Below are 249455 nucleotides of genomic sequence, written 5' to 3'. Positions count from 1 at the left end.
GCCTGCGTCCCTCCAAATCTATAAACGAAGCCCTCTGGGGGCTCTCGGGGCTGGGGGCGCGGGGGCAGTCACTGCTAGTGGTTTCCTTCTGAGACCGTGAGGACGTTCTGGAATTAGGTAGTGGTGCTGGGTGCATAGGCTTGTAAATACTTAAAATCACCGAATTGGGGCGCCTGGGTGGCTCAGTGGGTTAAGCCTCTCCCTTCAGCTCGGATCATGATCTCAGGGTCTTGGGATCGAGCCCCGCATCGGGCTCTTTACTCAGCGGGGAGCCTGCTTCCCTTCCTTTCTCTCTGCCTGCCTCTCTGCCCACTGGTTCTCTCTCTCTCTGTCAAATAAATAAATAAATAAATAAGATATTTTTTTAAATCACCGAATTGTGCTCTTTTTAAGAGGGGATGTTATGCTCTGTGACTTTTAATGAAAAAGTCATAAAGTTGTTCCTCCGTTGGGCCGCTGGTAGATGTCTGACTTAAGTTGGCCAAATGGTCACAGGGGTAAGTCCGCTGATTCCCACAAGGACCAGGCCCCTATGCCACAGTCCTGAGCCCCGGACTGAGGCTGCATCCCAAGGCCTCAAGACACTTCCTTTATGTGTCCCGTCTCTCCATTTGAACTAACTGGTACACCTCAACTAGAAGCACAAGTGATGGGTCCATGTCCTGTTGTCTGTCATTGGGAGAGCCCAAGCAGGTCACCGTGGGACACCCTGCAGCTCTGCTCTTCACTTGGGCGTGAAGTGGCACCCACATCCCTCCCCGTCCTCATCTGTGTAATGGAGACAGCAGGCCAATGTCTAAGGGCTGGGGGAGGATCCCATCCAGCCCAGAGCCAACTCTCAGGAAAGATCCAAGGAGGAACAGGTGGAGGTCCTGTGCGGGCAAAGGCCAAGGATCAACAGGGAATCGGTCGCCTGCCATTTCCTGGCAGTCAAAGGGCCCAGGAACAAACAGAGCATCTCCCGGTGGCCCCGGGGTGGCGGGGTGTGAAGTCCAGCTCTGGCCGCTGTGGTCCTTTCTCAGGGCTCAACTCCCACAGCGCCCTTTGTCTCCAACTCTGGGCCTCTTGGACCAATTCCCTACTGAGGAGGGAGAGGGACTTAAGTTAGACACAAGGGGGAATGGGGAGGGACTGTAGAGCCCTCCTGGGCTTCAGGAAAGTTTTTGTGCAGACTCACAGAGTACTTGGGAACCCAGTTTGGAAGCACTGGTATGAGGTCTAAAGCAAGGTGGGGTTGATGGGATGAGGCCGGAAGAGACCTGGGACTGGGGAGAGAAGGAGGCTCAGATGGTGCCCTGGCTGGGGGTTGGGTGCTGGGATGGGTGCAGGGGCTATCGGCTGGGTGGAGATGCCCTCAGGGAGGAAGGACATGGAGGGAAATGGGAGGGTGTTGTTCTGGAAACGGGGCACCATAGGCCGCTTGAGAAGGCGCCCAGAGTGCACCTGGAGGCGAGGTGTGCAGCAGGGAGGGGGTGCACAGACCTGGGGCAGGTGAGAAACTCCAGAGGCAGGGAACCCCATCCTAGAAGAGGAGAAGAAAGAGGGCTTGGAGGGAGTCTGAGTGAGAGTGCCTCAGAGAAGGAGGAGGCTGAGGCACAGGGAAAGTTACAGGGGAGAACCCAGCAGGGGCTCAGGCCGCAGGAACAGAGCCAGGGGCTGGGGACGGTGCAGCCACACGTTCCCCTCCTTGGTCCTCCCTCACAGCACAGGTTCATATGTACCCCCACGTGGGGCTTCTAGAACTCTCTACAGCCTCCCACCTCCTAGCCTTTATTTATTTATTTGACAGATGGAGATCACAAGTAGGCAGAGAGGCAGGCAGAGAGAGAGGGAGGAAGCAGGCTTCCCGCTGAGCAGAGAGCCCAGTGACCAGAGCCGAAGGCAGAGGCTTTAACCCACTGAGCCATCCAGGCACTCCCCATGTTTTTCAAGTCAGTAAAGGTAAAGAGAGTTTGAACAGCACTGTGTTCTAAGTTGTATAACAATATTTTGGCAAGATTAGAGGAAATGATTAGGCAAACAAGTGGCCTTCAGCCCCACTCTTCCCCAGAGGCACTGTGGGTCCTTTTACCTGCTCATCCCACCACATCAAACAAATAAATAAAATCTTTTTAAAAATTACAAAGGAAATGACATACAATTGTTTGTAAACTTTTGATATTTAGACAGTAGAACAAGACAAACTATTAGAACTGATTCCAGCAGAAATAAAAAGCCCAAGTAGACCAATCATGAAGGAAGCAGTTGAAAACGTAGGAGCCACGCCAGGAAAAGACACTCTCTCCAGATCTGTTCTGGGGAGGAAAATTTTATCAAATTTGCAAAGATCAGATAATTGTGATTTTATATATATTCTTAGGGGACACGGTCACATCTCCATATATTTAATGCATATTCATGCATAAAGCAATGAATTTAGTATAATATAATGTGCAGGTCTAAACAAGCTGGAGACCACCAGAAGCTGAAGAGGCAAGGGTTCTCCCCCAGAAAGAAGCCTGCTTGCTTTAGCTCCAGAAGCCTCACTGCACCCTGTGGCCTCCCGAGTGTAGGATAACGTGTCCGGGCTGTTTTGGCGGGCATGGTGTTTGCCTAGATTATTTGTTTCGGCAGCTACGGGAGACCCAGACACCCACCTCCCCCACCAAACCTCCTAATGGTAACCACCGGGGCACAGGGTCTGGGGGAAACAAGAACTTTGATTCTTGCCTTTACCTTTTGTGTTGCTGACAGGCTCCCCTGCCCCAAATCACGCGGCCCTTTCCTAATCAAGAAAACAAGAACAGCGGATGCAAGCAGAGCCCTTGCCCCCAGAGGGCAGTCAGGAGCTCCTGGGCTGCTCTGCGCTCCTCCTGCCCGAGGTCTCGCACGCCCACCTCGTGCCTTGCTGCAGAGTCTGGATCTGATCAGCTCCCTGCCCGCCTCCGCCCCGCACTGGGCTCCAGGGCACGCATGTTTTGCATCCTGACACCACCCAGAGCACTCAGGTGTGAGTCCCCGAGCTGCAGTGGGAAGGAAAGCCCGAGGGCAGATCCTGCGGGCACACGCCAAGGGAACAGCCCCCTGCCCAGCCCCAACCCAACAGTTCCTGTCCCACGGAGGCGGGGCGGACGCCCACCCCTTACCACTTGCCCAGGAGGGCCTCAGGGCCACAAAGGTGAGCCCACGGCAGGTGGGGTGTGGGGTGTGTCCTGGAGGGAGCAGGACACTCAGCGTGGCCCCTAGGCACCTGGCGTGGGGGAGGGGCGAACACACCCCTGACGTCAGCTGTTTCCTGGGGTGACTCTTTCCTCTCTCTTCTGGGTGGAGGTCCAATTCCGAGCTGCTGCGGCTCCTCTATGCCGTCTCTATAGCAACGTTCACGTGGATTTCCTAGAACAGAAGGTGCTGGAGCTGGAAGGGACCTCAGAGATCAGCTCCTCCCGCCCCCTCGTTTCAGGGAGAGGGGAGGGGTCCAGAGACACCACATTCTCGGGGTCCCTCAGCACGCCAGGGATCCAGCTGCGGCTCCTGCCTGCGGGCACCCTTCCCCGCCAGGGTCCCTCCCCTGAGATCGCAGACAGCTAACTTCCCGAGGACTGACTTACTGGAGGTGCTCTGGGGTCACAGGGCTTATCTTCACCACTCTCCCCTTCAGAACAGACCTCTGGAGTCCAGCCCAGCCCCAGTCCTGCTCAGTCACAGACCTCCGCATTCGGGGCTCCATGGAGGCAGAGTAGGGAGGCTGGGCGCTGTCAGGAGGCCCAAAGGCTGGGGATGAGGCCGGGCTGCACCCTCCTCCCCAATCACGGGGAGCCAATGTCCGTGGCCAAGTGGGTGGGGGCAAGAACAGGGAGTGGGAGGAGCCAGGGAAGGCCACCTGCCTGGGGGAAGGGGCTCCAAGCAGGGCCCGACAGGTCAAGAACTCTGATCCCTGCCCCAGCCTGCCTGACTTGGCCCACTTGGAAAGGGGGCTCCAGAGACAGACTGCCTCAGGCCACAGATCCTAGAGGGCTGTTGTGTCTGGGCACTCCAGGACCAAGGGGCCAAACCCCCAGGAGGGCAAGTCAGAGGGCATGTGAGAGCTGGGGGCCCCAGTCTGTGAAGGTACCTGGCACGGGCACCACCAGAGAGTGTAAGGGTGAGGATCCCCCGTGAGGCAGGAATAGCTGCAGGGTTGCTCCAGCTCTCTGTGGAGACATGGGGACATGGAGACCTTGGTCTGTCCAACAGAGTCAGCCCTATGCCAGGAGGGTTGAGGGTGACGGGCATCCCTCCCCTACGCTGCACTCTAGTTCAGCCCGGCAATCTGGGCAGCCCAGGTCCAGCCAAGGCCATGCTCCTGAACTTTCCCACCAAACTGGCCCTTTTCCTCCCCCTTGCGGGCAGCCTGGTCTAGTTATCTCTTGCTGTGTAAAAACAAAAAAATCTCCCAATGCTCTTGAATCTGCCATCTGGGCCGGGCTCAGTGGGGACAGCTGTTTCTGGTCAGCATGGAACCCCAGGACCAGAGCACCCATCGACGGACGACTTCCTGGGTGGCAAGTGGGCTCCTTTTCCTCTGGGATTCTTCACGAGGCCACCTGGGCTGTCTCACAGTGGGGCCGCCAGGCTCCAAGAACGAGTGTTTCAGGACACAGGAAATAGGGGCTGCCCGTCTGTAGGGTCTGGGTCTGGAAACGGACATGGGGTCACTTCTGCCCTGCGTATTGGTCAGAGCAATCCCAGAGCCAGAGGCTGGGGACAGAGGCCTTCCTGCCTGACCGGAGGCCAAAGAACTTGCCGTCTGCCCCGTGCCTCAGCGCTCCACCGCCTCTGCCCCAGGGGCTCTCTTCTTGCCTCACCATCAGGCCTGCAGATTCTGTATTTCTGGGAGGTCTCCTCTGCCCCTGTTCCCTCCCCCAGGGTTTCTGCTAGCCACTCCAATGCATCTCCCTGTCTACAGGCTGCACCGCGCCCCCCTCCTCTCGCCCCCTGTATGCCTGTAGCAGTGTCCTGTGCTGCTTTGCTCAGAAACCAGGCATGGCTCCCTACTTCTCGCTGAACAGTTTCCAAGCTCCTAGGCTAAACATTCAAGTTCACTTTAGAACCTAGCCCCCTCCTGCGTTACCAGCTGGATTTCCTCCAAGCAACTGGACCACACTTTGGCCTCTGCTCCTCCGAATGCCTGCCTACTGGCGCTCTGACCCTGCATGTGTTCACTCCCCCCACCTAGCTAGACTCTCTGTCTCCTCTCCTGTTGGACTCCTGCTCAGCCTTCAAAGCCCAGATCAAATGTCCCTCCCCAACAGAGCCCTGCTTGAGCTACTTGATTATTCTAGGCTTGCCTCACTGCACACTGCGACGCAGGCTGCCTTATCCTTGTTAGCAATGATGTGTCCTGAAGTGGGGCCCGTTTCTAACTCATATTTCTTTCACCAATTTAGTAAGTTAATCAAGGCCTGCAGCCAGCTGCCAGGGATATGGCAGTGACCAAGACAAGCTGCTTCCTGTACCCAGAGAACTTCCATTCCAGAGAGTGAGACAGATGGCAAATGGAGGAACCAAGGGACATAATGATCAAAGATTAGGAGGATGGCTGGAAGGCAAGAGAAGCACAAAGAATGCATGATCCGGGGTCCTAGAACTCTCTCCCTTTAGTATATGTGCTGCCAAAGCGAGCACAACTCTCTCCCTTTGGAAGAAATCAGAGACCTGGGTTTTTACATATATTCTTCTAATTTTAAATGTTTCAAGGTCAAGTAGTTCTCTTCGGCTGCTTTCAGCCTTCCTCCCCTCCTGGCTCCCCACTCTCTCTTCCTGGTTACCCCATTAGCACTAGCCCTCACCCTCAACTCAGCTGCCTTACCTACAGCCCCCACCCCTAGGGCACCCAAACTCCCTTCTGGTTTCCCTTGGGCAACAGCTGACAGGAGGAGATAGGAAACCTCTTGCCTGGGACCCAGGGGTCAGTGGGCATGGGCTGAGAGCCTGGGCCAGCCACCCTGAAATTGGCCTCATGGAGTGTCGGACACCTGCTATCCCCAGGGCCCCAGCAGTGGGAGCTGACCCTCCACCCCAAGCCCCTTGACCCACACATATGGACATTGGCCTGGAAGAAGTGGGGGGTCCTGAGGAGTGAGACAAGAAAGGAGGCCCAGGGGCTCTCAGAGGGCTTCGCCAGGTTTGCCCCCCAGCTCTGACAAGGCCTTGAGGGATGGATTTCCCGAGTCCTGGTTGTTCTCTGGATCCGGAGTTCCCAGACACAAATCCTGGCTCTGTCACCTTCCAGTCTGGTGACCTTGGACAGCTCTCTTCCCTCCTCTGGGCCTCAGTTTTCCCACCCAGTCACTGGGGATCTGGCACCACCCACCTCACAGGATAGTTTTGAGGACGACTTGTGGCTGACACACAATAAAAGGCAGCTTCCAGCAGCCTCTCCCATGCAGGGCCCCGCCAGAACCCCCTGGGTCATCCCTGGCTGTGTTCTCCCAGACCTCAGAGCCCTAGAGGCAGCTTCTGTCCATTATCATTATTGGGCTCTGAATGGGCTAGGGGCCATGTGACAGCTGTCACATCCTGGGGGACAGCCAGGCCATCCCTCCAGCTGCCACAGGAGTATAGAGCAGAGGCTGATCCCAGAACCACTGCCCTTCTGCCTACACTCGCTGCCCACAAGCCCCATGTTGGCTCACTACTTTTGGGGTCCCAGGATCATCTCAGCCTTATTCTCAAGCCCAGAGAATCCTGGGTGGAAACAGACAGTTCAGGGGAGGTGTCAGGTTCTGGAGACTGGTCTGCCAGGGACCAGCATGGGGTGGGACAGTCAGCACTTGGCCTCCTTGGGGCCACAACCTGGCACCAGAAGGCCAAGGAGCTAGCCGCCTCCTGGGGCCTCCCACCTCCTTCTCCTCCCAGAACCCCGAGGAGCAGAGCCCCGGGGTAAGGGCCACTCAGAGCGCTTGCTGCTCCTGTAACTCGGATTTCCTCTTACCCAAGGATCCTGGGGCTTCAGCCCAGCGGGCAGAAGCTGCGGGGGAGAGCGCCCTGCTGCTCTCAAGCTCCAGCTTGTCCTGCTGCCCATAACCAGCTGTCAGCTGAGCCAGGAGTGCTCCGAGCGCCCGGGGTTTGTTTGCCTGCCCCAAGGGGAGAAGTGGGGACACAGCAGGCCAGCTGGCATCTCTGGCTGAGAAGAGACAGAAATCCAAGGTGTCGGCCCCACGCAGTCCCACTGCCTCAGCACCCCAGTTTCGGGGCACTCTCCTCCACCCACCCGGTCCCAGGCCCAGAGGCCATCTCGTGAGGGAGGAGTGGTGTACAGAGCGCGGGGAAGTGACAGACCCAGCGCCCCACGGAGGTGGCCACGGAGCGGGGTCGCGGGGCCCGAGGGCAGGGTAGGAGCTGCCCGCACCCGGCAGAGGCGCGCCCACCCGGCACACCTAGGGCAGTGCGGGGTCCTTGTGACCCCGCCCCCGGGCGGGAGGCTCATTTGCATGCCCCCGCCCCAACGCGGCCATTGGCGGCGGCGGCGGGAGGCCGGGCCTAAGTGGCTGCGGGCTGTGGGGCGCGGGGGCGGGGCGGCGGGGAGCTGGGTGCCGGGGATGCCGCGGCCACCGCTGTCGCGGGACGGGTTCGGGTCCGCGTCGCGCTCCGTGAGCGCGGGGAGCTGGGCTGCCCGGAGCGCGGCGGCTGCAGCGGGAGCTCCCTGAGTGCCCGCCCGCCATGTCCCGGAAGAAGACCCCCAAGACCAAGGGGGCCAGCGCGCCCGCTGCCTCCGCGCTGCCCGCCGCCAATGGGTCCCGGCCCACGCGCCCTGGGACTGCGCGACCTGTCCCCCAGGCGCGGCCCAACGGGCCCCCGCAGCCCGGCCGGCCCTCGCTTGGCGGGGGCGACTTCTACGACGTCGCCTTCAAGGTGAGCCGGCCCCCACCCCACGCAAGTGCAGCAGGTGGCGCTCGGACTGAGCCCAGCGGGGAGGGGTCGGAGAGGGTATGAAGGGCTCCGCGGACCCTGGGCAGGGAGCCCGCCCGAGCGGCACCCTGTAGCTGGCACGGCTGACACCGCGCACGGCATACACACACAGCTGTCAGACCCGGATTTCAGATACCGAACAGCTGGCATGGCCTGTCCCCTAACGCCCCAGCTGGCAGGGTCGGACAAGGGGTCCCGAACCTGGCAGGCACTCCCTCCCCATTCCCTAATGGCCCCCGCACCCACCCGAGCCCCAGTTTCACCATTTCCCATGTGCTGCCTTCCCTCACCCCCAGGGTCTGTGGGTCTCCTCTTTTTGGGGGGAAAGGGGAGACTAAGAAGAGGTTTGCCAATGGGGTCGGGAACACTGGGGCCTCCTTCAGACCTAGGCAGAAGCCTGCGGAGGGGTTGTCCCCACTGTCTTCAGGTTTTGGAGCCTTTGACAGCAGGCTGGGGGAAGGGTGGATGAGGGGGAGGCCTGATTGCTCCCTCTTGGTCTTGGTCCCCACACCCGACCTGGGCCTTCTCAGGCCAAGATCTGACCTCATGTGGCAAATTCCTCCAGAATCTTATGAGATTAGAAGAAGCCCCATGGTCTCTACCCCCAGAGGCCTCTCCAAAGGTCTTCAGGCACCAACCTCCAGACTCCACTCCCTACCAAGCCCCAAAAGCTCCCCTTCCAGATCAAGCTTGGGTGTCTAGGGTCTGGGGGTGGTGTTAGGTAGGGCCCTGGATGGAAGCAGCCACCCCCACTCCCCACTAATTGAGACAGACTACTGTTCAAGCGAAAGGGGACCGAACCTTCTGGAGGTGGAAGCTGGGACCATAGACGCCCTGTCTCCCCCAGGCCTCCTCCTTGCAGGCCTGGGATAGTTCGTCTACTCCTGACCAGGCCAGCTCAGGAAAGACCAGACACCTCTCTGGGTGGGCCAGCAACTCGGTCCCCTCTGGTCCTAACACCTCTAATCATCCTACTGCCCCAGGTCATGCTGGTGGGGGACTCAGGTGTGGGGAAGACCTGCCTGCTCGTGCGCTTCAAGGATGGGGCATTCCTGGCGGGGACCTTCATCTCCACTGTGGGCATCGACTTCCGGGTGAGAATGGAGGCTGATGTCCTCAGCACTGAGCCGACCCAGCCATGCCCTGCCCCACCCCCCTGCACCGTCATTAAGTTCTCACAATACACCTGGGTAGCGTTCTCCCTTAGCCCTGGGGTACATCCTGGTTGGGACGCTCAGGGTCAAGGTGGTTGAGGTGAGATGCCTTAACCACCAAAATGCTCCAACTCTGGATACCCTAAGGGTCCTGGAGACGGGTGAGGGTGGCATGTGACTGAAGCAGAGGGTTGCACTCCCTGTGCCTGGGGCTGTATTCTGTGCCTCAGGGTGGGTGGGCTGGGTGCCCCAGGGGGTGGCCATCAGAGGGAACTCAAGCCCATGTTCCCTTGGGAGGAAAACATCACTGCCCCACTGTACACAGAGGCCAGGCAGCCTGCCAAGGACCGAAGAGAGAAGTGGCTGTGGGGCACATGCCTCCTCTTGGAGCTGGGGGTTGGGGGGTCCCTACCCTTGGGCAAGGAAGCTCACAGGAAATGATCCCACCGGGCTGTTCCCCTCTGCCAGAGCCCCCTCCCACATTGCCCCCAGCAGGAGGGCTGTGTCTCTGGGGTTTTTTTGGGCAGGGGGGAGTGCCCCTGCGTTTCAGGGCTCCCCACATGCCCCTGACACCCTAACAGCCTGTGGGGCCAGCAGGGAATGACGAGAACCAGAGCAGCCGAGCCCCCTCTACCCACCAGTCTAAAGTCTGAGCGTCTTGCCAAGGTGCTGGTGTGTTCTAGACAAATCCCAAATTTGCATTTTTCTCACCCTTTAATTAGACCCAGTTGGCGGAAGACTGGGAGGGAGGCCCATTCTGGGAACGGAAAAGGGGGCTCCCTCCAGTCTGGGGAGCCATTAGTTACCCTGCTTGGGGGTGCAGTTCCCCTTAAGTCTTCTGAGATGAAACAAGGATTCAAGTGCCAGAAAGGGACAGTGTAGGCTCTGGACACGTGGTCCTTAGCCTGTTTTGGCCCCAACTTCCCCCTTCTCACCTCCCTCTTGGTTCTGGGGCAGGTGGTGAGGGAGGTGAGGCCGCTTGGTTCACACCCCAGTTCAAGGGTGCCAGTGAAGGCGGGGTGTCCTCCCCAGCCTCCTCTTTGCCTGGCAGATGGCTTTGCCACTGGTTCCTGGGAGACCCAGAAGCACCCTGACAGCAGGAGCTCAGGGAAGAGGGAGGCGGTGTGGTCCCACCTGCCAGGGCCAGAGGCCACCAGGCCCTCAGCCAGTGGTTGGCAGGCCCCAGCCCCACCCAGCAGATGGTAACCGTGGGATTGGGCCACTCCCTGCCAGTAGTTCTGAACTTCAAGGGCCTGCTGGGAGACCATTACTAGCCAGCAAACACTCAATGTGCACCCACCGTGTATCAGGACAGATTCTGGGCTCTGTGGTTACTGTACTAGGTCCTGTCCTGTGGCAGCTGTTGTCCCAGCAGGAAGGGAGTCTTTTATTTTATTTATTTATTTATTTTTTATTTGACACACAGAGAGAGAGAGATCACAGGTAGGCAGAGGCAAGCAGAGAGAGGGAGAAGCAGGCTCCCCGCTAAGCAGAGAGTCCGATGCGGGGCTTGATCCCAGGACTCTGAGATCATGACCTGAGCTGAAGGCAGAGGCCTAACCCACTGAGCCACCCAGGTGCCCCAGGAAGGGAGTCTTTTAAATTTGAGCAAATATTTAGCTCTTGCTCTGGGCCAGTCCTCAGTACTTTGCACACAGTAGCTCAGAAAACCACTGTGATGGGCACCCTGGTTATCCCCATTTGTGGATGGAGAGACTGAGGCACAGAATGTTAGTAATGGGCCTGGGGTTATACCAGGATGACTTCACCTAAGTCGTGTGGGTGGCTCTCTGAGCAGAAGCAGCATCACGTGTAGAGCTGTGAGCAGCTGATGGCCCCTCAGAGGGGTTGGGGCAGGGCTTCTGGGCCTGCGGGCAGGCATTGGCAGGCTGCCAGGGTACGGGGACAGATGCACGTGGTGAGCCTGAGCTGGCAAGGAGGTGTGGGGAAGCAGACTAGGGCTAGGCGCCAGGGGGAGGTGAGGCAGCAGGGCTGGTCCAGAGAGGTGCTGTGGCAGGGCAGGGAGGAGGGGGAGGGTCAGCCCAGTCAGTCGTGGAGTCAAACCACGACTGACTGGGCTGCGTCATTGAGGGCGGTGGAGCGGCAGGGGCCGTGTGCCAGGCCTCTGAGGTGGGCAGAGAAAGCACACACGTGGCCCGGGACGGGACAGGGCCGGCTGCGGGGGGCAGCCACCTCCAAGTCCATCAGGAGGGCCAGCTGAGTGGGAAAGGGGCCTAGAAATTACCAGGCACGGGGGCGGAGAGAGCTGGGGGGATCCCAGGATATGGGTTCAAGGCGCAAGTTTACCTGCAGGTTCAGGGAGGCGAAGTGGCCAGACGAGAACCAGGAGGTGGGCATCGGGGATAGAACCAGCCAGCTGAGGGGCAGACAGGATAATAGTGAATTTCGGGGGCATGCCAGGGGCTGCTCCATCTCAGGCTCAGTCCTGGCCTGGAACAGCGGCCACCCCCACTGCACCCTCAGGAGCCCCCCAGAAGGGGGCAGCACTGTCTCTAGCTGCGGGGCTCAGCAGAGCTGGCTGGCTGTCTTTCAGAACAAAGTTCTGGATGTGGATGGCATGAAGGTGAAGCTGCAGGTGAGAGGCGGCGGGGGGGCGGGTGGTGAGTGGAAGGGTCGGGGGTGGGTGAGGGACAGGGGCTGGCAGCCCTGACTGGTGGGCTGTGCCTGCCACTGCAGATCTGGGACACAGCAGGCCAGGAGCGGTTCCGAAGCGTCACCCACGCCTACTACCGCGACGCCCATGGTGAGCTGGTGGGCATGGGCGCCAGCCCCAGGAAACAGGAGGCTGTGCCCCCCGGGTGCCCTGCTGCCCTGGCCTCTGCTCAGAGGAAGGTGCCCTGGGAGCGTGCACGGCAGGCAGTGTGGAGGCTGCGATGCCCGAGGGTGTGGGTGACAGGAAGGTGCTGTGGGCCCTGGCGGTGTTCTCACGGGCCCTCTGCCCCCAGCACTGCTGCTGCTCTATGATGTCACCAACAAGGCCTCCTTTGACAATATCCAGGTCAGTGTTTTCCCCCCTTGTGGTGGTCGGAACAGGCCATGTCGGCATTAGGGTCCCAGAGGGCTGAGCACCCTACTGACAGGGAGAAGTGGCCCCTCTGGCGGCTCGGGGTGCCTGAGAGCCAAACGGGGTCTGGGGACCTTCTAGCTCTGTCAAAGGTACTTGTCAGCGATGCCTCAGCCTGGCACGGGGACCACTATTTCTGGGCCCCTCCCGTCGGCCAGAGCCCAACAGGCGCTTTGTGCAGTGTGGCCTGGAGGGGCAAGGGGCACGCAGGAGTGCCAGGCTCCAGCTGGCCTCAGCTTGCCCCCCAGGCCTGGCTGACCGAGACCCAGGAGTACGCCCAGCATGATGTGGTGCTTATGCTGCTGGGGAACAAGGTGAGTGCCCGGGCCCACCCTCCTCCACCCTGGCTCTTGTTGGGGGGGTGAGGGACGGGCAAGCCCAGGGCCGGTTCTCACCAAGACCCCCGTGCCAGGTGGACTCTGCCCAGGAGCGTGCGGTCAAGAGGGAGGATGGGGAGAAGCTGGCCAAGGTGAGCCAGGGCAGGGTGGGTGGCCAGCGGTGTCCCTGGGGTCCAGGACTCGGGCTGTCCCCATCAGGCTGCCACCTGGCTGGCAGCACCTGTTTGCAGGAGTATGGGCTGCCCTTCATGGAGACCAGTGCCAAGACAGGCCTCAACGTGGACTTGGCCTTCACTGCCATTGCAAAGTAAGTCCTAGTCTGCTAAGCCCTAGTCTGCTTCCTGGACCAGGAAGAACGCCCCCCACACCTGAGGTCTGTTCTTGCTGGGGTAGAAGCCACTCTGTCCCATGGTCACTCCCGCCCCACAGGGAGTTGAAGCAGCGCTCCATGAAGGCCCCCAGTGAGCCCCGCTTCCGGCTGCACGACTATGTCAAGAGGGAGGGCCGAAGCGCCTCCTGCTGCATACCCTGAACTTGGGAGGGCCCTGCAAGGCTGGATGGAGATTCCATAGCCCCCGCCCCCCAATTCAGTCATCCCGCACTCAATCCTCGGATATCCGTTCCTGGGACTCCCAGACGAAGTCTTACCTTTCCCAGAGGCTCAGGCCCAAGAGGCTGTAAGGAGCCAGTGGGTCTGCACCTCCCTTCACCTGCTGCTGCCTGAGGGCCCTGGAGGAAAAGCAAGGGTCTTGGGTACAGGAGGGAGCAGCCAGTGCAGGTCCCTCTGCTGCCCCCTCCTGGACACGCCCAGCCTTGAGGCTGGGCCCCAGTGCCTAACCCCTAGAGAAAGCCTTGTCTTTGGCTGTCCCCTTTTTCCCTGTCCAGGCAGGGAAAGCCAGGACTCCTGCCTGTGCCGAGGGCTGCACCGCAAACCATACCATGTATTTGTGCCCCAAGGACCAGAGCCACCTGCTTCCAGCTCACACACTAGGAGACTCTGGTTCCAACATCAACACAGACCTCCTTTCTTGCTACCTTGGAGAATGCCAAGGTTGGGGCTTTGTAATAGATGAACAGCATGTGGGAAATCACAGAAGGTCAGAGAAACTAGAACCGCCAGCCTCACCTGAGACCTTGCGTGGGGAAGTCAAGCCAGGGGCTGGTAGTACGCTTCATGTACTCAAATCTTCAAGTCTATCTTCAGATTAATAAGCTTTGTTTTCAGTTCTAGTGAATAAAGTTGTGTTTTCTGGCCTGCGTCTCTCTTCTGCTGAAAATCCCCCTTTAGACCCCTTGGCAAAGTACAGATCATCGGGGCACCTGGGTGGCTCAGTGGGTTAAGCCGCTGCCTTCGGCTCAGGTCATGATCTCAGGGTCCTGGGATCAAGTCCCGCATCGGGCTTTCTGCTCAGCAGGGAGCCTGCTTCCCTCTCTCTCTCTGCCTGCCTCTCTGTCTACTGTGATCTGTCAAATAAACAAATAAAATCTTTAAAAAAAAAAAAAAAAGTACTGATCATCTTTAACACTGAGAAAGTGGCACCCCGCCCGTAACTAGGTTGCTTGGAACCCCAATGGTCTCTAGGGAGCATGGGAGAGCCTAAGTGGTTCATGTCCACTCCCCTCGCCCTTCAAAGACCCAGCGGAATAGAAAACAGAGCTCCATGGCCTGTTAGTGAAGAATTAAAAAGAGTTCCTGACCTACTGAAAGCAGGGGCCGAAAAAGCCCCCAGTATTTCTGGCCTTATAGGGAAATATGGAGAAGGCAGTTCCAACAGAGGGGGAGTCATGGTATGACCATCCTTCTCCCTTGGCTCTGTCCAAAGACTGCTGGGAGACGAGCTGGTGCTCCTGTTGTGGAACTCAGACTGGATCACTCAACCGAAGAACCAAGAGGCACTCAGAGACCTTGGGGGATAGGAGGTTTACTTGAGACAGCGGCAGGCTCAGAGGAAAGTGATCTCCAAAGGTCTGAGCCCAAGCACACGCAAGGAGTAATTCGTACATGGCACTTTGGTGGGTGTGGCGAGCGGGGCAGGGACTGGGATTCCCCTGCTGGCCCAGTAGGCCATCTCACAACTTTTCCTTATGATATGCCCCCTTTGATGCTCCTTTAAACACTTAGCTTAGAGGGCATCATCTCCATCTGCTCTGGGTTGGTAGCCTTGCAAAGCTAATACGTAGGCAGTGGTCCACCTGGTATTTTCTATGAACTCTGAGGGTATTTAGGATGTGGGGACTAACAGTGATGAGGAGGATGGAGGAAGAGTGCCCTCAAGGTCTGTTTAGCCTTTGTCTTCCTCTCGAACTCCTCCATCTGACTGCCCACAGTGGGTTGGACGGATCTAGTGAACTGTGGCACCCACATCACCTCTAAACTACAAGTCCCGCCAGGTGCCGGTTACTATTCCATCCGGCATTTCCTCCCGTGATTTATGCAGACGGGGCCTTATTCTGTAGGCAGCGCGTGGCAGGCGTGTGAGCACTGAACCCAGTGCCCCATCTGTCTGACTTGACGCAAGAGCACTGAGGTTGCCCAGGGTAAGGAAGACTGTAAGCAGGAAAATGTGGCGACACATTCAAAGGCAATGCAATAAGCAACACCACTGGCAAGTCTCTGGGGGAAAAAGTCTAGTCAGAAGGGGCAACAGTGTACAGTCCGACTCCTAAGACGCCGACCAGCACTAGGGACCATGTGAGCCAATGTCCATCTCAGTGGGGACCTGTCAAAGGGGAAGCTAGAGTGGGCCCACAGGCTCTGGCTGGACTTTACACTGGTGCCACTCATCTGCATGAAATTTTTTTTCCTCCCAAGTAGTGAACTCACAGGGGACACCCGAGACCTTGAGGGCAGGAGTGGCTAGAGCCCTGTTCGCTGCGGTTGAGGGGATGTTTCCTCCAATCTTGGACTCAACCGCATCCTGTCTAAAGGGTACCGGGGACCCTAAGGAGATTGGGGTCCTCTCAATGGTGTATCTTTGTGACTCATTAATGTTGCCCCCCGGGGCCTGAAGCTGCTCCTTTGTCTCCAACGGGCTGTGTTTCCTGGGAGGCTCCCTGTAGATCTAAGAAGGGAAACCCAGTGTCCCAGGCATGCAGGGAGTACACGGGAGAGCTGGGGGTAGGAGATATGGCCACGGAAGCTTAGCTTCCTGACAGACTTTGCTGAAGTCTCCTTGAGGGTACAATTCATTTGCTCCACTTTCCCGGAACTTTGGGGCTCGTAGCCAGCGTGGTCTCCAGGTGATGCTTAGAGATGCAGGCCCATTGTCACTATGGAGTGTTAACGCAGGCCAAACCTGGGCATGGCAGTCCTTTTCCCTCAGGACGATGGCAGGGAGGCAGACTTTTTTTCTTTTTAGCTTCCCTTTCGGCTGTGACCTCCTTGTTCGTGCAGACCCTACTCGCAGCCTCTATTAGCTGGGTGATGTTCATCTGTCCCAGCGAAATCCACTAGGTTTCAAGTTTTTCCTCACGTCTGGGGCACCCTGAGCCATGAAGGAGGGGTTTACCATTTGCAGCTTTCCTGGGCCTCAGGGTCAAATGGAGTGCACATCTAACAGCTTCAGTTTTTCATGGTTGTCCCTGGGGACTCCCTGGTTCTTGGGTGACCGGGGATACCTTAGTCATGTTCATGGGTTTCTTAGCTCCTGCTTGGATTCCTCAGAGGACCTCCTGGCATCCGCAGGTGCGGGCCTGTCCTTAATCTGTGGTGAAGTCCCATGCTGGCCGCTGCTTGGGTGCAGCTGCTCTGGCCCAGGCAGCCAGGCCAAGGCCTCCCGCAGGTGCGTGCACTTCCCCTTTCCTCTGTTAAACATGGCATGGTAACTGCTAGCAGTCCTCCCAAGATGGCTCAGAATCTGGAAGAGGGACTCCATGAGATCTACCACAGCCTGCAGCTTCTCAGAGGAGGGTGGGGGGTTATCTTTCCAGTCGAGGAGATCGGTTGTAGAGGAAGGCTGGTAATACATCACAGAACGGCCGGGCTCCCTTCCATCCCATCCCATCCTCATCATGACTCTTGGGTTCCAGTGCCTCTCATACCAGCATTTGGAAGGCGTATGCACCCGGCCTGGGGCACAGTCCGGAGGCTGGTTCCGGAGGGAGCGGATCCTCCAGGCCTGGGGACAGTAGGGAGATTGATGGCAGTGGAATGTCTGGAACTGGGGGGCCAGGTGCAGACGGCCTTGGGGTTGCATACGTTGGGGGCGAGATCAGTTCACCTCCGGGATCTCCGGCCAGGATGTGCAGAGGCTGGGGCTTCTGCTGGGTCACTTGGGTGAGGCAACTCAGACCCTGGCCTGTCCCTGCTTATTTCAAGTGAATCACATCCTAGGGGGAGAGTCTAGTTGTCCTGGTTCTCCCGTCATGACTCGCCAAACCGTTGGGACATCTAGTGTCCCTTCCGAAGGCCACCAGACATTAAAGGGGTGCCACCCCAACTCCCATAGGGTTCTCAATTTGCTGCGGTCATCTTGACTGAATTCTCCTGAAAACTCCTCAAGATGTTTGATCATGGTCGCAAGGACCATACTCTGGCCTGATCCCATGGTGATGCTCCCGCGTGCGGGGACTCAGAGACCGGGTGGGTCTCTAGGGGAGGTTTGGCGGTGGTGGGGTCAGTGCTGACTAACGATAGGAATCCATTCCAGTGCGTCCACACACCGCAGCATCGCAGACGGGCCCACTTGGGATCCGCAAACTATGGGAACCACGGGTGCCCGCCCCTGGAGTCTCAGAATCAGTTCGCCTGGCGGCGGTGGGGCCGGACCACGCATCCACGCACAGGTCCACTCCACACGCTGACACGTTTCCTCCCTAGGAACTCGGACCTGTGACACCGGAAAAGTGCCCGGGGCGTCACCAGGCTCCCCCTCCCATCCCCGTGGGTGCGTCTCTCTGGGTCCAGGGCCCTGGGCCCGACCGTGATCCCACGTCAGGACCAGGTCCTCCCCTGCCGCGGCCCCTGGGCCCAGCGTTAACAGCCGAGCAGGGCGGGTTCCAGGCAGCCGGCAGGGAACTGCCCGACGTCAGGCAGGGCGCACCTCCTGCATTAGGATCCCCCTGACCGGGGGCAGCGACGGGCCCCCGCGGGTGGCCTTTCCGGCCTGGACCGAACGCCCACGAAGAACCACGCGGCACTCGCAGGTCTCGGAGAACACCACGTTTATTTGACGCCAGGGGCCTCGGACGAGGGGCGCAGCTCAGACATCTCTGCTTCCGCGCACGCGGCCTCCTCGTCCCTCCCGTGGGGACCGACCTGCTCCCCCCGACTCACCACTTGGCTCTCCTGCGCAGGCTCCAGACGCGCCGGGCTCCCGCCTCACCAGCAGGCTGGCGTCCGCGGCTCCCCCGCCGCCCTGGAAGGCACACAGCGCCGCACCGTGAGCAGAGGCCCCCTCCCCGCCCCGGACGAGGCAGCGTCGCACCCACCCCCGCCAGCACGCGCGGCGCACCCCGAAGCCTCAGTAGCGTGCGGATAATCAGACTGCGAGCGCAGTTGTCATACGAGGTGTCAGAAGTACGGCAGCTCATCACAGGCTCCACGCCGCGCAGGGGAGCGGGCCCCGCCCAGCCTTACCTGCGGGGAAGCGGAGGTCTGGAGGCTCCGACTTCCCGGGTCGGTGGGGGGTGACGAGCGGGGAGGCAGAAGACGCGAACGGCGCCAAGGCGGAAGGGCGTCAGGTCGGACTGCAAGCCTATGCGACCCCTCACACCCACGCGGCGGTCAGCGCGCCTGCCCACGGAAAAAAAGCCACCCCACCTGCAGACGATCCGAAAGAACTGCGCAGCGCGTGGCTCAGGCTTTTATAGAAAGGGCCCCACCACTGTGATTGGGCCATCCTGACGGAAGTACCGCCCCCCCCCACCGCTGATACGCTCCGGGTCTCCCCGGCCCGACGCGCGAAACTTCCCCCTTTTGCAACGGGCCATCGAACATCATCGTGAGCGACAGCCACAAACAGCCAGTCAGACTCCGACCTGCAACATAGAGTGATTCTAAAGCTGCCAATACCTCCCTGCGACGTCGGAGCCGCCGGAAGTCGTAGTTTCTGAGGAGCGGCGCGTGATGCAGCTCGCCGGGCATTGAGAACCCTAGAACTACAAGTCCCGGCGGGCGCCGCGCACGAGCGCCTTCGGCTCGCGCCTCCCGTCCCTTTCCCGGCTGGCGGCCGCGGGAGCACGATGAAGCGGGAGGGTGGCGCTGCCGCTCCCGGGCGGCCGCGGGCGGGTGAGTGTCCGCGCGGCGCGCCCGGCCTGGGGCTCGCGCCTCGGGGCCGTGCGGTGGGCGCGCCGGGGTCCGCGGAGGGATCGGGCCTGGGGGGGCGGGGCTGACGGGGCCCGGGGTCTGCGCGTCGGTCTGTCGTTCGCTCGGCCGCTCGGTCGCTCCGTTCTCCCCTTCCTCTCTCATTCCCGCTTCCTGCGTCCGGGGAGCGCCGCCGGGACCCGGTTCTCGTGGGCGCTTCCTCTGCGGCGGCTTTGCTCAGCCCGGCCGCTGTTGACACTTCGCGCCGAGCCTTCTCCGCGGAGCTCTGGTGGATGTTGAGCTGCCTTCCTGCTCTCCACCCACTAGACAGGGTCACCTCCCCCACCCCCTTCGTGACCACCCGAAACGCTTCCAGACCTTGCCCAACGTCTCCTGGGGGACAGAGTCTCCCCCCCCCCCAACCCCGCTCGAGACCCGAGGATCCGGAGCGGGGAGCGATGGACAGTACCCACAGGAGCCCGAGGGACTTGCGATGGGCGCTTTTAAAGGAGCAGGACGCCGAGGGGGAGTGCTGGGCGCTCCTGAGTGGCTTGGTGAGAGGGAGGTGCCTCCAGCAAGCAGCCTGGCTTGCGAAGTTGCTGGAAGAGCACGCCTGGCCGAAGGAGCAAGATGTGCAAGGGACCCCGGGGTTAGAAAGGGCTTGGTGCGCCAGTGAGTGCTGGCAGGGGTGAGAGGCGAGTCCCGGATTCTAGGCTGGGATGCGGGTGCAGGGGTTGTACGCAGGAGATCCAGCAGCAGGCCGAAGTCTAGTAGAGAGTCCCTGGTTGTGTGTGGAGGAAGTCCCTGTGTTGTGTTCAGTGGGGAAGCCGGAGAGTGAGGAGGCTGGAGGGCATGTAGAGGAGAGTGGGCTGGGAGAGGAGGCTCCCACCGCTCACTGGGTCTGGCTCTCGATGTCTTGATCCACTTGCACATCCAGCTGGGGCTGAGTCTGCAGTTCTGCTGGATCCCACCCTGCTTTGGAAAGAGAGGGGTGGAGAATAGGGTTGGAGATTCCCCCCCCCCCCCCCCCCCCCCCCCCCCCCCCCCCCCCACACACCCTTTACTTTGCTGCCTCCCTTGCTTAGAGCTCCAGGCTGCCCAAACCATCTGTCCGCCCTTCTCTCCATCTCACAGACCCCTCCCCACACACGCACAGGGTCCCTCTCCTTGGGGCTGCTCACCCCCTGGCCTTTGCCAAGCATGTGGCCTCTCTTCCTCATTCCTTCTGTTTGAGCCTCTCCCTTCCCACACACCCTCCTTGAAGGCCTGTGTAGCAGACACTACCTCTCTGTCGTAGATCCCTACTTGAGCTGCTCTGGGCATTCACGTTTCTCCATGGAATCCCCAGTCCCTGTGTCCTGTGGCTCCTATAGGGTATTGCTGCCCTATTCCCCGGACATCAGAAACGCCCGCTGAGGGGAATGGGGTATGGGCGGCCTGGATGAGGGAGGTAACCGGCTGAGAAGGGGGAGAGGTCCTCCTTCTGAGTAACCCCCACTGCGGCTGTGTGTGACAATATCTCTGGAAACGGGTGCAACAGGTCAGAGTCTGAAGCATTGACCTAGCTGGGACAAGAAACCCTAGAAAAGTGCCTCTGGTAGGTTGCATGGGGCTTACTGGTACTCCCGAGCCTCTGTCTGTCTCTCCTCCCAGGTCCCGTAGCTCCAGGTCAGACTCACGTTTGGCCGTCGGCACACACCCCCTCTCCAGCCTGGGGACTGGGCTGCCGTGGGTGTGAACCAGGCCGCAGGACTGGGAGCGCACAACTTGGGAAGTGGGAGAGGTGGGGTGTAAGGGCCCATACTGGCTGGGTGGCCCCCGGCAGCCTGGGTGCAGTGGTTTGGCTGCCCCCTCCCCCGCAGCTCGTCTTGGCCTGGGGCTGGCTTCAGTGCACGGTGGGCTCCTCTATTTGGGGCTGGCTTATGCAGGAGGTGCTACTGTAGAGGGGCCTGCCAAGCCCTCCACTTCCAACAGATGCCCCCGGCATCCTCTGTGCTCTGCTCTTTCCCTTCGGCAGAGGCATTTGCTTGCTCCCTGGAGGAGCATGGAATCAGGTGGACCAGACCAAGGGGAAAAAGGGGCCCTCGGGATTGATGCTAATGTCACTGGCAGACCTGACGCTTGACTATCCCTAGCGGGGGAGGCCTGCTGTCTGGGAGTCTAGTTGGGGGTTGAACCAAGCCCAGGAGCACCCACGCAGGAGTGGGGGTGCCCCACCATGAGCTGGCAGGGCACCGGGCAGACAGTGGAGTGGCTGGTGCGTGTCCAGGCCAGGCTGTGGCCTGTGACTTTGTATACATGCCACAGCTTCTACAGGGAAGCAGAAAGAGGAAGGCGGGGAGACAGAAACCACATGGGGCGTGGTGAGGAACAGTCAGGGTGGCCTGGAGCCGTAGCCTGGGCCTGAAGCACTGCTGGCCGCTTGGCTCTCCGGCAGAGGCCCAGGACTGGTCCCCATAGGTTTAGACTCGTGGCCAGGGGCGGGGGATGGTGAGAGGAATGCACCTGGTTATGGGGGCCACTTTTACCTGCCCACACCCTCCCTCCAACTCGGGGTCTGGCCCAACTTTGTCTGCAGGGGCACAGATGGGAAGCATGTCTTGGGCTCCGTGGTGTGAGGGACTAGTGGCCCCCACAGCCAGGTGCTGCGATAGGACCAAAACCACCCTTTCCGAGAATGCTCTCTCCCTGCTCTGGACCTGGCCAGCCCCTTTCTCCAGGAGTCGTACAGAGGGGACTTCCCCCATGCAGAGGCCTCTCTGTATGGGAGAGAAAGCACAGAAGATGAGTCTGGCACCAGGGAGCGGGTGGGGAGGCAAAGGGAGTCCCCTGGCTGAGTTGGGGGTTAAAGGAGGGATGCTCTCCCTCCCACAGAAGGACCTGTGGGTGCCGGAGAGGCTGGACCGGGGTAGGCAAGGTGAGAGGCGAGGTGGAGGGCTGAGGACCCAGGAGCTGTCCAGTCCGGCAACCTTGAGGCCACTGTGGATTAGGACAGTGGGTACAGAGGCTGGGATGGTGGGTGAGGGCAGAGGCCCAGGCTGCCTACTGGGAGGGAAGGGAGCCAGAGAGGCCTCAAATGGGCCTGCGGAGATGCCGAGGGGATCCCTGACATCACACCCTGCCTATTTAGGATGGAAAAGCCGTGCTAAGGGGACATCCGGGAACAGCTGGGGAAGCGTATGGGGCTTTGCTATGGCAACCCGGCCTGTTTCTATAGGATTTGGCAGCCCAGCTTGGGCTTGGGCCCAGGGGCCCAGGCAGGAGCTGACCCAGGGGCTGGGTGGTCCGTGGGTGATACAAGGGGCTGGCCCTAGAGCTCTGGCTGTAGTCCAGCTGGCCACCCACGGTGCCGTGCCAGGCAGGGCTGAGGTGTCCTGAGCCCCCAGTGTTCCCCCTGGAGGAGTCACCACCAACTGTGTGGCCTGACGGGGTTTTTGGGGTGCGCCTACCCCCTGGCTGGCTCAGCAGGGCTGTTCAGGAGAGCCCACCACACCCACTGCCTGGGGCCATGTGGGGGGGCTCGAGGTGGGGCTTGGCCCCACTGGGACCTGCTTGTGGCCACCCTCCCCCCATTCCCTCACTGACAGCATGCACTGCCCCCTCCATTGGCTGCCAGCTGCACGGACCAAACTGGGGGGCCTGGTTCCCACATTCCCAAGGGTAAGGACTCAGGCGATGCCATTGGCTTCTGTCCAGGGGATGGGCTGGAGAGGGGTTCCCCAGGGAGCTGGCCTGCCCAGAGAAGCGGGCTGGTGGAAGGGCCTTCCCAAGGAGGATCTGGGGTGGGGAAGTCCAGGGGCCAGGGCATGATAGGTGCATCTCTAGTTCCTTGTCGGGCAGGGAGCACACCCCAGGGCCCCAGAAGCCCTTTGGACGTGGACGTGGGTGGACAAAGATCCCTGGGCCTTGACAGTGGGCTCAAGCAAGAGGCTGCAGGGATGCTGATTCTGCACTGACCCTCAGTGCCCATGAGCACTGAGCCTTACCTGTCCCACCAGCCTTACCTGACGTGGGCAGACCCATCTCTAGCAGGACCTGGGGTCTTCGGATTTAAAATTTAAGAGATGGAATCCTCGGGTCCCTCCCCTGGGCTCTGCTGAGGCACCTGGAACAGGCAGAGTGGGGACTCCACTGGGGAGGGGAGGACAGCTGCAGGGAGTGGACAGCCTATCTCACCCTCCTCTGACCCCAGCTGTGCCTGGCAGGCCGAGCCCACAGCTTTTCCCAGGTTGGGCCAGTCCGGTTCTCTAGTTGACAGCACCCTGTCCGCCTGCTGGCGGGGGGGCTGATGGGGAGTGGTGAGGAGGCCTATCCCCCAGGGGGCTGGGCATACCCCGAAGCACTGCTGGGCCCGGCCAGGGGGGTGAGGAGCTGTGCTGTTGTGTCTCCGGGCTTTGGGCTTACAGAGCTGGATGATGCCAGGGGAAGGCTCTTGCAAAATGCAGACCCTGGGGAGCAGGGCTGGAAGGTCAGGCATCTTGCTCAATCCCACGGTTGTAGGATCTGATCCTTGTGGTCAGAGGCACACATTTGCTGAGGGCCGTGGCCTGCAGCCGGGGTCCCGCCCACCTGGGGTCCCCGGCTGGGGCCGTATGCCAACCCATGTAAACGGGAAAGCGGCTCCCTCCCTCTTTCCTCGCTCAGCTTTGCGCCTGAGCCAGGCCTGTATGTCCTGCCGTGTGTCTGCGGCCAGGGCCGCTGCTGGCTGTCAGGGGACTTTCCAGCCGATTTGCATGTGGCCCTGCGTGCCTTTCTGTTTACTTCACTTCGGAGCAAGGGAGCGCCAGACGCCCGCTCTCTCAGACCACAGCGACGGGCATGCAGGCCCCACAGGGGCTGGTGGCCTAGCCGCAGTCCCATGGGGGAGTCCCTTCTGGGGTCCCCAGCTGCCTGGACCTTGGGTGCTCCCAGCTGCTGCCTCTAGGCCTCGGGAGCGTGCAGCAGAGGGGGCAGATGGGCTGTGAAATCCAGGTCAGTGTGGGCCGGCCGCCTCCCTGTGAGCACCCCCCTCCTCTCAGGACGCCCCGTGGTGCTGAGGCTGGAGCAGACCTCGGGCTTCCCGAGAGATGACTCCCAGCGCTCCTCCGAGCTGTCTGGACCTTACCCCAGCCACGGTGGCCCCCGTGATTTCCTGCTTAGCTTGGAGACAGCAGGGCCACTGGAGGTGGGGCATATGGACAGGCCATATTCCCACGTCCATCCAAGAGCCTGATACCGCCCACTCCCAGGAACCTTGCTTCTCCCCCCTGCCCCCAAGTGGACAAGCCACTGGACAGCCTGGTCTGGGACACACAGCCAAGTCCCCTGAATCCCTCCTAGCAGGGGGCGTGGTGGGTAGGAGGGCGAGGCTTCGGCCAACCTCTTGGGTCCCTCTATCTAGCCAGACCCCCGTTGGGCACTGTGATGACCCGGGGCGGTGGGGGGGGGTGTTCGTGCTTTCTGGCTGGGCCAGCTCTGGCTGACCACTATCTCATGGAGGCCTGAGTCCAGATGACCAGGAGGCTGGCATCGCAGGTGACACCTGAAGGGGCAGGCGGGAGAAAGAGGAGGCAGTGGGGGCAGGGCAGGCAGCGTGGGGACGCAAGGCTAGAGGGCCAGCCCCTCCCCGTGGACTTGGAGGGCCACTGAGTGGCTCTGGCGTGTGTATGTCAGGGAGCTGGGCCGGGCCCTGCGGCCCAGCAGAAAAGGTGCTGGAGCCAGCCACGGGCTTTACATACATATACTGGGTAGGCACAGAGTGTGTCTCTTGCCTGCTCCCACAGGGCGGGAGGCTCAGCATCGAACCGCAGCGTGGGCCCAGCCTGCCACACCCCTCCCACCCCACAGGAGCAAGACCAGCAAACCTCCTCGGGACCTGCTGAATCCAGTTCCGACTGCCGAGCTGGGTGGTGGGTGATGAACCTCTGGTGTGGCAAGGGGGTGTGCTGCTCGCTGGTCTCCCAGGGTAGAGAGCACTTGGGTGTCTGGTGTGTGGCACTCCTCCTCTGGGGGGTGCCTGCCTCGAAGCTGGGGTGGCTACAGCTGACTGGGGCCAAAGCAGGAGACCCTGACACTGGGAGGGGCCCTGAGGAGGAGGGCACTGCCCCTGCGAAGGAGCAGCTTTCCCTAGCCGACCCGCATTCTAGGTGGCTCTAGCAGCTAGTGCTCCAGGGGCCCAGGCAGGCCCCTCTGCGGGTGTATGTGTGTGTTGTTGGGGGAGCAGTTCTCAGAGGCCAGGAGGAGTCCCCTGGTGCCTTCTCCCTGCCATCTCAGCCCAAGTCCTGAGCTGGGGCATCAGAGGGTAGCCCCTGTTTCCAGAGTAGGGGGCCTACCCAAGCTCAGGAGTCAGGGCTCTCACCTCCTGCTCCTGCTTGACCTGTGTGGTGAGGCGGAGTGCCGGGCCCCAGGTGCGTCGCTGACAGGCTCTTGGGGCATGGCCGCTGTCCTTCCCCGCAGCAGACTGCTCGCACCTACTCTGACAAGAAAGGGTCATGGGGCTTGATCCCACCCTGTGTGCCACACCACCAACCGGCCGTGGCCGCCGGACACTCGCTGTCTGGCCCTCTGCACCTTGAGGGCTCTCCACCTCTGGGGCAGAGCTGGTGGCTTTTCTACAGAGTTAGGCCTTGAAGGAAGGTGAAGTACCTGCCCCCGCCTGCCTCCACCCAGGAAGGAGGAGGGCCTCCTTCCTCCCTCAGGGCTGTGCACACCTGGGGCAGGCGGGAGGGAGGGGAAGGGACTTTGCCCACTCGGCCGGCGCCTGTCCTCCTGTCAAGCCTAGTGGCGGAGAGGCCAGTGTGCACATCGTGGACCAGCCAGAGCAGGGCGTCTGACAGGGCCCGAGGCCACCATCTCTGAAGCCCCTCCCTCGTGCCCACCCCCACCCCCGCAGGAGACGCGGCCAGAGGACCCTAGATCCCTCTAGAGCATGAGCTCCGGCAAGAAGGCCCGCTACAACCGCTTCTCGGGGGGACCTGCCGACCTTCCCGCCGCAGACGCCACAGCCACGGTAAGAGCAGACCTCATGGCTCTGGACCCCCCAGCTTCCAGAGCTGTCCCCTCCCCACCCGGGGGGCCTGTGGGAGGGCCGGGTGGGCGTATTGGTGATGTGTCCCTGTGTCCCTGTGTACACGCCCATGCACACGGGAACATCGGCAGGAGAGTATGTCCGTGCGCACTCCTGTGTGCGTCCCCGTTCTCTCTGGGGCTCGGTGCCAAGTCTCCTGCATTCTCCCTCCAGACCAGAATGGAAACGACCTTTGGGCCTGCCTTTTCGGCCGTCACCACCATCACGAAAGGTGAGCCTGCGAACCCAGGCCTGCCTGGGCTATGCAGAACCTGGGCGCCCCAGACTCCTGCCAGCCAGGGTCCTGCAGGGGCGGAAGTGGGGAGCCTGATGCTGGGGAGTGGGCTGGAGTCCGCAGGCCAGTTCCTGGCTTCTCCTCCACACTGCCATCCCCGCCCCTTCCCCAGGGCCTTCTCTGTTTCCTATTTGGGGAGGGGCTGCCCAGACTTCCCTAGCACCCCCACCCATCCTTCCCTTGTTCTAGTGAGCCCCAGGTCATCCCCGCCCCAGGCTTCTAGCAGCCCCCCAAAAGGCCAGGGCTGGGGAGCACAGGGGGCACGGGTGGGTGACAAGTACTCACGGGGGTCCTTTCTGCAGCCAGGTCCCACTGCCAGGCTGTGTTCAAGGTCCTCAGGAGCTAACGTTCCCGAGTCCTCGGGGGGGGGGGTGTGGGTTGGGGGTGTGTGGCCCCTTCTGGTGGGGCCTGGCAGACTTCAGACAGTGTGTGTCCTTCTGCCGGTTCCGTGTGCTACTCCTTGCTCTGTCGCTGGAGTCTCAGCTTTCCGGGGCTTCACTCCGGCACGGGGGTGCCTGTGCTCACACCAGCTCCTTTGCCACGGGTGACCCAGCCAGATGCTCTAAAAGTGCCTTTTCTGCTTCAGTGTTCTCTTCTGGAAAAAAGAAGTGAATGTCCTCTCTCATGCCACCACCCAAGGGGCTCTCCTGAACGCCTCAGCCCTTTTCAGAAGCAGCCCAGTTCCCTGGCCTGGCATCCCCAGCTCCCAGGCTCTTGCCCCACCATCTAGTCCCCCTGTGGAGGAGATGGGTCAGAGCTGGGCGTGAATAGTGGCTTCACCTGGCCCCCTCACGTTACAGATAGGGAAACTGAGGCCTAGTCACACAGCTGCTACTCAAAGCCTGAACCATGACCCCAAGTCTTTGGGGCTGCCTATGATGTCTGGGTCTGGCTGGGACCTGAGGCTGGTGCCTGCAGGGCCTGTGAGGAAGGTTTTCGGGCTCCCACGTGGACCCCTCACCAATACCTTCGACGGAGTGCTCTGAGAAGGCCCGAGGCTGGTTCCAGGTTCTGGCCAGGGGAACAGATGGAAGCTCCGTGGACCCCAACAGTGGGCTGTCTCCCTGTCCCCACCACACACCAGCCAAGGGGCCTCAGACCTCTCTGTCCCTCCGTTTTCCCCTTCGTGAGGCTCTCAGAGCCCTCCACCCCCAGCAGGGTTTCCTCGAGCGCCAAAGCAGACCATATCCAAGCTCCCAGCAAGTGGCCATGGGTATGATCACTCAGGTGCTGGCCTCGTGCCTCCACCGGGTGCAGGGTGACCCCAGGATTGGGCTGGGTGCGGGAGCTGGCACAGGCAGAGAGAAGAGCCCCCCACCCTCTGTTCAGCCTGCCCAGGGATCTGAGTCTTGGGGGCTGCTCCCTTCTTGGGCTCCTAGAGCTCTTAGCTAGGGACTCGGGCCAGCTCACACTCTTGACCTTGCCCTACATAGCCCCCTGCTGGGGACAGTGCTGCCCACCAGCCCAGCCCCAGCCCAGTAGCCCTCAGGTCGAGGAGGAGACGGTGGGAGTGCGTGGAGGCAAGGAGACCTCCTGGAGAGGACTAGCTCCATGTTGGGTTCAGCACCCCTAACCCCTGCTGGGCCCATCTGTCCAGGGGGCCCACCTCCCACCACAACGGGCTGTGCGTGCTCCCGCGGCCACTCGTTGCATCCCCACCCTCTTTTCTTGACAGCTGATGGGACCAGCACGTACAAACAGCACCGCCGGACGCCGTCCTCCTCCAGCAGCCTCGCCTACTCCCCGCGGGATGAGGAGGACAGCATGGTAGGTCTGTGACCACCTCTCCCCACAGCCTCCTGCTTTGTCGTCCTTCTCAACGGCCAAGTCCCAGCTGAAGGGGAAGGCTCAGCTAGGAGGCAGTCCCTGAGCTAAGGTCTGTCAGGTACAGTAGGCTGGGGAGGCTGAGGGCTGGTGTGTCTGGACACCCTAAGGCCTCAGCACCCACGGCTGGCCTGCATGGGACAAGCGGCCAGAGAGGGCAACTAGGCCAGATTGTGCAGGGCCCACAGGTTGGAGCCCTGGAAGCCACGGAAAGTTGTCACGAGATCAGGTTTTCGTGTTTATTTTATTTATTTATTTTAAAGATTTTATTTATTTATTTGACAGAGAGAGACCACAAGCAGGCAGAGAGGCAGGCAGAGAGAGAGAGAGAGAGGAGGAAGCAGGCTCCCTGCTGAGCAGAGAGTCCGATGTGGGACTCGATCCCAGAACCCTGAGATCATAACCTGAGCCGAAGGCAGCGGCTTAACTCACTGAGCCACCCAGGCGCCCCAGGTTTTCGTGTTTAAAGCTGCCTCTACTGTTGAGTAGAGAATGAGTGGGTGGGCTGCCTAGTGGAGGTAGGAGGCCCAAGCAGGTGACTGGAGGGTGGGCAGCCCGAGTGGGGCATGGGAAGCCTATGGGAGAGCCAGGGTGAGGAAGGGAGTCGGGGGCAGCATTGGGCTTGCGGTTAGTGCCCAGACCATGTGGCAAGGGTCACCACGGCTGTTCTCTGCCTGTCGGAGCCCTGGGCCCACTGAGGGAGGGGAGGACCTGCCCTGGGCCCAGGGCTGGTTCAGGCCCTTCCGCCACTCACCTGTCCCTGGTCTTGCTTTCTCCTTTCCCTCGGTGGGACCTCACCAGTGTCTGCCTGACCGACTCCAGCTGGTTCTCCTTCCCTCCCAGCCCCTTGGACCCCAAGTCTTCACCTGCTGGGCTGCCAGGCCTTATTTCCAATTTAACATGAGCAAAACCAGAGCTTTTAGTTATTTGAACGTGCTGTGTGCTAGGCAGCACACGAGGCCTTCTCGAAGCACGAAGCAGATACATCTCCCTCTGGTTCTGCCTGCCTCCGTGTGCATGACGTCCGACTCACCTGTGGCTGGCAGGGAGGGGGTTTTCCCTGCCTCCCAGAGAGGTCTGGACAGGCGCCACCAGGCCGTGGCTGGGTGTGGAGGCAGGAGGTCTGTGGTTTGTGAAGGAGGCTTCTGAGTGGGAGAAGAGGACAGAGGGGAGCAGCTACTCTTACGGGGGGGGCTCTAGGCCAAGAAGGGAGAGGGAAAGCCACCCCTACCCGGTGCTCCCCCAGATCCTCCCCCTCAGTGGCTCAGGCGGAGACAGCCCCCGTGGCCCCGCTTCCTGCTTCCAGCATCTCAGCCAGGGTTCGGGGGGCAGGGGGGCATCTCTGCCTTCCCTGGGAGCCTCATCAGCCTGGCCTAGTGCACCTGGCTAGGGAAGCCAGATGGGCAGCCAAGCCCCAGGGGACCCAGAGCCCTGAAGCCTCCACCAGCCATCCCTTTCTGTAGCCATCCGGGAGGTGAGGCCAGCCCCGGCCTGGCTGGTGGAGGCGCCCCGTGTGCAGCCCACACTCCCTCACGGGAAGCAGGAAGCAGGCCAGGCGAGCGTGTCCTCCTGGAATTGAATAGCAGGAAGTCTCTCCATTTACACAAAGAAAGTTGGCAGACGTGCACGGGTGGCCCAGCAACAGGGCCAGGACCGCCGGGCAGGCCGGGGGCCTGGGCACCACACGGGCTTCCCGGGCACACGCAGTGGCCCTGCGGGGACAAGGGAGCGCCCGCCAGGACCGGGGGGCTCTGCCCTGCCCGCTGGCTGATGGGCCACCCGCTCCCGTGTCCCGCAGCCCCCCATCAGCACGCCTCGCCGCTCCGACTCGGCCATCTCCGTCCGCTCTCTGCACTCTGAGTCCAGCATGTCCCTGCGCTCCACGTTCTCACTGCCCGAGGAGGAGGAGGAACCGGTAGGTGTGTCCGCCACAGCGGGGTGGCCCCTCGTGACATGGTGGGTGGCAGTGGCAGTGGCACCGTCCCCCCCCCAACCCCGGGGCCTGGTGGGAGGGGGTGATCTGGCCTAGCCCCCAGGCCCATTCTTCCCACTTCCCAGCCCCGGGGCTACCTGAGACCGGCTCTGGGGAGTGAGGGTGGAGCCCGCGTGGGGTCCCTTCTTGGTTCCCATCGTAGGTGGATAAGACGTGCTGATAACCCGCGCCGGGGCCCTCGAGCTCAGGCCCAGCCCCAGGCCTCAGCAGGCCCTTGTTGGGCACCCCCTGTTCCCTCCCACGCCAGCATTTGCTCACCCTGCCCGGCCCGGTTCTAGGAGCCGCTGGTATTTGCTGAGCAGCCCTCAGTGAAGCTCTGCTGTCAGCTTTGCTGTGGTGTGTTCAAGGACCCTGTGATTACCACGTGCGGGGTAAGGTTGCCCTGGCCTGCCCAGCCTGGTCCTTCCTGACCTGTCACCATCATGAGGCTCAGGCAGGACGCTGGCCCCTCTGCTGTGCAGCCTTGGCCTCCGTTCCACGCCTAGTGTGGCCGCCCAGCAGGTGCCCCTGCAGGCGACACAGACTGGGGGGTGGGGGCGAATCTGTGGTTATGGCCCAAGCCCACCCGTTGTCTCCACAGCACACGTTCTGTCGACGATGCGCTCTGAAGTCAGGTAAGGCCCTTCTAGACCTGGGCCCCACTACCTCACTACCCAGCTTGGCAGTGAGGGGGGTGTCCCTCCAGGGAGGTCCCGGCCCACGCCCAGCACCAGTGGGGCCCCTGGTACATGCTGGCTTCTCCCAAGTCCAGCCCCCAGCAGCAGTCCTGGGTGCACGTGGGCCGGGATCCACACATGGGCAGACAGAACAGTGAGACCCACAGCTCAGGGGCCCCGGGCGCAGGGGCTGCTGTCTCTGGCAAGAGCTGCCCACTTCACCGTCCCAAGCCTTGGGGCTCACTCCCTCTGCCCTGTCCCAGATTGAGTCAGCCGAGAGGCAGTGTCCCCTCCTGCTCGCCCAGTGGTCACACTTAGTGACTGGCCCAGCTGTGCACTCCTGTTCCAGGCACCTCAGTGGGGCAGGTAGACCGGGAGTTGGGGGAGGGGGCTCTCCCCAGACAGAAGTCAGTCCACCTAGCATTGTTCCAGGCCTGCCACATCAGGACTAAGTTTCCCACCAGCTGTTCACCGGGGGAGACATCTCCCCGGAACAGACTGGCCCCTGTGTTCCCAGCAGAGCTGCCAGGGGCAGGGGAGGGAGGGGCCGGGAGCGGAGGGTGGGGTCAGCATGTCTTCCTCTGCAGAGAAGTGCCCCGTGGACCACGCCAAGCTCACGGTGGTGGTGAACAACATCGCGGTCGCTGAACAGATTGGGGAGCTCTTCATCCACTGTAGGCACGGCTGCCGGGCGGCAGGGAGTGGGAAGCCCCCCGTCTTTGAGGTGGATCCCCGAGGGTGCCCCTTCACCATCAAGCTCAGTGCTCGCAAGTAAGTGATCCCCTCGGCCCTCGGCCCTCCCACCCAGGGGCGCAGAGCATGGGCCACTGGGCATCAACCCCCTCAACCCCACCCCCGTACCCTGCCCCCGCAGGGACCACGAGGGCAGCTGCGACTACCGGCCTGTGCGATGCCCCAACAACCCCAGCTGCCCACCCCTCCTCAAGATGAACCTGGAGGCCCACCTGAAGGAGTGTGAGCACATCAAGTGTCCCCACTCCAAGTACGGGTGAGTGGGTGGGGCGGGCTGCGGTGGGGGGGGCGCCCCGGGCTGGGGACCGGGAGGCAGGACGGTGGGAGGTGGGGCGGGCTGGCATTCACAGTCCCTCCTTCAGCAAACCTTTGTTGAGATCCACTTGTGTGCTGAGCGCTGGGGAGACAGCCAGGGTCCCAGGGAGACGGACCCTAGCGGGAGCCACACCACCATCCCTGTAATTACAAACTGAGGTACAGGTGCGGTGGAGAGCCCTGAGCCCCCCCCCCCGGAGCACAGAGGGGCTTGCAGCGGTCGGGGAGCCTGGGGTAGGGGCAGGGATGGCCCTGAGGACTCATACATGTGTGCATGGGAGCCCAGGAGCTGTGTGGGGGCCAACATGGGTGGAGAGGAGAGACGAGTGTGGCGGGCCGGAGAAGAGGCAGGTCTGGGAGGCTGGCAGAGGCTGTGGGCGAGCCCTTGAAGAGCTCTGATTAGTAGCAAAGTGACAATTCCTTGTAAAGCGGCCTGCGAGGTGCTGAGCGGTTGCAGGACGCATGGGCAGGCAGGCATGGGCAGGCAGCCAGCGTGGGGAGGACTGTGGCAGAGAAGTGGGACTCAACAGACATCCTGGGGTATGGGGAGTGGGGGAGGGCCCAACCAGACAGGCCAGTGCGTGGGTGGGCAGGGCAGCCATCCTGTCCCTCCAGGTGCACCTTCATCGGGAACCAGGACACCTATGAGACGCACCTGGAGACTTGCCGCTTTGAGGGCCTGAAGGAGTTCCTGCAGCAGACAGACGACCGCTTCCACGAGATGCACGTGGCGCTGGCCCAGAAAGACCAGGAGATTGCCTTCCTGCGCTCCATGCTGGGCAAGCTCTCCGAGAAGATTGACCAGCTGGAGAAGAGCCTGGAGCTCAAGTTCGGTGAGGCCAGGTCCCAGAGAGGCGGGGTTGCGGCCTCTCCTCCTGCTCCCTGACACCGTCTTTCTGGCCACTCAGATGTCCTAGATGAAAACCAGAGCAAGCTCAGTGAAGACCTCATGGAATTCCGGAGGGACGCCTCCATGTTGAACGTGAGCGCCTACAAGGGCCACTTGTGGGGCGGGGGCCACGTGTGGGGGCGGGGTTTCCCGCAGGGGCGGGGCCAAGTGCATGGGGCGGGTCCGCAGGACCACAGGACCGCCCCTCAGCTTGGGCCCTGGCAGGAGTTAGGTGTCTTTGCTGGGGAAGACTGCTGCTGCACAGCTTGTGCCCCGGCCCTGGGCCCGGCCTGGGGGCAGGCGGCCCACAGAGCCACAGCCAGCATGCCCTTCACTCTTGGCCTTGGCAGGATGAGCTGTCCCACATCAACGCGCGGCTGAACATGGGCATCCTAGGATGTGAGTACAGGCCCGGGGCTGCTCCCTCCACTGTCCCTGAGCGCCGCCAGGCCCTCACTGGCTCCTCGCATCTCCGCAGCCTATGACCCGCAGCAGATCTTCAAGTGCAAAGGAACCTTCGTGGGCCACCAGGGCCCAGTCTGGTGTCTCTGTGTCTACTCCATGGGGGACCTGCTGTTCAGCGGCTCCTCTGACAAGACCATCAAGGTGAGTGGGGTCTTGCCTTAAGGGTAGGCATGCGTGCAACCCCAGCCAGCTCTGGCCTGCCTGTGGGCAGGGCTTTCCCTAAGTACACCTACCATCCCCGTGCCCACCGTGCTGCCCCCTGGCATGGGGCTGACCCCGCTGGGACCCACCCGCATGCTGGTCTCTGCAGGTGTGGGACACATGTACCACCTACAAGTGTCAGAAGACCCTTGAGGGCCATGACGGCATCGTGTTGGCCCTGTGCATCCAAGGGTGAGTGTGGCCATGGTGCTCAGGCAGAGCCAGGGACGGAAGACTCCGTGCTGCCACCGTCTGGGCCAGGAGCCGAGCCTGTGTGGTCACGTGTGTCCTCATGGGGCTGTGTCTACTTCTCCTGTGGGGCACCCTCACCTTCAAGCAGGGCTGGTGGCACATGGGTCCTCTCGCTCTCTAGAAGTACGTTTAGGAGGTGTAGCCCCGGCCCTGGGGTGCCTCGGGCAGCAGAGAACAGAGCAGAGGCAGGAGCTCAGCAACCACTCACTGGCATGTAGCCAGAGCCTTGGGCGCAGCTCAGGAACAGGACCACTGCTACCCCCTCACCCCCAGGATAGCCCCTTCTAGACCTTCCCTCCTGTCTCCTGTCATGAGGCTCTATGTTATGGACACGAGTGTGAGAGATGAAGAGACAGAACCGCGCTCCCAGAACGCAGCGGCTTGCCGGCCAGCAGCGCTCACAGGGGCCATTACCTCCCAACTTGCTGTCAGACAACTGCCAGGCAGGCGGTAGGGGGCCGGGCTTCTACTCCCAAGTTTCCCTCGCTGAGACAGGAAATCCGAGGGAGCGGGGGCAGCCCTGGTGCTGCCCTGAGCTGCCAGGTCCTCGCAGCGGCTGCTCCTTTGGCCAGGCAGGGCAGCGTCGCGAGGACGGCGGCTTCTGCCACCCTGACCCCGCGGCTCCGCTCCCACAGGTGCAAGCTGTACAGCGGCTCCGCGGACTGTACCATCATCGTGAGTGGGGCTGCGGCGGGCGGGTGCGCTCTGGGGAGCCAGACCTGCCACCTCGCTGGGGCCTGAGGCTTTCTGTCCTCCTTGCCAGGTGTGGGACATCCAGAACCTGCAGAAGGTAAACACCATCCGGGCCCACGACAACCCGGTGTGCACGCTGGTCTCCTCACACAACATGCTCTTCAGCGGCTCCCTGAAGGCCATCAAGGTTGGGCAGGGTACCATGTGTCTGCGCGCGGGGCATTGTGGGGCTGGCTGCCTGCCCCCGTGCCCACACTCACGGCTGCCCCTGCAGGTCTGGGACATCGTGGGCACTGAACTGAAGCTAAAGAAGGAGCTCACAGGGCTCAACCACTGGGTCCGGGCCCTGGTGGCCGCCCAGAGCTACCTGTACAGTGGCTCCTACCAGACAATCAAGGTGGGCCTGTGTGCTCTTTCCGGTGCCGGGACCACCCAGACCTGACCCCGGGGGGCTCCTCCTCCACTGTCTTCTCACTGCTGGGGCAGGGAGACCCTCACATCCTTCCCAAGGGATGGGTGGGCTGCTCCCAGGGGATGGGTGGGCTGTGTCCAAAGCCTTGGAGGCCCTGGGGCTGAGGTGCCTGGCCTAGGACCAAGTGGCCTGAGCTTGTCCACAGATCTGGGACATCCGGACCCTCGACTGCATCCATGTCCTGCAGACCTCTGGCGGCAGCGTCTACTCTATTGCAGTGACGAATCACCACATCGTCTGTGGCACCTACGAGAACCTCATCCATGTAAGGCAAACGCCCAGGGCTGGGCCTCCACCTGGGTCCCTGTCCCCCCCGCCCCCCCAGCCTGTCGCCCTGACCTGCCTGCACCACTCCCGCAGGTATGGGACATCGAGTCCAAGGAGCAGGTGCGGACCCTGACAGGCCACGTGGGCACAGTGTACGCTCTGGCAGTCATCTCCACACCAGACCAAACCAAAGTCTTCAGCGCATCCTATGACCGCTCGCTCAGGGTGCGTACTGGCCTAGCGCTGGGGTGTTGGGGGGCTGTGGGCGGGCGGCTGGGCCCGGCTGGGCGCTCACACTCCACATGCCCCCAGGTCTGGAGTATGGACAACATGATCTGCACGCAGACCCTGCTGCGCCACCAAGGCAGCGTGACCGCACTGGCCGTGTCACGGGGCCGGCTCTTCTCGGGCGCTGTGGATAGCACTGTGAAGGTCAGGGCCTGGGCTCAGGCCTTCCCGGGGCACTGTGCGCCGGGGGCAGGGGGTGGGGGCAGGGGAGCTAGAAGCCCCAGGCAGCTGGCACTGGAAGGGCAGGTGCATGTGGCGGGTGGTGGGGACACAGCAGCATGGCCAAAGGATCACCTGAACCAGAGCCCTTCCTCTGCAGGTTTGGACGTGCTGACCGAATGCAGAGCCATCTTGGCTTCCTCTGCAACCTCCCAGGCCAGTCCCTGCCAGGCTGACCACAGGAGGGGTCTTGGGGAGGGGGGTGTGTCTGCCTGCCCTGCGGGGACAGGTGGGCAGGTTCACCCTGCTAGACAGTGCCCTTCCTGCCCTGTGCACGGTGAGCCTCCCTCTGCTTGGCCTTGTGATCGTCGCAGCCAAGACAGTGCCCAGCCCTTCTCTCTGGGTGCCAGGTGTGATGCTCACCCGGCCCACACCCCATCCCCACCCCAGGTGGACTGTGGGCCTTTTTACTCACCTTTTCTATTGTTTTTAGACTGTATATAGATTTGATTACTTCCTGATTGAAATAAAAGCTGCACAGACTGTGGCTGTGACTGGGGACAGTCTGTGGGGTGACGGAGAGGCCACCCAAGAAGGCTGGTGGGCCCAGGCACCAGCAGCTGGTGGAAGGTTGGGGAGGGGTCCCAAAAGGGCTCCTCTCATCAGCCCTGCGGTGTGGCCCTCTTGGTGACTCCTCACTGCCAGGAACAAGCTAGACCCCCATTCTCCCCAACACACGTCCCCAAGAAGTGAGCCAGGCAGCTCTGTTTTCTGCTGTTTATTGACAGCTGACAGCAGCTCCCTGCTAGGAACCCCCCCTCCCCGCTTGCTAGAGCCCCAGCCTGGGCCGCCCACTGAAGAGAGGCCGGGCGCACCCACCTGGGGAAATACCAGGGCATGACAGTTGGAAGGGGCCCCACACACCCAGATGCCACCTTGGTTGATCCCCTCTGCCCACCCACGTCACAACCGCTGGTTTTCGGCATTTTTTGTTTTGTTTTGTTTTTTAAGAAATGTCAAAGTGGTGCCCAACACACGTGGATCAGCAAACACAATAGATGAGGCCAGTCAGTACTTTTTTGGAAAGAGGGGAGAGAGAGAAGAGAGGGCAAGAACGACCACACGACATAGCCTGGGACCATGAGCAGAAGCATCGGAGGGACTTTGGATGGGGGGGCCCTGGGGAGGGAGGGTCAGGCACACCGTCACACGCGCCACACGCACTCTGGCATGCACGCCCTGTGCCCACCGCTCTCACCTGCCTGGCGTGCCCACGTTGCACGCACAGCTCCCCCAAAGCCCAGGCACACCTCCCACCAGCACCCCTGGAGGGCAGGGAGCCCTTCCCACCAGCTCCTCGGTGTGGAGGACACAGCCCAGCAGCGAGCAAGGCACATCCTTCAAGTTCTTCAGATGCAGAGAAGTTAGGAGAGACAGGGAGGGTGGGGAGGCCCTAGCAGAGCATGGACCCTGCCAGACCCCAGCCTCCTGTTTTGTGCTACTGGGCCAGGGGTCCTGGACAGAGGGAGGGAAGGATAGACAGACAGATGACCAGGGCCTCTAACAGCTTTTGTCTTGAGCTTAGACTTCAGTGGCCTTACAGTTGGTAAATGGTTTTCTATAGAATCAATAATATTTTTCTTTCTTTAAATATATATTTGTTAAAGTTATACCTTTTAGTTTCTCTGGGGGAATCTGCCTCAGCTCATTCCCAATAAATTAATACTCTCAATAGCTTATATTCTGGGGGGTACAGTGGTGCAGGGGCGCAACCCCAGCCCCAGCCCCTTGTGCTGCGCTGGAGCGGCTGGCAGAAGTCCCCACTGGGCAGTTCTGTGCTGGGCATAGGCCTGTGCTCTGCCACAGATCGGGGAGGGGCCAGAGCGGCTGCCTGCCGGGGGCAGGCCCAGCCTGGGCTCAGGAAAGGGGGCCGGGCCGCCCCTCCTCTACCCCCAGCAGGAGGAGCCCGGCCTGGGCGGGCGGGTGACCCAGCAGTTATTGCACGCGGAGCAGCAGACAGGAACGGGCACCCGCCGGGCAGCAGCGTTCACCCAGAGCCCTTGGGTCCCCTGGCCAGGCCCGGCCGGGCCCAGGCGCAGGCGTTGTGCTTGTGCCAGGGACGGGCAGCATGGGCCCGACCCAGCCCGCCTGGTCCCCGTCAGCTGGCCGCCCTGACCGCTCGCGCTGCGCCCAGAGGTGCCCACCCTGAGGTAAAGGTCAGTGTGCGGGCCGGGACCCGGGCGGCGCGGGCGGTCCCGACGTGAGCGGCCGCGTCACTCCAGCATGGCGTCCAGCTGGTCGGCCAGGTCGTCGAACATGCTGCCGATGTCGTCCAGTATGCTGCCGGTGCTCTTCTCCTCCGCCGACGAGGGGCTGGGGGCAGGCGCGGCGTCAGCGGGCGGCGCGGGCGCGGAACACCCCGCCGGGGCCCCGCCCTCGGCCCCTCTGTCCGGCCCCCGCTACCCTCTGGTCCCCCGACACGGCTCCACCCTGCCCCGCACGGCTCGATCCCCGCCCTCTCCCCGCCGCCGCCGCCCGGGGTCGCTCCCCAGACAACTCGACGCTGTCCCCACCTCACACAGGGAGAGCCCCACCCGGCCATCCAGGGCCCCGCCCCTCGCACGACGCGACCCCGCCCCGCCCATCAAGGCTCGTCCCCGCCCCCGCTGCCCCGGGCCCCGCCCCTCACGGCTCGACTCCCGGGAGCCCCACACGGCTTGACCGCGTCCCGCTGCCCCGCTCTACAGGCCGCGACTCCGCCCCTCACGACTCGTCCCCGCCCACGCCGCCCCCGTCGCCCCGCCCTCGACTCCTGCCGGTGCGCCGCAGCCTCGGACCCCCCTGCCGGACAGCCCCCCCCCCCCGGCCCCGCACCTACCGTGCGCCCTGCGCGTCCTCCTGCCGGATCTTCTCTTCCACGGCTTGCAGCGCCGCCGCCAGGCACGCGCTCGTCTCCTCCAGCTTCTGGCGGGCGCTGTCTCCAGGCGAGGCGCCGTCGGGCGCGGCGGGGGGCCCGGCGGCGGCGGCGGCGGCGGCGGCGGCAGCGGCGCGCGGAGGCTTGGCGGGCACGTGCAGCGCGGGCGCGCCGGGGGACGGGGGCTTGGCGGGGCTGGCGCTCAGCGAGGGCGGCGTGCTGGCCGGCTTGGCGAGGGCGGTGGGCGGCTGGCGAGCCGGCGAGGGCGCGGGGGACGGGCTGGCACTGCCCGACTGCAGCCCCGCGGTGGCCTTGGCCGGCTTGGGCGCCGTGGGCGGCGGCGGCGGCTTGGGAGACACAGGCGGCGGCGTGCCGTGGGCGCGCTTCACCTCTGCGGGGAGGAGGAGACTCGCACCGGAGTGGGACGGAGGGAGGCGGCGCTACGCGCGCGCGGCGCTTCCCGCCAGGACCCCTGCGGCAGCGCCGCTCCTGGTCCCCCGCCCCGGAGAAGCCGGCCGCTGCCCCTCTGACCCTTGGTTCCCGGCAGCCGCCAGGCGGCGCGCTTCGCTATGCATACCTGCCAGCGCCACCGTTTCCAGACCCCTCCCCGTCCGCCCCCTACGCCGGACCCGCATCAGGTGTGGCCTGCCTCAATCACTGGCCCTTGGGTTGCTTGAATACCACAGGGCCTCTGCACCTCTGATCCTTCTGCTTGGAAGCCCGCTCCCTCCCTCTACTGCTGGGGTCGGTCTCCAGCCTGGTCAGAGATCTCGGTGATCCAGCCTGGTGCACCTGACCTCCCTCCACAGGTGCGGTTATCCACGGGTTTCTGTGCCTCCTTCACTGAGCAAAGGAATGAACATCCACCCTCCTCCCAGTTCTGGGCCAGCAGAGTTGTCCAGTGGGTGAGTGGATGAGAGGGTCTGAGGACACTTTCCCACCCCATTCCACCTGGCTTGCTCAAATCCAAGAAGAGGAAAACCCCTCAGACCATGCAGTGGGGAGGTGGGGAGGGGCCCTTCTCCAGCTGGCTCCTTCACCTACCTGGGCTACCAGGACCTGGCAGCGGCACCTTCTTGGAGGCAGGCGTCGGTGAGCCCTGGATCTTGGGCACCGGCTGAGCCAGCACGGGTTTGGGAGAGACTGGCGGCTTCACTGGCTTCCGGGTATCAGTGTCAGGCAGGGGCAGGGGGGGAAGGTGCAACAGGTCGGAGGGTGGTGGTTCTGCAGGTGGGGGTGGTGGGGGCAGTTCAGGGGGCCCAGCCTGCTCCGAGGTGGGTCTGCGGCGCACGGTGCCTGTGCCATTCTGGTACACGGACAGTGGCGGGGGTGGCTCGGGACCTGCCTCCCGCTCCTTGGCCTTGGGCCGGCGCTTGACTGTGTCAGACTCAGTCAGGATGAACTTGACGTTCTCCTGCTGGCTCTTCTTGGCTCGGATGCGCCTTTTGAGCGTGGCACTGGCCTCCACCCGGGCCAGGGGCGGACCCTCCGCACTTGCCTCACCCTTGGCTGGGCCTCGAGACCGCTGCCGGGTGGCACCGTCCTCCACGAAGTGGCCGTGATCTGCGGGCCCCCCTGACTCCCCAGGCCCCCGGCGGGCAGTGGCCAGAAGTCCCGTCACAGGCCCGCTGAGCGTGCGACGCCGGTTCACTACCTCACCGTCAGGCCCGATGGCTTCCTTGTGCTTCACGGAGGCCAGCACTGTGGCAACCCGGCCTGGCTCCGGGCTGGCAGGGCGAGGTGTGGGGTGGCCCTCCGGGGGCCTGCGGGCCGCACGGCCCCCACCCCCAATGGAGGACAGCTCTAGCATGGCTGCGATGCTCTTCACGCTGCCGGCGCTGCCTGTGTCCACGCTGCCAGCCAGATCACTAGCCCGCCGGCGCTGTGCCCGCACCCCCAGCCGGCCCTCCTCGGTCCCAGCCCCCTCTGTCTCAGCATCCGGGGCCGACTCATCGGCCAGGTTGGCGCTGGCCATGGCTGAGCTGGAACGCTTGGGGGGGGGCGGGGGGGGCCCCTTCTTCCGGGGCCGCACAGCGAAGGACTGGCTGCGGTTGACGTTCTTGTCAGTGCCGGCGGGCGCTCGCACCGAGTGGCTCCGGCCCACACGCCGCTGGACTGTGGCATAGGGCCCCGCGGCCGCTGGCACCAACAGCTCGTCCCGCTCTGGCTCGCTATCGGATGCTGCATAGCGGTTCAGGCTGTGGGCGCGCTTCTTGGGCCGCCCTGGCTCCGCATCGGCCTCCGGAGGCAGGCACAGCATGGGCACGGGCGGGGGCACAGCCGCAGGGGCAGGCCCGGGAGCCGTGGGCCCAGCATCGCTCTCCACCGGCTGGGGGAGCACGTAGGCAAAGCCACGGTGTGTGGGCGACTGGGGCAGTGAGCGGGGTGACATAGGCCGCTCTGTTGGTGGCAGCAGCTGTGGAGTGGGCTTCACCTTGGCTGTGGCTGGGGTGGGACCGTGAGGCCCCCCCAGGGCCTGAGGAGACCCTGGCTGGGCTTTAGTGGGCGTCTGGGGGGGCGTGAAGTGGCTGGCCCCCGGCGGAAGGACCTGCCGTGGCTTGCCTGGCACCGGGGGTACGCTGGCCCGCTTGACGCTGTGGCCGTGGCGGCTGGGCCGGCTCTCCTTGGGAGGGGTGCCGGGAGCCGGCCCCTCATCCAGCAGGTACTCCTGGCTCCGTGACATGGGGCTGCCAGGCCCGGGAGGCCCATCACCCAGGAGCTCCTGAGAGCTGCTTATGTGCCGTGCCTGTCCACCCAGGCTGGGCTCTGGCCGCATGGAGGCCCTCGGCGTGGGGGGCAGGTGATTGGAGGGCTTCTCGGCAGTGGTGGTGGTAGCGCCCTCTGCCGGGCCGGTCATGGCAGCCTGCAGCTCGCCACTGAGCTCGCTGTCCTGGAAGGTGGTCATCTTAGGAGACTGGCACTCAGCAGGGGCTGGCTCCGCTGGGGTTGGCGACTCAATGGCCATGACTTCAAGCGACTGCGGGGCCTTCCGGTGCAGGGGTCCCCCCTCGTACTTGGCGTACTCTGCCTTCTGTAGTTCTGCCAGTTTCCTCACCGCCAGCATCAGCTTCTTCTGGTGTCCTGAGTGGGGCACGGGGCCAGTCAGGCCCAGGACGGGGGCAGGGACTGGGAGATGGAGGGAGGGGCCCGCGCCTCACCCAGCTTGGTGATGCCAATCTCCTGCAAGTCCTCCCAGGTGATGTCAGTGATGAAGTCAATGTTCTCGTAGCCGTTGTCCACCAGCACCTTGTAGTACTGGGCCAGGCCGATCATGGACAACCACACCGCCAGGTTCGCCTGTGGAGCAGGAGGACACCAAGGGCAGCCCAAGCTGGTGGGCCACACCCTGCTCGCTGCTCCGAGCTTTCAGGGGTAGGGGCACCGGGCCAGCCTGGCACAGACAGACAGAAGGACAAAATGGACAGGCCAGATGTGTCAGCTTTGGAGATAGCGCGACCTCAGTAGGAGCCCAAGGCCAGCTCACGTGCCTGTGCGGACACACGCGAACACACATACACACAGGGACGACCCTATCCTCAGGACACCATTGGGGGGAGGGGAAACACATGCTCTCTCACCTGCCAAGGCAGCCACGGGGATAGCACCCAGGGGACACGACTTGCAACATCACGGACACAGACATACGGCACCATCGGCCAGAAACACACACACACACACACACACTTGCAGCCCGCATCCCAGCCATACACGGGCACCGACACCCTCCATGTAACGCTCACGCCCATTTCCACACCCATGCTGGGCACTGGTCACATAGCCACAGCACACACGCACGGAAACACCCACAATGCTCTTCACCCAGAGCCACCTGTCCACTCTTGTGGCTGGACACCTCTCACCCACCAGCACACAGCACACTTGGTTCCCCCCAGGTGCACAGAGCAGTATGAGGCCCGTGGGACAGGGACGTGCTCATTGGGAGCACCCCCGAGCCGCCGACTGAGTGGGCTGAGGCAGGCCAGGAGAGCAGGAACACACTTGTCATCAGCCCACAGCCCCAGGCCCTTCGGGGGGCAGGGGGCTCTCTCCTAGAACTCGGCGCGGGGCTCCCAGGCAGCATAGATGCAACCGGCCTCAGGCCTGGCTTCCCCAGCCCCAGACCCTGTCACAGCACACAGGTGAGTGCTGGGGCTGGCACAGCCCGCAGTCTGTGTGGGTGTCCGCTGTCCACACAGCTGGCACATGCCGCTCTAAGTGTGGGGGTGGGTGTGCACGCGTCAACAGGCGCCTCAACTACGTTTGGTGCACGTGTGCTGTCTGTGTACATGAAGCAGACACACATGCCCCCATGCACAGCCTGGATGCATCCAGCCCTTCCTGTCCACATGGGGTCCTCTATGGGGTCTGGGTGCACACACAGTGGGCAGCGCTGCCAACTGCCACATGGTGTGGCTGTGTGGCTGCCTAAGGTGGAAGGGGCCCAGGCACTGCCGAGGGACACCTGCCTGGCTTCAGGCTCCCCTTGCCCTGACAAGGTTTCCTGGCCTGGAGGCTGCCATCCCTGCTCCTGCCCCGGGAAGGCTGGCTCCAGTGCCCGTGACGGACAGAGGGTGGATGAGAGCTGTAGCCAGGGAAGCAGTCAGTCTGTCTGTCTGTCTGAGCGCCCCGGGCACAGCCACTGGGGTGCAGGAAGCCTTACGGGTTTGTGCTCAGGCAGCCAGTCAGGGATGCTCAGGCCGCTGATCTCCGCGGTGATCTTCTTCCGATGACCTGGCTTGGTGACCCCAATGGCCGTGAGGTCCTAGGTAGAGGAGAGGCCCATGAGCGGGAGGCCAGGGCCTGAGCTCAGTCACAGCCCTGTTGCCAGCCTCTGGGCGCCTCACCTCCGGAGTCATGCGGCTGATGGTGGGCAGGTCATAGCCAGCGCCGACGAAGTTGGGGGCGTAGAGCTGCAGCTGGAACGTGGAGAGCCACTGGCTCACGGCCTCGGCGCTCTGGAAGACACAAGGCAGCCGCTGCAGGCTCGCCCGCCAGCCGTGCACCCCGGCCACCGGGCCAGGTCCTCCTCCGCTCGGCCACTGGCTGTTCAGTCTGCTGTCCGCTGCTCCCCTTTGTAGCCGGGCCCTGGGGACAGCTTGACCCCGGAGTTCCTCCTCTCGCTGTGCTCCCGGATGCCGCCGCTGCCAGCTCTGTCGGCTATCCCGCCTCCTCCCATGATCTCCAGCAGAAGGGTCCGGCTGCCGTCCGAGCCGCAGGCTTGCCCGTCCCCTCCCCGCCTCCCTGTCCCTGCACCAGGGACACCCTGCGGTGCCCCCACTAGAGGGTCTGGGGGCGGGAGGTGGGGCTCGGGAATGCAGCTGCAGACGGTGCGGCTCGGAGGAACCCCTCCACTCCTGAGCAGGCGGGCTCTGTCCAGAGGTGCGGGAGGACACAGCCAGCCGCTCGCACCTTCCCAGCACAGGGGCCCTTCTCAGCCCTACACACACCTGGTCTTGCCTCACACCCATGCCTCAGGCACACGCACCCACACGCGCGTGCACACACACACACACACACACAGGCGCACGTGCCCGGCTCGCTGTCACCACCCACACGCAGGCACAGCCCTTGCTCACCTCACACCCACGTCACACTTCCCGGACACACCAGCTCACACACACGACCCACGCAAGAGACAACACCTACACACACAGACTGACAGACGGACAGAAGTACGGGCCTGGCCTGTCAAGGGCCCCCAGCCACACAGTGGCCTGACCAAGCAGGCTGCCCGGGAGCCCCTCCCCGCGGCCAGCCCGGGCCCTGTACCTTGCCCTCCGATGCCGGCTCCAGCTTCCTGGGGGGCTGCTCGCCGAACACCTGCCCGGCGTGGGCCGCTGGAGGCGGGGCCCGGGTGGCACCTGGAGAGGAGAAGGTGTGGTGGGGCAGGGGCTGCTCAGGGGGGCCGCCTCCTGGCCAGGTGGGTGGTGTTGTCTCCTTGCTCTTACCTGCGGAGCCTTCTGGAGGCTTGACGGGGCTGTCCCCGGGGCTGGACTCGGAGACAGACTTCTGGGAGAGCACTGTTGCCAGGAGCTACAACCCAGATAGGCAGGCTGGCCGGCGCTGCTCGGTGCCCCGGCCGCCCCAACCCTCCCCCCAGACCACCTACCTTGACCCCTTCAGAGCCTGCATGCAGGGTGTGGCCCCCACCGCCTCTGGCTCCGGCCACGCTGCTCAAGCTGCCACTACGGTCCCCGCCTGTGGACATGAGGGACCCTGTCAGCATGTACTGGCCCGGCCCTACCCCAGGAGACGCCTCCCGCCCTGACCTCCAGAGCTCCCCCACTTACCTGCAAAAGGCTTCCGCAGCACCCAGATCTCTTCAGGGGGTGCCGAGGGCCCTGACGAACTGCCCGCCTGCGATGGGCTTGGTTCAGCGCCGGCTCGAGGACCTGTAGGCCAAGCATAGCCTCCCTGTATCTTGAACCAGCCATGCCTGTGGACCGGACATGGCAAGGGGTGCCCCCGGCCTGGCCCCAGAGCCTGGGCAGAGCAGAAGCCCCTCAGGTCAGTACTGCAGCCTCCTCTGGCCCCCGCTGTCTCCAAGGCACTGAGAGAGCCTCAGAAGTCCCCTCCCCACCCTAGATGTTTGAGAGCAGGACACCCTGGCAAGAGGGCCTAGGCCAGGCTGTCACGCCGGTGGCCCTGTGGCCCTGGGTGGGGGGTGGGGAGCAGAGAGGGTGTACCCCCTCTTCACCAGGAGAGCAGGGAGAGGCAAGAAGTCCCCAAAAGCCTAGATGACCCTGGGTGGGCTGGCCATGACTCCTCACCGGCCCCCCTCTGTCCCCTCAACTCACCTGTCGTTGTCCACACACATCCCCTCTAGGAGGTAAACCATCTCGCAGACCCCCTGCCTGAAAGCAATCCATGCCCTGTGGCCTTGCCCTGAATCCCCCTTCCTCACTCCAGCTGGCCATGCTATACTGGCCTCCTTTGGGGCCCTGACACCATGTTTTCTTCTGCCCCAGTGCCTTTGCATATGTCATTCCTGCCGTCTGGGTGCTCTGCCTGGGGCTAGCCCCTCCCACTTTGTAGTGTCTTCTCTGAGCACCCTGTCTTAAAAGCAGGTCTCCATGCGATAGGTGAATCACCGAATGTTACCCGAAACTAATAAAAATAAATAAAAAGCAGGCCTCCACCCACACCGCTTATGCCATTAGTGGGCACGTTTGCTGGCGCATTTACTACACTGCCCCCTGCTCCCCTCCCTCCTTCAGTGTGAGCTTGAGAGCAAGAGTGCCACCCACCTGGATCCCTGTCTACTCCTAGCGGCTGGTGGGCACCGCCTAGTAAAGAAACGAGGGCCTTGGTGTGGGGACGCCAACAAGACAGCTGGCAGGATCCCACTCGGGGCCCCCCAACCAGCAGTGACCTTGCTTTCTTCTGGTCCCCAAGCCCAGGCCTGGGTGGGACTTGCCTGCTCGTTTCACAATGGCCTCGCCCAGGGACGATGGAAAGTAGCCCACCCGGTCATTGCCTGTCCGGTTGTCATGGATACAGCCCTTCCACCGGCCATCCGGATGCTGCTCGAGGACCTGGCCAGAGGAGGTGAGAGAGCATGCTCAGGGAGATACTCCTCCAGGTCCAGCTCCAGTGGGTGGGTAACCTGGGCCTCCCTTCCAGGACCCCAGACCACGGGTGTGGGGTGAGCACACGGGGTCCTGCCTGTCCTCCCTCCTGCAGCCCCAGGCTGGCCTTACCGTGATGATGTCCCCAGCTTTCACATTGAGACTGGTCAGGTCGTAATTATTGCAATAATCCTTGGTTGCCCGGACCTGCAGGGCTGCCGAGGCCTCTGGGGACACAGGAAGCAGAGCCCCAAGTCCTGGGAGCTGGCCTGGCCAGGGCCCCCACTTCAGCGCCCAGCCCTGGCCCCAGGCCCACCTCGTAGCAGCTGCTTGATCTCCTTGCTGGCCTGGGACGTGGTGAACTGGTGCACAATGTCCAGGGCCGTCTGGCTGTAGGTGTTCCTCACATGGGCATTAATCCCATTCTGTATGTGCCAGAGGGGGTGGCCCGTCAGGAGACCCCATGCTCCCACCAGCCCCCGCCCCCTCGGCCCCCTGACTCACATCCAGCAGAAGCCGAACCACTTCTGTCTTCCCACAGAGTGCGGCTTCGTGCAGGGCCGTGCCAGCCTTGGTCTGGCGGTTAATGTCGATGCCAGCTTGGAGGAGGAGTCTGGAAGGAAGGAGGGCAGGCGGGCGGAAGCAGGCAGCCCCTTCCATCCCACCGTGCCTGCCGGGCCCCCATGCCCAGGACCGCCCTGCCCAATGACACGGTGTGTGACAGTGACTGAGCATTTGTGGAAGTGCTGGCCCCTCCTCCTGGGGGGCCCCCACACTGACAGGAACTGCTGTCGGGTCATCCTAGCACAGCCACAGCTGGGATGCCCACTTTACAGAGGGGAAAACTGAGTCTCAGAAATGGTAAGTGTCTCCACAAGATTGCCCAGCATGTGGCGGGACCCCAACAGAGCCCGGGCCTGGGGCTGTAGCCATGGTCCATTCCCCAGCCCCCTCCAAGGCACCCTTTTCTGGGTGGGGCCAGGCAGCCTGACCACATCCCATGGCTTAGGACATCACTGCGGGAGCATGAAGTCTGCAGCCGGGTCCACCCGCCACCCACCGGCCCCGCACACGGCCATACCTGATGATGTCAATGTGGCCGTTTTTGGCCGCCAGGTGCAGGGGGCTGGTGCCGTTGGGGTCCGTGGTGTCCCCCGGCCGGGGCTCCAGCAAGGCCGCACACATGTTGCTACTCAGGAGCAACTGGACCACCTTGAGAGAGGGGGGCCCAGGGGCGGGGCAGGGGGTCACGGGGGCGTCTCCCCATTGCCACCGCTCCTGGGGGGCAGCCGGGGCCAACAGAGCCCCACGTGGCACTCTGGAGAGACTTACCCCAACGCGGCCGAACTCACAGGCCAGGTCCAGAGGCGTCTTCCCCGAGTTGTCCACCATGCACGGGTTGGACTGGTGCTGCAGCAGCATCTCTGACTATGGGGCCACGGCACGTAGTCAGCACCCCCCGATGGCTGTGGGGCTCATGCCGCCCCAGCACCCCACCCCCCGGGGGTGTCCCTTACCACGTCGTAGTGGCCGTGCTGGGCCGCCAGGTGCAGAGGGATATGGCCCTCGTCCGATGGGATGTTCACCGCTGAGCCCGCCTTCAGCACCAGCTTCATGGGCTCCTTCCGCCCCTGCCAGGCTGCGTAGTGCAGTGGCCGCATGCCTGGGCACAGGCAGGGGTGGGGTGGGGGCTGTTGGGAGCTGGCCCTTGACCCTGCACCCATGCCCGGCCTGCAGGGCGCTGAGCCCAGGACAAGCCCCCTCGACCCACAGGGAGACTCTGGTCTGGAGCTTCTGCCTCGGGAGCCTCTCCATCTCTAGGGACTCTGCCCCGGCCCTCGACCCCCTGACCCTGCTCTGAGGTCCCTGGCCGGCCTTGCCTTTGTTGTCCTTGATGTCCACAGCAGCCTGGGCCTCCAGCAGCAGGGTGATCAGCTCTGTGTTGCCATTCAGGGCTGCATGGTGCAGGGCAGAGAACCTGGGGCAGGGATGGGCACGCATGGGTAAGGAGCCCGGCAACCCAGCCTTCCACAGCACCCCCGCCCGCACCCCATGCTAGCTTGGTATTCCCTGTCTGAAAACTCACCCGTCAGGGTCCTGAAAGTTGACATTGATCTTCTTGGTGGAGCCCAGGAGCTCTAGTGGGGGTGGGAGAGAGACAGTGAGGGGGGCTCCGGCCAGCCCCTGTGGGCACCGGACCCCAGAGCCAAAGCTGTCTTCAGTCTTTAATCAAGAAACACTTGGTTCGTTCAGCTCCATCCCCTGAGCTCAGCTTTTGGACCCCGGCTTTCCACCGAACGAAGGGGTTGGCAAGTTCAGAGAGCCAAGGGCTCTGGGCCTGTCCCCACATGAGGACGGAAGCCAGAGCCGTGCACCCACACAGACACACACACTCATGTGCACACGCACCCCCTCCTCGGGGACGCTGGCGAAGCACCTGCTGGTGGCGGGAGAGAGCCGGCACAATCTGTTTCTCAGAAGGACCCAGATGGGGCCGGGGGTGGCCTGGGAAGGCTGGAACACCCGGAAATTGGGGTATCTCTGGGGGAAGATCTGCATATTCAGGGTGCAGCCTCCCCCCAGTCTGAGCCCTGGGCTTGCCCATGTGGCTGAGTCCCGCCTGGTGGGGCAGGAAGGGGAGGCAGGCGGGTGGGCTGGTGGCCCTGCGTGACCACACTGGAACGGCCACCACATCTCTGGGGGCCCATCTGGGTCCTGGGATCAGTCTGCCCGAAGCCCGAAGGGCCCAAGCCCTCCCTTTGCGGCCCTTTTCCTCCTGGGCCTCCCCGGTCTTGGCCTCCCCAAGCTGACTGCTGGAAGAGGAGAGCCCCCCGACGCCCTCCCTGTGGGCTCGGGGCCAGCCGGACTCAGGCCAAGCCCCTGCCTGTCTGGGCCATGGTTACATAACCCATTTGTGGGTCAGTCACACTGTGAGGGAGGGGCCGGCAGGACAGAAGCCCCTTTGTCCAGGCCTAGGACGGGGTGGGGGTGGGGGGTCCCTGAGAGCAGGAACCCAAGGGAGTCACAGAGGGGCTAATCCAGGACCTGCTGGGTGACCCACAGCATCCTGAGCAGCTCCACCCTCAGCCCCGATGGCCCACAAAGCCCACGAAGGCAGATGGACCTGAGTTCAAACTCGCACTGGGCCCTTACTAGCCCTATGGCCTTGGTCTTGAGCTCAAAGGGGGCTAAAGGGGCCAGCCTCATAGGCCTAAGGGCGTGTCCACCGTTAGAGCATGAAGGGTCTGGCACGGAGTCCATCAGTAAGCCGCGGCTACCAATATTAGCTCTGTGGGACTCCCACCCCACCCCTCTGTGAGGGGCTCCTCACGCACAGGGCAGGGCAGACGCTTCTCCACATCCCACCCCTTCCCTCTCCTCACTTTGCTGGCCCTGACGTCCATCTGAGGGGGCAGCAATGCCACCCTTCCCTCAGTGATCCAGGCCAAAGCCTCGGAGTCAGCCCTGAAAGTAGCTTAAAGCGTCTCCATCGGCAAATTCTATTGGTTCTTCGTTCAAGACCATCTCAAGGCATACTCGGAATCCTACCACTTCCCACCTTTCCAGGGTGTCCCCACCCTGACCAGGCCAGCCTCTCCTGAAGGATCACTGCCATCACTTCCCTACCAGCATCCTTGCTTCTGCCCTGCCCCTTGGTCTGTCCTCCATACCTCTGAGGTCAGGGGGACCCTGTGAGAATATGAGTCAGATCCCAGAGCCACCCCTCCCTCTTCTGAAAACCCCCCAACAGCTCCCATATCGTGGGGGCTGAGGGCCAGCCCTGGACAATGGCCCTATAAGACAGAGCCCTCCTGCATCACTTTGACTCTCTCATCACCCGTCTTCCAGCCACATAAGCCTCCTTGATGATGCTCCCACACACCAGCCGCCCCTGCCACAGGGCCTTTGCACATGCTGTGTATATGTGTGGGATGCTGTTCTTCCCCCAGTTATCCCCATGGCTCCCTCCCTCATGTCCTTCAGGACTTCATCCACGTCACCTGCTCCGAGGAGTCCCGCTGGGCTCCCCATATAGAACGGCAACCCCATCCTGTCCTGTGTCTGCTGCATTTCTCTCTCCTGCTCTTGTCACTACCATTTATCTTGGCTGTTGTCCATCTCTATCACTAAAGTACAGGCTCCAAAAGGATGAGGGTTTTTAAAAATCTATTTTGCTCGCTGTTGTATCTTTGGTGGCTGAAACAGAACTGTGCACCTACAAGATGTGGGGCAAATGGTCCTGAACTGATATCCCCGACCCCCTACATTGCTGTCCTGGAGCGCCCCCTCCCCAACCAGGGCCAGCTGGTCTCCCCCCAGAGTAACTCTGCCCAGCTCTGATGTTTGCTGCCACTTCTTGTTAGTTCCCCCACCCCTAGCATGACCACGGCTGCTGGCACTAACATTTTAGAGAGGCTAGAGGTCAAGACCCAGGACCACGCACAGACACCAGTGGGGAGATGGAGTCTCCATCCAGAAGACTACTCGCTACACAAGGTGGGGGTCTCATGAGGTCATCTCACCCACTCCCTGCTGCAGGTCTCCTCAGAGAAGAAAGTGGAGGGGAGCCTGAGATCTTGGAGCCCCCCCCCCAATTCGCAGGGGGGACCCTGGGTTCCCAGGGAGACAGGTACTCTGAATGAAGCTGGAGCAGGCATGGCCAGAGGGGTCTGAGCAGGGAGTGGGGAAGGGGGTATCGATGCGACGACAAGTGGGAACCAAGATGAAGTCCCCAGAAACCCCTCCCAGGAGCCCCTTTCTCTTCCACAAGGGCACTAGGTCCTGCAGCTACCACGTGGGTAATGAGCATAGACTTCATCTCCACCCCACCCCACATGGTGGGCTCTCCCAGCTCCTGTCACTCAGTCCTCTAACCGCTTTCCTGGGACCATCCTGCCTCTGAGGTCAGCCCCAAACTCCAGGCTGCAGAGGCCCTGGGGGAGCTGGCCTCAGCCCCTCTCCCACCCTGCCCTTGTGGTCTCCCTCTACGCCCTGCCCAGAGGCTCCTCCAACCACAGAAGCCCCTGGTCCGCCGGCCCACAGAGCCACGTCTGTCTCCTGTAGGGATGTGGTCCTGGCCTCTGTTGGCAGCACATGGCAGGGCACTCCCTCAGCCTCCCTAGGGCAGGCCCGGAGCTCTGGGCCTGACGCTGCAAGGGAAGCATTAGTGGGCCAAGGTGAGAGGACGCAGGCGCGCTGGTCTGTAGGTTGCTGTGAATTCGGGGTAGGGGACGTGGGGCCAGAAAAAAGGGCAGACGTCCCTGCTCAGCAGGAGGCCAGGCCCACCCTGGGAAGCTCCCTCCAGAGCAGTGTCTATCAAGGACAGCGGCCAAGGGTCCCAGTGCCCGAGCACGCATGACAGGGGAGGACCCCTTTGAGGCGGGATGGCAGGGCTGACCGACCCCAGAGCAACACTCAGGGGGTGGTGTGGTGGGAGGGTGCGAGTAGGGGGTGGAGGTCATGGAAACATGAGTCATGGGAAGCCGTCCGGAGTCTGGCTGGTGGGGGGGTGCCTGAGAGAGCACCACTGGGTGCCCCCCATCCCATGGCCCAAACTCCAGCTGCACTTTGCTGAATCAAAATACATCTTACTCCAAAGCAGGCCAGTGTTGCCATGACAACTGAGCTAATTCATGGAGGGATTTCTCTGTCTGACTTATTATGCCCGCCCCTGTGAGTCAGAGGGCCCAGATACGGGGGCCAGGGCAGGTGTCTCTCCCAGAAAGCAGACCAGGCAGGGACAAATGCCAAGTTTCAGGTGGACACCCGGGTAAAGGGACAAGTCCCTACACCACCCCAGGATGACTGAACCGGATGCCCCACTTCCCTGGAAACCCATCCCGGGCTGCCTCAGGAAACAGTCCAAGTCAGCACTTCCTGAGGACTTAAGAAAGGCCTGGACTTCCTGTGTGTTTTCCCGTGTTCTTCCAGCAATGCTATGAGGCAGGGACCCCAAGTGTCCCCATCCTACAGGTGAGGAGACTGAGGCCTGGAGAGCTGGAGTCAGCGGTACCCAAGGTCCCATGGCCACTAGGTGGAAACCGTCACCTAGCCTTCCACCTCTCAATCCCTCCACCTGCTTTCAAGGCTCAGCTACGGTACCTCTGCCTGGAAGCCCTCCCTTTTTGAGCCCTGAGGCCCTGATGCCAGCTCCAGCTGGCAGACCAGCCCTGGGCCCCAGTGTGGAAGGCAGAGCCAGCCTGTATCTGGGACCCCAAAAGGTTCTGGAACCGCACGGAGCAGACGGGGCTGCAGCGGGAGGAGTCCTCCTGCTGCTCAAGGACCTGCCGGGGGCCACCAGCCCCAAGGCCAGCTCGTTCTCAGCACGCTTCCTGGAGAAAGGGGAGGGGCCTCCCTGGGTTACCTAGAGTCTCTGGGGGTGGGGTGGGGCATGGGGCACCCTGACCCCACGTGCCATCCTGTGGAGCCCTGTCTGTGCCCGCACAGGTGCCCCGACACACTGACACGGCCATACGTGCGCAGCCGCACACGCAGCTGGTCCACACACCCATCCATCCATCTCCAGGGGCCCCGGGGGAGGCTCTGGGCTGAGCTGGGATGAGTGCTGGGATCAGGACTCCAAGCTCCCAACCCTTCCCAGGGGCCCTCACAGCGCAAGCTCAGGATGGCTAGTGGGAGCCCCCTCCCCCCTCCTCCCCAGCCCCTTTCCGGGCAGGGAAGCCAGAGAGGACCAGAGTCTGTGGCAGGGTCTACACCTGCCTGGAGCCCAGCCTGCCCTGGGCTGGGCGACCTTGGGCCTCTGCTCCCCTATGAGTAAATGGCCCCCAGCCGGCCATGCCTGGGCAGCCACACCCCCAGCATGGTCCTGCCCCCCATTCCCTGCAAAGCGTGTTATTAAACATGGGGCGTGGAGGGGGTCTGACAGGGACCGGCAGCCCTGTGGTCGCCCCTCACCGCCAGGCCCCCCTCCCTCTCTCCACGGTGGAGAAGGGGGGTCGGCATCCGCCTCGCCCTTTGACAGTCCAACAGAGCCCTCCAGCTGTCAGCCCGTAGCCCGGGAAGGGAGGGGGACACCCGCGGCCAGGTGACGTTCTGGGGGCGCTGGCTGGGGGGCTCCGGGCGCTCGGAGCCGCCCCTCCTCTGGCGCCGGGGGCGGGGAGGAGACCGAGGGTCTGGACGCTGCTGGCCCCGCCCCGCCCCCAGGGACCCGACAGCATCCCCCCCTCGCCGCCCCGCGCCCGGAGGGATGTCGGGGGGAGGGGATCGGCGCCCGCGGGGCCCCCGCCCGCCCGCGCCCCCCGCACTCACTGGCCTTCCCGGGCCGCGGCCTCTGCAGCAGCCTCTGCGCGGTCCCCACGTCCTCCGCCTTCACCGCCTGCACCAGCTCTTGCTCCTTCCCCATGGCGCTGCCGGGCCGCAGCGACGCGGCTGCGCTCCGTGCGCTCGGCGCGGCTCAGAGGCGGCGGCGGCGGCCCCGCGGCCCCGGCCGCATCCTCCTGCCTCCCCCGCCGCCTCCGCCGCCGCCCGCTCCCCGCGCCGTCCTCGGGCTCGGGTTCGGGCTCGGGCTCGGGCTCGGGCTCGGGCTCGGGCTCGGGCTCGGACTCGGGCTCCCGGCGCTGAGGGGCGGGGAGCGCGTCACGGGCGGGGGGCGGCCCAGGGCGGGGGCGCGGCACCTGGCGCCGCCTCCCGGACGCCTGGGTCCCCCTCCTGCGGCCGCTGACCTCCGTCCGCCCGCGCCGGCCGCGCGCCCGGCTCCTTGGCTCCGCCCCTACACCGGGCCCCGTGCTCCCGAGACGCCCCCTCCCCACGTGCGGGCCGCGCCGGCCGGGCGGGCCTCTGCCGACAGCAGGCGGCCCGGGGCGACCGCCAGGGGCCGGGGACGGCAGCCGCCGGGGTGGGGGCTGGACACGGAGCCCGGGCACGGCGGCGGCGCGAGGCTGAGCCTGAGAGAGGCTTCCAGAGGCTGCGGGACCCAAGGGGGAGGGACTCGGAGGCAGTGGGCGGGCGGGGACCCGGGCGCCGAGAGACCCGTGCACCCGCGGCGGCACGGGAGCCGGCCTGCCAGAGGCTGTCAGACATTTCTGGCCCGTGGTTCCCGTGGGAGGTGTCGAGGGATTGTGAAGAGGAATCTCCCAATAATGAATTCGGTGTCAGGGAACCCGCACCCCCACCCCCAACTGCTGCTTCTTCCCGTGCAGCCTCGGCTCTCTCCATAAACAATACAGGGCAACAGCTCCCTGCCCCCTCAACCCCTCAACCTCAACCTCAACCTGAACCTAACCCCACTGCCGTCCCCCAGCATCAACTGGGGTGCAGCCCCACACACCTACCACATATAGGGGCTCTATCCCCATCCCCAGCACCCATGGGGTCACAGTCTTGCCCAGCACCCACCTGATCCCCGCCAAGTCTGTTAACCCTCCAGCCTCCAGCGACAGACCCTGGGAGCCCTGGGACAGGACAGTCTTGCTCCACAAACACTGACCAGCCCCCCACGCCCTCTTGCGCCCCTGCCTGCCCCACACGCAGGTATGAGTGCGCCCACACATGTACACATGCACAGAGGTCGCACCCCCTGACCTGGGCACAGTCTGGGCACCCTTGTCGAGGCTGCAGTATCCTACAGAGAGATGGGTTGGGGTTTGAGTCCCAGGTCAGGCTCACTCTCCTCATCGCAGGATGGGCAGATCACCACCTTTCCAGATAAGACCTGTCAAGAGTTTTCGGAGGGGTCTGCACATATGATGGCCTAACACTCCTCTTCCTACAGCCAGACCATCAAGCAGGTGCAGGAGGAAGATGGCCAGGGTGGGGGGACGGTGAGGAAGCAGCAGGCACTAGGATCCCCTGATCCAGGCAGTTGACCATCCCCAACATGGGGTCTTCCTTGGAGTTTAGGGAGCAAGTCTAGGTCTCCCAGCACATGCTGGGATCACAGGGGGTGGGGATGGGGGCGTCCCTAAACAGAAAGGCCCTTTCCTCCCATTCTTCATCGTGACCACTTCTGGAGCATCTGCTAGGTCAGGCACATTGGTGGACACTTCACAGATTTACTGTGCCCATTTTACAGATGAAGAAGGCTGAGGCTCAGAGAAGCCAAGGGACCCCATAAGGCCCTAGAATCTCAAGGTCATGAGTCTGAGCTTTGAACCCACACTTGCCTCGGCATTTTTCCCAGTTCTGCCTCTTACTGGGTCTGTTTTTCTGGACACTTTTGTCTTTCTGAGCCTTGGTTTCCCCTCTGTAAAACAGGGGTGAGAATGAGAGCTTCCTGTGAGTTGCTTGGGGATTACTTGTGATGGTATCCACAAAGCACTTTGCAGTCAAGCTTAGTAAGTGCTCACTAAGTGGCTTCTGTGGGTATGGTGAGATTCTTGGCTCTCTGCACGTGGGAGCGACGATATTTTATTCATCTTTGCATCTGTAGAGCCTAGCACTGTGCTTGGCAAACGAAGTATTATAAAAAATACAAACGAGAAAATGGCTATCGTTCTGACCATCGTTCTTATGTTTTGGCCAACTAAGGGAAAACACTCCAGACTGAGCCTAACATGTGCAGAGCCTGGGGCAAGGGTACAAAACCGAGGCCCACACAACAAATCTCAGGATATTTAAATGTTATAAATCATGCTAATAACTCGGTAAGAAAAATATATTCTATTCTCCCTCCTTCACAAATATACCCTCATCATGACCTGAAAAGCCAAGTTCCAAACGAGAAATCTAATTCCTCTGGGTAACAAACTGGGCCTGCCTGCAGCTCCCCCACCCCCAGCTCTGTCCACACTTCACAGACAGGCACCCCAGAGTCACTCCCCGGACCTACAAGGGGGTATGTCCTGTGGAGTCCACCTTCAGGAGCACAGACCTGAAAAGAGCGCTGTGTACTGTACATTCTGCTGGACTTACTCTGCCAGGAGAAGGTAATGGCCTGGGAGGGCCCAAGAAGCCCGAGATCTGCTACCGGCCAGCCTGGCAACTTTGGACAAGGCCCTGACACTCAGCTGCCTCATCTGTAAAATGGGCCGGCAGTTCTTCCAGCTGCTCAGGGCTCATGGGAGGGTCCACATGAAAACAGAGATGTGCGTTTGCCGGCGGTTCCCCCCAGTCAAAGGACAGGGGTTAGCTTGGCTGGGGGATGAAGAAGCAGAGGCGTGGGACTTGGGCAGCCCTCCAGGAAGTCAGGCCTCCGAGGATCCCGGGAGGAGGGGCTGCTGAGCCAGCAGAATTGGCCAGACTCATGAGCCGGGCGGCTGCCTCACTGCAGCTCAGGCTGGCCCCCTTCCCAGCTGCATGGCGGTCTCCCCTGGCGGCCTGTGCAGCCCCCGCTCCTGTCCACCAGCTGCTGCTCCTCCCCAGCCTGGTGCTCCTCCCCAGCACTCCTCCCAGCCTCCCCCCCGCCCAGAGCCCTGATGCCTGGCCCTGCTGTAGGACACGGGGAGGACGAACATACCCTCCCCACGGGCTGCGGGGAGCATGCAGCACGTCAGCTGCCCGGGGTTGCTCTCGTTCTCATGGACACCACCTCGATAAAGGGCTTGGCTGGTGCTGGGTGCGTAAGAGGGGACCAACAACTATGGATGCCGGGCCCTCTTCTTACCCAGCAGAGATGCTGGGTGGACTCAGGCTGGGGGGGAGCCCCGCCTTGTCTGTTCGTCAGCCTAGGCAAGGGACATGTGCGGTCCCCAGGCTCTACCCAGAGGCCCACAGGAAAGGCCGACAGAGCAGGGCCTGACCTCTGGGACACAGGTGGGACTGCAGAGACCCGTAGGGGGAGTCCTCCAGCCCTCCCCCGCCTCACCACTCTCTCCTGCTCCCAGGTTCCTTGGGGGCTTCACATGGCTCTGGATGTCCTTCAGGTGCCGGAGTGCACAGAGCTCTCACTCCCCCAGCCTTCTGACCCCACATTCACTGCTGCTCCCAGAGCTGCCTCTGAGCCCAGCAGAGCTCCGGTACTCAGCATGGAGGATGAGGACAGGCAAGTGTGGGGGCTCACAGAAGGGGCAAGGTCAGCGGGGAGCTGAGCCAGCAGGATGGGTTCCATTGTGTCCCGCGGGCGCGAACTGCAATGTATGAGTCGGCTTCTCTGAGCCTCAGTTTCCTTGTCTCCCACATGAGGGTGGTTTCTCCTCGGCAGAGCCATTAGAAAGACCTGATGCATAATGCAGGAAAACGCGCAGCATGGTCTGGCGGTTCCTCAAGAAGTTAAACATAGAGTTACCATGTGACCCAGTAATTCCACGGCTAGCGTACAGAGAAATGAAAACACGTACTTCAAAAGACACACTTTCTCGTGTGGGAATGTTTGCAGCAGTATTATTCATAATAGCCAAAAAGGGGAAAGAAGTCAAGCGTCTGTCAGCAGGTGAGTGGGTAGACAAATGGGGTCTAGCCACACGCTGGAATATTATTTGGCCATAAAAAGGAACAAGGCTCTGACACCTGCTAGCACCTGGAGGGACGCTGAAAACATGATGCCCAGCAAGAGAAGCCAGGAACAAAGTCCGTGTGCTGTGGGATCCCATGGATACCCAATACCCAGGAGAGGAAATCCACAGCGACAGAAAGTAGACTGATATTTGCCAGAGGCTGTGGGGGGTGTTGAGCGGGGAGAGGTAAAGGGGAAAGACTGCACAGAGGTTTTCTTTTGGGTTGATGAAAATGTTCTGGAAGTAGACAGAGATTAGTGATTGCACAGCACTGTGAACGTATTAAGTGCTACTGAATTGTTCACTTTTTAAAAAAGATTTTATTTATTTATTTGACAGAGATCACAAGTAGGCAGAGAGGCAGGCAGAGAGAGAGGAGGAAGCAGGCCTCCTGCTGAGCAGAGAGCCCGATGCGATGTAGGGCTGGATCCCAGGACCCTGGGATCATGACCAGAGCCAAAGGCAGAGGCTTTAACCCACTGAGCCACACAGGCGCCCCGAATTTTTCACTTTTTTTTTTTTTAAGATTTTTATTTATTTATTTGAGAGAGAGACAGGGAGAGAGAGCATGAGTGAGGAGAAGGGCAGAGAGAGAAGCAGACTCCCTGTGGAGCTGGGACCCCAATGCGGGACTTGATCCCGGGACTCCGGGATCATGACCTGAGCTGAAGGCAGTTGTCCAACCAACTGAGCCACCCAGGCGTCCCCGAATTTTTCACTTTAAAAATGGTGAATTTCAGAGGTGCCTCCCGGGCCCAGTTGGAAGAGCATGTGACTCTTGATCTCAGGTTCATGAGTCTAAGCCCCAGGCTGGGTGTACAGATCACTTAAAAAAATAAATAAGGGGCGCCTGGTTGGCTCAGTCGGTGAAGCGTCTGCCTCCGGTTCAGGTCATGATCCCGGGATCTTAGGATTGAGCCCCAGGTCGCGCACTCTCGCTCTCTGTCAAATAAATAAATGGTTCTTTCTCTCCTGCTCACCCTGCTTGTGCTTTCTCTCTGTCAAATAAATATATAAAATCTTGTAAAATAAGTAAAAAATAAATAAAACCTTAAAAAATGGTTAGCTTCACAGTGTGTGGATTTTACCTCAATGAAAACAAAAACACCAGCATAATGCTTCCTACAGACACTACAAAGGTGCTGACCACCCCAAGTGTGGCATGTAAAGAGGTATCCGGGCGCGCATCCTCAGTGGGGCACAGGCGACAGCTCAGAAGGGAGCGTGTAGTGGGGGTCGAAGCCCAAGGCTATTGTCCACGCCGGCAGGATAGAGCATGGAGCCTCTGGAATGGAGAGGAGAGAAAGTTGCACAGTTGGCAGGGGCCAGGGGTCTGGAGGGTAAGGGGGACCCATGAAAGCGTCTCGAATTTTAAAAGACCACTTTGCAATGTGAAAGACAGCCTGCATGGGGGCAGAAGTGCAGGCAGGAGGTGGGGTAGGAGGCAGTTCTGGCAGAGGGGGTGACGGACGCCACTGGATCGTGCCAAGCTGTAACACGGGAGGGGCTCTGGCACACAGAAGGGGAAGCCGTTTGGGGGAGCTCCATAATGAGTGGTCTCGGCCATGGGAAGCAGAGCTGTCTGGGGACTGTCTATCAGGTAGGCGTGTCTGCCCTAGAGACAGGGCGGAAGGCCTCCCAACACGGGTGGTACTGGAAGTCCTGGAGAGCACACAGGCCCCTCGATGTGAAAGGCATGCAGAGACCAGAACCCTGGAGGGGACCAGACTCTGAGGGAAGGCAGAGAAAGACTGGCAGGAAGCTGAGCAGCGAGGGAGATTTCAGGACCAGCACTGTCAATTGCTGCGCAGATGTGTCAAGATGTGAAAGGAAAAGTATCCAGCGGGCTTGTCGGTGTGAGGCCACCAGTGACCTTGCAATACTTCCACTGGAGAGCCTGGGCCAAAGACGACAGTGGGCTGAGGAGTGAGCAGGAAGTGAGGACACAGGAGTCAGAGAGGTGGGGAGAGCCGTGAAGAGTGTCTGCCGGAGTGTGGGGGGCTCCGGGCTGCGGGGAAGGAAGGAGGGAGGCATGGAAGGGATGGGGGAAGGTTCCTGCCACTCAGGGCCTGGGGGCGTAGTGGAGATTTGAGGCCTTGGTCAAGGAGCCAGAGGAAGGAAGGGAGTTGTGTGCAGCTGCGTTTCTCAGCATCGTGGGGGAAAAAAGAAACGCAGGAGAGCTGAGGTCACAGTGCCTGGAGTGTGGGAGCGCTAAATGGCACAGGAGGCATGAGGGACCCCAGCTTTGGAGGGGTCACTGAGGCTGAGTGGGCAGACAAGCGGGTCAGGTCAGGGCTGAACAGGACCGAAAGCGCCCAGACTTAGGACTGTCATGTCTAGCAAATAAAACTATAGAACGCCCAGTTACGTTTGAATTCCCCATAAACAACGGGTAACTTTTTAGGGTAAGTATATCTCATGCGGTATTTGGGATATACTTATACCAAAACCTCTAATGACTCTTGTTTACCTGCAATTCAAACGTTAACTGGGCGGGAGTCCTCCAACTTACTTGGGCATCCTAGCCGAGGGGTGGGGAGGAGGGGATGGAGGGGAGGGGTTGGTCCCGGCCCCGCCTCGGGACCAAGTTTGGAAAACGGGTAGCGGTCTGAAGGGTGCGGTGCCCGCGAGAAGGCTGCGGCCAGGCATCACCGAGGCCTCTACTGGCCCCTCCCGCCCCAGAACGTTGGTCTCGCCCCAACACCCCCGCGTAAGTCCCGTGGTGTCGCCTTAAGGGCCCATCGATAACTCTACGCTCGGCCGCAGCCTCTATCGATTCGCTCTCGCTCCGCTCGCCGTCCTGAGGCGCGGCGGAGCGCAGAGCCGCGTGTAAGGTACGGGGGGCCGCGGGACTTGGGCCACAAAGCCGCCGCTGGGTGGCCGGGAGAGCGCGCGTGGGGAAGCTGGCCCAGCGGGACGAAGCCAGGGCTGTCGGCGGAGCACGGGGGAGCCCGAGGGCCTGGCCAGAGAGCACCCCCTCCCATCAGGCTCAGCCGCCGGCCTGCTACGCATGCGTAGCCGCTGCTTTCGGCTCTCCGGCCCGTCCGCCGTCCTTGCGCATGCGCGTTCTGCCCCTGCGGCAGAGCGGCGCCCCGGGCGCGACTGCCCCCTGCCGGCGGCGGGTGGGGTTGGCGTCCCGGCCGGGTCCGTAGGGCGGGGAACGAAGCGCGCGCTTCCGCAGGTTGTCATGCGTTCCCTGAGCCTCTGAGCCTCAGTTTCCACATTTCTAAAATGGGAATGCTATTGCCTATCTCTCAGCAGCGAGTGGACTTAGATATTCCGTAAATTCTGCACACCCCTTTCTCTGCAGATGCTCTGAGCTTTGACCCCCGCCTTTCAGAAGTGCGTACTGTGCGGGCGATTCTTCTTCCACACCATGAACACGTCCCCTGGCACAGTGGGCAGTGACCCGGTGATCTTGGCCACTGCGGGCTATGACCACACGGTGCGGTTCTGGCAGGCCCACAGTGGGATCTGCACGCGCACGGTTCAGCATCAGGACTCTGTATCCTTCACCGCGGAGTTGGGGAGGGCGGTGCTGGGAAGGATGCCTGGTGGGAGCAGCATCCTGGGGAAAGGAAGGGGTGCCTCAGGTGGAAAGGCTGCAGCAGCCAAGCCAGATGGGGGCGGGGGCTCGAGGGCTCTGTTTGTCCTCCTCCTTAACAGACCTAGCAGGTGAACGCCCTGGAGATCACCCCGGACCGCAGCATGATCGCCGCTGCAGGTAGCTGTACCATCTACCCGACCCCTGATCCCTGCTGGGCTGGCCTGGGCACAGCCACCCTGCAGCTCAGCCTGTGTCCCTAGGCTACCAGCACATTCGCATGTATGATCTCAGCTCCAACAATCCGAACCCCATCATCAGCTACGACGGGGTCAATAAGAACATCGCATCTGTGGGCTTCCATGAGGACGGCCGCTGGATGTACACGGGGGGGGAGGACTGCACAGCGCGGATCTGGGACCTCAGGTGTGGGGCAGTGGGCAGGAGGGGCCTGTTGCTGGGTGTGCTGGGGTGGGGGGCCAGGCCGGGGCTGTCTCAGGCCAGGACCCTCCAAGCAGAGACCCAGATGGGGTTTTCTTTGCGGGTGATTTGCTGAGGGTGGTGACGAAAGCGGAGTAGGGCAGGTGGTGAAGCCTCACAAAGATGAGCCCAGCCTCAACCTGATCCTCCAAGGAGCTCTGAAGAGTGAGTCCCCCAAGCGCGGGCTGAGGGGCTGCTCCTGGGAGGCGGGGGGAGTCTAGCTGGTGTGTGGTGTGATGCCACTGCAGTCAGCAGAGGAACGAGCATAAATGGCGGGAAAAGAGTGTCTGGGGGTGCCAGCAGCACCCAGTAGAGCGCATGTGCCCCCAAGGTCTCGGAACCTGCAGTGCCAGCGGATCTTCCAGGTGAATGCACCCATTAATTGCGTGTGCCTGCACCCCAACCAGGTGAGGGGCACTGCCAGGGCCGGGCACCATGGGGCTCTGGAAGGCAGGGGACTGGCCCTTCCTCACCTCCCCTGCACCCCAGGCGGAGCTCATTGTGGGGGACCAGAGTGGTGCCATCCACATCTGGGACTTGAAAACGGACCACAACGAGCAGCTGATACCTGAGCCTGAGGTCTCCATCACGTCCGCCCACATTGACCCTGACGCCAGCTACATGGCAGCCGTCAACAGCACCGTGAGTCTCGGGTGCGCGTGTGCCGGGGGAGACTGGCTCAGCACCCAGTCCCTGGTCTTCCCGATTCCCTGCACATGGCTCAGTCCCCAGATGCTCCTCAGACTCCCCCCACCCCCCACTGGGCCTGCTTCCTCATCCTGGGCTCCAGATCCAAGCCAGCCAGCCAAGCCAGAAAGCGGGGTGTCGCTGCTGACGCCCCCTCTCACTACTGCACAGCTCAGCCAGCGGGCGTGACTTCCACCTCCACAACTTCTCGAGTCTGTCTACTTCCCTCTCCTCTCCGGCTCCTCCTGGCCCACGTTTGCCTCTGCTCCCCGTTCAGCGGCCACCCTCCCTCTGAGGCTCTGCCTCCACACGGCACTCCTTCAGTGCCCGCCAACGCCAGCATTCCCTGCATAGACCCCCTGGCACCCTGGGTCCTTGCTGTGGCTGTGGGACACTGCAGTGTGGCCCTGCTCTCCCATCCGGCCTCATCTTCTCCCCTTTAAAGTCCCTTACTTCTCAACTCACTGGTCCCGTAGCATCCCCACGTCACCCTCCAGCTGTTCCATCTGACGTGTCTCGCTCCCATCTCGTCCTTCACCCTCCTGCGAGCCAGCAGCTTTCTGCTCGAAGGCCAGGCATGGCCTCTGGCTCTCAGCCTGCCTGGAGCTCCCTGCAGCCAGGCGCAGCTGTGCCTGCCATGTGTGCTCAGCCCCCAGATCCCGGTGTGCAGCCCCCAGTGGGACGGCGGCCCCTGCATCTGGGTCTAGCCATGAGGGCCTCCCTTCCCAGGTGTCAGACCGAAGGGTCCAGGTGTCCCATGACCCCCCTCCAATTGCAGGGGAATTGCTACGTCTGGAACCTGACTGGGGGCATTGGTGACGAGGTGACACAGCTCATCCCCAAGACCAAGATCCCAGCGCACACCCGCTATGCCCTGCAGTGCCGCTTCAGCCCTGATTCTACGTGCGTAGGGGGTCTGCAGAGGGGTGGAGCCCTTGCATGGCACTGGGGTGAAGGTGGGAGTGGCTGCTGACGAGCCCACCGCTGCACTCATGTCTGCCCCTAGGCTTCTGGCCACGTGCTCAGCCGACCAGACGTGCAAGATCTGGAGGACGTCCAACTTCTCCCTGATGACGGAGCTCAGCATCAAGAGCGGCAACCCGGGGGAGTCCTCGCGCGGCTGGATGTGGGGCTGTGCCTTCTCGGGGGACTCGCAGTACATCGTCACCGGTGAGCCCCTGCCCGCCCGGCCACCACCACCTAGCGCTGGCCAGCTCCTGCTGCGGTGGGCCCCAGCTTGGGGCTTCGCCCTGAGCTCCTGCCCCCATCCCTCCCTGCAGCTTCGTCTGACAACCTGGCCCGGCTCTGGTGTGTGGAGACAGGAGAGATCAAGAGAGAGTATGGTGGCCACCAGAAAGCTGTCGTCTGCTTGGCCTTCAACGACAGTGTGCTGGGCTAGCCCGTGGCCCCCTGGATTGTAGGCGGCTGTCCAGGGAACACCTGTGGACTAGATGTGCTCAGCTGCCCAGGCCAGTGTGAACCCCTCACCCTCGAGCCCGCTGGACCCCGCGGCTGGCTGTGACTGGCCAGGCCAGCATGCCCTGGGGTTCTCTTAGCTCCCATTGCTTCTGTGGGTGTGACGAGGCCCAGAAGCCTAGCCAGCCTTCACTTGCTTCCAAAATTCCAGATCCACAGGGCCCACAGGGTCCCAGGCTGGGGCCCAACCCCAAGCCCGTGCTCTCTCTGCCCTGCCCATTTTGTGTCCTGAGGCCCCAGAGAACAGTGTCACGGCCAGGTGGAGCATTTATTAATTCCTGCCCGCAGCCACCCTCCATGACCTGCGACGAGGTCGGCCTGGGGGGCTGGCCGGGTGCGGCACTTAGTCTGGGAGGTAATAAAAGCAGACAGACACGCAGATGTTGCTGGGGAAACAGATGTCGATGCACAGGTAGATGAGCCGCTGCCTCTGGGGCCCTGGGGGGAGGGGCCTGCGTGAGCCCCACGCAGCTCCAACCCCTTCCACCCGGGCCCCACAACAGCTCCTGACTTACCCTCTGCTCGGCGGGCCCAGTAAATGGGCGTCTTGCTGCAAAGATGCCGCACAGAGTCGCCCACCTGGGCAGGGTCCACCTCGCGGCTCCCCAGCACTGCTAGCAGCTCCTGGGCGTAATGGGTGTCCTGGCTGGGGCCAGGGGGCCCGTGGCCCTGCAGACGAGGCTCTGGTGGGCCAGGGCGTGGGGGTACCGGTGCTCCCCCAGGCTGGGGCCATGCCTGTGAGTCCCTGGGCATTTGGCCTGGGGCCAGCACCATCCTCAGCTCTTGTCAGCGGCCTCGGCAAAGAGAAGACAGGCCTTCTGTTCCCTGAAACCAGAGCTCCAGCCTGCCCCAGGCCTGGGCTGTACACAGGACCCTTTGTCTGCCCCCTGGCCTGGGGAGCCTGGCCGCATGGGGCTGCTTACCCTGGACGTGTTCACCAGCAGCTGTAGGGTCTCACGGTCTCGGGGCTCCATTGGGCAGAGGAAGCAGGCCGGGTGTTCCGAGGGGCGGTAACAGACGCAGCCCTAGGGAGGCAGGCGGGTGAGGCAGGGCCACCTGAGCCTCTGCGGGTGCTGACCACTCCCCCATCCCACTCACGCTCTGCCCGTCGAACAGCACTGCCCAGCTGCGGTTGCTCTGAGCCGAGGTCACCCAGATGGTTGCCACATTTCGGGCCGCATCCACCTGTGCAGTTTGGTTGGACCGGGGTGCCCCAGGGCTTGGGGGGGTCAGACGGAGCATCTGCAGCAGAGGCTGAGATGGGGGAGCCAGAGCTCACTGGTCAGGCTGGGGCAGCCCCCGACACCACCTCCCCCCACCCCCCCACCTCCCAGTGTTCCAGCCACTGCTCTGAGTCCTGGCTCCACTGGAGGGCAGGGAGGTCCTGGCCTTTTCTTCCCTTTCCCACTGTCTGTGCCCCAGGCCAGGTTCCCGGGAGGAGAGCACCTTGGGGGGACTGTGAGCAAAGCCAAGAAGTCCTCCGGCCACAGCCCCAGCAGTGGCCAGTGCCAGCAGCAGCAGCAGCAGCAGGCCGGGGCTCCTCCAGCCCACAGGGCAGGCCTTGGCCTTCACCTGGGGGCACACTGCAGTCTGTGGGGCCTGGAACAGAGACTGGAGAGCAGGCTGGGTCAGGAAGGCAGGGGCTGAGGTGCATGAGGTAGGTCCTGCACTCCCATCCCCTACCCAGGGCATGCCCAGGGTCTCCCGTCCTAGAGGGCACTGGGTGGTTGCAGGCACTCACCTGGACAAGCCCAGGCCCGGGGCTCTCACCGCAGCGCCTCTGCTCCATGGCGCAGCCCTGGTGACAATGCGGGATTGTCTGCCGCCCCTTGGAGTCAGCTAGGGAAACCTTAGTACAGCCGTGATGAGCCAAGCCACCGTCCCGGCCCCCTCCTCTCCTGGAGCCAGGACAGCTCCCCCTGCTTGGGGTGGAGGGTGTTTGTCATGGTGCCTGGCTCTCTGGACACCCGGCCTGTGCAGACTGGAGAGTGCGGGGCCCCAAGAGGGTGAAGAGCGCCACCAGCGGTCAAGGAAATCAAGTCCCATGGATTGGCACGAAGGGCAGCCCAGGTCCAGGAAGGACAACTTTAGAGTCTGGCTGGGGACAGACTTCATTTTTCTAACCAGTGTCTCAGGTTATTCCTGGATTCCCAGGGCTCAGGCCGTCAATAAACGTGTTCCACGAATGCTGTATGGGAGTCCACGCTGCCTCTGTCCTAACATCGCCCATACCCCTGGCCACTTCCCAGCCCCTCAGATGGGCCGGGCCAAAGGGCAGTCTGCAGCACGTGGGACTGGGAGCAGGACAGCTTCTTCGCAGCCAACAGGCCCATCCACACGCCCCGGGATGGTCAGTCAGGTCGGCCAGCCCATGCCCTGTCCTGCCCGCACTGGCTTCCTCTGCTCCCAGCTCACATCTCTGACTTCTCGGTGCTGTGGATTTCGAGTCAGGGCTCCTTCTGGCACTGGCAGGACGTGAGGGCTCCGCACCCCTTCACCCTGTTGCCCTTTCCTATTCTTGGCTTTCCTTTGTGCCTCTGTCTTGCTGATTCTTCTGAAGCCAGCCCTCTGTGTCATGGGCCTGGGATGCGATGGCATCCTGGTGGTCAGCATTCCAGCTCTGGAACGAATCCCAGAATGCCTCCTTCTTAAACAGCAACACCCCCCCCACACCCCCACCCCAGGCTAGGCAGCTGTAGCCTCTGCGCAAAGGCTGCTATCAAAACAAGGGCAAAGAACGCCAGAGTTAGCGCGGTTTGAGACTTTAATATGCATTTGGGTTCACACAGTGCAACAAGGGGCAGAGGTGGGGTGCATGTGGGCTCTGGGGGCACTGCCTGGCAGGACAGGTGGTGCTGCGTGCCGCATCTGCTGCGTGCTCCTGGTGTGGGCGACAACGCCCTGACAGGCCTGTTCAATGTCCAGACCCACCTTGAGCCGACCTCGCAGAGCCGTCAGCACCACCAATTGCACAGGCGCTGGCTGCCCTCACGATGCCCCACAGCAAAGTCCAATCCCCAGACAGCCTGGGCCTGGGAAGAGCTGCGGGTTCAGGACACCCTTTATTGCTATGAGAACTTTGAGAATGAGGGAACGAGTCCCCCAGCGGCTAGGAGAGAAGCTCGTGGGCAAATGCCACTGGGGACAGAGTGAGGTGCTGGGAAGGGGTCTGCCAAAAGAACAGCTTCCCAGGCTCTACCCGCCAAGTGCAGCTGGATGGTCCGCTCATCAGGTCAGCAACTTTAGGGAACAGGCAGAAAAAGGCCGGAGCCCTCTGCCAAGAACCCTTAGCTAGCAGACAGACCCTGCCAGTTTTCCCGCTGGCATCCGACAAAGAACTCCAGGGCCAAAAGAAGTGGCCTCAAGGACCACTGGCATGTAACCGCCACCCCAGCTGAGGGTTCAGGAGAACAGGAAGAGACTGGATGTTTTGTGAAAGGATTTCCTGTTCCTGGGGACATCTCTTTCCTCCCCCACCCAGAGGACGCCCAGGGTGTCAGGCATTTCTTGGCCAGCACGTGCCTTTAGCCGTGCTGCTGGGTGCGGGGCACGCAGACTTCTTCGGAGGGATTTTCCCTACGAGACAGAGCACAGCTATTAATTAACACACTTAAGATTCAATTCCACCGTTTCACAAAAGTTCAAAAGTTTAAAAAAATAATTTTTGGTACCAACGCTACTCTGAGCTCTCTGCACAGCTGCCCAGAGTTCAGCAAAGGCATCCACACTCTTGGCCGCTCAGTTAACAATGTGCTCAGTCCAGATCAGCTGGATTTAAATGCACATTTGAGAAAGCTGAGGCTTAGCTGGACTGAGTTTACAGAACTTCGTGATCACATATAAGGTGTGGCAGCCCTGGGTATCTGAAACGGAACAGACACTTGATTGTGACATCAGAGTGGTTTTTAAGGAAGTGTGGGGCGGTGGTGAGGTCAGCACCCTGCACTCCAAGGACAGGGAGACAGCATTGGGAGCAGCGCTGTCCTCCACTCCCACCCTGCAGGTGAGGGGCTGGGACGCCACAGCAGGCTCCCCTGCAGATCACCAGAGCAACAGGCCGTGCGTCTGTTTGTACAAGTTTCTCACAACAGTCAAAATCATCAGACCGCTCTCCCCTTTGGCCTGGAAGGGGGAGGCCTGATCCCTGAATGAAATCTTCAATGAAACATCTAACATCCCTAGACCTGCCCGGGGCCCATCAGCAGGCTGGGTAACCACCCTGAAGTCACCTGAATCCTGGACAGATGCTAAGCCTGTCCTTGTCAATGGCACGCGAAGCCCAGGACCCCCACATGCCCCTCCAGGTTTAAAAGTGCATCTTCCAATAGAAGCATCTGTAAACAATATCGCCCCCCAAACGTTTACTTCCAAGGTTAACAACTAGTGCCTTTACTTAACTCCAAGTATACTGTTTGAAGCCACCTAGCTGAGCGGATGCTTAAGCCCCACCTATTAATTTGGGTAAGTGGTTTTCAATTCGTTTTATTCTGGAGATTAAAGACACTAAATCTTTAACCTTGAAGGGCAGGCAAAAGGTCAGCTATGCTGTCAACATAGAAGTCAGGGACCATTTTCTTCTTAGACATACAGTCACTTTCCTGATTACTCTTCACATCCCCTAGAGTGGAAACTCCGGTGAGGGTCAGGATGGTCTTCAGGCCACAGGTGACGCCCAGGAGGATGTCCGTGTCCAGGCGGTCTCCCACCATGACGGTGCGCTCCGGGTTGATGCCGTACTCCTGGGACACGCAGTCGAAGATGAAGCGGCTCGGCTTCCCGATGATGTCGGCCTGGCGCTGGGCGGCCATCTCCACGGCTCGGACCAGGCAGCCGGTACCTGCGGGGCGGAGACGTAGGGGAGGGAAGAGAGGGGAGCACCCGGGGTCAGAGGGGAGGAGGTGCCCGAGGCCCGCCCCCAGCCCGCGCCCCCGGGCCGCACGGACCCGCGATGAAGCGGCCGTTCTCCAGCGGGAGCCGGTTGTCCATGTTGGTGCCCACGAGCAGGCAGCCGGGCTGCTGCAGGTAGCGCACCGCCTTGGTGAGCTTCATGTAGCTGAAGTGCGGGTCGAAGCCCACCACGACGGCGCGCACGTCGGGATCCAGCGGCGCGTCCAGCCAGGCGCCGGGGCCGTCGCCCTGCAGCGGCTCGGGCCCCACGCCCACGCAGGCGACGCCCACGGCCCCCAGCTCGGCCGCCAGGGCTTCGCTGCCCAGCACATAGGCCTTGGGGGCCGGCGCGCCCGCCAGGCGCTGGCGCAGGTAGAGCGCGGTGCAGTAGGCCGTGCCGAAGACCTCGAGGCCGGCGCCGGGCCCCGCCGGGCCGCCGAAGCCCAGGCGCCGCAGCTTCTCGGCGTAGGCCTCGCGGGTCTTGCTGCTGTTGTTGGTGATGAAGCCCAGGCGCTTGCCGCGGGCCCGCAGTGCCGACAGGGCCTCGGGCGCGCCCGGCACGGCCGTCTCGCCGCGCCACAGCACGCCGTCGCAGTCGAACAGCAGCGTGTCCACGTCGGCCAGCAGCGCCCGGGCCCGCTCGGCGCTCAGCCGCACGCAGCGGGCGTCGTCACCGCCGGCCTCCGCCGCCGCCATGGCCGCCGCCGCCACCGGCCGCCGCCGCCGCCGCCGCCGCCGCCACCGGCCGCTCCTTGCAGCCGCCCGCCGCCGCGCCCGCACCGCCCCCGGCGCGCTCATTGGCTCCGCTGCTCGCGCGCGCCGCCCATTGGACACCGCCTGCGCCAATCCGCCCCCGCCTCCCGCGGGCTGCGGGAGCTCAGCGCCAACCGTCGCGGCCCGGCGCGGGGAGACGGGCGGCCATTGGCTGACGGGCCCGGGGTTCCCCGCTGATTGGCTGGCAGGGAGCCAACCGGCATTCGGAGTGGAGCGTTCACTGCGGAAACGCTGCAGAGCAGCCCCGGGCCGGCGCCGGCCGTAAGGCTGCTGCTCATTGGCGGCCCCCGGGCGGCTCGCCCATTGGTGGCGCGTGGTCAGCTTAGGTGACGGAAACCTTTAATGGAGTGACCCCGGGCTGGGCCGGCTGCGGATTGGCTGGCTTCTCCACGGTCCGGAGCCGGCAGGACGTGGAGGGGGGCGGGGAGCCGCTGTCCCCTTCGGGCCCGGGTCACGTCCGCACCTTCGCGTGGGCGGCGCCGGGCGGTGCCCTCCGCCCGGGACACGCCGCGGACACGCCGCTGGCGCGTGGCGGAGTAAGGCCGCTGCTGAGGGCCAGCCCGGGGCTCTGTCCCGGCGGGCCCGGCGTTCCCGCTTCCAGACGTGCGCGGAGCCCCCTCCCCGGGCCTTAGCAGGGCCGGGCGCTTGGTGCTGCCTCAGGGGTCACGTGAGCCGGTAACTGCCGGCGCCGGGCTCGGGGCCGCGCGACCCCGCTCGCCGGCCGCGGTGCTGCGGGGGTCCCGGCCGACTCTCGTGAGGCACAACCTCAGTGAAGTGCGCGCGTCCGGTGTGCCGCGCAGCGGCATAGACGCCCGGGCAAACGCGGCCCGGATCGCGCCGGGGCCTCTCCGTCGAGGCAGAAAGCTGCCTGGCGGCCCCTCTCCAGGCTCGAGTGATCCCCTCCCCCGGCCACTTCCCCGAGCCTGTCGCCGCGGGGTGAGTCACAGCCTCCCCTGCCTTTCCAGAGGGTCTCAGCGCCGGGACGTAAGCACGGGCTGCTCCTGCGGCTCAGCAGCCCGTCGGTGGGGCCGTCCCGCCGCGCGCGCTCATTGTCCGTGCATTGTCCTAAGAATACACCCCTGTGTGTCTGTTTCGCAGTTGAGCGACACTGTGCGGTCTCCAGGTTGGGAGCGCTGTAAATAATACCTGCATGGACGTTCTGGTTCCCACGCAGCCATTCGGGGACCCAGGCACTCATTTCTCTTGAGAGAAGTCTACTTGGGAGGGGAGCCGCAGGTTCACACCGGTAGGCGCTCGCTTGTTACTACGCTCCATCGGGCCAGGTAGCAGAGCTCTGAAGGGTTTCCTGAAAGTCTACCCTGTGCCAGGCCACCCACCCTCTCAGCTCCCAGGGTGTCAACCGCTGCTGTTCTCTTGGACCCCAGATCTCCATAAAGTCAGCTTGGACCCCCCCGCCCCCCACAAACCCATGAGGTAAACCAGTGACCTTAGTTCCTTTAGGGCCCTGCTTATTTACACCCGGCTTGTTTCTGTTGGTCTCTGCCGGCCCGGGAACTCCTGGAGGACGTTTGAAGGGCCATGGTCCACAAGGGCAGGGCGTGCAGAATATTCCTGCCTGATGTACCCATTACCGACAAGGGGAGACTTCCTCCCTGCCTCTTCCCACTTAATTTTGGTGTGGAGCTGACTCTGGGAAGCACCGGATTAGTTCACTACCCAGAAGCATCTAGTGTATACACTGACCAGAATAGGAAGTCTTACTGCTGCCCAGCCACCGGCCAGCTTGGAAAATACTGCCCAGTTGTTTTGGTTTCCTGGGCATCCAGTAAACATCTAGGCGCTGAGCACTGCTCCTTACCTGCATTTTGCTGTTGGATGAGAAGGCCCTAGGAGGCAGGGACTGTTTGTGTCCCCATTCATGGATGAGAAGACTGAGTCACACAGAGTCACTAGCTGGACAATGCAGAGCTGGGATTAAACCCAGGTGACTCCAGAGTGGAGCTGTGTCACACCTGTTTGACTTAACATTCCCTGGGAGTTGTAGGGCCTGAGCCAGCGTAGTGGGAAGGACGGAATGGTCTGGAGCAGGAGAGGACATTGTTATGGATGAGGTCCTGCCAGAAGCTGGAAGGGATGGTGCACTTGGTACACTTCATGTAGGTGGGTGGCGGGGAGAAGTAAGGTGTGAGATGCCCTGTGTCTGGATGGGAGATGGGAGAGGAGCACCCCACGATCATGGGGTGTCCCCGACACATAGTAGATGCTCACTGTATACCTGTGAATGGTTGGTGCCAGGGTTCCCCCCTTGAGGAAGCCCTGCCTGCAAGCTGAATGGGGCATAGATGGAGATGGCCCAAGAACAGACTCTATTTAATTTTAATAGCCTTGCAAGGACTTAAATTGTATTAGAAAATGCAAGCAGCAATTGAATCTGTGTTTTCACAGATGGTTTTGCTTCTAATGAGCCAAGTAAAAATGGGAGTCATTGAAAAAAAGGATTCAAGTGGCAAAAAAAAAAAAATGGTAACAATCTAAAAATTCTTCAACATGGGGTTGGTTAAATAAATTAAAGTACATCCAAAGAACAGAGATTGAGCAGTCCTCATAAAGGGGGCTGGTGTTTCTGTGACCAGAGCATTGAATGTCAAACAGTGTGCAGCTAGAGCCCATGCTGAGGGCTGGGTGGGACAGGAGGAGGCCATCTGGGGGCAAGGGGGACTCTGGTTTTTCTGTCTTCCACTGGCCACTCTCCCTTTCAGAGACCTCAGGCCTGTCCACTGGCCTGCCTGGGCTCTGGCTGAGGCAGGACATGGGAGTCACTGGATCAAGAGGCCCTTTTCCGACTCCTGGGGAGCCTGACATGGCTCTGGAGCACACAGCAGGGCAGGCTCTCTGTCTCCCCTGGGTCAGCTCCTCCTGGTCACCCACACGCAGGCTGTCCTCTCCACCTTTGAGACCCTTCCCCACTCCATTATCCTGGGTGCTTACTCAGTCTCTCTGACATCGGTTCCCCTAGTACTCCTCAGCACTACCTGAACTGAGGTGTCGTCCTGGTCCTCCCTCCCCAGTGCCCCTGCCACATGCCCTCACCTGTTCTTCCTCTTGTTGGTCCTACTCAGAGACCATCCATCTGGGATCTCCCTGCTTCTGTGGTCCTTTCTCTGCACAGTAGCCAGAGGGATCCTTTTGAAATGCTGTCACTCCATCTGCTTAAACTCCTGCAACAGTGAGCAAGTCCCCTGCAGAAAGCAGCCTCACCCTTAACCCAGCCCCACCTCCAAAGATCTGACTTGTGCTTCACACATCCCTTGCTCCTGCCAGGCTGCGGGTCCCCAGGGCCCCAGCTGGGCATCCCCGGCATGGAGACAGTCTCTGCTTGGTGTCCTTCCCAGGGCAGAGCTGCCCACTCTCTGCCTGGGCCCTTGTGTCTCTGCCTGGTCTTGCCTGGAGACCAGCCTTGCTGGAGGAGACCAGCTCTGATTCATCTGAGTCTCTGGCATCCAGCACTGGGCTGGGTCACAGAAAATAACTGAGCTGGGAGAGCACACCCTGTGGGTTTCCAGCCCATGGCTCTGGACAGACTTTGAGTCTCCAGTCTGCCCTCCGGCAAGCATCCTATCAGTTCTGTGCCTCAGTTCTTCCTCTTCAAAATAGGGATGGTTGATATCAAATGAAAAAGTCCTGTATAGCACTTAGCTTCAAAGAGAGAACTAAAGACTGTCTTAGAAAGAATAAAAGGAGTTTGTCTGCACGCGTTCATGGTAGCATTATTCTTAATAAGTATAAAAGGTGGTAACAACCCAAATGCGGTGCATGAATACATTCTGGTCTATGCAGATAATGGAGTATTATTCAGCTGTAAAAAAATGATGTATGGTCATGCTACAACGTTGATGAATCTGGCAAACATTATGCTAAGCCAAACAAGCCAGACCTAAGAATACATGTGTAATTCCACTTAATTGAGAATGTCCAGAAAAGCCAAAGCCAGACGGGCAGAAAGTGGTTGCCAGAGACCGGGAGTAGGGGAGAACGGGAGTGCTAAGGGGACAGGTTTCCCTTTCCTTCCGGACAAGGTTCCGGAACTAGATGTTGCTAATGTTCCCACAATACTGTGAATGCGTTAAATGTGACCAGTGGTAAATCTTGTGGGTATTTATTACAATTTAAAAGAAATGCATTAGTGTAGAAGGGTTAGTGAAGCTACCCGAGAGCCAACCCCAATTCGGGTTCTTCCTTGTGACCCGACAACCAACAAGGAAGGTTCTAACCCGAGGCGGTAGGGCCACGGCGGTGAGCACCACACTACTTGTCGGAGCGGGGGCAGTGTCCCGCGGGCCACCCGCCAGCCTCTACAATCCCTACGGGTCCCCGGCCCGACAGCGATGCGAACCTAGCCCTCCGCTCCTCCCGCGGGGCCGCGACCCTACCGCACTAAGCCCCGCCCCGAGGGACCGCCTCTGACCCCGCCCCTTCGCCTCTCTGCCCTCTCCACTCTAACCACGCCCCCGAGCAGCCCCGCCCCGTGCCTTCTCTCCGGGAGTCGGCCGTCGCCTCTGTCGTTCCAGGCTCCTCCTCCTAGGCTCCGCCCCGCCGGCTGTCTGTCAAGCCGGTCTGGCCCCGCCCTCCTCTCGTCGTTCTCTCTCGCTCCCCTCAGCGCGGCCCGTTGTTATGACGACACGGTCGTAAATCCGCCATCTTCCTGCGGCGCGTTGCGACATGGAGGGCGCGATGGCAGTGCGGGTGACGGCCGCGCATACGGCAGAAGCCCGGGCCGAAGCCGGGCGGGAGGCGGGCGAGGGCGGGGTCGCGGCGGCGGCGGCGGCGGCGGCGGCCTTGGCCCCTGGCGGCTTCCTAGGCCTCCCGGCGCCCTTTAGCGAGGAAGGTAACAGGGCCTGACGGGGCCTGACGGGGTCGGGCGCGGCCGGGATGTGGACAACTAAGTCCTGGCTGGAGGAGGCCCCGATGGCCTGAGCTGCGGACGCGACAGACGGTCCCAGATCCCGGTTCCTTGCGGACCTCCCGGGTCCCCAAGGGAGTCCTGCGTAGCCCTCCACGAGCCCTCCAGGCTTCCTCAGACCCTCAGGCCTCTCCTGCGGGGCGCCCGTCACCCCGCGGGCCTCAAAATCCACTCACGGATATTCACAGGTGGCCAGGCCTCCGGAGCTGCCCGTGGAGGCCTCTGCCATTGCCTCCACGGCCAGCCTGGCCCCTCAGGCTCGCGGTCCGGCCTGTCTTCGCCTGTATGGGCACGGCCCTGCTCTCCTCTGGGCCCTCTTCCACGGCACCTGACGGGCCTCTAGAGCCCTGGCTGGGGTGGGGCTGGAGGCTGGAGGCTGCCGGGGGCGGGGCTCCGGGGGTCCGGGCTCCGAGCTCGCCCCTGGGGCCGCAGCAGGGCCCAGTGGTGCGGAGCCGGTGCTCTGCAACCAGCCTGGGAGCTCCGGCCCGGATCTGCTGCTCTCTGGCTGGTTGACCCTGGGCTGGTGAGCTTCCCTTTCCCTACAGAATGGGGAGGGTGCTGCTGCTGCTAATAACGTGTTAAGCACTTACCCCGCATTGGGCGCTTTCATCTTAAAACCAACTCTGGAGGCTCCTACTGTTGTTGTTGAGGTCCAAAAATGTCAAAGCGGCCAGGTCACCCAGGGAGTAAGTAGCAAGACTGTGTGACTCCTCTGCCAGGTCCCCTAACTTCTGGGCTGTGCTGCCTCCCAGGGCTGTGGTGACAAGGAAGATAGAGCAACGTGGGGACCCGCTGAGCCAGCACACCCAGGGCGGGCCCGCAGGTGCCCTGATAGCTTTTCAGACAGGAGTGTCTCTGTCCTCAGCTCTCCAGCTTGGCCCGAGAGGAGGTGATATTGGGGTGGTGGTCTCTCTCCCCACAGAACTCCTATTCTCAGTACATTGTTTTCTTAGCTCCTTCTAATTCCAGCTGGGGGAGGGAGGACCATTAGAGGCAGTGCCACCCCGGAGAGGGATCTCTTTTTCGATTGCCATGCCCTGCTGGGCTCGCCCTCAGTCCTGTCCGTGTTGTGTGGCACGGCCGGTCCCCTTCTGCGTTGGATAACGCTGAGTCAGACTTGGCCTGCCCGGTGGGACAGTTAAGAGGGTGGTGGGCATCTCAGTGCTTGGCTCATGACCGTGAGCCACCTGGAGGGGACGGTGGTCTTCTGTGGGACACTCATGGCTGTGGTTTAGGCTTTCCTTTGCTCATTAGTTCAGAAGACGTTGACTGGGCTCCTTCTCTGTGCTAGCCCTGTGTTCGACCTTGATGTGGGACCACATGTGAGGTGGTGGGAACTGGTGAACTTTTGTGGAAGACTTTTATGGATGCACAAGGGACATCCCCTCCATCCCATTGTGCAAATGGCAGGCCTTCCAGTGAAGACCCTCAGGGTCAGCCTCTGGTCCTAACACTTCACCAGCAGGGTGGCCTTGAATCTCAGGTCATTTTTCTAGAATGAGAATAGTCATCTTTATTTCCCCAGGGTGCTGGCTGGATTTGGTGACATCCCCAGTGAGGTGTCTGGCACCCAGTAGGGATTCAGTGAGTGGGAAGTCTCTTCCATAGGACCTGGGGCAGCCACTGGCTGGTCAGCCTACATGGTGAGGGGGCTCAGGTGTGATGTTCCTGGGGGTGTGGAGCCCCTCTGGGAAGTTTCCCCCCAAGTGTCTTCAGGAGAACAGAACCTGTTCAGAAACAATGAAGCAGCAAGTCAGTGGGGAAAGAGGGTTATGGGTCAGGGTGTGCTGCCTCTTTTGCATTTGCTGAGGGCTGGCCTCTCAGGCAAAGCCCTGCGGGCTTCAGCGCACTGATGCCCGCTGCACTGTACACTGTAAAAGGCATTGGCCCATTTTACAGACAAGCAGATGGACCCAGAGGTGTCGAAGGGCATACAGATAGCCCAACAGTCTTAATCCCCCACTCCCCCAGACTGGCATGGGCAGATCCCCCCACCTCCTAGCTGCCCCTGAGCCTCTGTTCCCTCATCTCTGAAGTGGGGGCTAGGGATACACAACGTCAGTGGGTCTCCGCAGCCTACCTGTATGGGACACCCAGCTGCCTGCTGGGTGCTGCCCTCCGTGCCTCTCTGCAGAACCTTGGAGGATGGGGGTTGGCATCCCGGGCCTCCATGGGAAGCTGGGGAAGCTACCTTTGCTGCTGATGGCCCCCCGGGCCTGGAGGCCTCCCGAGCCCCAGTGACCACAGGTTCTTTGCAGATGAGGACGACGTGCACAGATGTGGCCGCTGCCAGGCGGAGTTCACTGCTTTGGAAGACTTTGTTCAGCACAAGCTCCAGAAGGTGTGCCAGCGGGCCACCCAGGAGGCCTCTCCTGCAGCCCCTGCTGCTGGTGCGCTGCTGGGCCAGGAGGTGAGCGCCTACCCCCGCCCTGCACATACCTGTGCATGTGTTTGCTGCCCCCCGGGGCTCCCTTGACAGCCAGTGGGGTGGTGAGTGCAGCTGGTGCCTTGCGGTGAGCTCCCCCCAGCCTCTGGCCGGAGCTTGTGCAGTTGAGGTCCCTCCTTTCTTGGAACCTCAGGACCCGAGGACCCGTCTTGCCTCAGGGCTTGTCTCCTGCTGTGTACACACAGTTCCTCAGGATCCCACCAAGGGTGGGAGCCCCCTTATCGTGAAAGTGGCTGACTTTGTGGCATCGTGTGCATGCTTAGACTACACACGTGGTCTTGTTAAGGGACACAGCACCCTCACTCTCATCATCCTCATCGTGTAGACTTGGGAAAGGGGCTATCTCAGGTCATCACAGGGAGTGGCCCAGAAGTCGCAGGGCTCACACCTGTCTCACTCTGACCCTGTGCCCTTCCCCAGCCCCTCCCGGTGGTGCCCTTTCCTCCAGGAAGACCCCCAGTCACATGTACCTGAGGCTCTTTCCCTTGCTCCCCTGGCTGGGGCTGGTGGGGCCACCTCCCCCTGGAGCCCTTCTCCACAAGGGTGCTTAGTGCTCTGCGTTCCGCCCATGGTGGCCAGTGGCGTTTGAGTGATGGTGCTGACCCCTTAGGCCTGGAGTGGAGGGACCAGGTGGGAGTCAGGCTCAGGGCAGGGACAGGAGAGATGCTGGAGGAGATGAAAGGCCCTACCACAGCCTTTCTGCAGGGACATAAACCCAAGCCTTCCTCTCCAAGCCAGGGGCGCTCTGGAGCCCCACAGCTGAGTCCTGTGTGTCCCCTGTCCCCCCTCAATAGGTGGTGCCAGTGGTGGCGAGCCCGGAGGAGCCCATCACTGTGGCCCACATCGTGGTGGAGGCGGCCGCTTTGACAGCAGACATGAGCCACACACCTGACATCGTCGGTAAGCCAGCACGGTCCCACCGTGGCTGTCCTCATGTCGCTTTCCGCACAGCTGTTGCTGACCTGTCAGCTGTCTGTGGTCAGCACTGGAGGCTGGGGACCCTTGCCACCCTGTCTCTCTGCTCGCCTGAGAGCAAGGCCTGGCTGAGGAGGGCCGAGCACCGGGCAGCGGGCCCTGCTGGGAGAGGGGAGGCGCACGGCCTATACTCAGAGTCCTTGCTGGGTGTTCTGTGTCCTGCTGCTGCTTCCCCAGACTGTTTTTTCCCGGGTCCTTCTGGAACCTTCGCTATTTTTCTACCACCCCCGGTCCTGCTCCCTAACCCGTGGTTGGCTCTGAAGGGTCAGGTTGGGGGAGCTCGGGACACACTTGCTGCTCCAGCTCTGTCCTGACCTGCTGTCTGACCTTGGCCGTCCCCTCCCGTGTGGGGGTGGTGACGCGTGCCCTGATGCGCACCTGGCTTTTATGAGCGTGTGGAGCCAGGTCAGCCTCCTTGTGGCTCTTTTTAAGTTCGGGTGCTCTACTGAGGTAGGAGAGGGGTGTTGACAGGGCTGGACTGGGCTGGACTGGGAAGGGGACCCTTCAAAGGGCAGCCAGGGGCTGGGCGTGTCCCTACAGGGAGGGAGGCTAGGGAGGCTGTAGTCAGTCCCTGGCGCTCTGCGGGGCAGGAGTCTTGGCAGGTGTGTGAGTGGGCGGCCTGGCAGGTGCAGGTTTGGGCAACAGGAGGAACTCGGCCTCACGAAGCCCTAGGGACATCTGGGGCGGGAAGAGAGACGGAGGAGACCTCAGGGCGGGGAATGTCAGAGTAGGCTTTTCTGCTGAAGTCCCGCTTCAGGGCGGCGGCAGGACACCTGTCCCGCTCTCGGTGCTGTCTGACATTCCTGTGGACGGGGACGTTTGCCTGTGCTGCTTGGGGACAGGACTGTTGTCATGGCGGAGGTGGGGCTGGGCTCTGGCTCCGGCACGGCATGAGTGGTGTCATGTAGGAAACAAGTTCCCTGGGCTCAGAGGGAACCTACAGGTTCCGGACCCCTGGCCCGCCAGGTCCCTTCACAGCACCCCAGCCCCCAGCCGGCCCACACCTGCTGCTCGGCTGCTCTGCCCTGAGCTTGGGGGGCTCCTCTCCGGCACCTCCTGCCTCTCTTGCCCCCTTGGGTGCCCCAGATGTCCCCTTGATGTCAGCTGCTCATTGGTCCAGGTCAGCTAGAGTCTGAAACAGCCAGTTGCTGGCATCTCAGGACTCGGGGTATCTTAGTCCTTGCCGGGCCGGGGGCCTCAGTGGGTGGGGGCTGTGGAGGGGTGCCTGTACCAGGCCCTCCTGCCTCTTCCCTGCGGACAAACTTGAATTTCCTCCCTGGACTCGGGCAGCCACGTTCCTTCTTCCTTGACCCTTCCATCCACTGCCTGTTGCGCCACGCTCTGTCTCAAGTCCTTGTTTGGCAGAAGTCCGGGTCCTTTCAGAAGTTTGCATCTGGGGCAGAGGAGAGATAGAGCTCGGACGCGTCAGCCAGGGCACGGGCGAGAGATGCCCCTAATTATTTCTGAGTCACAGCGCTTCCGTTCTGTTTGGGAGAGTGGCTCGTCAAAACACCGCCCGCCTGACTGAGATAGTTCCTAAGGGTGGCTTTATAGCCGGTCCCCACACGTCATTTTTAAGAGCAGAAATTGTGAAGTGTGTTTACAGCTTAGCTTTGCACGTTGTCAACATCGCTTCATCACCCGTGAGAGGTGCTAAAGCCCGGCCTCCTCCCTCGGGCAGTCCCAGGTGTCTAGGAGTGCTCGCGCCCCCAGATGTGTCCCCGGCCCTCCCGGCCTCCAGACATAGCGGGCAATCCCCAGGGGGCAGTGAGCAGGGCAGACGGCTCACCCCCATCTCCATGCTGGCACTCACTTGTCCCCGGGGGTGGCAGAACCCCTGCCCACATCTAGTCCTGTGCCCCTAGACTTAGGAGGGGGCACCATTGCTCACGCTGGGGCTCCTCGCTGGAACCGTTTCGGGGTCCTGGAGTGCCCCTGGCGGTTCTGCAGACTCAGACAAGGCGCCTCCGGCTCGCAGGGCAGGTGTCAGGCCCCAGGGCGGGAGGGTGGTCGGGACAGCTGCACTGCCTCCTCCCGGCCCGCCTGGCAGTGTTCCCAGTGAGGGATCCGAGGTGGCTCGGGCTGACCAGCCTCTCTTCAGGCAGCGGACACATCAAAGAGGTCATCGTGGCTGCCGAGGCAGAGCCAGGGGACGGCGAGATGGCAGAAGCCCCGGGCAGCCCCAGCCGTCGGGGGCCTGTGCTCGGCGGGGAGGGCCAGCAGGCTCAGGTGAAGCTGCTGGTGAACGAGGAAGGCCGCTACGTGTGTGTGCTGTGCCACAAGACCTTCAAGACGGTGGGCCCCGGGGCTGCATGCGGGCGGGCCACCTCCCCCTCCTGCTCCGGCAGCGCCTGAGCCCCACTGTCCCCCCCCCCCCCAGGGCAGCATCCTCAAGGCCCACATGGTGACCCACAGTAGCCGCAAGGACCATGAGTGCAAGCTTTGCGGGGCCTCCTTCCGGACCAAGGGCTCACTCATCCGGCACCACCGGCGGCACACGGGTGAGCCAGGCGGGGACCAGAGGCTATGAGGCTGTGGCTCTGGGCGCGCCTTCCCTGGGGCCGCTGGCCCTGCCTGGAGCTGACTCCGTTTTCTCCACAGATGAGCGCCCCTATAAGTGTGCCAAGTGTGGGAAGAGCTTCCGGGAGTCAGGTGCACTGACCCGGCACCTCAAGTCTCTCACCCCATGCACAGAGAAAATCCGCTTCAGCATGAGCAAGGATGTGCTTGTCGGCAAGGAGGACCCGCCCGCAGCCCAGCGAGGTAGGGACCCCCTGCCCTGACCCTGGCCGCTGGCCTGGGGGCCACCCTGCTGGGCGGGCTTTTTCAAAGTTCTTTGGCTTCTGCCTTGAAGGGTCTGGCTCCACCATGGGGACGGTCCCATCTTCATCAGTGTCGGGAGAACCTATGGAGACCTCGCCTGTGATTCACCTGGTGACAGATGCCAAGGGCACGGTCATCCATGAAGTCCACGTCCAGATGCAAGAGCTGCCCCTGGGCATGAAAGGCCTGGCTGCAGAGGTGCGGGCCACCCTGGGGAGTGGCCTTTGTCTGTCCACTGCCAGGCTCTGTTCTGGTCACTGGCTCCAGTGGGAATAGGACCGACCTGGCCTGCCTTCCTGGTGCTCAGTCTGGAGGCAGGACCCCAGTGGCCAGAGGACAGCAAGGGGCCGGGGGCAGGAAGAGTAAGGGTGGGGAGCGCGGGCTGTGGGGCTCCTTGAAACGCTCTTCTGAGTACGCACAGTTTGGGCCCTGCAGGGTCTGTCCTGTGCAGTGGCTACAAGTGGGGACCGTGTGCCTACAGCCCCCGGGCCCTGAGGAGCTTCCCTGTTCCAGTGAGAGTGGCCGTGAGAACCTGCTGCACCAGGCCATGCAGAACTCCGGCATTGTCCTTGAGCGCGTCACCGGAGAGGAGGGGGCCCTGGAGCCAGCCCCTCCTGCCGCACCCAGTCCCCAGGCCCTGGGAGACGGTACCCCAGAGCTGCCACTGCTGGAGGTGGAGCCCGTGGAGACAGTAGGTGCCTGCGCTGCCGGCGTACTTCAGTGGGGGCTGGACCCCAGCTACAGGGTCACTGGTTCAGCCCAGCGGCTACCTCCCTGCTGTGTTCCCTGTGGTGGAAAAATCGAGCCCCTTCTGCAGGAACTTTGTTCCCTGTTCACTGCCTTCCCGGGGCTCATGATGGAGTTTGTGGGACCGGGGAGGGGAGGCGGTTGCCATGGGTCTGTTCTCCTCAGTACTGCTGGGGTCCCACCCACAGTGGGTGCTGGAAGCGTGCTGTGGCCACCCCCCACCCCCAGCAGGTGGCCAGTGGGGCCTCCACTGTGCCCAGGACCCACCCGTGCCCTCAGTGCAGTGAGACCTTCCCGACGGCAGCCACCCTGGAAGCCCACAAAAGGGGCCATGCAGGTGGGTGTCGAGGTGCGGAATGGGGGGTGGCAGGGGGTGTGGCACTGGCAGCAGATGGACCTTGGGTGTACAGTGGGGGGCTAGGTTGGTCCCTGGGCGGTCAGCAGGCAGGAGGCCCTCGAGGGACAGCCCTGGCCTGACCTCACCTATAACCCCAGGGCCAAGGCCATTCACGTGCGTGCAGTGCGGCAAGGCCTTCCCCAAGGCCTACCTGCTCAAGAAGCACCAGGAGGTCCACGTGCGTGAGCGCCGCTTCCGCTGTGGAGACTGTGGGAAGCTCTACAAGACCATCGCCCACGTCCGTGGCCACCGGCGTGTCCACTCTGATGAGCGGCCCTACCCGTGTCCCGAGTGTGGCAAGTGCTACAAGACCAAGGTGGGACCCTGGCACCTGACCCCCATGACCCGCAGGCTCCCCTGTCCTGGGCCAGATCCCAGCGCCCCCTTCCCCACGTAGCCCCTCGCCCCTCCTGCCTGGCCTGGGCCCTTTCCCTCAGCCCCTGCTTTCCCTCAGCCCGTGGCGGGGGTGGGAGAGCCGCATACTGAGCCTCGGCCGAGGCCAGGTGGGTGCTGACGGTGGGGCCCCACAGAATGCCCAGCAGGTGCACTTCCGGACGCACCTGGAGGAGAAGCCGCACGTGTGCCCGTTCTGCAGCAGAGGCTTCCGGGAGAAGGGCTCCCTGGTGCGGCACGTGCGGCACCACACGGGGGAGAAGCCCTTCAAGTGTTACAGGTGTGGCCGTGGCTTTGCCGAGCATGGCACGCTTAACCGGCACCTGCGCACGAAAGGTCAGGGCCGCCGGGCAGCGGCGGGGGGTGGGGGTGGGGGCGGCCGGGAGGGCCACAGCGCTGCTGACCAAGCCCCCCGCCCCCAGGGGGCTGCCTGCTGGAGGTAGAAGAGCTGCTGGTGTCCGAGGAGAACCCCACAGCAGCCGCCACCGTGCTCGCCGAGGACCCGCACACCGTGCTGGTGGAGTTCTCGTCCGTGGTGGCGGACACCCAGGAGTACATCATCGAAGTGGGTGTGGGGCCGCTGGGGTGGGGCTGGGGCTCAGCACTACCAGGCTGACCTCTGTCCCTCATCCAGGCCGCTGCGGATGACGCAGAGACCCATGAAGCCGCAGAGATCATCGAGGGCACCCAGACGGAGGTGGGGGCCAGGGGAAGGGCCGGAGGGGGTGGCCTGGCACCTGCCCCACAGCCACCTGCTGAGCCGCCTGCCGCCACAGGTGGACAGCCACATCATGAAGGTGGTGCAGCAAATCGTGCACCAGGCCAGTGCTGGGCATCAGATCATCGTGCAGAATGTGACCATGGACCAGGAGGCAGGACTGGGCCCAGAGGCGGCTGCAGCCGACACCATCACCATCGCTACACCCGAGAGCCTGACAGAGCAGGTGGCCATGACGCTGGCCTCGGCCATCAGCGAGGGCACTGTGCTCACGGCCCGTGCGGGCGCCACTGGCACCGAGCAGGCCACTGTGACTATGGTTTCATCAGAGGACATTGAGATCCTGGAGCACGCCGGCGAGCTGGTCATCGCATCCCCCGAGGGCCAGCTCGAGGTGCAAACGGTTATTGTCTAGTATGGCAGCCGGCAGGCTCCTGAGCTGGGGCAGGGGCAAGGAGACATAGAAGAGGAGGCATAGAATTCAGGTGTTCAGAGCGGGTGTGGGAGTGTAAATAGTTTTTTGTTGCTTTACAATAAAACACGAAAACCTGCCACTTTGTGATGCCACTGCCCAGGCAGCTTCCCCTGGGGGCCCCCACCAGCCCTCCCCCTGCAGACTCAGGTACCTGGCCACCCCTCCCAGGGCTGGCACTGGAGCTAGGGCAACCGGGGTGCGTGGGTGTCCCTGGCATGTGGACGGGCAGCCTGCTGCCGCCGCCCTGCCCAGCTGGAGTCGTGACCCTGTCTTCCCCAGCCCCATGGAGGTGGGCGGAAGGGGGTGCTGCTTCACAGCCTCCAACCATGGGGCTGTTTGGGGGGGGTGCACAGGCAGGGGACCAGGCTGGAAGGCCAAGGAACCATGACCTTTTATCCAGAGGTGACAACGAAGAAGCAGCAGGAGACCAACCAGGAAGGTCTTTAATGAATGGACTGCCTGCCTTCCCTCAGGAGGCACCCCTGAGGGAGGGAGATTCTGGGTGACCTAGTTGGGGGTGGGGGGTGCGTGGATAAGAACAAGGGCTGGACCTTGGGTGGCCGGACCTCTCGTCCAGTCTGGACACAGTTTCGCAGAGCCGGCAGGGTCATCAGGGTCCTGCTTCTGACGGTCTTCGTGCCAGCGCCAGCTCAGGGTGGATCCCCTGCCACCTTGCCCCCAGGGCTCTCCCTGGGAACCGGAACCAGCAGTTCCAGTGTCCATCTCTGCAGAGGGGGTGGGGCCAGAGCAGTGTAGCCCCTCCCTGGACGAGGGCCTCAAATACCCGCCTGGGCCCTGGCCTACAATTCCTGCCCCACCAAACCTGAGGCGTCAGTCTCCTGCCACAGACACACCCCCAGCCTGAATCTCCGACCTTGATCCTGAGTCTCAAATACCGCCCCATCCACATCCCAGGTGAGTCTGGGGACTGGGCTGACCAGGAGCCTAGATGGGGGTGGGGTCCCTCTATTGGAGCCTCAGTTTACCCAAGGAGTAGAATGGCCATGGTAAACCTAGCACACCACTGGGGAGAGGTGGAGAGGCGGGGGAAGGATCCTCCTTGGACCTCTGAATCACAGGTCCTTGCCGGTCCCCCAGGGCTGGGGCACAGACGGGTAGCTTGGTGTGTCTGACTCCAGGTCCACACTCAGGAGCGCATCTGTCCCTCCCAGCCCACCTGCTCTCCACCATGGGTGGGCCCCAGGTCCTACTGGCCGCGCTCTGGGCCCTGGGGGCCGCAGGAGCTGCCGCGCTGCGCATTGGAGCTTTCAACATCCAAAGCTTTGGCGACAGCAAAGTGACGGGCCCGGCCTGTGGCAGCATCATTGCGCAAGTGAGGCCAGGGACCGGGGGCGGGGCAGCAGCTGGGCCTCCCGGGTGAATCCACCAGGCGTGACCCCGCATCTGCCCGTCCCTCCCCCAGATCCTGGCTGGCTATGACATCACGCTGGTGCAGGAGGTGCGAGACCCAGACCTGAGCGCTGTGTCCGCTCTCATGGAGCAGATCAACAGGTGTGGGGAGGAGGGGCGGGTGGATAGGGCCCAGCGTTCAGAGTCCAGGCCCGGATATGGCCTGGACCGTGCCTTGACCCGGTGCCTGGCCCGTGTCTCTGCAGCGTGTCCAGGCACAAGTACAGCTTCGTGAGCAGCGAGCCTCTGGGTCGGGACCAGTACAAGGAAATGTACCTGTTTGTTTACAGGTGAGGGGCGGGGTCCGGGCACGCGGGGCGGGAGGGGCCGGCTCAGCGCGCCTACCCGCCTCGTTCCCCCAGGAAGGACGCGGTGTCGGTCGTGGACACGTACCAGTACCCGGACCCGGAGGACGCCTTCAGCCGTGAACCGTTTGTGGTCAAGTTCTCTGCCCCCGGCTCAGGTGAGGCCCCCTCTTCCCCGGGAAATCCCGCCCCCCGCCCCGCCTCTGACCCGTGCCTCCCGCAGCTGCCGGGGAGTTGGTGCTCATCCCGCTGCACGCGGCGCCGCATCGGGCCGTGGCGGAGATCGATGCTCTCTACGACGTGTACCTGGACGTGATCGACAAGTGGGGCACGGACGTAAGGCCCGCCCCTGCCCCTGTGCGCGCGTGCGGGGGGGTGGGGCGTGCGGTGCGGGGAGGGTGCGCGTGTGTGGGAGGGGGCTGCGCGGGGAGGGCTCGGCGCCCGAGGGCTCAGCCCTGGCTCCGCGGTCCCCGCAGGACTTACTGTTCCTGGGCGACTTCAACGCCGACTGCAACTACGTGCGGGAGCGCGACTGGCCTTCCGTCCGCCTGCGCAGCAGTGAGGTCTTCAAGTGGCTCATCCCCGACAGCGCTGACACCACCGTGGGCAACTCGGACTGCGCCTATGACCGCATCGTGGCGTGCGGCGCCCACCTGCGCAGGAGCCTCAAGCCCCAGTCGGCCGCCGTGCACAACTTCCAGGAGGAGTTCGGCCTGGACCAGGCTCAGGTGAGCGCTGGGGCGGGGGCGCGCCCCTCCCTGCACCAGCGCCCCAGAACACAGAGCCCTTAAGAGGCTCAGTTCTGGCTGAAGGGATCGTCTGGGATGGCAGAAGATGCCCTTGCCTCTTCTCAGGGGTTTGGGGGGGGGGGTGTCTCCAGTCTGGGCCCCAGCCCACCTGCAGGCAGCAAGCACAGTGGGCTCCATCCCTGGCCAGCATAGGGAGGCGGGCAGCACAGGGATGTAGGCAGTGGAGGCAGTGAGGGGTTGCTCATTTTCCTAGGTGGGGCCCGAGGGAGGGCAGGCTGCCCAGCAGGGGGCTCAGGCTCCGCTTCCTCTCCAGGCCCTCGCCATCAGTGACCATTTTCCTGTGGAGGTGACTCTGAAGTCGCACTGAAAACCCTCAAGGCCTGGTCTGGGAAGCGGCCTCCAGACTCAGGCCAGGAGAACAGTCCTGCAGGGCTCCTTGTGGGGAGCTGGCCAGCCTCCAGCAAGGCTGAGGGCAGAGCTGGTGGGACGAGCGGCTAGGAAACATCACAGGACCACGCAGTCTGTTTGCCCATCTGTGAAATGGGCTACTCCGTCTACCTCCCAGGCTTGTGAGGAGTGGCCTGCAGAGCGCTGGGCACAGGGCAGTGCTCAATAAACTCGAGCCGGTGCTCAGCCAGGACCGCGTGCTGGTCGGCTGCAAGGCCTCCACGTCCTTTCTTAGGACTCGAACCCTCTGAGGCCCAAACTTTGGTCCCGCAGCCCAGTGGGCCCTGGGTCCCTGCCCCTATGGGACAGGGTCGGCCTGGCCATTTTATTCCCTGCTGGGGACGGATGATCCCAAGACCAGGCTGGCTTTGATATGCCCGTCGCTTCCTTTCATTGCACAGACCACAGACACTTCCAAACACCGGCTGAGTGCGCTTGGGGTAAAAACATAGCCACAGTGTTGATGTCCAAGGCCAACCTCCCAGCCCCTGGTGTCCCTCCCGCCCCCCAATCCTGGGGGCCTGCAGACTTGCAGACACCTGCATATGAGGGGCCCCGTGCAGTAACGCAGGAATAGGCAGTCAGGAGGCCCCGTGAGTATGCAGCTCTACAACGTGCAGGGAGCCCTTCAGTGGTGAGCAGGCTGGACTCCTCACACGGCCCAGGCAGGTGCCACCCACACACCTGACGTGGATGCAGAGCCCCTTCATGGGGCCAGACTGGGTAGGGTCCTTCTCGGGAGCCCCGGGCTGGGCCAGGGCCGTGGCCCGTATCCCGGGAAGCCTGTTGCCTGGGGACTGGGAATGTGTAGAACTAGGGTACGGGGGCCCAGTGAGGCTTTTGGTTTTGGAAACAACTCCACTTGGTGGTGGGTCTGCGAAGAGGCCTGAACTGTATGGAGGAAAAAGCTTTAAGAGTCTGGACAAATCTAGTGTGATCTTTCCAAAGACAGACCACGGGTCCTGCAGCACAGACAGACTCCCCAGGTCTGCCTCCCCCGCCCCTCACCACGCCCCTTCCCCCTAGTCTCTGGACCACTGTGCTCCCTCAATCTCAATGGGCAGATGTGGTGGCCAAAGGGCTTTCCTCTGGGGGATTCTCTATGGGTCACCAGCCTAGGGGTGTACCCCCAGCAGTCAGGCATTTGGGTAGCCAGGGATGGGATCATGCAAGGATTTCGCTCCACTTCTGCTCTGGTAAAGGGGACGCTCAGCAGTGATTGTCACTGAGGTCCAGAATGGCCCGGCCTGCCGGTTCAGGATTCCCACTGAGGCCCTGCCCACCTGCCAGGTGGAAAAGGTGCTTGTGGGGGGCAGTGACCCTTGGGACACCGGCTACAGGGAACAGGACCTACTGAGATGATCAGCAAACGAAGCCGGCAGTACGTTTACACTGGAAAACAGCTTGTTTAAAACTGCTCGGAATCTGAGGGCCCTGGGGGGGGCGCATCCGGCCACAAGCCCCATGGAGGCAGCCCTGCCCTTAGCTTTTCTTCTGTTTGAGCTTCTCTAAGTAGGTGCGCAGGGCCTTCTGGATGGCGTCTCTGGAGATGAAGCGGACGAAGTTCTGGATGTCTGCATCGCGCTCCTTGAGCAGGCGGTCAGCTGTGGGCTTGCGCATTAGGGTCTTGGTCAGCTGCCGGGCGTGGCCTGGGAAAAGGGCCGGAGTGTGAAGGCGCCCCCCCCACAACGCCGCGCCACTCCCCTTTCTCAGAGCACCCAGCGGAGGCTCTGGCAACTAACACATGGAAACAAGGCGAGCACCAGCCGCTCCCCACCTCCCCGTCAGAAGCACAGGCGGTGACCCTGCGAAACTGCTGCTTACCCTGTTGTGCTCACCCCCTGGTAACACAGGGGTACCTTCCACATCACTAAGTACTCATTCTCCACACGGTTGGGTCAGCGAGGCTGGCCCCCCACAGGGAGCTAAGAATGGTTTTTACATTGTTTTGGAATTGAAAAAAGGACGTTTTGTGGCATGTGAAAATGATACGCACTTTAAGCATCAGTGGCCTGTTTCATTGCAAACAGAGGCGCTTGCTGGGTCACAAACTCTTTGCATGCCCTTGGGCTCCAGCATCATGGTGTGGCTGTGACCGAGTGACCCACAGGGCCAGCCATCTCACCCCTGGTCTCCATCAGAGCGGATATAACCAGCCCGATTCCTACCGACAGACACGTGGCCCGTCTCCGACAGCCTGTGCAGCAGGTTGAAGGGTGAACCTAACCAGCGGCCTAGAGTCTGTGCACGGGACCTTATTTGGAAAAGGGTTTCTGTGGATGAAGTCAGGGTGGGATCACCTTGGACTCAGGGTGGACCCCACACCCAACAAGTGTCCTGACCAGAGAAGGGAAGAGGGGAGACTGGAGACACAAACACGCGGGGGAGGCCACGTGGAGGGAAAGCGACTGGCGCAACGCAGCGACAGGCCAAGGAGTGTCTGGAGCCACCAGAGTCTGGATGCGGCGGGAAGGAGCCTTCCCTTTAGCCCTACCGCCTGCCCAAACCTGGATTTTAGACTCCTGGCCTGCAGACTTGGAGGGAACGCACCGTGGGGTTCTACGCGCCTCCCCACTCCCCAGCGTTGTCCGCTGTGTGCTGATTGGATGCGGTGGCCGCAGGACTAAGTCGGTCTGCATCACAGATGCATGTATCTGATGTGCACACGACCCCCTTCCAGCAGAAGCCCCTGCTCTCACCAGGAGCCCCAGGCTGTGGGGCTGCTGGCTTTGCCCGCCTGCCCGAACCGGCCCCTCCCTGAGCTCCTCACCCGGGATGGCCAGCCACTGGGCCAGCACTGACCGCGCGGCGCTCTGCACCTGGTCTTCGGGCACAACCTGGTCCACCATGCCCACCCGGAGCGCCTCTGCGGGTGGGAAGAGCAGGCCCAGCTGCAGGGCGCGCTCCGCGACGCGGTGCCCGACGGTGTTCACCAGCGTGTCTTTGAACCTGCAACACATCAGCTCACTGGGACTCCCAGGGGGACCAGCTGGGCCCTGTGCCAGGGGAGTGCGGGCGCAGCCCCCAGCCTTACCAGAAGGGGGCGACGATGCCCAGCAGAGTCTCGTTCAGGCCTATGGCATACTTGGGGTTGTCAGCCAGGACCCGGTAGTCCGAGGAGAGGGCCAACAGGCAGCCCCCAGCGGGGCTGACTCCCTGTGGGGGAAGAGATGCCACCTGGCTGTGCATGCTGTCCCCATTGCGGGGTGTGGGGGTATCCCAGAGAGGCAGGTCCCAGGGAAGATCCACCCCCCACCCCAGCCCCCCAGCCCACGGTGCTATGCCCACAACGGCTGGGCTGGGCGGGCACGACGGGCCCTCGGGCTTGGCCAGCGGCTCTTGGGGCCAGAGAATTACTCTGCCCAGAACCCTCCCATCAGGGTTGCAAACCGCCTTTATTTTCAGTTTTTTTTTTTTTTTAAGATTTTATTTATCTATTTGACAGAAATCACAAGTAAGCAGAGAGGCAGGCAGAGAGAGAGGGGGAAGCAGGCTCCCTGCTGAGCAGAGAGCCCGATGCGGGGCTTGATCCAAGGACGCTGGGATCATGACCAAGCTGAATGCAGAGGCTTAACCCACTGAGCCACCCAGGCGCCCTATTTTCATGGCTTTTGCCGGGATGCTAAAACACTGACAAGTACTTAACCAAAGTGGCCATGACATGTCCCACCACATAAGGCCCATCTCCATCCACAGCAGGACATCCCAGGAACCCCAGACTCATGCACCCTCATCTCACGTACCCCACGGCCTCAGAGACAGCAAGCTGCTGTCCGTTGCACCCTGTGGAGTCTCCAGCTTGCCAATCTTCCCGTTTGCTGGCACAGACCCTTCTGCACCTAACTGGACCCCCACGTTGTCAGGCACGCGGCTTCCTGAGCCTGAGCAGCCCCTGTCTTCACAGGCCAGGTCAAAGCCGTGTTTCCAAAGATGAATCTGATCCTGTCCTTGTGCCCCTGCCCTTGTCACCTGGTCATGCTGACCTGTGCGCCTCGGGGGGGGGGGGCTCCCCTGGCCCCTGGTTAGTAAGCAAGGTGGCTGGGGCGCAGGGACACTCACGTTGATAGCCGAGATCACCACCAGGTGGGACAGGTAGAACCGTAGCCACAGCTCCTGCACGGCCTTCCAGTACTCGGCGTAGTGTGTGGGGTCCCTCCCGCACATCTCCTTCAGGTCCAGGCCGGCGGAGAAGATGCCGGGGCAGTCCTGGGGGCGAAAAAGCCAGGGGCCCTGTCAGAGTCCATCCCCTGCCTGCAGCAGGTCCCCAGGGCCCAACAGGCGCTCCAGAGGCGGTGGGGCTGAGGTCGTGTTCCCCGGGGGTGGCAAGCTGGGGCCTCGGGGCCCATGTTCTGATGGCTCCCCAAGGTCAAGCCAGCTACAGATGACAGGGCAGGCCGGGAGGGGCTGCTGTGACAACACAGCAAGGCAGGAAAGGGACGATGAACCAGGAAGCCAGACCTCTGCCCTGGGCTGTCACACATGAGACAAATGCTGTGCAGCTGCCACTGGGCCGCGACAAAGACCCCAGGGGAGGGAGGAAAGCAAATACACACCAGCAGACGTAGCTGGGATAGGGGACGGTGGCCCTGCAGCAAAGACCTGCTGGCCCAGAAGGGGGGAGGGGGAGGAGTACGGTGACTGAGCAGTCATCACGGGAAAAGCGCACTTGTGGGGCTCCCCCAAGTGCAGTCACAATGTCCCTGAGCAAATAAGAACGAGACGCTCCCGTGGCTGGAGCTGGGGGGTCTAGGGGCCGACATGCCCTGTCCCTGCTCCATGAACAGGCCGACAGCCACGTGTCTGTCTCCATAGAGTCAGGGGACAGGTGGAGTACGAGAGAGTCACAGGCACCGTCCCTGCATCCTCGTGCCAAGCGACAGGAGCAGGCTGCGAGCAGGGTGCTGGATGCGATTCCTTGCAGCCCCTGCGCCGCCCCTGGAAGCCACCCTCTTGGGTCCCCGGCCCATGTTTCGCCGTGGCCTGGCAAGGCCACACAGCCTTGTGACTGCCTCTTGCGGACGTCCCTGCGCTGGGTCCTGCCCCGCCGAGGTCCCCGCCGTAGCCCGGCATCCCTGGCACGGCCTAGCCCCATTGAAGCCGGCCCACATCCTCGCGCTTGGGGAAAGTAAAGGTGAAGAGTGCCGCTGCGGCCGCGACACAAGGCACCGTCGTCCTAGTGGGGGACGTGCTCTGCACCATGACCATGACGGTGAGATTTCGGAGACTCCGCCAACGGTCTCCGGTGGGCCCAACTGTGCCTTGGAAAAAGACACAGACCCGCCTTTACCTCCAGGACCTATGAATGTGACTGTCCTTGGAAACAGGGTCTTGGCCGCTGTGATCAACAGGCAATCAATCACAGGAGAGCAGAGGTCCTTCTAAGGGGAGGGACATTTGGACAGAGAGACACATGGCAGGAGAGACCGGAGGACAGGAGCCCTGGGACCCCCCAGCAGCTGGAGGAAGCAAAGAGGGAGGCCCAGGAGAGAATGCTCCACTGGGACTGTGCACCCAAGCCTGCGGCCCGCAGTTCCATGTCCCCATAACCCCGCAGCAGCAGGCCTGTTGCAGGCCACCGCCTGTTGCGGGCCCACGGGACAGGACCCTGCTCAGGACTCGGCGGACACACAGCCTAGAGCACAACACTGACCCATCTGCGGGCAGAGCACGTGGGCTCCAAAGGACGCAGGCCAGTGCCGTTCCCCACCCCCACTAACTTGGCACCACCGCGAAGCCGGGGAAGCAGAGGGATGAACGCCTGTCTCTGCGGCACTCTCGGCCTCAGGGCACGAGAGAGAAAGCAGCACGCTCTCAAACTACACCCTAAGTGGAATATTTCCAGAAATCATCTGGAGCACAACATTCCCAGGCATGTGCAACGTGTCCAGGTGGGTCTGCCGCAGCTGTCCCGGGCACCCCCACGGTGAACCAGCACAGAGGAGCCCTCTCTCTGCAGGCCGAGGCTCGGCAAACCCTGGCCCCTGGCTTCCAGTGACGGTGCACATCAGGCCGCAAGAGCCCCACCCATTCAGCGAGGTGACCGCTCTGGGCCATACCCGGTACAACCCCAGGGTCTAAGGGAAGCAGGTGCATGCCCGAGGACGCTCCCAGCCTTGGCGGCAGAAGCTGGGACCACCTGCCTTTCACAACGGCTGAGCTGAGACCTCCTCCCGGGGCTCTGTGACAGGGAGGCCCTTCTCCTGGGGGACACACACGTGCTGAGCAGCCGGCGCCCAAGCTTGGAGCCTGAACTTGGGCAGCTAACGAGAACCCACCGACGTGATGATGATGGCATGGAAGGCCTTGTCGCTCTCCAGCTTCTCCAGGCTGATGAGCATCTCGGTCAGGAACTCCAGGCTGAGGCTGTTCACGGGCGGGTTCCTCATCTTCATCACAGCGAACCCTAGTGTGAACGCGAAGAGGGGAGAGCACACCCATTCAGCCTGCACCCTCGGCCTGGCCACAGCCAGATCCACCCAACAGAAATTCACCCTTTAAAAGTGGACCATTTGGGTCGTTAGTGACCCGCAGTGCCAAATGACCACCACCATCTAGTTGTAGAGTGGGTCTATCCAGAAGAGAGGACACTGTGCCCATCAATGGTCACCGACCCCCCCCCCCTCCGCCCCCGGCTCCTTGCAGCCGATGGTTTCTGTGCCTACGGACTCATCTATCCTGGCCATCTCCTAGAAAGGGAAGCGTCCAATCTGTGAGCTCTTCCATATGGCTGCGTTCCCAGAGCACTGCGCTCTCAAGGCTGACCCTAGCCGCAGCGTGGGGACCCCACGCTGTGCATCCACGCATGGGCTGGGGTTCCGCCTTTTGGCTCTTGGGAACCACGCTGCTGCAAATGTTTGTGCACCAAGCTCTGCTCATCCTTTCCTCCCAGGTGCGTGCTCCATCCCCGGGAGGAGCAAACGGCTGGAGTTTCTTGGAGGGAGGGTGGTGAGTGAGCAAACTCTCAGAGCAAGGAGGACCTCCCTCAGGGTGCTCTCGTTCACGCTTGTTTACGAACAGAGGCCGGATGTGGAGCTGTCCCCAGTGCACTCACTCGTCCGCCAACGGCTGCTGGCTGCTGGCTCTGCTGGCCGGGTCCCTGTGTGCTCACTGCCTGCCTGACGACAGACCCCGAGGGCTGCAGAAACACAACCGTTCACTCCAGACTGACAACTAAGTCCCGGAGGCAAATGGGCTCCCTGGATGCCTCTGACGAGGAGTACTGACTAACCTGCTGGTGGCACACCTGTGTGCACAGAAGCAGCAATGGGCGTGCCCAGAAGCAAGTTTCTGAACTGGGCTCAGAGCAGTTTCTGAGGCTCACTGGGTTTTTTCTTCCTGGAGAGTGCAGGAGTGTGGGCGGCGGTGGGGAGATGAGGGGGTGGGGAGGTGTGCGCATTCATAGCGACCGGAGAAGACAAATCTGACTTCTCTGTGCCTTCCTGGACAAGACAAACTGAAAAGCAGAGGAGGAGGGCCCGGAACACTGGGCCTGCTTCCAACAAGTTCCTTGGCTGAGTGCGGCCAGACTCTGACTGTGCCTCAAAGCTCCCATCCAGGGAGTGAATTGCAGACACCTGTGGCAGTCACAGCCCTCATGACCTCTGGGTCCGGCACCCAGGCTCCCCCCTCACCCGCTGCCCCACACACTGCTGTCCCCATGGTTACAGCTACGTCCTCCTGCCAGGTGTGTGGATAAGACTCACAGCAACACTGTGGACAGAGCTTGGCTGGAGACCCTTCCCCACTAGAGCGTCTGGTCCCTTTGCCCTCTCCTTCCTCCTGCATCTGGGATTGAGACTCCGTGCCCAGCATGGAGCCCAGTGCGGAGTCAGAGTCAGAGATCAGGGCCGGTGCTGAAATCCAGAGTTGGACGCTTAGCCACCAGGGCCTCTGGGGCAACCTGAGGGTGACTGGGTTTTCATAGGGCCTGCTCTAGCAGATTTGAGGCCAATGAGGAAAGGTAAATAGGCCAAAGGTGAACATGCATTAAGGAAGAGGACTTTGGGTGAACCTGGCTGTCCCAGGGTAAGCAGCCCCAACCCTGAGCCAGGGCAGGGAGGGGGGCTGAGGCTGCAACTGGAGGCTGCCCGAGCCCCCAGCACCAGGCCTCTGTCAAAAGGCCCCGTCCGCCAGCGCGCCCGAACTATGCCCATCTCCGAGGACAGGCTTTTTCATGCCCCAGCGTGGGAGCCTTCTTACTTAAAGGAAACCTACTTCTCTCTGAACAGTGCTTTTTCTACCTTCTCTGTCCCTGCTGCAGGTTTAAGAGATGCTCTGATGGGAGCTAGGGGTGAGTGAGCAGGGACTGCAATGTGGCTGCTGGCTTTCTTTAGTAAAACGGCTCTGTGCCATGGTGAGGGTTAAGGAAGAAACACTAAAATATTTTATTCCAAAATACTTTCAATTCTTTTCTTTTTTTAGATCTTATTTGACACAGAGAGAGGGAGCATGAGCTGGGGGAGGAGCAGAGGGAGAAGCAGGCTCCCCGAGGAGCCCAGAGGTTTACCTGGGGCACTGGGATCACCAGCAGAGCCGCAGGCAGATGCTGAACGGGCTGGGTCACCCAGGAGCCCTCCAGTTTCCAATTAAATAGTTTAGATAAAGGGACACAACCGTCAAACTTCACAAGCCCAAGCCTTTTAAACTTCACAGTGACTTGGGGGGGGGCTCACTCCGGGGAGCGCAAAACTCTAGCTTCCGCTCAGCTCACGCGTCCCGGGGTCACGCTCAGCGGGGAGTCGGCTTGGGATTGCCCCCCCCCCCCGCCCACGCCCTAACTAGTAATGGACAAAAACGGGGGGAGGCCGCACGTAAACCACCTACACGGAGGTTCCTCAAGATCCGAATGCAAAAGAAATGTGCTCAGCACTGCGCTGTATCGCGGCCCGTGGGCGTCCAGAGGCCCCCCGGGAGCCCGGGAAGCCGCGTGGAGGCAGCGCCGCGCTGGGCCGGACCTGCGGTCCCGGGCGCGCTTACCTGCCGCCGGGTCAGGCTCCACCAGCACCCGCGGGCTCCCGAAGCACCGCACGCAGTCCCCGCCGCCGGCCACCGGCCCCGTCCGCCCCGGGGTCGCCCCGGGGCCCCGGACCCCTGCGAACGACAGCGTGAGGCCCGTTAGCCTCGCCGCCCTCTGGCCGCGACCCCGCACCCCCAAACCCCGGGCCTCCTCCCTGTCCCCGAGCCTCTCCCCCGCCCACCGACCCCCCCCCCCGCGGTCGCCCCCCTAAGTCACGCACAGGGTCGCAGCAGGGAACGCGTCAGGACGCGCATTCCTACCGCCAGCGCCATCTTGACCCGTCAGGTTGGGGTCGCAGCCGGCCCGGGTCGCCTAGCCCCGCCCTTTGCGGCCCGCCCCTCCCAGGGGCCATGCGCCCGCAGCCCCGCCCCACTTGGCTCGCAGGATGTCAAGGTCGCAACCGCCTCACTTGGCTCGCAGGATTTCAAGGTCGCAACGCTCCTCTGAGCCCATGGTCAGGAGGCGGGTGTGGGCCAGGCTACTCCCCACACCGGCCGCGGACCGGGTGCTGCGCCTCAAGTGGCACATCGGGAAGTGAGCTCGCTTCCCGGGCTGTCCAGGCTAAGATCAAATCCATCGGGCAGCACTGCTGAGACCACAGCTGGCCGCAGGGAGTCCCAAGAGGTTTGTGAGCTTAGGCAGTGACAAGGGACTTTGGGAAAGTCCCAGCTATTGAGCAGCAAAGGCAACTAGAGGACACCGAGGCTGTTGTCGGGGCACGAAGCCAAGGGGCTTCCAGGGGCTGCCTCACATACTTGGGGAGGGGGCACAGTAATCAAGCTGGTGGCCGAGGCAGGTGTGGGGGACTAAGAGCAGCCCATCCACCTCCCTCTTCCACAGCTGGGCAGCAGGTGCCCACACACTCCTGGCAGGACTGCAGTGCCTCCTCCGCCACAGGAAAGCAAAGGGAACACGGTGTTTCTTCGCTCCGTACTGCAAGGAGACCCTGGCAGGTTCCAAGAAACACAGGTGGCCCCTGGCCTGGTGGCAGGATGAGCTAGGAGGAGCAGGCGGCCTGTGTGCTACCTCACAGGGCACAGCCTTGCTCCTACCATCCAGTGTGCACAGAGTGACTGAGACTTTAGTTTTTAACATCTGATGCATTTCCACATTTTCCTTGAAATAACAGAAGCGTGGCTGAGTGGCAGCACACCACGGTCTGCGTGTCCGTTCCGGCAGGGCTCAGAGCTCCTGGGAGCACACAGGCGATGAACTCTGGTGCTCTGTGTCTCCTGCAGCAGTGGCCCGGCACCCCACACAGCTGGCCAGCCCAGCCTGGAGGTGTGACTCTGGAAACAAACTAGAACGTAGTCCCGTGCTTCGCAGCTGAAGCTGTCTCTGCAGCCATGGATGAAAGAGGTGGTGAAGCCAGGACTCTATACTCTAATCCTGTTTATTCAACACAATCCCTTCACTCTACACAACAAAGTACAAACACAACAGCGCCTAAAATGCTACAAGTTACAAAACTCGAAACAACAAAATTATAGTACTGACTGTACAATAAAAGCCAAAAAAGGTAATGTACATGTTGCCAACGTAACCCGCAAGACCACCGTTAAGAGCTGCGGCAGGGGGAGGGTCTGTGATGACAGAGAGATGAAGGGGCGTGGCGGTGTGCGTGTGAGTACACGTGGACACAGAAGCATCTCTGGGAACTAACATGGGCTGGTGGACCCTAGGTGTCGGACGAGGACCTGAACAGGGGACAGGAGCAGCAGCTGCACTCAAGTGCGGCCTGTCCCGAGCGAGCCTGCAGACCACCACGCGAGGGCAGGACCAGGCCCCCAGCCCAGCCTCCAGGCATTTGTGGTAATGAAAGAGGTGCCCCATGTCCAGGCTGGAGCCACCCTACCACCTGCAGCCCTGCTTTGTCCCTGCTGGCTTGGCCACCAGAGGGACTCTTAGGAACGGGAAATGGGGGAGCTTCCTAGCCAGAAACTGGAGGCCATTCTTACAGGCACGACCTGAACCGCCAACACTCCCCTGGTAGTCTGCGTCAGAGGAGACGTCTCAGCTGCTGCCCTGAGTGAGGAATTTCTTTCCTACCAACCCTCCTCTGGCTAGAGAAGTGACAAAACAAGTGGATGGGATCAAAGTCACAGGGCGCAGAGCTCCGGGAGCCCTGCTTATCGGGAAGAGTTGGAGCTGGAGCGGCTCCTGTGGCGGCGGCGGCCAGGGGAGCGAGATCGCCGGCGCACTGGGGACCTGCGCCTCGGGGAGCGGGACCTGTGGGAAGAGGAAAGACCACATGAGACACGGAGGCCGATGTCCCAGACAGCAGGGGCAAAGCTGGCTTCTTGAAGAAACCATCCTGTAAGGTTTCACATTTCCATTCTGAGAGTCAGGACAGCTCTCTTGATGGCACCGACACTGAGCCGGAAGGAACAGGGTGTGTGCTGTGGAGACCCCTTTCCCCATGACCACGGAAAGGGCTAGCAGCTCAATGCCACCAGCAGAGGAGGGCCAGCCTCTAGCCTTTAGCCTCTGCCAAGGACGCAGACTCAACCCCCTCTCCTGACCCTTCCTGTGTGTGTGTTTTAATGTTTGCTTATTTAAGTAATTTCTATACCAAATATGGGGCTTGAACCCGCAACCCCAAAACCAAGTGTCCCACGCTTCTCCGACTGAGCCAGCCGCGTACCCTACCCTTCCTATCTTCTTAGCTAGGGAGGGGAAGAGGAACTGCGCTCCAGGGACTACTGGTGCGACATGCATGGCTGTACCTTGGGCCTGCCCCTCCCTCCAGCAGCAGCCCTGCTCGGACAGACAGCATGAGCCCCGCATGGAGCATGGGGGTGGGCAGGGCTGAGTGAGGTCTACCTCACCACCACAGTGTTTGAAAATGTACAAGTCTACACCAGCCCCAAGCAATGCCCTGTAGGACTCCAAACCGACCTACCTTCTTCTCATCCGCGGGGGTGACCGACGCCACATGGGAGGTGGTGGCAGCATTCTCCTAGGAGGGCTGAATCGCCGGGGGGGTGGCCTAGGCCAGGGGGCCAGCACAGCGGTGGCAGTGATCTCCTGGCCATCTATTTGTCCTGTTGAAAAAGGGATCAAGTCACACAGTATCTGACAAGCCCCTAGAGCCTAGGCCAGCCCGTGCCAGCTGTAGGCCTGGTGTGGTAAGCAAGGACAGGGGAACGAAACTCATCACAGAAATATGACAATTGCTACTACTGGAGGTTTCATCAGGAAGTCTGCAGGGGAGCACGGACCCTCACTGGGAACTCCACCTGGATGCCCGGGGCACCTGATGCACAACCACCTCCAAGAGGAAGCAGCACCTAAGGGAACACCTGAATCCATCCAATGAGGAGAGGACTGTGCCCTGACCCTGAACTTAATCCTCCAGAACAATGGAAGGGGACCAGCAAGGGGAGTGGGGACATTCTGGGGGCTCCGCAGGACTGAGATTGGGGGTGAAGCTTAAGAACTCAAAAAAGAGTGCCCCTGAACAGGTGGCCTCCAATTAGGTAGCCTGGTCCTCTCTTGTGCTGTAAAAGCCCCCTCACCTGGTACCTCCCAGGAGACCAGAAGGTGGCCTCAGGGTGCTAGGCCCCCATGAGGGCACCGTAACTAGGCCACCACACCACAAGAGCTTGGCGGTGGAGGCAGGGGCAGGGATGAGTGGCACCCACATTTCTGGACGAGCTATGAATGCACCACAGCTCAGGAGGAAGAAAAGACTTCTGGGGGTGCGGAAACAAAATAAAACAGGGTTCAGCTGTCAAGTCTGTCTTAAGGGTTTGGAAAAAGTGTCTCAGACCAAAAAACGAGGCGTGTGAATGCAACTGAAGGAGAATAGGGAGGACGGAAGCCGGAGAATCTTTGGGGCCTCAGAAAAAGAAAGAACGAAGAAAGACAAGGGCAGACCTAGGAACCCCAGGGAGGATGCACGCTGGCCCCAGTCCAGGGACTGCTCAGGGCACCGAGCACAGGCCCGTGTGCCTCTAAAGGGTGGAGAGTTCTTTTATCTTCTCAATTCCTACTGTTAAGGAGATAGCAAAGGTATCGAGGGAATAACTTAGGCATGTGAACCCATGTTCAGAACACAGTCAAAAGACTTAACTAAATGCAGCCTAACACCCCCCCATGGGGGGGGCAGTGCCCTGGTCCACTGCCAAAGCAAATCAGGAACTTCACAGGCACTGACCACCCAGCTGTGAGGACCGATCTGGCCAATGCCCCCACTCATGGTGCGCAGCACATTTGTGGACACATACTTGAGGCCTACCAGAGGCTTAAAATATGTGGAATTATGTACAGCCATGCACACCCTGGATGTGGCCGGCGTCCTTGGGTTTTTAGCAAGTGTTCCAACTCTGAAAGATGTGTGACTGAAGATCTCCAAAACGAAGGTGTGATTTACAAAGTCAAGAACTGCTGTGTGGAGCCTGGGGGGCGACAGTGTATTTAAGTCGAGTGAAAAGAGAGTTAGCTTAGTGGAAGTGTCCTAACATCACCTGTACCAAGGCTCGAGGGCGGCCACCCATCAAACCACTGCGCTTGTTCTTCTGCATGTGTGACGGGGCCGTCACGGTTCTGGGGTGCTCAGACCCTCCTCCCTAGGTGGCCTGGCAGCCCACAGCGTGCTCCAGGCAGTCCTGGCTCTTGGCCCTGGTTGTCCAGATTACAACAGCAGCAAGCTGGGGCAGAGACAAGTTCCAAGCTCCTTAAAACACTGACTTGAAGACGAAACAAGTGGCCGTCCGAAACTACTCACGGTGCTCAGGCGAGGTTACAACCATGCTGCACCCTACAGAACAGCTACAAGTGTCAGCAACAGTTAAGATACAAGCTTTAAGGAAACGGGTAAAATGTGTGGATCCAACAAAGTAATCCTAAAAATGCTGAAATGTTGGTACAATAGAAAACGACTCTCCAAGAAAATGGAAGGAAACACTCCCGTATAAAAAGCCAAGTGCTTCATTACTGACTCATAATGCAGTCTTTATTAAAAACAAAATAAAACAAAAAACCCCATTTCATCCTTACGCTTTCACAGACTGGAAAACTCTCAAAATGCTAATGTATTCATATCTGCTGATCTTTTTCCAAGAACAATGTCCCATTAAACTTGTTTTCAGTAAACACACACCCCCTGGTTAAGAACCCGAACCCGAGAGAGAGCTCCAGGGAGACTGCAATGTGCCTCCAGGCTGCAAACCAGCCCTAAGGTCCCTGCATGGGGCCCTGGCGGCCGCACAGGGAGCAGAGACAGGAGCCGGTGGGGGGCCGGCAGGGTCACCCACCTCCGTCCATGTGCTTCAGTGCCTTCTCGGCTTCATCGGGGTTCTCGAACTCCACATACGCGTAGCCTTTCGACAGGTGGGGGTGCATCCTTTCTACAGGCATGTCGATCATTTTAATTTTCCCATAGGTGGAGAATATTTCCATGATGTGGTCCTAGAGGAAAGAAGGGTCACTCTGAGGCACACCCACAACTGCCCCGTGGGAGCTAAGAAGTCCCCATATGACGACTACGCCTGGGCACCTAGGGTAGGTCTCTCTCACACCGAACAGCCCCGCTGAAGGAGTTACTGCTCCGCTCTACGCACCACATCCCGCCAGTCCTCTGAGAGCCTCTGTTCTCAGTTCACCTGTGGCTGAGGCCTGCTTCTCTAGCTTTCCATTTAACGTATCTGCAGAAGAGACACGCCCTACTGTCCGCTGGGTGGAACCAGGACCCTCACTCACCTTGGTCACATTCCTGGTGAGCCTCCCGATGTGCACTTTGGTGGGCTTAGGGGAAGGACTCCGCCTTTTCCTTTCCTTCTCATCTCTCTTGGGTGGTTTGGATCTGATAGAAAAAACAAAATACCAGCAACGATTTGTCAAGTCAAAATTTTTGTTAGTGGGGCTGCTAACTGCCAAGGTGAGTTTTTTACATGGAAGCTTTCTCTACCGGTTCATGCACATTCAAGTTACATCCGCTTCAGGAAGCCTCCTCTCGAGGTCTGCTTTTACAGCAACTGTAACATTATAACCCTCTGTTTGTAAACTCAAGTAAGTTCCCAGATAATTACAAATTTGGGAGCAATCCCCCCCAAACCGAGGCACTCCCCAGGGAGCTTACTTGGAGCGGGAACGCCTCCTGTTGTCGTGCCTGCGCCGAGAAGGGCTCGGTGAGCCAGAGGAGCTGCTGGAGCTGGAGCTTCGGGATGTGCTGGAACTTCCTGAGCGGCTCGACGCAGAAGAAGAGCTTGAGCCGCTACTGGAGCCCGTGCTGGTGCTGGAGCCCGAGCTGGAGGTAGAGCTGGACCGGGACCTGACGAGTGAGATGCAGGTGTCGTGGGCAACAGGGGACGGTAGCGCTTTTCCCCACGGGACGAGCCTGCACGCGCTCAGGCTTCTAAAAAGAGCCTGTCCTCCTATTTTCAAGCCTCAATGTCTCCCTCCTCAGGGAGAGGCGATGGTATCTCCCCCTCAACCCCGGCCAAAACTCTAGGTGGGGACAGGAAACAGCATTCACATAGCATTCACACAGGAAAGGAAGGAATGACTTCCTAACGATACAGAAGCCGTGCCTACTGGGAAGTACGGATACAGCTTGGCAGGTGGGAAGCGCCAAGCCAGCCTCGAAGAGGGCTGCCAAGGGATTCCGGCTGCTTTTCTTTTTTTTTTCTTCTTTTTTTAAAAAAAACATTTTATTTAGTTATTTGACAGAGGTCACAAGTAGACAAGAAAGGCAGGCAGAGAGAGGGAGGAAGGGAAGCAGGCTCCCTGCTGAGCAGAGAGCCCGATGCGGGGCTCCATCCCAGGACCCTGAGATTATGACCCAAGCCCAAGGCAGAGGCTTTAACCCACTGAGCCACCCAGGCGCCCGGGGCTGGTTTTCAACGAAAATAAAAATAAGCTTTAGGCTAAGGTAATCCAATCATGAGTGTGAATGAAAAAGTACTTGAGAGAAACAAATAACCAAAATATCCCCTTCTTTAATGAGCACCACTTTCCACAGACAACGGGGGCAGACCCAAACTGGTCTGGCGTAATTTGGGCCTTGATTAACAAGCTCGAAGTGTTTTCTGTGTAAACAGTGAGGCCACAGAGCGCCCGTGTGGCTCTTTGGCAAGGAAATGGGCGCAGCCGCAGTGGGGGCCGCTGGGTGCCCGGCCCTGCCTGCTCCCACCTGGTGCTGCTGCTCCCACTGGACGCGCTGCGCCTCTTCCGAGTCTTATCCCGGCCGCGGTCCTTCTCGCTGGACTCCTTGGCGGCCCCTTTATCTTTCGCGCGATCCTTGGACTTCTCATCAGAGCGGTCTTTGCGTTTGGTAGGAGAAGGAGCCCTGGACGGTGAGTTAGAGTGTGAGATCGCGTACCCCTCTGGCCAAACCCGGAAACAACACTACCCAAAAGAGGGGATCCCAAGGGTTACCGAGATCCCAGAGGATCACAGAGCAAAATGGTCTGTGGCTTAGGACACGTCACTGTCACATGTAAGTCATTTCCACTATTCCCCTTTCTGAGAGTCCCTAGTCACAATCACCCCCAAAGTAGCACTAGAAAAGTCTGACAGAAGGATTACCTAGTGCTGGACTTTTTATTATTTTCTTTGACTCCTAGCAAGCTCTTCTTTTTCACTCCTGATAAATCCATTCTCCCCTTCTGAGGTGTTCAAAGCAGCAATGGTGGCCTCACTTATCTGAACTCTCACTTCTAACTCGAGTTTGAGAAACGATCCCTAATCGATTGCAATTTACGCCAAAGTTCAGCCTAATAAGATAAAAGGATTTACAGAGTGAACGAGTTGGCAAGGCAACAATCCACTTTGCAGTCAAAAGGTGAGCACACGAGAAGATGGCGAGGAACACAGGGAGCAGCGGGCGTCCACAAAGCCAGGAACATACAGGCACCGCTTCCAATTCCTCGGGGACTGTCCCCCCACCCCCGCAAGTAGACCCTCACCTCACCTCGTTGTCTTTTCCTTAAGGAAGCGGTGGCGGTGCCTGTCACTGTTAGGTTACAGGGGGCATACTATCTGTTTTTCTCTCCTAATTTGATAAGCCCTCTATGATCCCCTTAGAAATACTGCAACACCACATTTGCATGCAGAACAGAAAAAAGCTTGGCTCTCCTGCTAGGATTACTGGTGTGGTCAGATCTCTTGTTCTATTTCCTTGTAGGACATACTGGATATACTATGACTGGAAGCAAAACCCATTTCAAAAGTGAAAGGTAGGGGCGCCTGGGTGGCTCAGTGGGTTAGGCCGCTGCCTTCGGCTCAGGTCATGATCTCAGATTCCTGGGATCGAGTCCGCATCAGGCTCTCTGCTCAGCGGGGAGCCTGCTTCCCCCTCTCTCTCTGCCTGTCTCTCCGTCTACTTGTGATTTCTCTCTGTCAAATAAATAAAATCTTTAAAAAAAAAAAGTGACAGGTACCAGCACCAAAACATTTAACACCCAAATGCAAGCAGACAAAATGTCCCATACGAACACTGAAAAAGCAGTAAAACAGTTAAGTTAGAAAGCAGACAATGCCAATGCCGAGCTTCAGCTAATGAAATGCAAATGGAAGTGTTATGGGAAAAATACGTTAAAGTCTGCTGTTTCCTTCAAAATGCAACAGAAACGTATTGGTGGGTGGTCTGGTATAGGATAAAGCAAATACGGCACAAATGTGACTTGTAGGATCTTGGTGGGTGGTTATGCAGGGGTCCACTGTGCAATTCTTTTGACCTTTCTGTAGGTTTACACTGTTACCCCCAAATAAAGTGTGCGTGTGAATGTGTGTGTGTGTGTGAGGCGGCACTGGAACCCAAGGACACAGCTCCTTAATGTCTAACGGAGTACCCACACCGCGGCATGTGCTCCGTAATACAACTCAAGACAAACTACTAGTCCACTCTGTGCCTTGTCTCCTGTGGGGGGGGGGGGCTTTGATCGTCAGCATCTCCAGTGTGGATTCCTACAGTCTGCCTGGGCTGCAGGCGAAGACCCTGGGAGACTGTGTCGACCAATTCTACCTCGTTTTCCTCGACAGCCTGTACGTAACACAGACAAGTGAGCACCTGGGATTGTTTCCCCAGGGGTAAGGGTGCCCAGAATGCTGAAGAAGGTGGTGACTCAAGAAGGCAGGCCAGCTCTGGGCGATATAGTGAGAGCAGAAGCAAGCAAAAGTCCCCTCTGCTGCTCTTCCCCGGGTTGGGGGAATGTTTAATGTTTAAATGTTTAATGTTTAAATGTTCTGCCTTAAAACAGGAAGGTCCCACAGGTACTGAGCAACACTGGAAGGACAAGGTCAGTGGCCTTGGGACAACCAGGGAGTACAGTTCAGGGTAGGAATCCGTGGACTCTGCCTGCCTGTCTGATTCGAAGCTCTGCTGTATGACCTGGGGTAAGTCACAGAACCCTTCTGAACCCCCTTCCTCCTGAGCGTTACAGAGACAACTGCAGCTCCCAGGGTCCTCAGTTACGGAACCCGGCACCTGGTTATGGCTTGTGTCAAAAAAAAAGGGAGGCTTCTCCATGTCTGGAGGCTTTCCCCACACATGAACCCTTGTGTCCCAAGTCCCGCACGACTTCCTGAGTGCTCACCCACTGCAGCACTGTCCCCGGGAACAGCGGGAGCCACAGCACATGCCGAATGTCCCAGTAGCCACGGTGTGCACGGAGGCTAAGGGATGCGGCTAGCGCTCGGTGAAGATCTGCCCACCCATGGGCCCCAGGTCATCTCGTCCACCGCCAACCAGGGCAAACACTCACCCCCCGCCCCGCACCAGGCCCTTCCAACACCCGCGTGGGGCATGGACGTCGCCGCGGGCCGGCAGGCTCGCAGGGCCCCGGTGCGCGGCACGGACGCGCGGGACACACTCCCCGACCCCACCCCGCGCCCCACGGCCCCCCACGCCCACGAGCACCACCGGGATGCGCCAACCCTACGCGTCAAGGAGCACAGGGCGAGCGGGCTTTGCCGGGCGTGGCCGCGTGCTAGACCGCACAGACCGAGGCGCTCTGTTCGCACAAGCTCGGGTCACCGCACCGGGCCTCGGTCACCGCCCCCATCCTCCGGAAAGGTGCGCGTCCGAAAGCCGGAGAGAGAGAGAAGAGTTAGTTACATGTCGAGCCGGCGGCGCTCCGGTCCCCCCTGCAGAGCACTTCCCCGCTTCCGAGCGCATTTTCCGCACCAGCCGTGCGAACGGAGAGAACGGCCGCGTCCCCGGGGCTCACCCGGACCACGGCACGGTCCTCCACCGCACCCCACAAAGCACCTCCGCCCCACCGCCCCCGTCCGCGTTCACTCACAACTCCCCCGTCCAGGCGCCGGGCCTGGCGTGGCAGGCCCGGGTCTCCACGCCGGCCGCAGAGCCCCGAAGGCGGACGCCGCGCTCCCGGCTGCTCCGAGTCCCGCGGGCCTAGCCGGGCGCGCCGCAGATGGGGGACGGTCTGAGGCGCCCTTCCGCCCGCCGCGGCCTCGACCACTTCCGGGCCGCGGCCTCGGCGCCTCCCACTCCGCCCGCCCCGGGCCACACTCTTTCTTCTCACAGCCGCGGCCGCGCCGCCAGGCTGCCGGGCCTACCGAGAGGCCGAGGAGCGGGCAGGCTGCAACCACGCGCCCCGCCGAGCTTTGCGGGCGGCCCCCGAAGCTCGGATGGGGTCGGATTCCCCCAACTTACATCTTCCCGCCGCCGCAACCTCCTCCCGCTGTCCTCAGCCGCTAAGGCCGGCGCCGCTCTGGCGTCAGGATTCGGGAGCGGGAAGGCGCCGCTGTCGGGCGCGCGGCGATGACGTAAAGCGCCCTAGCCAATGGGAGTGAGCGAGAGGAGCGTTAAAGGGCCAGGGCCGTTTCTGGCGAGCCGTGTAGGGGACTCTTCATTTACCTCCCTCGCTGGGGACATATCTGGGGCTATCCGGGGCGAGTGCGTACTTCATGGGGCCGACAGATGGTTGGCTGGCCACGTTCCGAAGGGCCGCGCCGCGCGGACAGCTCCCGGGCCGGCGCGGAGGGAGTTAATGCAGCCGCGGCCCCGCCCCACCCGTTGCGCGTGCGCACTGCCTCGCAGCCCCTGTCCTCGCCGCAGCGCGCGCGGGGCGGCTGGGCCGGCGAGGCCGACCGGGTGCGGCGGCCTCTGGTGGCGGGTCCGGGGTCCCGCAGGGCGCAAGGCGGCTCAGGGGCCGGGCGGGTGCAGGGACGGCTTGATGAAGTAAAAAACCCCGAGGTGTGCGGACTGCCGGTGCTCGGTCGGGTCCTGAGCCTGCACAGGGACCCGTGCGGCTGAGACCCGAGTGGAAGGGGACGTCGGGCAGAGGAAAGGCGGGTGCAGCGGCGCCGAGGCCCATCGGAAGAAGCTAGGGGAGCCCGGGGCGGGGGGCGGCTCGCAGGCCAGGGCGGTGCTGGGGCAGCATCCCGTGCGAGGCGTCACCCCCTGGCCGGCGGACTGTGCTGGCAGGGAGGCCGACTCTTCTGGCAAAGTAGTGGCCCCGAGCCCAGGCAGAGGACTGGGGAGAGTAAATCCCGGCGCCGAGAGGGCCAGAGCTTTCGGATTTTGTTCACCGAGGTGTCCCCGCCCGTGTCTTGCGAGCGGTCGTTACTCGGTGCTCAGTGGAAGGAAGTGGCACCCCGCCCCAGACGTTGTTTGAACAGGTAGGTGCATCCAGGAAGAGAAGCGAGCGTCCGGAGAGTGGATCTCTTTTGGAGGAAGGAAGCCCTGTGATTTGGAGATGGATTAGCTGCCAAGGGCAAGGACAGGAGTGTCCGGGTTGCCGCTTGGTGACCAGGGATGGATGGATCGGGCCGCAGATGCCCTCTGCAAGTCATTGCCCTTTGCTTGCCTGAAGGGCCTTGACCCAGCACCGCCTTTGTCCAGGGCGCACGAACGCAGTTGGGTGGGGAGGGAGCAGGCCAGTGACCCCACCATGGGGAGAGGGTGGTGGGGACACCACCAGCTGGGCTGACAGCTGCCTGTGCTTTTTAAAAATGTGCTAAAGTGATATAACTTGGCACGCATATAAATTTTAACACGTTTTATGTTAAATCTAAAGCATGATTTATTCAGACACAGAAGTTCAATCACATTTGTTTCTAAATATTATAAGTTTTTGTTATCAAGTGTGTCATCAGCTGTTGAACGTTAAAAGTTGAGCATCTTGTCTTTTGGCATTTTGAAGAACAACAGTATGTGTTTGGAAGAAACGTAAGAAGTTAAAACTAGTGGCCCCCAGCCCCTGCCTTCCAGGAGTTCTGGCTTCCCCTTCTTTTACACCTGTGCCAACCTACTAAGGCTCTGGGGACTCAGGGCTGGGATGATGGGTCCTTGGGGACCTTTGAAGGTCTTTGGTCCAGGTTTGATGGCGGGGGGGGGCAGGGCTCCTAGAGACAGGGTGTCCGGCAGCCAGCCCCAGGCCTGGTTCTACCAGTGTCCTAAGCCCCTCACTTCCCTCCCAGGGTTGAGGTTCACTTATTGGCATGTGGGGCTGCTCTCACTTTGGAATCAGAATGTCCCCTCTGCCTTCGTTCTCTATGGGCCTGATGGCTTCTGCAGGGGCTCTCCTTGGAGGCCGGTCACCTGGGACACAGGGTTTAGTGGTAGCCTGGATTGTGCTGGAGCTCATGGTGGGCCATCCAGGCCTTGCATTCCATTGTAAAGCATGTCAAGAAGGCTCTTTTTTAATCTATTGCTAATAGTTGCCACGCTAGGGGCAGGGTGGCCCGGCCAGGTGCCACAGAGTCGAGCCGAGCCGTTTGGGTGGGGTCAGAGAGCTGGTGATGGCTTGGTGACCTTGAGGGAGGCATTAGAAGAGGGGCTGGATCACCAAGGCCTGGCTCCTTTCTGTGTGGTTGAGCGGGTGAGTGCCTGCCTCCCCTGAAGGAGCCCAGCAAGGGGCTCCGACTGGTCCTTCTGGGTGGCCAGGCTGGGCCTTCAGGGGCCAGACCACCACTGAGGGTCTGGAGTTGTGGGGAGGCCTTTGCAGTTCTAGGCTTGTGTCCCCAAGGTGTGGGGTGTCCAGTCCTGAGCTCTATCCTACCCTTCCTGCTGGCAGGCAACTCCGGACTCCCGCAGGCGCTCCTGAGCAGTGAGCTTGGGGGCTTGTGCTGGTTTTCATGCCGGAAGCCCTGTGTTCATTTCTGCCCCAGGGAAGTCAAGGATAGGGACACCGGACCTGGGGGGGGGGGTCAGAGGGGACGGGGAGGGGCTGAGCTGGATACAAAGCAGGCAGGGGTGCAGTGAGGGTGTATGGAGGCGCTCGCTGCAGCTAAGCCATCTAGGCCCCCAGCCCCGCTCCCAGGGCCTCCCCGCTCCCAGGATGTCGCACCATCCACAGCCTGTTGACTTGGAGTGTCTCCAGCCTTGGAGGCATCTGACACCAGCATCTGTGGGGTGTAGGCTGGGCCCCAGGAGTGGTGCCTGGGCAGCCCTGTGTGTTGAGGAAGGAAGGCAGGGCCCCCGCTCCCCGGGCCCGACCCTGTATCTTCAGCTCCTCTCCATGCCTACTTGAGGCCCAGGCCATACGGTCCTATCCGGCAGGGATGGGACCCCAGGCCCCAACATCCTGCTTCCTGGTGCTCTCCTGAAGGGCTGTGGGGGCCAAGACCTCTGCCTTGTTGCCCCTTCTTGGGTAGCCTCTCGGCCCACCTGCCCTGAGTCCTCTTGTGCAGGAAAGCCAGTGGCTTTGCCCTCCTTTGGGAAAGGGAGTCGAACCTTCCAGGGTTTGGAGTAGACTTGAGCCGGGGTTGCTGGAAGGGGTCTCGTGTCTGGAGAGTGGGGTGTCCTATGTGGCCTGCTGGCCTTAGCTGCGGGATGGTGTGAGCAGCCTCTCCTGACCTTGATGTTTGGGGGACCTCTTAGGACTTATGTGTACTGCCTCCTTGATGCAGGAGCCGGTGGGGGTTAGCCCCTCTGGGCCCAGGTGGAACCCAGGCTGTCTACCCAGGAATGTATCTCTGTGTGCAGGTAAGGCTCAGGCTTTTGCTGTGGCCACAGGCTCTGGGTGAGCTCAGGTGGCCCTCCCTTCACACTGACCAGTCTGTATGGGACTGGGGCTCTCAGAGGACCCAGCTGGCAGCTGGCATGGTGTGCCAGCTGTAGATGTGCCTGTAGACACAGGGTGGCCTATAAACACAGCAGCCAAGTTGCCCTGGCAGGCGGTGTGGCTGCCGGTCTCTCGGAACTCTGGCCTCTCATCTCCGGGCTCCATCACTGCAGGCATCAGGTCTGGGGTGTCGGGATATTGCCATCCCTATGTGGTCAGGGAATTGACGAAGTTCAGCCTGGGGTCACGTGGGTCCGGGCCAGGCAGGCTGGGCCTGCTGGGGTCTGTGGGCATCCCCAGGCAGCTTGTGGCCACCTTTGGAGCAACCTTCCAGCCTTCCTTCCGGGTGCTGGCCTTGGCTCACTCCTTTGTCAGCCTTAGTCCTGTCAGCCGCTTTGTCGGACTGGGCTGAGGGTCCCTGAGACAGTGCTGATCTCGGCTCCCCCGGAGTCCTGCCCTGAATACCTGGAATTGGCATTTGCCTGGCAGAACACTCCAGTTTGCCTGTGCCGTTGCAGTGAAAGGGCCCCGACACTCCTTGGGGGGCAGGGGTGGGTCACTTCCGCTGTGCTGTGGGGCTTCCTGAGTGAGGTGGGCTCTCAGCAGCTTGGGTGGGCAACAAGGGCCTGTCAGGTGCCCCCCGCCCCCCTGGATGCCAGCCTGCACTCTGCAGTCCTGGTGGAGGCTGGGGTTGCATCCTGGCTTCTATCTGGGTTCCCCAACTAAACACGAGATCACGCATCCCAGCTCCCTGCCCCTGGTGCAGCCACGCCTGTGTGTGGGCACCGTGGACAGCCCACATGACTTCCAGGAGCTGCGCCCTCCTGCTGTTCCTGCTTCCTGCCAATTCCACCTGGAGCCTTGGGGACACCTTGACCCTGAGAAAGGACCTTGAGGAGGGAGCCTCCACCTGGACGGTGCAGATGGTGATGAAATCCGCAGACTGCCTTCTCTGGACTTTGTACTTGGCAGAGAAATAAATACGTGTTTTTTCCCAAACCTGGGGCTGGGCCTTCTGGTGTGGGCCACCAGTCCGCCATAGCCTGCCTCCCACGGGAGCTGTTTCTGTGGCCAGGGTGGGGACCCCTCGACCCACTGCCTGCTGCCTGGCAATCCCCACGGGGAAGGCAGTGGAGGGGCTCAGCCTGAGGCCTATATCCAGCAGGATCTGTGCCCTCCTCCCTTGTCAGGCCACATTCTGTGCGCCACTGTCGTGCTGAGGGACTGTCCCCAAGCCCACTGTGTGTGGTTTGGTTGAGGCACACGGTGGATGGGGCTGGGGTTTCCACAGACCTACTCTCCTCTCATGTGGGTGTCAGCCCCTTGGGAGCATTCCCCCACCCAACGCCGCATGACCTTGGCTTTGGGGTCTGCTGACTGCTGTGGGGGAGGGGCAGGAGTCCAGCAGACACAGCAGCTGTTTGGGCCTCAATTCTCTCTCTCTGGGGACCCTCTGGCCCCAAGGATTGTTGGGGAGAGGGGTGGGCTGGGGTTGGGGGATGAAGCAGGTCAGCTGTGTGCCTGTGGCTTCTTCCCCATCTCCCCTGGGTCGGGAGCTGCCTCAGCTCAAACCAAACCAGCTAGACTTGGGGAGGAGGGGGTTCAGGTCCCACTCCTGGCTCCTCGAGGATTCTCCGCTCCTGTGCTTTGTGTCTGGCAGCCTTGCAGATGACCTGGGGATGTCCCTTCCTGCTGTGCCTGGGGTCCTCTCTGCCTGACTGCCGTTGCCTCAGCTCCGTGCTCCTCCCACAGAAACCCCGGGCCCTGTGGGCTCTTCCCGACTGTGGCACACTGGCCTCTCGGGTCCCCACTGCAGCAGCTCAGCCTTGCCCTGCCCTGCCCTCTCCCCAGGCACTGGTGGTGTTCCTAAGAAGGGCCTGATCAGGCCCACGGCACTTTTCCTCCTACTGGTCTCTGCAGCCCTCACTCTCCCTCTTGGCCCCTGTCAGATGAACCACCTCTCTCTGGACCAACGCAAGCTGACTGCAGTGGGGGTGTGCCTCGCAGGTGCCATTCCTTCAGTCTCGAATGCCTTTCCTCATGCCCTCAAAGGAAGAAAATGCCCATTTTCTAAATCTCTAACACAGACTTAAAAGCAAGCAGTAGGGCCACTGCTTGTGCCCTCACCCCACCCCAGAGGGCCTGGCCAACCCCACAGGGGCCACTACCTAGAAGATGCTTCCTCTGGGGCTTGTCTAGGACCCCAGCCACCCCCGGGCTTATGATTTATAATGTGAAACTAGATGATGAGGGGGTAAGGAATTCTAAAGCGAAGAGACAGTTCCTGGAGCCTGCAGTGTTCCAGAGCTCAGAGAGGCTGATAAAAAGCACAAGAGATTGTCCTAAAGAACAAAGTGATAGGACAGGTCTTCTCTGAAACTATGAATTCTAAGAGAATATTAGCATAGAATAAAAACATGGAAATTTAAGAAACAGAAATGGGGCGCCTGGGTGGCTCAGTCAGTGAAGTGTCTGCCTTCAGTTCAGGTCATGATCCCAGAGTCCTGCATCGGGCTCCCTGTTTGGCGGGAGCCTGCTTCTCCCTTTCCCACTGTGCGCACACTCACTCTATCTCAAATAAATTTAAAACTCTAAAAACGGTCAGAAATAAGGATACATAAATAAACGGAGGGAGCTGATGCAGAAGGCTCTTATGCCTAAAGCTGGGAGTGGCCCCAGGGCCAGAGGCCTCCCACCCTGCCGGTCTGCCCCACTCACCCTGACCCTGGGCTTGTACCTCCTGGTAGGGATGGCCGACCTGGTGGGGGGCTGTCTAACCCACTCCGGTCCCTGCGGGTCTGGCTGCCAGACCTAGCAGTGAGTGTTGGAAGTCCCTCCATACACACCGTGGTTGTGTTCCCTCCCGGACTTTATTTTCTGGACAGAGTCACCATGTTTCAAGTGCATCTCCTTAGATGGTCCCTTGGTCCCGCAGGGGTCCCCAACTGGCCTCGTGCTGGTGGCTTCTCCAGAAGCTAGTCTCGGGCAGGAAGGACTGCCTTCTCCGAGCCCATGAACCCTGGAAGACGCTGGTGTGATGGTGCCGGGTGCAGGGTCAGCCCTACCCCGCCTCGAGCGCACGCTCGTAGAGCAGCGACTCCCAGGCGCCCGGAAGCCAAGGCCACAGAGCCTAGTCACAGCCAGCACCTCCCTCGTGGGTGGCCTCAGGCGACCTGCTCTCTGTTCTGGGCAACCTGGTGAGCCCCACAGCCCACCGTCCTGCTGGCTCCCTGTATCACCCCAGGGGAGGCTCCGTGCGTGTGCAGGTGAGGGGTGTCGCCAGTGCTCGCCTCGTGCAACTCCCAGGTCGGCCGCAGCCCCTCCCTGAGTGGCGCTCTGCCCAGAGACCCCGAGGTTCGCCCACACGGGCTACTGGGCTGCTCGTGCTGGGTCCCGCACTCCAGAGAGGGGCTTTGGCGACTGCCCTGGGCACGGATGTCCGCATGCTGATTGCCAGCGTGAGAGCTCCGACACCCTGGTCCCCACTGTGCCTTGATTCTCGCGTCCATTATAGAAACGGTGATTGGAAGTAAAGGTGCAGGATAAGATGAACTTGGAGGGGGAGGACGCCTGCCTGTGTGGCCACGCGCCCACCTGCCGGCTCCTCAGGGCCCCTCATCCTCGGCGGGCGGCTGCAGGTAGGCAAAGCTCAGGAAGACCTGCTCCAGGGAGATCTGGCTCACGGAGTAGTCGTCCACGGCGTACTTCTCTTTGGCCTTCTCCAAGACACCGAACACCTTGTGGGAATGAGGAAACAGCTTTAACAAGCCCAGGAGCTGGGATGGGGGGGTTGGCTGGGAGTGCTCTGGCCATGGGGGGGTGGGGGTAAGGCTCCCAGAGGTCCTAGCCCTGCCCCAGGCGGGGCCCCAGGCCACTGCAGGGAGTGGGCCTGACGGGGTGAGCCATGCTCCCAGGGGGAGGTAGGGGGCTGTGCCCTGTGAACCGGCCCCGGGGGCCAGGCATCCCCCAAATCTTCCCAGCTCACAGGGCGACCTTGGGCATGCTCTCTGGGCCAGTTTCCTTTTTTGCACCCATTTTTTTTTCTGACTCGAACGAATCTCCGAACCTGGCAAATTTTAGGATGCGCGCTAGAGTATAAACTGTAAGAGACTCCTGTTTGGAAGGAGCCTAGAAGCACCACAGAAGGAGCGATGGCTGGAAGGGCCTTGCTCAGCCCCAGCTAGGCTGGAAGGGCCCATGCTCACCTTGGCCCAGCTGAGGTCATCCCCGGGCAGGTGGTAATGGACCATCCCTTGGTGCTCGTCTTCCAGGACACTGCCTGCATGGAGAGGACACTGTGTTCCCTGGAGGGCCTGGGACCATGGAGTCTCGGCCCTCCTCCCAGGGGTCAGGGCCAGGGGCCGGGGCGGGGGGGAACTCGGCAGGGCTGAGGCTCTGTGTGGTGGCCCTCACCTGGGAAGGTCAGGGTCACGAACGCCTTGAACTCCTCCAGCGCCTCCTGCTGCCCGTCGCCCCGCACCTTGGCCTGCAGGGAATAGCCGCTGCCGAACTTGCTCTTGAGGTGCTGGGGGCTGCCCAGGCACTTGAACTGACCCTGCACCATGATGGCCAGCCGGGTGCACAAGGCCTCGCATTCCTCCATGCTGGGGAGAGGGGCAGAGGCCTGACAGGGGCGGGGCAGGGGATGCCGACGCCCGCCTTCCACAACAGAGGCTCCTGCAGAGAGGCCGGTGTCCACGGCCAGATCACACTGCTCCTGATTCCCACGTTCAGAGAGGGGCCCGCCTGGCGAGGCTGGGCACGTTCCTCAGGGGCTCCGACACAGCTGCTGACAGGTCTGTGCCCCCGGCCCCACCCAGCCAGCCCTTGTCCCTACTCTTCCACCGACCCCCGGAGACTCTGGCTCTACCTGTGGGAGGTGATGACGATGGCCTTGCCGGACTCACGGGCCCGGGCCACGGTGTCCCAGAGCAGACGCCGGGCCACGGGATCCATGCCAGTGGATGGCTCGTCCAGGAAGATGACCGAAGGCTCTCCAAGCAGGGCAATGGCCGTGCTCAGCTTCCGCTTGTTGCCGCCGCTGGAAACAGAGGGGAACACGGAGGCCAAGGCTCATAATTAGCACGGGCTCCCCATGTCCCAGCACCAGACTGGGTCCCAGGATCCCAGAGCGTCCTGGGTGAACAGGAATGAGGGGAGCATGCCTGGAAAGCCCACCTTGTAGTTTTGGGGGGGTCCAAGGAAAGCTGTGCTGAGGGGGGTCACGTACACACCCACACAGAGGACAGCAACACTATCTGTGCTGACCAGAACCTGATGGGCCTGACCTCCCCCTGGCCTGACTGTGCCTCCCAGGGGCAAGAACTGGCATGCAGGCCCTCTCACCCTGCACCGCCCGGCTCATGCCGCTGAAGCCCCATCTGATCCTGGAACAGCGGGTGGGAGTTCTGGCCCTGGACCCGTTTGGCTGCCCCCAGCTTTGTGGGAGGGGAGACTCCAACTCTACCCCGGGACATGGAGGTGCCCGCTGCTCGGGGCGGGCCCCAGCACAGCAGCACCTGTACGTCCTGACCAGCTTGTCGGCGTGCGGCTCCAGAAGCAGGCCGCGGAGCGCGTTCTCCACGCAGGCGGCGACGTGGCGCTCAGGGATGCCCCGGAGCCGGGCATACATGACCAGCGTCTCCCGGCCTGTCATGTGGTCCAGCAGGGCGTCAAATTGGGGGCAGTAGCCGATCCGCTGCCGCACCTGAAGGCGGGGTGCAGGGGTCAGGGGGGGCTCCTCCAGGTTTCCCCCAGCAGATTGGTCTGGGGCGACCCATTGGTGCACAGGCCCCAGTGGTTTCTCCCCTTCCCTCAGCGAGGCCCTGAAACCCACACCCGGGGGGCCCAGAGCACTGTGTACCCTCCGCTGAGGCGGAACCGGTCATGCCTTGCTGGGCTCACGAGCTGTGGCCAGGGTTCCTCACTGTGCAGCAGGTGCCATGATGCTCTAAACAGTGTGCTTTGTCACTAACATCACACCCAGCTTTGGTTTTTGGTGGAATGCCTGCTCCGAGCAGCCCAGGGCACACTCACAATCGGTCTGTGTACACAGACCTTGCTGCGAGCACCAAGGTCCTGGGGCCAGAGAAGTGGCTTCTCAGAGAGACACTGTGGCAAGGGTCCTTCTGGCCTGAGGCTCTTACCTTCCTGTCCTCTCTCTCTCCTCCCTGTTGCTTCTCTCTGGCCCCTGGCCACCACCTCGTCCCCCATCTGCGCAACTGTGAGCCAGGAACGAGCCCCGTCCCTGCCTCCACAGTGTCCCCTCTTCCCACCTCCCTGGCTGCACCCACCTTCCCGATTTCAGAGCTGATGCTATAGCCCCCAACAAAGGCATCCCCAGATGTGATAGTCTCCTCTCCTGTCAGCATTTTGAAAGTCGTGGTTTTCCCAGCTCCATTGAAACCCAGCAAGCCGAAACACTCCCCTTTCTGGACTGCGAGGGAGATCTTGTCCACAGCAAGCAGGGGCGCCCGCTGCTCATATACCTGCAGGACACCAGGTGTTGGGGCCTGGAGGCAGCCCAGGGGGTCTGCCCAGGGCCCGTGTGGGGAGACCCGCCTGACCTTGGACAGCTCTTTGATAACCAGCGGGGTGTCCAGCAAGGAGTCCATGCTGGGAGCCAGGACCCGGTTCCTTTCCTCCACCACGTCCTGGTCCTCAGGAGGTGCTGACGTCCGAGCTTCCATCTAATTGTTCCGGAAAAAGACCGCAACGGCTGAGCTCCGGGTCAGGGAGTTCTTTTCCGTGGGACAAAGGGCGGGGGTCTCTGAGACCGCGGGTGTGCTAGTTCGGGCTTTCACAAGGACGGCTGGGGGACTTAAGGGCTGACATGCACGCCCAGGAGACGCACACCGCCAAGAAGCAAGGACGGTGCAGGACGCGCCCAGATGGCCAAGAGCGTCAGCTGAGGGGCGGGAGTCTGCCCTACATGGACAGAAGCTCCGTGTTGGAACGGTCTTCACAGGTCAGAGTGGCCACCCCGCCCTGGGTTCCCGTGTCTGGCCAGCGCAGGCTCCTTCCCAGGTTCGCTTGTGCAATGGGGCGGACATGACACACATGAGGGCGGCTGGCCTGACAGCCTCTGCCCAGACGGAGACTGTGGGGGCCCCAGGGGTCCGAGCAAGGGCAGCTGCCGGCAAGCACCACAGCCTCCGGTGCCCAGGCCAGAGGTGGAGTGCAAGGGGCCCCGGGACCACTCACCAGTGCCCGCCTCCTCCGGAAGGCACACAGGCAGGTCTTGAGCCTCCACAGCGTGTCGGTCTCGATGAGGAAGAGCAGGCTGAGGTAGGCAAATCCAGAAGCTGCCATGGAGGTCACGAACCTGCCGACCCCCGGGGCACTCCACGCGTAGAAGTTCTGCTGGTACTGGATGTCTGTGTGGGGGAGGGGGTGAGCACCACGTCTCCCGTCCCCCCGCCCGTGCCCTCCCCCCGGCCCCGCACCCCATCCCATGATCCCCCTCCTGCATGCCATCCCCCGCCACCTTCCTGCGCACCCCCCTCCCGCCGACCACCCCGGCTGCCCCATGTGCCCTCCTGCCTCGCCCCGTCCCCTTCTACCCTGCAACTCTTGTCCTGCAAACCATCCTCCCACCCTGTGCCTCTACCCTGTGTCCCAGCCTGAGCCCCGCCCCCCATAGACCCACAGGTGCTTGCACACCGGCCCCGATGGTGGCTGTGAAGGCACAGGGTCCACTCATCGTCTGAGGCCGTGCCCTGTGCTTGTCACTACCTCCCAGAAGCCCCAAGAACTGCCTGTATCTGGGGGCAGTTTTGCTTTGCAAGGTGTGCACATGACAAGTGACTGAGTCACAGCCTCGCTTGCTTGCTCCCATGCTCCTTTGCCGCTTGGGGGCTGCATGGAGACGTGAAGATGGGACCCGCCAACCCTACTCCTGTGGTCACAGCCGTGACAGCTGACCAATGCTGAAGACTGGTCCAGGCATGGGAAGGGTGTGTAGGGGGCTGAGAGGTGGCCCCCAGAATGACCTGACATGCCCCAAGCCCCAGAGCCCATGAAAACCCCACTTCAGAAACGGTCTCGCAGATGGAGTAAGTTCAGGTCCTGAGGTAAGAGCCTACAGTGAGGATGTGCCCTGGATGCACCCCAGACGACCTTGCTAGAGAAAGGCAGGGGTGTGCAAGACACAGAGATGCCCAGTGGGCAGGGGGACACAGCAGGTCGGCGAGCCTACAGGGAGGGGCAGCCACGGGGACACGCACTGTATTTCTTGCAGTAGTGGGCCGCGACCTCGGAGGATGTGCAGTACCGCCTCGTCTCGAAGTTCTCGTGGAAGCTGCTGACCGCCATCCCCAGACAGTGGTTGGGCAGTACCAGGAACACATGGTCCAGGGTTCTGGAAAGCTCTTCTAGCTTGACCACTGCGCGGAGGGCACAGACCAGTAGGTGCTGGGGGTGACGGCCGGGACAACACCTCCAGGATGCATCCCTGCCCCCAAATCACGAGGCAGACGTGCCGCGGGCCCAGCAGGGCTGTATTTGGCAGAGGCGCCTGGCCCAGTGCCCACGCTGGGGCCACCCAGGACCAGAGCAGGGGGCTCCGCGTGCGCAGGACGGGGGAGGGGATCTGAGGCCCACACCTGGGATGCGCATGATGGTGACCATGAGGAAGGTGGCGACGCCCGACAGGATGTTGAATATGGTGAGCCTGGTATAGGCTGCAGCGGGCCCCGAGAAGCAGAAGTTCATCAGGTACATGAGGGGGATGATGGCCCAGCCGTATAGCATGAGCAGCAGCAAGGCGTCCGCCATGTGGCCATCACGCGTGAAGGCGTGCACATCAAAGGCTTTGAACACCACCTGCCACGGCACAGAGGCGGGTGGCTCGGAGGGCTTTGTGGCCTGGTGCTCCCTGACGACTTGCCCCCTTCTCCCCTCTGCACTTGGGGCCATCTGGGCACGTGCCGCTCTGGACGCCCCCTGCCCCCGCACGTGGGCTGGAAGCTAGTGGTGCAGAGATGAGGGGTGTCTCTAGCCATCCCCCCAGGACTGGGGCTGAGCTGCCGGTGTGCACCCCAGGCTAGCTGCAGTCAGTGCAGGGGCCCCAGGGTAAGCCCCCTGTGACGGCTGGGGAGGGGTCCCAGCACCTCGCAGTCCTCACCAGCAGCAGCAGACTGGGAACCAGGAAGGACATGAGGTCCCACAGCAGCGCGGAGAGCCAGAAAGTGGCCACACGCACTCCGCTCACGAACTGGACATGCTTGGCCTGCACGGCCCTCTCGCTGACCGCCAGGATGGAGAACGTGCTGGCCAGGAACGCCATGGCGAACAGCAGATTGAGGGCGATGTCGAATCCCTTCCGGCCCCTGCAGGGGGTAGGGGGACAGGGCAGCTCAGGGACTGAGTGTAGTCAAGTCCACGCAGCAGGGGACACCCATCGGGTCCTTGGTCACCATCCAAGGCAGGAGGTGGAGTGGCCCTGCCGCTAATGGAGGTTAAGAGAGAATGCCACAGCTGTATGTGTGTGGCGGTGATCTCAGAGCGGGGAAAAGCCCATCCCCCCAGGACAGCTCCTCTGGGCTTCTGGGCCAGGGATGGTAGTGGTGCCCCCCTGACCCCGGCCCCAAGGTGCTTGTGCCACCACCCTCCTGCCTTTCCCGAATCCCCTGAGAACTCCCACGGGGGCTCACTCTGCCCTGGCCAGACACTGCCACTGTGCCCCTGCCCCCATGCACCCCCCTGCGGCGGCTCTTCTCCCGCACTGGGTGCATTCCACATGCTGTAAACAACGGCTAGCAATGCCTTCCAGAAACCAGCACAGATGGCGTAATTCTGCTGCTTGAAGATTTCCTGTCTGCCTCAAAAAATGGCACTTTGACATCTGGTTACTATTTGACCAAAAAGAGAGAATTACGGATATACACTACGACACCGACGGGCCTTGGAAGTGAAAAAAGCGAGTCACAAAAGGCCTCTCATCATACGATTCTATCAGCAGGAGATGTCCCGAGCAGGTGTGTCCCCGAGACAGAGACAGCATGGAGGCCGCCTGGAGAAGGGGACACAGGAGCGGCCAGTGACGGCTGGGTCCCGGAACCCCCGTGAGAGTAAAATGACACCGTGGGCCAAGAGGCACACAAGAAGGTGCTCAGCACTGAGAACCACTAGGGAAACACCAAGCCAAGCCGCAGTGAGAGGCCACCTCACGGAGCTCTCGTGTCCAGCACGTGCGGGAGAGGATGTGGACAGGGGCAGCCCTCCGGCGCCGTAGGCGGGAACACACACTGGGGCTGCCGCTCTGGGAACAGCGCGGAGGGTCCGCAGAGAGTGAAAGCCTGAGCCACCAGGGGCTCCGGCCATCCTGCGTTCAGAAAACGGAACCGCTGACTGGGCGCGATGCGGGCCCTGCGTGCGGGAGGCCCCATGGCTTACAGCAGCCGAGACTGAGACGACCCAGCATCCGTCCATGGGATCAAGAAACCAGGGTCGGACTGCAGGGCAGTGCTTTCTGGCCACAACAAAGGAGGACATCCTGCCACGTGTGACAACGTGCATGGCCCTTGAGGGCGTGGAGTCAAATTAAGTACGTTAGACAGAGAAAGAGAATACTGTGTGATCTTTCTCACGTCTGGAGTCTCCAAAAACCAGCATGGAGGTCACAGACCCGGAGACCAGAGGGTGGGGGGGGGAGCAAGGCAGGTGAGGGGTCAACATGTCCAGCTTTCCTGTCAAAAACTGAGCACGTCCTCGGGGGTCATGTACAGCATGGTGACTGCGGTTAAGGTCACCGATCTGGATTAAGTGCTGGAAGCTGCTCAGAGAGATGACCTCCTCATCACAGAGAAGACTCTGGAACTACATGGGACTGGGGTGTTGACTAGACGACGGGTGGTGACGGTTTACCCCGCACCTGGAACTAACGTAACCTTGTGTGTCAGCGACAGCAAGCCTGCCGATGGCCCGTGCTCCGAGTATGCTAACAACCGTTTGGCTGTATGTCACACGTGGGTGCAGAGCTCTAGCTCCTCACACCGCGAACACGAAACAAAGGTCCCCACAGCCCCGTCCACCACACTGAGCCCACCGGGAGGGAGCTGCCCCTTTTCCATGTCCCCACCCTCCTAGGTCTGAGGGCCCCGCAGGCCTGTCTCCTTGGGGCCCTGTCAGAGCAGAGGCCCCTCCCTGGGGTGGCGTGGCTCCTGACCCCGCACTAGAGGGGCAGACAACGACCACCATATCTCTGCTTTCGGGGTAGAGACAGGAGGTTATTGAGGTGGAGGACCTCGTAGGACCCAGAGCACTTTCCAACACGGGGCAGGGGTTGGAGATGAAACTGCCACCCCATTAATGAACTGCCCTGCGTGGGGCGATGGTTCTGAAATTAACTGATTTTCCTGGGCTTCCTCTGAATGGTCCCAGAGTCTGGGAGGCTCTGTAAGTGTAGGGGAGGCTCCCCCATGCATCACAGCGGGATGAGGCCTGAGAACAGAGGTGCCATGGGGTTTCCTGACTCGTGGCCGCCTCAGGCAGGGACACCTGACCTCGCTGTGTTCTGCATCCTGGTCATGTGCTGGGACTCCAGGGAACAGCAGTCAGCAGGAGGTGGGTATAGATCTGGGAAGAGGGCATGACTGCCCTCCAGATCCCCAGGAGGTCCCCCTCGGAGACCTCATTGGACATAGGACAGGGTCCCCACCAGCTCATCTGTTACCCAAGGAAAGGGTGAGTCTGGAAGGCTAAGAAAGATGTGGGGCAGAGGTTCCTGGCCAGAACCCAGAAGCTTCCCGAAGGCAGACACTGTGCTCTATCCACCTGCATGCCCATTTGAGTGCCCCGGGGGCTCAGTCTCGGTGGAGGTCATGATGGTCAGGCATGGGGCTGGGCCGAGGGACGGGGTAGCGCACGTACTCGTTGAACTGGTCCTTGGCGGCCTGCAGGGTGTTCCGGGGCTGGGGGTAGTTGGAGACCATGATGGAGGCCAAGGGGCCACACAGCTGCTTGAACAGAAGGTTGTCCACGATGGCCAGCGCGGTGGCGGGGGAATGGTAGGCCTGGTTGTTGAACAGGGCCGTGACCACCGTCCGCTCACCCACGTCTCTGAAGGACACTGCCACCAGGCACCGCTCATTGAAGCCGCCTCCCTCCACTGAGGCCCTGAAAATCAGGAACTCCTCCAGATCACCTGGGGGACAATGAAGCGTCAGTGGTGAACAGCTCCCCAGGGCACGTACCCAAGGCATCCACTCTGAGGAGCTCAGGCCTGGAGGAAGCTGGGAAGGACAGGCTGCCTTCTCACATGGTCGGAGTCCGTGGGCCCCGGAGCAGTGTCATGGGAGGGGCGGGGCCTGAGGCTGCAGGGCTCGAGTGAGTGGGGACCCTGTAGCCACAGGAGGCCACAGGGATGAGGAGAGCTCCTCTTCCTGTCCCGGGCTGGGGGGATGCTATAGGGAGCAGCGGCGGGCCAGGGTTACATGGCAGGAGGCCAGGCTCTGAAAGGCAGAGCTGTCTCAGGTAATGGGCGCTGGGCTGGCAGGGAGGGGCTGCCCTCAGGGGCTGCGATCAGATAGGACCCCTGCCTGTTTTCCTGGTGTTCTAGTTTTTATGGAATGAAAAAGTACCCCTTCATAATCAGGAATAAAAAAAAAAAAAGATGGTTTTTAAAAAGAGTGGCCCGGGGCGTCTGGGTGACTCAATGGGTTAAGTGTCTGCCTTCGGCTCTGGCCGTGACCTCAGGGTCCTGGGATGGAGCCCCATGTGGGGCTCCCTGCTCCGCGGGGAGCCTGCTTCTCCCTTTATCCCTCCCTCTGTGTGCACGTGCTCGCGCTCTCTCTCAAATAAATGAACAAAATCTGAAAAAAAAAAAAAAGAAAACTAACAGTACCTGGGGGAGGGGGCCCAGGGAGGAGGAACGCTCCCTGGTCACCCGGAAGAACCCCAGTCGATCACTATTTCAGGTCTTGGACCGCCCCCCCGGGCATTCGGGTTCTGGGAGGCCAGGACCTGCCTCAGTCCTGCTGGCCCTCACTTTACTCCGCGGCAGATGCGTGGTGAGAGGCGTTCCCAACGCGCGTGCTGGGCCTGCCCTGAGCTCGTTGCCGGCCAGCTCCCTCCAGCATCGCTCACACCTGCTCACACCCTGGCTACCCCGGGCCTGCCTCCCTCTCTCTATAAACAGGGCCAACGAGGACACCTGCCCCCGGGACGAGGGTCACTGAGAGAACAGGGACATGTCCGTGAGCCCTAACGTCAAGAATTACAAAGGCAGGGGCCTCTGGGTGGCTCAGTGGGTTAAGCCTCTGCCTTCAGCTCAGGTCATGATCTCAGGGTCCTGGGATGGAGCCCCGCATCGGGCTCTCTGCTCTGAGGGGAGCCTGCTTCCTCCTCTCTCTCTGCCTGCCTCTCTGCCTACCTGTGACCTCTCTCTGTCTGTCAAATAAATAACTAAAATATTAAAAAAAAAAAAAAGTTACAAAGGCTTCCCGGGTTGGCCGCAGCTGCTGTTACACAAGGAAAAGAAGATGTCCCTAAATATGGCGTAATGAGTCCACACAGCGAGGTGGTCAAACCCACGTGCTTGACGAGGAGATGGACACTTTGGCGTTCCAGAAGGACTGAGGCAGGGGCACCCGAGGCTATGTCCTGAGTGCCCCAGAGCCCCTGTGTGCCATGAGAGCCTCCAGCTCCTGGGGCCTGGCTGGGTGGCAGCCAGCACCCAGCTGGGGTGCACAGAGGTGACAGGAGCGTGGTCTTGGCGGAGATAAGCGGTGACGGTGGTGGGCGGGGCTGCACACGCACCTGCCGTCACCAGGGCCCACTGCAGGGACAGCCTACGCCAGGGCATTCAGCCTTCCCCAGACAAGAACCGACTCCTGCCAAGACCCGCTGGCCAGCCAGTGTGCTGGCCAGGATGTGGGAGGGGAGCGGTGACCTGAGCCAGCCTTCCCGCACGACCCGTTGAGCCCAAGCCCAAGGCCTGCTCCCAGCCCGGGGCAGCATCCGGCTGCCACCACTGGGGACAGAGATCATTCGGGCTTGATGGGATAGAAGAAAGAGCAGTGTCCCCTCAGTGCATGTGGTGACCTGCCTGGCAAACAGAGGCCACGGAGGTTTCGCAAGTCACCTCCAATGGCCCCGAAACAGACAACCTGGGTACATGGCCACCCGGGCAAACCTGAGCCCTTGACACTGCCTGTGCCTGCCTCTGACTCTGGCCAACAGCCTTCTCCCCCAAGGGCAAGGTCTGGAGGTGTCTGTGATTGTCGTGATGGAGTGGGGGAGGGGGAGGCTTCCGAACATCCTCTGTGTGTGAGGACGAGGTGCACAGCGCCTGGGCTGAGAAGCCAGGCTCAGAGGGCGGAGCTCGGGCCCCGTGGCTGCCACTTACCCAGCACCTCCCGCGGCTCCTGGCCCGAAGCCTGCAGCATGCCCTTCAGACGCTCGGCCAGCTGCTGATCCAGCCGGGAGGCCCCTGGGACAGCGAAGGGCACGACCGTGCGGCCGTAGGCACCCAGGGTCAGCTCCAGCTTGGGGTCGTCGAAGGTCTCAGAGGAGTAGTTGACGGCCAGGAGGGCCAGGGTGACGCACGTCAGCGGGACCAGGACCTGGGCCACCACCATCTTCCACTCGCGCAGGCTGTATGCGGCCTTCTTCAGGAACATGGCCCAGAACTGCTGGCAGTGGAGGGCGAGCTGCGGCAGAGGAGATGAGCTGCCGTGGCTGCTACGCAGGCCCAGCCTGGGAACCCCGTGCAGCAGCCGCGGGCCCAGTCCAAACGCGAGCCTGGGGCTCCAGGCTGACATATGTGCCCCAAGGCCCCAGTGCTGCTTGCGAAGCTCCTTCAGTAACGCGACTCAGCCTCAGAGGTGGTTCACAACACCATGGAGGCCCGGCAGGTGCTGGGCACAGGGGGACCAGCTGTGGTCCCACAGGGGCGCCGAGGCCTCTACTCTTGCCTGGTGCCCTGCCCTTGCTGGTGGGAGGACCCGGGCGGCACTCACAAGGGAGCAGAGGGCTGCCCTTCTCTGTCCTCCCAGTGGAGGCACCAGGGTTGGAGCCTGGCTCAGCCATATGGCAGCTGTACACCTGGGCCCAGGCCCCCCGGATGCTGCCCTCTGCCTCACCAGAGAGCACGAGGCCCACGGCTAGTCCTCAGTCCACGGAGCACCGTGAGCGTCACGTGCTACATCCGCTCATCGGTGAGCAGCCCAGTGACAAAAGGAAAACAACAGCTGCCGGTTCAAACATTCCGGGTTTTCCTCCTCCATGGCATGACCGTGTGACCTGTACTCTGACCGCTTCCCAGCGAGTTGCGCTTCCTTCCGCAAGCCCTTGTCTGCCCCCGTGGACACCTAACATGTGGGGCTCAGGGGTCCCCCAGCCTCCTGCGCTCACCCCAGTGTTGAGCTTGGCGGTGGTGCACTCGTCCTCGATCAGGGAGCCTACGCCATTGGTCGGGTCCATGGCTCCACACAGGTGGCTGTCCACGGCCCAGTCACTCGCCCGCCTCTCATGCTGGTACTGCAAGGCAGGGAGCTGGATGGCCTGGATGTCCATGCTGCTGTCCACCAGCTTGCCGACCCTGCGCCGAGACACGAGAGGCCTGGTCACCGCTTGGCTGTCCCCGCGGAGGAGGAGGAACATGCCATTGGCTGTCCTGGCTAGAGTTTCGTTCCCTCACTGGTTCATCAACATGTGCCCCAGACACTGGGCACCGTAGTCGAGCAAAGTCTGGCAGAGACAGACAACCAGACAAGGGACCTGCTCTGCCCACAAGGACCCCGCCTCCCTGGGAGACGGGCCAGAGCCAGCATTCACAGCCAGGGCCAGGCGTGTGGGGGGGGGACAGGCAGTGAGGCCGGCAGGCCCCTGGGTGCTGGGCCACAGGCTGGCCTGGGCCACCCTGGTGCCCAAGAGTGATCTCAGCCATGCGCACTCGCTGCCCTGTTGCCTGCTCTAGGATCTGCCCAGGATCCTCAAGGACAGACACGTACCTCGCACTTCCTTTTGTACATCTGGTTCTTAGCACTCTGTCTGCCAAATACGCCCTCAAGACAAGCCTGGCAGATACGTTTGTTGTCCCTGCCCGCGGTTCTGGGCCTCCGCCTGTCCAGGCCCCACCTTCATCCTGGACAGACACTTGCTCCAGGAAGGGGCCCCGGGGATGCTGCACATTCCCCATGAGGAAGGACGGAAGTTTCCAGGGCCTAAGCTCAGGGGCCCTCTGCTGGGTGAGTGCCATGGGGAACTTGGGGCCCTGCTTGCAGCCGGCTGTCCGGCCGCCCGTTGGGGGGTGTTGGGTGTGACGTTAGCCAGGCATGTGCGCCTGTCTGTCGGAAGTGTATGTCTACTGACCGAAGGAAGACCTCTTCCATGGTGGTGACGGAGGCCCCAAAGCTGGCAACCCCCAGCTCCTTCCGCTGCTTCTCCAGCTTCGAGAACAGACCTTCAAACCTGGGAGCAAGACCCGGAGTGAAAACCACATCTTCAACCACACAAGTGCCTTCCGAGGCAGCTTGCTTCTCTGTCTGGGGGAACAAAGGGACCTCCGTCCTTGCAAAGCCACTGCAAAAAACCCTGCGGGCTTGGTGTCCTCCTTTTCTGTCCCCATGGGACCTTCTACCCGGGGTACCTGGGCCTGTGGGGGTGTTCCATAGTACCGGTCCACGTGAACTCACAAAACAAACCCAAAGGCCTGTGGGGTAACACTTTGTAGGAAAAATGAACACAGGGTGAAGGTACGACCCATTGCACACCAAGTTTCTGCGTGGCAAACAGAGCCCACAGAACTAGCCAGCGACCAACTGCAAAAAACTACAGCAAAAAATGGCGGATGTTAACATGTCGAACACTCTGATGGATAAGTGAGCAAGGGACAGAACACACACACCGTCCAGAGAAAGCAGCTCCTGGAGGCAACGCGCTGTGGTCTGACCCCACCGCCTGCTAGCAGGAGCGGAAAAGCCCAGCTTCGCCTGCCGGGTACACAGGTGTTTAGGAAAACAGTGCTGGACGCTGAGGCCGTGGGGTAGCGCAGTCCCCTCCCACCCTGCTGACAGGGACGTCAAACACGCCTCCTTTCTAGGAGGGAACGGGGTACAATTTACCCCACCACTGGGATTCTAACCTAAGCGGGGCTCACTGGAGGTTCAGAGACCTTTCTAGAAGAGGATTCACTAGCATGTTTTCTGGGGGAAAATCATAAGCATGGAGACACAGCACAGACACTGATGATGTCGTGGTGTAACTGGGTCAGGGAACCCATATGAATTTATTAAAGCTCTACCCGTCACCTGGGCTTGTGGCAAGATTAAAAGAACTTTCCAGATTTATACCTACATTTTCTTAATGTGAGTCGGACTTTGGTTGTTACCCCCCCACACCAGGACTCTGCAGGACGCCAAGCCTGACACCAGGAAGATACACAAGTACAGGCCTCACAGGAACTCGGAGCGGCTGCTGTGCATGCCCGACCTGGGGCTGCGGGGCACACACACTCTCCCTCCAGGTACAGGACGGTCCGCCGGCTCCGCAGCACTGGGAGGCCTGCTTGCCGGGCCCAGCAAGCGGGTTTGCCCTGTGCTGTCACAGGTCCCTGCTGGCAGAGCCCGACATGGACAGTGGTAGGGGGACTCTAAGCCTGGAGCCCCAGAGGCCCACGGAGCCCTCTCCTCCACCCCGTGTAGGCCCCAGTGCGCACCTGTGTGTGCTCTCCTTGGGGAGCACAAAGGACAGCTCTGCGCCAGCTCTGCTCTCCAGCGTGGCAGTGGGGACGTGGTGCTGCACCAGCCGGGAGATGGCCTCGGGGTCGCAGTGAGGCTCCTTCACCAGCGTCATGTGGTAGCCTGCACCTGAACACCAAGGAGGCTGTCTCCCCGGGGCCCGGGCTCCCGACGAGGGCCGGCTCATGGGGCAGGGGCTGGAGAGTGGAGCCTCTGGGTGCCCACCGGCCTGAGGGCCTGGCCTCTCCACCCTCTGCTGGGCAGAGATGCCAGAGGACTTGGGGTGGGGGTTGCTGTACAGCAAGGACACGAGGCCCAAGCGGGACTAGACTCCAGGCTCCAAGTCTCAGAGGCTGTGACAGGAGCTTTCCCTGAGACCTGTGCTCCCTGCTTTCTCTGCCAGGGAGCTGGGACCATGGCCATCCTCTCTGGCCTCCCTCCAACCTCCCTCCATCCTGAGGAGGATGCGGCTGGGTGTCTGAGGAAGGGAGCTTGGCTTCTGTCTTTGCTCTCTCCTGTGGGCAGGACCCAGGTGGACCAGCCATGCTAGACTGTGTCAGACTGCCCTCGAGAAAGGAAGCCATGCTCATGTGGCAAACAACGCACTAGCCACCGGCCCTGGACATGCCACGGGCCGCTGGCTTGAGAGCCTCTATGCTACCGAGCGTGGCCTCTCCAAGGGCACCGCTGGTCTCTGCGGCCTTGGCGGGCACTTGGCTACTCTCCTTACCTGTTCACAGATGGACATCATCCTAACCAGCTCAAGACTGTCTGCACCTCGCTCCCCGCTCCTGTCTCGGGGGCCCTCCAGGGAAGCAAACTGTCCCCGGGCCAGGGCCAGGGCCCGTGGGGAAGGGAGGGAGGCCGGCCGGCTGGCCCGCCCGCGCCACTCACCGTACTTCCGCTTGAGAAACATCGAGGACCCGCAGCACTGTAGCTCCCCCTTGGCCATGATGGCCACGCGGTCCCCCAGCAGGTCAGCCTCGTCCATGAAGTGCGTGGTCAGCAGCACGGTGCGGTCGCTCTTGTGCTGCTGCAGGAGGTCCCAGATGGCCCTCCTGGAGAGGGCGTCCATGCCCGAGGTGGGCTCGTCCAGCATCAGCACCTGCGGGCAGAGTGGTGGCTGCTGGGGGTGGGGGCAGAGCAGGGTCGCGGGCCAGGGCCGGCTGTGCAGGAGGCCCCATGAGGCTCCGGTTTGGGAAGATGTAGCCGTCCCCATGCTGGCCGGGCCGCTCTGCCAGCGTCCGGGGGCTGCATCCAGCCCGAGCCCAAGAGCCAGGTGGCCGTCCCCGTGCATGGCCTCCCGCCCGCCTACCTTGGAGCCCGCTATGAGGGCGATCCCGATGGAGAGCTTGCGCCTCATGCCCCCGCTCAGGAACCGGCTCAGGGTGTCCTGCTTGTCCTCCAGGCCGAGCACGTGCAGCATCCGCTGGACTTCCTCGGGGCACTTCCGACGGGACAAGCCCTTCAGCTGCGAAAGTGGGGACGGAGAGGTCCGACAGGGGCTCCCGCGGGGGCGAGGGGCTGGCCCGTCCAGTCCGCGGGGAGCCTGTCCTCAGCATCGTCCCCTTTCCTCCATGAGTGGCACCTGGTGGCCTCACATCCCTCCCTGCCCCCACTGCAGGTCCGCAAAGGCTTCTCAGAATGGATTCTGCTGGCTGGGGATGGGGGCTCACGTCCTGGGGCAAGAACATGCAGGCCATGGAGCCGGCAGGGCCCCAAGTCCGCTCAGCTGCCAGCTCACCTGTGCGTAAAAGCGCAGGTGTTCTGCGACCGTCAGGTTGTCAAACAGCACATCATGCTGCGGGCACAGGCCCAGGCTCTTGCGGATCTGGACCATGTCCTGTGAAATCTCATACCCGTTGATATACGCCCGTCCGCTTGTCGGGGGAAAGAGACCTAAGGGAAAGCAGAAGACCCAGAGGTATGAGTGCAGTGTGGACACCCACTGGTCGGCTCTGGTGTGCCCCGGGTCGCTCCATTCTCCCAAGCAGCCTGGTCGAGGTCACCTGTGAGCCTGCTCCCGCCTCGGTGGGTGCACGGGCCTGTGGCGGGGCTGCTGGGGCAGAGGCCGTGGCCCCTCACCTGTGAGCATGGAGAGAGTGGTGGTCTTCCCTGCGCCGTTGTGGCCCAGAAGCACCGTGATCTGCCCCTCATACAGGTTCAGGTTCAAGTCTCTGACGGCCACCTTGCCCTTGTTCCCCACTCTGAACACCTGCGGCAAAGGCAGAGGGAGCCCTGGACTGTGGGCCCCGCCCCCAGCTGCCCTCAGGAATGCCCCCGGCTTGCCTGCCGGAGGGTCTCAATCAGTGCAGAGGTGGGGAATTTTGGGCAGGGTCTGACCGGAGGCCATGCTGCTCCCAGCCACTCTCAACATCCCCTGACCCAGGCAGGTCCCCAGTGTCTATCCCTGTGCGGTGAGCACAGCTAGCGTTTGCTGACTCAAGCCTGAGTCCCCCGGGGCCTGGGGATGGAGCCTGCAGAGTGGCTGGTGCCCGGAGACCTGGTCAGAGGGCAGCCACGGGTGTCCTGGGGACAACATGGCCTGGGGGATGGTCACTGGCTTGGAGAGAGCCCTGAACAAGGTGGCACGTCCTGTGGCACGAGGTCCCCGTCCCTGCCCAGTCCACAGGGGGTGGCACCTTGGTCACATGCTTGATCTTGATCCCAGCTACCAGGTCCTCCGGCTCCGCCTCAAAGTACTCGGTTCTGAGCACCTTCTCTGGGTCATCATCTTCCTCTTCTTTTCCCAAAACCGTCTGCGGGTGCCCACACCAGTACGAGGGCTAGGATGGAAATCAGACCTCTGATGAGCAGCCGATCATTTTGTGTGTGATGAAAGCCAAACCTTCACTGACACGCTGAATACAGACAGGTCACGGGTCCTCTGTACCGCGAGGCCAAGGCCACAGAGTGGCCCCGGGGGCACAGGGCTCCTCCCTCCTCTATCCTGGGGAGGCTCAGAGCCCCTTTCCTGACCTGCCGTCTGGGCACATGGTCCCTGGCAGCCTTCCCGAGTACAGACAACGTAATCCAAAAAAATAAAACTCACAAATGCAAATAGGTAAAAATCTAAAAGTATATTTAAAAACAGATCCATACGTTTAGAGTTAAGATAGCTAAATTAGGTTAAAAGGAAAAAGATAAGTTCCAGGCATCTTTACAGCATGATCCCTTTCTACAGACACAGGCGAATGTGTGTGCTACGCACGTGTGCAGAAAAACAATCCAAACAGGATCAGCCCAGTTCATCTCGGGTGAGGGGATTGTGTGGGAATCATTTTTACTTTGTGGGCAGAAAAGCTAGGGGGATGTCTGTCTGAGAGGAGGCCACAGATGTGGGGCGTGCTGGTCCCGTGACAGCAGCACGAGCCCTTCTCGCACACCCTGGAGTGCAGTGCATGCTCCTCTCGGCTCGGGGCGGGCCTTAGGGTCTCTGGGGACACACGGCTCACTGACTGCACGTGGGACGGGGTCGCGTGCCAGGGACTAGAGGGGCCCGGAACACGTGCGGAGGGCACCCCTCCCCCCCGGAGGTGGCCAGTGTGCGGAACTCACCATGATGAAGAAGTACCAGGGCTGGGGCACGCCGAACTCCCCTGGGAGCACCGCCTCCACATACCAGGTCACCAGGCCGTAGAGGACGGAGTCCAGCAGCAGCATCCCCAGCACTTGCCCAAAGGAGAAGTTGTCATCCACATTGACGGGACTCAGGAGGTCTCGCCACTGGACACCCACGCCTGAAAGACACAGCACGACCCACATACTCACCCACGCGTGTGCACATACACTGTACATGCCTACTCACGCACAGATACAGGGATACGTGTGCATGATTCGGGGAAGTCCCACGCGAATAGTGTATATTCACTACAACTCTTTCCAAAAATCACAAGCACTTGAGGCACAAGTAAAGCTCGACTTCTAGTCCCCGCAGGTCTTGCCTTCCTTTGCATTTGGAACATCACAGCCCAAATGGGGCCTGCGGCCTCCGCACGGCCAGCTACCCTCTGTCAGCTCTAAAGAGCTGTCTTTTGGTCTCGGTCACTTTCAAACGACCAGAAGTTTGCCTATTTTCAAGTTTTGCCTCGGTCTTGAAGACCAAGAGCTGCCCTACAGTTAGGTTCTTGGTTAACAGCTTTTATGAAAGTGTTCGAACCCTGGAAGGCCCAGTGCATTGAAAAAGTCTACATTTATCCCACACAGCTAAACACAGAGACAGACGGTTACAGGCCAAAGTGCGAGAAGACACCACCACAGGAGAAAACAACTCTAATGAAAGATAAGGCCACATGGAGGATCCGCGACCTCCCTCCTCCCACAGACCCATGCTAGGAAACCACAAGAGCCAGGGCTATGAGACACGAGACCATGAGACCACGCAGCCCGAGACAGAGAAGCCGGGTAGCACAGGGCCCAGTGCCCGCAGACGCGCAGGTCCGTCCCCACACGGGAGAGGCTAGCACAATGTCAGGGCCACACAGAAGCTCACGCTCACCCTCTTGCCTCTTCTCGGTGGCGACAGCCCTCTCTGCCCCTCTGAGGTCATCCCCAGAGCACCGCCAGCAGGTGGGCTTCCCCATGGAGGCCTCTCTACCCTTTAGAGCAGTAGGCTTGACCCCACCCTTGAAACCGAGCAGGTGGCCCATGTACCAGTGACGTGTTTTATTCAACCCTTGTGATATTTCATGAAATCAGGAAATTTCATGAAAATCACAAAAACAGTGCTAGGCTGTGATTCCCACTCACTGCACAGGGAGGCACCCGTTCCGGCACCTGACCAAGAGCAGGGGGCGGGTCAACTCCCGCAGACTCTGAGGCCAGGGCCTCACTGTTCTGAGCACCCCAGGTGCAGGCAGTGGCTCACTGAGGTATCAAGCAGGTCCTTCACGGGACACAGGTGCTCACGTCTGCTCCCGGGCAGGAGCTCAAGGCCAGTGGTGGCCATCGCCACGCTGGGTACATTAGTGCTCTGTCCTCTGAGAGTCTGGGTCTGGGCCGCCTCCCCTGGGACTCCTGCTGCACCTCCCATCTGTGGGGGCAGGAGCCTCCCCACCGCAGAGCGCCTGTCGTCCCCTGCCGTCCCCTGCTCTGCTCTGTGAGCTGTCCTGGAGCCACGCGCTGGAGACGGCCCTGAGCACGCTCCCTTGTTGCTCAGTTGGCGAGGGCTGCTCATCAGAAGGAAGAGACTCACCTTTCGCTTCAAATTTCCCTATGAGCTGGGCTCCCATTGCCATGGCAACGTTGGACAGGAGACAGGAGAGCAGCTTTTGGCTGAGAGTCATCCAGTTGTATCGGGGAGCAACGAAGAAGTACGGGATATAGGTGAAGAAGTAGAGGAAGCCCCCTATGGCGGCTGCCATGTTGGCTACGGACAGAAAGAAGAGACGTGTGCTGAGCGCGGGGGAGCGCCCGGCATCCGCCACTGTGCGGGGACGCAAGCCCCAGGGCTGGTGGACCCCAGGCTTGGCCGCTCCTCTTGTCATGCGCATGCTCTGCAGGGACCCTGACCTCACCTGGGGCCGCACGCCCTCCCACCCAGGCGACCCCCACACGGATGTCCCCAGCCCTCTCCTGCAGACTTTGCCCTGACAAAGTACTGCGGACACAGCCCAGCCCAGCCTAGGCCTGCTTCTCACCACGTCCATCCGCTCTCACTCATCCGTTCCAAGACAGGTCCTGTGGCCGGCACCGGGGCATCTGTCACAACCACACACACGAACCCCTCCCCTCCCGGAGCTTGCAAGCCACCAAGGACACAGAGGGTAACAGAGCAGAACGGAGTGTGCTGGGTAGGGACAGTCCCGGGCAGAGTAACAAGGCGCAGACAGGGGCCAGGCATCCCCTGGGCTGGGGCTGTGACAGTAGCCAGCAGGCCAAGCACAGCTCTGACTGGAAGGTGATGCGTGGTACAGGCGTGATGGGTGAGTCGGGGAGAACGGCCTGGCTGTGGTTCGTGCCGGCAGCCCTCAGGTGCTCTGAGCTTACAACCCCTCTATGGACTTAGAAGTGATCGAGGACATCAGAGAACGTGTACTCGCGTGGGTCATGCACACGCACACACACGTACCAGTTCTTACCGTACAGCAACCCAGTACTAAGAAAATGTAAAGATTTTTCAGAACAACAAAGCCACTTTAAGTTAACATAAGTATTTTCATGAAAGTCAACTATATTTCCGGCAATTTAGCGAGGAGAGTGGCACTGTGCTCCGTGTCTACATGCCTCTGCAGCGTCTGGTTTAAGGGATTATGGCTGCTCTGTGGTCGCCCTGTCGTGGTACGCTGTTTGGGGCCTCACACGGGTTCGCAGCTGGACAAGGGACAGGCACGTTGACAGGCTTCTCAGACACGCGTGGGTCTTCCCCCTCGATAGAGTCTTTCAAGCACCACGCCCCAGGCAGTCGTCTCTTAAAGGCCGGGTACCTCGGGGACCCAGGCTGACCCAGGAACCTCTCACACTCTGCAACGTGCGAATCTGCTTTGCACTTCGAAAGGGTTACTCCTTGGACATGATCTCATGGCGTGCTGTGTTGATCATGTGGAACGTAACTTGTTGACTCCGCAGACCCTCCCAGAGTGGACACAATTTATCGTACACACGGAAATATCACGTTGGCTGATCGGAGCTCCAGTCTCCTAAGAGGCTAAGTACTAGGTCGCCATCGAGCTCACGATGTTAGGCTCGAGTTCGTAAAATCCTGTTTTTTGCTTGAAAGCTAGGATTTCACAATTGACATCAGATACTGTCAGGTGCTCTTAAAAGACAGCTCACGTTTGAGAAATATGCCTGCCAGACACTCAGATGTGAGTAATTATCATCCGAGGCTCATTCTTTTGAGTGAAATGCTGTCCCAGGAGGGAAGTGGCTAGTTTAGCTGACAACTCGGCCACGGCACACAAGACACGGCACTCTTCCTGAAGACAATTATCACCCTTGAGTACGCAACCAAGCACGTTACATGAACCTCCTGTTTCATCCCACGGAACATTTGAAAAGTATGCTTAAGAGTCAAGGTTTAACAAAATCAATAAATTTTTGCTGCTCATCAAGGACATTTCTGAGTGACGTTGACACTTGTTTGTTGTTGGCTTGCTGGAGTGTGTGCAGGGATGGCTCCCAGTGCAGCTTGGGGCCTGTCTTGACTGGTGCTCAGAGGCCACAGTCTTACCTGCCTTTGCTTCTGGGCCAGTCCGTGCACACATCAATGTGGTAGAAAAGGCAAACAACATCTGGGTATTCTTAGAAAAATAGTGTGTACTTTGCGAACCCTCCTAAGGATCTTGCAGATCCCCAGGAGGCTGTGGACCGCACTGTGGAAACCTCTGACCTGGCAGAGGAGAGAGCGCTAGAAGGGGGTGTGCCCAGCCTAGAGCAAGGGGGCTGGGCAGGGCCACGGGTGAAGGCTGTACCATTCCCTCCGTTCCTTCCGAGTGAGACCGATGGTCAGGGGAAGGATTGAGTGGAAGAGTGCCGGGTTGTGGAGGCACACACTATGGACTGTGCCCAGAGCTGAAGCGTGGCAAGGGCAGACACTGAGAGATAGGTCGAAGCCACCACCGTGAACCCAGCCAGTGACAGTGGCTGGGTGGGGCAGTGGAAGTGGTGGGAACATGAGCTGCAGGTCTGATTTGACATGGTGTAGAACGTGAGAGAGAGAAGGATGTCAGGGATGATCCCAAGGTGTTCTGGTGAGAGTGGAGGAAAGACCGGGTGCTCCAGCAGAAACAGGGGACGGGCTTCTGGCGAAAAGGTCAGGGAGTGGTGGTGGGCACAGCTGGGTGTGTGCACGCTGAGCATCTCAGGGAAGTTGTGTGTGAGTGTGAGTGTTGGGAGAGAAGCCTCAGCTGGGGCTTGCAATCTGGGGATGGGCCACATGTCCAGAGTCCTCCGAGGAGAGGCAGGTGACAGGAAACTCAGGACTGCAGGATCAGGGAGCCGTGGATGTAACACGAAGAGGAACATATGAAGAGCTTCCACCGAAAAAAGGGGGATGTTTTCCCCCAAAAATGGATGAAGAAACAAGAGTAAGTGGATGCGTACAAGAATCAGCTAAATACCCGACAAAAGAAAAATATGGCCTGAGAAAGGAAGGCTCGGTAGATTCTAGAACATTTTAGAACATACACGGTCAATGAGACAACCAGGGAGCTGGAAGACAGCTGTGAGGAAGTCACACAGACTCAGCACGAAGACTTCTGTGAGTATGAAGGGGGGGCTTGGAGACTCGAAGGACAGATACCGCCTCACCGCCAACCAGGACGGCTGCTATCTGAGCTCAGCCCCTAACCAGGATGTGAGGAGCGCGGCGAGGGAGTGGAGCCGCCGGGCGCTCCAGGCGGGAATGTCAAGTGGAAACAGCCCGGCAGCTCCTCAGACAATAAACGCAGGGCCAGCACGTGACCCGGCCATGCCACTTCTGGGTACCCCCACACCAGACCAGAGGGTCTCAAGGTCATGCCGGCATGCTCATGTTCACAGCAGCCTGACTCCAGGCGCTGAGCTGTGCACACGCGTGTGTGGAGAGGTGGGAGGACGAGCACAAGCGCCCCATCCACACAGTAGGAGGAACCCTGCTACGACGGGGATGAACCCCGAGGACAGCAGGTTCAGCGAGAGAAGCCAGCCACAAAGGGACGCACACTGTGGGAGTCCACTCGTGCTGGCTACTTAGCATGGCCACAGCCACACAGACAGAAGGAGGGATGGGGAGTCAGGGTTTAGGGGGACACAGCTTCTGTCTGGGAAGACAGAAGAATTCTGGGGTGGGGGTGGGCACGGTCATACCACCCTGTGGGCACGCTTGCTGACACTCAACTGTGCACTCAAGGACAATGACGATGGCCCACTGCTCTGTGTGTGCTGCCACCACAGAGAAAGAAAGACAACGCAGGACAGAGCCAGAGGCTCCAGCTGAGTCTAGAAGACAGTGTGGAGACGGCGGAACACAGGGTCTGGTAGATGTGGGAGCGAAATTGTAAGGAACTGAAACAAGATCTGAACCCTCGGACACCGCTGGTAAAAGAGGGAAAAGCACACTCCACTGGGGTGGGAGGCACACCTGTGGCCACAGTCTCCAAGAGCTGCAGACACACGCCCACCCACAGGGACACGCCCAAGTGTGGAGACACGCCCACCGTGGGGACACGCCCACAGCCTCCTGGTCTCTCCACAATATGTAGGTGGGAGAGCAAGGCTAGGACGGCTCTGGACACACACAGAACAGGAGGAACAGCTCCCCGAGCTTCAGCTTCAGAACGACTCAGGCCTGCGCCACCCCGCGGGTCTTGTCAGAACACAGCTCCCTCCAGCCCACCGGGAGGAACCCCCGGGGTTTCCCGGGCTGGGGGTCCCTGGGGTGCCCCGGTCCTGGGGGTGGGCTGGCTCACCTTTGCTGAAGAATGTGCTGACCATGAAGCTGAAGGAGATGGAGGAGGTGGCAAAGCACAGCAGGAAGACCAGCACCAGCGAGGGGTCGCTGTGGGTGAGCACCGCCACGCCCTTCTTCACCTGTGTGGCCCGGGAAGCGGGGATAAGACCGGGACACCTTAAAGGTCGCCCGTCTCCAACAAAACCAGCGAGGGTGGGAGAAGGGCCGACGCACTCTGAAAGCCCTGAGCCAAGGCTGGGGTTGCCCGGGGTGCTGGGCCCGTCCACGCTACCATCACGTTCTCCACGAGGCCACACTCACCTGGACACAGAAGAGGAGGGTCACGAAGGAGACGGCCACGAGGAGGAAGAGGAAGAACAGGAGGAACCAGGCGCTCCAGTGCAGCCAGCTGCTGAGCCCCATCATGCGCATGTATTCCTGGGGAGAGGGCCACATGCACATGCTCCGACATGCCTGCCCCTGTGGTCTGGAGCCTGTGCGTCTGTACGGATGCCCAGTGTCACCCGTGGGCCAGGAGGGAACGACAGAGGGACAGCCTGGGACCCAGGCTCAGCACGCGCCAGGCAGAAGATGCGGTCCACCTGTGCTGTCATCCCTTGCCCTCCTCCTCTGTCTCCTTGGTCTTAGGTGCTGGCCCCTGGGCCAGGCTTCCGGCTCCCAGCAGGATGAGCCCACCTCGCCCCTCACCCAGCGTGCTCCCGCCCTCCACTCAGATTCAACCATCACTGAACATCTGCCACGTTGGTTTTACCCACGAATCTGTGGGCATAAATGTTTGCTTCTGAGCCATTTCACATCTGCTGCTGACTGCATTCACGTCACCACTGCGCCACCGTCACGTCCAGCGCCCACGCGGACAGCACCCTGTCCCTCTCCCAGTCCCTCTCCCGGCCCCCGGCTTGCCGCAGCTCACAAGCCCCCGTGATCACAGATGTGGCACCTCCGAGAATATTCTAAGTGTCGTGGCTGCTGCCAAAGGAAGAACTTCAAATAAAATCTGGGTCATTTTGGCAGCACTGCCAACATGAGTTTATGGGTGACTCTATTGCACAGCTGTGCTTGGTTAAAGCAAGCTGTGCTTGGTTAACGACCCCTTCCATACCCCTTAACCCCCGTCCCCCTGGGCCTGGCGGTGTGGACCCACGGCTGTGCTCACCCCATGCAATGTGAACGGGCCTTCTGTGTGGCCGCCCCCTGAAGCGTCCGGCCTTGGGGGTGGCTGTATTCCGCAGAAGTTGGATGAGTAGGCATATAATTTAGAGTTTTATACTGGCCGCAGCCAAAACGTCAACGAACCACCGAAATTAGTTCAACGCTGTCTCCTGCTTGACCCAGCACATCCGAGCCGTGGTCGTTTCAGCGTGTCAGGCTCTACCGCACTGCCCACGCATGGCTGCTTCAGCAGGGTGTGAAGGACCTTGGTGCACCGGGCTTGAGTTCCCAGAAGCCCGGGGATCGCCTGCACCATGGTGGGCGTTCACTCCGTGGCCAGCTGCTCAGTGGCTCAGTTCCCGGGCCACGGCCTGCCCCCACGCCCCTCCCCCCTGCACCCAACCGGCCCGACGGTGGGAAGCCGCACCGGGCACGGCTACCTTGAGCTTCGTCTCCTTCTCCCGCACGACGGCCCGGATGGCGGTGAGCGACGTGTAGGTGAAGCTGAGCACAAGCAGCAGCGGCAGCTGGTACTGGACGGCCGCCAGGAAGGGGTCCGAGATGAAGGGCGGGTAGGGGAACCTCTTCGCGGTCACGGTGAGCTTCTCGAGCAGCTGGCGCGCGGAGGCGTTGGCATGGTACTGCATGATGGCCCGGTCCACCGCATGCTGCACGGCCAGGAAGCCCTCGCGGATGTACCCTGAGCGCGGGCCGGGTGGAAAAGCCACGTCATGGGTGTGGCTCGCTAACACAGCCATGCGCCCTGAGCCGTACCGGTCTCCGTGGTGCTCGGGGCCACGGAGCGACACCACCTAGCACCCCCTGGGCACCCCGGTCTTTTGGCCTGTAGGGGTCATCCTCATCTCCGACTCACAGCCCCCTCCCGCACCCCCAAGGCCAGCCAGGTGGCATCTGTCTGGCCCTCTCTTCTTCCTCCCTCGTCCACTTTGGAGGACCTCGGTGATAATATCGAGCCCCCCCCGGATACTCAACAGTAACCCACTATCCCGAGGCCCGCTGAGTCACAGCCTTACTTCCATCCCCCCGCGCTAGCGCCTTGAAGGGAGGGAGGCATCACAGTCCAAAGGCCAGTACTCAGGGCTGTGAGCTGCTGTGCTCTCTCTGCTGGCCCTTTCTGATGCCCCTGCCATGTGCCCTGTAACAAAACTGCCAGTGAGACAGGCCTGGGACGAGTGACCGACTGGGAGTGAGGATCCCAGTCCAGAGCCCAGCCTGCCATGGGGAGCCTGAGGAAGGAGTGGGCACAGCCTCAGGCGAGCAGAGGACAGATGGGCACATGGGCACAGGCACCCTTATTCATAAAATACGGGGACCATTAAGATATGCAACATCTCTATCATGGAAAGGCCAGCAGGCTCTGTCCCAGCCCCTAGAAGACAGAAGCAGTACGGCCCCCCACCTCAACACAGGGGTACCCACGGCTCCCTCGGGTTCCAGACGTTTACGATTGCAACAGCAGTGGCTGCCAAGCATGTGCCGTGTGCCTGGCCCACGTCTCTGCCATGGCTCAGCCCTCTGTGTGTGCTTCAAACTGGGGTGGACTAACGAGTCCTCCACATAAAAAGACATGGACCCTGGTCATCGGCTGGAATGTTTTCCTTAGGCTCCTACTTGGTTTTCGTTTTTAGACAAATTTTGAATTTGTACCTAGTGAAAGGGTCCTCAAGAACAGGGGGGTGGTCTCTCCTGCTGCGGGCCCCAGGCACTGGCCATGGTCTCTAAACACTGGCCGCCGTCTCCCTTCCTCCTGCCCACCAGCCCGGCTGCCTGGCGCTCCTCTCAGGACATTCCTGGTTCTTGCCACCAAAACGTGAATATACTCTACTATCTGCAGACGGTGGGATCCTGTGTTCTCTGTAATACCCTGCTGCCGCCCAGGACCCACGGGGGGGGGCCCTGCTCACCCCCAGCTCTGTCCCAGGAGGGCAGCCGGGCTTTGGAGGAGACACACATGCTGCTGCCTTCCCAGGCCTCATGGGACAGACCAACACATTTGCTGAGGGGCACAGCTAGCCAGGAGCCAGCTTCTGCCAGCGGCCCGCTCACGCAGTCAAACAATTGCTCCAGGACTACGGAGCCCCCGAAGCCCGTACGAGTGCACATAGCCAAGGCCAGGGAGGGAAGTGAAGCGTGAGGCCGACCCCACAGACATGACGCCAACTGCAGCCTCTCCGAGACTGAGACACAGGTTTCCTTTGGGACCACACGTCCTCGGGAAGCGGAGAAGTGCCTCTGCAGACTTGGGAGTGTTTTAACCCATCAGAGCCAGCTTTCCCTCGACACGGAAGAAGACCAAACAGCCCTAAAGAGATACTTCTGCAGAGAGAAGCAAGGTGGGGGTTCCCCGTGACCGCCCCTGTCAGCAGCCCAGGCTGGGGGCATGGCCGTGGCTTCTCACCAGGTTCTCCACCGTCGGGGGCCGCTGGTTCCCTTGGTCCTGGGTTTGGGAAAAGTGGGAAGAGTGAAGTGGTGTGCCACCCCTCTGTCTCTTTCAGGAAAAAGGAGCCTGTTTCTGTCCACATGTAGTTCCTCCGTGTGTAGCTGAACCGTAAGTGGTACTTCACCTACAGGAACAAAGAGAAAACCGCCTGCTCTGACAGAGAAGCAAACATCGTGTCCAATGAGAGATAGGTTAGGGGCTCGTCAGTGACCTCCCCACCCCCACAAGCCCCCACAAGGTCCACGGGGTCCCTGAGCATCACACCAACAGCCCTGCCCTGGGTGGGGACAGGGAGCCCTGCGGTGCATCCCCGGGGTGTTCTCGCCAGCCCCATCTTGCCATCTACCTCCAGGAACTCTGTGCCCAAGGTGTCCCTGATCACCAGGGGAGGGTCCCCAGAATAATACTAGAGGAGCTGCTTCATTTCCTGGGCTTGATGGCATTAGGCAGGAATACCTCTTGTGTTTTAAATCACTGAAATTCTACTGCTGGAGTCCGCTCCCTTCCCCTCTGCCCACCTGACAGCGCGCAGGGGACGCGCCGGAGGACTACGGGGTCTGCAGTAGGCGGCTGGCTGCCTTCTCCTGGCTTTCCAAGCAGCATGGGCCCGACGGGCTAGAGCGGCAGCAGGGCGCCCTTGGCGGGGACCCAGTGGGCGATGTGGGCCCCGCAGCCAAGCCAGGCATTGCCCCGCAGGTGGGCCGAGGGGATGGGGAGGGGAGGGGCTCTATGGGGGGGTCCTCACCGCCAGCGGCAGGGGCTCCGCGCTATGGTTGAAGGTGTGCTCGAACACCACGGCGGCCAGCACGTTGGAGGAGTGGTTGTCGTACCTGATGTAGTCCTCAAAGTCCTTCTCGGAGGGAAAGCCGCGAGCTGTGGGGGAGCCGAGAGTTGCCCGAGGGCCTGTTCTACTTGGAAATCAGGCCATTTCACATCATTTTCAGTGAAAGACGGCAAATGTCCAGGTTTCCCTAGGGCTTTGTACCCTTGTCTTCAGAGTGCAGGAGGCTTTTGCGGATGGGGGCAGAGAGACTGGCTGCTGAGGAGACGGGAGACATCCGCCTTCGGGGGGCGGGGTTTCTGGGGAGAGCTGGGGGCAGGGCTGGTCCACACCCTCCAGGGTGGCCTCCCTGCACGGGGTGGCCTCTGTCTCAGGCCACGTGGGGTGCCTTGAAGATGGGAGTGGACACTAATGTCGTATGTCACATGGTTTCTCTGTCACCAGACCCCACACCATGTAAAGGGCTTTCCTGCCATCGCTCCACAAGGGTGGAGAACCTCCCCTGAGCCTTTTCTGCCACGTGGCACTCAACAGGCCACAGATGACCTATGCCAAAGAAGAGGTGGGAAAAACACGGACACTTTTTATCCTGGAAGCAAAGCGTGAGGCCAGGGGACCGACAGCTGTGTGTACCAGACATGTCGCTCAACGTGCTTCCCAATGCCTTTTTCTAGAACCGTCCCCCCAAAAGCACATCCCAGGAAGGGTTCTGGGATGACCCATGGAATTCCAGAGCTGTCCCCACCATGAACTGGGGGCTACTCCAGAGCCTGGGACGATCCAGCGGTCGCCTACGTGGCTCCACTTGGCCCTCACAAGCCTGGTCCCATTTCATAAAGAGTAACCCGGGAGGGGCGCCTGGGTGGCTCAGTGGGTTAAAGCCTCTGCCTTCGGCCTGGGTCATGATCTCAGGGTTCTGGGATCGAGCCCCGCGTTGGGCTCTCTGCTCCATGGGGAGCCTGCTTCCCCCTCTCTCTGCCTGCCTCTCTGTCTACTTGTGATCTCTCACTCTGTCAAATAAACAAAATCTTAAAAAAAAAAAAAAAGTGGCCCTCCAACAAGGGCAGATGCTGAGTCTGGCCACCGGCGCTCACCCGGGTTCGCTCCCCCACAGCTGGATGGGACGGAACCCCAAGGACACGTCACCTCTCATGTTGATGACCAGAGCCTTCCGCACCATCTCCGTGATGGTCTTGACGGCGTCGCTCTGGGATGGGACATAGGCGAGCTCCCAGGCATCGCCCGGCGGGGGGAAGCTGAAGAATAGGGGCAGTTCCTGGATGGACTGGCCGGGGTAGACGGTGGCATTGGGCACGTTTTCCGACTGGATCTTCAAGCGGAGCCAGATCAGGATCCCCGAGAACAGCAAGGGCAGGAAGAGCTCCAGGGCGGTCACCAGGACCTTGCGCTTCTGGAAGAGGAAGGGGAGGCTCTGGCTCAGGGAGCACAAGGCCGGCGGCAGGGGGCTGGGCTGGGCCCACCCTCGGGACACCCTTCCTAGGACCCGGCCACACCAGGGCGCGTGTCTATCTGCCCTCAGGACACCCCTCCTGGGGCCCAGGCACACCGGGGCGCGCACCTACCTGCACTGTGTAGTTCTTCCAGAGCAGGAGCCCTAGCTGCCGGAGCACAGCCATCTTCAGGCTGCCTGGGAGGCTGGGGAGGCAGCCGCAGTGCACCTGGGGGCCGGGGTGGGAGACCCCCCCTTCAGACACAAGGCCTCCTCCTGTGTCCCCACCTCCTGGCTGCCACCAGAGAAAGATACCAGCTCAGCTCTGTCAGCTCACGGAGAAAGTGCGCTGCTAGGCAGTGGCCCGCCTCCTCCCTAGACACACCCTCAGTGACGGGCTCTAGGGGCCACATGCTGCTGGCGGGGCACTCATGCTGCTGTAAACCCACGCAGGCATCCCCTGTGGTCCGGATGAACGTGCTTCCTCCTGCACATCGCCCCTCCCCACCAACTGGCCACCCTGGCCACGGCCACGGTCGTGGTGAAAGCAGAGAGCTGCGGGGCGGGGAGGAGAGGCCCAGGAGGGGGCCCTTGCCAGCCGGGCTGACCCACGGACAGGACAGGACGTGGTAGGCAGACACATGGGTGGGACAATGGCCCCTGCTCTCCTGCCGTGAACTCTCAGGACCAGTTTTTCCTGCTTTAACCATGAGGGCTGGTATGCGGCCTCCACGTGACAGCAGTCGTTTTCCTCAAGAGGAAATCTGTCCCATATCACGTAGCGGTCTTGTGTTTAAACCTGGCAGAGACACAGAGCCCCGCGTGCGTGAGACACCCACCTGCTGCAGAAGGAGGTGGTCTGAACGAGTTCAGGAAGACCCCACGGCGCCCAGGACACGGGTGCACCGTGGGCCCGAGGCTGCGGGCATGAAGGCTGGGGGCAGACAGGGCCGCGCCCACCCAGGGTAGGCACGAGAGTGGCGGAGGTGGCGGGCCCCTCTCCCGAGAGCTGCTGCTTCCCGACCACACGGAGGCGAGGGCACGGGGTGGGGAGTGGACAGAGTCCCCTGGTGCTCACAGTCCTGCAAGGGGGAAGAAGCCTGTGTGATGCACCTGGGAGGGTCAGAGCTCAGCAGCCCCACGCTGTCCGCCAGGCAGGTCAAGGGAGCACGACCCTTCGAGAACACAGGCACGCCGACCGCACGGCTGGCCCAGAGGACCTGCCTTGAGTGAGAGCTCTTCGATTTTTTCCAAAGACCAACTTTACATTTGGACCCAATGGGTTACAAGTCATTTCCACGGAAGCTCTTTTTAAAATCAAACTCTTGCTTTTTAAGAAAAGATGTGGCCGTCCCTGTTGGATGATAGTTGCTCAGAATTCGCGTTAAAGGGTACACAGTGAATATTTGTAGAGAATGTAACTGTTTTTTACAAATTAACCTCAAATATGCTTGTAATTAACCAAGTGGTTAAAATGAGAAGAGATTAAAGCTAAAGGAGAATGAAACGTTGTTAAGTAGCCACTTAATAAATGTTCCAAATTCTTCCAAAATTCACAAGGTGCATAAAGTGTCATAAAATCAGCTGTGGACAGTTTATAAAAACACACAAAGTACATAAAAGGATAAAAAGAAATAAGACCCTCGACCTGTGGTTTTAAAAGTTTTCTAGAAGTGGCTCAAGCCAAGAGGGGAAGGCAGTGCCTCCCTCTGGGCCCGCCATCCCCACGATGCGCCCTGGCCTGGCCGGGGTGAACCTTCTTCCTCTCCTGAGAGGGAAATACAAAAAGGCCACAGCTTAAATAAGGTCGCTGGTCAGACTTCTGGCAAAGTCTGGCCAGGAAAGGACACATCTCTGTGCTTACTCTCGTCTCTCTGTCCCGAGGAGTGGGGAGGACAGAAAGACAGACCAACCGTGTTCCCAGAGTCCCTATGAGGCCAAGCAGCACCCATGCACTGACCTGGGTCCTGGGAGAGGCTCCTGGCCGTGGTCTCCCTCCGGGGCTATGGCAGGACTGGCCGGAAGGAGGCGGCTCTGTGACCAGGGCCCTGGGGTGGGGCCTGTGGGCCTCTTGAGTGCAGCGGGGTGACGGATGCCTCACGGGACATCAGGAGGGGCCCGGGACTCGCTGGCATGACTCTCCCGGCACCTCTGGGCAAAGGGACGGCGCTAGAGCATAATTTGAAAAATAAACAAAAAAACCTTTTTACCAAGTTAGAAACTGAACAGATCGCAAGTGTGTTCCTTGAAACAGAGCAGATCTGACAACAAAGAAATAAGGATGCAGGGAAACAGGCTGTAGGGGATGGGTCTTTGTTCCCAACTGATACGTGGAAATATGAGGAGCTTTCCCGTTAGACGGGCTCACCCAGCCCTGGCCTCTGCCATCACCACTCTACTTAAGCACGAAGAAAGGAAGAGGAAGGACCTGGCCCTGGTCACACAGCAAGAAAGCTACGAGCCAGGACACGCTTCTAGCCCTGTGACATCTGAAAAGTAGTAAACCTTCATAAAATTGTATGCGTCGCTCCCACTGTGTCACGTTAGACATGAACAAGAGAAACTCTTCCCTGTGCCCCGCCACCTGCGGGGGTACCCCTCAGCCTCCTTCCAGCACCCGGCTGGCTGCCTCGTGCATGCCAGGCTGCAGCCCTAGTCCCACCGCACGCCTTACCCGCATCTGTTCTGTTTGAGCAGAAAGGAATTTAAAGGCGATTCCCAGAATTACAAAATCTAGACAGCTTTGTGGTTAAGAAAGCAAATGTACAACGGGACAGGAAGTTGAAAGTTCCTCAAAACACTTGACATTGAGGTCCAGGGTCTGCAGAAGAAGGGATGACCGCCAGGCAGAGCCAGCCCCACGCCTCCTACTCTAAGGCAAACACTCAGGAGGGGGCCACTGAGTGGCTGAGGACTTCCCCTCCAGGACTCACTTCACTCCTCCAGGGACAAAGCCAGGAAGGGAAGGGAAAGCTTCCCCCCACCCCCTCCACTCCTAAAAGGCTTGTTTGCTCACTGTTAAAATATTAAACATTACACAAAGTGTGGAGTGTTTCAGTGTTTGCTTTTTAAGTGAACGACTAATCTAGTCCAGAGTGAGTGCGTTCTGTGGCCTATGGCCTGCTGGTTTCGGGGTGCTCTTGTGGTGACACACAGGATTCCTCCGATGAGGGCTTTTCCAGTAACTTCCATGAGTTCAAGAGGTATGGGTCGTGCCAGTGGGAAGCACCCACGGCCTCCAGGGTACACGCTCAGAGCCCGGACACCTCCACTTCCCCACCAGTGGCTTTTTCATTACTGGCTTGAACCTGTCCTCCACTGTCCATGTGCCCACACCAAACAGGGTTTTGTTTCAGCATACGAGGAACAGAGGGGCATTAATGCTTCTAGAGAAGTTGCCCCCAAGGAGGCTCCAAGGCCAGCGAGTGGACATGGACAGGGCCCTGTGTAGGGTACGCACCCTGTTCGGTGACGAGTTCCTGTCACATCCCAAGCTCAGTGCATCTCCTTCCAGGGACGCCTGAGTCTGTCCAGGCCTGGAGGATGGCATGGGGTCTCCATGACCCCACGGTCCCACAAGAGGGGTCTCCACAGAGCCAGGCCTCCACACATCACACGGCGGAAGACAAGCCCAGCTCTGCCCTCTTTCCACGGACGTGGAATAGAGATAGGGCCTTACGGGTGGTGCTGGTCAGGCCTTGGTGCTTTTCCTGAGGACCGAGACTGGTGAGGACCCCGTTCAGCTGGGAAAGCATTTCCTTATTGACCCAGGGAGTCCACAACAGTGAGTGGTAGTAAAGGTCCCCGTGTGTCCACTCCAGATAGGTACTTAACACTTGTGGGTGGAATCTGCGGTCTTCTATGACATGCAAGACAGAAAGGCATTGATTCCTCCCGCAGACACCTGCCCGGTGCCTGCTGTGCGAGAGGTGCTGACAGTGTGGAAATGGAAATCGTAACACACCCAACCCAAGACACTCACAGCCTGCGAACACGTCCGTGTACCGTGAGTGCTGTAGTCTGAGCCAGAGGAGGCAGCGTGAGGTTCTGGAGAGGACAGAAGTCGTGTGTGTGTGTGCGCGTGTGTGTGTGTGCGCACGCACACGTGCGACACGGGGGAGGCTCTGGGAAGGCTCCGGGGAGTGGGCGACACAGGAGACCAGTATCCAGTGTCCTGGTGGCCGGGAGGGGAGGTGAAGAGTGTGTGCGGGGAACAGCTGGTGGTTCTGAGCACCTGGTCAGGGAGCAGTGGGGAATAAGCCAGAAAGGGAAGCCGACCAAGGCCTTGGATGCTGTGCCAAGAAGTCGGGGGGAGGCTCCACACGGGCAGTAAAGCTGCTCTCCAGGTGGTTTTTTGGGGTTTGATTGTTTTCCCAGCCCATGATCTCTTCTTTCGGGGGAGGGAATTTGGGGGGGTGCAAAGGAAACATGTGAAAATATCTATTTCAGTGGATTCTGCACAGGCAAAGTCTAAATACCAGTCCGCGCCGTACAGCATAGGCGGAAAGCAGCAGGCGCGTTTACAGAGTGTGGTGCCCGCCAGCGAGGCCCAACCCTGGCCTCCAAGCGGGTTGCGCGACACCATCTGCTGGAGGAGAGGAGTGGTGAGAAACGGCACTCAGAAGTATTTTTCTCCAGAAATGAGGGGGAAGTTGGCTTTACTGATACTCAGTAAGGAGGGACTCTGGCACGCCTGCTGGCTTGTTGGCGGTCACGCACCCTGGCAGGGACAGTGGCCCTCACCCGCTGGTTTAGTTTAAGTCTCGCACGCATGCCGGACTTCATGGGATGCAGGATAGGATGTTTGGGTGGAATGAAAACACACAAAATCACGGCTGAAGCGTTATGGTACTTCGTAGGGATTTGGGATGTGACTGTGAATACCCCTGGGGACAGGAGGGGTCACCGGTCATCTTGGGACTTGGAACTTAGGACGGAAATATGTATTTTCTTTCAACGAATGTTCTAGATCTGGAGGTCCTTTTCCTTTCTCTCCACGACAATGGACCGCTGCTGCATCTCCGCTAGCTCATTTCTTTTAAGCTGAAACACTCAATTCTGTGCCTTCAAGAAAAGGCAATGAGTGAGAGTTGCGGCTTTTCGAAACACCCTGGGCTAGGAATAGAGCATTTATGAAACGGGGTGTGCGGAGCCCAGGGGCAGCGCCATCAACAGGCACACGCACATGCACACACTAAGAGCATCCCAAGGCCAGATGCTCCACCTGTACCAGCAGCCCCTAAATACTTAAACGCTTAGCACCACCCACCCCCTGCCCCAGCAGCAAGCGCCCTTGCAGGACTGGCGAGGGAGAATGAATGAAAGCCAAGTCCTGGGCTCCCAGCCCAGTCTGTGTGGCTTCACGAGGGTCGTGGGGTCTATTGGCGACACTGCCAGAACCCGGGACTGAAGTAAACAGAACCCGGAACCAGACCTTCAGACAAGAACTCAGGGTTCACCAGGACTTTATAAATGGGGTCCAGGCTTGCTCACACGGCTTTCTTCGAAAAACAGCATACGGGATGGGGTGCCCAGTTGGCGCCGTCACTGGGGCGTGTGAATCTTGCTCCTGGGGACGTTGAGTTTGAGCCCATAATGGGCATACAAACTACTTAAAAAAAAAACTAAAACAACCTGTGTTTTAATGACTGACCTAGTGGCAGTAATACGTTGGACAAAGTGACCGTGTTCACTTCGCTTCTTGTCCCTTTAAGAGGTCCGTATGTATGTGTGTTTCTGTGCCCATGATATTTGGTGTGGTAGTACACGGCTTTATTTTATAAATTACTAAATGAAACATATGGGGGTGCAAACTCAAATTCTCTCACACATAGCAGCGTGCAAGAAAAAGCTTGTGGACAACGTATTTACACAGCGGCCCTTGCACGGATGAGGTGGGAACAAATCCCTGAGGCCTGGTCATGGTCCGGGAGCCCCAGGAGGCTGGGTTTAAGGCTGTGGTCACTTGTATCGGAAGCCCAGCCGGAGACCCGGTTTGCTGGCCTCGCGCTCATCACCACCACCTGCCGTGTCCAGGGCTGGGACAGCTGTCTCCTTGGGGTCATATGGCTCCGAGTTCACAATGAAGCTCCACACAGGGGCTGAGGGGGGGGGTGCATTTTTAAGGCAGCGGTGTGGCCCAAGGGAAGCTATGAGGAGAGATTTCCACAAAATCTGTGCCGCCTCCTGCTTTGTTCCCCCCAGCTGGAGACTCGGTCCCACTCCTGTCCTGCAAGCGGCTCTGCCTCTCTGGGTGTAGGAAAGGAGGTAATGAGGCGACCGGAGATCCCTGGGGACAGGTAACCATGGGTTTCTGCAGCAAGCGTATTACTCGGCTCCTGCAAAGGTACCAGTCTGCCTGTTGACTCCAAATCTGAGCCACTCCAGGGGACGGGGGCTGACACGCCCCATGCTTTCCCAAGGGGGCCTGGGCCTCCTGGGGTTTTGTCTTCTTGCAATATCATTTCCCAGTCCAGTCCCAGTCCTGCTGTGAAGCAGGCCTGGATAACCCCAGCCCAAGGGTTCTTCACCCTGGCTGCACAACAGAATCTTCTGGGGGGGGGGGGATGCTTTAAGACAGAAGCTGAGGGACGCCTGGGTGGCTCAGTTGGTTGGACGACTGCCTTCGGCTCAGGTCATGATCCCGGAGTCCCGGGATCGAGTCCCACATCGGGCTCCCAGCTGCATGGAGAGTCTGCTTCTCCCTCTGACCTTCTCCTCGCTCATGCTCTCTCTCTCACTGTCTCTCTCTCAAATAAATAAATAAAATCTTAAAAAAAAAAAAAAAAGACCTTCTGCTCTTGTTGGAAGCCATCCCAACAAGCTGGAAGCAGCTTCTCTGATGTCTCAAGGGGGCACTTGTCTCATTCTGTCTGATGCTACAGTTACTCATGAATCAATCATTCCCTTTAGCTCTATCCTAAGGTCCCCAAGAGCAGGGACCACATCCAGTTCATCTTTCCATCATGCCCAGAGTCGTGCCCATCCTTCTCCCCTGAGTTCTAGAATGTTTTCTTTTCCCTCCACCGACTCACTAGCAGACAAGTCTACTGTCGTCTTGGGAAGCTGGGCTGGAGAACAGACAATCAAGTGGGGAGTCTTCCTGAGCCTTCCCGGTTTAGACTAAGTCAGAACAGGTTCCCATGAGACCGGCACATGCACCTTGTAAGGCTAGTGTTTTTTAAAAAGCCCCCGAGCTGATCTCTCCTGTTGCAAACGGCTGTCTCGTCAGCATGAGGGGAGATCACCAGAGATGGAACAATGTCATCCTGTGTGCCAAATATGATGACCGAATGTGCAATTAACAAAGAAGAAGAAGAAGAAGAGCGAGGAGATTCCCAGGGCATCCATTTTTCTTATTTTCCCTTGATGAAAACTTTCTAGAGGAAAAGAGCCTTGATCTTTTCAAGTTTACCCAAGGCAGCACCCAACTGTTCAGAACTGAATGACACCGTTGCTCAGGAGAAAAAAACCAGCCTGACTCATTTGAACCCTGCCCGGGTCCCTGCTCTGTCACCGGCTGTCAGTCACCCATTCAACAAGCGTTCCTCCATCCCCTGTTCTGTGCCAGGCTCAGGCTCTGTTCTGGGAACCCAAGCCCTGACCAGACCCAGGCTGGCCAGTAAGTGGGCTCACAGTGCAGCAGGCAGAGGGGTCAACAAACAGAAATACCCGATAAGGCAATGGGCTTTCTTTAGGCCACGTCCAAGGAAGTGAGGCGGGGGATTCTGGTTCGCACACCAAGTGTGCACCAAGTACAGGAGACAGGCCCTGCCCTCATGAGGCTACAGGGTAGTGTGTGAATGCCGGATCCGGTGTAAACGCAAACTCAAACTATGGACCCACTGACCACGGACCCCAGAGGTTACTGAGGGCTGTTGCAGGCCTCTCCACCTAGACCAAGCGTCCCCGCCTTTCTGCCCGCCCCTGAGCTCCCAACACGAGCACTGGAGCACTGGCCCCCCCGATTCTGGCTCCCCGGAGTGAAGGGCTGGGCGCAGGCCGGACTCCGGGGTGGGAAGCACTCCCACCCACCCGGGAAATCTGCGCGAGGGATGAGCCAGCAGCATCCCAGTGGCCCTGTTCTGCGCTCTCGGCCTGGCGGCTGCAAGGCTCTACCGGGCGGGCGCCCCGAGTGCCTGCCTGGCGTACGCATGCCAACAGGGCCACCCTCCCGGCTCCGCACAAAGGGTGCCGCGGCGCGTCCAGCTCCAGGGTTCGCGGAGGAAGCCGCCCGCGGGGAGGGGGACACGCCCAGAGGCTCGGCCCGAGGGCAAGCGTGAGTCAGGGCGGCCTGCCGCTGCAGCCCCGCCGAGGTGCACCTGTCGGGCGGGGCGGGGCGGGGCGGCGCGAGGGAGAGAGGGTGGGGGGTCCGGAGCAAGCCGGTCAAGCGGGGTGCGGCCGCAGGGGCAGGGCGGCCGGGAGGAGGACGGCCCGGAGCCGCGAGCCCCGGGAGCAAGCGAGCGCGCGCGGCGGGTCCCGGCGGCACTCACCGACCCTCGGCGCCAGGGCGGCGGCGGCCGGCGCGCTGCCCTCTCGCGGGGTCCCCTGCCTCGGGCCCGGCTGCGCTCGGCCTCGCGGCGGCGGCGACACCGACAGCCCGTGCTGAGAGCGGCTGGGCAGCCAGGCGGGGAGGGGGCGCCTGCAAACAGGAGCCGGCGCTGACCCGGCGGCGCAGGCTCCTGCAGGGGGCGCGCCGGCCGGCTCGCGCGTGCGCAGTGGGCCAGCCCTGCGGGTGCCCGGCCCGCCCGACGCCCCGCCCCGCCCCGATCCGCCCCGCCCGCGCCTGCGCAGTGCCCCCGCGCCGCCGCACGGCCGGCAGGGGGCGCCGGACCCCAGGGTGGGGCGGGGCTGCATCCACCTGCCCTTTGGAGCGGCTGGAGCAGACGCCTGCCCTAGCCGTTCCCTCCAGCACTCCCGTTCTTTGGGCGCGGTCCCCTGTGTCGCGAGGGAGGGCGACTGGCCCCCTTGGACCTGGTGCGGACTGCCGGGCGGCGGGGAGGCCCAGGGGTGCTGGGTGGAGGGTGCAGAACTTTCTAGAAAACGGCCGGGCGGATTGGAAAGCCCAGCATCCTGCGGTGTGTCCAGGGTCACGGGGCGGAGTTCAGAAGGGCGGGACGGCCTGGGGGCCATGAGGCCAGGTGGGGGCCACCTGAGCTGGGAGGTCGTGGGTTAGGGTTGCTAAAATCAGAAACAGACGGAGACGAGCCTTGCGTAGCCCCTGAGCGGACAGAGCTGGTCTGGTCCTGGGGCAGAGCTTAGGGTCGCCGTGTTTCTCAGGGCTAGCCTGACCCGGGCCGCTTCTTGCTGGTGCCGCTGCGAACAATAAAACGGGAACCGAGGGCCCGGGTTGGCGGGAGGCGAGCGCCGAGAGGGGCCGCGTTGCACCGAGCGCGCCCCGTGGTCCGGGCTGCCTGCCGCGCCCGGACGCCCCCCGCCCCGCGGGCGGGCCTGCTCTGCTAGCCGTGGTTTGGCGTGTGCACAGTCCGTGTGCCCTGACGAGGCTCAGTGACTCATTGCTTTCACGGGGGCTACTGGGGAGCTCTGCCCAGGCCGGGGCCACCTCAGACGCTAGACGCGGGGGGGGGGGCACCTGCAGCGGAGAGGGTCCTGAAGCTGGGCTGCAGCCACCGTGGGTGGGGGAGAGTCACCTGCTGCGGAGAGGTCACGAGACCAGGCAGGGATCAGCTGGGACCCGGAGGGTCCTGAGGCCGGGTTGGGGTCACCTGGAGGTCGGTGAGGTCGCGTGGCAGGGGCGGGGCGGGACTGGGCGAGGGGCCTGGGCTGGAGTCTCGTGGGCGGCAGCGGGGCAGGGCCAGGGCCAACAGTCGCTGCGGGCCGACCCCCTCGGGTCCCCAGCGCCCAGACTGAGCGCCGCGTCAGGGCCATAAGGCTCGGGGATCGTCCCTGTACGCTGGCTGCGTCAGCGCTTCCCAGGGCGTACTTGGGGTGGCCGCACCTGCCGTGCCCCGTGCACCTCTGCGACCAGGAGGCCGCTGATCCAACCGTAAAGTAATGACCTGAGTAGGGAAGCTTCGGTCCCTGCCACCCCAAGACCCCGGATTAGCGATAGAGGGTCTCCCTGTTACCGTCTGAAGCGGTGCTGTTTACCTGGGTTTTTGTTGGCCTCTTTTCCCTCTGTCTCCTTCACCAGAAGGTGGGCTCCATGAGGAAAGGGACTTGTCTAGCTCACCATGACATCTCAGGGTCCTGGAGTGCCTGGCAGAGAGGAGGCACTCGGTAAATATTTGTTGAATGAGGGGTCAGATGTTCTGGCTTTGCTCTGGACCCGGCCCCTGGACTAGTGCGGGCGTGTCATTTGACAGCTCTGAGCCACCATCTCCTGTTCCTCAAGTCAGGATGCTAATAGACTAGTAATAGTACCAAACTCAGAAGGATTTTGTTTTCGGGTCAAATGGGAAAATGAGTAAAAGCTTATCCCGATGCCTGACACATAAGCACTAAGGAAGTGGTAGTCCCAGGTGAGCCTAGCGGGGACTTACCAGCCTGGTCTTCACGGAGCAGACAGCCGTGAAGCAAATAAAACCCCCAAACCCAACAATGGAAAACCCGACTGAAAACAGTTATAGTCGAGGTGGAGGAGTGGATTATTAATGTGTGGCGAGCATCTTAAAATACCATCTCTCCCCATCGTCGCTCACAGCCCTCACCCCCGCCCCCAGCCCAGGTTTCCGCTCAGAAACTCTATGAACCTCGCTGACCGGCGTCTTCCTCACTCTTTCCTCTTTCTGGAACCAGTCTTTGCCATCTCCAACTCATACTGGTTCCACCTTGCAATTTCCCCACAGCCCTTCTAAACCTGGATGGGTTCTGCATGACCCAATCCAGGAACGGAGCGGGGCTGGGTCAGACTTCCCTCAGATGGAAGGTGAAGGTGGGGACCAGGAGGAAGGACTGCGCTGACCGAGAGAGACGCCTACAGAATAGTGAATGAACCTTTGTTCTTGACCTTGTTAGGGTGCTTGTGTGGTAATTATGATTAGTCACCGCAGTCATGAACCTAGAGGGTACAAGGCCACTGGCAAAGGAAGACGTTCTGTGGGAACATTCTAGGCTCCAGACACGTGGTCACAAACGACAGCCCACAAGGGGTGAGCCCTTCGGATGGATCCTCAACAGTCACTCTTTTGCTCAAGGCTCACTAACCCTAGACGGTGTAGCTGGTATTCTTCCAAGTGGAGGCCCAGTTAAGGGGCATAATTTATCCAAAGTCACACAGTAGATGTGGGACTGGAGCCCAGGTGTTCCGATGTTGGGACTCCTGGACTCCTGACAGTCTCTGGGAGGTAAATTACTCACACTCACATATTGTGAAAACATGCCAGGTCATTCATTACAGGGGATACTCCTTGGGGTTCCCGTGGCTCAGACATTTCTCAAGATTGATGTCAAAAATTAAGGTTATGCTCAAGGAAAACATAGGGCTTTACAAAAGGCAGTAAACCTTGTCATTGCAGAAGTTGGCTGACATATTTAGATATACACTTGTACAGGGGCGCCTGGGTGGCTCAGTGGGTTAAAGCCTCTGCCTTCGGCTTGGGTCGTGGTCCCAGGGTCCTGGGATCGAGCCCCGTATCGGGCTCTCTGCTCAGCAGGAACCTGCTTTCCTCTCTCTGCCTGCCTCTCTGCCTACTTGTGATCTCTGTCAAATAAATAAAATCTTAAAAAAAAAAAGATATACACTTGTACACCCTCTATGCTTTTTAAAAATGGAACCAATTTGTCAGCTCCTGTTTCTTTTGCAAGGACACAAATACTATCTCCCTTTCCATCTGTATCTGTCTGTGCTTATAGATATGTACGTTCTTGTACAGCAGTGCCCACGTTGGTGGTATTCAATACAGAATTTCAGAAGACAGCTTCTCTGATTGTTTCCATAGGAACAATGTTATAATTGGAGGCTTCGTTCTAGACCAAGGGCTGTACACATACTCCTTTGTTCAGTGATGGAGAGGCATTAATATTGTAGTGGTTAAAACTGCTTATGGACTCTGGCCACACAGCCTCGAACTGAATCCCAGTCCTTAATGCCTCCCGTAACCTCTTCGTGCCTTGGTTCCCTTGCCTAAAGCAGGGAGCACATAGTACTCACTTCATGGGATTGCCGTGAGGATTCAAAGCTTGGAAACATAAGGAATGCTTCAGAAATGCTCGGCACTTAGCAAGGTGCCAGTTCCTAGTTTTGGGGAGGTTTTGAGTAAAGCCTTCTGTAATAGTTTGTATATAGGTTTTGTATAAGAGATGTTATTTGTGTCTGTTTGAAAGTAAAAATGCCCTTTTTATTTCATTAACAATTTAGGGATAGGATCGTTGAATTGTATGGAAGTGTGTGTTTAGCTTTATAATAAAACGTAAGAAACACACGGCTGCACCATTTTGCATTGCCCCATTGATTTATTTATAAGAGTTCCCGTCGCTCTGTAACTTTGCCGTCACTGAAAAAATATTTTTTCCCAGCCATTCGAGTAGCTGGTTGTGTATTTTATTGTGGTTTGAATTTGCTTTTCCCAGTGACATAATGCTGAACATCTTTTCCTGGGTTTATTTGCCATACATACATCCTCTTTGGGCCAGCATCTTTCGAAATTGGGTGTTAATTTTCTTACTGTTGAGTTTTGAGAGTTTTATGTATTCTGGTTAGAGCTCCTTTGTCAGGTAAGCAACTTGCAAATATTTTCCCCCAGTCTGTGCCTTGTTTTCCCACCCTGTTAATCTTTGGCAGAGAAAAAGATTCTAATTTTAAACTGATTTTTCTTTTATGCTTTTCGTGTCGTATCTCAGGAAGCTTTGCTTAATCCAAGGTCATACATAGGGATGTTCTCCTGGAGGGTTTTTTTTTTTTTTTTATTCCTAGAAGTTTCAGAGTTTGAGGTTTTGCACTTAGGCCTATGCTGTATTTTGAGCTGATTTTGCATAATGGTTTGAGGTATTGATCAAAGGTTTTTTTTTTCCCCCATACATGATACCATCTGTCCCACCACCCTCTGTTAAAAAGATAATTCTTTTTCCATTGAATTGCACCTTTGTCAAAAATTGACCATATTGGTGAACCTCTCTTTTTTAACTCTTTTGTTCCACTGGTCTGCGTGTGATTTTAGTCTGGGCTTTGGCACGCTCTTTCTGTAAAGGGTTGGAGGGCAAATGCTTAAGGCTTTGCATGCCAAGAGGCAAATTTCAGGGTATCATACATATCCTTGTTATATGAGACATTAATTTATATTAATTTAAAAGTAATTTAAATTAATAATTATATTAACTTATTATATTTTTTCCAAAAAATTATTTAAGACATTAATATAATAATTGAATATAACTTTCTCTTTGCAACATAGATCTACTCATGAGAACAACGGAGTTCTTTTTTATGGGTTAATGTATTGCTTTGCCAGGGTTCAAAGATAGTACTCCTTACCATCAGAATCTGTTGTACACGCTTGTCTGTCACTGTGGACCGGTCACGAGATTTTGTGTGTCTCACCCTGACTGTGACTTCAGTTGACTGTCTTCATGGCTTGAAGGCATTGATCGAACCCCGTTAGACTCCTCTCCATAACTTGCCTTGTTGCCCGTCGTGCATTACAGATAAGTCCCAGCCGGCTGAAGGTGAGATGGAGGGTCCTTAGTCACATAATTACACCGATTTTAAAATAATGAAAATTTCCAGGACGCCTGCATGGCTCAGTGGGTTGGGCCTCTTGCCTTCAGGTCAGGATCACAGGATCCTGGGATCGAGCCCTGCATCGGGCTCTCTGCTCAGCAGGGAGCCTGCTTCCTCCTCTTTCTCTCTGCCTGTCTCTGCCTGCTTGTGATCTCTCTCTCTCTCTCAAATAAATAAATTCTTTAAAAAATAATGAAAATTTCCTTTGCATGTACACTGAGGTCTGGAAAACACTGCTGGAGCTGTCATCTGAGCTTGGAAGATGTTGCTTGTTTTGTCATCAAAACAATCATATGACAGAAGAAGTCTCACCCAATGGGCACGGTAGGGGCTAAATTCAGAGCTATTCCATGCTTGGTCGCTGTGGTTGAGGGCAGTTCTCCCAGCCATTGGTTTGCAAGCTGGGCTGCAGTGGGCTGCGTTTGCCCAGGGCCCATAGTTGTCCTGCCTAGGCTTCAGCTAAGTCTATATTGTCTTAGTTAGTGTAGTGTCAATGAGGCAGGAGGTATCTCCCAGTTCTGTTCTTCTTTCAGTATGATTTTGGCTATTTTAGTCCCTTTGCCATTCCGTGGGAATTTTAAAGTCACCTTGTTGATGTCTGTCATTGATACTGTAGAGATTTTGACTGGGATTGCACTGAATCTAAAAATCACTTTGGGGGAACTAAAGTCTTCGTACATCCGTCTACAGTCCATGAGTATGGTATATCTTCCCATTTATTTCATTTTTTAAAAACTTTCATTAACGTTCTTTCATCTAGATTCTGGACATATTTTGTTGAATGTACTTCTAAGTATTTCATTTTATTGATATTATCACAAATGATACCTTGAAAAAAACTTTGGTTTTCCGCTTGTTCCTTGCTAGTATATAGAAATACAACTGACTTTTGTATATTGACCTCATCTCCTGGGACCTTGCTGAACTCACCTATCAGTTGTAGAATTTTTTTTTGTAGATTTCTTGGGAAAATCATGATATTTGAGAGTAGAGACACTTTTCTTCTTACATTATTATTATTATTATCGTCATTATATGCCTTCCTTGTAATGTTTTTGTCAGGCTTTTGTATCAAGGTAATGCTGACCTCATAATATGAGTTGGGAAGTAGCTTACTTCTTCTACTTCGTGGAAGAGATTGTGTGGAATTTGTATCATTTCTTCCTTAGATGTTTGTTAGAATTTGCCAATAAAACCATCTGAGTCATGGTTTCTCTCTTGGGATGCTTTTAAATACAAATATAATTTCTTTAGCAGATAAAAGACTTTCAGGCTACCTATTTCCTCTTGAGTGAATTTGGATAGCGTATGTCTTTCCGGGAATTGGTTTCACCTAGGTAGTAGAACATAGAGAAATCAGTGCTGTTACTGATAATATTCAGTTAATTTGAAATGTTTTCTTTATCCTGTTCTAAGTTCCCATGAATACTTTGGTGTATATATATATTATTCTTTTTTTTTTTATTGAGCTGTTACTGTCCTAGTATGATATTCTTTTTTTTTTTTTTTAAGATTTTATTTATTTATTTGACAGACAGAGATCAGAAGTAGACAGAGAGAGAGAGAGGAGGAAGCAGGCTCTCCGCGGAGCGGACAGCCCGATGCGGGGCTCGATCCCAGGACCCTGGGACCACGACCCGAGCCAAAGGCAGAGGCTTTAACCCACTGAGCCACCCAGGTGCCCCTAGTATGATATCCTTTTAATTAATGAAGTTATATAACAACAAATTTAATAATGTGGATAGTTTCTGGTTGTTATCTGTCCCTTTCAGAATTTTCTTGCCTGATTTCATACTTTTGGGCTTCCTGTGGATTTCTGAATCAGTTTTTAAAAAATCTTGTTGAAATCTTTATTGGTGCTATGTAAAATTTGTAGATTTATTTAGGAGAATTAAAATCTTCATACTGACTCTTCCTTTGCAGTGATATGTCTCCCCGGGGACACCCTGATGGCTGGTTGGTTAAGTGTACATCTCTTGATTTGGCTCAGGTCATGATCTCAGGGATGTTAGATCAAGCCCCATGTTGGGCTGGGCGTGGAGCCTCCTTAAGAGTCTCCCTCTGCCCCTGCCCCTCCACCCCTCTACGCCTCCACTGCTCGCTCTAAGTTTTTAATACTTGTTTATTTATTTGGAAGGGAGAGAGAGAGTGTGCACACACGTGTGCACAGGTGAATGTGGGGGAGGCAGAGAGGGAGACCTGCATGGCCCTGCATTTGTATATGTAATATCAGTGTGTTATAAGCAAGCCTTTTCTAAGGTTAAAAAGAGAGAGAGAGATCCAGGAATACATGGTGGATTTTATCAAATGCCTTGTTGGAATTTATTGACACAATAATATGTTTTGAATCTTTTGACCAGTAAATACGGTGAATTACACCAACACATCTCATGATAGTGAAAACAGTGAATGATTTCTGTATTTCTGGGATGGATTTCCCGTTTGTTCATGGTGTTTTATTCCTTTCATGGACCTCATCAAAGGCTTTTCTCTCTTTTCTTCAGTGGAAACGAGTTGTAGTTTTTTTGTTTGGGTGGTGGATTGGTTGATTATAAATGCCATCCTTCTCAGAGTTTGGGATCACTGTTATGGTAACAGGTTTTTAAGTACCGGACGTTTTCTGGCTTTACGTTTATAGATCAGATCGAGTAGCATCAGAACAAACTGTTCCTTGCAGTTGAAAACGACTCACCCATTTGAGGTATTACTGCTTGTCCTTCTCTGCAGGCTCTTGGACAACTTTCTCGATTTCTTCACAGTTTGTTTGCAGAAATATTTAGGTTTTTAACAGTCTCTTCCTGGGGGCGCCTGGGTGGCTCTGTGGGTTAAGCCTCTGCCTTCAGCTCTGGTCATGATCTCAGGGTCCTGGGATGGAGCCCCCTGTATTAAATGTGATGCCCACGCCCCTTGCCGGGTGAGTCGGCAGTGCCCCCATGAGAGCGGACAGAGTTTCCTGCCCTGTTGCGTTGATGCTGGAATGGTTAGCAAGTGTGTGTGGGAAGACGCTTGAAATGCATTTGTGCGGTTTGCCTTGACCTTTGCCACTAGAGCAGCTTGCCACGAGAGATGTGCAGAGCAGACTTGCATGCGTCTCTGCCAGCCACGCTAACAAACCACCCCGGACCGGGTGCCGGAAACAACACGAATTTATTTCTGGAGGCTGGACGTGCAAGACCCAGGTGCCGGCAAGGTTGGATCTTCCGGCCAGTTCAGTCCCTCCGCTGGGCTTGCAGGTGGCTGCCCCGGGCTCATGCTCACCTGGTCTTCCCTCTGCGCCCGGCAGCCCTGGCCCACATCTCCTCTCACCGTTAAGGGCACAGTCAGGCCACCCTCACCGCCTCGTTTTGCCTTCATTGCCTCTGGAAAGGCCCTGCCTCTCAGAACAGTCACAGGCTGAGATCCTAGGGACGAGGACCTCAACACCGCGGTTGGTGGGGGGCACAATTCAGCGCATAACCAGACCTAAAGGCCAGACCAGCCAAACCCAGGAGGCAGCAGGCCATGAGCAGACATTTACTCTGCGGTTGGGGTTGTCAGATAAGAAGCCTGCCCCCAAGGTTGACTAATATAATTGTGTCTTGTAGTCACTCTTTTTTTATGGAGGTGAAATTCACATCACACAATGAGACTCTTTAAAGTGTATCTTCCGGGGCGGCTGGTGGCCCTGTCTGTTGGTGTGGCGCTCTTGATTTTGGCTCCGGTCATGACCCTGGGGTCCTGGGATTGAGCCCCGCATCGGGCTCCCTGCTTGGTGGGGAGTCTGCTTCCCCCTCTCCCTCTGCCACTCCCCCTGCTCATGCTCTCTCTCAAATTAATAAATCTTACAAAAACTCATGGAGCCCATCTCCAGCGACGTTTAGTGCTCGCAGCACTGTTTCTTCAGTTCCCGGCGGGCAGTGTCGGAGAGCCTTCTCCCTGAGGAATATGCATCCCTCAGTTCTTTCACCGACGGGAAAACATCTTCATGGAAGTGAAAATCGCATCGTGGTGGGAGCTAAAAGTCAAAGCCTGTGACCCTGGGAAGCAGAGCATGAAGGGGAAGGAACTCGCGGCGTGGCTGGCCTGCCCTTCTTCACAGGCCCGACCCTACACTCGCTGCGGCCCCGGAATGCCTGGAGTTGTGTGTCCGTACCTACGGAGAGCTCAGCACCTGCCGGCCCAGCTCTTGGGTCTGGCAACTCGGTGGCAGAACAACACAAAACAAAACAAAAAATCAGGTCAAAAAAACCACAAAAAAGCAAAAAGCCCCGACTCCCTGCCTTCGTGGGGCATGCGTTCTAGAGGGAAATCAGACCAACAGCGCATTCAGGGGTGTAAATGGGCTACGAAGAACGAACACGGAGGACTGGTGGCATTTCCGAAATTTTACACAGGGTGGAAGAAAGGCCTCATGGAGATGGCGGCTTTCTGTGGGGGTGATGCCCCAGGGGGGCAAGCTGAAGCCAGTTGTGTCCCCTCTGGGTCATGGCCAGGCCTGCCGCAGGCAGGAAGTGGGAAAGGAGAAGAGCTGGGGAGGGCTTCGCATGTTCTCATGCCCCTGCTGGGAAGGGGGATTGGGGGCCGTGGAGTCACACGGGCTGGGGGCTGGGGCAGGAATAGCCCTGCGCCCACTGCAGAACCCCGGTGCAGGCTGCAGACAAACAGAGGTCACCCCAGTGTCCTGCACTGCAACCCCAAAGAGCCAGCGAGGTCCCCCCTGGGGGTGTCAGCCCAGCCGGGGCACAGGGGTGTGGAGAGGTGTGCAGGGGAGAGGCAGCCAGCAGCAAGGCAGGGACAGCACTCTGAAAGCTCCTGGAGGACCGATATCTGCCTGGTTTGCTTCCCAGCCGCTGCTGATGCCTCCCCTCCACGTGAGAATGTGCAAGAATTTAAAACTTCTTCTTTGGAAGAATTTCACCTTGAAGGTGGGTATGACGCTCGGTGCGGCCATGGGCGTCTCCTGGGGCGGGACTGAATGTCGAAGTCAGGTTGGGTTCTAATAATGGAGGAAAGAAAAAAATCAGCTTAGAACGGGGCCCCTTTCTGCAAGTCCGGTCGGTTCCCATTGGAGCTTTGCGAACTGTCCTAGGGGAAGCCTCGGCACCGGGTGACTTAACACGTGCGTCCTGCTTCTGGTGAACACATGCTTTCCTTTCTGCTGCAGAAGCGGAAGCCCCTGGTCGCCGTGCTCGAGGCCCTCACGCCGCTGTTGTTCTCTGCGATCGCCATGTACCTTCGCGTCCACAGTGTGCCCAGGAAATGGCCTCCTCTGAACCACCCCGCCGTCAACATCAGTTTGCTGCCAGCGTTCTTCTACTTCCCCACGCAGGCTAAATACCAGCTCGCGTACATCCCGTCCCAGAGCGACGCGCTGAGGGCTGTCACGGAGATGGTGCAGGACGCCTTCGATGTTGAGTTTGAAGGTGAGACATGAAGATGGGGGAGGGGCGGGGCAGGGCATTTTTCCAGAGTTGGAGGCCTTCTCCAGAGGGTGTTCACGGACATGATTCCAAATCGGGGTCTCCGAATCCGAGAAAGTCTGCAGAGTGGTGGGAGAGCAGCCCGGGGGGGACTCGGATCCTGCAGCTGTGCCCCCGACACTTGAGAGATTCTGAATTAGTGCTCCGATGGGTCTCTCTTCTCCTCCTGACCCCTTCTAGTCCCGTCTCTGCATGGAGCCAGGGAGATCTCTCAGAGTTCAGCAGGGACTGGCCAGCCGGTGCTTCAGCCCCTCCAGTTGCTTATACTGCACAGGAGGTGGAAGAGCCAAGCAGACCCTTCTCCAGGCTCCCCTGCGCCCCACACGCCTCCTGAGGGCTGTTCCGGCCTATCCTCTTAATGGTGCTTAGCTAAGCAGCTGGGGCTTAGGTCTCTCACCCTTGCCTCCGTCTCTCTCACCGCACAGCCACTAATGGCTCTCTGGGCGGCACCTGCCATCCCTGGTGGGGCTCCGGCTCCACGAGGACAGAGGCCCACGTCTGTTCTGCTCCCCTCTGGGCCTACCACGTGCCTGGCACCTACTGCCCCCTTGGTACACATTGGCTGGATGGATGAATGCACTGAGGCCGACATGGCCTTTCAAAACACAGAGTCCACAAAACGTTAGGTGATTTCCCAAAGTTCTAATTATGGCATATGTTTTTGTAAAGGCATTTCAGTAACGCAGAAGGTACAGAGTGAAAAGGCGGGGCTGTCCCCATGCAGCCCGGAGCACTCCTCGTGCACACACTCTTTTCAAAGCCCGCCTGTGGACATGCGTGCTGGGACGGCTGTTTGGTGCCTTGTGCTTGCCTAGCGCCCTGAAATCCCGTGCCGGTCCAGTCGTATCTTTCACAAATGTGAGATTGTGAAATGAACTACGGGGGTGACCTTAGGGCTCGAGGACGGCCAGAGGGGGGCCTGCCATAGGGTTGGGGAGCTGGCAGCCGTGAGCGAGGAAGGAAGTGGGGAGAGTGGTCCCGCTGAGGTCGGAGTGTCTGCAGGAGCCTCAAAGGCCTTGTCCAGGTCCTGGGTTTCCTTCTCATTCCCAAGACCGCCCAGGGTTTTTTTTTTTTTTTTTAAATAAGATTTTATTTATGTATTTGACAGACAGAGATCACAAGCAGGCAGAGAGGCAGGCAGAGAGAGAGGAGGAAGCAGGCTCCCTGCCGAGCAGAGAGCTGGATGCTGGGCTTGATCCCAGGACCCTGAGATCATGACCCGAGCCGAAGGCAGAGGCTCAACCCACTGAGCCAGCCAGGTGCCCCGGGAAGGGTTTTAAGAAGAGAAGTTACCTGATTTGTTCTAGAAAAGCCAACTCTGACTGTTTTCTGGAAGAAAGACCAGGGCCCGTGGTCTTCACAGACATTCAGGAGAAGGCCGGGGAGGGCGCTGGACACATAGGCAGACACGGAGCTGTGTGGATGAATTCGAGATCAGTCTACAGCCGGAGGGGCGCCTGGGTGGCTCCGTGGGTTGGCTGTCTGCCTTTGGCTCAGGTCGTGATCCCAGGTTCCTGGGATTGAATCCCGCATCGGGCTCCCTGCTCAGCGGGGAGCCTGCTTCTCCCTTTCCCTCTGCAGCTCCCCCTGCTTGTTCTCTCTCTCTCTCTCTCTGAAATAAATAGAATATATATATATTTTAAATCTGCAGTGGGACATGGTGGGTCAGAAGCCCTCCTGCCCGCTTTGGGCCTTTCTCAGTGGGCAGCCCTCCTGCTCCCAAAACATTCAGGCTTTGAATCCGGGCTGGTTTTCCACCCCATTTCTAGGGATCCCTCAGTGGCCTCCGCCAAGAGGAAAGCATTTCTATTCTGTCTTTCCTTAAGATCCCAGCTCAGGCAGTTTATCTTTTCTTGGGGTCGAGGTCTTCAACGTTTGCTTCTGTTTTATTGCTTCTGGCTCCTGTCTTGTCGTATTGCCGTGGGTATTCTGCCCCAGGTGTTGGGCTGACCCCTGCTAAGAGGAATGTGGCGCTGACTGTGGGTTCCAGGGCTTTCCTTCCAGTCCTTGCATGGCTCGCGGCCACCCTCCGTGGGCTCGCAGGTTTGCAGAAGGCTCAAGGGAGTGAGTGAGGCTTGCGGCCCTCATCTGAGAAGTGGGAGCCCCTGCCCAGGGAGGACGGCAATGGGTGGGCTGCGTGGGCCATCCCGCCAGCCCCTCATGGGCTGGGTCTTCTCTCCGCAGTTCTAGGCTATTCTTCAGTGCCCGTCTTTGAGAATTACATAATCCAGGATCCCAAAGGCTTCTATGTGTGGGCTGGAATTGTCTTGGATCACAGCTTCAGGGACAGCAAGCAGCCCCTGCCATTGAAGGTAAGGACAGCCTCTCTGGCACGGCCTGATGGCACTGCCCAGCCCGGGGGGTGAGTCCATGAGCGAGTCTTGTCACCTGAGCTGTCCCTCTGTTGTCCTGTGTTACTGTCTTACTGCCGGAGGAGGGAAGTCAGTCCTCCGGGCTTCACTCCTTGCAGCCTAGACCCAGGGGCCCCTCCGGTTCTCAGGCTCCTTCCAAGGGGAGCCTTGTGCAGGGGAGGCTACCTCCGAGGGGAGGGGAACATGCGTGCCAACCGCCTGGTTACGGACTGGAGCCCAATCCACAACTGCTGGGCCGTCTAGCTGTGGGAAGGGCACTGGCCTTTCTGGGGCTCAGTTTCCTTGCCAGCATAATGGGATTAATAGTAGTTCCTAACCTGGAGTCTTAAATGAGTTTGTGCCCAGAAGGGAGCTGGGAAGAGGCATTTTCCAGAAGGACTGGTCCTAGTCACCACGGTGACAGGCACGGACTCAAAGTGGGAGGTCTGTCTGTCTGAGGGGAAGGCAGGCGCTCCTGTCTGGGGTGGGAAAGCTTTGGTGTCGGGCCATACCATCACGTCTAGAGTGTCAGAACCTGCGTGGGGTGCTGGAAGGCAGAGACGGACGTACGTATCCACAGCCAGCAACGCGTGGCTAGCATGTAGACCAGGCTCGCCCTGGGGTCACCGACTGAACCCCACAGTCCGTAACACCTCCCCCTTCCCTGACGAGGAAACCACAAAAAGGTCACGTGACTTGCCCAACCGTGGCCTTCTCACGGGGGCTCCGGGCCGGCTTCAGGCCCCGGGGCTGCTCTGTCCTGGGTCCTCTGGGCGTCAGGGTCTGGTGACCGTGGTCCCCCTTCCCCCCACAGATCAAGTACCGCCTGCGCCTGAGCAGCGTGCACAGGAGCCCCTTGGCCTTGAAGGTCGCCGCCGACCATGAGCACCTGGAGGGCTGGTGCACAGGCCTGCGCTACCCTCTGAACCCTAGCCAAGTGCCCCGGGCCTTCGGACATTTCGACGGGGGCCTCCCTGGTGAGGAAGCCTGCGTGCGCGCCACCTGGCCCTGAACGTTTCGGGAGAGGATGAGGGAGAAATTATCAGAGGAAGCGGCAGTGAGGCGTCCCCCTGTGTTGCAGCGACGCCAAACTGCTCTGCGAAGGAAGGAAGCGTTTTACAGAAACAAGGAGGGGGCGTCCCTTAGGTTTCTGTGCACACTAACATTTGCCTTAGCTTCCAGCAGGCTGGGGACACCCGCTCGTCCTCCTGAAGGACGCACGTTCCCCGTGTCACCGTAGAGCTCTGGGCTCCCTCTTTGTCAGGGGCTGGGGGGGCTCTCCCTGCAGGGCACAAGCTGCTCGCAGGACAGGGCGCCGACAAGCCGCACCTCACTGTGGGACGAGCCCACACTCTGGGCCTGCCCGGCCAGCGGCCAGCGAGGGAGTGTAAACCAAGGGCTCACAGACCCATGTGATTCCAGAAAGTTTCCAGCCCTTCTGCGGAGGAAACTCCAACACGCAGTCAAGACCACGTGACACTCCTGGGATTTTAGTACCGACCGTGTGTTCCTCCCACGTTCAACCTCCCGGATCTGGGGCCCACGGGGGGCTGGGCCCTCGGGAGACCTTGGATGCCTCCACCTCACTCCTGTGCGCCCCGCCCTGCCTCTGCCCACAGGAGGGCCCAGAACTGCGCTTGGAGGTAGGGCCATTGCCTCTTACAAGACCCCCAGGCCTGGGTCTCTGCCCTTCACCTTTCATCTTTTCCCAAAAGATGATCTCAGCCCACCGACGACACTGTATCAGAACAAGGGCTGCTTACGGTCACGACTGTTTGTGAGGCTTGGCAGCAAACGCCGATGCCTGTTACCCTCGGAACACAGTGGTGACCGCTCAGAGACAGGTCATAGTTGGGGAGGGGCACCGTGTCTCCCAAGTGCTTTGAACTGAACCATGCCATGCGTCTTGGATGACTGGCAGTGCAGAGCGGGCCCCCTTTCCCGGGAGCCCGAGCCCCGAGCAGAGGGGCTGTGGGCCCATCACACGAGAGCATTGTGGGGCACATCCCTTGTCTCCTCGGGACACCTTTGCCCCGGTCTCTGTGATTGGTCTCTGTGCCAATCACAGCCATGGGGGCCGTGGCGACTCTGCTCCTCCTTCCACGCAGCAGCAGGAAGTGGGGAGCCTGTCGCCCCCCCCTTCGGCATGCCTTCATGACCCGTTAGCCACGACCATCTGACTCATCGGGTGTCCTGCCGCGTGGGTCTTCCTGGGTGTCTCATGCCCAGTGTGCGCTCTGCTCTCATTCAGGATACAGCAAGGAAGGCTTCCTGACCCTACAGCATGCGCTGGACAAGGCCATCATGCGGCACCACGCCCACAATGCCACCGCCCAGATGTTCCAGGATCTCACAGTGCTGGTGAAGCAGTTCCCGCACGGAGCCCACATCCAGGACACGTTCTTGCTGGTCCTGCAGAGCGAGTTCCCTCTCCTGCTCACGCTCAGCTTCCTCTGCCTCGAGCTCATCATCATCAATTCCGTGGCCCGGGAGAAGGAGAAGAGGCTGAAGGTAACCGGGCCGGCGTGGGACGTGAGCCTCTGCCGCATGAGAAATGCCCCGAGCGGGGTGAGGCCAAGGCAGGGCAGAGGTTGCCAAGGCCTCATAGGGGCCTCCAAGGGGAGCTGGTTGGTGGACGGTCTTCTGTCCTTGGACCCGCTCATCACTGAGGCGACCCCATCTGTTGTGACGATGTGAGCCCTTGCTTTGGGGCTCGGGCGGGGGCACCGATCTGGAGGGGCTTGCTGAGGGGTTCCCTGAGAAACGCACAGGAGGGGAGTGACCCCCTGGGAGCAGCTTGCTGTTTTGCCGCTGTAGCTAGGAGCCCTCTGCCGGGAGGCCCCGCCGGGCACAGGGCTGCTCCCGCCGGTTTCCCTGCTGTCCTCGCTCCCGTGACTTCTCTCCTCACGGTTCTCTCTTTGGAGGCCATCGACCTTCTTACTCTCTAATTTTCTTCCCCTTTGGCGGATTCTTGTGACTGTGCCTAGATATAGCTTCCAGGGACCCTGCCTGGCCACACCTGCCGTGGCTGTTTGCTCTGCGTGCTGGCGCATACAGCGTGCTCTAGACCGAGGCCGGCTGGGCAGGGGTGGTGGGCGTCTCAGCCGAACTCGTGAAACCGCTAGCTCTTCTGCTTTCCGCAGGAGTACATGTGCATGATGGGGGCGAGCAGCCGGCAGCACTGGGCCGCCTGGTTCCTCACATTCTTCATCTCTGCCCTTATCGCCGTCTCTCTCATGACCGTCCTCTTCTGCACGCAGGTATGCGTCTCCGGGCCCCGGGAGGTGCTCAGCGGTGCAGAGGGGGGCCGGGGGTGTGTGTGTGCTGAGGCTCGGCCCCCGGCGAGCACACAGCTAGTGGTACCGCAGCTTGGTGGGGCTCAGGCGCAGAACCTGCACTGCCCGGGAGAGCCTGACCCTCCTTCCACTCTCGGGTCTGCAAGGGCTGGCCACGGGCATGGTTAGTTTCATTAGGAAAGTGGAATTCCGAGAGATGTGTTTCAGAAACTTTAAGACATGGCACATTTTGCACTCTACGCAGAGTTGAAAACAGTTCTTGGAAGAGATGAGGATGTCTCTCAGGCCCCTGCTACCTTGTTAAATTTTCCTTCCACGTTACTGTTGAAATTCAGGATTCCGATTTGCTAACTTCCATTCAAGGACTAAATTATCATCCCCCATGTGGATGTATGAAAATCTACCTTCTAAATTGCCAACGTTGGGGCCCTTTGGGTAAGGGAAGGCAAGAAAACCCAGCCACACAGCACAACACATAAAACAAAGAAAATGGCCAGGAAGTGTCAAAAAGAGGAGACAGACGTAAGCTACCAAAAGGAATACTGTAGTCCTCTGTAATAGTGACAGTGACCAATGCGATAAAGTCCCTCATGACAGCAAGAGATTCACCCTGCATTCAGACTTGTGCCTTCTTTAAAGAACGGTGCACGGACAAGGCATCATCTGTAAATGATGATGGACACCGGACCAAAGTCTGCCTCCCAAAAATCGGCATGTGTTGTTTAATTAGGATCATCTCGTGCGTTTTCGGTGTGTGTGTGTGTTTAATTCCTGCCTTGTTAACGGGTATTTCGTGTCTTCCCATTCCCTCCATGTAAAAATGGCGCCCGCCTGTGGCTGCCTCGCAGGTGAACGGTGTGACGGTGTTCAGAAACAGCGACCCTAGTTTGATATTCGTTTTTCTACTATGCTTTGCTACGGCCACCATTTTCTTTGCATTCATGATCAGCACATTCTTTCAAAAAGGTGAGTCCCGACGCCGCTGGCTGTCAGGGAGGGTGTTCATGACTTCTCTTTCTGGCAGTGCCGCTCTTTGGGTCACCCACGGCATGAATTATCGTGCCTCCAAAGCCAGGTTGTCACCTCTGCACTTACTGTAACAATGGGCTAATTCCATGCCCCATCAAAGGCTTAGGGAACCAGCTCGGGTAGGTATGTTTTTCTGCTGTTTGGCTTCTCAATGTCGTTTCAGAGGGATACAAATGGTTAAGTCCCACATTGGACGGAGATGAGGGGTCAGGCATCAGTGCTGATGGTTTCCCAGATCTTGGTTGTGACTTGGGCACAAAGGTAGGGTAGCTTCCAGGACACCACAGTAAGAATAGAATTCCTGGGACTTCGGTCCTGTCAGGAGGGGTATTACCTCTAAAATTATTGGGAGAATCAGGGGCGTCTGGGTGGCTCAGTGGGTTAAAGCCTCTGCCTTTGGCTCAGGTCGTGATCCCAGGGTCCTGGGATCGAGCCCTGTATCAGGCTCTCTGCTTAGCAGGGAGCCTGCTTCCCCCTCTCTCTGCCTGCCTCTTTGCCTACTTGTGATCTCTGTCAAATAAATAAATAAAATCTCTAAAATAAAACAAAATTATTGGGAGAATCAATGAACTACTAGGGACACAAATAACAGGAAATGGGGTCAAAGTCAGAGTATGGGAGAATTCCAATAGAGAGGCAGAGGTAAAAACATTCATGGAGGGTGGGTCCAGCAGCTGGTGACAGAAAGAGGGCTTACGAGAACTTGGGCAAAAATCAAAATATGTTATAAATGAAGCCAGGCAGTTTACTCTTGACATCTGTGAATATTTTACATCAAACATCACGTTGTAATAGTCTAATATGTGGGTCCTGGCAAATACCGACTCCGCCAAGATGGGAGTGTGTTCCTTGGGAGGTTGACTGCGCCTGGACGCTGTCTCCTGATTTGAAAGCTATACCAAGTCCCCCCCCACTCCCGCAGTAGCTCCAGGACAAGCATGGCTGGAGTCGGGGTCGAGCAAGAGAATTATGTGGGGACCCTGGAGCACGAGTATCAAAGCGTACTTCAAAGTTAAGGCTAACATGGTGCTGAAAACAAAAACCCAAAATACTGAACTTGTGGTCAAGCACAAGAAGGAAGCAGAGGGCTGGAAAGAAAAGGCAAAACCAGAGAGGTCAGATGCACAGCAAAGCAAGACCAGACTAGAGAGCAAATAGCAGCAAGAGTCACAAGTGGGATCAGGAATGTAGCGCCGCTGCAGAGTTCGCGATCAACCGGTTTTTGACGAAGGGGCTGGGACAATTCAGCAGGGCAGGTTTAGTCTTTTCAACAAAGAGAGCTGGACCAGCTGCGTGTGTACACACACAAGGATGACGTTGGACCTCCGCCTCACACGGTACGTAAGAATTAACTCAAAGTTGCTTATAAACCCAAAGGTAAGAGCTAAAACTGCAAAACCTTTAAAAGAAAATTCAGCCATGAATCTTTGTGATCTTGGGTTAGACGGTGTTTTCTCAGACATGACACCAACAGCATAAGCCATAAGGAAGAGGCTCGATAAATTGGATTAAATCAATATTAAAAACTTTTGTGCTTCAAAGGATACCATCAAGAAAGTAGAAAGACAGTCCACAGAATAAATGAAAGAAAACTTAGAATTGAAAAATAAGAACACAGATATTCCAGACTCATTCTGTAGGATACCATTATCTGGATACCCAAACCAGGAAAGACAGCAGACCAGTAAAACTACACACCAGTATTCCTTATAAAGAAAGATGTAAAAAGTCCTCAACAAAATACTGGCAAACTAAACCAACAGCATAGTTAAATGATTACACACCATGCCAAGGGGGATTTATACCAAGGATACAAGGATAATCACCACTGTATTTTAAGTATACTCGAATTAAAATAAAAAGCTTAAAAAAAAGAATAATTCAACATATGAAAAACAATATATTTAACACACTACTTTGGATGCAGGAAAAAATAAACACAATTTTATTCACTTTTATTTGTCTCAAATGATACTGAAAAAGCATGGGACAAAATCCAGTGCTTTTCTTCTTCTTCTTCTTTTTTTTTTTTTTAAAAGATTTTATTTATTTATTTGACAGAGAGAGATCACAAGTAGGCAGAGAGACAGGCAGAGAGAGAGGAGGAAGCAGGCTCCCTACTGAGCAGAGAGCCCGATGCGGGACTCGATCCCAGGACCCTGAGATCATGACCTGAGCCGAAGGCAGCGGCTTAACCCACTGAGCCACCCAGGCGCCCAAAATCCAGTGCTTTTCATGATAAAAACACTTAACAGACTAGAATATAAAGGAAGTATCTCGACCGACAGTGAGCATTCACAAAAACCCTATCGCTAACCTCAGATTCAATGCTGAACAACTGGAAGCGTTCCCCATAAGATCGGGAAACAGATAAGATGACCACTCGCCCCTCTGCCGCTCAGCAATGTACAGGAGGTTCTAGGCAGAGCAATTAAGAGTGAAACAGAAAAGGCAGCTGGAGAGGAAGAAGCAAAACTCTCTCCATGCAAATATGACACGATCTTATATAGAGAAAACCCTTAAGAATCCACAATAGCAACTTTTAGAGCCATTAAATAAGCTCAGCAAGTTTGCAGGCTACAGATGAACACGTAGAAAACCGTTGTGTTTCTAGACACTAGCAGTGAACGCTCCAAAAACGAAATCGAGAAAACAATTAAAATTAAAATCAAATTAAAATTGAAGCTTAAAACACCTCCCCCCAAATCTGTGATTTATAACGGAGCCCCAGGAAATGCCTCCCTGGGGATCTTTGAAGGATGCTAGCGCTGCCACCCAGGACCCGCCCCCCCGCCAGGCTGCGGGTGGGAAGGTGTCCCCCACTCCTGCCTGCTGCCTCCAGACCACGCCTCTGCCCTCCCTGCTCAGAGCACTCAGACACTTTGACCAGGAGGGTGTCATCCGACTAGACCACACTCCTTCTTACCCAGGACTCTGCTGCTGCCTGTCCCCTTCCACACTCGCTGGAGTGCTTCATTCTCTAAACCTCAGCCTTGCCAGTAACGCCTTGCCCCAAACACCTCATTCTTGGCCCCTCATCTCCCTGTTTAGCTTCTTCCCTCTCACACCTGCCCCTCCCAGTAATTCTTTGACCCCCATTGAGACACCTGATCGTCGCCCCTAACGCTGCTCCACTAGCCGTCACCCCACCGTGTGCCTGGCCGGCTTCCCCAGCCGCTCCGATCCTGGGGCCCATCATGACTTTGACTCCTTAAACTTACACCTGTCCACTGAGCTGGCGCTGCAGGTTCTCAGCCCGGCTCCCACCAGGCTCCCTGCCCCCCTGCACCTACCCCTGAGCAGGGGAACTTGGCTGGAGAAAAACTCTCCCCTGGGCAGACTGTTTTCCGGGTCTCAGTGAGGTCCCCTGGCCTTGCAACCCACCCACGTCCCATGGTCAGTTTGCCTCTCACCTCTCTGAGACAGCACTTTGGAACTTCTTCTCGACCCGCAATGGACCACAGCCTTTCTCCCCTCCGCACCGAGGTTGACAGCTGTGCTGGCCTCACGGGGCTCTCTGTGCGGACCCTGACCTTGAGCAAGTCCACACAGACGGTGCATCCGTTTCCCCCTCTGGGAAATGGGAAAGCCACAGTATTTGTGACTCTGTTATGAGGATTAAATGGGATATTATAGGGAAAGTGCTGAGAACAGTACTTGGTACAGAGCAAAAGCTTAATAAATATTAGCAGTTCTTAAGGCCTGTTACAAACGGAGAACCTGAAACTCAAGAGACGTCGACAAGATCGAAGGTCAGCCATGGTTCATGAAGCCGGCTTCGGGCAGGGCCGTCTGGAGCCTCAACGGGGCGCTTTCCTTCGTGGATGCCATCCTCACCTCCCCGGCTCCTACACTCTCCACTTCCCAGGAGCTGAACATCGGCATCGCACCCGAGCTCGTCTCCCAACCTGTGGTCGGCCTGGCTCATCTCCCAGTCCGGAGGGCTGTGCCCACAGCCGGGAAAACCCCGAGACCCTGACAGTGCTTCCCGAGTTGCACGACCCTGCACACACGTACTTACTGTGGCTGAGCCTCCGTTTCCTCCTCTGCCAGCAGGGAGGGTGTGAAGGCTCTGTGAGGGGCTGTCGGTAGGCTGCTGGGCTGGGGGCTGCGTTGTAGGCCACCATCTGTGCAGGGAGGGCTCGGGCTGTAGGAGACGCTGTCCATGCTGTCTGCGGCAGACACAGACCTGTGCCCTTACGGATCCATGCCCGCCGGTAGTGCCGCAGGTGCCCTTAGCCTTTCCAAGAGTGGAAGCACAGAGTCTGTAAAAGGCTGCTTCCCTTCTGGGACAACAAGGTCCCCGCAGATCCGCCGCCCCCCTGCCCAGCTGAGGCAGGAAGGGGCCTGGGCCACCTGGCGTGTGGCTGATGGCCGCTGCCGTGTCTTCCCGCAGCCCACATCGCAGCTGCCGCGGGGGGCATCAGCTTCTTCTTCACGTACCTCCCGTACCTGTACTTCATGTTCAGCTACCCCCAGAGGACGCACTTCCAAAAGCTGGTCTTCTGTCTGCTCTCCAACGTGGCCATGGCACAGGGGGTCCAATTAATCTCCACGTTTGAGATAAAAGGTGAGCCCTCTCTTTCCCGCGGAGTGGGGGGTGACCTTGAAGCTCAGAGGGGCCAGGGGACCTGCGTTTCTGCAAGGCCCTCACAGGCAGCTTCTTTCAGCCTCAAGAGCGCTTGCAACACCCTGGCAACCACGGTGGGTGGTAGGACACGGTTCACACCACACGGCTCTCAGTGGTTTGGGAGCCCAGCTAAAGCCAGTAACAACTTTGCAATTACAAGCCTATGTAGTTACATGGAGAAGACAGAGCTGAGTCGGTGAGCACGTTAGAACTTTGCAGATAACGGAGGGCCATTCGCAGATGCCACGTTCCTCGCGCACAGACTTGGGGGCAGCCTGGGGGCCTCGTAAGCTCCACTCTGGGAAGCGCACCCTCACAGGCTCGCTTGTCCTACCTTCCGGAGGTGGGAGAATTCCTCAGGATGCCGATGGCCACCGCAGAAGCTGGCAGCTAACACATCCAAACCGAGGGCCTGCTGGGCTCAGGAAGCTTTCTGGGTGGAACCGGCGCCCATCTCGGAGGCACGAAGCCGCCCGTGGACACTGTAGCAAGCGACTTCATGGCGACCTCACGGCTCAGCATCGGCTTCTATCTCGAGTTCTGGTTCTAGACGCTACAGCCTGGTTTAGGGACCGGCAGCAGGGATGGGAGTTCTAGGTTGGATCTGGTTTGTGGGTCTTCCTACTGCAACAGGGATAATTTCCAATGACCTGGAACCACCTACCAATTTACTTCTCTGTTTAACAGGGTGGTCTCAATGGGTTAAGGGTGTGAAGGGTTAAGGGTGTGAAGCTGACCAGAATTTATTGCCGGTGAGTGGCTGTCCTTAAGAAAACACTGATGAGGCCACACTTCCGAAATGAGCACGGGGGAATGTAGAATTCATAAGGTCTCTGTGACTCCTCCTATGTTAGGAAGTGGATAGGGGAACTTTATGGGGACTTTCTGTTGACAGCTGAGATTCTCTTCTCCCCACCGGCTTTCTTGAAGTGAAGCTGGGGAGTCTGTCCCCGCATCCGCACCCCAACCCCTCATAAACGATAGGGCCTTGGGGAAGGTGCTGTGGTGCTGACACATTGTGGAGGAGAACCCAGGAGAAATTTGCACCTGAGAATCTGGCAGGGCTGCAGCCCGGGGTCACCCCGCGAGGGCCGTCCAGGGACCCTCAAGCGGGTTGCAATTTCCGGTGGTCCTGGGAGGACAGAGCCCCCACTCAGGTGCCTGGCAGAAGCACTTTCATCCTCGTCACGATGAATCCTCCCAGACGCGTTCTCCAGGGCAAAACGCAACACAGTAGAAAGCAATTAAAAACCCAAGGCAATAAGCCACCGCGGGTGAGAGCCAGCAGAAAAGTCCCACGTTTTGGAATTACCAAGGCTCAGATTATAAGACAGCAACGCTCAGTATACGTTCTTCTCTAAAGGCAGTGTTTGGGTAGGCTCGCGGTGGCTTTGAAACCGCTGGGAGAGGGTTATGACCTGGAACTGGGTTAGAAGAAACCACGCGGGAGGCAGCAGAGAGGACCAAAAAGATGCGAAAATGTGCACGAGAGCTGAGAAAACATTCAGAGAAGCGTGGGGAGAGCTTGCCCCCATTTAAGCAGAGGTCCCGCAGGAAACGAGAGAATGGGGCAGGAGAAATGCTTCTGAAGAGACAGAGCCCAGATCCCTCCCCAAACTGGACGCCAGGAGGCCCGCAAATCCCAGACAAGAATACGAAGGAGACGTCTACACGGGACACGCCAGCGTAAGAGAGAGCACAGCAGACGGCAGGAGGAAAATCTTACGAGAAGCTGGAGGACCCGAAAGGTGAACCAAGTGCTTTTCAACGGGAGCCAAAGCCAGTGGTTCGCCCTGAGAGAGACGCCTTCAGGTTTTATTGTGTTTTGTTGTATTTTGAACAGGTGAGATTAAAATACATAAGAGGGGCTCTTTGAGGGGGTAATGTCAGAACCGAGAGGGCATAAATACTTAGCAGGAGGAAAGGAAAGATAATTAACTTCAGGCTTGGCTATGCGGAGCTGATCCCGTAATTCAGTACTGAGCCAACGGAAGACTAGAAGCATCAGATAGAGAGAGAAAGGAGTAAGCAGGAGATTGGCTGAGTCCCAAAGCGGTAGAAGGGAGAGCAGACTTCGGGGCCCCTCCCCACCCCCACTGCAGGGAGCCTGAGACATGGGGCAGCAGGACAGGCTGGTGCACAGCAGTCTGGATGCAACAGATGGGGGCGGGGCAACGGAAATGGGAAATACTTTGGTTTTCGTGGGGGTATTTTTGTTTTGTTGGTTTTTTGCTCTGAGAGAGGACTGCGTGTCTACAGCAAAAGCGGGAGAAGCCTACAGCGTTGAGAGCTCCTGCAGAAGGGAGACGTAGGATCGTAGCGGGGATGGGGAAGGACTGAGAAGACCCTGTGAACGGGCCTCGCGCCACGTCATTTGATGACACACTCTGGTTAAAGACAAATAATGTAGAGCCTACAATGACACCGAAAAAAAATTTTTTTAGAAGTATGAATAATGTATCAATGTTGGCAATGAAATGGAATCGTGAAAACCGGAGGAACAAGGAGAAAAGGGGGAGAAAAAGAAAGGTTTGGAACAAAGAGTCACAAGCTGGCGAGAGGCGAGTTGTGTGGAATGTGAGGGGTGTGGGGAGACCAGGTACAGAGAGACTGTCAGCTTGGACAAGCGGCAGGAGCGGGCCCGAGGCTGCCTGCAAACATCCGGCCACGGGCGGGCGGAGATGGGGCATGCATGCGCTCTGGGGATTTCTGGGGTGACTGATCTCCCCGCCCCCCGGTGTGGGTCAGGTCCCCCCGATATTTCCCTCAGATTGCTTGTTAAAGCTCTGTTTTGTGATTCTTTGCTCACACGGTCACGGTCAATACCTAAAGTTGACCGGTGATCCCATCACTGCCGAGGTGGGGAAGGAGACTCGCCCATCTGCCCTCTGCACCCCGCAGATCTGCACTGAGTAGGGATGGACCTCTTGGGAGCCAAGTGTGCCCCGTGACCACTGCAGCCTTGGAACCTGTCCCGAGTCGGGTGAGATCTGATGGGTGGCCAGCAAATGGCGACACTCTGGGAAGTCATGTCGACGCACTGGTCATGGGAATGGGATCCCTGTGGGTCTCTGGCCCCTGGTCCCCCTCACCATCGGGTTTGGAAATGCAGCCTCCACGGGGGTCCCCCCACCCCCAACACACCTGATCAGAACTGAATCCCCAGGCGCTCGGCAAGCATTGGAGACCAGGGACCTGGCCCATCTGTGCACTAGCCCCCCCACCTCGAGTCTCTCCTGCTGTGTTGGCGGTTCCGCCACCACGAGCCTGCCAGGTGGCAGCAGACGCTTTGTATCTCGGAGGCTCGAAAGGAGAAGCTTTGTCAGCTGGCACTTAGATTTGGCACTTCGCATCACACAGATCACTTCCCACCCCTGGAGTCCTGGAACCGGTTCCGAGCCCTTCCTCTGTCCCTTCCCTGTTCCGGGAGTAGGTGTGCATGAGGCCCTGCGCGGATGGTGAATCAACAGTACGGGGCCAGGTTCAGCGCGCAGAACGGGAGCCCCTATGATCACGGTTGGCACCAGACGCTTGCTCCCGGGACGCTGGTCCCCGGGGCCGGGCCAGTAATCCACACAGGGGGAATGAGAACGCAAGCTTGCAGGGTAAGGAGGTAACTACCCTGACCTCACTTGGAGTGAGAATTAGCCCAGCAAGACAACGGGCTACCAGGTGCTGACGCATGGAGAACCCCCTTCTTGGCCTAAGGAAACCACTAGCACTTCTGGCAATCCTGAAAGTAGCTTATCTCACTGGAGAGCCCACGACGCTCCCTTTCCCCTTCCCAGTGCCCGTCCCTTGACTCCCAGGCAGTCCAGTCCTGCCAGCGGCCTGGTCACCAGCGGTATGAGGGGAGCAGTTTGGCTTCCGTGCAGTGACACCGTCCTTCCTTTGGCTCAGGCATGGGTATGCAGTGGAAAACTATCGGCAGCGTGAGCGGGGAGTTTAACTTCTGCCAGGTGTTGCTGCTGCTGCTGTTGGACGCCGTCTTGTACAGCGTGGTGGCCTGGTACGTGGAGGCCATCCTCCTGGGCGAATATGGTGTCCCTAAGCCGTGGTACTTCTTTGTCATGGTGAGTACCGGTGCTGTTGTTCCATAGGCCATGTTAGACCCTTTTACAGGGCCCCACCCCGTACCCTCAGCCATCTCAGTGGTGTCCTGATAGAAATCTCAAATCCCAAGAAATCGAAGCCAGATTCTTGAACCTGGATTCACCCCAAACCTATCAGCTGTGGTCGCCAAGGGAGTGTGATGAACGCATCTCAGTGTCTCTGATGTTTGCCCCAGCAGGTGTCCCATGCAGAGTCCCTTACAGGCGTGTCTGCGATGTCCTGGTGTGCCCACCCCCATGTCAGGCCCTGAAAGTCTACACGGGACACCACTGCCTCCTCTCCCCCTTTCTTGGCGACCCCAACAACTTCTCAGAGTCACTGTGTCCTTACAAAGTGGGGTCACCTGCGGGTGCAGTGTTCCCACAGCCCCACCAGCGGGCCTGTCCATGGTCTTTGAAGGGGGTGACCCCGTCTGGGGCACTGCGTGGCTGCCTGCTGGCCCTTGCAGGAGGGTCCACCTCAGGATCTCCCCAGGCTCAGCCAGGGAGGCTGTCAGCCGACATGACGGCTTCCCCAGCTCGCTGGGAGCCTGGGTGCGGTGCACCCCCCCGTCGCTCGCCCCAACCTCGGGACTATGAGCTGTAGGCGAAAACGCAGCTTACCAGTAGTGAGTCCACGAGCAGGTTGCTTGGCTTCGGGCACCGTTAAATGCTGGATACCAGGAAAGGTGGGGGGCTGGAGGCGGGCACTGTGGAGAATTTAATTTACCAAACTATTTATCTTCCTGGAGACGACAGTCGATTCACCCGAACAGGCTAATGTCAGTTGACTTTCTGTCTAGCCGTCGCACTGGCGCAGACAGTCTCTGCTCCTCACACGGTCCGTGCTAGACATTGGGGACCTTAGCAAACCTGCGGAAAGCAAGTTCTTTCAGGAAGAGCCCATCAGTTTGGTGAAGGGGATTGAAATCCAGCATCTCTACAAGGTATCAGCGCACGACCCTTCCTCCTAGAATTGATGAATAGTTTGTAGAGGCTTGTGATTCATTCTGATGGTGGTTAAGAGGTTCCTTCCCTGGTGGGATTTTCTCCTGCAACACTGTCCTCAGGAGAGGAATCGAATGTGAAATGTCTCCTGTTTGCTGTCGTGCAGTGGAGTGGAGGAGGATGGAGGGTCTTGGTGGCATCTCCTAAAACACTCTCCCCAGCCCCACCGCACCAGCACAGGTGCTCAGGGATACCCTGGAGCTCAGCCCCTCACGCCGCTCCTCCATGGTTCACATACCCGGTTGCTGGCTGTCCTGGCTTTCGGGACAGGCTTCCAGATGGGGTGTGTTTGTCTGTGACCAGCGCTCGCTGGGCCTTTCCTGCATGCAGAGCCCCACGTGACCAGACGCTCCCGGGACAGGATGCCTGGACATTGGCCCTGTGCCCCGGCATGTCCCACAGAGCATCATTTTCTCCTTCGGCATCTTCTGTTCTTCAAATGCGATGAGCCCAAGGAGAGGCGGTGTCCTTGTCACGCTTCGTGCCGCCTTCCTCTGCCTGTGGGAGCTGGAGAGCCGAGGAGGGGGACAGGGTGGTGTCCCATCGTAGCCCAGGGGACTCATGACTCGGGGGATGGCTCCAGCTCCTTCACACATGGCAGTAGCGGGAACAGCTAGGCACTCGTGCGGCTTCCGAGAGCAGGGATCTCCCCTCTGCTCACCAAACAGGCTGTCTGCAGACACGTGGTTCTGGCACGATTTCCCAAGAGCTTACCATGTCATGCGGGGCAAGGTGTGGCTGGAGAAGCAGGGAGAACACTCCCTGCCAAGCTCTGAGCCCTGCATCCTCGAGCCCTGGCCTCTGTGGCGTGGGTGTCGGGGAGAGACCCCCACCCCCGGCATGGCACCCCCATCAGGCTCCCCGGCAGCCCCGGGCAGCTACGCCCCGAAAGAAGGGCTCTTGTCCACATTCCCACTTGGATTCCCCCCAACGGACCGGCTTCCCTGGGACTTGATGTGGGTCATAGATGCTTCAGGAATGCCCCGGGCCCGTTAGGGAGTCGGTCACACGCTGACTCTTCCACAGGTGTATGACACGGGAAGGGGCAGCCACAGAGCGGTCAAAGATCTGACCCTGAATCTGTACCAGGGGCAGATCACCGTCCTTCTGGGACACAGCGGAGCCGGCAAAACCACCCTGTGCTGCATGCTGGCAGGTACCTGTGCCGGCCGGCCCCTCAAGGAATAGAGCCTTCCACCCGCCCTGAGAGCCCACCAACGTGTAATATGAAGCACTCCCTGTTTCCTTGTTTTACCGTCTGTAGTGTGTCTGGTGGTTCACGTGACCCCGTACTTGGGAGAGGGCATCGGTGGCTCTTCCCGTCTGGGGAAGTAGGTCTCATACACGATCCAGGGGCTGGCACCCGGCTCTGCGCGTCTCTTCCCACAAGGAGGGGCACAGGCAGAGAGAGCGTCTCAGGCTCCCCGCTGGGCGCGGCCCTGAGACCATGACCTGGGCTGGAACCAAGAGCTGGACCCACTGAGCCAACCAGGCGCCCCGAATCTGCTTAGGTTGACATAGAGGAAGGAGATACAGGGGAAAGAAGGCAAAGTCCTCTCACGAGTTCATACTTCGGGAACACTGCAAACCACCGACTAACTAATTAGCATGCGTTGGATAAATAAAGAGCATGTATTCATAAATCTTATTAGCCTGCCCAAATTATGTAGATTTCGTGGATGTGGAGGAATGACCTCAATAGACCATTTTGTGGAAAAGTCAGTTAAAAAATCAGAATTTATATTTTCCCGTGTTTGCTAAGAACTTTAATGCATGAGGGACGCCCGGGTGGCTCAGTCGGCGAAGTGTTCTAGCGAACCCCATTTCCGCAGTATCGCCTGGCGCATATGACAGTGTAATTTGCTTTCCGTGCGCCCATGTGTTTGTTCCCTAGCTGGACAGGCACTCCTCAGAAGCAGGAGAGATGTCTCCGTCTCTGTTCTGCCACACATCCTCATGCAGGGTCATGGAACACACAGTCCATGGAGGTCACTGACTGTGACAAGGAGTGAGGCCATCTGATGCGAGCACTGGGCATCTGTGAGCCCCGGGTCTGCGGGGTGCTCTGTGGGAACATGACCTTGGCATATGTCTTGTACTTGCTCCTCCTAGGTCTTATTCCCCCTTCAGGTGGATGGGCCTATATCAAGGGGTATGAAATTTCTCGCGATATGGCTAAGATCCGGAGGAGCCTGGGCTGGTGCCCCCAGCACGATATCTTGTTCCCAGATCTCACCGTAGCCGAGCATCTTTCTTTCTATGCTCAGGTGCGTTCATGGACGGCGGGCTGTGTTTCCTCTGCGTCCGATCTTGGGGAGGGGCAGACTGTAGCCTTCCAACCCAGCCTCTGCAGGCCCCTAAACCTCCCTGGACGTGAGTCCCTAAACATTCAGGAAGGGGCCGGGGGCATGGGGTACGGTTTGACTATAGAGGATACGAATCGGGACCAGCGAAGAAAAGAGACACGCAGAGTGAGGTCTGGGCCCGTGTCCGCCCGGCTGGGACGTGGCTGTGTACCCGGTAGCTCACTTAACCGGCAAGTGTCCAGTTTCTCTCGGAGCTTCATCACACAGGCCTGAACGGTCGAATCCTGGGGCACATCTCTCCACTCCCAGCAGGTCTGGAGTCAACGTATTAACATAAACTCCGATGTGGCCCCAGGTACAAGGTGAATAACCAGGGCACCCCATCACACCAAGGATTTAGAGGTCCCTCCCAGTAGCTGGGGACAGAGGCCGACCAGACTCTTCATTACGCAACACAGATTTTTTATCCCTTGAGCCTCCTGGGGACACCTCCCGTTAGGTCTTGTTGTGTGATCCTTTAACGTGCTGCACTCAGTGTCGATGAGATGTATGTTCACGCGGTTCAAAATACAAAAGCCTTTTGCGCATCCCTTTCCCTGAAGGTAGTAAGCCTCTTGTGCCGAGTTTACGTATATGCTAACAAAGTGCTGGCTGGATGATGGGCATCTACCGGGGAGGTGGGAAGGGGACAACACGGAGGCCAGGCTCCTCACGGACTGGACAGGCCACCCCGCCCCAGGAGCCCCTGCCGGACCTCTCCGTCCCCACTCTCGCAGCTGAAGGGCTTGTCCCATCGGAAGTGCCCCGAGGAAGTCCAGCGGATGCTGCACATGCTCGGCCTGGAGGACAAGCAGGACACCCTGAGCCGATTCCTGAGCAGGGGCATGAGGCGCAAGCTCTCCATTGGGATCGCCCTCATAGCGGGCTCCAAGGTAGGCGGGCGGGAGGCCATGCACGGGGACGGCCACTTGGGGCCTGGGGCTCCAGCCCCCATGTGGCTTGGGCTGGCTACAGCCCCCGGACACCGGCAGAGCGGTCCGGCCAGCGTGGGGACGGCTACATCTTCCCAAACCGGAGCCTCACAGGGCCTCCTGCACAGCCAGCCCCGGCCCGTGACCCCGCTCTGCCCCCACCCCCAGCAGCCACCACTCTGCCCGCAGGTGCTGATGCTGGACGAGCCCACCTCGGGCATGGACGCCCTCTCCAGGAGGGCCATCTGGGACCTCCTGCAGCAGCACAAGAGCGACCGCACCGTGCTGCTGACCACGCACTTCATGGACGAGGCTGACCTGCTGGGGGACCGCGTGGCCATCATGGCCAAGGGGGAGCTGCAGTGCTGCGGGTCCTCGATGTTTCTCAAGTGGAAGTACGGTGAGTGGCGTGGGCGGGCGGGCCGGCCGGCCTCCCTTCCCCACGGGCCCTGGCCCCGGCCCTGGGACAGTTTGCTTCCCCGGAGGGCCCCCGAGATAGCAGCGGGGAGTGAGGTGCAGACAGTCTGAGACCCTGAGTCAGGAGATCGAAGTCTGAGCTTCACTCTGCTGGTTCATAGCCTCCATCCACGTGGCCAGGACGACCTTAGCCTTCCCCGTCCAATCTAGAAAATGGACCTCAAAAACCGGGTTCCTCAAGGAGTGAGCAGTGTGTGCAGAGCGCCTGGGTGGGTGTGGGTGGTTTCCATGGTGGCCCCCTTGTTCTCCTGGACCCCACGCCCTCCTGGTCTCTGCTGCTTGTGGCGTGGACGTGCCTGTGCCCACGCCCTGACCTCGTCCAGTCTCCTGTGCTGGAATTTGTGTGTGTCTGCAGCCCGGATGCCTTCCTAAACTCCGCAGGCCTGCACCTGGAGCCTACTCCGCAGCGGTGTGGACGCCGACCAGCTCTATGGGGCTTGTACACACCCTGAGCAGACCAGGGGCCCCTGCTCTCAACGACCACACCCACTGCCCCCAGCACAGACAGCTCCTTTCTCGTGGGAGCTTGGCCAAAACCTTGGAGGCTCCCTGACCTCTCCATCTCTCAGAGCCCAGATCCCATCGGTGTGCAGGCCCTGGGGGGGCCTTCCCTTCTTCCACCTCCACGCCTGGCTAGCGCCCTGGCCTGTTGTCCGTCCCCTCCTGGATTACTGCACTCGCTGGCTAACTCACCCCCTGTCTCTGCTCGGTTGTCCGAATGACTGTTACCCTTCTGCTTGGCTCTGCAGTGATCTTCCCTCCCACCGAGAGAAAGTCAAAGTCCTAGGATTGGCCCGCAGGGCCTTGCTTGGCCTGGTCCCATCACGCAGTGGCATTTCCAGTGCTCTTCCAGTCCCCTGCTGTGCTCCTGCCCTCCGGCTCCCTCCCCGGCCAGCGCTGGCCACGCTTAGGCCTCATGACTCTGTTTAGAATCACACTCCTCGACCCCCCAAGTCCCCTCCAATGATTATCTTTCTCCTCAGCCTATGTCACTGATAATATAGATTTTCCCCATTTCTCTTATTGTCTGCCTCACGCCCCTTTAATGAGCGCCCGTGAGAGCCCTCGAGAGCGACTTCCCTGGGGTTTCCATCCAGCCCCACAGCGCCCCCCCCCCCCCCCCCCCCCCCCCGGCCCTGCTCCACTTTCCTGCGAAGCTGTGCATTCCGAGCCACGGGAAAGGAGTAAGGACGTTTCAGGGTCTCTGAAATTATGTTTCAGGCGGCGGATATTACATGACTTTGTTGAAGAAACCTCACTGCAACACAGAGGAGATCTGTTGTCTGATTTATCACCATATCCCAAATGCGGTTTTGCAGTCCAGCAAGGGAGAAGAATTAACCTTCATTCTTCCTAAAAAGGACACACACAGGTGCGGACCCCAGAGGACAGGAGGAGCTGTTTGCGGGGACAGAGTTCAGAGCCACCTCTCTGCCTGTCTCCCCAGCGAGGACTCTCTATTCTGCTGGGGTCTGGACTCCCCAGGCCTTGGGCATCTGCTGGGAAGACAGCACACTCCAGCCAGATCACACTCGAAAACACGGGGCTCTGGTCATATCCCCTCCCTCCTTCAAAACCCTCAATGGCTTCCCGTAGCCTTCAGGTTAAAGTCAGAAGCCCTTTATTGGGTGGCGGAGCTGAGATGAATGTTCGGCCCGATTTTCTTTATTTCGGGCTTCAGTGTGGTCCCTGGCACTCCCCACGGGCTCCTCTCCCTCAGCTTGTTCTCAAGCAGGAACCTGAGCTCTGGGAAGATGAGAGCCACCGAAGGGAAGTCCCCTTCACTCCCGTCACGAGTTTCTTTCTTCCTCCCATCTGTACAGCCAAGGACACAACCTCTTCCTCCCAGAGGCTCACCCTTCAGCCCCGGCTCCAGGTCTTTCCATGCTCAATTCTCAAAAGCCCATGTGCCTGACTCGCCCTGCTCACCTACACCGTCAGTTTGTCTCTCTACTGGGCCCCTTACTTCTGAGAGCACCCCAGCCCCTGGCACCCAGAGCCGCACTTTCTGTCTCCATGATTCGGGCTGCTCTAAGCTCCTGTTACATAGGGAAGCATTTGTCCTTTTGTGACTGGCTTAGACTGCTGAGCATAAGGTCCTCAAGGTTCAGTGCACAATTTCCTTCCTTTTTAAGGCTGCATAATGTGCCATCTCACATCTCACGCGCGCTGTGTTTATCCTTTCATCCGTGCACACTTGGGCTGCTGCCACGCTTGAGCTACCGTGAATAATGCCATTATGAACATGGTGTACAAGTATCTTTTCAGACTCTGCTTCGGATTCTTTGGGGTATATTTACGTAGAAGAAGGGGTGCTGAGCCATTTTGCATTCCCTCCCACAGCACACAAGAATTCCAGTTTCTCCGCGGCTCCCCAGTACCTGCTGTGTTCTGTTCTGTTCTATTAGCAGTCACCGACCTAAGGAGTATGAGGCGGTGACTCACTGTCGTTTCGCTTTGCATCTCCCTAACGATGGTGATGTCAAGCATCTTCTCGTGAGTGTACTGGCTATTCACAGGTCTTCTTTGGAGCAATGCCTATTATGCATTTTTTAAAAAATACTTTTTTTAATTGAGCCCCCTCTGTCCCCAAGGTGGGGCTCAAACTCAGGACCCTGAGATCAAGAGTTGCACACGTCTCTGGCTGAGCCGGCCGGGTGCCCCTCGCGTCCTTTGCCCAGTTCTGATCCAGACTGTTTTCTATTGTTCTGAAGTTGTAGGACTTCTCTCTATATTACAGGTATTAGTCCTTTATCAGATACAGGATTTGCAAATATTTTATCCCATTCAATGGGTTGCCTTTTTGCTCCAAGGACAGTGTTTCCTGATGTGCAGAATTTTTAAATTTAATGAAGTCCAACGTGTATATTTTTTCTTTTGTTACTGTGCCCTTGGTGTCACGTCCAAAGAAATCATTGCCAGATCCCATGTTGTGAAGTTTTTGTGTGATTTTTTGTGTGATTCTCTCATTTTGTTCTTTTGCGACAGTTTTTTGGGGGGAGAGGTTATTAAGGGTTTCTTGAGATGCCGTATGAATTTTAGGATGGGTTTTTCTATTTCTGCAAAAAAAAAAAAAAAAAAATCATTGCTCTGTTGGTAGGACCTGTACTGACTGTGGAATGCTCGGGCTGACACTGGTGTTTGAACAGCATTACATCTTCCAGTCCATGAACACGGGATGTGTCTCCATGGATTTCCCTCTTCTTTACTTTCCTTCAGTGGTGTTTGACAACTTTCATTCTACAAGTCTTTCACTTCGTTGATTAAGTTAATCCCTAAGTATTTTATTGTTGGATGCAATGGTAAGTGGGGTTGTTCCTGTAGTTTCCTTTTCAGATTTGTTCATTGTACTTAGAAATGCCCCTGATTCCTGTGTGTTGACTTTACATCCTGCTCCTTTGCTGAATTTACTTATTAGTTCTCACAGCTTCTTTGTGGCGTCTTTATAGAGTTTTCTGCATATAAGATCATGTCTTCTGCAAACAGATCATTTTACTTCTTCCTCTCCAATCTGGAAGCCTTTTATTTCTTTCTCTTACCTAATGTCTCTGAATCTAACTTCCAGTGCCAGGCACCTTAGACGGAGCCTGCCAATGAGTCTGCTGTGTTGGTGAGGAGGCAGATTCCGGGTCCTTCCCACGCTAATTCCTGCCTCACCTGTACAGTCTCAGCCATGAGCCAGGCTCCTCATCACATAGCAGAAGAGTTAAATTACCACTCGATTATGAAAAGATACCTAGAAAATCCACACAGAAGTTCAACACCACACTTCTGAATAGCTTATGGGTCAAAAAGGAATTACAAAGAGTTTTTTTTTTTTAGTTGGACAGCAATGAAAAAACAGACTTGAAATGTTCATATGCTGCTACTGCGGTGCCCAGAGGGAAACATACAGCTTTGAAACACTACGTTAGGAAAGAAGAAAGCCTTAAAACCAATGACCTGTGCTTCCAGCTGAGGGAGGAAGAAAAAGCAGAGAGAAGTGAAGAGTACAGAGAAGAAAAGAAATAATAAATTCAAAGAGAGCAAATGATGGAATAAGAAACAACAACAAAAAAAAATTGAGAAGACTAAACTAGCCAGGTGTTGTTTATTACAAATATTAGTAACAGTGATGAGCTCCTGCCAAAGCCATTAAAGAAAAGTAGAAATATAAGAACCAGCATCAGGAATGAGTGGACCATTTCTCAGCCCAAGCACAGACTTAGGACAACTTCATGAGAAAATACCACAAATACACTGGACACTGTAGAATGGGCTGATTCCTTGAAAAACACAACCTACTCAACCGGACACAAAGTAAAAGAGGAAAATCTAAGAACCACACATCTACTCATTAAATCGAATTTGCGATGACAAATGTTACCAAAAAGAGAATTGCAGGTCCCATCAGTTGCTAGACAAATAAATCTCCCCAATCTTTCAGAAAATACAGAAGGGAGAAGCACACTCTGATACTAATACCAACATCTAGAACGTGGACATAAACACAAAGTTTTTAGCAATATAAGAGCCATTGAATGAACTTACCTGGAATTCCAGGATGGCTTGGCCCCTAGGTCTGGGGTCTCGGCAGGATTTCTGGAAGGCTGAACCCAGCCAGAACCCCTGATCAGAGCATCTCCAAGTCCTCCAGGGCATGGCAGCTTCATGGTGACTCAGGGCTCCTGGAGAAGCCGCCCAGAGCCTGGCCAAGCCCCTCTGACCCAAACCCTATCCCTTCTGTCTAAAGTCAACCAACAGGGGAACCAATGATCAAACTGTAGTATACTACTTTTGTTGAACAACCCTCCATGATGAATGAGAAGAAACTATTAAGGCGTGCACTGGTGTGGTTGAGCCTCAGAAACATGTCACCCAGATGAAATGAGATACAGAGGTACAAGGCACCTCTGACAGTAGGAGTCCGGATACTGGTTGTGTGTGGACTGGAGAGGAATCACTTGAAGGGGGTGGGAGAGCCCTCTGCAGGGTGAGGGAAAGGTCTGCCTCTTGGCTGGGGTGAGAACAAGGCATTTCCCGATAGGTAAACCTTGCTGCAAGACAGCCTCATTGACGGGCATGATTTCAGTCCCGGGAGACTGAAGGGCAAGGCAGCGCACCCTGTGAGGGTCTGACTGCTGAACTCACAGCACAGGCGGGCTGCTTTGCTGCGGTCCTTGCATTTAGCTCCCTTGGGGCGCGAGGTCGTGTCTGTCACCCCGATGAGGAGAGTGGGCGAGATGAAAGAATGAGCCCAGAGTCACACAACCCATAAGGGGCAGACACTGGCCTCAAAAGGCAGCCCCCAACAGTGCGCAGCTCATGCTCTCACCCTCCGCGCCGTCCATGGTGGTGCATGGTGCGGCCTCTCTGGGGCATCCCGCATGCCCACAGGTTTCTTAAAGGCACGTTGTTGGCCTGGACACTGGCTTGAAGGAGCAGAAACCTGCAACGTAGGAGATTGTGGATTTCTTAATATCGCACAAAAAGTCCTGATTCCTTCAGCTCCAAACTATGGAAGGCATTCATAAGGAAGGGCTCTGGATTAACAGGGTTAAGCATTAGCTCCTTTCCTCATTTAGTGGAACAGCAGGGTGGGGAAAGGGCACTCACAGTCTTTTGAGCGGGCCTCTGAGTTTGCCTCCCGCTCTGGCTACATCCGGCTGTGTGATCTGGGGGAAGTTGCTTAACCTCTCGCAGCTGTCTCCGAGGAGCTGAAGAACTGTTGAGACAATTGACTGAGCTGGTGAGGTGGAACAGGGCTTGGAATGCCCCGGGCACTTAGTAAGCACTCCAAAAGTAGCAGAACACAGATGGATTATTTACGAGCTGGGTGTGAGAGTGGTCATCCCAGACATGCTCTGGGGTAAATGCTGTCGCCCTTGCTGCTCATGTTCAGAGTCCTGGAGCTGGGGGGTGACAAGGCTGAGCTCTGAACAAAGAGAGTCTTGACTCCCCAGCCCCTACGGTTTGCCCCGTGGGAAGTGGGGGGGGGGGTGGTGGGTGACAGGGAGGAGGCCCCTTCCCACCTGTGAGGAATGGAACCGCCCTTCCCTTGCAGGTTTGCATCTCTCTTCACCCAGCTGGAAGCGAGGCAGGAGGAGCTGGGGGTCGCCAACTTCCAAGTGGCGGTCACCACCATGGAGGAGGTCTTCATGCGGTAAGCAAGTTTGCAGCCGCAGACCCCAAAGGCTTTCACAGTGGGAGGGGTCCTGAGGGTCCTGCGTCTAACCCACGTCCCACGCTTGGCTTCTCCGGGGCACACCCTTGCCCTTGCAGGGTGGCCGGCCAGCCTCCCATGGGGACTTCTAGGAATAGGGATACTGCTCAGCAGGGATGTGCTGGATACATTGTATCACCTTCCAGGAGGGAAAAACAAACCAAACAGAAATTGTATCACCTGGGAGGCTCTTTAGTCAATGAGGAAGGCTTATTACCACCCCCACATCCACCCCCCCTACCCCCCACCCTCCCCACCCCCGCTGGGCTGGTGGTAGCACAGAGTGAAGGTAGTGGTGGTAGTGAATGTCAGGAAGCAGGGATGCAGTGTCCTTCGAGGAGGGCCGGGATGGGCAGATCCCGATGATTCACCCCAAAGGCAAAACAAGGCCAGAGAGCGACATCAGATGCGGGAATATGTATCTGTTATGTGCAACACGCCTGCAGTTTACAAATGCTACTAATGATACATTAAAATATATTTTTTCTTTTATATTTTCCACCAGTCTACGTGGCTTTTTCTCTCCCTTTTGGGGGGTTCTTTTTCCTCAGTCTATAGTTTCTTCCCCCACGCTAGTGGGAAATTCTGCGTTCTTACTGTACTACGTTAGCGGTCGGCGTAGATACTGAAACACATCTCTGTAATTTGTCAAGGTGCCAAGTGAAGTCGTATCTTTGCTCTGCTCCTGGAAAACGCTGAGACCATGGGACAGGCACGCATCCTGCCGTCACCAACTTGTATAGACTGTATATTTTAATCCTTTTTTCAACTCCATAGAACTGTAATATTCGTGTTTGAGAACAGCAGTGGCCACTTAAACCCATGTAAATATACACCTGCTCCGGGTTCATTCCTCTTCCATCTCCGATAACTGTCCTCCTGCCCACAGGACATTCTGCATGGCACCCATTAGCGTTTTTATGCAGGAGCCAAAAACACTAGTGTTTTTTGGTGTTGGGGGTCTTTGGGGGTTTTCGTTTTTTGGGTATTTTGGGGGCAGGGGTCTGGAAATGATTTTAGTTCTCTAATTTTTAAAGGATATTGTCACCAGATTGAAAGTTGTTTGCCAGGGCACCTGGGTGGCTCAATTGTTTGAGCATCTGCCTTGAGCTTGGGGTGTGATCTCGGGGTCCTGGGATCGAGCCCCATACCAGGCTGCCTGCTTGGTGGGGAGTCTGCTTCTCCCTCTGCCTTTCCCCAGCTGTACTCGCCCACTCATGCTCTCTCTCACTCTCTTTCTCAAATAAATCTTGCAAAAAAAAAAAAAAAAGAAAGAAAGAAAGTTATTCCCAGACTATTTCCGAGTCTCCATTCTTGCTGCTGAAAGTGAGCCGTAGGTTTACCTCGTGCTCCTTTGAAAGAAATCTGGCCACTCTTCACTTTAGAAGTCATGCACGTTCCCCATGGTCTGTCTTGGTTCAGTTTTCTTTTTAATTACTGTCCTGGATGTCTGATGGACTTCCGGCCCCAGTGCAATGCCTTTCCTGAGTTCCACAGCGCCCAGTGTATCTGCTGCTTTCCGTTCTCTCACCGTGGGACAGGGGTTAGATCTTCTCATTCTCGGTGCTCTATTAGTTTTCTCTTCTTTTTCACCTTTTCCAGCCCTCTGCCTACCGGAGCCGCATGCTGGATAATATCCCCCGACGTGTCATCCAGGTTGCCTCTTCTCCCTCCAGCTGTGTCTGATCCTTGGTTCAATGCTTCCTCTGAGTTCTTTTAAACAATTACATTTTTATCGAAGTATAACAGACGTACCAAAAGGGGCACAAATATCGACCCTAAGGCTCCATACGAGTCCTTCGTCAGGCCTGTTTTCTGCCCCGCCTGAGCTTCTCTCTTCCTGCCTGTTCTCAGAGCCCACCCATGTGTCACAGAGTCATTCTGCTACATGTTCTTCTGGGAACCGGACCATTTCCGCTTCTGCATTAGCTCTGTGGCCCACCTGGTACTAACTTTTGTGTGCAGTGTGACAAAAGGCTGAGGTTCTTTTTCCTGCACATGGGTATCCAGGCTTGAGGGACAATTTGGGGAAGAGACGTCCTTCCACACCAAATTGTTTGGATGCCTTCACTGAAAATCGGTCAACGTGTATGTCAATTTCTACATCCCCTACCCTGTCCCATGGAACTCGTTGCTGTCCCACACCAGCCAGTCCCACGCCACTGTGATCACTGCAGCTTTGTGGGACGTCTTGAAGTCAGGGAGCAGATGGTTTCTCCAGGTCTATTTTTTGAAGATTGTTTAGACCATTATAGGTTGTTTGTGTTAATGTGTAAATTTAAATATAAACTCGTTAGTTTCTATTTTTGGGGGGAAAAAAAAAGACCTTGTTGGAAAACTGGTCCCTCAGTTACAGCTGGTAACAGCAGGTGAACGCAAGCTGTTCACAATAGGGAAAACGGGGAGGGGGTGGGGAGCAGGCGTAGAATAAATAAAAGGGAACTCGGTGCTTTCTGCTTGGTTTTTCTATAATGTAAAAGTTTCTAGACTGTAAAGTCCATTTTTTTTTGTTGTTTAAAGATTTTATTTATTTATTTGACAGAGAGAGATCACAAGTAGACAGAGAGGTAGGCAGAGAGAGAGAGAGAGGGAAGCAGGCTCCCTGCTGAGCAGAGAGCCCGATGCGGGGCTCGATCCCAGGACCCTGAGATCATGACCTGAACCGAAGGCAGCAGCTTAACCCACTGAGCCACCCAGGCGCCCCCATTTTTTTTTTTTTTTACCTGAGTCTATTTTTTTTTTTTAACCTGCTGGGTATATGATATGACTGGTACTAAATTGAATTTACAGATTAATCTGGGGCACACACCTCAAACACTCACCCTCCCAATCCACAGCTTCGTTGATATGGGAGGTCACCGCTAATTTTTACCAGCCCTGTTTTGCAGTTTCCAGAAGTTCTGCGTATGTTTTGTGAAACTGACTCCTACATATTTTGAAATTTTTGAAAGTTTGGAAATGGATTTCTGAATTTCGTTTCCAATCACTTGTTGCAGATCCAGAAATCATTTTTGCATTATCTACATCTGGAGATATTATTTAACTCCCTTATTCAAACAGTTTGGGGTTGATTTCCTTAGTATTTTGTGTGTAACTATCAAGTGTAAAGACAGAGCTGCTTCTTATTTTCCAGTCTTTACATCTCCACTTGCTTATCTCACAGTAGAGGCTTGACCACAACTGGCTCACTACAAGTTGAGAGGAGGGATGGCCTCTCCTGAGGAGGGGAATACATCGTGATACAAATCTCCCTCTGAGCTGCACTTGCCTGCATCTCAGCTTTTTGGCTATGTAGTATTTTCTTTACTATTTGGTCAGAAATCTGCTTATTTTTCCATGTGCTTTCTGCTCTGACAGGTGGCTTGCTTAGAACTGTGTTTCTTAATTTCCAAATTCAGGGAGATATTTTTAAAAAACTGTTTTCTTGTTTGGTCTTGCCTTCTTTGTCTTGTTAATCCACTTGATTTCTGGCCGCATTTCACTCTGGTCCTAGCATACACTCCGGATAGCCTCCGTCCTTCAAAATGTTCTGTCTGTGGCTCAGCTTACAACCTGTGTTCTTCGGTGGCTGGGTGCGGTGTCTTGTGTACAACCAAAGGTCCAGTGGGTTCATTGCCATGTACAAATCTTCGGTGTCTTTAAAAAAAAAAATTATCTAGGGGCACCTGGATGGCTCAGTTACTAGACCATCTGACTCTAGGTTTCAGCTTGAGGTCATGATCTTGGCGTCATGAGATCGACCCCACGTCACACTCCACGCTCAGCAGGGAGTCTGCTCAACCCTCTCTCTCTCCCTTCCGCTCTTCATGCTGCTCTCTGCCAAATAAATAAGTAAAATCTTTTTTTTTTTTTTTAAGATTTTACTTATTTATTTGACAGAGAGATCACAAGTAGGCAGAGAGACAGGCAGAGAGAGGAGGAAGCAGACCCCCTGCTGAGCAGAGAGCCCGATGCGGGGCTCGATCCCAGGACCCTGAGATCATGACCTGAGCCGAAGGCAGAGGCTTAACCCACTGAGTGACCCAGGCGCCCCTCAAATAAATAAATAAAATCTTCAAAAAAGAAAAAAAGCTACAACTTAAAAAAAAAAAAGTGAGGCACTAGGTGCAGATCACCATCTAGGGGAGGAGATTAGCACAAGCGACAGAAACAAAAATAAACAAGTAGGATGGTATCAAAGTAAAACATTTCTATACTGTGTGCAAACCCCCAGTGCCCACAACAGAACACTATTCATCATCAAAAAGAAGGAAAAATCCTATTGTTTGCACTGACACAGATGGACCCTGAGTGCATCATGAACCATGAAATAAGTCAGACAGAGAAAAACAAGTCCTGTATGGTCTCACTTACATGAGGAATCTCAAAATCACACAGACAGACAACCTCCTGGAAGCTGAGAACAGTTGTGTGGTCGCCAGAGGAAGGGGTTGAGGGGGGAGTTAGGGGCGGATCAGGCAAAGAGGGTCACAGGGCACAGACCTGCAGTTCCACGGCAAGTAAGTTCTGGGCATGTCACGTATGGTGTGGCAACTGCAGTTAACGGTCCTCTATTGTATATCTGACAGGTTTTAAGAGGGCAGATCGTAAAAGCTCTCACCACAAGAAAAAGCTATTGTAACTACGTGAGGCGACGGACCAGTCCACAGTATATACGTACCCCGGAAACTTACACAAGTGCCTATGTCGCTTATATCTCAATAAAACTGGGGGAGGAGGACAGAGAGCAGACACCAGGAGGTAGAGATTTGAGGGACGAGCTGGATCCCATCTACCGCAGGGCAGAAGCCTCCGAGAAGCTCGCACTCTGGTGTCTGAGGAAAGCGCGATATGGTGCTCACAGAGATCCCATATCCCCTCCCTCCCTCCTGAAATTCAGTCTTAATAAGCGACACTCTTATTTTTGTAAATAGGAAAAAAAAATTCTACTAGCAGAAACCACATGAAGAGGAAAAATGTAAAAATACAACCTTACGCTGTGAAATATCAAAGGAAACACTGTGGCGAAGTGCCCTGTGGTGTCCCCTCTCCCCACACACCCACTGCAGATGACGTCCTGACAAGAGGCCCCGCAAATCCCAGGGATTGTCACTAATACTCCCTGCGTGTAGAAACGCTAAAGAACGGACAAGCACAACGCCTGGAAAAGTCATGGAGGAACCATCAACTGGAGAAGCAGAGCCCAGCCAAAGGCAGGGAGGGCCTCCGGGTCTCCTAACCGTAAGCACGACTGACAAGTAAAAGCAAGTTTGCAGAACTGGCTGGGTGACTCGTAGGCTAGGTCACCAAAGTGTCGGGGCCCTGCTCGCTAGCTCTCTCAGCCTTCCCGAGGTTTGCTGGGGTTGGCTCACATTGGCTCACGAGAGCCAGTTATTAAATTATCGAGAATTGTGCGAGCCAGTGAAACAGAGCAATTATTAAAAATTAAATGGCTCATGCTTATAAATAAGTCATGATAAAAACAGGGGTACAATTGTGATATCCATTCTGGTGTGTCTTGTTTTTTTGTTTTTTTTTTTCCACACCACCAAGCAATGAACTCTATCCTGACACTTCCTACCTGGAAGAATGGCGTCCAATCCCCAGGTTGAGGGGTCAGGCCGGCAAGACTGCCCCCCACCCCCATATCTGGACCCCAGTCCCAGTCATGTGGTCACCTGTGCTTCTGACCCAACTAGCTACACACCAGACGTCCCCACAGCCCCTTTTCGATTCATTTGCTAGAAGGGCTCACGGAGCTCGAGAAACACTCTCACAGTTAGCAGGTCATTATGAAGGAGATGCCTCTGGATCCAGATGAACACGGACACAGGGAAAGGGTCCGAAGTGTCCACGTTCTCTGAGAACGTGACAGTCCCCATACCTCCATGTGCTCCCCAACTGGAAAGCCTCTGAGTCCTGCCCACTCGGGTTTTTGTGGAGGCTTCTGGACATGTGCACGGTGGATGGATTACATCGCTGGCCGCTGGTGCTTAAACTCGATCTCCAGCCCCTGTCGCTTCCCAGGAGGTTGGGAGGTGGGCTTGAAAGCTCCAACCTTGCCATGAAGTGGATGGTTCCCCAGGCAACCAGCCCCCATCCTCAGTCGCTTTCTGAAAGTCCCGTCATTCGCACGACAAAACACACCTTAACCACTGTCGCTGCTTGGGAAGTTGGAAGTGTTTGAGGAGCTCGGTGCCAGGACCAGAATGAAGACCAAATATCTATTTCTTATCACAAACCACAGTGTCACAAATGGTAACACACGGACTTCATCTCCTCCTGCTCTGGCCGTGTCCTACTGTTACCAGTGCTCGTGGGTTGTCTACACTGACTCGTGTCTGTGCGATGGGCGTATCTGTCAACAGTTTGAAGTCGACCACAGTGAGACCGTCTACACACGAAACTTGGTACACACTATAAATCAGGGTTTAGTTGATCACTTTGTTCATTGTCTAGACTTAGAAAGTCATGGAGAAAAACACAAATAACGCAACGGAAGTTTGAAAACCTCTTCTATCCTGAGCCATCTCATTAAGAAGAGCAAAAAACATGAGATAATATCCTTCCAGTATTAAAAAAAGTATCGTTCAACTCAACAACAGTGCTGCTCACTCCCTCCCCCTGGGGATGAATAAGCAAATTTCTGGCACACGTCTTTGTTATCTCACGCGTACCCTGATCGTTAATGTTAATTAGAACTGACATTCTGGTCGGAACCGCACTCAGGAGAGCTAGCTGGTAAACCAGCCATGGGAGGGCACCATCTTGGAAGGGGATCCTCTGGCCTCGGCTGTGCCTTCAGACCACCACATCCCTGGCCCATCACCCACCATCCTGGATTCCTGACCCACAGAACTGTGGGAGACAAGACCCCTTCTGTTGTTTTGAGCCACTAAACCTGTGGATAATTTGTGCCACCGCCATAGACACTAACAAACACACTGTCTCTTACCGAACTGTACTAGAGGGAAAATGAGCCACACTGTACTGGACTGTTTTGTTGTGAAAAGTTCCATTAGAGGAATAACTGACCCAGAGGCTATGAATAAAAATATCTTTCCTGACTTCTTAACAGTTTGTTGCCAGCAATGAAAATGTCTTTTTGCCTTGAGCGGGGCTCAGCCAACCTTTTCTGGGCAAGAGGAATATCCTAGGCTATGTAGACTCAGGGCATAATCAAGGAGAGTATGCAGGTGCTTTGATAACCATCTAACACGTAATCATTTAAAATTGTGAAACCCATTCTGAGCTCAGAACCAAACAGAAAACAAGGCCTTGGGCTAGATTTGGCCCCGGGCTGTAATTTACCCGCCCCGGCCAAAATGGTCAGCAATGCTATGTTTATAACTGACTATTTTGCTCATAAGATAGATATTAAGGGGTATTTCATTTTTGCCTTAATTTGCGTAAGGCCGCCTCCGTTCTTTGGAAGTGCCATTGGTCAGTTAACTCAATATTCAGTTAATTCAGCATTACTCGGGGCCTGTTTAAGACTCTCTAGATCCAAACAAACTGACGTGAGTTGTGGTTTTTGTGAATTTGCATTTCTCTTTGTTTCGGCCTGGTTTAGGGTTAACAAGCTGTCAGACAGCAACACAGATGTCCAAGCCCTCAAGATCTCCTCCACGCAGTTCCAACAAAGAGTGTCTGTCAGCAGGATTAAACGCATCCAGTCCCGGATCTTCTCAATGCAGCCGGGCCTGCCAGTCCAGCTGAACACAGGGGTGAGGAAGAATGTCCCACGCACACAGGAGAGCAGAGGCACGTTCAGTTCTTAGAATCACGCTATTCCTCTGTCAAGAAGTGCAGGTCAACCTTTCACAGGGGTTGAGGGAAAAATGTGCAGATTTCCAACATAAAAGACAGGCCCCCGCTAGGTTTCAGCAATGCCAGGCTCTCGGCTCTAGTTCAAAGGCAACATCCCAGTGTTTTGTGGCCAGGATTAACCCAACGGAGAAAAGTATCGGAAAAGGTCACAGGAAAGGTCACAGGAAAGGTCTTGGCCCTTCTTCTCACCAAGAAGAAGAAAGAATAAAAGTCTGCTGGCCACAAGAGCATGTTTAATCTTCCTTTTTCATCTTTCACTGTGAAACAGATCATGCATTAGATCACCTGGAGTTTAAGATTTTTTTAAGCATCCTTATGAAATATACGGATAACCTATCATGTTCTTTTATTGTTGAAAAAAAAATACTGATGTGCATCTACAAAATGGTCTTGATTTGGCCATCCATAAGGTATGACCTGTGAAATAGTGAGATTGGTTTTCATGGGCTAGGGAAGAGACTGATTCCACTGTTTCGTAATCTCGAATCACACGCTGTCATCCACGGTGCCGCTGAGTTGGAAAGGGTCTCGGGGTCATGGAGGCCAGCCACCCCCCAGGCTCTTCTCCAGACTCCAGCAAGAGGTTCATCTGGGCTCCGCTTGGCCATGCTTTGCTTCTGGAGACTTCCCAGGGAGGATTTTTCAGTGTACAACCTCAGACACGTGGAGAGCGGTGCCTTTAAAGGAATATTTCCAGTGACTGTGGCCTTCATTGTGTCCAATGCAGGAAATTTCCGGGTTCCTTGGTAGAGACTCTCAGGGATTCGTCAGTGTTTGGGGCCAGGAACGGAGGAATCCCTGACTCAGACCTGACCACCAAGCCTCTTCCCACAAAGTCTCTAGGTGGATGAGCAGCGGCCCCTCCCCCTGCCTTGGCTCATGTAGCACCAGCGAGAGGCGGGCTGGGAGCCCATGGTGCTGACCCCCAGCCTCTCCCCAGCAGGCCCAGTACTGTCTTGATGCTCAGCGCGCATCACTACACGTTTCACAGTTACTGTCCGGGTCACAGGGACCATGCGCATGGGTACCCGTGCTATGCGTCACCAGAAGTGGGATTTCTAAGTTAAAAGACTATATGAACATTAAATTAGGTATTCCTCCAGCTAATTTGTTTTCTAAGAAAGTCGTACCAAATTAAAACTCCAGCAGTGGCATTTTCCCCGCATCCTCCCCAACTGGAAATTTCTGATAATCTTGTAGGTTAAAATAATAATAATAATAATAATGGCACCATACTTACATTTGCTATCTGTTCAGGCTACTCTTCCAGATCTTTCCAACCTATGACTTCTTTTTCTGCCATCGAATGTCCATCAGATCACTAAGTCAAAGAGTTTCTCTTTGCAGCAAGTTCTGAACATCCCCAAGATGTCGGGCCCAGTGTGAGAGAGGGCAGCTGGGGGGTGCTGGGGGACGCAGAGGCCTCTGGTGGCTCCTCCCGGTGGCTCCTCCCCGCGGCCGCGCTCACGGGTGCCCCATTGCCATTGCAGGCCCGCCTCATCTGCCAGCAGTTCTATGCCATGTTTCTGAAAAGGTTCACGTACTCTTGGCGCAACTGGATGTTGATGGTAACGATGCAGGTCCTGGCGCCACTGGCGATCACCGTCTTCAGCCTGGCCTTCCTCAGCTTGGATACGCACATGGATGAGGTCCCGCTGGAACTGACCCTAAAAACATACGGTCGAACCATCGTCCCTTTCTATATTTCTCCCAATTCCAGGCTGGGTCCTCGGCTTTCGGAATATTTTACAAACATGCTTGAGGCTGAGGAGCAGCTCCCTCTGGAGACCCTGGGTAAGTCCAAGGCTCCAGGGAAGGGTGTGCACAGGCTTGCTGCTCTCTGTGGGGGGACGCCCCATCCTTGGGAGCCACGCAGTGCTCCCTGAAGTCAGACAAACAGCCAGTAGGCTCAGGAAAACATCCTTAAAGCCCTAAATGACAGGAAGGGGAGGATCCCCAGGGATGAAACCAGGTCGTGTCTTTCTGGGGACTGCGGCATGTCCAAAAATGAAGTTGGTAAGTTATCTGATGTGTTGGACAAGCCCTGAGAGATTTATACGTCTGTCAAGGGGGTTTGGTGACAAATGTGAAAAGGAAGGTCATGGGGCACCTGGGTAGCTCATGTTGTGTGTCTGACTCTTGATTTCGGCTCCAGTCGTCATCTCAGGGTCGTGAGATGGGGCCTCTGGGTGTGTAGTCTGCCGGTGACTCTCCTTCTCCCTCTGTCCCTCTCCCTGCTCCCATGTGCACACCCCCTCTCTCTGTCTCCAAAAATAAATAAACCTAAAAGAAAGAAAAGGCAGGACGTTAACTCTGGCAGGGAGGTTGCACAAAAAAGGAAACAGAACACACCACTTGGTTCAGCTGTGAACCGATTTAACCAACATTATGCTGGGCTCTAGGGGACAGCAGGGGCAGGGAGCCTGCAGGGGCGGTGGGTAAGAGAGGAAGGTCCGCGTCTCCATGACCAGGGTCAGTAGGTAAATGCGCCATTTAGCCCTCTGGAGGGGCACCCCCCGCGACCAGGCACTGGGGCCGTCGGGCAGGCCAGGGCATCGCTCTTTGTCCGTGCGAGTCTTGCAAAATTATTTGCTTTTAAAAGTTCTACTGCATGAGTTATGTGGAATAGAAGTAAAATCGTACTCACTTTTTTCAATCAAGTAAAGAGATCAAAGGCAGAACGTGGTGTAGCACATGGGGAGAAGGAGGAACCTCACCTCCTCCGCGAGCGAGGGCCGGCCGAGGGGGCGTCCCGCCAGCAGCACGGTTACCGCTGTGGCTGGGATGGCAGTCCCTTCCGGCGCCGAAGACCCCCAGGTTCCAGGGAGTTCTGGGTGGGTCTTGTGTTTAGGCGGCGCCGTGTGCTGAGAGCACAGTGAAGGAGGGGCTGCTGCCGGCCAGGGTGCGCCCCGGCCTAGAGGTCGGAGTGGAAGTGAGGAAGGGAGAGACAGCTGGGATGGTGGCAGCGCTGCCGGACGGCAGGGACACACCTCCGCCTCGGAGCGGGGCTGACTGGCTCCCTGGTCAGAGCCTGAGCTGTGAGCCTGAGCTGACTGGCGGAAGGGGAAAAGAACTGCAGAACATTCCAAACCACAAGGAGAGTGTTTGTAAGTGCGGGGAACGGTGGGTCCCCAGGGGCAGAAAGAGCCTGAGGACAGGAGCTGGGTTTGGGCGATGGCTGAGAGCGGCAGGCCGTGTGGGCACTGAGGGCCACCAGTGGTGGTCCAGGGGCGTGCAGTGTGACCACGCGTGGCCTTCCACGCACACGAGAGGGGCCCAGGGCTGCGTCAAGGCCCTGGGGAGGGTAGGGGAGGGACAGCTGGAAAGATGACTAGACTTTTCTGGGTTTTTCCTGCGGCTTCCATCAACAAAAGAGGCTTTAGAGCTGCCCCAGAGCTGTGAGGCCCAGACAGGGGGTGGTCCCGCAGGCACAGGGGTCCCCGGAAGGGAGGGCACAGCCGGAGGAGCCACGGGGTCCCGGGGACGAGGTGCGCAGCTCTTGGACACTCCACTCTCTCGCAGGCTCCGTGGAGGACCTCCTCCTGCAAAAGGAAGAGGAGGATCCCGAGGTCTTTGATTACAAATACGTCGTGGCGGCTTCGTTTGAGGACTCGGGAAACCACACCACAGTGACGGCACTGTTCAACAACCAGGCGTACCACTCGCCCGCCGTGGCACTGGCACTTGTGGACAACGTTCTCTTCAAGCTGCTCTCCGGGGCCAGAGCCTCTATCACAGCTGTCAACCACCCTCAGCCCCGGACGGCCCTGGAAGCCTCGGAGGATATCTTGTACCAGTATGTGCCACTGCCCTCCCCCCAACAAAGCCTCCCGACCACGTCCACAGCGGGGCCCCCTTGACCACCTGTCGCTTCGCGTTTGCTTCTTGTTGTAACGACAACTTGCCGCCATGGAGGACAGCTCCTGTGGGCAGCTCTGCTCAGATCGCCTCCCCCTGTCTGCCCCCGCCTATGTCCTGCTGCAGGGGCCCGAAGGCACACTTCCTCATCACCAACTTGCTTTTCGGAATAGCGTTCTTGTCCAGCTCCTTCTCCATCTTGACAGTGAAAGAGCGGTCCACGAAGGCCAAAGACATCCAGTTCACCAGTGGCGTTTACGTGGCCACTTTCTGGCTCTCTGCGCTGCTGTGGGACCTCATCACCTCCTTCGTCCCCAGTCTGCTGCAGCTGGTGAGGGCTGTGTGGTGCCGGGACCCCTCCCTGCACATCATGGTGGGCTTGTTGTGGGGACCCTGCCAGGGACCGGAAGTCTGGGCCAACAGCTCACCCCGGACGTGATTCCATCACTGACTCTTGGGAAAAGGTCCCAACACCGTTAGAAGCCGAGGGGCTGGCTCCGGGGTCTCCAATGTGTGCCAAGCCCACAAGTGCACAAGCCAGTAAGAGGCAGCACACTGGGGACCCGTGCTCAGAGCCCGGAAACGGCTCACCGTGCGCCGAGGGGGCAGCTGCTGGATGGTGACACTCTGGGTGAGATGGCCACGTCCGCCTTTGCTCCGCCTGTGTTCTGTAACCGCTGTTGAACTCCTGACCGCACGGTGAGGACATGCCGGGGCAGAGCCCCTCACCTGAGCGGTCAGAGAGGAGGACGCGCGGGGCAGGGGCCACCTGGGCAGCAAACTTACTCTTAAAGTTGGGATCATCATAGCCTTTCTCTAACCCTTAGCATCAACTCTTAGAGACCCTCCCAAATTCTCCCCTCTCCCCCGAGGTGGTGTTTCTGTACTACAAGGAAGAAGCTTTCACGCATGAGGGCAACATCCCGGCCGTTCTCTTGGCGCTCGTGCTCTACAGCTGGGCCAGCACCCCCTTCGTCTACCTGGCCAGCTTCTGCTTGCACTACGAAGGCAGCGCCTTCATCAAGCTCTTCATCACACTCACCTTCCTGAGCATCTGCCCCAACATTCTCGTCTGGGTCACAAGCCAAAAAGGTGAGGACCAGCCATTGACACATACCTTTCATTCTTCCGCTCACGGTCACAGACGGTACACCCCCAAACATTAGGCTGTTCTCAGCAGCGGTCCCTGAAGAGCCCCAAACTGTGTCCCCAGCACACATCTCCCGGGGAGCGGAGAGATGTGGCTATAATCACCCGGTGGGTTATGCGCAGCGGCCGGCAAGGAACAAAGCACTTAGCGTAAACACGCAGCCGCGTGGATGGACATAGGGCCCCGCTGATAGGACAGATCCGGGTGACAGAGTCAGAAGACCGGTGGCCTCGGGTTTGGGAGACAGGGGCTGCCGAAACAGAGACCCCAGGGAACCTCCTAGACACACTCTCTGTCTTGAACAAGGTGCGGGTTATGTGGGCATAACCGTGTGTCAAAATTCATCACATGGTCCATTTAGGATGAGTTTCATTGAAATGAGTTATTCCTCCATTTTAAAGGAAGGTAGTAAGTCAATGAATAAGCCAAGGCTGGGAGAGGGCTGTTCGGTGAGTGTGCGGTTCATGGCGGAGCCCCGGGAGCAAGCCGCCATCCACACTGTGCACCCGGGCTTAGATGTCATCATGTCTGGCTGCGTCTCTCTCTGCATCAGGCTGGATACACACGGTTTCTCCCTCCGTGGTCCTCTTCTCCAGGCACTTGGATGCCGACGCCCTCCTTTCAATGGGCGCTTGGGTTTCTGTTGTCTCTACCTGAGAGTATGTGAACTGCTCCCTCTCTTCGTCTCAGGAGCCATTCTGTCTCTTGGAGGACCGGCCGTGCCTGTGCCCGCAGCCACCGTGTTGGAGCACATCTCCTTGGCGGCGGTCTGCATTGTGCCGCACACTGCCAAGTTATCTTGCACGCCACTGGTGGAATTTTGGAGGTGGAACCGTTTTCATCTGAGCAGATCAAAAAAGCAACAGCATTTTGACTTTATGATGGGAACAGAACAAAAAGCACATGGCAGACAGAGGAAGGGGGTTAGAAAAGGCATGTCCTAAGGGAACCCTAACCCCGCAGTCCTCAGCCACGCTGTGCATCCGAGGTTCACGGGTCTGCGTGCCAAGATGGACCCCAGGCGGTCCCAGCGTGGGCAGGCCACGGAATCACCCTGAGCAGTGCTGCCCTCGTCTCCGGAAAGAACCCAAGGTTTCCTCCCTTCCTTCTCCCCTAAGCCACCCAAACCCACCCCAGGGAGACAAGCACCTGCAAGTCCAAGGACACTGAAGGGCCCTGATGGGGGCAGAGCTCTCAGAAAGAATGATCAAGCCAGGGTGCCTTGATCTCTGGACCTTCTCTCTGGATCCCTCCACCTTCCTGGGACCCATTTCTTCTTAGCTTGCCCCATGCCCTTTCTCCTCTCCCCTCCTGCAAAACAACAAAGACCAAGATCCTTCTCCTGCCTTGCAGGAGGCCCCTTCCGCCTTAAAAGTCACAGGGAAAGGAGGCTGGGACAGGGCACGAAGCTCTGGTCTGGAGGGAGCGCGGGGTTCGGGGGTAGCTCGCTGCTTCCTGCGTGCACCCCACCCCCACCTCCTAGGGAAAGACACCATTAGGACACTTTGGCCTCTGTACACGCACCCCAGGGGCCTCATTAGGAGGCTGTCGCCATGGCAGCACAGAGTCTGGGATGTAAAGCCACATCTGAACTCTCCTTTTTCTGAGACGCCACTAAAGGAATAGGAAAGGAAATAAAGGTGTATGACTTCATGATAAAGAAGCATCTGAAGGGTACTTTGGGGGTAATGGCGGAGCAAGGACCTACTGAGCACCGCAGAACCCTGGGGAGGCTTGGGAGCCAGAAGCCCGGGAGGGGAGGAGGGGCTGCTGGCAGTCTGGGCCTGTTCCTGTCCCAGCCTCTCAGTCGGGAAGCGCACAACACACAGGCAGGCTCTGGAAGGCAGACAGCCCTCCTCTGGGTGGCCGGAACTTGCTCGCACACAAGACCTACACATTCTGCTGAGTCCCCTGCCTATAATGTCGCCCGCCCCTGTGCACAAAGCCAGCGATCACCTCTTGAGGCCTCTTCTGTTTCTGGCTAGACAGGCAGAGTTCTCTGAGCACTTGAGGACAGCAGATACAGGAGAGGCAAAGCAGATACAGAGAGCAAAGCAGACTGCCAAAAATGCAATACGGGGAAATGCGGGACGCAGAGCCACTACTTCAGAAAACATGGCATCTATTAAACTGTAGAATTCTATGAGGGGGGGAAAGAAAAGCAAACAATCTGAGTGCAAGAAAGAGCTGGCTGCCGACATAAACACTTTGCAGAAGGGGTGGTCGAGGAAGCCTGTCAACCGCCCGATCTCCGATCTCGGGGAAGGCAGAGCCAAAGACAGGAGGAAGCAGGGAAGGCAGGGACAGGTGTGGGGGGCGGTGCGTCCAGGAGCTGTAGCCCCGTCCCCTGAAAAGCACGCCGCAAACGGAAAGTGGACTTGAGGAAATCACCACCAATATCTCCCAGAGTTGCAACCAAGTTCAAGGCCGGAGGGATCTGTCAGATGTCCCAAGATGGGGGGAGAGGGGTCCAGACCTAAACCCAGATGCTTCCCAGAGGACAAGTTCTAGGCACTGTTCTCCGGTCCGCTGAGTGGAAGGGCGGGATGAGGGCAAGTTGAGCCACTCCAAGGGAAACACGACCCACCGTGTTGCCCTTTTCGAAAGTCAACGGAGAGACGGTGGCCCGGCAAAGTGAAGGAACAGAGACAAAGAAGGCACAGGACCAGGAGGGAGCGGGTCTGACCCCAGGGTGCAGCGGCAAATAGCCACCTTCTGGTGGAGGGCGAATTTCCGAGATTCGAGGGTTTGTGACCTTGCCCCGGCCTTTGAGCGGCTTTGGGGTAGGAGCCAGAGAGAAAGAAGGAAGATGAGTGGGAGCCGTGAAGATCTGCTTTTTCAGTGAGAAGGTCGCTCACGGACATTTCTGATTCTGGTTAGGGTGAGCTGGAGAGAAGCCGGTGTCGCCTCTCAGAGTCTAACCACTTCCCGCTTAGGGCCCAGAGACACCGCCGGGTGGACTGTTGGTTCTGACTGGGCTCAGGAACGTTGTTTAGTGGTTAAGCCTGTCTCTGAGCCCATGCAGGAGGGGCAAGGCTGGAGTCCTGCCAGTTACCCCCAACCCCTGGCCCCGCCACCTCAGCCTCTAGGCGAGATTTCCAAAGTTAGAATTCTAAGTAGAGCAGACGAGGAGGGCATGAGCCTCTGGGCTTCCCTCCCAGTCCTGTCTGCCACCTTCCCAGCTGTCCTGCTGCGCTATGGTCTCAAGTGCGGCTCAAGGCCTGGTCACAGAGCCATGGCCCCCTGGCCCTTGGGGCCGGATCGCAGCAAGCATGTGGAGCGCCACAGCTCAAGCCCCTTGGCTGGGTGGGCCCTGTCTCTGCGGCTGCTTCGGAGTCCTGGCCCAGAACATGTTGGTTGGGAGACCTCATGTCCCAAGGTCAATCCCATGAGGAGTGGCCTCGCTTGCAAGAATCTCACAGGTCGGCACCCAGAAGCTGTACTGCTCTAATCCCAGGTCTGGAGGGTAGAGCTCCCTTCGAGTCACTGGTTCAGCCGTGGGATCTGTTAGTTCTGAGCCCGCAGGCTCCTCCCGGAGTTACCCATAGGGGTGGGGCTGTTATGTGAATTGTCACCAAGTCCAAAATTAGAGTTCCTGTCCCTGCCCCTCAGTTCCTCCTTCCCGCTAGGGAGGATGTGCTGGGGTAAAGGGAGGGCAGAGAGCAGCCGGTGCAGGGGGGACGGGGCTCGGGGACCTGGTCACCACCAGCCCAGGCCCTATGCGGAGCACTGCGAATTCATCCTCTAATGAGCGGCTGATGAGCAGAATGTTTCTTCCACAGAACACTTGTGTGTATTGGTTGTAAATAAACGTTTAAAATATCTTAAATACACATGCCCTCAATTTCTTGCCCAACAACCTTGTTTGGCATTTCCTCACTTTGCAATATGACACAAATCTGAAAATTGGCTTCTCTTAACCTCTAAGAGTCCCTAGTTTCTGCATATGTGGTTCATAACCAGCCGATTTACTGCCTTCCTTTTGTGTCTCATAGGACTTTCGCTAATTCTTGTGGCCTTTCCAGGTCCATGGTGAAGCAGAGCATTTGCAAATGATGGCTTTGTCTCCACAGACGATCTAGGCGGGGACAGTGTCCTTCTCAGCTCCCATCCATCTGGGGAGGGCGCTCGGTCGACCCCACAGCTGGCCCTCCAGACCCTGCTGTCTGGGCCCCACTCCCTGGGACACCTCATCTCCCTTCCACCTTGGCTCACCTCTTCCACAGACCTCCCATGTGGCAGCCACACTCTTGCTGGTTTTCCCAAACACAGCTCTTTGGGATTCATTGGCACCATCGATCTGAACAGAAGTAAAATGACAGCCTCAGGAAGCAAGGCCCAAAGGAAACTATGTTTGCTTTGGGCATGGAGGTTGAATGAAGTCTCTGGTCCAGGGACCAGGAGAGTGACGTGTGCCAGGGGCTGTGCCCTTTCCTGCCTGAAAGTGAGTGAGTCATTTCTATCCCCTTCGCAGAGCTGGGCTACGTGACATTGTCAGACTCCTTGGACCGCAAGTTCCTATTGCTGCCAGGCCACTGCCTGGGAATGGCCCTCTTCAACTTATACTACAACTACGGAATCCAGAAGCTATGCAAAGCCAGGAAACTGGACCAGCAGGAGTGTAATCAACTTTGTGAGTACTGCACACGGAAATTCTCCCTTTGGCAGGACACAGCTCAGTGGGCTTGGATATGTTCACAAGGTTGTACAAGCAGGGTCATCATCCAGTTCCACATTTCCATCGCCCCCAACAGTCTTTCCCCCATTGCCCCTCCCCCCAGCCCCCAGCCGCCACTACACCTGCTCACCTTGCCTGTGCACTTGCCTGTTCTGGTCCTTCATGTCTGCCTGCTCTGGTTTCAAGGTTCACCAATGTAGGAGCTGGTGTCGGAGTCTTGTTCCCATTTTGTGGCAGAATCATAGTCCGTTGTGTGGATGGACCACGGTTTATCAGTTCATGGCGTGAGGGACACGCGGGTTGTTTCCACCTGTTGGTGATTGGGAATGATAGCGCCGTGAGACTGATGGACAAGCTCTCGTGGGAACGTGTTTTCAGTTGTCTTGACTACATACCTTTATTAGGAATGAATCTGTGCTTAGCTTTTCGAGGAACCAACCAGACTGTCTTCCACAGCAGGTGCACCATTTCATGTTTCGTCTGTGATGGACAAGGGTTCCAATTTGTCCACATTCTCCCCAACACCTTTTAAACACTTTTTTTTTTTTTTTTGCAAAGAAAGAGAGCAAGCAGGGGGCGGGGCAGAGGGAGAGAATCTCAAGGCGACTCCACACTGAGCACAGAGCCCAACATGGGGCCCGATCCGACAACCCCAAGATCACAACCTGAGCTGAAACCAGAAGTTGGATACCCAACCGAGGGAGCCAGGCACCCAGGCACCCCTAAAGTACTCATTTTTTAAATTGTGGTAAAATGTATATGAAGTTTACCATTTTAACCATTTTTGAGGTACAGGTCAGTGGCGTTAAGGACAATCACACTGTTGTGCCACCATCTCCAGAATTTTTTTCATCTTGCAAAACCGAAACTATCCCTGTAAGACATCAACCCCCCCACCTCCCAGTCCCTGGCACCCACCATTCCCTTGGTGTCTGTGACTTCCACGGCTCTAGGGACCTCACAGGAAACCTCCTAATTCCTGTCTCATTTCCTTTTCTGGACACTCTGGAGTTACTATCTTTGTGGTTACCATGGGGATTACATTAACACCCTAACGTTATCACATTCTGATCGGAATTTATATCAGCCTGACTTCAGTAACATAGAAACTGCTCCCATATGGTCATGTCCCCACTCCCCTTCAATTATCATGTTTTGTGCATCCAGAAACGGAGACCAGTAATTGTTTTCGTGTATTAGTTTCTTTAGCCGTGGAGAAAACTGCAATTGGAGTTGCAAACTCACCTGACAAGAATACTAGCTTCTGGAATTGTCTTTACCTTTGCCAGGGACCTTCATTATTGCGATCTGTAGGTCCTGGACAGTCCCTGTCCATCATAGATTATTAAATGAGACTGGTGTGCTGGAGGAAAAAATGCATGGCATCATTCCGTTCATATCTTAAAAGCTCGTGTCTGGAACAGAGAGAAGGGTTACACCCAAATCCTTACAGTAGTTTGGAGCAGGGGAGGGGTACCTTTCCATTGGCCCTCACACGTATCCCTTCTTTCCGATGAGGGTGTATTTATGGTATAATTCTAAAATACACATATCTAAAGGGAAAACGTGAAGGCAGATGAGATTACAGAGAGAGGACTGGAGGCTTCTGGATATTTCAATGGGACAGGTCAGCCAAAGCGGCAGGTGACTGACAACTGATCAAAGAACCCAAGTACAGAAGTCTTGCATTTCCAGCCACTGCCACAGGACTGGGCGAGGTCTCTGACTTCCCAGCATTATTTGCACTGAACGTGGGCTGTAGCAAGAGAAACAGAACACTGCTCATGTTTGCCACCTGCCGGGACGTGGTAACAGCGCCGATGACATTCCTGTGCGGTTTCAGTGGCATTTGCTACAGGAGGAAAGGCTGGGACGCCAGCCCGAGTTCGGTAACCTGAGCTTCTTCCCCATTAGCAGAGGGATCCACGGTCCAGGAGAGCATCTACGCCTGGGAGCCTCTTGGGATGGGGAAGTACCTGGCAGCCATGGCCATCATGGGCTTTGTGTACCTCGTCCTGCTCTTCCTCATTGAAACCAACGTCTTGTGGGGGCTGAAAGCCAGGTTTCCTGACTTCAACAGGAAGGGACTACTGGTGAGTGGGTCAGTGTGTAACTTGGGAAGCCTGGGTCCACGGGCTGGCTCCACAGTCCATGGCTAGGAGTGGCCATGCCTGTCAGCATCGGAGGGAGCCTGGAGACCATATCATCCACCCCAGGACAGAGGGGTGACAGCCCGTGCCTCCCTGGGGACCTGGAGGGATAGGGACCTAGAGGGGGCTTGGCCCCTGTGACCCTGGTCTGCTGAGTAGGACAAGACCGTGGATTTTCTAAGGCCAGTCACCTTTTCAGAACACCTCTTCCTCCCGGCCTGCACCCAGTAAGCCAGGAGCCTGGAAAGAAAAGGGTCTGTCTGTCAGTTCTTGGTCTGAATATGGTCCAGAGGCGAAAGCCCCCCAAGGAAATTCTGGAGAAGATTCACTGGTTTTGCCCTGATATCCCCAGGCTTCAAGTCTTTTAATTTTCCTCAAAAGCCAACACCATGTGATGTTTCCGGGTCTGGTAGACCCCAGTCGCCCTGGACAAAGGGGTGGTGGTGTGTGCCAGGCCCGCGCTCCCTCTGCCTTCACCCCCTGCCCTGGCACCAGCAGGGACTCACACCGCCTACCCTGGTCCCCGGAAAGCAGGTGACCATGCACGAGGCAGCATCCATGCCCGTAGACCAAGACGTGGAACAGGAGGCAAAGATGGTGGAGACGTACTTGGAAAAGCTGCGTGCGGAAAACCCACTGGTTCTTAGAGAAGTGACAAAGGTAGAGTCACACAGACGCTCCTGAAAAGCAAAGACCACTCCTCTGCGGGCCTTTCGGAAGAAAGCAGCCACCAGGGGGCTCCAGGCGCTGTGGAGACACACTGTCCGGGAGGTTCACCCCCAAAGTGCCTGAAGCAGGAGTTAGGGCCTGAGTCCTCCAGCGCCTCTCCTGGGGGCCCAGTAAGGCAGGAGGGCCGGAGCCACGAGCTCCCAGAGGCAGGAAGCCTCGGGGGCGGACATGACCAGCTGACCCTCTCTGGGATCTAGAAGACAGTTTCTGGGGGAGCTCCCAGTGAGGGGCGGGGGCACCCCTAGAGCTCCAGCCAGGAGTTCATGGGGACCCTTCGAACATCCGGGAGCTTTGCGGCATTCCCCCAGTCTGTAAGTTCTTACTCTGTTTCCCCAGAGCCACTGGCGGTTCAAACAAACCAGCCAACATCCCAGGCCCCATCAAGGGGTTTTGTTTGCTTGAAGGATTGAAGGGAAGAGGCTTATCCTGGAGAACCAGGCTCTCCGTTTGCAGGGACAGAAAGAGGAGGGCAAACCCTGCAACCCTGCCAGGAGGGGAAGGAAGCCAGGCCCCTCCGAGGGCCTGGGCCCCGAGGGCAGCTGGTGCCTGACCCAAGACGGTGTGACAGGAGCAGGGCGGCTCCTCACCGCGTGCCTTCTGTCTGGGTACCTCAGGTCTACGTGCAGAATGTGCCCCTGCTGGCTGTGAACAAGATCTCCTTCACCGTTGGAGCAGGGGAGTGCTTTGGGCTTCTAGGCAGCAACGGAGCTGGGAAAACGTCCATCTTCAAAATGCTGACCGGGGAAGAGCCCATCACCTCTGGGGCCGCCTTTGTCAGGGGCCTCAGCATCAGCTCTCACCTGAGGGAGGTAGGTGGGACCCGGGAGCAGGGGAGCACTGGGAAGGGGTGGCTGTGTTGGCAGGAGGGGGTGGGGAACGGCACCTGGGCATGTGACCTCAGGCCTGGGGTGCGCGTGGTCTTTGGAAAACCCACCGATCCAGTTTACATGTGACCCCCAGTCCCACGGCCCTACCTTTGACCTCTTCTCTGAGCTCGCCACCCACCCTCTCCTGTGTCCACTGCTCATAGTCCCAAACGTCCCTCCCACACCTTCCCAGGTCCCAGGTCCCATCTCCCAGACGCTCGCACTGCACTCACACCGAGGCTCCTGGAGATGCCCTGCGGGGCTGCAACACCAACCTTCCATCTGTCAGGCTCTACACGGGCTGCCCCCACCTGAGCCTAGTGGTTACTCTGCTCCCCGTCTTCTGTCCGCTGAGGGTGTCCACACAGCCACGTCTGCAGCCTGGCCCCAGTCCCAGCCCCGTGAGTGCACACACGCCTCCTAGACAGCCTAGCTTAGACGTCCTCCTGCTGACACCCGACTTTGTCAAGAGCTCCTCAACCCCAACCTTCTTCGTGGGGTCCCCACCTCCGCGACCAGCACTCATTCCATCACTGCCCTGTAGGCGCCCACACTTGTGCTGACCCAGTGGCCCTCGCCAGCACCAAGCCCTGAGGACAGCGGCCAGGTGGCAGTGCAGGGAGGGGAGAGGGACAGGGTGGGGCGATCGCGGGGAGCCAGTGAAAGGCGCAAGGAGAGACCAAACCATGGCGGCGTAAGGGAGGATGTACCCTTCAGAGCACAAGCCATCGAGCTGCCAAAACTTGATCAAGCCAGGTGCAATGTCCACGACCAAAATCACGTTCAGAGAGAAAGCCCAAGAACCCACGCAGGCCCCTTCAGCTCTGTTGTGTTCGGTGCCCACAGCCGGGGTGAACAGCCAAAGCCAACGTCAGCCTCGCACGGCCGCGAGACACTCAGATCCATTTCAGCTCTTTTATGATCCTACACATTCCGGGGGTGGCTTCTGGTGAGGGAAAATTGCGTGGCTCTGACCCCCTTCCTGGCAAGAATGGTAATGACAGGACCAAATGTGAAAAACTCCTCCAGAGAGGCTTCTGAGAAGACAGTGAAGACTTGGGAGGCAGGAGGTAGGATGGGGAGAGGCCCAGGGAGGCGGCCACGTCCTGCCAGGGACCTGGCAGCCCACGACTGCTCCTGAGGCTGAAGTGACTGGCAGCAAGTTCGGGGGAGCACACCCCTTCCTAGAGAGCGGGCCCCAAAGGGCTGCGCCCTGGGTGTAGGGAGGAACCACATGCAGACGAGCTCCTCCAAGGACCCCAAAACAGCCGGGATGCGTGCCAGTCCCTGGAATGGCGTTGACGGGACCCTAAGCCGCCGATGCTCCCAGGCACCTGGCGGGAGCCAGTGTCCGCCTCTGGGGGGAAACGATACCATCCTTAGCTTCAGATGATTTCTACAACTCTGCAAATGCAATGCTTGGTACACAATAAAATTAACCAGGTATATGTGCATAAAAGACAAAGCCCCCCCTTCAAAAAAAATAACTTAGAGCGAAGTCTGGAGAGTCAAAAGGGCAGAAGCTATCCAAGATAAGGTAAGAACTTTGGGTAGACCTTCAAGATGGCCCCAAGGGGTCCCCATCCTGAAACCAGCACCCCTGAACAGCCCTTCCCATGCTGGACCAGGGCTGGTCTGGGTGGCAGCAAAATTTACAGGACAAATGGTGTGTCACATCCTAGACTGGGCTACGGAAGGTGCTTCAGCTTCTCTGGGAGTACATCCTCCCCCACACATCCCTCACAGTGGGGGAAGCTAACTGTCACCTCCCGAGGTCCTCACGCAGCCTGTGGGGGGGCCCACGCAGAGAGCAGCTGCACCGTAGTCCTGAGACCTGCCCACCACTACGTGATCGAGCTCGACAGCCGATCCTCCAGGCTCCCAGGGACATGGGCCCAGTGGGGGGGGCCAAGGACCACCTTGTGAAGGAGCCTGCCCAGGTCCGCCCAGCCAAGCCGTCCCCAGACCCGCGAGCTGACCCACAGAAACCACGAAATAATGAACAAACCACAGCTACGTTTTGGGGAAACTTGTTACACAGCAGCATATGACAAGCTGATACAGAGGATCCGGGGAAAGGGTCTAACAGTAAAGGTCTAACTGTAACTGAGGTCCTGCAAGGAAAGGGCACAAAGAAGAGGCGAGGCGGAATTCGAGAAATGAGTGCCTACGATTTTCTAAAACTTATGAAAGTCATAGAATTACAAATAATAAATCTCTATTAGCCCTAAGCAGAAGAAATTATAAGAAATAAATCTTTAGGAATGTTATAATAAAACTGCTGAAAAATAAACACAGGAAGAAATTTTTTTTGTTTTTTTAAGCATTTGGGAGAGAGAGAGAGAGAGAGGGCACGAGCTGGGGGAGCAGCAGGCAGAAGGAGAAGCAGACTCCCTGCTGAGCAAGGAGCCTGACACGGGGCTCGATCCCAGCACCCAGAGATCATGACCTGAGCCGAAGGCAGACATCTAACTGACTGAGCCCCCCAGGCGCCCCCACAGGAAGAAAATCTCGAAGGGACCCACTTCCAGAGGAGCAGGAATCAGGTCGGCAGGTGATGTCTTAACAGAAATGGCAGTGGCCAGAAGACAACAGGACACCTCAGAAATGACAGAAGTGTTAACAACCAGCCTATGAGAACACACTCCGTAAAAGCCATGCTGTGAAAGGAAGATATGAAGAAGGTATTTTCACATAAACAAACACTGACAGGACAGATCACCAGCATGTACGTGAAAAAACAAACAAACAAACAAAAAACACAAAACAAAACCACAGACAGAGCCATCTTTAGGCAGAGGGGAAAATTATCCCTGAAGACACAGGAAGGATTGAAAAGTCATTAAATATAAATAAATAAATAAATAAATAAATAAAGGGAGATGTATGAGTTTCGATTAAACGAAGCTATAATAATAAGAACATCTTCTGAGGTTTGAAATACATGTGCTGTGACGGGACACGACGGTGATGCCTGCCGGTCATGAGGCATAAATGGAGTTAAGGGGCCTAGTTCCTGGAACGAGCGCCCAGCACTAAATCAAGGACACACGCCATAGTATCCGGGGGACGAAAAGCCAGTATGGGGCACAGCAGGAAAACGAGAACAATACGTGACCAAGGACAAGCAGGCACAAGCAGGAGGAGGAGCCCAGGGCACACAGGACAGTCAGCCCTGAAGAAGCTGGGGGACAGAACTCCCAAAGCATCAGGGAGCGCACTCGGTAGAAACGGACTGAAGACCGATGGGAAGACCATCAGGAAGGTACTCATGGGCCGGAACATCAAGTCAGCACAGGGCCTGGCCACAGTGGCAGATTCACAACTCCAGCGTGGGTCAGGGGAGGAGTGGATTTGCAAAATGTGGTCTATCCGTACGATAGAGTGCCATCTAGCCGCGTAAAGGAATGACGGACAGACACCTGCTACAAGGCGGCTAGACCTGGAACCGGGAAGCTCGGTGACAGAAGCCAGTTACGGAAGGCCACGTATCAGGGATGCCTGGCGGGCTCAGTGGGAGGGGCGTGTACCTCCTAATCTCGGGGTTGGGAGTTCAAGCCCCATGTTGGGAGTAGGTGTTCCTTAAATAAATTTTTTTTTAAGATTTTATTTATTTATTTGAGAGACAGCGAGCTTGCAAACAGGGCGAGAGGCCCAGGGCGAGGTCGAAGCAAACTCCCTGCAGAGGCCGGAGCCCCATGTGGGGCTCGATCCCAGGACCCTGAGATGATGACCTGAGCTAAAGCCGAGAGTCGGATGCTCAACCCAGGAGCCCCTTTTAAATTTTTTTTTAAAAATTTATTTAATGGGCGCCTGGGTGGCTCAGTCGGATAAGCGTCTGCCTTCGGCTCAGGTCATGATCCCCGGGTCCTTGGATGGAGCCCTGCATCAGGCTCCCTGCTCCACGGGGATCCTGCTTCTCCCACTGCCTCTGCCCCACTTTGCCCTCGCTCTCCTCCTTGCACACTCTCTTTCTCAAAAATAAACAAACAGGGCGCCTGGGTGGCTCAGTGGGTTAAGCCGCTGCCTTTGGCTCGGGTCATGATCTCAGGGTCCTGGGATCGAGTCCTGCGTCGGGCTCTCTGCTCAGCGGGGAGCCTGCTTCCCTCTCTCTCTCTGCCTGCCTCTTCATCTACTTGTGATTTCTCTCTGTCAAATAAATACATAAAATCCTAAAAAAATAAAAAAATAAATCTTTAAAAACTATTTTAAATAAAGGCCATATGTTATATGATTTGTTTGGGGTGAAATGTCCAAGAGAAGCAAATCTGGAGACGAGTGGTTGCTGGGGGCTGAGGATAGTAGAGACAGTGCGGAGGGAGTGCTAACGGGTATGCGGTTTCTTTGGGGGAAACGAAGTGTTCTAAACTTGACTGTGATCATAAAGGCACCCCTCTAAGTTTGCTAAAACCACAGAATTGTATACGTTCAGTGCGTGAATATGGTGGATTCCGTGGCATGTGAATTGTGTCTCAATAAAGCTGCTGTAAAAGGCAAGGAACGGGACGCCCGGGGGGGCTCAGTCAGTTCAGCGCTCGACTCATTTCAGCTCTGGTCATGGTCTCGAGGCTGAGGGATCGAGTCCCACATCCGGCTCTGCACTCAGCATGAAGTCAGCTTGGGATTCTCACCCTCTTCCTCCCCCGACTCGCACACACACTCTTTTTTTCTCTCAGATAAATAAATAAAATCTTTAAAAAGGGAAGGGAGGAATGAACCAAAAAACAAATGAAGAAAGGAAGGGAGAGGAAGAGAAGTGACACAGCAGCTGGTCGCGGACAGATCCTGAATCTGGTCTTACTGTCACCAGCCCTCCGGCCCACAGACCTTTCCTGAGGCTCACGCAGAAGTACCAACTTGTTCCATAAACTCAGGGGACTAGAAATTTACATTTCTCTGTGTTATTTAAAAATCAAACGGCATCTGCCAGGAAATCGGACTTCGGCCTCCCCACAACCCTTCTTCACATCGCCTCCTGGCATCCGTGTGACCTTGCCATTAGAAATGGGGGATTTATGTCTAGTTCAGCCTGCCCCTCCATCCCTCCTCCTTCTCCTGGAAATCTCGCACTGGTTCATCTCGCTACCGAACTCCTCCCTCTGCCTCCTTCTCACCACCGTTTAGATGGACAAGCCCTTTCAAGCATTCTTTTGCGTTTTCTAAGCTATATTTTTACCAGGATGCACTGGTGTTCCCAGCCATGGCTTGGATGTGACACGCGTTTCCATGAGCCACACTCATCGCCCCGGAATTGTGTGGCTCCACTGAGGGGTTGTCCTTGGCCCACACTGAACAGTGCTCTGTGATCACCCCAGCCCAGCCCCAGTGTACTACAGGCTTGGGTGTGTAAGAACATCATATTTCTTCATTTTCTTTATATCACATTACATTTTCAAGGCTTCTACCCCAAAACTGTTTCAAAAGAGAGAAAACCGGGACGCCTGGGTGGCTCAGTTGGTTTGACGACTGCCTTCAGCTCAGGTCATGATCCCGGAGTCCCGGAATGGAGTCCCGCATCGGGCTCCCAGCTCCATGAGGAGTCTGCTTCTCCCTCTGACCTTCTCCTCACTCGTGCTCTCTCTCACTGTCTCTCTCTCAAATAAATAAATAAAATCTTAAAAAAAAAAAAAAGAAAACTTATAGAGACCCAAACCAGATGTGAACGGAACTAAGGGTCAAAAGATCTATGCCTTCTTGGGATTCCTGGGGGGCTTGGTCAGCGAAGCGTTTGCTTTCAGCTCAGGCTGTCACTCAGGGTCACTCAAGCCCCACACCAGGCTCCCTGCTGAGTGGGAAGCCTGCTTCTCCCTCTGCCTCTGCTGCTCCCCCCCTTCTCAAACAATTAAAATCTTTAAAAACAAAACAAAACAGTCAAAAAACAAAGAAATAAAACCAAACCCCAAAACAACCCTCTACCTTGTTCATGACTAAACAATTTTCAGCAAACTACAAATAGGAGAATCATCAGGTTAAAATCATCTGATGAAAGCGACCTACCAGAAATGCTCACATCTCGTAGTGTGAGTCGCTTGGCGCATCTCGGTTCAAGACTGTTTCTCGGGCCCACAAGTTGCTCCTGGTAGTAGATGTCTTCAGGGGAAGCCTCACACTCAGCGGTGTGATGTTCCCGGTGCGTTCTCCCCTCGTTCACTCCATCCATGCAGTCTTCCCGTCTGCGTCCGGGCAGAGCAGTGCACGCCGCCCCCTGCCAGGGGCACCCAGAGGGGCTCCTCGCTGCGGTGGGGACGCAGATGGGAAGAAGAGCACTGGCTATTTCTCAAGAATGGTATCTTACCGCTTTCATCATCTACTCCAGGGGAGCCCTTGGCCAGGGGCACAAACGAGGGCACAGGTCAGTGCAAGTTTATAAAGCCAAAAACAGGGAAATAACTCACATGTGCCTGAGTTTTTTTTTTAATAAACAACGAAATAAAATCTAGAAGCCTTCCCTGACTGGCAAAGTAGTAGTTCAACTGAGTTGGATTAGACATGTATTTCTTGACTGAGAAAAATCTTTAAGACATAATGTTGAGGGGCGCTTGGGGGGCTCAGTGGGTTGGGCATCTGCCTTCAGCTCAGGTCATGATCTCAGGGTCACAGGATCAAGCCCCACGTCAGGCTCCTCTCTCAGAGGGGAGCCTGTTTCTCCCTCTCCCTCTGCCCCTACCTCCTGCTCACCCTTGCTCTCTCTCTGTCTCAAATGAATAAATAAAATCTTAAAAAAAAAAAAAAAGACATCGGGCTGAGTTAGAAAGGTGATTTGCAGAACGGCAGAGGATACTGTTTTGGCAAAAACAGACACACAACTGGTCCTCTGCTGGGAGCCAGCCAAGGTTCTAGCAGCCTTCCTGCGAGTGTCCTACAGAGGAAACCTACTTATGGATTACATGTCTAATAGAAAATATTGTTAAGAGGGGGAATACAGCACCTTCTACTGCCCAGACGCCATGATGGTGACGAGAGGCAGGGCACTGAGGATACATGCCAGGCAGGCAGGGGGAAGGGCCCCACGTGTGCACATACACAGACAGTGGCCCGTCCACGAGCACCTCATCTGGGCTCCCTGATGCCACTGTTGTCCCACTCCCCCAATGTGGCACACGTCCATGCACACGGCCCATACTCAGAGCAGGGCTGGAGCCTGGCGGGGGCAAGGCCAGGTTGGGTGTCCAGGCCCTGCACGTGACTAGCGGCTCTCCTTCTGATGGGCCCCCCTCTTGGGCTGTGCTCCAAACCCAGGTACGGTCCCAGATCGGCTACTGTCCGCAGTTTGACGCCCTGCTCAACCACATGACTGGCCGGGAAACGCTGGTCCTGTACGCCCGGATCCGGGGCGTCCCCGAGCGCCACATCGCCACCTGTGTGGAACAAATTCTTGACGACTTACTCATGCACACACACGCGGACAAGCTGGTGAAGACCTACAGGTGCTCCCGCTCTTCTCCGTGCAGGCCAAGACCATGAGCTCCGGATTTGGGGTGGCTGTGCAGTCTGTGTGCCATGGGGCAGATTTGTGGGAAGCGGCCCTGTCCTGCAGACGCACGGGTCTGTGGTCTGGGCTGCCCGGGAGGCACTGCTCCCAGCTCCGACCCGGGGGAAGGTGGATAGGTGGGTAAGAACAGGTAGCATCACAGGTATTACTGTCCCGCACATCCCAGAGGGCCTCGATTTTTGGTAGGCTCGCCCATTACCGTATCTCACTGTGTCTGGGGCATCTGAGCTGCCGATGTTCAAGTGAGAAACTGAAGGGGTCTTCCTCCGTACTCCGAGGTCAATGATCTGGAACCCAGTGCCCTTAGCATCCAAAGCCGCCCATCTCAGGACTTCGTCCGGTGTGTGCAGCGCCCCCTGGAGGCTGATGACAATATCGCACCCCTGGGACAGGGATGGCGGAGAGTCCCAGGGGCCAGTCCACGACTCCTGACCTTGGCTCTTCCCTCCCTGCTGGCTAGGGTTTCAGACAGGTTTTTGTACTTCCCTACATCTCTTGAAGATTAAACTATTTAACACTTGCAAAGTTTAGAACAGCTCCCCCGCACGTTGTAAATGCTATGTGTTCATTTTTTAAAAGTTCGCTAAAATGGTCCTCTGTCCTTAAGCTCCCAACACCAGAGACCCTCAGAGAAGACTCACAGACCATGTGCTCTCTGCAGATCTACCCCTGTATCCGGGGCCATGACCTGTATACTGAGTGGACAGCCAAGTCACAGTGCAACCTCACAGGAGGGTGGCGGGCCATGTCACTAAAGCCCCACTCAGGGGCTGTGGGATGCTTTCCCCACAGAGAACAGAAAGCCTGTGTGTGTGTGTGTGTGTGTGTCTAGGGCAGGTGGGCTGCTGGTGATTGTTGGTTGCCATTCATCCCAACCTTTCCCTCTCTGCTCCCAGCGGCAGCAACAAGCGGAAGCTGAGCACGGCCATTGCCCTGCTTGGAGAGCCTTCGGTCATCTTCCTGGACGAGCCATCCACCGGCATGGATCCCGTGGCCCGGCGTCTGCTCTGGGACACCGTGGCCCGGGCCCGCGAGTCCGGCAAGGCCATCGTCATCACCTCCCACAGGTAGAGCCAGAGTCTCCGGGGGTCGGTGGAAGAGTAGGGACAAGGGCTGGCTGGGTGGGGCCGGGGGCACAGACCTGTCAGCAGCTGTGTCGGAGCCCCTGAGGAACATGCCCAGCCTCGCCAGGCGGGCCCCTCTCTGAACGTGGGAGTCAGGAGCAGTGTGATCTGGCCGTGGACACCGGCCTCTCTGCAGGAGCCTCTGTTGTGGAAGGCGGGCGTCGGCATCCCCTGCCCCGTCCCTGTCAGGCCTCTGCCCCTCTCCCCAGCATGGAGGAATGCGAGGCCTTGTGCACCCGGCTGGCCATCATGGTGCAGGGTCAGTTCAAGTGCCTGGGCAGCCCCCAGCACCTCAAGAGCAAGTTCGGCAGCGGCTATTCCCTGCAGGCCAAGGTGCGGGGCGACGGGCAGCAGGAGGCGCTGGAGGAGTTCAAGGCGTTCGTGACCCTGACCTTCCCAGGTGAGGGACACCACACACAGGGCCTCTGTGCCTCAGCCCTGCCGAACGCCCCCCGCCCACCCCCGTCCCTGACCCCTGGGAGGAGGGCCGTGACTCCATGGTCCCAGGCCCTCCGGGGAACACGGTGTCCTCTCCGTGTAGGCAGCGTCCTGGAAGACGAGCGCCAAGGGATGGTCCATTACCACCTGCCCGGGGATGACCTCAGCTGGGCCAAGGTGAGCATGTACCTGGGCATCAGAGGGAGCAAACCTGTGATGTCACCGACTTTCTGGGGTGACGAGTTTTCTTTTCTTCATGAACGTTGCATTCATAGCATTTTCTCTCTGCCGTCTCCATGGTAATATTCACGCAGATTTCATAAAACACAAGGACATGTGAACTGGAAGGGACCTTCAGCTCCTCCTACCCCTCATTTCAGAGAGAGGGAAGCGGGTCCAGAGAGGGGACACTGCACGTGCAGGGTCCCATAGCATGCCAGAGATCCAGCTGGGGCTACTGCCAGCTGGCCCCATGCCCGGGCAGTGCCTTTCTCTGAGATCAGACAGCTGACTTCCCTAGGACTGACTTCTTGGGAAGTGTTCTGGGGACAGCTGAAAAAGAGATGGGTCTTTAAGGGGCTTCATCACACCCAAAACCCTCCCTCTTTCTACTCTTTGCTGCCTCCTCTCCCCTCCCTTGTGCCCATCATCCACAGTGGCCTCCCTTCTTCCCAAAAGGTGTTTGACATTCTGGAGCAAGCCAAGACAAAATTCAGGCTGGATGACTACTGTGTCAACCAAGTGTCTCTGGAGGACATTTTCTTGAGCTTCACCTGCTCTGCGCACCCAACCAAAGAGGAACACAAACAAGAGCAAGGAGAGCCAGCAGACCATTCACCAACCTCTCCACCTCCCTCTCCACGGCCCTCCCAGCCTCCCTCTCTATTTTCCTCCCAGCCTCCCTCTGAACCTCCCTCCCAGTCTCTCTCTCCATCTCCCTCCCAACCTCCCTCTCCAACTAGCTTTCCGTCTACCTCCCAACCTCCCTCTCCAACAAGCTCTCCATCTCCTTCACAACCTCCCTCTCCAACTAGCTCTCCATCTCCCTCCCAACCTCCCTCTCCAACTAGCTCTCCATCTCCCTCCCAACCTCCCTCTCCAACTAGCTCTCCATCTCCCTCCCAACCTCCCTCTCCAACTAGCTCTCCATCTCCCTCCCAACCTCCCTCTCCACTTCCGTGAGATGTTTACTTCCCATAATAAAGAGTGCACAGTCTGCCAAATGCTGCAAGGAGTACAAAAGCAGCTCGTGGACCCAGTGAGCTCAGTTCAAGGTCTGGGTGGCTCTCTGTGAGACTGGGCCCTCTCACTTTAGAGGCCTGGCGGAGAACCTAGTTCCATTTCAGTGGAAAACGATCCCCTTGAGTCCTACTGGCTGGCTGCACGGCCTCCCTGAGACCTGGCTGTTGGAAGCAGCCTCAGAGATGCACCTGCCATGTCCTTTCAAGGTGCAGTGACCTGGGGGTGACCATGGTTCTCATGGCATCATCCTTCTGAAAGCAAGAGAAAGGAGATTGACAAGTTTGCTAAGCAAAGTCTTAATTTTTCGGCATTTGAGTATTGGGATTCGGGAGACTCCGTTTGATCTCTGCACACACACACACACCCACCCCGGTCCTTACAAATCTTAGGGGTGAGCCTGCACAAGACAGCCCATCAACCCATAAAGTGTTACTCAGATGAATAACCTGAAACTTAAGAGACATCCATCCACTTCCTACAGTCAACAGGAAGTGGAGCCAAGATTCAAGTCACAGAGAGGTTCCCAAAGTGGGGTTCCTAAGCAGCAGCTAGAAACATGCTAGGAACCCAGATTCTTGGGCCCCACCCCAGACCTGGTAAATTGGAAATACTTGGCGTGGGACCCGGCAATCTGTGTTGTAAGGACCCCGTGTTAACAGGCACTTCTGACGCCGCTCAGGTGTGACAACCACTGAGTGCAGGCCTGTGTGCTCCAGGCAGAGGCTCGGGCCAGCCTCTGTGCACTCCTCTGGGACGTGCCCTGTCACAGAGCCTTTCTCCAGCCTTTGCAGGTAGCTCTCTCCCTCCTTTCTCAGCCAAGCTCCTGGAAAGCGGTGTCTCCTGACCCTCAGCAGACTTCCTACCTGCCATCACCAGTCACCCCAAATTGCGGCACTGCTCCACCCTGGCGGCCACCCCGCTGGTCTCTCCACCCTCTCTCCTTGTGTCTGCTCTGGGGCATTTCACAGGGTCCCACACACAGCCTTTTCCCGTCACTCCCACCTCTGCACCCTGCTGTCCTTGAATCATTCTCATTCACCCCCCACCCCATGACTTCAGCCACCATCTTCTTCCAGTTGGGAACTTCCCAGACCCCCGACAATCCAGACTTTTCCAGTGAGTTCTCAACCCTCCTGCGTGGGGGGTGTCCCATAGGAAATGGGCTCTCCTCACCCTCTGGGAGCGGCTTGTCACCCCCACAGGCTCTGGCACCCCCCTCCACCCCATCACCCCCCCAGGTTCTTCCTGCCAGGATGATGGACGCAAGCTGCAGGCGAGGGCTAACAGCATGGCCAAGAGAAGAGCACTGGTTTTCTGAAAAATATGAAAACTTTACCACTGAATAAAGAAGAAAAAAATGACGACATAAGGAAGCAGGGAGACGACACCTGAGGGACTTAAGGGAGCAAGGACGCTGTTTTGGGCTCCCCAGGGGAGTGGCCATAGTGACAATGGTTTACTATCCCTTCAAGGTGCTCCCCGCATCCAGGCTGAAAGGGCATGCCACTGCCTTGGGGGAGCCCAGCAACGAAGCCACAGGGCAGGGGAGGCAGACAGCCCAGTAACCAAAGGTGTGAGGAAGGATGAGAAGCCCGGGGTCCACCCTGGGCTCCTTGTTATGCTTCTGGGTGCCACAGGCCGTCTGAGGAGCCCCCAAAGCCCACTCGCTGGGCTCCGTCCACTCTGCTTCAACCCCAGGTCCAGGGGCCTAACGGGGGGCCGCTCACACCTCGGGTGCGGTGGTCCGTGGACTTCCCTGCCCCCTGCGGCAGAACGGGCAGCGTGGCTCTCGTGTGCGGCTGCCCGGCTGCCCAGACGACCCAGGGGCCGGCCGCAGGGGAGGGGAGGGGAGGGCTGGCTGGGGGCACGCGCGGGTGAGTAGTGTCCTCCTCCGTCCAGCGCTCCCCCCGTGAAAGACGGGCCCGGGCGGAGGGCACTGCCCAGTCCTGACTGACACGGTGCTTGGGGTGGCCCGCGGCAGCCAGTGGAGCCGGATCCCGGGGGACAGGGAGGACACAGCGGGGACAGACGGGGCGACAATTCGCGGGAAGAAGGCGCCGGCCGAGGCGCTGGAGGGGCAGCGTTCCGGTCTCAGCCCTCCGTGGCCCGGCCGTCCGAGCAGCAGTCTCCCGCCAGACGCGGGCCAGAGGCTGGGCGCGCGGTCTCTCGGGGCCAGGGCCAGGGGCGCGGCGGGCGCGCACAGGCCTCCGCGGACGCTGTTCGCCTGTCCCCACGCCGCCAGAACGGCCCGGGCTCACGCACAGAGACGCCCCCGCCAGCGGGGCAACGCCGCACTCCCCCGGGGACCCCTCCCGCCCCGCCCGGGGAGGCGGGGCGGCCGCGCGGAATCCACCAATCAATGGCCGGCGTTCGAATTCGCGTCCTGGCGTGGCCAATCGCGAGCGCCCGGCGCGGGCGGGAGGGCGGAGCCGGGGCCGGGACCCGGCGGCCCGGCGACGCGCGCCCCCCCCGGCCGGCCAATGGGAGGGCCGGGCGCATTTGAAAACTCGGGCGGGCGGCGGGGCAGGTTTGCGCCTGCGCTGGGCGCGCGGGGCTGACGGCCGTCGGGGACGCGGGCGACGGAATTGGCGGCGGCGACGGCGATGGGGAGCGGCGGTGGTGAGTGCCTGGCGCGGGCGGCGGACGGCGGGCGGACAACGGGCGGGGCGGCTCGGGCCCTTCGGCCCCGCGTGCGGGGCGTCACAGCGGCGTTCGTCGGGCGCGCGGTTTAAATGCCTGGCGGCGCCGCGGGTGCGAGTGGGCTCGGCGTGAACACCCCGCGCCGGGCGGGGCACCTGTCCCGGCCGGAGAGTAGCGCGACCCGCCTAGAGCAGGGGGACGAGGACGGTGTGGCGGCACCATCCAGCTACCCCGTGGGCCCCGGGCGCCCCGCGCGGCCCGGTAATTGCTGGTAGGCGACCCCGGTGCGGAGCCGGGCAGGGCAGGAAGGCCTCCGGAGGGGCGGGCGGCGGGGAGGACACCAGGTGAGCGGGGCGAGGGGCTCCTGCTGTATCGTCCCGGAGATGGGCAGGGGTCGGAGGGCAGAACCAGCCTCCGCCCTGGCCGCTCTCGTCCCAGTAGCCAAGCTCCAGGCTAGCCTCCTGTTTGCCTTAAGCACTTCCTGACACTGAATGAATGACTGTGGCTGTGGGAATCCGTGGGCCCCCACTCTTTTAAATAACGCTTGTTTGGGACCAGAAATGCGGCCGGTTCCTTCTGTTCAGTCGTCTTCAGATACAACTGTGCCTGTCAGCGCAGCTCCCTTCCTGCACATCCCTGACACCATTCTGCTGTTCTTCTTCAGTGATCCACTGCCGGTGTGCAAAGTGTTTCTGTTACCCTACAAAGCGAAGGATAAAGAGGAGACCCCGAAACTTAACCATCTTGAGCCTCCCTGAAGATGTGCTCTTTCATATCCTGAAGTGGCTTTCTGTTGGGGACATCCTGGCTGTCCGAGCTGTAAGTCGCCAGATTAAAGTGGCGTCAGCCCTGTAGCTTGTTGGCCTGACTTGTTGGTTGTCCCATCAGGGCTTTCAGTTCTTCAGTGTCAGAACAACATTTTGGCTACAAGAGAGGGAAGAGGCAACAAGCGTGATGTTGTTACTAGGTGTTTGAGGTTGTTGCAATCGAAAAGCTGAAACATAGTGCAGTATGTTTTGAATCCGTTCATTGTGATGTCTGACAGAGAAAGGACCCTAACGTGGTGGTGAATTTCTCACCTCTTAAGAATAAGAGCCTTAAAGAAAACAAAAATACATTCACGAGGACAAACCACATGTAGTATCGAGCCCTGAAAGGGACCCTGGGAGTCAGTTTGCACATACTCAACAGCCTCCTTCAGACTGACTTACTCAAGGGCGTACAGCAAATTGGTGGGAAGAGTCCAGGAAACTTGTCCAGGAACTTGTTTCTCTGACTCCCAAAGCCACCTCCGTGGTGGTGCAATGGAAACTTCAGCCCCTGAAATGGTCGCCTGGGCTCAGGGCTCCCAACTGAGGCACTTCCTGCCTCCGACCAGAGTGGTATTGAGTTTATTGGTCTTTTTCTAGACCCTCCATTGACCTCCAGACGCCAGCTATGTTCCCACTGGCAAAGCCCCAGGTAGAGGAGCACAAACCATAATTCTGTTCTACTTGCTCCCGTTAGAGTCAAGTAGGGAATACACCCTTACGGGGGCGACTCCCCCTTTCTCAGTCTGGATGCTTATTCCCCCTTCTGGCAGCACTGTCCCCACCTTTAGAGCTTCCGAGAAACTTGTTTTTTCCGTCTCTTAAAGTAGCCATGACTTTGATCCACAGGGGGCCCTCCATCTGTCTTTGTCCCATGTTCAAGGGCTCCAGGAGTGGGGCTTCTGGGAGGGCCCATGGTAATCCCCGCCCTTGCGTTGTTCTGCAGGTGCATTCCCACCTGAAATACCTGGTGGACAACCATGCCAGCGTGTGGGCATGTGCCAGCTTCCAGGAACTGTGGCCTTCTCCAAGGAACCTGAAGCTCTTTGAAAGGTATCCGTGCCCCTGACCACAGCTCCTTTTTCTCCCGTCTCTGGGCCTCCCTGGTATGCCAGCCTGTGTCCCAGCGCCTGACCTGGGCAGGCTTTTTCTTTTGCAGTTGCCCTTGCCCACACCTCACCCCCCAGGGAGGGACTGAGGGCTGTCAGCGTCACCCGTGGAGTCACATGAAGCACAGTCATTGGCCATCCGTGCCACCAGCCCCACCAGACTCATTAGTCACTGTCATGCTTCGAATGGTCTCCCTTGGGCTGGGACCAGTCTGCATGATTCAAATGCAGGTCACCTCCCTGTGGAAATTTTACTCAACCCTCTTTTTATTTTTTTATTTTAATTTTTAATTCAAAGCTTGTGATTTCACTTGTTTTAGATTTTACTCCCTGGCTGATCCCATCTTCCTGCTGGGGTTGGGACCCAGAGGGAGGGTCAGATCAGGTGTGAGCCCCTCATCTTGGGAGCCCCAGCATGCTAGTGGCTAGACCTACTGTTCCTGCGTGCCGGTGGCTCCACACAGGCCGCCTGAAACCTAAGCCACATACCATGTGATTTCTTCATTGAAGGTGTGCAACTCAGTGGTTTTAGAGTTAAAGAGTGGTTATAGAATCACAGAGTTGTGCAAGCATCGCCACTAACTTGAGAACATCCTCACTACTCCTGTGGCAAAGCCAGAGTGAATAGGGCTTGACTTCAGTGCCCACTCCCTATTTTCCCTGCAATCCCCCCAGTCCCAGGCAGCACTACATCTGCCCACTTATCCGTGGATTTGCCTGCTGTGGACATTTCACGTAAGGGGAATCTTACAACATGTGGTGTTCTGTGGCTGCGTTCTTGTGCTTGGCATGCCTTTAAGGTTGGTCCATGTTGTCGCGTGTCATGGATGAGTGATATTTGACTGCATTACCTAAAAAATCCCCAGTTAGGAAACAAGCGTTCTAGGGTCAGGTGCCGTGGAGGGACAGGAACTTCCCGGGACAACACAGGTGATGCTGTGTGTTTTTAATGGTCTAGGGCTGCCGAAAAGGGAAATTTTGAAGCTGCCGTGAAGCTGGGCATAGCCTACCTCTACAATGAAGGCCGTAAGTCCTCCCGGGGCCAAGGCTGGCCTCACCCAGCTCAGTGCCGACCTTGTAGAACAGGCATGAGCCCTTCCTCGCCCCTCCACCCCTTATCCCTGCCAGGTCCACCTGCAGGCTTCTCCCCTCAGCAGCCTATGCTCACAGGAGTGGGATGTGCTGGTGAACTTTGAGTCCATATGCTTTATTTTAACAAACCTTGTTTTGATGAATGCTTTGAGACTTAGAGTGGGGGGAGGGGAGGCTACCCAGGCAAGCCAGGCTTCCCCCCCGCCCCCCAGCAGTTCTCTGCTCCGTCCAGTGAACCCTGCAGCCCACATGTAGGTGCTGGCTCCTCTCCTTCCTTGGCCACAGTTCCTCCCTGGAACTCTGGGGCAGCGATCAAAGAATGCCTAATTCCATGGGGTGTTCATAACACAGTAGCCCCGGCTCCAGTGGGAGGCAGGTCCAAGCAGGTCAAAGCCGTCCTGGTGCCTGAACTCCTTCGCCCCTCAGGGAACAGGTGCTCCTTGAAAGAACCCGTGCAGCCTTCTCCTGTCCCAGTGCCTGCCCTGTTGCTTAGCACACAGAACCAGCCTGTAGGGTGTCCATTTGCAACTCCCAAACACATAAAGCCTGGGGAGAGCTGCTACGCTGCTGCTCAAAGATGTGGCATCTTGCCAAGTCAGCCCCTGCTATAGGACTCTTGAGAGCAGTAGAGGCGAGGAGCAGTCCTGCTGCCCCATCAGACAGCGGTTCCAGACAGGACTCACGTACCATCCGCCTTACCCGCCCCAAGTGTCCAAGCCAGCAATTTGTACACACCTCCCTCACAGCGTGGTGCAGCCATCGCCACCAGACAGATTTGGAACATTAGCTCCGCAGGAAACACCACACCTGCTAGAGTGGGTTTAGGCTGTAGCTCCCAGACCTTCAGATCCTAGGCTGCTGGGAGGACCCTGTCAGGGACACGTGATTCACAAGGTAGGGGAAGAAAGGGAGGAGCCCCCATCTTGGAGGGCTCTGCTCTCCTTCAATACCAGCAATGTTGTACTGTGGCAGGCGTAAGATTGTCAACTTTGAAAAAAGCCATCGAGACTTCTGTGCACCTGTCCGTCAGAGATGTCTGGGGTAACATTCTGTCCGTCTCCGCAGTGTCTGTGTCTGATGAAGCCCGTGCGGAGGTGAATGGCCTGAAGGCTTCTCGGTTCTTCAGTCTCGCAGAGCGACTGAATGTGGGTGCCGCGCCCTTCATCTGGCTCTTCATCCGACCCCCGTGGTCGGTGTCTGGAAGCTGCTGCAAGGCCGTGGTTCATGAGAGCCTCAGGGCGGAGTGCCAGCTGCAGGGGGTGGGTCCTGGCGAGGGACACGCGTGGGGCCCGCATGCCGGACGGTCCGAGCCCCATAGGGTGAGTAGAGACACTGGACCACATAAAGCCAGGCACCTGACGGCAGTGGAGCTGTGGAAAATCGGGAGCGTGGGTGTGGGGGCATCTAGAGATGAGCCAGCAGGAGAGGAAGCCTCACCACTGGGGCTCCCAGGGAATCCCATGAGGGTCTGGGCTGAAAATGTATTGACAGCTGGGAACACAGGACCCCAGCTCCTTGAAGCCTGAAATCAGGGAGCAGCCCTCAGGGTAGGGTATGAGCCAGGCAGGGGCCATAGGGACAGGTGGACGGGGAAGGGTGGTGCCCTGGAAGTCCTCTTTCCACCGATGATCACACTTTCTCCTCCTCTTGCTGCTCAGACTCACCGGGCATCTATACTGCACTGCTTGGGGAGAGTGCTCAGTCTCTTCGAGGTAAGTCGTCCGTCCCGCCTGGACCCTGTGCCAGCCGCGGTGGCCCTGGGCCCCCGAGCACGTGGACATGGAGCACGGGACTCCTTGTTTCTGTGCTGCCCGCCTTTCCGGCAGCTGCAGACACCAGGGAGCAGGAAGTACATGGGACTTGACCCGCAGGAGGGGTCATGCGGGGTGTAACACCCAGGCCAGCCCCACCTGTTGGAAGAAGCCTAGAGCCTGGCAGAGTGTCTGAGTACTTGCTGGGCCATGGGCTGGTTTCGTGGCCTGGCTCCAGGCAGCCTCTCTCGCTCTTCCCATAGACCTCCTTATGCTGAAGAAAGCTTTACCAAGCTCATGATTAAGAAGCCAGCTCTGCAGCAAACTCAGGGAAAGTGGTGGCTTCTGGTGACTGGTGCAGCAGCAGGGAGGGACACTGAGCGTGAGCGAGGCCTGGGAGAAGCCTCAGGAAAACCTGTGTGCCACCCTCTGGGAGGGCTGGTATGGAGGGCTGACCCTCTGGCAGCCCAGAGCCGAGCCAAACACAAACCTCACAAACCCTGGAGGGAGGGGGCCCGTGAGGGCAGAGCCCTGAAGCTCGCTTTCCCGGTGGTTGTGAGAGCACATATCTTGAGAGAAGTCGTTTCCACTCCTGGTTTAGTTAACTCATTTTGGTAAAAGAAAGACTCCCAAATATGACAACTGAGAGGTCCGCGGAGAGACCGTGGTGGCCCATAGACTGGTGTTCTGGGGGAGCAGGGTGGAGGAGGCCGCTGGGAGAGGCTGGTATCTGCAGAGAGCAGGACGCGGGGCACGGGCCACTAGGAGAGGCTGGAGTCTGGGAGCAGGAGAGGGGCCGCTGGGAGAAGCTGGAGTCTGGGAGCAGGGTGAAGAAAGCTGCTATGCTGGGGTTTGTTATAGGATGAAGAGCGGAAGCAGCAGGCCCAGGATTTGTTTGAAGAGTCTGCCAATCAGGGCTGTCTGGCCAGCTCGTACCTCCTCTGGGAACGTGACAGGAGGATGGATGTGAGTGAGCTGGGGTCTGGGGAGAGGAGGCTGTGTGTTGGCCTAAGGTGCGGTCTCCAGATGGGCCGTCAGCAAGGTTGGGTCTGCATGGGGGTGGGCGGACCCTTTGGCAGCTCCCCGAGCACCAGGAGCCTCTGGCCAGCAGCTGCTTGCATAGCTGCCCCAGCAACCACCACCATTTCTTAGACAAGGGTCTGGGAAGGAGGCCAAGCCGTAGACCCTCGGGGCGTATTGGGAAGAACATTTAAGATTCGATGGGTTGATTCTGAGTTTTCCAGAGACACAACTGTGTAAGAGCACGGTGCCTCTCTCCCGTTGACAGATGTCAGATCCCGGGCGATGCCTCCACAGCTTCCGGAAACTCAGGGACTACGCGGCCAAAGGCTGCTGGGAAGCACAGGTGAGGCAGGAGCCGGCCTTCTCCGTCCAGCTCCTCTCGTGGGGCCCGTGGTGTGGAGACTGCCCGGGCTCCCACTCAGAGGCAGTAGGACCGGCCCAGGGCAGCGCCAGGCCTTCCAGGAGTGTTGCTGCGGGAGGTGGGGGGGCTGCGAGTGCTTCCTTCCTGCGCCTCACCCAGGAGCCTCCAAGCCCGCCTCTCTGTTCTTGGGTGCCGCTTCACACCGTCTTCTGTGAGCACTCGTGATGTCCTGCTCCCTGGGTCAGCCAGGGTTAGGACCAGGACACAAGGGATTTGCCGGGGGTGTTCTCCTGGTGCTCTCCTCTTACAGCTGTAAGGAATTCTCGTTTAGGACAAATCAAAGACCGTCCCCCTTTGCCAAGCAGGTAGAAATGCTCTTGTTGCCCCACCAGGGGCCGTGTTTGAGAGTCCTCTGCCCTAAAAGTGAGGGAAGAAATTACAGAGCAGCAGGTGGCCCAGCCTGACAGCTCACAGATGCAGCGATGTTTGTGTCCCAGGCAGTCAGCAGATCTGCAGCAGCGAGAGCACTGAATAGTATGGTGTTCTCTCGGCAACTCTAACTAATCGTAAGAATAGCAACATTCTGACATCGCGCTCCCGCACAGGAGGAAATAGAAACAGCTGGTCCAAGTCCGGGGCAGTGTGCCCCCTCAGTGCTAGTCATCGGGGCCCACAGCTCAACAATAGCGTGTGTATGTAGGTCTTTTCTCTGTGCGTATTGAGTGGATCCTTAATATTCTGAAAACACACTTTTTTCACGATAGCACTTTTTGCTGGCAAAGATGTGATAAAATAACATTCTCCTAGCTGGTATGAAAATCCACGTGGACCTTTCAGAAAATACTTTGGCACGGCTGCCCCTGTGGGTGACCATGTAAGCAGACAGGGTCCAGCCCCGAAACAGCTGCACCGAGATGTTCCTCAAAATAATAAAACAGATCAAACCCCAGAAGGAGGAACAGGTGAAACGTGCTTACAGGAGTTTCATATGCTAAGGAACCATGTTTTTTATTTATTTGACACAAAGATCACAAGTAGGCAGAGAGGCAGGCAGAGAGAGAAAGGGATGCAGGCTCCCTGCCAAGCAGAGAGCCCAATGCGGGACTCGATCCCAGGACCCTGAGATCATGACCCGAGCCGCAGGCAGAGGTTTAACCCTCTGAGCCACCCAGGTGTCCCAAACCATGTTAACGCTAAGTGAGCTGAGAGAAGATAAATGCCTCTGCGTTATGATCAGGAATGTGTGGAAACATCTGGAAGGAAATACCTAGAAATGGTTGCTAGTTACTACTGGAGGGCCTAGAGGTGCCGGGACCCGTGCCAAGTGGAGGATGCAGTTCAGTCAACCCACATACCCAGCTACCAAGGCAGGTGCCGTTAGGCCCTTGTGAGAAGGGGAAACTGAGGCACACAGCAGTTCGTTTGCCTGTGGCGTTCACACAGACCCAGGTTTTAAAGCCAAGTCATCTGAACCTCCAGCCGGTTTTGGCCACTTTGCTACGCTGACTCCATTATGCGCGTTTTGTCCCTCTTGAAGTCCGTTACCACGTGATGTGGTGTTTATTTCACAAGGAGTAGTTAAAACCTGAGCTATGCTGCTTCCGGAAGGCAGAGAAGGTGTACACACCCCCTGTGTCCACACTGTCTTCTCCCTCAGCAACCCGTGGCTTCGCACTCACAGCCGTGTCTGTCCCCGCAGCTGTCTTTAGCCAAAGCCTGTGCGCACGGAAGCCAGCTGGGCCTCGACGCCAAGGCCTCAGACAGTGTGGTGCGCCAGCTCTTCCAGACCTCCCGCGCCATGGGCAAGCAGCAGGTCTTCTCCGTGCAGAAGGGCCTCAGCGACACCATGAGGTGAGGACCTCGAGGGCCAGCGTCTGCTCGGGACGGTGGGCGAGGCTGAGCAGTGGCAGGGCTCCGGGGGCAGAGGGGCTGCCTGTCCCGTTCCACTCGAGCCTCCACGGGGTGTTATCCAGGGCTTCAAAGAGAAAACATCCCCCGTGAGTGTCTGTGCTTGTTTCCTTTTTAATCCTCAGAACGTGTTAAACCATTTGAAGCGTCTTTCTAAAATGACAACGTTTGTATCACCGGTTTCAGCAGCCAAAACACATCTTCTTTACACAGCCTTGTGTGGGCGTGAGTGTGGCCGACAAGGGTCCGCGGCCCTGGGGGTGGCCTCCAGCCCCCCATGCCCTGCTGCTTCCTGCGGCCCACCCACCGCTGAGGCTTTTCACTGCATCATGGGAGATGATCGAAAATAACAGGGAGGGGCGCCTGGGTGGCTCAGTGGTTTGGGCTGCTGCCTTCGGCTCGGGTCATGATCTCAGGGTCCTGGGATCGAGCCCTGCGTCGGGCTCTCTGCTCCGCAGGAAGCCTGCTTCCCTCTCTCTCTCTCTGCCTGCCTCTCTGCCTACTTGTGATCTGTCTGTCAAATAAATAAATAAAATCTTAAAAAAAAAAAAGAAAAGAAAAGAAAATAACAGGGACATAAATAATACTTTAAGCTTCCACCAGATTCTAGATATGCTTTGAAGGAATGCCCTGGGGGCCAGTCCGTTGGGCGTCCAACTCTTGATTTGGGCTCAGGTCATGATCTCAGGGCGCTGAGATTGCTTAAGATTCTCTCTTTCCCTCTCCCTGTCTCCACTTTCTCTAAAAAATCACTCAATTAATTAAACGCATGCTTTGGCTTTTGAAGGGCCAGGCTCTGGCTGTACTCCAGCAGCTCCTAGGACGTGCTCAGTAGACGTTTGTGTTTAATGGGATCGTGCCTTCCCTGAAGGGACTTGGTGTCACGCACACAGTGCGGGGTCGCATATCCTGTGTCAGCAAGCCCTTGTGCTCTGGAATCCTGGGCCAGTGCCGGCGGCTGCGGCCCCCTTCTCTCCCACTTGTTCCTCCTCCTGTAGGAAGCTGTATCCTGAGAGCACCTTGTACCCCTCTCCATCAGCCCTTTTTTGGGGGACTGTGGCTGTTCTGTTTTGGGGACACTTTCTTCTTTTCCAGAACAACAGAATTTTGTTGAAATACTAATATCACTCAGCCTTTGAGTTGAACTTCTTTTCGTTTTTCTCTATACGGAGCCACAGCTACCTTTTTTGTTTTTTACACTGAGGTGTATCTGACATACGACATTATGTTGGTCTAGGATTTAGCCATTTTAAAGTGTACAATTTGGTTGTGTTTTTTTAAGATTTTATTTATTTGAGAGTGTGCGCAAGCGAGCAGGGGGAAGGGCAGAGGGAGAGGGAGAAGCAGACTCCCTGCTGAGCAGGAATTGCCCCCCCGGCCCCCCAACACGGGGCTCGATCCCGGAACCCTGAGATCATGACCTGAGCCAAAGACAGACACTTAACAACTAAGCCATCCAGGCACTCTGGGTGGTTGGTTTTTAGAAGTCCCATTGTTAAGGTCACTCAGTCTGGGTAGGGGCGGCGTCCTCTTCTGTTCCCAGTGTTGGCTGGTTTAAACCTCATACACCTGGCAGCACTCACACGCTCTTCCAGCTTCGGGAGGAAACACAGGCTGTCTGTCTCAGGCTGTCTTTCTTTCCTACATCCTATTCCTGCCCTGTGACAGATGCTTCTACCCAGCACCTGGAACTCTTGCCTGGAACTCGGCAGCTTTACGTGTCTTCTCCCTCTCGCTCCTGGGCTCTTCTCCTTTGTTCAGAGAGGCGTGGACCACCCTCGGGTGTCCTTGCCATGGCACCCAGCACTCCCATGTGTGGTCTGCGGTGCTCGCCCCAGGTTAAGCCCCCTAGAGGAGGGACCCCTCGTCTGTGCAGGGTGCCTGAGAAGTCCAGTGCCAGGCTCAGCGGCGTCCACCTTGAGCTCCATTCCTGCTCTCTGCCCCACTGCAGAGGGTCGAGATAAATGACCCTGTGGACAGGCCGCTCCTTGGGGAGGATTTGGGTTTGTAGGAGGGCCGGAGGTCTTCCAGCTTTGCGTAACTGTTCCCCGGCCCTGTGATCTACCCTCAGCCCTACAGGGTGGCCCCCCTTGTCCCCTACCTGTGTCTGGGCTCCTCCAGTACCTGGCAGTTCCCGGGGAGAAGGCAGGGGACACAGGTGTGTGAGCCCAGCTTCCTTCTAGGAACCTAGCAACCTTGGGGCCCTCCCAGCCCCCTTGGAGCCAGCGTCTCCGGCCGGGACAAGTTCCCGGGTACATAGACAGCACTGCAGATGACCTGCTCACTCTCTGAGTACGGGTGGGCCAGGTGGGAATGGGGTGCTCGCCCTCATTTTCAGGGCTGGTGCTTGTCCTGCAGGTACATCTTGATTGACTGGCTGGTGGAAGTGGCCACCATGAAGGACTTCACGAGCCTGTGCCTTCACCTGACCGTGGAGTGCGTGGACCGGTACCTGCGGCGGAGGCTGGTGCCCCGGTACAGGCTCCAGCTGCTGGGCATCGCCTGCATGGTCATCTGTACCCGGTAGGGAGCCTCCCAGTGCAGGGGCTGCGGGACGGGCTTCCCCGGTGGGCTTAGTGCTGAAATTGAGCCTTCAGTGTCGCACCTCACCAGATGGGGGTCTGAGCTGCGGGACGAGCGCAAGCAGAGTAGTTCTCCCCAGGCAGTGACGGAACCTCGGCGTGTGGGCGGCCACTCATCCTGGCCTGCGGGGACCCCAAAGAATGGCCTTGCTCGGTGGTACAGGCTGGGTCCTTCTTTCCCAGGCCCCTGAGAGTGATGTGGAGACCTGCCCTCTAGGGTCTCCCTGCTGAGCTCATAGAAAGACCCTTCTCAGCGGTCGAGCTCTCTAGCCTGCGTCACCAGAGACCAGCAGTTAGAGGGTCTCACGCCCCCAGCCGGCTCCCAGAACACTCCAGTCCCACCACGAACATGGGGTGCCTCCTCGGACAGCTGCCTGCACCCCTGACAACTCTGACTCTTCATGTGGGACCGGCTTACGTCTCTGCCCCAGTTTTGCCCTGGAAGCATCTGCCTGTTCTTGTTCTCTTACATTCCGTGTGGTCTGCTGTGCCCCTGGCAGCATTCTGCAGACTGGCTGTCCTTGTCTGTGAGCCGGCGGGGGGGTGGGGGTGAGAGACAGGCTCGCCACATGTAGTGGGGTACGCTCAAACACGCACACTTCCTTTGCATGTAGCCCAGAGGCAGGGGCTCCAGGCTTACATTGTTAGGGTGGTTTTTGTATGTCACGAGGTCATGGAAAGCTCCAGCTACTGTCTTAGTCTCTGCCTCCCCTGGTGACCCCTGAGCCCACTATGTCCAACTTCGCAGTGTGCTAGGTCACAAGACCATGAGAGGAATAGGACATACGGTCTCTAGGGGACCAGTGTGGGCTTGGGACCGCAGGCAGGGTGTGTTCATGGGACCCTGCGTCCAGACCTTCTCACTAGAGGTGGCAGAACAGACGGGCCTCATCACCTCATGCCCAAGCAGCATCATTACATCCTTGTAATCAGGAACAGAGTTACTGGGCCGCCAACTGGCAAGCAGTGAGATACTTTATATAGATCTAGAGGCAGAGATGGCCCACCTGTGCTCTCCGATCTCCCATCTCTTGGCCAAGCCTATAGGGAATGGGGAGGCTACAGAAGCCCCAGGACAGAGCAACCACCAGCGTGGCCCTGCTCCCCTGCTGGCAGTCTGCCAGACCAATGTGTTCCCTGCTAGTTGGGGCTGCTGGAGAGTAGAGAACAGGGTGGCTTCCTGCTTAAGGGACAATGGAGATTCCTGTGGCCACGCCTGTGCTGAGGACACACCTTCCAGCAAGCCCCAGCTCCGGTCCTGCTGGCTCCCTGGCTTCCAGGTTCAAGCTCTTGTTTACTTGCACTCTGCAGAGGGTGGCCTAATCCTCAGGTCACCAGAGGATTGACCAGACCCGTCATTCGTGGGTGCCTCGTGCAGACATTGGCTTGCCTGGAGCCTGGCCCCTCCCACAGCCGGCACCAGTCCCGCCTCCTTTGCAGAGTCTTGGGACAGGGTCACACGAGCTCATCTCTTCCTCTTGGGAGTTGGGCAGTTCATCCGCTCTTTGACCCCCACCCCCCGTCACTGGGGACTCAAGTGATGGCTGCCTCCAGGGAGAGCAGACTCAGCGCTCAGACCCCTTCTTGACATTCCAGGTTCATCAGCAAGGAGATCCTGACGATCCGCGAGGCTGTGTGGCTCACGGACAACACCTACAAGTACGAGGACCTGGTGCGGATGATGGGAGAGATCATCTCTGCCCTGGAAGGGAAGATTCGGGTAAGCGCCCATTGGCGGTTTCCTTTCACATCAGAGTTGAATTCATGGGAGGGACAGGAGGAACCAGGGGCTCCTGCTCGGTGTGAGCTTTCCTGCTCCAAAAGGTCTGCCTGGACCCAGAGGGCTGAGGCCGGAGCTGCCTCTGGTTACCGTGACCCTGGTGCCCATGTGAATGTGGGTGAGGCTGCCGCCCTGTTGAGTGTGTGGGTGAGCTTTCTGCGTGCCAGGACCACATGTCTCCTTCCTGTCCCATCTAGGTCCCCACTGTGGTGGATTACAAGGATGTTCTGCTGACGCTGGTCCCTGCAGCACCTAGAACCCAGCACCTGTGCAGCTTCCTTTGTGAGCTTTCACTGCTGCACACCAGCCTGGCTGTGTATGCCCCGGCCCGTTTGGCCGCCGCCGCCCTGCTGCTCGCCAGGCTGATGCACGGGCAGAGTAAGGATCCCACCCTCCGCCGGCTGCTCAGCGGGGGCTCAGCCAGGGCCTGGGGGTCCCCTGAGTTGGGACACGGGATGTGACTCTCATACAAAGGGGAGGGAGAGAGACAAAGTAGCATGCCCGCCCCGGACCAGGAGACACAGGCATGGATGGTAGCTGTCCTGTGGGGGTGAGCTGAACAGGGGACTCCAGCATAGTATTGCCGCACCACCGACAGTGAGCCTGGGGCATCTGTAACCCCGAGCTCCAGGAAACTGCACGGCAGAACTGTGGGGGCCAGGGGGCAGAGCGGGGATGGCATCAGCACGGCCCCAGCACCTGGCTTTCCTCCCCAGCACAGCCCTGGACCCCACGGTTGTGGGACCTGACCGGGTTCTCCTGCGAAGACCTCATACCCTGCATCCTGAGCCTCCATCAGAAGTGGTGAGTCTGCAGACAGACGCGAGCCCCCACCCAGCCGCCACGGAGTCTTCGTGCTCACGTCCCGCGGGGACGTGGCTGGCAGCCCCCCACACACACCTTCCCCACAGTGCGCTGTGTTCTCACGGTCGACATGTAAAAACGCCAGGCCACGTTCGTCCCAGTTCAGGTTTGACACTGGATGAGCGCAGTAGCCCCTCCCAACTGCAGCTCATCCCACAGGCAGCTGACGGTACTAGAAACATCGAGGCTGTGTTCCTGAGCCGCGTTCAGTGTGGCGGGGGGACAGCTTGTCCCCTGGGGTAGGGGTTGGCCGGCTGCAATGCCTTCCTGCCACAGCCCTGTCCCTCACCCGCTCACTCTGGTACCTGCTGCCGACACGTGCCTGTGCCAGACCCCAGCCGCCAGCTCCTCTGCCCATCCACGCTCCGCACATTCTTCCTGCGTGTGAGGGGCTGGACAGTTCCGGCCTTCTGTCTGTCCTCGGGCACCTCTGGGATTCAGAATACATCTGAGTCCCAGGACCTATTCCCTGCCGCTGCCTTATGCAGGCCAGACCCCTGCTCCCCTCTCCAGCCATTCCTCCTTGTCGTAGATTGAATTGGCTGCTTGGCAGGTATACCTCAGTCATCCTAGCAGGGACCTGGGCCCTGCCATTTCTCTCCGTTCCCGAGTCTCCCTGGCTCTGGAGGCCTGTGCTGCCTGCACGTATGCATTCCCCAGCTGCCCCCTGAATTATCTCAGGGACTGCCTCTGTTGTGTGGGGGAGGTCCCTGCTCTGTACACCATCCAGAATGAGATCGGAACTCTCTGGCCAGGCCCCAAGCCCCTGGGGGTATCCCCTTCTCTGGCCTGCTCCCTGCCTTGCTCCACCGTGGGGAACCGGTCACCGTGTCCTGGGGCCAGCATGTGCGTTGGCTGACTCTGTTTTCCGTTGTGCCTAGTCACAGCCAGTGGACGGGAAGTATGGGTGAGCTGATGGGTCCACGTGTGTGTCATCACTCCATGACGGGTGTGAATAGTCTGTCCGTACCTGACACCAGCTCCCAGTAGTTGCTACTAGGCTGTTCCCCTGCCTCTCAGAGTTGTTTTTTATTTTCACATCAGATAAATTGGAAACACTTTTTACCAGCGAAACTTTTTTTTTAAACTTACCGTGCGTATTTGGTCATGCGACCGTCCCGACTATCAGTTGTAGACCATGGTGGCGCCCTCAAAGCCCGCCGCACTCCTCGTGGGTCAGGCCTGTGCTCCCCAGCCCCAGCTTTCCTTCTCTCTGGATTTTCCATTTCTGGACACTTCAGAGAAACACAGTCCTGTTCATGTGGCCCTTCGGAACCAACCTGTCACCTATGTAACACTTCCACTGGCTTCGCAGTCTGCTGCACAAGCAGACCACGTCTTGCTCATTTGTGCCCTGGTGGACGTGGGGGCTATTGGAATGAGGCAACTGCGGACATCCGTGCAGGGTGCCCCATCTGCCCTGCCATCGCTAGGCTGTTTCTAAATACCTGCTGTACTCTCTCGCTTCAGCGAGTGGAGGCTAAAACGGAGTCCCTTGGGCTGGGGGTGCTGCTGTTGCTGCCCCAGAGCCCAGCCTGTGGCCCTGCTGTCCCTCACATGTCCCCCCGTTTGCAGCTTCCACGATGACGCCCCCAAGGACTACAGGCAAGTGTCTCTGACTGCCGTGAAGCAGCGGTTCGAGGACAAGCGCTATGAAGAGATCAGCCAGGAAGAGGTGCCCACACCCTGGCCCCCCAAGGCCCCCCCAGACACCAGCCCCTCCGGGCCTCGTCCCACCCTCTGACCCGGTCTCCTTGCAGGTGCTGAGCTACGGGCAGCTGTGCGCAGCTCTGGGAGTGAAGCAGGGCAGCCCGGAGCCCGCGGCTTTCCTCAGCACGGGGGATATCCACGCCTTCCTCACCTCTCCGTCAGGAAGAAGGACCAAGCGGTGCGTGAGCCCCTGGTCTGGAGCTGCATGTGCTGGGCCTGGATTCCTTCGTGGCCCCTGCGGCTGTCTTGAGAGGCTCCATGGACCCCCTTTTACACAGGGGGCTCCTAAGATGTAGCAGGGAGAAGCAACAGGTCCCGCAAAAAATGTAGCTGGGGTTGAATCCAGGCCTTGGTTCCTGGGCCCCATCTCCAGACAGCAGCCCTGTCCTCTCTCTGGTGCAGCGGGCTGCTTTGAGCAAAGACGGTCTCAAGCCCCACATGGGCATCCACGGGCCACCCGGTTCCATGGTGTTGCTTACTTTCGGCCTGGTCCCTCCACACTTCCCGGGCTGGTCTTGTCCCCACCCTCGTCTCCCAAGTCTATGCCACATGCACCCCCCATCACAGTGTTCTGGTGTGATCCCCTGGAATCACTTGCCTCCCCCACCTTACCCACCCCAGGAATTCCTGTTGATCCCACCAAGTCCCGAGCGCAGCCCCTCACTGTGCCACCGGCCCTGCCCCTAGGAGCCTTGCCGTGAGCCTCCCAAGGGTGGGCAGCTGCAGAGGGCCAGGCTGGGCCTCCCACACTGCTGCCTGTGATCAGGCTGCTGGCTCTTCCCTCGGCAGGAAGCGGGAGAACAGCCTCCAGGAGGACAGGGGCAGCTTCGTCACCACGCCCACTGCGGAGCTGTCCAGCCAAGAGGACATGCTGCTGGGCAGCTTTCTGGACTGGAGCCTGGACTACTGCTCTGGCTACGAGGGTGACCAGGAAAGCGAAGGAGAGAAGGACGGTGACGGTGAGCACTGGGACTCAGAGACCACCCAGATGCCCCCTCGGAAGGAGGGATTCACACACGGGAGGCATGAGAGAGCAGAGCCCCTAGAACACCAGAGCAAGGCGGGGGGCTGGGGGGCCAGGAGAGAAGACCTATGTCCAGGCCCGTGAAGGGGCCTCACCAGAGCAGGGAGGCGGAGGAGACCTTGTCTGGAATTCATGAGCAGATCTTTCTAGAACGTCATGTGAAATGTGCCACCCGCTGCCCTTTTTGGGTTCTGTGCCTTGTGCGCCCCTCCAGAGCTGCCTGTGGAGCCTCTGCCCTTGTGTTCTCGACCAGCTGAACATGAAGGAAGCCCAGCTCAAGCAGATTCTGTCAACTTTCCCATTACTTGCTGTGGTGGCCACTTGGGGATTAAGTAATTTTTTTTTTTTAAGATTTTATTTATTTATTTAACAGACAGATCATAAGTAGGCAGAGAGGCAGGCAGAGAGAGAGAGGAGGAAGCAGGCTCCCGCCGAGCAGAGAGCCCGATGCAGGGTTTGATCCCAGGACCCTGGGATCGTGACCCGAGCTAAAGGCAGAGGCTTTAACCCACTGAGCCACCCAGGCACTCCTGATTAAGTAAATTATTGAGGACTAGTCTGTAGTCGCTTCCTGCTGTCCCCCAAGTCACGATGAGTGCCACCTTCAATTTCTTACCCAAAGGAGAGCAATACAGGGGACTGTACTGAGAGCCATACCTGTCCTGGTCAAGAGATGGACCCGGGCCACTGGGGTCCTGGCTGGGCAAGGGGGGCACCCCATTGCTTGGGCAGTGGCCACATCTCTCTCCCCTTGTCTCCCACAGTGACGGCCCCCAGTGGCATCCTTGATGTCACCGTGGTCTATCTGAGCCCCGAACAGCACTGCTGCCAGGAATCAAGTGATGAGGAGGCCTGCCCAGAGGACAGGGAACGCCAGGACCTGCACACCTGGGTACCAGGCCCCCAGACACCTCCGACGCCAGGGCCTGAGCCTCGGCTCTGCGGCACAAGGGAGCCAGGCAGGGACAGTGTGACCTCAGGGTACTCCTCCATCAGCAGCGCAAGTCCCACAAATTCCGTGGACAGCGTCTCGGGGGGCCCTCCCCAATCTACCTCAGCGCTGTCCCCAGGCAGCAACTCAAACACACATCCTTGCCACCACCATGCCAAGAAGTCGTGTTTACAGTGTCGCTCTCCAAGCCTTCTGGAGAGCAGCGTTCCCCAGGTGAAGAGGAAAAACCTATAGACCCCCAGTAAGGAGGAGGAGGAGAGGGACCTGAGCCGGGCTTGCTGAGGCTGCACACGTGCCTCCACTCGTCGCAAGGAACGTCTGCTGAGGGAGGGCTGCTGCCGCACTAGGGAGCCGAGGGGGCGCTGGAGGTGGACACCCTGTGGGCCCCTAGTGGCTCTCGAACAGGGAACAGAGAGAACACTGGACGCTAAGTCTCTTTCTCCAGGGTAGTCCCATTCCCGTCAGAATGTCTGAATCAGAACAAAACCTCAGATTCTTTGTTTTGGAAACAGCCTCAAAGCAATCATGCCCCACCCTGGGAAGCCTGTGTCTCTGTTCCCTCTTGTGTCTTTCCTGCTCTCCCTGGGGAGCTAGAGCCCATGCCCTCATCTCCCCGGCCCCAACTGAATCTCATCCCAAGAGCCAATAGCTTTCACAGTTGAGAACACGTGTGACCAGGTGGCCTGGCACAACCCCCCTCCCAGCATCTATCTGGTTTGGGGTTCCAGTGGGGAGCTGACAGCTCTGAGCACACGACTGTCTTCATACTGCGCCACCCGCCCGCCCCCCCCCACCCGCTGCCAGCTCCCATCCTCACTTGGTGGCAGGTTCCCTGCTGAGGGAGACTTGCCCCTGCACACTGCTGTGTACTACAGTGGACCACCAGGTGGGAGGCCCTGACTGCTTTCAGGCCAGGGCCTGGATGTCTTGGCCCTAAGCTCCCTGCCCACCACACTCTCAGCTCCTGCAGAAGTCTGTCCCTTCCTCCAGAGTGATTTGTCTTTGTCCCCAGCAGGTGGTGTCCATGTGAACACCTCTCTTTGCACTGAATTTCTAGGCCATTTCTTTTCATGTCTTTATTTCCATCCTTAGTTCTTCTAAGATGGAAACAAAAGAAAAATTAAAGATAGAAGGCGTTAAATTTTATAAAGAGATTCTTAACTTCATTTAGGGTCCACTAAAGGAAAAAGGAGCACCTGATTCAGACCTGAGTGGTCTCCTGACCCTCTTCCCAGAGAGATCAGAAAAAAAGTTGAATGTCATTTATAACATCTGAGGTGGCCCCACGGCAGAAGAGTGAGACTCATAGGACCTGTCCCCACCTGCTGGCTGAGGATGGATCTGCTTGTGTTCCTGAGGCTCCCCGACACCTGCCACCTCCTGAGTACAGCAACCAAAACCTGTGGGATCTGCTCCAGACTGCCCCCCTCCCAGGACAGGTGGACCACTCGGGGATAGCTTGTTTCTTCTCAGAACATTGGAAAGAACCACTGGGCCAGGAGTGTCCCCCAAATGCTCTTGAACCTGGGCTCTGGAACAAAGAGCTACTCCCTAGTGGCTTTTCTGGGTGCTTGGAGCACTTGGGTGCTCCGATGGGAGCTGTCTTCCTGCTTCTAGAAGAGAATTTTGACCACCCTGAGTGGGGCACAGTTGGGATTGCGACCTTCCCAGTCAACTGTGCCCCTGGGCACAACCTTCCCAGTCAACTGTGCCCCTGGGCATGTGTGAGTCTCGGTATTGTCTGTAAGATAGGGCCATCTTACCTACCTCACAGGGGTGTTGTGGGGATTAAATGTGATGAGGGTAGTGGCAGCTGAGTGATGTGCCTGTCTGAACTGCCCACCTCCTTGTTTGTGGCCCACTGACAAAAGCCTCCTCTCAGCTTGCACGTTTAGGAGACTACTCCAGTGGGGACGTAATGCCACCTGCCAGTGCTGATGAGAGCCTCTCCAGATAAGAACGGGAGAGCCCCACCCTAAGCTCCCACCATGGACCAGTCCCAAGCAGCACAGGGACCCCAGCAGCTGTGAAAGGGGCACCTCTCCATCATAACCCCCAGCATGTCATCCCTGTAGCTCCCCCTGAGATTTCTCAGCCCCAGCAGGGGTCACAGTCCTACTTAATCCAATCACGTGGGGCCCTTCGGGCTTCATCACTCCTCCCAGCCAGCACCCATCTCCCCAGGTGTCTGAGCCCCTGAAGGCCCCCTTCCTTCATCCTGTGGAGACCCTCCTGGAACCGTTTCCAGTTGCTTCTGTCCCTCCACCTCTCTGGGCTCCAGCTCCCCTTCCATCACCCATCTTTCACCAGTGCCCACCTATAGTCACCTGTCTCACCCTGGCCCATCTGGCCCTGGGCTCATTGCTCGAAGGCCACCATCCCTAATCTTCTGGACTGATGCCACCTGCGAATGTCAGCGCCTCCTAAGGATGTCTACAAGCGAACGCGCCCTCCTCCCTGGCTGTGGCCCCAACACATGTGTCCTCTTCACCTCTGTCAGTACCCACTGGGTCCAGCCAAGGTGGCCTGGGGTCCGCAGGGCAGATCGGCCCTGCTTTAGCGGGTCTTCAGTAAGGACAAAGTCCACCGTAAGCAATCTCAGGGCCACCATTTGCCCAGTCATCCGAACTAGATGTCCGCGCACCACCGGAGCACCCTCTTCTGCCTCCCAGCCCGGGTCCGAGCCGCAGGAGTCCGCGCGGGCGCCGCGGGGGCTGGGACGCAGAAGCCCGAGGGCCAGGAACTGGGGCGGGGCTCCGGGGGGCGGGACCGGGGTCGGGGCGGGGCCTGAGCCCTGGGCTCGGGATTGGGTCGCGCAGCCGGAAGGGGGCGGTGTCCTAGCCCGGAAAGGACCTGACTTCCCGGAGGCGGCAAATCCGGAGGATCGGCGGCCGCCTTCATGCTGCCCTTGGGCTGCTCGCGCCGGTGAGACCCGCGCGCTGGGAGGGAGCGGGGCGGGAGGGGGCGCGGCGCGCGGCCGGCCGGGGTGCTGAGCCGCCGGTGCGCCCCTCCCAGGCTGGTGGCCGAGCTGCGGGATGCCCTGGACGACTGCGCCGAGCGGCAGCTGCAGCTAGAGCGGAGCCTGCGCGTCTCCCGCCGGCTGCTGCGGACCTGGTACGCGGACCCCGAGACCACCCGGCCGGGCCGCCCTCGGAACCCCGCTCAGAGCCCCCGGGCGGGGAGGCTGGGCCCAGCGCCCGCTTGCTTGTTGCCAGCTCTGGTCCCCTTTGCCTGCAGGCTCTGAGGTTGGGAGGCTGCCGCGAGGCCAGGCGGCCCCTTGGGGTCGGTCGGGTTTGGGCCCTGCTTCCTGGCTGTGCCGCCACTGTACTGGTCTTGGCAGGGAACCGGCCGAAACGCCGGCTGCGGAGCCAACCCCAGAGCCAGAAACTGATGAAGAGGCCCCGCCTCCAGGTAAACTTGCACCGCCCGCCTGTCCTTGGTGCTGCCCTGCTCTGTTTTCTGACAAGCTGTGGTGAGTGACCACTGCAAGAGTTCTTGGCTTTTGCAGCAGACACGCCCAGCCCTCAAGACCTCAGGGAGCTGGAGCTTCTGACCCAGGCACTGGAGAAGGCTGTGCGGGTGAGAAAAGGCGTCTCTAAGGCTGGAGAAAGACATGGGGCCCTTGGCCTGAAGTCCGCTGCCACTTCTCGTGCTACCACAGCCTCTGCCCCACCCGGGGCCTCAGGCCAGGCTGGCCGGCAAACCTCAGAGACAAAACCACCCAGGGGCATCCACCAGACCACAGTGCCTGCCAGGGGCCTCCCTGAGTGCAGGCTTCCATCAGTGGGGGATCGCACCCGTATGGGGAGAGGAGCCTCAACCACCAAGCCCAGACCGAGCCTCAGGGACCAACAGATACCCCCATCGGCTACTCCTCGGGCCCCAGAAGCTTTCACACTGAAGGAGAAGGGGTATGTTGCCCAAACCCTTCCCAGAGGAACTTCTGTGTGTACCTGCGCAGACTCTGGCCAGCAGCAGGAATCTGGGATGGGGGGTGACAGGGCAGGGTATTGAGCTGGATGTGGACCAGGGGAGCCCCTAGGGTGCCATCCCATGGGATCCATGCCCCGAAGCTTGCAGAATGGACCATTGCTAGAGCCTGTCCCCTTCTCCCTGGCTGTCCAGTGCCCCATCCTCTTACCCACCCGTTCCACCCAGCCCCACCCAGGGCTCCACATGGGCTGTGGAGGGCCTGGGCTCTGCTCCTGGTGTCCTTTCTTCCCTCCAGAGCAGGGAGCAGAGCTGGACTGTGCTGGCTCCCACAACCAATCTGAAAGTCCTGTTGCATGTTGGGGGTGGGGGGAGCCTCCAGAGTGAGGCTACTCTGAGCACTGGCTTCCCTGGCAGGAGCCTGCTGAAGCTACCCATGGCCTACAGGAAAGTGGCTTCCCAGAACTCCCGGTAAGGTTGAGTCTCCGCTGGGTGGGGGTGGAGGGGAGACCAGGGAGACCCAGGCAACCCACCAGCCCAGGCCACATCGGTAAGACGTTTCCAGCAGGCCACTCTGCTTTATTGGCTGGGTGGGGACACTTTCCATGTTAAGAGAGTCTGCCTGGCTAGGACTTAGACTCAGCAGGCTTTCGGGCTGAGAGACTGCGTCCCCAGCTGTCCTCCCTGTGGAGGTGGGTGTGATAGTGTCAACTCCATAGAGGTGCAATAAGGGTTCAACAAGGTGGGGCCTTTCACGTGTTCGTGCAGTGTCTGCTCTAGAGCCCGTACCCAGAGTTCTTTACCGTGGTCGCAGGTAGTCCCAGTTAGTCCCAGTTTCCAGGGGAGTTGCCAGCTCCTCTCCTCTCCTCCCTTGAATTCTTAGTACTTCCCCAGAGTGTGTGGACTCTGTCCCCGTCTCACAGACAGCATCCTCTCCATCCCCCAAAGCCTGGGGAGGCCCCTCCTGGCATTCGGCAGAACCAAACACCCCTCATGGGGTCCCTGCCCCAGCCTTTCCCTGCCTCCTGAGGCCCAGCTAGATGGATGAACGGTGCCTCTGTGTGCGTTGCAGCCTGTGGGCCCAGCTCAGCTCTCCCCAGACCAGTGACTCCAAGGACACTGCTTCCATGGCCAAAACCCAGTTCCTCCAGAAAATGAAGACGACTGTATTCTTTCTGGGCTTGTGGGACCCCCAGAGTGGGGGCTGTGGGTGGTTCCGGCCTGGTGAGTTTAAAGAGGAACTCCAGCAAGGGCCAGAACCGCTCTGGGGTCCTGTCTTTGGCGGGAGGGGAAGGGGAGAACCTGTCTGCAGAGGAGATTCCCTGACCCATGTCCAGTCGGGCTGGCCCGGCTCTGGGCTCGCTGCTGCGGAGGTAGAGGCGGAGGCCGGGCTCCTGCGGAAGGCCTGCTCGCTGATGAGACAGCGAATGGAGGAAGTGCTCTCTGCAGGTGAGCGGGCCCTGCAGTGTGTCTCAGGGCTGGGAGGGCTTCAGGACTGGCGTGGACCCAGCCTGCCCTCCCTGATTTTTGCATAGAGCCTGCTGACCGGATACAGGAGTACTACTCCCTGCTTACCCTGGAGGGGCTGCAGGCCATCACGGAGCAGTGTCTCCACAGACTGCAGGAGCTGCGCGCAGGTGACACCCGCCACCCCCCGCCCCTCGTGCTAAGGTCTGGTCAGTGGTCATGGGCCTCTGGGAAAGATAGGGTCTCCCCACCGCCTTGTCCCGCAGGACTAGGCGGCACTGTGCCCCCTCGCCACTGCCTTTCCCGACGCAGCCGTGTCACTGTAAATGGTCTGCATGTTTATCTAGTTCCCGAGAAAGTGTCGTGTGAGAGTCACAGGTGTACAGTCAGGTGACTTGCCTGGTGTTGCAAGAGATGGTTGTTGCTGGACGGCAGCGCTCCAGCCAGGGCAGATGGAGGCTTCGCACCCCCTTAAAGGCAAGTGGGAAGGAGGTCCCTGGCTGTCCCACCATGAGGCCACATCCCCCTGTCCTCACAGCTGTGGCAGGACAACAGCTGGGGCCGTGGACTGAGGGGAGATGCTGCAGAGCCTCACTGTCCTGTGAGGGAAGAACAGACCCTACCTGGAGCCCCCAGCTTCTTTTCTACTCCAGCCCCGAGGAGCTGCAGAGTCTGGCGGTCCTCGGGCTGCGGGTGGCCATGCTGGACCAGCAGATTCACCTGCAGAAGGTACTTCCGGGTGAGGGGAGGGACTAGGTGACTGGGTGCCAGGGGAGTGGGGGGGCTTTGGGCCCAGCCAGAAGATGGAGCCTCTGGGCTGTGCACGGGCCTAGGGGCAGAGCTCTGGGATGAAGAGGTTGGCACATGGTGCCCGAAGCCCTCCCTGGAATTGCCCCACTGTGGGGGCCTTCTGTAAGCCCTCCAGTGGCCGCCCGGGACCGGTCCCCCACTGAGATTGTGGTCGTGTGTTACCCCCCAAGGTCCTGATGGCTGATCTCCTCCCGCTGGTGGGCGCGCGGGAGCCTCCAGGGCCTCCCTGGCTGGCGCTTTGCCGAGCTGTGCATAGCCTGCTCTGTGAGGGAGGGGAGCGCTTCCTCACTGTCCTTCGAGATGAACCTGCCGACTGAGCCCTTCCTGTGGCCGGCTGCCCCCGGACCCTGCCGCTTCCCAGACTGCTGGACCCTGCCAGGAGGGTGAGGTTGCTCTGACCCACGAGACTGGGAGAGCGCCCCCCTATTAGGTCAAGGGGGATTGAGAGAACTTTCTGTGTGGTGGCCTGGGGGGCTCAGAGATGGCTCTACCCACCTAGGAAAGCAAGGTCCCTGGCCGGGGGCTGGGGGACAGCCCCCGGCTCCTACTGAACAACCCAGAGCCCCAAAGCTAGCAGTCAGGCCTCTGCTTGGCATAGCCTTCAGCAGGCTCGGAGACCAGAGGCCTGTCAGGCTTTTTTCTTAGCTACCTCTGTTCTTTCCTGCTTTCACACTTACCAGCCATTTGTATGACATTAAAACTCCTTTAGAAAGGATCTAGATTTAAGGCAGGACTTGGTGTGTTCGTTTTTTTTCTTTGTGTTTTTGCTTACCACGAACATATCCAGCATATTTATTGAGAACACGCGTAGGCCTCTGTGATGCAGGGAGGGGGCAGGAGGGCACTGAAGGTGAGTAGCACTGGGGACTCCCCTCCAGCATCGGCCTGAGCACACCAGAAGCCCCTTCCCCCCCTTGCCTAGACTGGGCTCACTCAAAGACGCCAAAGCCACCGGCCCAACTCAGTGAGCGGGCTCTCTTGGCCACGGTGGTCCTTCTAGCACCCATGCTCACCACTTCCTCCTGGGCTGTTGCTGTGCCCAGCGTGGGCCCCCCTCACTGCACTGTCACCTCTTCCAAGGCTCTTGCCTCTCCCACTGAAGGAAGGCAAGAAAACGCAGAGTTCAAGGTCATGGTCTCTGGGTTTATACCAGTCATAGGTTTGGGTTTCCACTTTGACTTGATTTCTGCTGGGGGACTTTCAGCAAGATTCTTAAGGGGACTGAGCCTCAGTTCCCAGTGTCGTCCCCAGTGTCGTACTGGGGGTAGTTGTCAAGAGAGGTTATCAAAGAGACATGACCACCTGTAGCCCCTAGAGCTGGATCTGGGCAACGGGAGGCTCCTCACTCCCCTCTCCATCTTGGACTATGGGTTCCACAACCTTTTCACTCCCGGAGCCTGCTGTGAGGACTCAGCCCCAAGGTAGCGCCGTGGGGCAGAGAACACCTGCACGGTAACAGAGCCCAGGGCAGGCCCCCCCGACACCACCTTTTAGGCTCTGGTGGGCAGAAACGGGGATGTAAGTTCCCTTTGCTTAGGAACCCTGCCACCTCCCCACCTGGGGGGGCCGGCTCTTCCTGCAGCCTATGCCTGCCCTCTGCCTGTGCAGCCAGTCTCAGATGACCCCAGGAGGCTCCCGAGGGGCCCACAGTAGTAATGGCCCTTACCCCTGTGGCTGGGGCGAGGACAAATTACACAGTGGTAGGCCCTGGGACGGCCCGGGAGGCCATGGTGTTCTTTTTTTTTTTTTTTTTTTTTTTTAAGATTTTATTTATTTATTTGACAGAGAGAAATCACAAGTAGATAGAGAGGCAGGCAGAGAGAGAGAGAGAGGGAAGCAGGCTCCCTGCTGAGAGCCCGATGCGGGACTCTATCCCAGGACTCTGAGATCATGACCTGAGCTGAAAGCAGCGGCCCAACCCACTGAGCCACCCAGGCGCCCCATGGTGTTCTTTAAATAAGCCTTGCCTAGGCACCTGAGCCAACCAAGCACAATCCTCAAGAGCTGGGGCATTGTTGTGTAGCTAGGATTGAGCAGCAGGGAATTCACACCAGCCTCTGCTCCCTGGAGCAGAGGGACCCAGGCCCCGAGCCAGGCAGCTTCTGGAGTAGGCCGGGTCTTCTGAGCACCAGGTGGGGTGTCACAGGTGTGGGGCATGAGCTGAGTGATGCTGAAGCAGCCTTGGGGTTGCCCCCACAGGCCAGAAACCTTGAGTAATGGAATCCCAGGTCTTGGGGGTTGCTGGGGACCAGATGACAGACTAAAGCAGGAAACCTAAAAACAGTCCTCATTGCACTAAGGGGCCTGTAGGGAGTGGAACAGCTCTGTCCACTGACCAGGGCAGGAACAGGGAAGGGGGAACTGAGAGGTGGGGAGCCTGGTGGACAGCTACTCCCCTCCAGGCCACTCTTGCTACTTCCAGAGACCATGCCCAGTTGATCTGATCTTGAGGAACCTTTCATTTCCAGGGTGAATCCCACCACTCTGCTACTGGCCCAAACCCATTTCCATAGCCAATGGTCTCCACCGTAATTATTTTAGTCCACCAGTCCGCTTGGTTTACTGGACCTTTGCCCCCTGAGGGCAAGGATGCTGTCCACCTTGGCTCCTAGCCAGGCCCAGATGGGCGCCCAGAGATTGCTGATTCAGTGACCCTCCCGTCAGGACCCGTCCTCCGTGTTGCCTTGTGGGGCGCGCTGTCCGCACCTGGGCAGGCAGGTGGCGCCCGTAGCATGAGGGAAAAGGAGGGCCGAGGTCCGGGTTAGGGCCCCCTTCGACATTCGCGCCCGCCCACCCTGATTCAGCGCCAAGCCGAGAGGCGGCAGCGACCTCCTCTCCCCGGCGTCCCGGTGGCGTCACCGCATCCCGGGCCAATCCGCTCTGACGTGGCGGTCGAGGATGGGAGTGGGGGCTACGCGGGCGCCCACACCCACCCTGAGCGCGGCCCCCCATCGGCGACATGAGCGCGCCCGAGCCCCCGCCCACCGCGCCTGCCGAGCCCCCCGCCCCCCCTGCGCCCCCCGAGCCCCCCGGGGCCCTGCACGCGCTGCTTTTGGCCACCGGCGGCGTGGGGGGCTCCTGGCCGCGCTGCGTCCTGCCGTTCGGCGCCGTGACCCTGCTGGCCGGCGCCGCCGCCACAGCCATCACCTTCTCGCTGCGCGGACCCCACCTGGACCTGGAGCAGGGCGTGGCGCTGACCACGCTGGGCGCGGGCCTCGGGCTCCTGGCCGCCGCCTTCCTGTGCTGGCGCGCCCGGCGGCAGCGGCGGGTCGAGCGCGCGGGGCGGCTGGAGCCCGGGACGTCCTGAGCCCGTGCGCGCGCGCGGCCCCCTCCCCTGCGAAGTCACCGGGAGCCGGACGCCTCCTCTCTCCGGACTTCGCCCCGCCGGGGCGCGCAGAGCACAGCGAGCGGGACACAAAAGCCCCCTCCCCAGACTGTTCCTTCCTAAGCCCTTAGGAGGCCAAGGGGGTGGGGGCTACGAGCCATTTCCCTCTGCTCTTCGGACGCCTCTCCCCATTCCTCCCAGCGTTGCTTTTCAGCGTTCTGCTTGGCGCTCAGAGTCGATCGCCACCACGGAGAGGGCCTGCGTGGCACGGGGGCCCTGCCGGGGGAGCAAAATGCGAGATGGCCGCGGACTCGGTGGGTCTACCCTCCTGTGGTGAAGCAGACCGTGCTCCCCTCCCCACGCCGTCTGTCTTGCCTGCTGGGTTGGAAGCCCCTCTTGGCATAATAGACGCTTAATAAATGTTTGTGTGAAATGTGTACAAGTGGTGGCTTGCAAAGGTCTGGACGGAACAGTATGTCCTGGGCTGGGCCAGGAGTGTTGGGCCAGTTTGCCTGACAAGGAAAGACTCCAGGCGCCTGAGGCTTGGGACTGCTGGCCCCCTGAGTCCCTTTCTCCCTGGACAGGTTCTCTGAGTGCCCCCAAAGCCAGCAGCTGTCACTCTGACTGGGGGTGGGAGTGGACTGACAAGGTGCATGGGGGGGATGGGAGGGTGGGGTCTCCTCTAAGGTACCAGGATGGACCAGGACCAGTGGAGAGGGGTGAGAGGCCCCAGAGGCTGGGGACAGGTGGCACAGTCCACAGGACTGAGTCCAGCAATGAGCCCAGACTGGGGGCTGCGGAGGCCTTCCCTCACTCTCATCAGGCCATCTGCCAGGGCCATCCTTAGGGGTCAGAAGAGAATGTGTTCAGGGGGCCATTCTGAGGGAAGAGGCAGGGCTGCCTGCAGCCTCCTCCCTGGGGAGGTGGTGGTACCACAGCCCTCTGGGCCCAGAGCTTTCTGCTTGCTGACACCGACCAAAGCCCTGAACACTCGTGCACACAGCAGGCTGAGCCCTGGGGGCCTCCTTCCACCCACACCAGAAACCACCAGATGTTCTGCAGACCTTAGCCCCAACTCCCGGGGAGGCTGGGCTGCAGACAAAGCCTGCAAGTCTGACGCAGGGTTGGAGGGGAGGCTGCCCCCCGATTTCCTTTCTTCACTCCTGTGTCTTGAACTCCAGACAGCCAGGGGCTCCCTGGAGGCTCATCTCGGGCTCTGTGGAACCCTTGTGTTGGGCCTGGGCATCTCTCCCCACTGCGGCCAGCTAGTCTAGCTCCTAATGGTCCCGGAAGGATCTGTCGCAGCTGGTACTCTCTTGCCAGGGGCTCACTCTCCCCAGGGTGGGTTTGAGGCTGTTGATCAGAAAGACCTCGAAGAGGGTGGCTGGTAAGATGCTGTTTTTGAACTTGACTCATGCTGGAGCAGACTGGGCTTCCCGTCAGCACTCTCATTTGTTCACGGCTATCCGTTGTAAGGGGAACTTTTTTTTTTTTTTTTAACCTCAAAGTTGAGATTAGGTGCCATGGCACCTGGGG

At 58.7% G+C, this 249455-nt stretch overlaps 14 protein-coding genes, 1 long non-coding RNA gene and 1 other non-coding gene across 40 annotated transcripts; 9 read left to right on the top strand and 7 right to left on the bottom strand.

The window, feature by feature from the left end:
• Positions 1-7520: 7520 nt before the first annotated feature.
• Positions 7521-13760, top strand: RAB26 (RAB26, member RAS oncogene family). Of its 7 annotated transcripts, none has more exons than XM_045071931.1 (9): positions 7522-7872; positions 8913-9023; positions 11638-11679; positions 11781-11847; positions 12050-12102; positions 12417-12482; positions 12581-12637; positions 12737-12813; positions 13392-13760. In XM_045071931.1, exons 1-9 carry the CDS (start codon positions 7681-7683, stop codon positions 13495-13497), a joined length of 771 nt encoding a protein of 256 aa, XP_044927866.1. In that variant the 5' UTR covers positions 7522-7680; the 3' UTR covers positions 13498-13760. The 7 variants fall into 7 exon arrangements, with proteins under 7 accessions (XP_044927863.1, XP_044927860.1, XP_044927866.1 ...); XM_045071932.1 differs by having other exon boundaries at positions 12936-13760; XM_045071929.1 differs by having other exon boundaries at positions 12405-12482.
• Positions 13761-17963: 4203 nt separating this feature from the next.
• On the bottom strand, positions 17964-18046 carry LOC123389747. Its single transcript, XR_006604401.1, has one exon. It is a non-coding gene; the product is annotated as a small nucleolar RNA SNORD60 (small nucleolar RNA).
• Positions 18047-18582: 536 nt separating this feature from the next.
• Positions 18583-35864, top strand: TRAF7 (TNF receptor associated factor 7). 4 transcript variants are annotated; one of them, XM_013055238.2, is made up of 22 exons: positions 18610-18735; positions 24513-24638; positions 25622-25738; positions 25970-26027; positions 27766-27857; positions 29713-29829; positions 30186-30278; positions 30488-30521; positions 31151-31334; positions 31438-31572; positions 32247-32464; positions 32540-32613; positions 32871-32919; positions 32999-33126; positions 33296-33378; positions 34074-34113; positions 34202-34318; positions 34406-34528; positions 34749-34868; positions 34964-35095; positions 35183-35302; positions 35478-35864. In XM_013055238.2, the coding sequence occupies exons 3-22, from the start codon at positions 25658-25660 to the stop codon at positions 35490-35492; spliced, it is 2013 nt and encodes a 670-aa protein (XP_012910692.1). In that variant the 5' UTR covers positions 18610-18735; positions 24513-24638; positions 25622-25657; the 3' UTR covers positions 35493-35864. The 4 variants fall into 4 exon arrangements, with proteins under 4 accessions (XP_012910694.1, XP_004750754.1, XP_012910692.1 ...); XM_013055240.2 differs by lacking the exon at positions 24513-24638 and having other exon boundaries at positions 18583-18735; positions 31438-31566; XM_004750697.3 differs by lacking the exon at positions 24513-24638 and having other exon boundaries at positions 18583-18735.
• A 218-nt stretch (positions 35865-36082) lies between these two features.
• On the bottom strand, positions 36083-53272 carry CASKIN1 (CASK interacting protein 1). 2 transcript variants are annotated; one of them, XM_045071922.1, is made up of 20 exons: positions 53069-53272; positions 47886-47937; positions 47680-47777; positions 47317-47462; positions 47132-47227; positions 46881-47011; positions 46304-46412; positions 46116-46224; positions 45932-46026; positions 45649-45766; positions 44522-44623; positions 44341-44429; positions 44180-44264; positions 44001-44092; positions 43076-43186; positions 42892-42993; positions 41390-41528; positions 39276-41312; positions 38196-38622; positions 36083-37690 (listed from the first exon to the last, which is right to left on the bottom strand). In XM_045071922.1, exons 1-20 carry the CDS (start codon positions 53160-53162, stop codon positions 37591-37593), a joined length of 4332 nt encoding a protein of 1443 aa, XP_044927857.1. In that variant the 5' UTR covers positions 53163-53272; the 3' UTR covers positions 36083-37590. The 2 variants fall into 2 exon arrangements, with proteins under 2 accessions (XP_044927857.1, XP_044927858.1); XM_045071923.1 differs by lacking the exons at positions 42892-42993; positions 43076-43186.
• A 5797-nt stretch (positions 53273-59069) lies between these two features.
• Positions 59070-65567, top strand: MLST8 (MTOR associated protein, LST8 homolog). Of its 4 annotated transcripts, none has more exons than XM_045072223.1 (9): positions 59070-59149; positions 60500-60694; positions 60865-60913; positions 60997-61159; positions 61545-61620; positions 61703-61855; positions 62679-62803; positions 62907-63070; positions 63181-65567. In XM_045072223.1, exons 2-9 carry the CDS (start codon positions 60566-60568, stop codon positions 63297-63299), a joined length of 978 nt encoding a protein of 325 aa, XP_044928158.1. In that variant the 5' UTR covers positions 59070-59149; positions 60500-60565; the 3' UTR covers positions 63300-65567. The 4 variants fall into 4 exon arrangements, with proteins under 4 accessions (XP_044928158.1, XP_012910686.1, XP_044928157.1 ...); XM_013055232.2 differs by having other exon boundaries at positions 59073-59149; positions 60862-60913; XM_045072222.1 differs by lacking the exon at positions 59070-59149 and adding an exon at positions 59789-59899 and having other exon boundaries at positions 60862-60913.
• On the bottom strand, positions 63696-65068 carry BRICD5 (BRICHOS domain containing 5). Its single transcript, XM_004750692.3, has 5 exons — positions 64823-65068; positions 64475-64630; positions 64300-64401; positions 63892-64045; positions 63696-63814 (listed from the first exon to the last, which is right to left on the bottom strand). The coding sequence occupies exons 1-5, from the start codon at positions 65066-65068 to the stop codon at positions 63720-63722; spliced, it is 753 nt and encodes a 250-aa protein (XP_004750749.1). The 3' UTR covers positions 63696-63719.
• Positions 65568-66122: 555 nt separating the features above from the next.
• LOC101689975 (phosphoglycolate phosphatase) lies at positions 66123-69014 on the bottom strand. Its single transcript, XM_004750988.2, has 2 exons — positions 68320-69014; positions 66123-68213 (listed from the first exon to the last, which is right to left on the bottom strand). Exons 1-2 carry the CDS (start codon positions 68957-68959, stop codon positions 67888-67890), a joined length of 966 nt encoding a protein of 321 aa, XP_004751045.2. The 5' UTR covers positions 68960-69014; the 3' UTR covers positions 66123-67887.
• Positions 69015-73661: 4647 nt separating this feature from the next.
• E4F1 (E4F transcription factor 1) lies at positions 73662-83011 on the top strand. 3 transcript variants are annotated; one of them, XM_013055229.2, is made up of 14 exons: positions 73662-73883; positions 76217-76368; positions 77199-77304; positions 79481-79674; positions 79760-79880; positions 79981-80142; positions 80234-80400; positions 80684-80893; positions 81178-81286; positions 81445-81662; positions 81877-82075; positions 82162-82252; positions 82374-82436; positions 82516-82534. In XM_013055229.2, the coding sequence occupies exons 1-14, from the start codon at positions 73718-73720 to the stop codon at positions 82532-82534; spliced, it is 1977 nt and encodes a 658-aa protein (XP_012910683.1). In that variant the 5' UTR covers positions 73662-73717. The 3 variants fall into 3 exon arrangements, with proteins under 3 accessions (XP_012910683.1, XP_004750741.1, XP_004750739.1); XM_004750684.3 differs by having other exon boundaries at positions 73666-73883; positions 81181-81286; positions 82162-82304; positions 82516-83011; XM_004750682.3 differs by having other exon boundaries at positions 73666-73883; positions 82162-82304; positions 82516-83011.
• Positions 83012-83121: 110 nt separating this feature from the next.
• DNASE1L2 (deoxyribonuclease 1 like 2) lies at positions 83122-86033 on the top strand. Of its 2 annotated transcripts, XM_013055231.2 has the most exons (7): positions 83122-84265; positions 84356-84444; positions 84549-84632; positions 84705-84805; positions 84871-84983; positions 85124-85375; positions 85710-86033. In XM_013055231.2, the coding sequence occupies exons 1-7, from the start codon at positions 84122-84124 to the stop codon at positions 85761-85763; spliced, it is 837 nt and encodes a 278-aa protein (XP_012910685.2). In that variant the 5' UTR covers positions 83122-84121; the 3' UTR covers positions 85764-86033. The 2 variants fall into 2 exon arrangements, with proteins under 2 accessions (XP_012910685.2, XP_012910684.2); XM_013055230.2 differs by having other exon boundaries at positions 85124-86033.
• A 1192-nt stretch (positions 86034-87225) lies between these two features.
• Positions 87226-95196, bottom strand: ECI1 (enoyl-CoA delta isomerase 1). The gene is made up of 7 exons (XM_004750687.3): positions 95080-95196; positions 94820-94933; positions 92119-92246; positions 89903-90049; positions 88878-88999; positions 88614-88792; positions 87226-87492 (listed from the first exon to the last, which is right to left on the bottom strand). Exons 1-7 carry the CDS (start codon positions 95129-95131, stop codon positions 87326-87328), a joined length of 909 nt encoding a protein of 302 aa, XP_004750744.1. The 5' UTR covers positions 95132-95196; the 3' UTR covers positions 87226-87325.
• A 1037-nt stretch (positions 95197-96233) lies between these two features.
• RNPS1 (RNA binding protein with serine rich domain 1) lies at positions 96234-105601 on the bottom strand. Of its 3 annotated transcripts, none has more exons than XM_004750679.3 (8): positions 105478-105597; positions 102390-102577; positions 101995-102150; positions 100942-101133; positions 100563-100665; positions 100118-100271; positions 97762-97903; positions 96234-97088 (listed from the first exon to the last, which is right to left on the bottom strand). In XM_004750679.3, the coding sequence occupies exons 2-8, from the start codon at positions 102458-102460 to the stop codon at positions 96989-96991; spliced, it is 918 nt and encodes a 305-aa protein (XP_004750736.1). In that variant the 5' UTR covers positions 102461-102577; positions 105478-105597; the 3' UTR covers positions 96234-96988. The 3 variants fall into 3 exon arrangements, with proteins under 3 accessions (XP_004750736.1, XP_004750737.1, XP_004750738.1); XM_004750680.3 differs by lacking the exon at positions 105478-105597 and adding an exon at positions 105107-105222; XM_004750681.3 differs by lacking the exon at positions 102390-102577 and having other exon boundaries at positions 105478-105601.
• Positions 105602-105744: 143 nt separating this feature from the next.
• LOC123389730 lies at positions 105745-109831 on the top strand. Of its 2 annotated transcripts, XR_006604383.1 has the most exons (3): positions 105745-106445; positions 108678-108753; positions 109580-109831. It is a non-coding gene; the product is annotated as an uncharacterized LOC123389730 (long non-coding RNA). The 2 variants fall into 2 exon arrangements; XR_006604384.1 differs by having other exon boundaries at positions 108678-109831.
• Positions 109832-111683: 1852 nt separating this feature from the next.
• Positions 111684-150459, bottom strand: ABCA3 (ATP binding cassette subfamily A member 3). Of its 5 annotated transcripts, none has more exons than XM_045072220.1 (33): positions 150241-150458; positions 143709-143917; positions 142588-142830; positions 141882-142043; positions 141445-141709; positions 140263-140390; positions 139476-139641; positions 137497-137756; positions 136205-136321; positions 135903-136023; positions 131708-131881; positions 130072-130253; positions 129156-129299; positions 128599-128728; positions 128258-128412; positions 127829-127984; positions 127408-127618; positions 126492-126642; positions 125147-125245; positions 124187-124373; positions 123180-123483; positions 120704-120977; positions 117957-118161; positions 117436-117655; positions 117058-117216; positions 116036-116208; positions 115399-115521; positions 115126-115320; positions 114352-114539; positions 113703-113873; positions 113246-113436; positions 113038-113111; positions 111684-112569 (listed from the first exon to the last, which is right to left on the bottom strand). In XM_045072220.1, the coding sequence occupies exons 4-33, from the start codon at positions 141933-141935 to the stop codon at positions 112438-112440; spliced, it is 5109 nt and encodes a 1702-aa protein (XP_044928155.1). In that variant the 5' UTR covers positions 141936-142043; positions 142588-142830; positions 143709-143917; positions 150241-150458; the 3' UTR covers positions 111684-112437. The 5 variants fall into 5 exon arrangements, 4 of the variants coding, with proteins under 4 accessions (XP_044928155.1, XP_044928154.1, XP_004750733.2 ...); XM_045072219.1 differs by having other exon boundaries at positions 141882-141977; XM_004750676.3 differs by lacking the exon at positions 150241-150458 and adding an exon at positions 144423-144445 and having other exon boundaries at positions 141882-141977.
• Positions 150460-159192: 8733 nt separating this feature from the next.
• LOC101689691 (ATP-binding cassette sub-family A member 17-like) lies at positions 159193-221340 on the top strand. Its single transcript, XM_045071938.1, has 32 exons — positions 159193-160330; positions 160570-160828; positions 163070-163197; positions 164051-164213; positions 165488-165747; positions 166380-166496; positions 167381-167498; positions 171958-172131; positions 176092-176264; positions 177086-177229; positions 178317-178446; positions 179403-179557; positions 180373-180528; positions 180757-180967; positions 182266-182416; positions 187088-187186; positions 194799-194952; positions 196546-196849; positions 198578-198851; positions 199040-199244; positions 199786-200005; positions 204538-204696; positions 206641-206834; positions 207426-207551; positions 208235-208429; positions 215726-215913; positions 216875-217045; positions 217312-217502; positions 217644-217717; positions 218219-218590; positions 220481-220656; positions 220764-221340. The coding sequence occupies exons 1-32, from the start codon at positions 159845-159847 to the stop codon at positions 221338-221340; spliced, it is 6504 nt and encodes a 2167-aa protein (XP_044927873.1). The 5' UTR covers positions 159193-159844.
• Positions 221283-238929, top strand: CCNF (cyclin F). Its single transcript, XM_045072118.1, has 17 exons — positions 221283-221401; positions 222087-222241; positions 223178-223284; positions 224299-224366; positions 225498-225751; positions 226091-226144; positions 227045-227149; positions 227472-227549; positions 229267-229418; positions 231834-231998; positions 233654-233777; positions 234035-234215; positions 234554-234641; positions 236277-236376; positions 236462-236589; positions 237201-237370; positions 238200-238929. Exons 1-17 carry the CDS (start codon positions 221386-221388, stop codon positions 238619-238621), a joined length of 2367 nt encoding a protein of 788 aa, XP_044928053.1. The 5' UTR covers positions 221283-221385; the 3' UTR covers positions 238622-238929.
• A 2292-nt stretch (positions 238930-241221) lies between these two features.
• TEDC2 (tubulin epsilon and delta complex 2) lies at positions 241222-245324 on the top strand. 2 transcript variants are annotated; one of them, XM_045072125.1, is made up of 10 exons: positions 241222-241312; positions 241403-241501; positions 241728-241798; positions 241899-242298; positions 242735-242788; positions 243390-243483; positions 243655-243766; positions 243853-243954; positions 244323-244513; positions 244765-245324. In XM_045072125.1, the coding sequence occupies exons 1-10, from the start codon at positions 241287-241289 to the stop codon at positions 244909-244911; spliced, it is 1296 nt and encodes a 431-aa protein (XP_044928060.1). In that variant the 5' UTR covers positions 241222-241286; the 3' UTR covers positions 244912-245324. The 2 variants fall into 2 exon arrangements, with proteins under 2 accessions (XP_044928060.1, XP_044928059.1); XM_045072124.1 differs by having other exon boundaries at positions 241896-242298.
• The last annotated feature ends 4131 nt before the right edge of the window (positions 245325-249455 follow it).

The sequence above is a fragment of the Mustela putorius genome, unplaced genomic scaffold (genome assembly GCF_011764305.1).
Source record: "Mustela putorius furo isolate JIRA1106 unplaced genomic scaffold, ASM1176430v1.1 tig00004007_pilon_pilon_pilon, whole genome shotgun sequence".
NCBI lineage: Eukaryota > Metazoa > Chordata > Mammalia > Carnivora > Mustelidae > Mustela > Mustela putorius.
This window is presented reverse-complemented; position numbering and strand designations above follow the sequence as displayed.

Excerpts from the sequence above, each read along its gene's own strand:
- ABCA3 (XM_045072220.1), bottom strand. The coding sequence starts at position 141,935 with ATGGCTGTGCTCCGGCAGCTAGGGCTCCTGCTCTGGAAGAACTACACA. Across the intron at positions 126,643-127,407 it reads GTTTCTCAAGCGGAAGTACG|GTGCAGGCTACCACATGACG; the intron begins GTGAGTGGCGCG and ends CTTGGTGTTCAG. Across the intron at positions 118,162-120,703 it reads GCCAAGGACCAGTTCAACGA|GGGCCGGAAGGGATTCGACA; the intron begins GTACGTGCGCTA and ends TACCCCCTGCAG.
- MLST8 (XM_013055232.2), top strand. The coding sequence starts at position 60,566 with ATGAACACGTCCCCTGGCACAGTGGGCAGTGACCCGGTGATCTTGGCC. Across the intron at positions 60,914-60,996 it reads CAGCATGATCGCCGCTGCAG|GCTACCAGCACATTCGCATG; the intron begins GTAGCTGTACCA and ends CTGTGTCCCTAG. Across the intron at positions 62,804-62,906 it reads CGCTTCAGCCCTGATTCTAC|GCTTCTGGCCACGTGCTCAG; the intron begins GTGCGTAGGGGG and ends GTCTGCCCCTAG.
- E4F1 (XM_004750682.3), top strand. The coding sequence starts at position 73,718 with ATGGAGGGCGCGATGGCAGTGCGGGTGACGGCCGCGCATACGGCAGAA. Across the intron at positions 76,369-77,198 it reads GTGCGCTGCTGGGCCAGGAG|GTGGTGCCAGTGGTGGCGAG; the intron begins GTGAGCGCCTAC and ends CCCCCTCAATAG. Across the intron at positions 82,076-82,161 it reads CCGGCACCTGCGCACGAAAG|GGGGCTGCCTGCTGGAGGTA; the intron begins GTCAGGGCCGCC and ends CCCCGCCCCCAG.
- CCNF (XM_045072118.1), top strand. Across the intron at positions 224,367-225,497 it reads CTACCTCTACAATGAAGGCC|TGTCTGTGTCTGATGAAGCC; the intron begins GTAAGTCCTCCC and ends CCGTCTCCGCAG. Across the intron at positions 231,999-233,653 it reads TGCATGGTCATCTGTACCCG|GTTCATCAGCAAGGAGATCC; the intron begins GTAGGGAGCCTC and ends TTGACATTCCAG.
- CASKIN1 (XM_045071922.1), bottom strand. The coding sequence starts at position 53,162 with ATGGGGAAGGAGCAAGAGCTGGTGCAGGCGGTGAAGGCGGAGGACGTG. Across the intron at positions 41,529-42,891 it reads GGCTGCCTGAGCACAAACCC|GCGAACCTGGCGGTGTGGTT; the intron begins GTAAGGCTTCCT and ends CCTGCTCCACAG. Across the intron at positions 38,623-39,275 it reads GCCAGGTCCTGGTAGCCCAG|AGGTGAAGCGCGCCCACGGC; the intron begins GTAGGTGAAGGA and ends TCCTCCCCGCAG.
- TRAF7 (XM_004750697.3), top strand. The coding sequence starts at position 25,658 with ATGAGCTCCGGCAAGAAGGCCCGCTACAACCGCTTCTCGGGGGGACCT. Across the intron at positions 26,028-27,765 it reads CGTCACCACCATCACGAAAG|CTGATGGGACCAGCACGTAC; the intron begins GTGAGCCTGCGA and ends TTTTCTTGACAG. Across the intron at positions 30,522-31,150 it reads ACGATGCGCTCTGAAGTCAG|AGAAGTGCCCCGTGGACCAC; the intron begins GTAAGGCCCTTC and ends CTTCCTCTGCAG.
- LOC101689691 (XM_045071938.1), top strand. The coding sequence starts at position 159,845 with ATGCCCCAGGGGGGCAAGCTGAAGCCAGTTGTGTCCCCTCTGGGTCAT. Across the intron at positions 217,718-218,218 it reads ATGACCTCAGCTGGGCCAAG|GTGTTTGACATTCTGGAGCA; the intron begins GTGAGCATGTAC and ends TCTTCCCAAAAG. Across the intron at positions 220,657-220,763 it reads CTGGCTGGGGGCACGCGCGG|CCAGTGGAGCCGGATCCCGG; the intron begins GTGAGTAGTGTC and ends GGCCCGCGGCAG.
- TEDC2 (XM_045072124.1), top strand. The coding sequence starts at position 241,287 with ATGCTGCCCTTGGGCTGCTCGCGCCG. Across the intron at positions 241,799-241,895 it reads TGAAGAGGCCCCGCCTCCAG|CAGACACGCCCAGCCCTCAA; the intron begins GTAAACTTGCAC and ends TGGCTTTTGCAG. Across the intron at positions 243,955-244,322 it reads ACTGCAGGAGCTGCGCGCAG|CTGTGGCAGGACAACAGCTG; the intron begins GTGACACCCGCC and ends CTGTCCTCACAG.
- RNPS1 (XM_004750679.3), bottom strand. The coding sequence starts at position 102,460 with ATGGATTTATCAGGAGTGAAAAAGAAGAGCTTGCTAGGAGTCAAAGAA. Across the intron at positions 100,272-100,562 it reads TCACCAGGAATGTGACCAAG|GACCACATCATGGAAATATT; the intron begins GTGAGTGAGGGT and ends TCTTTCCTCTAG. Across the intron at positions 97,904-100,117 it reads ACTGAAGCACATGGACGGAG|GACAAATAGATGGCCAGGAG; the intron begins GTGGGTGACCCT and ends CTTTTTCAACAG.
- RAB26 (XM_045071925.1), top strand. The coding sequence starts at position 7,681 with ATGTCCCGGAAGAAGACCCCCAAGACCAAGGGGGCCAGCGCGCCCGCT. Across the intron at positions 9,024-11,637 it reads CTGTGGGCATCGACTTCCGG|AACAAAGTTCTGGATGTGGA; the intron begins GTGAGAATGGAG and ends GCTGTCTTTCAG. Across the intron at positions 11,848-12,049 it reads CTACTACCGCGACGCCCATG|CACTGCTGCTGCTCTATGAT; the intron begins GTGAGCTGGTGG and ends CTCTGCCCCCAG.
- DNASE1L2 (XM_013055230.2), top strand. The coding sequence starts at position 84,122 with ATGGGTGGGCCCCAGGTCCTACTGGCCGCGCTCTGGGCCCTGGGGGCC. Across the intron at positions 84,806-84,870 it reads GTTCTCTGCCCCCGGCTCAG|CTGCCGGGGAGTTGGTGCTC; the intron begins GTGAGGCCCCCT and ends TGCCTCCCGCAG. Across the intron at positions 84,984-85,123 it reads TCGACAAGTGGGGCACGGAC|GACTTACTGTTCCTGGGCGA; the intron begins GTAAGGCCCGCC and ends CGGTCCCCGCAG.
- ECI1 (XM_004750687.3), bottom strand. The coding sequence starts at position 95,131 with ATGGCGCTGGCGGTAGGAATGCGCGTCCTGACGCGTTCCCTGCTGCGA. Across the intron at positions 90,050-92,118 it reads ATGCCATCATCATCACGTCG|GACTGCCCCGGCATCTTCTC; the intron begins GTGGGTTCTCGT and ends TTTCGCCCCCAG. Across the intron at positions 89,000-89,902 it reads TGGTGATCTCGGCTATCAAC|GGAGTCAGCCCCGCTGGGGG; the intron begins GTGAGTGTCCCT and ends CTTCCCCCACAG.
- BRICD5 (XM_004750692.3), bottom strand. The coding sequence starts at position 65,068 with ATGCCCTGGGTAGGGGATGGGAGTGCAGGACCTACCTCATGCACCTCA. Across the intron at positions 64,046-64,299 it reads TGCTGGTGAACACGTCCAGG|GGCCACGGGCCCCCTGGCCC; the intron begins GTAAGCAGCCCC and ends CCTCGTCTGCAG. Across the intron at positions 63,815-63,891 it reads CTGGGCCCGCCGAGCAGAGG|GGCCCCAGAGGCAGCGGCTC; the intron begins GTAAGTCAGGAG and ends CCCTCCCCCCAG.
- LOC101689975 (XM_004750988.2), bottom strand. The coding sequence starts at position 68,959 with ATGGCGGCGGCGGAGGCCGGCGGTGACGACGCCCGCTGCGTGCGGCTG. Across the intron at positions 68,214-68,319 it reads GAACGGCCGCTTCATCGCGG|GTACCGGCTGCCTGGTCCGA; the intron begins GTCCGTGCGGCC and ends TCCGCCCCGCAG.